The 256,290-nt window shown below is 49.6% G+C and overlaps 2 protein-coding genes across 6 annotated transcripts; both read left to right on the top strand.

Moving 5' to 3' along the window:
* The first annotated feature begins 21,175 nt into the window (after nucleotides 1-21,175).
* On the top strand, nucleotides 21,176-183,776 carry Nos1 (nitric oxide synthase 1). 4 transcript variants are annotated; one of them, XM_020163665.2, is made up of 30 exons: nucleotides 21,176-21,308; nucleotides 104,121-105,253; nucleotides 119,880-120,006; nucleotides 134,141-134,269; nucleotides 135,526-135,671; nucleotides 137,583-137,745; nucleotides 138,484-138,575; nucleotides 142,125-142,266; nucleotides 143,774-143,913; nucleotides 145,922-146,096; nucleotides 149,343-149,444; nucleotides 151,291-151,485; nucleotides 151,809-151,894; nucleotides 154,304-154,448; nucleotides 155,674-155,778; nucleotides 156,246-156,304; nucleotides 157,271-157,372; nucleotides 159,073-159,189; nucleotides 160,256-160,430; nucleotides 163,076-163,214; nucleotides 163,620-163,698; nucleotides 170,275-170,468; nucleotides 171,810-171,979; nucleotides 174,951-175,161; nucleotides 175,971-176,058; nucleotides 177,160-177,281; nucleotides 178,554-178,702; nucleotides 179,875-180,069; nucleotides 182,021-182,139; nucleotides 183,609-183,776. In XM_020163665.2, exons 2-30 carry the CDS (start codon nucleotides 104,529-104,531, stop codon nucleotides 183,622-183,624), a joined length of 4,407 nt encoding a protein of 1,468 aa, XP_020019254.2. In that variant the 5' UTR covers nucleotides 21,176-21,308; nucleotides 104,121-104,528; the 3' UTR covers nucleotides 183,625-183,776. The 4 variants fall into 4 exon arrangements, with proteins under 4 accessions (XP_020019254.2, XP_073917538.1, XP_073917536.1 ...); XM_074061435.1 differs by lacking the exon at nucleotides 21,176-21,308 and adding an exon at nucleotides 79,812-79,960; XM_074061434.1 differs by lacking the exon at nucleotides 21,176-21,308 and adding an exon at nucleotides 80,175-80,317.
* Nucleotides 183,777-200,505: 16,729 nt separating this feature from the next.
* Fbxo21 (F-box protein 21) lies at nucleotides 200,506-236,793 on the top strand. 2 transcript variants are annotated; one of them, XM_020163666.2, is made up of 12 exons: nucleotides 200,506-200,776; nucleotides 201,607-201,742; nucleotides 203,651-203,745; nucleotides 209,960-210,081; nucleotides 212,128-212,274; nucleotides 212,515-212,651; nucleotides 214,286-214,422; nucleotides 218,464-218,643; nucleotides 219,587-219,719; nucleotides 225,398-225,609; nucleotides 227,072-227,229; nucleotides 234,493-236,793. In XM_020163666.2, the coding sequence occupies exons 1-12, from the start codon at nucleotides 200,538-200,540 to the stop codon at nucleotides 234,681-234,683; spliced, it is 1,887 nt and encodes a 628-aa protein (XP_020019255.1). In that variant the 5' UTR covers nucleotides 200,506-200,537; the 3' UTR covers nucleotides 234,684-236,793. The 2 variants fall into 2 exon arrangements, with proteins under 2 accessions (XP_020019255.1, XP_020019256.1); XM_020163667.2 differs by having other exon boundaries at nucleotides 200,507-200,776; nucleotides 225,419-225,609.
* Nucleotides 236,794-256,290: the final 19,497 nt, after the last annotated feature.

The following is a 256,290-nucleotide window of genomic DNA, read 5'->3' on the forward strand; positions in this document are numbered from 1 at the left end:
GTCTTCTCATTGTCACCTCATGTCTATGGTGTCCGTGTTCTTAGGACACTACCCTTATATTGGGGTTACCCTTTTGACCTAATCAAACCTCACCTCTTCAAAAGCCCTGTCTCCAAAGACAGTCACAGCAGGGGGTTACACAGCAACATAAGAATTTGGAAGGGACGATTTGGTTTATCACATTACATTTCAACCTAAGAATTTGGGGGAGGTAATCCACCCTCCAAAGCCCCTGAAGATGTTCTAAGGCTGTGAATTCTTCAGGACAACAGTCTTATCTCTGACTTTCTTTCCAACACCGGTCACAACCTTGAGACCCCAAATATGCCCTCCCTGTCCTCATGTCACTTTTTTCCATCTGTCCCCCCAAGGGCTGGTCTTGTTCCAAGTGTGCCTCTGGTGGACCAAGCCCTGGTCGCCTCTCTGTCTAGAAGGAATGAGTTGCTTGAGCCACCTTAATTAGTAAATACAGTCTGTGGATCTTTCATTCATGGAAGACAGAATGACACTGCATTCTTTTAAGGTTCCTAGGACCGATGTGCAAATGGTGGCCTGGCTTCTTCTCTGGGTTGACTTCCCACAAGGTTGGGCTGAGCGACCTGATATATGGGGCTGTGAGGAAAGATGGCACCACCATGTGTGTGGTAGTAGGGCTGTTCTAGGTTTGGAAAAGTTCTGTAGTTTGTTCTGGTCCTCTAGAAAGTCAGGAAATGTCACACACAGTGACAATAAAAAGGAATCTGACTCCAATAACTACTGTCTTGGTGGCCAAGAGAACCTTTTGTGGGTTCTCTCTTCCTCTCTTCACAGCCCCACCGCCCATCCTGCCTGAAAACATCTCCCCAGACTACGAGCTGGGGAGAAAGTCACACAATAGGACAGATGAAAAATAGCTGTCATATATTTAGTCTAAATTAGCTCAGAAGAGAGTCTCCCCCCTCACTGAGTACAGCCATTGTTTGTGGCAGTGTGTTATTTGTATTGTGGTTTCTTAGATTTGAAAGTCTCAGGATCAAAAATAAATCTTAGTTTTCCTTTTCCACCACTTAAAAAAAAAATACACCAGCTTGACTAGTTCTTCCTGTTTAAAAATAAAAATACCCTGATCTCCTGCACTGGGGGGAGATTTGGGAAAGGCTGGTGCCAAGATACCAGGCGGAAACGCAGGCCTGTGGTAGCCAGGGATGCTCTGACCCGGTGGTTTGGGGCGATGGGGGTCTAGGTGGAGAGGGACCCAACCTGACATTCCAAGCTGGCTTAGAAATCTATGGGTGGCATTTATTCTCTGGGTGATTTAGTAAGCACCTACTGCATGCATTCAGTGGGGAGTGACCCAAAGTCCCCTCATTCTGAAGCTCAGAGGCTGAGGAGGGGAGACAGAAAAAAACAGCCAACAAGTTATATATATATATTCCCAACTCATATGGTTCTGTAGGAAAAATGACGAGAGGCCAGAAACATGGCGACCGTGGAGAGGGCTGTCAGCCAGGCTTTGTGCAGAGGTAGCATTAGCTGAGATCTGGAGGAGGAGAGAAGGAAAGGACGGTCACCTTAAGTCGGGTTAGCCATTTCTCTACCTGGGCACTGTTGACCCTGGGTGAAGGTCATTCTTTGTCGTGGGGATGTCCTGTGTGACGTTAGAAACCTGTGCTATCCCCCTCCCATCAATGTGACATCCAACACTGTCCCCAGACATTGCTCGAGGTCTGTTAGTCATTGTCTCTTTGGCCACGCTAGCAGGATTTGAACCCAGTGCCCAGCCACCTGCACAAAAGGAAGTTAGGCAGAGGAAAACAGAGAAGCTTGAGGATGGACATTCAGGACAGGTCTTAAAAGAAATTGTGAGCTTCCTCAAAGGTTGGAGGGCTGCCCGGAAAAGGAGAATGTGGTCCTTCCCTTTGCCTTTGCCATGGCCAAGTCAAGGGCTAAGGTCCAGGACACCCACCCCATCCTCCATGGCTCCTCAAGGAAGCCACCCTGTCACTGTACTGACATCTCAAGACATGTGTCAGGCAAACCCAGCACTGCTCTGGGGTGACTCAGCAGTGTCCCCTTTGTGTTCTCAGGCCCATCCCCTAGTAGCTAAGGCCTTTCCCACCTTCCTTCCAGTCTGCGGCTAGCCCTGGAGAAGAGAGTCAGGCCTGGTCACCATGACTGTCCCCAGTGGAGAGAAAGCCACAAAATAAACAGTCCAGCCAAGATCTGACAGCCCCATCCCATCCCTCATGGCTGGCCAGGGGAGGGTGGCAGGTAGGGTGTGGGGTGGGCTCTGGAGGTCCTTGAACAGACTCTAAGGGCCCAGCAACTAAACTTGGGAAGTGGCTCTGAGAATTGGGACACACAGTGGTTGAGTCCCATCAAGCAGGAGACTGGACCAGCTCGGCTCCACCCCTGGGGCTTGGCCACCCCTCTCCGCAGGGACAATGGCAGCTTAACTGCGACCTGGACAATTACCGTAATGCACTGGTCCTAGAGTCTAGCCTTGTGTCTCTGCTGGCTTGTCTACCTGTGTTGCAAAAAAGGACACTGGAATAATTCCGTTAAATGGATACAAATGACCTTGTTCAGGTAACCACTCTGCTACAGTGTAGACCCCAGGGTGCTCCAATGGGCTCCTTGTATTGCACCAAAATGCCTACCCTGACCCACCCAGTCCACCCACCTGCCACCCGCACCCCCTCCACACACACACAAATTCCAGGCAGTGCCTAGACAGACCAAATGGGTTTCATCACACTCCCAAGCCACTGCCTAGTAGAAGCCTGTCCCCTCCCCCAAGAGATCCCCTAGCCACCCCATTTTCCACCATCCCCTAGTAACCCCCAGCTGCTGCCTCTTGGCCCATTGATGGAGTTTAAAAAGTGGCTAAAGGAGTCTCAGAAAACCTCCCCCACATTTCAAATGCTTATGTCCCCAGCCACACTCACTATGTCATCAAGAAACCCAACATTGAGGAATCCTTGTCCCTTCATTCCCCAGGATGACATGTCGTACAGTCACTCAACAAATACTGCGTGCTTCCTGTGCCTCTGGAGTAACGGGGAAGGAAAGCAGGGAATGGTGTGCCAGGCAGAGGGAACAGCCTTTGCATACACTCAGAGGCAAGCTCATGGTTTATTGGGTGACTTGCAAGTAGCTGAAAGTGGCCTGCTGGCACTTGTCTGCCCTGCCTTGCTTCCCCCAAGCCTGATGGTCCCCAAATAGAAAGTGCTCTAGCTCAGACATGGAGACCTTGACTGTTCTCCCCACCATGTCACCACGTTTAGACTCAGGGTCCTACAGGGGAAGACGTCCAAGGAGGGGGTAGTACTTGCCAGCATCAAGCCATACCCACTCTCTGCATCTCTTGGGCCCCATGGGGTCCTCTCTCTGGCCCTCCCACAATGGAGGGCTTGTGTAGGTTTCTCATCGCCCCTGTGCCAGGTTCTACGGCCCACAGGCATCTCTGCTGTGCATGGGACAGTCACCAGCCTTTGCTCTTCTCCCTAAAGCACCTTCTCTGTCCATCCTTCTGCTTCACGCTCCCTCTGTGTCCTCCTGGGACTCGTCTCTGATTTCTCTGAGTCCTCAGATCCATCTTGCCTCACCAGGAAGCCTCCCTCAGCAGCCTCACCAACGAGGGCTTCCTTTCTGGACAGCTGTGTCGCTCTGTGCAGGGGTCCCTGGAGTGTGGAGGTCAAGGGCATGCAAGAACGTAGAGACATACTGATGGAAAGACCCTATGCTAAACTTTACAGAGATGGCAGAACGCTCAGTTTGTTAGAGAAGTGGATAAAAGATAACCCTGGGGTCCTAGTGGACCCCAGACCAAGACTACAATATAGCCTGAAGTGAGGGAGAGGGAATGTATCAGCCCTGTTGGTGGGATGGGTGGCATGTCCTCTTTTCCTTTAACTGTATGTCGAGGCTTGAAGGATGGAAACCATAGCACCCTTACTGACTTTCGGACTCCCAGGAGTGAAGAGGGGCTGCTATAAATGAGTGGGGCTGATTCACCTGCTTCAACTTGACTCAACTTACAATTCTCCAGCCGCTCCCTGTTGAGGCGATGACCTCACCCGAAATGTCTCAGCGTCAACTGTTTCTTCCGAATATTCCTTGGATTTCCTGGCTTTGTGCAGCCCACAGCACTTTCAGCACCTTGTTGGGGGGCGCAGTAAATGAGATAATGAACATCCATAGTGTCACAGTTTGTGGTACACAGTAGGTACTCACTAAGGGTGACTTCTTAATCACCCACCTGGACTTCCCTCAGAGCCCCACCTCTGGGAGACATCCCTGATCAAACAAGGGACCAGGGAGGTGGCAGGTGTTACCCATTCACCTAGATGCCCTGGAGGCCACAGGAAAGGATGCCCAGGTCTCCAAATGATGCCCTCCTCCCCACCAGCTGATGCTCAACCTTGGGGAGCTGCGAAGTCTCTGGTGAGACCAGCGCCTCCCCCCACAAAGCCTTCTAGAAGCAGGAAGGCTTCTTACCTTGGGCTCCTGCAGGCCCCAAGGTAAAGGCCAGGATGTCCCGCTGGGACCGACAAGGCCAGTCACACCAGGCCAGTGTCCTTGGCCATGGCAGGCCAGGCTGAGAATCTCCCAAATTCAGCTGGTCCATAGTCCCAGCCCGGTCCCCTCGTTCCTCCCTGGTCCTTCACCAGGGTCCGCTCTACAGATTTACCGCATGGCTCTCGAAGTTACCGACCTTAGGAAAACCCCTCAATTGTAAAAAGGCTTTCTATGATGCTGTTGCCTTTTTCTATACACAAAGTATATATATATACATACCTATAAATACTATCCATATATATTATATAAATAAAGACTAATTCTCGTACAGACCCAGGCAGACCGCTGGTCCATGTTGTCTCCGTGGTCCTCCGTGCTGACTGTCACACAATGAGCTGATGTATGAATTTCATGTTTTTCCTGTGGGGCTGTTTCTTCCTCTTCTCTCTCCCCTTCTCTAACCCTGTCTCAGTCTCTCTCTCTCTCTCTCTCTCTCTCTCTCTCTCTCTCTCTCTCTCTCTGTTGCCCATGTCTTGTAGCTAGGAAAGAATATTTAATTCAATGCCATTTCGGAAAGGAGGCCGGATGGATGGAGGGAGGGAGGGAGGGGTCCACACTGTATATATTTGTACAGAATCATTTATAAAAGTTTTCTACACTTCTCAAAAAAGTATTTTTAACTTGGGCTGTTGGACAGTTTGTGAGCCTCTGAGCCGGCAAGCCTGTTGTTTCCTGTGTTTAGTGCAATGTTTAGTGAGAATCCAATGTCTGAATTATTTATGCCAATAAAGAATTTGAGAACTACTGCTGCCAAAACAGTTCTGAATTCTATTGTCGTCTGTTGTACAGAAGGAAGCAAGTCTGAGGTGTGACATTGCACAGTGTATCCGTCAGCTATTGCCATGATAATGCTGTCTAACAAACATCCCCCAAACTCCACAGTTTACAACAACTAGCATTTATCCTCTTGCCCCCAGGTCTGTAAGTTGGGTTTCAGGTCAGGTTCAAGGCAGCTCCATGTGTCTTTGCAGGATCCAGGTTGATGGTCAATTGCCAAAATGTGAGAACTGAACCAGAATACACAAACTCATGCAGGGAATTGTTTCAAACCACAGCTACTAACAAACACACTGTTGGCCACCAAAAGTCAAATGATCCAGCCTTTGGAGTGGGGCTGCTGCAGACTCCACCGAGTGGGAGAGGAGGACCTGAGCACGGCCACAGAGTAACCAATGATCCAGCATGGCCACACGGCACAGACCCTGCCAGCCAGCACAGACGCGTTTTCTCGAGGGAGGGCTGTGGCATGCATGCACCAACACACACGTACAGCCACACACAGGCATGGCTGTCCACACTGAGCCTACACAAATCCCTACAGCCACGCAGGTGCCAGGGGACGAAACTGGCCACACAGGTAGGAGCACCTGGTCCAGCAAGAGTGAGAATTCAGTGCTCACACAGGCACGCAAAGTGGGGTTTCTAAAACTGCTCTCCAGAGTGCGTTTATGAAACACTATCCCAGTCACCCAGAAAACAGGGACTGTTGATCTCATTCAGCAGCACAAGTTCCTGGAAACCAAGAGACGCTATAGGGCAAGTCCAAGTCCAACTCCTGGGTCCCTCCCTGGGGACCAGCTGGTCTCACCTGTCCTGGGAAGCCCTTCCTAGAGGAGAAATACCATGCTGACAGAGCTGGAGCTGAATTGCAGCCTTACCACACAAGCAGTGTGGCCTTGTTGCAGGAGGGCTCAGACAGAGACTGAGAGAGCACCAAAGCTTTCAGGAAGACGTTTATTAAGCAAGCCAGCAGTGACTCAGTGGACTCGTGTCCAAAGGCTGAGCCCCCAAAACAAAGGGGGCCTTCCTTATATACCATTTAGAGCAGGTTACAGAAATGGGGCTTGTCCCATACATGATCCCATCTTATTTTATTGGCCACTGTAACCTCTCAAGCGAGGTGACCCTTCCCTGGTCTCCAGGTAACATTCCCCAACTCCAGTTTTCCTTTGTTTCACTGTAGCATTCATTAATCTCTCTTCCCCCTCCCTGCCTTCCTGCCACAGTCCCCCCTTTGCTGCTCGGACCCACTTCTGGGTCAAACAGCATCATCTTGATAAAGACCTCAGTACCGGGGATTAGGCAGGTTAATATCAGGCATGCTCTAAGATAAGGAACGTCCCTATCAAGGTCTTGAACCCAACCCCAATAAGGGCAGTAGAGTCGTTCATAGTATGCACAACCGGATGTCCCCTTGTCGTCTTTGGGCATATATACTTGTCATTGAACCTGTAGGTTCTTTCCCAGGCTAGCCCCCCACAGTTGCCCTAAGGCCCGGGTGTTTTTAGCTATTGGGAACACAGGTTTGTTGGGGTTGGGCTCTGGGCATAGATGGAGTTCAAAGAGCTCATCAAGCACAGTGAGTAGGTGGTATGGTGTCTAATAAGGTAATTAGGTAATTAGGTGACTTAACCCTGAGCAAGGCTATGGGCAGTAATTGATCCCATTGTAGGTGGGTCTCCTGGCATAGTTTTTCCAGTTTTAGTTTTAGAGCTCGGGTTATACGTTTTATTTTTTTTCTAAACTATGGGGGCAGTAGGCCACGTGTAGCTTTTAAGTTATCTTTAATTTCCTTAGCCATCACCTGTACCACCTCAGGCACAGGAATAAGAAGTATGGAAAAACAGAGTTTTAGTAACAGCACTCCCGGCTCGGGTAGTCACAGTCCAAATCCTGGGGGTCCCAGGTGGAGAGCTGACCAAGGTTAGCAAGAATACATGAAATGGACTCATCCTCAAAGATGAGATGGACGACTCCTCAAGCTTCCGCCACGCATAGGCTAAGTCAGCAAGGCTGATGTCACACTGTGGTCTTCTGTTGTCTCCTGGAAAGTGGGGTCCTGTCGGGGAAGGGTGCTGGCGTTTTGAAGGGTGATATTGCACGGTGAGGCTGGGTCAGGGATGCACTCCCACTCAAGGGAAGCTGGCTTCTCTCTGCTGTGGTGGATTCAGGGAATGAGCTCTGCTACTTTGATGTGGAGGGGTGGACAAAACAACAACAAAAGGGCCCCTCCAGTGGGGCTTTAGTGGTTGAACATTCCATTCCTTTTCCCAAACAGCATCCCCTGGTTTATAGGGGTGCATGGGAGTTTTCAGGCTAACAGGGAGTCTCTCTCTTATCCAGCCATTGATTTTCAAGAGAATCAACCAAAGGGCTGGTATCTGTTATCTCAGGGTGAGGTCACCTATTTTCTTAAGGTCTCCTCACAGGCCCTTGAGTATAGGGGGTGGATGCCCAAAAAAGAATTTTAAAAGGAAAGAGACCCATCTGTTTGGTGAGGCTTGACCTAATCCTAAGCAAGGCTATGGGCAGTAACTGATCCCATTTTAGGTGGGTCTCCTAGCATAGATTTTCCAATTGCAATTTTAGAGTCCTGTTTATATGTTCTACTTTCCCCGAACTCTGGGGGCAGTAGGCTGTGTGTCACTTCCAAGTTATTCCTAAGCACTTAGCCATCAACTGTACCACCTCAGCCACAAAGGCTGGCCCACTGTCTGACCCAATAGACATAGGTATTCAGAATTGAGGAATGATTTTTTATTTTTTTTATTTTTTATTATTTTATTATTCATATGTGCACACAAGGCTTGGGTCATTTCTCCCCCCCTGCCCCCACCCCCTCCCTTACCATCCACTCCGCCCCCTCCCTCTCCCCCCCACCCCCTCAATACCCAGCAGAAACTATTTTGCCCTTATTTCTAATTTTGTTGTAGAGAGAGTATAAGCAATAATAGGAAGGAACAAGGGGTTTTGCTGGTTGAGATAAGGATAGCTATACAGGGCATTGACTCACATTGATTTCCTGTGCGTGGGTGTTACCTTCTAGGTTAATTCTTTTTGATCTAACCTTTTCTCTAGTTCCTGGTCCCCTTCTCCTATCGGCCTCAGTTGCTTTTAAGGTATCTGCTTTAGTTTCTCTGCGTTAAGGGCAACAAATGCTAGCTAATTTTTTAGGTGTCTTACCTATCCTCACCCCTCCCTTGTGTGCTCTCGCTTTTATCATGTGCTCAAAGTCCAATCCCATTGTTGTGTTTGCCCTTGATCTAATGTCCACATATGAGGGAGAACATACGATTTTTGGTCTTTTGGGCCAGGCTAACCTCACTCAGAATGATGTTCTCCAATTCCATCCATTTACCAGCGAATGATAACATTTCGTTCTTCTTCATGGCTGCATAAAATGAGGAATGATTTTCTTTAACAGGCTCCTGGCCACTTCTTGGGCTTTTTCAGTCCAAGTAGGGAAGGCTTTTATCCATCCTGAGAAGGTGTAAATAAACACCAGCAAATATCGGGGATTGTTTCCAGTTCACAGACTGTCCCTTTCACATACTGTCTTACTTATGCTGGAGAGCTTGGGGACAGAAAAATACTGGGCCAAGGCCTGCCCTGAGTGAGTTCCTTCATGGAACTGCTTGACAAATGTGGGAGCCAATGACTCAGGTGTGGCAATGCAGCCATCAGTAAACTTTCACCATCCGTCGGGTAGAAAATTTCCTCCTTCAGTCTCAAATCAAGCCTGTTCTTGTGAAGTATGCCATAGGTCCCGTTAGATAAGGGACACAGGGACAAGGCAGCTGCCAGTGAGGCCAAGGTTTGTCTTCCTGTGAGGGCTGCTCGCTTGGCTTCCCTATCAGCCTTTTGATTTCCCCAAACAGCTGTTTTCTCCCCCTTCTGGTGCCCTCGGCAGAGCATGACCACTTAGGGGACCATACAGCTTTTAGTAATTTTACAATTTTTTGTCCATATTTAACACTTTTCCCTCCCAAGTTAATGAGCTCCCTTCTTTATGTAGGGCTCCATGGACATGAATGGTAGTAAAGGCATATTTAGAGTCTGTCTACCCAGCAAAATGTGTGCCATCCTGGACAAAGCTGTCACCATCTGTAAAATACTCAATGTCCGGAAGACTAATGGGCCAAGCCTGGTTATCTGGAGAACACCTCATCCATAATCTCTGAACAGTCATGCTCCAGGGGGCCTGAATCAACCCATAATAGGGTGGGTGGGTTTAGAGTCTTAACAACCTCTACCAGGACACACAGTTTTCACATAACATGCTTTGATATTTGACTATTTGGGAGGTTGTTAACCAATATTTTCTTTTTATTTCACGAGAGTCAAAATAGAGTGGGGAATTTGGACTGTGAGTTTTTGTCCCAAAGTAAGTTTGTCTGCTTCAGCCATCAAGACAGCAGTAGCTGCCAGGGTGCACAGGCAGGGCGGCCAGCCTAGGGAAACTGTATCAAGTTGCTTGGATAAATGGGCCATGGGGCAGTGCAAGGAACCTAGCAGCTGGGTCAAGACTCCAACAACTGTCTCCAGTCTTTTATGTACATGTAGGGAGAAGGGCTTTATCACATCTGGCAAGCCCAGAGCAGGGGCATTTGTGAGTGCCCTCTTAATTTCTTTAAAGGCCTTGTCCAATGACCCCTCCAAGGGCCAACCTACACCAAAAGCAGGCCAGTCTATTTCACAGAAGGTCCTAAACTTGCCAGGAGTCAGCTGGACCCCATAATCTCCATTAAATCCCCTTAAAGTTCGAGGGGGGTGTTCGTACTCTGACCTCCTCCCATTCCTCCCATTTGCCAGACATCTAGACAGAGACAAAGACAGAAGGGATGAGGGCTGTGGGGAGGAGGTAAGGGTCCTCCTCTCTGGCACACAAGGGAAAACAAATAACACCACTCGCTTCGTCCATCTCCAGCTGCTCCTTTTGGGGGGATTTAGGCATCTCTTGGCCGTAGTGAATCCATATAAGCCCTGGACAGGAGCCCCTGTTAGGTCTCACCCTAGACCATGTGAGTTCACCACGGACCTGCAGATCAGGACTCCATACCCGCTTCATAACCAGACTATGTCTCAGGTTCACGCTTTCACAAACTCCCAGTACTTCCACCCTGCTCCCTGAACCTGAAAGACATGGTTTCACCCCAAAAAGGTGGTTACTAGGGTGCCCTTTGAGAGGCAGACTCCCCTTCTGCCTGAGGCAAGCCTGAATTTGAACCCCAGTTCTTATAGTCTGATGATCAGGGCTCCCAGGTTGGTGCCTGAGCCTTTCCAGGTTCCTTTGTGCAACCAGTGAGTCTCCTTGACTCGCCAAGAAAAAGGCTCCCTCTCCTGCATCAACATAGTCCAGTGGCACTTGGCAGGGGCAGCTCTCCTGGTGGTCTGGGAACACTGAGTCGGCAACAAGGAGGTGAAAACACCACCCTCCAAATCTGGGGCAGGCCCCCAGAAATGTTGCAGGAGGGCTCAGAGAGAGACAGAGAGGTCACCAATGCTTTCGGGAAGCAAGATTATAAAGCCAGCCAGCAGTGACTCAGCAGACTCGTGTCCAAAGGCTGAGCCCCGAGAACAAAGTGGGCTTTCCTTATATACCATTTAGAGCAGGTTACAGAAATGGGGAGTACAGCTTGTTCCACACATAAGCACCTGCCATTTTATTGGCCACTGTAACCTCTGGAGCCAGGTGGCCCTCTCTGGTCTCTAGGTAACATTCCCCAACTCTGGTTTTCCTTTGTTTCACTACAGCACTCATTAATCTCTCCTCCCCCTCCCTGCCTTCCTGCCACAGCCTCAGGCATGTTGCTTAGCATACCTGGACCTCCATTTCCTTCTCTGTGAAATGGGTATAATTACTGCACTGCCAACACCTTCTTTCAGTGAATTAATGGGAGCACTCACAGCGGTACCATTTGCCCTGCAAATGTGAGCTTTGAACATACAGATTTCCTATAAGCAATGCCCAAGGCCAGTCAAAGTGACCAAAAAGCACCTCTCTGGGACCTTCTGCACCCCAGAATTCCCACTCTCTGCTGAGGGCTGAGAAAGGCTGGGTTCCAAGAAGTAGAAGTCTCTTGTGGCAACTGAGCTCAGTCATGGGCCCGCTGCAATGCCAGGCAATGACGTCAACTCTCTAGACCTCAGTTTCTTTTGCTATATGAGCATGGGGATAATAATTCCGGTCCTGCTGGGAGCTGGGGACAGACATCTGTCATCCCTATAAGCACGCAATAGACATCAGCTATTTTAAGCACAGACTCACCTGGCAGAATGACTCAAGCAATAAGAGTACCTGTCTACCTAGCATGAGGCCCTGAGTTCAAACTCTAGTACAGACCTGACATTCAATGTCTAGTACAGACCTTGACAATTCAATGTCAAGCACAGACCTGACATTCTCTCTGGAACAGTTGGATGTGGGGAGAGGGTGTGAGACTAGATCAGACACTACTGTCCTCTCCTCCCCTCTCCTACTTCAGCAGGAGAGAAGGGAACAGAGTCTTCCTTGGAGCCTGAGACTAATTCATTGTACCTGTTCTGGCTTGTGGTCCTCTCTGGCCACCAGGCTCCTTATCCATCAGTAGGTGTTGGGTGAGCCTTGCAAGTCACGGGACTCACAGCTCATTAACCTCCATCACAGACTGCAGGGAGGCACTTGGGAGCAGAAACACAGGCAAGGATGAGGTCATCCATCCACCCCAGGATGGGGCAAGACCTCTCAACACCTGTGTCCACATCTTTCTCACATATATCTCCTGTCTCCCACCAGCCACTTCCCAGAAACAGTTCTGAGCACATCACAGTCCTTATCTTACTTCATCCTAGCCATGGTTCAAAGAAGCAAAGACTCAGCAAGTGACATACCTGTGGCTCAGAGAAGTTAAGTGACTTGGCCAAGGCCTCAATGTAAGTATGAACAAAGACTCAAACCCAGACCATTGAATCTGCACCCAGGCTCTGTTCCACAATGGCAGTGTCTCTAGGGAAGACCAATGGCAATGAACCCATAGTTTTCAGCCAAGGCAACATTGCCCCCCATTAGGGGGACGATGTCCAGCTGGGGGTGGTGCTAAACATCTAATGGGACCGGGGAAATTTCTCAGCATCCCACAAACTCAGGACATAACCTCCCACAGGAAGGAACTGTCCAGCCAAGAACATCAGAAGTGCTGAGAGCAAGAACCCTGCTAGAAGTGCCACTAAGCACGGGGTGGAGGGGCCTGGCCTGGTGTCTGGGGATCAACCATAAAAGCTCTGTGGCAAAGGCAGACCACAGGTGAGAGGCCACGCACCCACGCTTGTTATACAGATGTGCCCAGAGAAGTCACAGGAGTTGCTAAGAGACCGACTCAGACTCAAGGAATAGCTACCAAGCACCATATATGTGTCAACACAGCGCCAGGGCCACCACCGCACCATGCAGGTGACAATCATTCCTCATGCACTGCCTTGCTTCATTGCAGCCGTGGAGGGGGAGCTGCCATGACCCTCTTGTGCTGCAGAAGCTGAGGTTCAGAGTCGTGATACACACTCAAAGTCACACAGCTGGCCAGGGACACTGTGGGATTCAAACATGGGCCTTTTGCAGGGGTCACACTTTCAGAACAGCAAACCAGAGGCACAAAAGTCAGGACAGCCGTCTCCTCCAGGTAGCCCTAACCCCCAGAGAGCACTTGCCCACACAGGTGAGTGGCACCAAATTGTGGTTTGCATCCTGGCCTCAAACCCTGAGCAGCTGTGCAACCTTGGAGCCTGTCTTTGTTCATCTGTAAAGTGGAGATCCTAACAGCACCTATTTCACAAAATTGTGACTTAGTGATTTGGCACGGAGTACGTCAAGCGTTCAGCATGGAGCTGAGAACCACGTGCAGACATACGGTGCGTACACACGGTGCTCACCTACAACATCCCCCTTACATCCACGGCCCCCACTTTCAGCTCAAACTCCCATGGCCCACGCTGCATGTGTGCACCCCCTTGATCCTCAAACCTCCTCTTCACCTACCTCTGGCCACCCCCGCCCTCTCTCCACAGCTGTGACCTGGCCTTAATGGCTCCTTGCTGGGCCTCCTCCCCTTCTGAGACCCATTTTCCCCAATCCCTGCCCTTCCCTCTCTGCGCCAGGGACAGACAGCTCCTTTACTCATTGCTTGCACCCTGGCTTCTCAGGTCAGGGTCTGTTTCTAGAAGAACCCAGACTAAGACAGGTGCCTGAGATGGGGATTCAGATAGGTGAGAAGTGTGCCATGTTACACGGAGCCCATGCTAACACAGGACCTGCCGGCATCTCCATGGTGACTTGTGTTGTTTTAGAATCTTGGTGGTTTGGGGTTTGCAGCAGCTCTCCAGCCCACAGCCCAGGAGATGAGTTTCATGCAAGAAAAGCTGGCTATGGCATCCCAGCCCTCCTGACATCCCTCAGCCAGCAGCTGCAGACCTGGCTCTGTCACCACCCCACTGCTGCCTGCCAGGGTCTTCTGCAGACAGGGGTTGGAGTTGTGGCCGTGGGATTCTGTCCCCTCTAGAGCTGCCTCCTTCCCCGAGTGTTCATTCAGACAGAAGGTCACTTCAGAAGCACTACCAAAACCTCTGAAGATTTCAATGTATTTGGGGTTTTCCCTCTTTTTAAAATAACATCTGGCTTCATAGCTGCAGTCTGGCTGTACACCTGCTATTGTAAGAGGTGCTCAAATTGCTCTTGCTGAAAAGCACTGACTCTTTACTTGGGCACACAAATTCACTAAAAACAGGAGAAGCTTGGCATCCCTGCCTCCATTTTGTATCTGTCTTTGCTCTAAGCCATTCTCTTTGTAGTCACTTTGCAATCACCTTGGAATCCAGGAAACACAGATTATGGTAACATCTTTATGACAAGGAACTAAACTACCCCTCTTTTGGATGGACCACCTGCCTGGCTCCCAATAACAAATTCAGAATCTCTCCCAAAATAAGGACTGAGATAACGGTCAACCAGAACACACCTGTGATTGTGACTGTTTAGCTATGCAGAACTTTGTCCCCTGCCCCCCCAGTTCTTTGTCTATAGCTCATGTCTGTACCCTGACAATGGCTGAGGATGAGCTGAGTGCTAACCCTGCCTCTTCCTGCTGCATGTCCTGAGCTGTGTAATAAACCTCCTTTCTCTGCCTTCACCACGCCTATTTGGTGTTTAGGGGCAAGTGGCTGGACCTGGTGTATGGTATCTCAGCAATTTGGGCCTTGGGTCCAAACCTCTGATTCTACCATTATCCTGGGTCTTTTCTTAATGGAACATTTTCCAATTCCAATGAGATTTTTTTCCAAAAAGGAAGATCAGATTCCACTTTTTAAAGTTTTTCCAAAATAAAGGACAGCCATTGTTAATACCACCTTGAGTGGGGGACAGATGGGAGCTATAGCTAGGCAATGTCCCAAGACACTGAACTAGGAACTGCCCCCCACCCCCGACATTTGCCTCTGCCTAACTGCATATTAAATTAAGTCTTCTTCCAGCTAGTTTAGCTTTCCTTTGAATAGATCTGAAATGGTGTTTTGCTCCATTGCTTTTTGGTCCATCAGAATCCAAACTGGGGTCATTTCTAGGACTTGCTGTTGTGTTTTATTATAGCAGAAGGGGATGAGGCTCCCGCCACACCAGGTCTACGTACAATACGAGCTCTGCTTTAAAGGAAATAGTAGGTTATTCCAAGCCGAATAGCAGTGACCCTGGCCCAGGAACTACCCAAGTACCCAGATCAACACGGCACCTTGGGCAAAAGACGTTACATAAGCTTTGAAATCACAACAGAAAGGTGGGATCGGGAAGGAGGCAGGCTCTCCAGGATCGGGCAGAGGCTGGATGTCCCCAGCTTGGGGACCCCACGAGTTTTACTCAGTGCCCACAAAATGCCAGGGCAGATACAGAGGTTGATAGTAAACTGCTGCTATTAAAAGAGACCAAAGCCAGGCGCCGATGGCTCACATCTGTAATCCTAGTTACTCAGGAGGTAGAGATCTGGAGGATCGAGGTTCAAAGCCAACCCAGGGAAATAGCTTGCAAGACCCTATCTTGAAAAACCCTTCACAAAATAGGGCTGGTGGAGTGGTTCAAGGTGTAGACCCTGAGCACAAACCCCAGTACCACACACACAAAAAGGGACTAAAGGTAGTCCAGGGTAACTTTGACTTCCTGATCTACAATATTCCATCCCTCCACAAGGTCACGATGTGCCAAAATCAGCCAAGGGCAGATGGTCTGGAAGTTCCTGAATGTAAATGTGGCTTCTTTGGGGACTTCAGTTGACAGCCCACGCCCTCAAGATAAGCATGAGTCTTACATTTTTAAGTGTAAGTGGCTGAAAGAAGTCTGGAGAACATTCCATGACATATGGAAATTCTATGGAATTCGAGTTATGGTTTATTGGAACCATATCGGCCCATTGTTTTCTTATAGTCAGAAACAAAATATTGGCGGGCTCCTGCATTACAAAAGGGACCCAGTTGTCAGCAAGTGGTCTCTTCCAGTTGGGAGGGTGAGGGGACACCAAGTGGCACTGGGGTAGGTTTGAGAAGGAGGTCTTTTCCCAGATGTAAGGGTCCCTCTCTTGCCATTTACCCTCTTCTCCTCCATGTGGGTATATCCTGGGAGGCAGCCATCTCTACCTAGCAACTGGAGGGTTCTGCTCAACACCTTCCATCCCATCCCCAAGCTGGTTGGCTCAGGGGCAGTCAGCTGACCTAGGCTGGGCCAATCAGATGTTCCCTCCTAGGAATTTAGAAAGGGAAGCCTGGACTTGCAGGGAAATGGGTGGTGGAGGAGCCAAGTTAAATTTGGAGCTGAAAGAAGATTCAGGAATTTCTGCCGATGACATAGCCCAGGCTAGGCTTTGTGTCTGCATTTCCCAAGAATTAAGGATTCCTTAGACTTTTCTAGATGTTGGTGATTCTAATTCACCCCTTCCTGCCAGTCAAGTGCAAGACTGGCTTCACAAATAGCCAGTCTTGCACCTGAATCCCAGCTCTATGATTCACAAGCTGTGTGACACTGGGTACATTGTTTAACCTCTCTGAGCCCCAAGTACATCATTTATGTTATGGAGACAATATTAATCTCTCTACCACAGTTTGTTATAAGAATTAGTTTGCAGAGTACAAAACACATAGTAAGCCCTCAATAAACGGTAGCCATTGTGGTGTTTGAATGACAGTCCACCCAGGGGACAGGTCGACGCTGTTTCAGGGTGTGAGTTATCCCTCCATCCCCTCCTTTGCAATTTCAACAGTTCTGCAGCTCTGCACCACCACCATCACCACACCCACCACTCTAGGCCCCCTGTCTGAGGGCTACCTGGTTCCATCCATCCTTCGCTCCCCTTCTCATTTTCTTATCCAAGGTTAAGTTTAAGACCTGAGGCTTTCACTGAAATCAATTTGCAGTCCCCCAGCCCCTTGGAAAGAACAAGTTCTTCTGAAGGATCGAGGCTTTTAGCTCCCTCACCATCCCAATAGACTTCATCAAGACACTGGCGTTTCAGCTGGGCACGGTGGCACATAACTATAATCCCAGCTATTCGAGGGGCAGAGGCAGGAGTATCATGAGTTTCAGGCAGCTAGTGAGACTCTAAAACAAAATACAAACAAAAGGGCTGGGGAGCACCTGCCTGGCATGCAGGAGAGGCCCTGGGTTCAGTCTCCAGTGCAGAGAAGGAAAAAAGACACCAGCATTTCAAGTGGCTCTCCCGGCCCCTTTGGGCTATGACTTTTGGAACAATTCTTGGGTAAGGGTCTTTACTTATCCTCCTCTTAAACTTACCCAGTTTATAATGAGCAGGACCCCTATCATCCCACACCTACACTAGTGCTTTTAAAAGTCCTGTCCCTCCAGGTGTGAACAAGAATCCCTGGAAAAATAAAATGCCACGGTGGACAGATGGGGGGACTTGCAGGCTGTGGGTGCCCTCATCCCACATTCAAGTCTCTTCTGCAGGAAAAAAAGCAGCTAAAGTCAGCATTCCCTGCCCTAAACAGCCACTAACATTTACTGAGCACTGACTACATTTGAGGCACTGGTCTGAGCCCTTTTATACCCATGGCACCATTCATACCAGGTGGTTGCCGTTATTCCCATTTTACAGATGAGGAAACTGAGGCTCAGGCTAGCATGGCTGCTGTGGTGGGAATCACCAGATGATGGTTGTAGAACACAGCAAGGCTTTCATCCTGAAATAATAACACGGAAAAGGAACGCGTGTTTGTAAATGCCTGCTGTGTGCCAACAGCTCTTTGGACAAGTCGGCTTGGATGCATTTGAAATTTTCTTTTTTTTTTTTTTGAGTTAGGGTCTTGCTATTTACCCCAGGCTGGCCTCAAACTCGTGATCCTCCTTCCTCTGCCTCCCCCAGTGTTGGGATTTTTTTTTTTAATGTTTATTCCATCCTTTTGATCAAAAGGTAATCGTCATTCCATTGATTAAACAGTGTGCTGAGTGCTCGCCGATCCTCTTAGCCCCGTCGGGGTCAACACCTGTTGTTAACTAGACCTGGTCTCTGTGGCTGGTCCTGGAGCTGAGGGTTGGAGCCCAGCCTTCTGCATGGGGTGCTAGGAGCCACCCCGCAAAGGGCACAGGCCTGGAGCCTTGAGCAAATAACTGCTCCTCCACAACATTTGAGAGACGGAGGCTCAGAGAGGTGAGTGACTTGCTCTGAGTCACACAGTAGGTAACACAGCAGGCAGAGCTGGGATTTATACTCTGGTTTGAAAACCAAGACCTCAGTCTTTCTTTTCCCACAGGATCTTGCAATGTAGCCCAGGCTGGCCTTGAACTCGCCATCCTGCCTCAGCATTCTGAGTGCTGGGATTACAAAACACATTACTGAATATGGAAGCCACTGTCCACGAGTTGCCATTGAGCCCCGGAAATGTGGTAGTCAGAATTCAGATGTAAGTATAAGTACATAGCAGATTGCAAGGATGTACAAGAAAAAACCCCATTGATCATATTTTATATTGATTCCATGTGGACTGACAGTTTTCACCTGAGTTGAGTTAAAGTCAATTGCCACAATTTAATCCACCTGTTTCCTTTTCCCTTTCTAAGGAAAATTCACAGTGATGGCGGCCATGATGGGACCACTAGCTAGCAGGAGATCTCGGAGTAGAACCGAGGGACAAATTGACACGAGTCCAGGCAGGTGACACGTGGCCCTCAGCCTGGTCTCTTTAGACAGCCCCAGAGCTGAGGGTTGGAGCCCGGCCTTCTACATGGGGCACTGGGAGCTGCACCCCAAGGGGCACAGACCTGAGACCCTACGCAAGTGACTGGTCCTCTCTGTTTCTTCCTCTGTCGCACGAAAATAACAATTATCCCTGTCTCCTGGAGGTATTTTCAAGACTAAATTAAGTTCATTAATGAACGCAAAATGCCCGTTCCATGCTTGGTGTTTAATGTGACAGTAATTTGCAATCGGGGACATTTCGCAACGTCTGGGGACATTGTAGGAATGTCATAACCAGAGGGGCGGAGTTGCTACTGGTATCTAATGGGTAGGGACACAGGATACTGGTCCTGTAGCACAGTCCTTGACCAAGAATTATCCAGCAGTGTAGACAATGAGGGACCCGGATCTCCAGCAATGGTGATGACTGTCACTCATTATTAACACTGGTGACAATGACCTAGTTAAAAGTACAATCATGACACAGCAGACTTCAGGAAGACAGGAGTTCCTATTAGTCTCCATCACCACTGAGTCCCCAAAGCCTAAAACAGTGTCTGGTGTGCCCAGGAAGGGCTGAATGAAATAAAAAATGGCAGGTGACTTGTTATCAGTCTCAAATACTTGGAAGTCATTGTTCCAATCTGAGCATTTATTATACAAAGGTACTTGCTGGGTACCCACCATGTGCCAGACGCTGGGGGTGCGAGGGGTGGATGAGACCCATAATGGAGCTTGGGATTGGGGTCTGGATCAGTGGACAGGCAAGTCTGGCTCGCGAGGTAAGGACTGGGGTGGGGATGAGAGTTCAGGGGAGGCCCCTGCAAGGGTAATGTCTAAAATTAGTCCCAAAACCCAGTTTCTGGAGTTCCCTTCAGAGTGCATTCGGTTGCATTCTCAGTTGGATGGGGAAATTCATCCCCTCACAAGGCAGCCCACTCCGTGATTCTTACTAGAATACTCTAGGGCACCTGTCAGAGCCAGCACACAGTCACCTGAGCTCAGAGCCCTTCCCTGCCATCCTAAAGCCCCAGTCTGTACCCTAGGCACCTGCTCCAGTCCTGGCATAGGAGGCCTCATGGCTCACAGCCCAGCCAGCTGCCCGCTCCCTTCTGGTCTCGTCCTGACAAGTCAGGCCAGCTGAGTCACGGCTCAGCTTCCCCCAACCCCACGTGGGGTCTGGGCCTGTGAGAGACCTGCCAGGGTGCCCGCAAAGTGGACCAAAAAGAGCCTGTGACCCACAGTGTGGACTAGACCTAAGAGCGTCTGGAATCGCACACTCCACGTTGGAGCCCCCCGGGGAACAGACCACAGGGATGGATATATGATTTTACCAGCAATGATGCCAAACCTTAACCCAGTGCCAACACATAGTAGGTCCTCAGCAAACTCTTTCGCTGAATAAGGCTTTGAACAACAGCTGCTTGTGTCACACACATAACACAAAGAATTACATATTTATTTGCATGCTTTTTTATTTCTCTGTCTGCCCCAGAAGGTCCACCCTGACACCTCCTGCACAGTGACTTGTCCACAGTAGGCACTTAATAAACGCTGCTGCCCAGAGGCAGTGCCCAGCATAGCTCATTGATATCCATGCTCTCTGTTCCAGAGATGAGAAGTAGGGGCCCAGAGGGACGTGACTTCAGAAGGTCACGCAGTCGCTGGGCTGAGCCAGGATTTGAGGCTGGGGTCCATGTGTGGTCTTAACCTACTGAGTCCTGCTCTCCAGCAGTGAGGAGAAAGAGCAGGACTCAGAGCTGGGGGCCTCTGGGAAGGGTACTGTGACAGAGTGAGGGCCACTTCAGCATTCTCTGATCCTGCCCTGCCAATCTCAGTCACAAAGCCTTTTCCCACTGGTTGTTCACAGCAGCTGCAGCAAAGCCCAGAGAGGTCAGAGAAGCTGCAATCTTGGCAGTGGTCTCCAGGCCCAACATGCCTAGTGGCGAATCCTAATTCCCTATTTGGCTGTGTGACTTTGAGAACTGGCTTGCCCTCTCTGAGCCTTCCTTATCTAAACATTAGGGAGGATCCTATTTACTTTGTAGGCAGTAGTGAAAATTCCTGAGTGGTGTTAGACTGCACTGTGTGTCTGTGTCCTGGCTCTCTTGTTGTGTGACCTTGGGAAAGAAGCTTAGTGTCTCTGAGCCTCAGTTTCTTTATCTGCAAAGCAGTGTAACTAAATATCTCACAGGGTGTGTGAGATATTTTTTAGGGACCAGCATGGGCACCAGGATCATACTAAGTGTTCAATAAAAGATAGCTATGTAATTATTTGCCTCCACAGTGAGTGACTCTGCTCAAGATCCAGCAGGGAGGACCTGGACAGGGCAGACCTGGTGTGCTCACTCCAGACTGTCCCAGCCAACTAGAGGGGAAACCTGACCCACCTCCTCCTGTCACTGCGGTTGCAGCAGCCTAGGAAATGAAAGAAAGGTCAGAGCCTGGGAAACGGGGCCAGGCGCGATGGAGGGGACAGGCTGCAGAGGGGGGCAGGGCTGGCAGGGGGGCTGGCTGACCGCCCTTGCCTCTCCTGGGGAGAGGCCTGAACCTGCCAGGCCTGCATGCAACCCCCCTGCCCAGGGCTTGGCCTCCAGGCCGGGCAGAGCCGCCTCCCAGCCTGCCCCTGGGGAGGGGCCACCTGGTGTCAATTAAGTCCCAGTCACTGCCATGCCAGGCGGCTGATTAGTACCGCTGGCCTCTCCAGATGGGGAGCACCGGCTGAGAGGGGCAACGCCACCATGCCAGGGTGAGGCCTCGCTGGAGTGGGTGAGTACAGGGTGGGGGCTCTGCTCACCCGGCACAGACCCAAGGGTGCCCGGCCTGGGCATTGAGGGGAGGGGGCTCCTTGCGTACTTGGTTCTCCTGGGGGCATTTCGGGGCCTCCCAACAGTCCAGACCCTCTGCACCTCGGCCTTACCCGAAAGGGACCTCAGAGGACACATGTCAGACAGTGTCCTTCTCCTGGGTCATGCAGCCACAGGGTCCACCCCCACACAGTGTCAGAAAGTGTTGTGATGGGTGAATGAGGGACCCATCAGTGCAGACTGAGGCTTTGGGGACATGGCTCTCTCCTTGTCACCCCCAGTGGAGCTGTTCTCTGTGTGGGCATTTAAGGCCATGTCCCCCCAACCCCATGGACCCCCTGGGCTGGCAGAGGAGCCCTGCAGGGAACAAACATGGGGAGTCTGTTGTGCTGAAGCTGCCACTCCGAGGGAGACCACGGCTCCAGATGCCACATGCCCTGGGGCACAGTGAGGCCAAGGCAGGCCCTGGCACAGGACCCACACACGCTGTTGGGGCTGCCCGTTCTGTTGCTGACTGGCGACTCTGCAGGTCCCAGCCACCTCCTGGCTCCCAGAGGTCGGGGGAGAGTCCACACCAGGAGGGACAAAGGAGGGGGTGGCTGCCTGCCCCAAGACGGACTGGGGAAAGGAGGCGGGTGTCACAGAGAGGGAGAGTCCTCTGTCCCTCCAGGCAGTGAGGTGACTCTCAATTGGTCCCTGCATTTGCTATGGCTCTGAGTGGGGAACCCGAGCTCTCCTTATCCACGCCGGTGACCTGTGTGGTACCACCTGGTGGTCTGTGGCCACCACCTGCTCAGGGTGGAGGTGAGGTGTGCTTGGCACAGGAGGGGTGTGCTGGACGTGTGTCCACACACTCATGCTGCATGGTATTTGCATCTCTGTCACCCATCTGGAAGTTGGCTATGCATTGGAGGTCACAGGCCCTGTGTCCAGCAGGCTACCACCAGGTGTCACACTTTGTGGTTACCCTGGGTACCAGGGTCATAGAAGCGTGACTCTGGTCATTGCATACTGCTACTTCTAGCTCAGTCCCCCTGGGGACCAAGTATGTCCCAGTACCCTGTGAGCTCCCCTGTCAATCAACAAGCCAGTCTCCCAGTTCGCACCTCGGGGAGTGAACAGCTCTGTCTCCCAGGCTCCTTGTCTTCCCCCACCCACCTCAGCTGAGCCAAGCTGGACTTCAGGCCTCTGTCCCTGGTCCCTGGAACCCGAGTCTTTGAGTCTTAGGCGAGAGGGATGGCAAGGCCAACCACAAAGGAAGCCCAGCTGCAATCTGGGAGTTCATTTCCTCCATAAAAAGAGGACGTGGGCCCAACACTGAGGATCATCCACTCATCACAAAACGCTTATGAAGAAACATCTCTGCTCCGTGCTGAAATTAGGAGCTAAGTCTCGGATCCATTCATTCCGATATCCTGTCAGTCACTCCATATTTACTGAGCACCTTCTTACTCTCACGGTCGCCCCAACGAACGTGAATTTGAGAAGCCATCCCCACTTGCCTTCTCCCACTGTCTACCGACGGGGAGCTGGATCTGGAGGAAGCCATGCGCTGAAGGAGAGGCACTTCAGGGTCTTTTGTAGCAAGGCACGAGGGCTCCTCTAAGATGACACCATTCAGAATGTCCCCAGGGTCCCTTTGAAATGAGTGGCATTTGCCAGAGCCCAGAGATCATGACTATAGTCTGTCCTCTTAGGTCCCTGGGAAATTCCACACCAGGACAGGAGGAAGTTCACAGATACCCGTGTCTGGATTTCCTTTTGCAGAGGAAAGTGTGAGAGGTTTCAGGCTGGTTACAAAGCATGGCCAAACGACTTGCTTGGGTAATTCATCAATTCTAGAAGGTACCATTTAGCCAAGAGCCAGGCTCTGTGCTGAGCGCCAGAGAGTTTTATCTCACTGGATTCTTTTGCCATCTTTCCCACCTGAGCCTACAGAAATGGGGACCAGAAGGCTGACCCTTCATCGCCTTTGAGACTCTAAGTCCTCAGACTGTTCCAGTCTCCATGGGACATAGGCAAATTTTCCTTTTTGCATTATTTTTGTATTTTTGAGACAAGATTTTACTGTGTAGCCCAGGCTGAACTTGAACGTGCCAATCACCGTCTCAGCCCCCTGAATGCTAGGGTGACAGGCGTGTGCCACCGTGTGCTGAAGCAGTTTTCCACATGCAGAATGTGCATTGGGTGTCATGACGGGGGTGTGACACTCCGCGACACAGGAGTGGGCGGGGCTGATGGAAAACACAAGACAGCAGAGGACTTCTCAGTGTGTGTGCCACGGAGAGCTTTTGTTCAAACAGGGTTCTATGGAAATTGATCAAAACCGAACCATCTTATACGTGAAGCAAGGATGGGGGGGACCGGGCTTGTCCCTCAGCTTGGGAACCCCTGACGTGTCCAGGAAGCTGGACATCTGGTTGCTTTGGGGGAACATGGCAGGTGAGGATACCCGGCCCGCAATGACAGTGGTGGCCTTGATTGGAGGGGACTTGGATAGGAACTAAGAAAGGCAGGGGTTCATTCGTGCATTCATTCAACAAACATCCTCTAAGCTCCCACTGCGTGCTGGCATTCGTCTATATGCTAGGGATGGGGGGTAGTGAATACAGAACATGAAGCTCCTCCCCTTGGCAGAGGAGGCCCCCATGGGATTGGAGCAGAGCTTTCCTTAGGGGGCGGAGTCATGGCTCTTTCATCCAATGAATGGCTAGGACGCTCCTTGGGGTGGGGGAGATTCCGCCTGGGCACTGGGGTGGTGATGATAGACGGGTGATGCAGTTTGGTCTGAGTCTTGGCAGCCTAGCCAGTCAGGGGATCTGTGCATGCCGGCTCTGGAGGGAGACCTGTTGCGAAGGCATGGGACAAGCCTCAGCCTTGGTCACAGGACTCTGAAGTGAGTCATCCCATCTGGCCAGTATGCCATGTCAGTCAGTCACCGGCTTAGGCTGTCCCCATGGTGGGGGAGGGGGAAAGTGTGCTAATTTCTTAGGCAGGCCAGCTTCCTTTACTACAAAAGAACAAGGGCACACTGGCCTGGCAGGGGACACCTGGGTGAGGCACTTGTGTCACCGACCAGGTAACTCTGAGTGGTTCCTGGCCCAGTGGTAAAGACTGGCAGAGGACAGATGAAAACAATATGGAAGGTGTGTTGTTTCCCAATGAGGAAAACAGTGAAGGCAAAGGGACCCCAGAAGAGACACCAGACCCAGACCCTGGGAAGTCCAGGAAAAGTACAAGGAGGACATCGAGACCTGGGTTCAAATCCCAGCACTGCACTTGCTGGCTGTGGACCTTGAGCCAATCGCTTCACTCTCGTGGTCTCTGTGTCCCTGGCTGTAGGGTGTGGAAGCTGCTCGGCTTCTCTTCTAGAATGATGAGCAGGACTGGTGTATATGGCACACTGCCCAGGTCCTGGACATGGCAGAGGGCAGTGGGGTGCACAGAGTTGGGTCCAACCATGGAGGGCCTGTGTTTCCCAGGAATACCCAGGTCCAGTGCCTGTGACAAGCCCACTGCTCCAGACCCCAGGCCCTCCTCCATCTGTTCACCAAATGTTCCCTGAGCTGATTGTGCCCTGGTCTGAGGAGGTCAGGGCAATAGCAGAGCAAGGTCCCCACTCCTGCCAGCCTCAAAGTGCATGGTGGGCCACAGCCAGGGTCAGGAAGGTGAAGTGGCTGAGGTGTCGGTGAAGTCACTAAGGTGTCCATGAGGTCCCTGAGGTGTCGGTGAGGTCATTGAGGTATCAGTGTGGTCACTGACGTCCAGATGAGGTCACTGTGGTCCAGATGAGGTCTCTGTGGCCCAGAAAAGCAGTGTGTCTAGACATCAGTAGGGCGGAAACCTGGTAGCAGAGCTGTGAGGATGTGGGCAGAGCAGAGCCTTGACCTCCTGCCAGGGTTCAGCTGGGAAGGGAGGAGGGAGGGGATCCCTAGGGGAGCCGTCCAAGTGGAAGGAGGCCATGTGTGTGGTGAATGTGGTAAGGGTGTGGATGGGAGTGTGATTGACTGATTTAGAGACAGTGTCTTGCTGTATAGCCCAGGCTGGTCTTAAGCTTATGCTCCTTCTGCCTCAGTCTCCCAGGTGCTGGGATTACAGGCGTGAACTACCACACCTGGCTCAGGGTGTGTTTAATGGCATACCTAGGGAAGTGGGTAGGTATGTATGGATGAACCTGCTGCGTGTGAGAACATGGGTGTGTAAGGATGCGAGGGGAGGTCGTGCGACTGTGTGAGAGTCTGCGTCTTTTCTTGTGAGTATCTGTGTGTTGATTTTCACTAAATTCTGGTTTAAGACTTGAAGTCCATTCAGTTTGGCCGTCCCCACTCAATCCACCTATGTCAGCTTAACAACCCACCTCCCATGTGCACAGCACCCGACAGCTTGGAGGTTCCCTTTCATTACTCCCCAGAAATTCCCACTTGCTTCCCATTGACAGATATGGAAACTGAGGCCCGCAGACTCACAGAGGTCCACTGCAGAGCCCATGAGTCACAGGAATTGGTCTTTGGCCAGACACTAGTGCTGACCCCTCCCTTTTATATTTCCTCTAACTCAAGTGCTTACGCACGAAATGAGAAACCAGTTCAAAGCCCTCTTGGTCCCCGTATTATTTATTTTCTCTCCTGGATTCTGTTCCTTCCCCATGTTCTTTTTTATCCCATTCTTCCCCAGAGTTCCACTTCCCTTCCACTTCATTAGGAGTAAATGAGGCTGTAACTTTAACACATCCCCACACCCTTCTGTCAAATGCATTTTAAAAATCACTTTTCAATTAAGAGGAAAATCCTTACCTAGATATTTAAATCAAAGTGGAGCTCATTGTTGAAGAAAATAGTCAGGAAGGAAAAAGCAGTGTTGCAAAGCACACTGTGATTTCCTCAGGACGATAGTCGTCTGATGTGCACATAACCAGATCTCAAATAAAGAGCTGTTTTCAGAGTCAACCCTCAAAGCAGAGATGGCAGTGTGGCTCGCCGATGATTCCCATGGATGTGGGAGACACAGCACGTTCTGATGTCCACTGTGCCCCTATGATCTTCCTCTTCACCATGGGCACCCAGGGCATCGCCATGGTCCTCCAGGTGACCACTGGAAAATGCAGTGGTGGCCACATCACATTCTGACCCCGCCAAGCAAATTGCCTGACAAGGAAGTGAGCTATGGGTAGTCTTGAGTCTTTGAGGAACTCCCAGGGCCACTAAAACCTGTAGCATTTAGAACATCTGAAAGATTCAGATGGTTCTCTCCCACCCCTTCCAACTCTCAGCCCTCTATCCATCCATCTATTCATTCATTCATCTACCTGCTGGTCATCTGTCCATTCATCTACCTAGTTATCCATCCATCCCTCCATCCACCCAACCAACCATCTGTCCATCCATTCATTCATCTACCTGCTGGTCATCTGTCCATCTGTCTACCTAGTTATCCATCTATCCATCCTTCCATCCTCCCTCAACCCAACCATCCATCCATCCAACCATCAATCCATCCATTCATTCATTCATCTATCCTGCTGGTGATCTGTCCATCCATCTACCTAGTTATCTATCCATCCATCCATCCATCCACCCACCCACCCACCCAACCATCCATCCATCCATTCTGCCTTCCTGCCTGCCAGTTGTCTCTTCCATCCATCTGCCTCATCACTTATCTATCTACCCACCTGCCCATTTATCCATCCATCCATCTACCCATCTACCCACCCACTCATCCATCCCTCCATCTATCCATACATCAGTCCATCCATCTAGTCATCCACTTGTCTATCCACCCCTCCATCCATCTGCCTGTCCACTCATCCATCCATCTCTCCCTTCCTCATCCATCCATCTGCCTAGTCATTCATCTTCCCATTTATCCAGTCATCTGTCCATTTATCAACCATCACCCATACCATCCATTCATGTATCCATTTTATCAATTCATATGTCCATCCATCTGTCTGTAGTTGGAGTCCCCAAGGCCACCCCCCGGGAATTGACAGTTCTCCAGAAGGGAGATGGGATTCAGCCTGCACTTGCACCCATGGATTTCTTACATTGAAAGGCTATAACACAAAACCAGCAAAGGAAAAGGGCACATGGGAGGAAGTCCAAAGGAAACCAGGAACCAGCATCTCAAATCCTCTCCAAGCAGAGTCACACAAGACACCTTAATTCCTGGAGTAACAAATTGTGATAGCGTATGTAAAATGGTTTCTACCAGGGAAGCTTGTTAGAGTCCCTGGGGGCTGGTCACCTAGACACCCACCAACCACATAGCAAAATGCCAGACCTCCAGAAGAGAAGCAGGTGTTCAGCACGCACCATATCGTACAGTCTGGGCACCTGTCCTATCAACACTCCCTTCACATCATCCAGTTGTCCACCTATCCACTAACCCATCCATGCATCCTCTCATCCAGCCCTTCGTTTCTCCATCATCTCTTTGTGCCTTCATTCACTGCCCATCTGTGTATCTACCTCACCCCTCCATCTTGACTACTCACTATCTTGAGTGGTCCTGAGACCACAGAGAGGGTGAGACCTCCCCACCCGCACCAATAGTTGTGAGTTTCCCATTCCTTTCTTCCTCCACTGGGGGGTTGAGGGGGGAGAAGAGCCTCCTGGGGCAGTTGTCCCTGGGAGGAACTGGGATCAATGCTGAGCTATAGACACTGATCTGAGCCCAGCCTACCCCTGGCACCCTTTGCTCTGAGCGCTCAATGCCTTCACCCAGGTCCTTCCTCTCCTCCCAATGACACTGCCATGTGATTCTTCCAACAGCCCTTCTGGGACCTCAGCCACTGCCACAGCAATCCCAGGAAGTCTGTGTGACCATGGGAAGGGGTTTCTTGGGGACTGGGCCTCAGTCAGCTCTGCACGTGGTGGGGGAGGAGGAGGGGAGGCTGGACAGAGGGTAAAGGGAATGGAGTTACTCTCCTCTGTTTCTGTGTCCCTCACTGGCCCTTTGGATACCTCTCCAAGTCTGCCTCCTCCCTGTCACTCCAGCAATAACAATGGCGGCCCCTCAGGTGGCTGTCACTTCTACCACACACAGCTCGGAGGGAGCTTGTGAATCCTCCTTCCTGCTCTATGACCTGGGAAGGGCTGGAATGACTCTATTTGGCTTCACACATCAGGATCCAGAGGCTCAGAGAAGTCAAGTCAATTGTCCAAGTCACACACAGCTGGGCCTCACACTTAAATTTGTGTTTTCTCCAATCCAGAATTTTCTTTCATGTGACAACCTGGTGCCTATCACAACTCCCAGGTAGCTCTCCATTCTAGCTAACACCTGAATTTTCTTTCTGTTCCATGAGCGGGATGTAAGATGTGGGGGCTGGAATCCCAGGAGAGAGTTGGTTACACCAGGGGACCATCCCCCACCTTGGCCCCCTGAGATAGTAGCAATGCTAACATTCACAATGGCTGCCATCCTGGGGGCACTGATGGATGTTTTAGGGGCTGGTCTGAGTACGTAGTGTAACATGCCCTCCCCCCGTGTCTGGGAAAGCATTGCACAGACACATTGAAAGGTTGTACACTGACCTGTTCAGCCACGTAGAGGATTCAGCCACAGAGACTGGCTAATAATGGGGCCAGGCCAAGCTGGCCCCAAATGGCCTGCAGAGTGGCACGTGCCTCGATGTCTTTGAACATGGAGTACCTGAAAAGCCTCACAGATACATCTCCCTTCAATGTCGTCATAAAATTATGTGGTTGAAATGTCTGCCAGCATAAAGCAGGTGTAAGTCCTTCACTCTTCTCCCTCGCTCACTGCCACAAAACCAAAGCATGTCCACTGGTTACGTAACCCAAAGCATTCAAATCCAAACCTTGTACGTCGTGGGCAACTTGACGTTTTGCTGAGACAAAGTCACTGCTCACAACGGAACTGGGGGACGTGCTGCCTAGAGGGTTCCTTTTATATTCTTCAATAACTTAATTGGCACAGATTTTTTTTAATTCCATTGGTCCTTTTTGTGTTTTGTTTTGTGGTACTTGCATTTGAACTCAGGGCCTTGTACTTGCTAGGCAGGCACTTTACTACTTGAGCCAAGCTCCCAGGTCTTTTCTGCTCTGGTTATTTTTTGAATAGGGTCTCACATTTATGCCCAGACAAGCCTAGACTAACATTCGCCTACTTATGCTTCTTTGATAGCTGGGGTGACAGGCACCAGCTCACCACACCCTGCTTTTGTTGGTTGAGATGGGGTCTTGCTAACGTTTTGTTCAGGCTGGCCTCAAGTGGCAGTGCTCCTTATCTCCTCCTCCTGTGAGCTGGGATTACAGGTAGGTGTGAGCCACCGCGCCCAGCTTGGAGATCTCTTTTGATTGCCCCTTCTCTGCCCTGATGGCTTGTTTTTCCCCCACCTTCTTGTCCTTGGCAAGAATGTAGATCTCCTGTCCATATAGTGTGACACCCCATCCTCGGTCCTTCACCAGGCACAAGGAACATCATTCCTGTATTGCATCCGTAGTGTGTCCTCATTATCGTGTGGTGATTAAAGTGAGACGTCTCAGCACAGTCGCAGTCACAAACACAACTCAGGACAGGGGCTGGTATCACACGGCGATGTGTAGTGATAAGATAGTTGTCATTTAATCTGGAAAAGGGTGACTGTAATTGCCTACTCATTAAAGCACCCAATTGCAACACGGTCATAGTGTTTTATGCCCTCCCCCCCAGGAGATCCTGATTGGAGAAAATCAAGTTCAGGTGCATCTCACATTCGTGAAGAGCATGGCTTAGAATTGGAGGATCCAATTAGGAGGTTGTGGAGTGAGGGGGGCATTTAGGAGGTCTCTGAAGGCTGAAGGGGAAGGAAGGATGTGAACCACCTGTTAAACACTAAGCAGGATTTAAACTTTGATGATGATGCCCAGAGAACAGGCATGAAATTCTGTGACCTTGCCAGGCCCCTGGGCTGTCATGGAGACCAGGAAGGAAGCAACAGGCAGCAAAATAGGGGGGGGGAGGCGGAGGACCTGGCTGTTTTTCCCAGGCACACAGAGCTCCCGGGCTTGGCTTCCTCTGACTTGTCCGACCCTGGGTTGTCTCATGGGTAAAATGAGAATGAGGCCTTGCACCACACTTGGCGCTAAGACTAGTGAGTCAGGGACGAGCTGAGAAGCCAGGCAGCCCAGAGTCTGAATTACAGCTGTAGGACTTTGCCAGCTATGGGGCCTGGGACTCATCCCTAAACACATCTGGGACTGTGCTTCCTAGATGGTAAAAGGGGTATGGCATTTGTAGCTTCCTGTGATTATTGTCATCATGGCACGTGATATTTACAAGGGGCTTGAGCAGTGTCTGGAACCTTGTAAGCCCTCAGTAAGTAAAAGCAATGCAATCATCGTGGTTCCTTCGCCACCATGTTCTCCCTGCTTCATCTCTCCATCCATCCGGGTCACAGCTGGATCCCCGGAAGATGTGGATCCCGGGAAGACTGTCAGATGCTGTAGGCTCATGTACCCCCCTCCCCTAACACAGGCTCTCGACCCGTTCTGTGCCCCAGACTCCTTGGCAGTCTGGTGAAGCCTACAAGACCTCTCTCTGAATGTTTTTTAACACACAAACTGTAATACCCAGCATTACAAATGAATCAATTACCTTAAAGTTGACAAAAATTTATCTTTAAACAGTCAAGCATGAAGCCAGGCATGGTGGAATGCACCTGTAATCCGTTACTCAGGAGGTAGAAGAAGGAGGATCACAAGTTTGAGGCCAGCCTGGGGCAAGTTAGCAAGACTTTGTCTCAAAAACAAAATACAAAAAAAAGGGCTGGGGGGTGTAGCTGAAGTGATAGAGCACTTGCCTAATATGTACGAGACCCTAACTTCAATCCCCAGTACCCCCCCCCCACACACACAAAGCGTGTTTTTCTACTAACACATTAGTTAACAGGAGTTAGCTGTGAACCTAACAAATAATGTAATTTTGAAGTAAGGATGAGCATAAATATTTCAAGGTATTTCCACGCATGTAAGTGATGTGAAAATACTTAGGATTTCTGTTAGGGGCACAGTCACAGCTACTGATAATAGTGCTGTAATTTTTTTTTTCTTGGCAGTACTATGCTATGCTTTTTATATCTATTCATAATGAAAGCAAATACTAAATTTTTAGGTAGAGGCTGGTGGAAATAAAGACACAATTTTTCCCACCCCTCTCTCTGAACTGTGTCCCATGGACTCCTTGCTCCAAACCACACAGTGCTAACTGCCTGACCCCCTGCCTCCTGCTCCTCATTAGTTTTGTTTGCCATTGGCTCCATTCCACTGAGAAGATTTATCTCTGAGAATTTCACTGTTCTCATCTCTGAGCACAGTGAAAAAGTAATCCATTCAAAGAGAAATCTCTTGTTGGAAAACCATTTCCTTCCTGCCCCTTCCTTCTCTCTATCCTGCTTCCCAGGGTTTTTAGAAGGTCCCCCGTGGTTACCTCCAGATCTCTACATACCCTGGTCACACGTGACATCAGCTGATTTACAGACCTGAGACCGTATCTACTGACATTTCTTGCCCAGTCCTCCCAATCTAGGTCGGTCACTATTTTTAGTTCCGCATTGGTTACCATGGCAACTCTGAGAGATGCCGGTACACTTTTATTTCTTACTCCATCCACTATAGGTGGTGTATTTCGGCTCTTCACTATTTCAGAGGTGACAGTGGTGCTCCACCTTCTTTTTTCCTCCTCCTTTTTATCCCCCATGATATCTGGAACTTTTTTTTTTTTTTTTTGCAGTAAGGGTTTTGTGCTTATGAGTGACTTATGAGTCACTCTACCACTTGAGCCATGCCTCCAGCCCATTTTACTCTGGCTATTTTGGAGGTAGGTTCTCACTTTTTGCCTGGGCCATCCTGGATCGAGATCCTCCTATTTTACCCTTCCCACCATAACTGGGATGACAGGCATGCACCACCACATCCAGATTTTTCTATTGAGATGGGGTCTCATAAACTTTTTTGCCTCGTTTGGGCTAGAACTGTGACCTTCCCAATGTTAGTCTCCCACATAGCTGGGATGACAGTTGCTCCATCACGTCCAACGATTGATTGAGATGGGGTCTTGTCAATTTTTTTGCCTAGACTAGCCTCAAACCACCTTCCTCCCAAACTCAACCTCCCTAGAAGCTAGGATTACAGGTGTGTAATCCTGGAACTTTTGATGGATAAGTTCCATGTCCCTAATACAATTACAGGCGTCTGGAAAGCCAGAACTTGTTTTATAGCTGATGTCACAATGCTGGACACATTTCTCTGCAGTAAGTCTGTGCTCTGTCTGCTTTTTGTGTTTGTTTTGTACTGGGGTTTGAACGTAGGGTCTCACACTTGCTAGGCAGGTACACTACCACTTGAGCCACGCCCCCAGCCCAAAGAATTAGGTTGTGGGGGCAGGATTAGGATTTGAACTCTGAGCTTAATGCTTGCTCTTGAGCCACACCTCCTCCAGTCCTGTGTCTGGACAGTGGTTATAGATTGTGGCTTGGGAGGGAGCCTGTCCCCTCTGACTGGCCAAGGCACAGACGCAGGGGTTACCATCACCCATAATTATGCACCACAGGAATCCTGTCCTGGACTTGAGGTCTGAGTTTCCCCTTAGAGCTGCAAGGAAGCTTCTTTGGGGAGAATATTAATGACTGTCTGGATCATTAACTTGCCTCCCGCCAGCATCACTGGCTTTTCAACCAGGCGTGAAATAACTCTGGGAAAGGATTCAGCAAGACCAAATACCAGACAAGAGAAGGCTGTTTGCTCCCATTCCCAAGTTTGGTGTCTGCCTCCCAGGTGCTGTTCAAAAGCAAAACCCACTTCCTGGAAGAGAGGTCTTTCCACTCCCCACGCTTCCATCACACCTCTTTAATGTTAACCCAAGACCCCACAGTCCTTGGGACAAAGTCAAACTCAAGTTCAACCTGAGACACTTTGTGATTGCACTCAAGATCCTAGCCAGTGTTCTGTTTCCAACTTCGCTTCCCATGATCCCAGGTCAGCTTGCCGTCTCCTGCCTTTGCAGCTGCTCCTGCTTGGAAGCCCTCCCCGCACACAGCACCCCACTGCTCAATCCTGTCTCATCTTAGATTCACCCCTTCCAGAAAGTCATCCCTGACCCTTCTAGATCTGTCCTCCCACAACCTCTAGTGCTCATCCCTATCCTAATCCATATTGTACTGGATTAAGATGAGTTATTGACTTGATTGTCTCCCCCTCTACAATGTCAATGCCTTGAAGGTTGGGTCCACATGTTATCCAGCAATAGGTCACCATAGTGCCTAGCACAGTGCCTGGAAGCTAGAAAGAGTTTAAGAAAGATGTTCATGTGAACATATGGGTGGGTGGGTAGATAGATGGATGGACAGACAGATAGGTGGTTTCTCTGGTAGATTGGTAGATGGTTAGGTGGGTGGGTGGATGGATGGATGGACAGATAAGTAAATGGATAGGTGAATAGATAGGTGGGTGGGTGGACAGATGGTTGAATGAGTGGATGGATGGATGGATGGAAGGACAAACAGGTAGTTTCTCTGATGTATTAGTGGATGGTTGGGTGAATAGATGGATTCATGGATGGATGGATGGGTGGGTGGATGGACGGACAGGTGGGTGGATGGATGGACAGGCAGATGGGTGGATGGACGAGTGGGTGGATGGGTGGATGGATAGACGGATGGGCATATGGATGGGAAGGTGAAGGGATAGATGGATAGGTGGATGGGAAAGTGAGAAGATGGATGAATGGATGGACAGATGGATGATGGATTGATGGATGGATAAAGAGTTAGATAAAGAACTAGAAGATGGGATGGATTCATGGCAGAGTGGAAAGTCAGTGTTTGAAAGGATGGAAGGTATACCTTTTGGCCTCTGATGAAGTGGATACTTGCCATCAAAACATGTGCTGTGGAATTACATGGCTGGCACTACTGTTCCTGTTTCATGTAGCCTTTAAGTTAATAAGTTCACGCCCCAATTTTCCCAGCCGTCCCAGTAACCAAAGATGAATCTTTCACTCAAGAATGTCCCTAGGACTGCAATGTACCTCAGAAGCAGGGCACTTTCCTAGCATGCATAAGGCCAAGGCTTGATCCACACCACACAAAAATAAAAGACAAAAGAATGTCTGTGAATCTCCCTCAGACTTGCACTATGACCATTTTGGGGCGCTGATTTTCAGATGTTTGTTATCAATGGTGTAAGCTGAGCTTTCTTTGAATTTATTGTTCAGCAATAAACATTTCTTGAAGATGCACTGTACTCCAGCAACTGGTGGAAAGGATCTCATGATGAAAATCACTGCCTTCCAGGAGCTTCGGGTGCAGGGCAAGGAGAGTTGCAAATGTGTGCCAGCTACTTACAAAATTAAAATTGCAGTGCTCACTTCTGACATTTATTGGGTTCTCATAGGTGAGAGAATAAGACTTAGAGGAAGAAGAAAGCATGCTCCTGATAGGAGAAAGAGCAAGAAAGTAGCATCCTCACCTATCATGTGGTTAGGTAAGATTTCATAGCTGTAAAAAGTGAGGCTCAGAGAGGTCAAGTGAGTAATTCAAGGTCACACAGCTAGTAAGTGGCAGAGCCAGAAATCCATGTGCTTCTAAAACCCAGGCTTTAAGCTACTCCATGGCCTCCAGACAGTGGACCATGGCAGAAGAACCAAGAACCATCTAACTAGGTGGCATGGGAACACAGAGGGAGTGAATTCACCCCAGGAAGAGAGGCCAGAAGTGCACCCTGGAGGAGGCAGCAGAGTCTGGCTGGGGCTGTCTGTGCTCAAGGATTTAGAGAAAGGGTTGTCCCATGGTCTCTGATACCTCAGTGCCAGCCTTGCTGAGGGCTCTGAGCAGGGCAGGGTGTGCATCTCCCAGCTAGGTCACCTTGCCCTGTTCTCATCAGCTGTGTGGGGCCAAATGATGGTACTGAACTCAGGATCAGACAGACCCGAGCTGGAATCCCAGCTGGGCCAGCTGGGGACAGGCAGATGACAGAGCCTGGTTTGTAGTAGGGTTTGGGCCATGGTGGGCCCCTTTTCCTAGCCCCTGGCGTGAAGAACATGTCGGATCATCCTCACAAGATGATCCCTTTGCACACAGGGGACTTGTTTGAAAATAACAGCGAGAAACTCTCTCTGCAGAAAAATGTGCACACATCCTGAAGTGTGCATGCCACAGCAGGACGCTTGTTCCCCTGTGGACAATCAAGAAAATTCTCTGACACATAAACTGATAAAACCACCACCCTTCCCCACCGTTGGCTGAACTGGTTCATGTTTCCTGGCATCGTACCCAGCCCTCTTTGCTCATCACCATTTTCCCTTCCTCTTTAAATTAAAAAAAATTGTATTGTATACAGCTAAGGTATGCAACGTGAGGCTTGATGTAGAGTGAAAAGATTACTATAGTTAAGCAAATAAGAATCTCCATCGTGTGCTTGTGACAAGAGCACTTAAACCTACTCTTACAGCAAAAGTCCCAAATACAGGCTGGAAACAATGGTACATGCCTGTAATCTCAGCTACTCAGAGGCAGGAGATTGGGAGGACTGGCCAGCCTGGGCAGAAAAAATGTTAGCAAGACCCCATCTCAACCAGTGAAGCTAGATATGGTGGTGGTGCTTGCCTATCCTCCCAGCTATACAAGAGGCACAAATAGAATTGTGGTCCATGCTAGCCCAGACAAAAACACAGACCCTATTTGAAAAGTAAAGCAGAAAAGGACTGGGGGCATAGCTCAAGCTGCAGAGCACCTGCCTACCAAGCCTAGGCCCTGAGTTCAAACCTAGTGCTGCCAAAAAGAAAATCCCAACTACAGTATGATACGATTAACACTGAGTTCTAGACCTCTTCATCCTGCACAGCAGCTGTTTTGTGTCCCCATTTTCTGTCCTGCACCCACCCCTGGTAACCACTGCTTGAGTCGCTATCTTGGTATACGGTATTCCCCCCTTACCTGAAAGACCCCCAGGGAATGCCTGAAACTACGGATAGCCCAAAGCTTCTATATGCTGTTCCTATAACTCACCCGTTACATTTAATTTATAAAATACGCACGGGAGGAGATTGACAATAATAACCAATAATGACTGGAGGTTTGACTCAAGTGAGGCCCTGCCTAGCAAGTAAAAGGCCCTGAGGTCAAACCCCAGTACCGCCAAAGCAGTAGTAATATCGAAGAGAAAGAATAAAACAGAGCAATTATAGCAGTTGTTTTAAACTTATGAATTGTTTATTTCTGGTATTTTCCATTTAGTGTCTTGGACCACAGTTGATGGGGTAACTGAATCCATGAAACTAAAACCACACATAAGGGACACTGCTGTAGTGGAAATTTTCAAGATGGCATATGGACATGAAACCATGCAGAGTTTTTCTTACTGTGTGTGGCTTTTTTTCTCTTTCCTTTCAGCTATGTTAGCATTTTTGAAAAAAACAAGGCGAGGCACCATGTATTCCCCATTTCACAGAGAAAGACACTGAGGTCTGAGAGGTGCAGTTACTTACCCAGGATCATTCAAGAAGTAGTACAGTCAGGATTTGAACCTGGGTCCCTGTAATCTTACAAGCCACATTCTCAATGTGAGAAGATGTTTGAGGCTGGTTGCTTACACTCCGAGCATTGATGTTGTTAAGATGCTGTGTCTGTTGAACCACCTCCCAGACATAGGTCAGACGCATACCCATGATGCCCTGCACTCAGGTTCGCTCTGCTACCAGCCTTGGACACGCTGAGTGGTGTGAGCATGAGTCCTCTGGGGTTTTCAGGGTAAGATCCTCCAGGCTGGCAGTACGCGAGCTGTTTTGTTTTTCTCACAGTGGCAGGGAACAGTGTGCTATATCACTAATGATAGCCCACGGCATCCCAAAATTGGACTTGTCAGGCTCATTCCTGGAACTCTGACACTGTCCACTCATGATGAACTAGCAGGCCGTGCAGTCATTTGTAATTGGTGGCTGATGGCTCCGTACCCTGGCAGGGAGACAATGGTGGCTTTTCTCCACCATGACTTTGATGGGCAAAGAAAGAAGTACCAGGCTGACAGCCTCTTGGATCTGTCCTTCCCCACACAAAGCCACGAACCCCACTAAAGTGAGTGACTTCAGCCTAGGGTCCCTCCTGGGGGTCTGGATCCCATCCACAGGGTTGTTCTGGTGTCAATTAGTGCCTTTGCTGGGGGCAGGGGGAAGGGACACTGTCTCTACTGTCATCTCCACCTGCGGGGATGTAGGAGGTTTATCAAGCAAAAGGAAGGGAAGAGGCTGCCAGAAAATAGTCTAACCCAGCTTGTTCTGAAGCCCAAAAGGATTGTGGGACTCCAGGCACATTATTGGCATCTCTAGGTTCCTGGAGGTCCCCCATCCTGAAATGTGAGGGGCTGCAGGAATGTTCTTTGTGGTTGGGATATGGAGTCTTAACCCTCCTGGTGAGAAGTGCATTCATTTCCAAGGTCTGAGGTGTCAGTCAGCGTTCTGTCACTATAACAAAATGCCTGGCGTAATTAACTTATGAAGAATAAAAGTTTCTTTTGGTTTCCAGTTTTGAGAGTGCCAGTCCCTCATCAATTGGTCTCATTGCCTTGGGCTGAAGGCATGTTCCCTGCATGAACATGAACGGAGTGAATGGCTCACCTCACTGCCAGGAAGCAAAAGCGAGTGAGGAGAGGCAAGTGTCTCACAAGCCCGTCAAAGGCATGGCCCCAATGACCTAAAGACCTCCCTCTAAGCCCCACCTCTTAAAGGCTCCACTACCTCCCAGGACCACAACCCTAGAGATCAAGTCTTTAATGTGTGAGCCTTTGGGAAACAGTCAAGATCCAAATCATAGCCCAGGTGGCTCACACAATAGCAGCCTCTTCTCTCAGGTCTGGAGGCCAGAATTTCATGTTCAAGGTTGATTCCTTGTGAGGACCATGTGCCTCTTTCCTCAGCTATTGTTAGTGTGCTATAGAGATGGTGTAGGCCAGCCCGCCATGTAGCAGGGTTGGGGTGATGGTGGGTCCCTCCTGGCCCCATGCCTCTTTCTCAGCCTCTGCAGCTTCCAGTGTTCCTTTGCCTGCAGGCAGCTTCTCCTCTGTCCTCACGTCTTCCCACCTCGGCTGTCTCTTGGCATGGCTCTTCTCATGAGGATCGGATCATAGGGACTGGGTGCCACCCTTCTGGACACCTTCATTTTAGCTAATTATGTCTGCAGGGACTCTGTTTCCAAATAAAGTCACATAAAAGGGACATCAATATACGAATGGGAGGAAGATTTTAACCTATAACAAGAGGGGACTTCACAGCAATTTAGAAATAATGACCTTGGAGTCCATCATTCTTTCTGAAAGTGGTCCACAGCCAGATTGGAGAACTGAGACAAGATGACAGACAAGGAGGAAAAGAGGAGGTGACTATGAATGAGTGCAGGACACCAGACTCACCAGATCATTCCTCCTCCTCTTCCTCCTCCTCTTCCTCCTTTCTCTTCCTCCTTATTCCTCTCCTTCTCTTCTTCTTTCTCCTCCTCCTCTATCTTCCTCCTTCCTTCTCCTTCCTTCCCCTCCTTCCTCTTCCTTCCTTCTCCACCTTTTCTTTTTTCTTCCTCCTTCCTTCCTCCTCCTCCCTTCCCCCCCCCTTCCATCTCCTTCATCCTGGGACATGTCAGGACAGTCTCCTTGGCTTTCTTCAGTGTGTTCCTCCAGTCTGGGAAGATGGATAACAGCTGGTGTCCCCCACAAAGTCAAGTTGAGCAAGCACCACCTTCAGAGGGACCCCACCAGAATGTCCCAAGGAGGGTACAGCTCCCTAGAGTTTCAAAAGACCCATGACCAAGATCAGGGTCGAGCAGCAGTACTTGCGCCTGAAGCTGGTGGTGCTGTCAGCTCTCTCCCTGTGCCTACACACGACAAGGATGGACAATTAATTCACCTGGAGTATGAAAGAATAAAGAAAAGTGAAGATGGACAGACAAGGGCGCTACCCTACGGCCTTTATCTTCTGATGCTAAAAGTAGCCAGCAGCTCAACTCAGGGCCAAAAGGTGGAGGATATGATTGCCCACTTGCCAGTCTCTCTGCATCTCAAAAAAACTGTTGATGCTGTAGCTTGCCAACAAGAGCCAGACACTCCTTCCGATAAGAAACCAACCAGTCCCACCATGGTGGTACATGCCTGTAATCCCAGCCAATCAGGAGGTGGAGGCAGGAGGATCCTGCTTGGACAAAAGTGTGAGACCCTGTCTGAAAAACAAGCTTAAAAAAAGCAAAAGAACTTGGATGTAGCTCAAAAGGTACAGCACTTGCCCAGCAAGCTAAAGGCCCTGCGTGCAATTCCTAATACTGAAAAAAGAAAGAGAAGACGAAACCAAGCAGTATTCAAAGAACATGAAGAGGTGATAAAAAGTGCCAGAGCCAGGGAGAGGCGGAAGAGAGGGGGTCCAGCTAGGTCCTCTAAGATTATGGCTTATGCATTTCTAGGAGTTTACGGACAGGGATGCAGAAATGAGGGGGATTGAACTGAGCTGCCCAAATTTACCCAGTCCCTCCCCGCCCATGCCCAGAACTTTTTTTTTCTTAGTCATTTACCAAATATTAGGTGAACTATATACCAGGGCCAGCTTCCAGACAGCGCCTGTCTACCATAGGATATCACAGTACAATGTGACCAGTGCTATGTTTCAGGTACGGGGAGGGGGGACACCAGGTCAGTCTAGGGGGAGACAGGGAAGTGCTTCTTATAGGACAAGGCCTTTAAACGTCCATAAAGGGAGGGAGGAGGGTTGGAAGAGAGCTCCAGGCAGAGGGAACCACATGTGCAAAGACCCTGGGCTGAGAGACCACAGAAGTGAAGGTAGCTTGGTGTGGCTGTAACAGGGAGGCTGGAGGAGCGAGTGAGGAGAAGGCTTTGCACACTACAGTGGTTCTCGATCCAAGAAGGACCATCCGGGCAATAGAGAGCCATGGATGGGATCTGAGCCAGGGAGAGACGGGAAGCTCTACTCAGATTTCTCCTTCAGGAAGGTCACGCTGGCTGCTGTGTGGAGCCTGAATCAGGGAGGAAATGCAGACCAGGGACCAGTGAGGAGGCGTTCAGTGTCCTGGAGGGGGATGGTGTTAGTCTAAGGCTGTCAAAATCGCTAAGGACTCCCAGCTTCACCTAGTCAAAAGGCAGGGGCTAGAGAGGCTGCCAGGGGAGGGCAGGCACAGCCCAGCTCCCATTTTGCCCACAGAAGAACTGGTTGGGCAAAATGCTTAAGTTCTGTGAGCCTTGGGTCCACACCCATAAAAGAAGGACCCGTTACCTGCCCCACACTCGTGATGGCAGCTGGCATGGCCTTCTGCTCATGAGGCCATGAACGTGAAGAGTGGTGTCCTGTAGAGGAAGGTCATTTCATTGCTCAGCATTGGTTCTACAATGACCCAGAATTTACTTCATACCAGATTCTGGGGACCTGGTGAGCAAGACGCTGTTTCCACTCCAAGGACACTGCAGGCTACTTGGGAAGAGAAGAACGAGCCCTGCCCTGGGTGCCTGCCGGGATGTCCCAGGGAAGAGGAAAAGCTGTGGGTACAGACAGGCGGCAGGAAGGGTCCCTGGGTTCCCCAACCCCAGCTGCCAGCCAGGAACACAGGCAGGGTAATAGAATCAGGCCTGGAAATCCCTCCTTGGCATGGAGGGGCTGAGGGACAGGGTGTGTGTGTGTCAGGATAGGGGACATTACCAAGTCACGGGGCTCATGGTACAGGATTTGTGACAGCCACAGAGCCACGAGATTCATGCAGGAGGCGCCACCAGAGTTGAGCAAGGCATCCAGTGCCTAGGCTGGCCCTGAGCCACCCTGGAAAGAGCAGGGTGAAAATAACCCTGGACTGTCAGAAGCCACAGGCTGGGGACATGCTTCAGGAAGGCACCTGATAAGATCACATTGCCTTTGACCTTTCTGTGTGCACAGAAACCAGCTCGGCACGTGGTTCCTAGTAGAGAAAAAGTGGGAGCAACCTAAGTGCCCATCCAGAGGAGTTGGAAATAAAACGTAGTCTCTATCAGGGACATGACAATCTAAAAGACAGGTTAGATCTCAAAATTGTCCAATGACCAACCGCCAACGCAAGCTGCAGAGTGGGCACAAAACGTGGAAGAGGGAGAAGTGGCAACGCTTGCATTTGCACGGTTAGAAATTCACAGGGTTAACTACCTCTAGGCAGCAGCGACATGGGTGGATAGTTGACACCTGAGTCGACCATTTTCAACACCCTCTCTTCTCTATGACAAAACTATTTCCAGGCAGAATGCTGTCATTGTAAGTATTATTTTCACCGTTTTGTTCTTTGGTTTTCAAAAACCCATCATTCCAAAAGAATAAATTTCGGTGTTAAAGATATATTCAAAATCAGTAAATCAGACGATCTGGGAACTGTGGATTTATTGGTATTTAACAACAAAATTGTACCTGTGACTCACACTCCAGACTTTTAAATTTTAAACATAAATAAATTTTAAACACTGCTCCAAAGAGACAGTGAGGAATGACAGAAATAACTCCAGTGTGGCTTCTTGGTGTCTATAATCACTGTGTATTTTGAATCTTCTGTTTAAACATAGGAAGATACATGATTCCAGAGACCGAAGACACAAAGTAAGCCTTCATTGACTTGGAACAATTTGAAACTGTTATTAACTTTCAAACTTTTGAAACAGTCCTGCATAGCTGAGTCTGGCTCTATCCAGGACTTTTATTGAAGAATATGACAATTATTAAATAATGCATAATAAAGACCAGACACAGTGGCTCACACCTGTCATCCCAGCTTCTCAGGAGGCAGAGATAGGAGGACTGCAGTTTGAGGCCAGCCAGTCAAAAAGTTAGCTAGACCCCATCTCAACCAACAAGCTGGGCATGGTGACACATACCTGTCATCCCAGCTATGTGGGTGGTGTAAATCCTAGGATCTCAGTCCAGGTTGGCTGGAGCAAAAACCGTGAGCCCCTACCTGAAAAATAACTAAGTCAAAAAGGGCTGGGGGTGTGGCTCAAGTAGTAGAGTTCCTGCCTAGCAAACGTGAGGCCCTGAGTTCAAAACTCCTCTACCACCAAAAAGTATACATAATTTTTAAAATGCCAATTTGAAGCTTATTCATAAAGCTTAGTAGTAACACAACAATGGTTTAGAATTAAGACAGAGAAAATACTTTGTCAGGGAGAAATTTTTTATTCTAGACATTATTTAGAATAGACAGGGCATGGGATGAGCAAAAGCAGGTTGACTTTAGTTGGTTTTGTGTTGTTGGAAGCTTTTCTACAGACAGCCTCTCCCTTGTTACCTGCACGCAAGGTGAGCCACCCCTCAGCCTGACCATTGTGCCCCGTTGTGGGGTGTGGGAGGCGTGCAGGACCAGACTTAGGAGTGTGGGCTCTGATGGCAAACTCTCCTGGTTCTAACCATGGCCCTGGGGCAAGTTACCCCTCTCCTCCTTGCCTCAGTTTCCTGTTCTGTAATACAGAGCTGGGAACACCTGTATCCTTGAATGGTTTGAGGATAACAAGAAATCATTTAGATAAAATGCATACAAACACCTCCCAGCATACAGTAGGTGCTCAGTAAATGCTACCCATGCTTTCAGTGGGCAATGCATGCATGCACAAAGAATGCAAATTTGAAAAGCATACATCCAGGGCAAAAGGCTATACCCAAACCCGCAAACGTCAACCAAGGCAGAGTTGGACTGCGAAAGGCACTTACCTCACTTTTCCTACTTTTTTTTTTTTTTTTTTTTTGCGGTACTGGGGCTTGAACTCAGGGCCTTCACCTTGATCCACTCCACCAGCTCTTTTTTGTGTTGGGTAGTTTTGAGATAGGATCTCATGAACTATTTGCCCTGGGCTGGCTTTGAACCTCAATCCTTCTGATCTCTGCCTCCTGAGTAGCTGGGATTACAGGTGTGAGCCACCAGCGCCCAACTCTTCTTACTCTTTTTTTTTTTTTACATTTATTTTTTTTAATTGTTTTATTATTCATATGTGCATACAAGGCTTGGGTCATTTCTCCCCCCTGCCCCCACCCCCTTCCTTACCACCTACTCCACCCCATCCCTCTCCCCCCCACCCCCTCAATACCCAGCAGAAACTATTTTGTCCTTATCTCTAATTTTGTTCAAGAGAGAATATAAGCAATAATAGGAAGGAACAAGGGTTTTTGCTGGTTGAGATGAACAAGGGTTTTTGCTGGTTGAGATAAGGATAGCCAAACAGGGAGTTGACTCACATTAATTTCCTGTGCGTGTGTGTTACCTTCTAGGTTAATTCTTTTTGATCTCACCTTTTCTCTAGTTCCTGGTCCCCCTTTCCTATTGGCCTCAGTTGCTTTTAAGGTATCTGCTTTAGTTTCTCTGCGTTAAGGACAACAAATGCTAGCTAATTTTTTAGGTGTCTTAAAGAATGCCAGACCTCCCCCTCTGAAGCTGGGAACGGAGGCCAGTGGTCTCCTTGGGGTCCAGCCTCCAGCACACCCTTCAGCTTTGCCTCAGATGCTTGCATTTTTGCTCAGGACAGCTTTGTCCCGACCTCTGGCACTGCCCATCAAAGCCCTGGGAAGTGCCTTTTTTTCTGTGAGCAACCTTTCTTTCCCTGGGAGTGGGCAAGAGAAGTGGCTGGGGGACAAAGAGGGGCTCTGGCCAGGTGAACAGCAAGCCACTTCAAAACTCAAGGCTTCTTGGGATAGAGAAGTACAGCAGGCACTGAGGCAGGACCCTCCCGTCTCTCTGTCTGTCTACCCACCTATCCCTCCATTCCCCTGCCTCTTTGTCTGTCTGCCTGTCCAGCCTGTCATGCATCCCTTCATTTTAGCTTAGAAATGTCTATTTATCCTGCGTGACAGGTCCTCTGCTAGGCCTGGGCCATAGTGTAGACAGGCAGACACAGTCCCTGCCTCCTGGGGCTGATGTTCTAGGGGGGACATGGTAATAAGCAAGTAAACTGGCAAACAGAATCTTCTCTCTGGGAGAAGCAAGCAGAGTGCTGTCTGTCATCTGTCCATCTGTCTGTCTGGTCATCAACTAGATCTTCTTGGTGTTTCTGACTGCCTACCTGAACCAGGGCCCTTCCCAGAACTGTCCCTTCACCATTACCCAACCTGCCCATGGTGAGACTCACTGGTGCGCCTGTTAAACAGAGAGAGATTTCTAGAACCTTCCTGGAAACACCTGTTCAGAACCAGGAACCTGTGACAGGCAGAGCAGCCCAGGGGGCAGGAGCTGAGTCACCTCTCCACTTCCTCCTCTCTCCTCAGTGGCAGCCCCAAGGCCTCCCATGCCACCCAGGATCATGGAGACAGACAGCTGGAGCAGAGTGACGGCCTGGTGACACACCTGGACTGATTCTCACAGCCCAGAACCCTGGAGGAAAGGGGCGGGGGAGAACCATGAGCTAACTAGACCAGGAAAAAGACGTGCTCAGTGCCAGGCTGCCAGGACCTGACAAGAGCAGGCCTCAGGGGCAGCTGGACAGAGTTGCCCTGGAATCACCCAGAGGAGGAGGAGGAGGAGGCTCAGAGGGGAGTCAGCAGCCTCGGCCAGGTAGGAGGCCTGAGCAGGGAGAGCCCAGGCATTCCACCTGCAAGGGTGGGGTGTCCACCAAGCCTGTGCAGCCCCAAAAGAAATTGAGGCCTGGTAATCCCAGGTAGAGTCTGGATTGCCTGAGGAAAATGCCCACTGTGCACACTGGGGACACAATGGTCCTCCCCGTGGGAGGCTCAGAGGCTGGGCCTGTTTGGACAGGCAGAAAGGAGGAGGAAAGGCAGAATTCCTACGGGTGGTGATAGCAGGAGCCATGAAGAGGGTGGCTCAGAACTTTCTGGGGCTCCTGGTGTATAAAAAGGAGGGAATTTCAAAACAGAGTCTAGAAATTCGTGTTTGTATTTTTGCAATTCACACACAAGAGTGCACTGGGCACCACCGCCTCTGTGTGATACCAGGGCACTGGTGATAAAATAAGGACTGGGCTTGTTTTAGGGGTGGATCTGTAGGGTGGATCATGATAATGGGAGTTATGTTCTAGATGCGAGGTGATGGGCAGGCCAGGCTTAGCTCTGTCAGAGAAACTAACCACCTGTCACAGATGAGTGGCTCAGGAGAATCTATTTCATTTAGACTGTGATGTTCTGTCTTGTTGGGTTTGATTTTTGAGGCTAGATGTCAAGGTTTATCATTTGAAATATTTCATATTTTTTTAATGTCACCCACATATCCAGCCTCTTAGATAAAATCAGATAATACTGGAGTCCCCCACTTTTCCATGGGGACAATGATGGATGGAAGCCGAGAGGCCACAATGGACGCTGTGTAGATAGGACTCTCCTGTCCCATTCAGCCCCACACTCTTGCTTGGTCCTCGTCCCCTTGGGGGTCCTGTGTCTCCCACTATTCCATGTCCTGGTGACATTTTTCAATGAATCACAGACACACGGATCCTCACGTCAGGCACCTCCATGCCACTTGGAAGCAAATGGCCCCCTCAAGGGGAAAGCGGGCACTCCCTCCCTGGTGGCTTATGATTCTTGATTGAATGGTTATTTTTAGCTGCCTCTCTCCACCTCCTGCTGTCCTCAGGAGCCTCGAAGGGAGATTATGTCGGTGGTTTGCCTCCAGAGATGATTTTGCTCCGCACAGATGTTTGGCACGGTGTAGACACACTGTTGGTTTTCACAGCTGGGGTGGAAGCTACTCTGGACATCCAAAGGGTAAACACCAGTCATGTGTTGGTCATCTGTCCCTGGTACAAGAGACATCGTGGTCTAATTTTTGAAGCAAGCTGGGTGGTCTCTGAGAGGAGTGACCAGGAGACAGCTTGGGTCGAAGCGCTGGCTTTGCTGGGAAGGAAGGTTTTATCTCGATGGATGCAGCAAGTCTGGCCAATGTCAGGTCAATGGTGACTCCTCACATTGTATGGGTCAGCTCTCGCTGTGTAACAATCCATCCCCAAATGCAAATGCTTGTTATCTTACTGAAGCTGATGATTCTGATATTTGCAGTTTGGTCAGAGGACTGGAACATCTGGTCTCAGTCACATGCACCTGTGACTGGCTCTGTGATTGGGTTGGCAAGAGGCCGGATGATCTCGAAGCTGCTTAGCTGAGTTGGACGATCTCTGCTCCCCCTGGTCTCCAGGAGGCTAGTCTGAACTTGGGCGTGTGGCAGTGGCAGAATTTTAGGGCAAAAGAACAGCCTCAAGGTCTACGGAGGGGAGGTCACTTCTGCTGTACTCTGTTGGTGAAAGCAACTGAGGGACCAGCCTAGATTCAAGGGCTGGGATATAAACTCTGCCTCTTAGTGGGAGGCGTGACAAAGTGTTGACATCAGTTTTGCAATGCTGACATGGCAAAATCTACCACAGTGGCATTCCCCTCCCCCCAGGCTGAGGTCACATTATGTATTTAGGGTTGTCACAGTGACATCAGCACCTGATCTGGTTCTAAAAAACTCGATTATTTAGCTGTGTGACCTTGCACAGTTACTTAACCTCTCTGGGCTTCAGGTTCCTCATTTATATGATAGGTAAACTATGTCCAGTTTGCCTGTCTCACAGGTGGTCAAACAGCTCAATAAGAACAGAGATCGGAGGGACCAGTACTTACAGTGGGTTTTTGAAGCAGAAGGAGGCCCAGCTGCACCTGCTGGGTGCGGGTACCTGTCACCCAGAGCTGAGTCTTCTGTAATTCAGCAGTATACAAGTGGGGCGCTGACAACTTTCCTGATGAGATAGAGAGGAGCAGGGGAGGTCAGGGAAGTTCCCAAGAACTCAGTAGTGAGCCCTGGAAAAACCACAGCCACGAGAGTAAGCCAAGCACGTCCACCAGGCCTGGCAAACAATGGGAATGTGGCCAAAGTCCCCTCTCAGGAGCACAGTGAGAAAACAGTGTGTCAGCTTCAGCCCTTACAGTCAAACAGCTCTACTTGGTCCTGGTGCAGGGTTTGACCCCCAGAAGCTACTGCATCCCATGTAGAGGGACTCAGAGGGCATCACTGCCAGCTCAAAGCCTTCCGTGGCTCCCAGCAACCTCGGAATTGAACTCAGAGTCCTCCCTGAGGTCCACAAGGTCTTCCTCCCACCCTGTTGCCTCTGGAGTCTCTTCTGCTATTACCAGCCCCTCTGGCTGCCCCATCCAGCCCCACTGCTCTTTCTCCAGCACGCTGAGCTCAGGACCTTTGCACCTCCCAGCAGCCTCCTTCCCCCAGGTAGCTTTATCCTCCATCTCCATCAGGTCTCTGATGAAATGCCTCTTATCCAAGAGGCCTCCACGCCCCCCCAATATTTCTTGTCTGTCTCTCTCCATCTCTCCCCCTTCTCCCCAGCACCATTTCCCCCTCACACTAGAATGTCGTCTCATGAATGCAGGGCCCTGCTGTGCTCGTTCTGTGTCCCCAGGACCTCCCACATGTCTGGCTCTTAGAGGGGCTCAGTAAACCTGTGTTGAATGAATGAAGGAGTGAGTGAATGATCCTGGGTTAAAATGAACAGCTCCACTGTACAGATGAAGAATCTGAGGCTCAGAGAGGTGAAGAGAGATCACCTCTTTGACTTGAGGTCAAAGTTCCCCCCTCAAAATAGAGTCCAGATGAGGAAGAGGACCTAATTTTATAGGCCTCTGTTCTTGGAAATTTAGGTCATTTCTTCTGTCTAGTCGACCTCTCCTAAACCTCTCGTCTACTGATCTTTTTCTGTATCTGTTTTTTCCTTTGGATTTTATTTTGCGTCTTACCTCCTTTCCTCAGTTGTTCACTTTCTTTCACTGTGCTCTGGAGGATTAAAGACCAGTGTTGACACAACACCTTTGTTCAATAGGTCTCGCTTTAGAGCATTATTTCTAGAGTTGGCGGGGTGGCTCAAGAGATAGAGCGTCTGCCTAGCAAGCATGAGGCCCTGAGTTCAAACCCCAGTGCCACCAAAAAAAGTGTAGATCACTATTTCTACAATGGCATGTCAGTATCCACTGTCTCTCTCCTTATTCAAGATCAGTTAAGAAAAACCATGAGTTTACCATTCTTGGATTATTTGTTTGGATTTATCACGTGGTCAATGGGAGGTTGTATTTGACTTTTGTTTTTTGAGGACACCCAAGTGGGAAATTTTCTCTTTGAGAATGTATTTCTGGGCCTTGAAAAGTTGGCTTATCCCAGGAAAGGAAATTAGAAGGGGGAAGAATTCTTGAGTGACATCCTGTTACCCAGGATTGAATGTGTCCACAGACCTTGCTCTGTTGCACCTGTGGGCACACGCACACTTGTGCATGCCTTACTGAGCTATCAACCTACAGTAAAACGTAGGAATATTCAATGAACAACTCAATAAAGTCTCAGTAGATTATTTACTTACCCACATAACCATCAACCAGCTCGTGATATAAAATATTTCCATTGCCCCGGAATGTTCCTTTGCACCACTGTCCACCACACCTCCACAACATGCAGTGAGAGCACGGTGTAGTGTCCTGGTTCTTAACTTCATGTAAATCACAGCAAGGACCCGCACGTCTGGCTGATCCCACTCAGCAACCATCCGTGCTGTCACATGTATTGTGAGTGCATTCCTTTTTATATATTTTTCCCTTCTGTGTAGTATTCCATTGAATGGACATACCACAGTCTGTCTATTAATTTTTCTGATGATAGGTATTTAGGTGGTTTCCAGTTTGGGGTTACTAATATTATACCAGTCACTTTGTAATCAGCAAATTCATCTCCCTACATCATCCACGGAGCTTGGAATTGCTGGATCCTATCAAAGGTGAATGTTGTAAGAACGTCTCAGTTTCCTACTGGGATTTTACCATTCTACCTTCTCAACATCCGTGGATCATAGTTTCATTTGCCACCCCTTGAAATCACCAGGATATTTTAAAAATCCTTTTGTTTCAGCCATTTGGGAAGGAGGTGAAAAGGGAGCTCACTGTAGCTTTCATTTGTATTTCTCTGATGACTTAGGACACAGAACTTCTTTCCACGTGCTTATCGCTAGTGTGGATATCTTCTCTTGTGACACCCGTGTTCAACTTTTGCCCACTGACATCTTTGGCCGATGCTACTGCATGTTTGAGATCCTCAGGAAACCTCATTCCCTTTCTCAAGATCACCTGATGGGTGGTGGTGGTGAGGGTAACTGTTGTTTGGGGTTTGCTTTTGCTTTGCTTTCTTCTGTCTGAAATTGCTTGACACTGATTTTTGTAGATTTGTCTGGAGCACACTCAGCTCAGCTAATTATGGACTGAAATTTTGTGATGGTTTTCTATTTTTTTTTTCATTCTTCTCTTCTTGCTCTGGTCCCTTGTCTGGCATTCTTGCATTGCTCCTCCATGGATCCCACAGATTCTCTCAGGGACCAGTGTCACAGGAAGCCTCATCTGGACTCAACCTTGAAACAAATGTGTCCTCTCTGGTGACTACAGAATGACACCAATAACTAAGTTCATCCCATTTCTCTCTGCCACGCGTGGCTTCCTTCCACGCTAGCCAACCACATGGGCGCTCGCCAGCCAGCCCACAGAGATTCCCCACAGCATGGCGGCCCACACTGCCTCCTTCCCAGGGGCACAGCTATAGTGAAGTGAACCTGTCTGTTTCCCCCTCATTCCTGACAGTGGTATGATCCACGGTCTCTTCCACTGACTTGAAGGTGACTTATTCCTGAATTCACACTTGACCTTCCATGACCTTCAGTCTAATCCCACCCACCCTCTATTTTGTATAAACTATATGAAATTGGGGACAACACGGATGCCAGTCTCCCCAGTCTCCACTGATCAAGACTTTTCCTGGTCTTTCTATTCCTTTAATGACTCAAAATATATCCCAGAAAGGGACACAGATGAGCGTGCTGAAAAATGTCATGGTCTAACCCAAAAGTCCTTTCCCAGTCCCCAAAGCCACACGATGCTGACATCTAATTAAATAAAGATCAAACCTCACGTGGTACCACGCTCCTTGTATTTTATTACACAGTCCAGGAGGCTCTTATTAAATCCGAATCACGCACAAAACTGAGTGTGTCATAGATAGATGTTTAATCGTGGCCTAGAGCTGTGTTCCTGCCAGAAGCGAGGCACCTCCAGGTTTTGCAGACAGGAAGGAAGAGTGAGGTGGTTGTCCCTGGGATCTTGAAAGGGCCTTTTATAAATGAGGGGAGGTCTGGGAGGGCTGCCTCAGAACTGGTCTTAGCCCCTGGGCACCATGCAGGCAGGAGGCTCCATTTTCTCAACCCTAGTTCTGTCCACTAAACAATGGACAGGTAGAGGATTCTGCTACCTGTACTGAGAGCTGAGAGGATGGGGATGTTGGTTTCTTCATCCTTGTGTCCTTGGAGTTGGCTAGGTGGCTGGTATACTGTAGGGGCCATTGCTAGTCTCTGAATAAGGAAGGGAAAGTGGATGGATGGATGATTTAATAAATGATGGGTAGACAGATGGGTAGGTGGATGGATGGACAAACAAATGGATGGACAGAAGGAAGGAAGGATGAATGGGTGGGCAGGTAGATGAATGAATAGTGAGTAGATGGATGGCCAGGGAGGGAAGGAAGGAAGGAAGCATGGATGACAGATGGATGGATGGATGGATGAATGGATGGATGGGTGGGAGGATGGATGGGTAGATGAATGGATGAGTCTGATGGATGGATGGAAGACAGGTAGCATGGGGAGACATGGGGATTTCAGAAAGTTTTGATCTTAGGCTTAGCCTTCTTCTCAGGATTTCACTTCACCCTTCTTAACCTGTAGGCCAAGTTCTACCCATTTCAAAGATGTACAAAGTGAGTCTTTGAGAGTGGACTCAACTCCTTGACATTTGGGAGAGAGTGGAGGAAGCAAGAGCAAAAGGAGGGTTCAGATGAGATTTCAGTGTCCAAGGCTCCCAAAGCAGTAAAGAAAGTACTATTCATTTGGTAAATTCCACAAGGAGACACCATGGCTGTCCCCATCTTCCCTTCACTTCCTCGAGCTGGCTCAGCTCATGGGTGTCCTCTCAGTTCTGAGGCCAGCACTGGGCAGCCATGTGGCCCACTTAGTCCACACACTCACCATTCACACCCTCACTTTGTCCCTCCGTTGTTCATTCCTCTAGCCCGCTTTCAATAGACTTGCCAGTTGGGTCATCTACAAGGTCCCTCAAATGCCACATGTCCTAATCTCCCCTCAGCCCCCAGATCTTCCCGCCCCCACCCCCTGCAGCCCTCCCCAGCTAAGTCACAGCTCTGGCTCCAGGAAAATCAAAGCACAAGACCAGCCAGTGTGGAACTGCCACCAGGCTGAAGTGTCCCCAGCAGCCCCACGAGGCACAGGCATGTGACATCCCACTCTGCAGACGAGGAAACCAAGGTTCTCAATGATCCCCCAAGGCAGATTGGGTTCGAATTTGTTTCATCTCTGCCTTTCATTCTCAGAAGAGCCTGTTGAATGAGTGGCACTTTCTCCCCTTGAAGGTGAGGGAACTGACGCCCAGAGAGAAAGCTAAGAGCCACTCACCTGGTTCAGGTGGATGGAGCCCAAGATGTGGCCCAGGCAGTGGGCTGGGGACAGCCAGGAAGCTCAGAATGGTGTGAGATGAGGGTAAGCAAACAGCGGGCTTCCCCTGAAGCCACCAGAGCAGGAGGAGGTGGCTTGGGAGGGAGAAAGGATGGAGAGGACACCTGAGCTAAGACCTGTGATTGGAAGGGACACAACCAGAGTGTGGACAGAAACACAGAGGGGCTGAGATGCATGTGGGTAGCAGCATAGGACAGCTTTGGGCAAACCAGAGGAAGAAGGTCTTTCACAGGCCGGGGGTCCCTAAGGGAGGATGAGCCATGCTGTGTGAGGTTGCTTAGGAACAGGCAACAGCATCTTCCCAGAACCTGTGAAATGCTGACCATCATTGTTTGTTGATTGCCTGAATGAAGTACAACCCTTCAAAGCACCTGTTTTATGAGTCTTTGGGGTGGACACATAAACACTCCTAGGATTAACTGAGTCAGCTAGGGGTGACTCAAGACCAAGCCAGCTTTGCTCACGAATCTCAGCCTGAACTTGACTCATGCCTGAGCTGACCATTCTGGGAAACTGAGTCCTGGGGCCTGGAGGTTCAGCTCTGTGATCCATGCCTTGGGAGCCATCGGAGGCTGGAGGCCCAGGAAGCTGAGGCCACAAAAGGGACCCTTAGCTAGCATCTGTGCTGGCAAAAGAGAGAACAGTGGATGCCAAAAGTTGTGAGAATGATTGCACAAAGCTGGTGCAAGTGATGGGGGTCTCAAAATCAGCCAGACCACAATGTCCCAGCTGTCACTTGCCATCCTGTGTCACCATGCTAATCCAATCCACTCACCGTCTTCTCTTCCCAGAGTCCTGCCACGGGCCCCTGGCACGTCCTCTTTCTTCTTCTGTCACCCTCGCCCCAGTTCACTTCATCTCATGCAATCAGAGGACTCTGTCTAGACAGAGTGAGTCCCATCCCCTTCTTCCACATCCCAGATAAAATGTACAGGCTTGACCTTGATTTCCAAGTCCTCACCCCAGCGGGGAGCTAGCGTCCATCTGTCAAGCCTCATCTCAAGCTAAGTGGCCCCTCACTCAAGACAGGTTGGGATTCTGGACTCTCCAAATGCACCAAGCTTGTTCCAACCTCAGGACCTTTGCACGAGCTGTTCCCGCTGCTGGCACCACCTCCTCCTCACACATGGGGCAGGGGTACTACTTCTTGATCTTTATGTTTCAAGTCAGAGCAAGTGTTATAGAATAGCTGTCATCCTCTCTCACTGTATGGGGTATTTCTTCATAACCCTTCTGGCTTATAATTACGGTTTTTGTTCATTTGTTTGATTTTATACTGTCTTTTTCCTCCTCTAGACTTTGAAAGCAGAGATCATGCATTTTCTCTACCTGCCATAGTGTTACCCAGCACCTCACCTAATGAATTACACATAGTAGAATTACAGAAAAAGTAGCTCGCTCGCTCGCTCTCTTTCTCTCTGGATTCAGGCACAGTTGGATCCAGCAGACCAATACCAATGAAATCTTTCTCAGCACAAGTTGGTCTCTCTGTGTTCTCTCCATTCTCAGGCTGTCTTTTGTGTTACCAGCTTTTCAACTCCCAGTGGGAAGAGAGGCTCTCCTGTCTGATCACCTCCACCAGAGTCGTCAGTTATTCACTCAATGAACGTTCATTGAGTGAATGGTTCCAGGCAGTGTTCTAAGAATTGAACAGCTTACACTGTAGTGAGGGAAACAGACAACAAGCAGGTCCGGGGACAGTGAACCCTCTGGGACCAGCTAGGACTCAGCTAACATGGCTACTCCTGGCCTCCCTGCCTGCCCACTTGCTCCTCCTCCACTAGTGTCACTGCAGTGCAGGGAAGGACGGAATTATCTGCAGAGGAAAAAGAGATTCTGATACCAGAAAGGGCAAGGGTGGGGGAGAAGGGACAGTCAGGGAAACCCAGGGGACATCTCTGCAGACAGTACAGGAAGCAGGCTCAGGACTCCTGGCACAGCATGACTCCATGGGAGGGCGGCTGGACACTGGACAAGGGAGAGGCCATTTCTGGCCTCGCAGCTTAGGTCCGTGGCTCCCACCACCAGGTGAGTCACTGGTGTGTCGGGGATCGGTCGAGAGATGCAGGGCCGCCGAGGGTACACGTGCCTGACCCCAGGTAAAACGGCGCAGACTTTGGGAAGTCTTTGTGCTGAATGTCACCTTCAGTCGCCAACAATGTCCTAAGCAGGGATCAAGAGTGCGAGGCCACCATGGGCATGTGGCCTCTGCACTTACGATCGCCTATTTTGGACACATCACACCCGACACCACGCAGCCACTGCCGGTGGGGGGAACTCGGCCACTCTGCTGGGGACATCTGCTCTATGTCTCTGCAGAATGTTTTCCTGACCTTCAGATCCACGTGACCTTGGGGACATGTGGCCTTACTTGTCTCACAGGACAAGGAGGGTGGACATTGATAGTGGCAGTGAACAGCCTGGAGGTGACATTCAATCCAGAAGGGTCAAGTGGCTGGGCTGGCTTGGGAGGAAGCCAGGCTTCGCCTTGGGTTTGCTCTCAGCCACCTTGGAGGGCTATTGGTTCCTCCACGCTGTTGGGAGGCCATCAGAGGCCCTGAGTTAGAGGCCAAGGAATGAAAAGGTGTCATCTGGTCATCAAGGGGACTGTCGAGGCAGGAGCGTCACCTGGCTTTCATCTGGAATGTCATCTGTCTCAAAGGGTTTGGCTATGACTGGGCCACAGTGTTGAGAGCAGATCCAGGCTCACGGGTGTGTGCTGTGATCAGTTAGATACTTGCCACACCTGGTCATGGGCTCAGGGAAATGTCCAGCTAGAAAGAGATAGTAACAGATTGATGTTCCTGAGGCCACATGTCACAGGAGGCAGACTCTGAGGTCAGACCACTCCTAGCTCCACTACTTGTAAAATGCATGACCTGGGCCAAGCCAGGCACCTCCCTGACCCTTGGTTTCCTCATCATCTCATGATCGAAATAGTGCCACTCCTATCATAAAAGTATGCCCGCAGAATGATCCACTCGTGGGAGGAACCCACTGAGCCCTACTTCCCTGTCTCTACCCCTCCTCCCGTACCCATGCAGCCTGGGAAGGTGAGAAGTCAGGAAATGGTGGGAGGAGAAGACCCCAGAACAACTCAGGTAAGAGGAACGTGGAGGGCTGACCTAGGCATAAACTGAAATCAGAACAATCTTCCCAGGGGCTGGACGTAGTAGCTCATGCCTGTAATCCCAGCTACTCAGGAGGCAGAGGTAGGAGGATCATAGTCCAAGGTGCCTGAGCCAAAGCACAAGACCTCAGGGAAACCACTAAAGCCAAAAGGACTGCTCAAGTGCCAGAGTATCTGTCTAGCAAGTGTGAGTCCTTGAGTTCAAACCCCAGTGTCGTCTTAAATAAAAAGCTTCCAGAAAAACTCAAAACTTCCAGAACTGGACATACAAGCCTGGCTGGGTGGTATGTAGCCTCTGTGGCCAGGCTCTTGACCCCTGTGGTTAAGAGTGTGAGTTTTGGATCCAGAAGATGTGAGGTTACGATCTCAGCTCTTCCACACACCAGCTATGACATAGATCCTCCGTGCCTCAGTTTCCTTATCTGTGAAATGGGTCAGAGGGCCTTCACCACTGGGCTGGTACATTAGTTAATGTGCCTTTAGGTCCTTGCTAAGGACCTACATTATGACATAATAACAATTAATGCTATTAGAGGCTGGCAAGCACCTGCTTCCTCTGTGGCTAGGAAGTAGGCCATGAGATCCCTTTATTTTTCTGCCCCATCCCCATGGGAGCATGGAGACACAGAAACCACCAGCAAGAGTAAGTCCCCTGGCTCCTTCTGGGCCATGTGCCCCTCCCATGGCCGGGGTTGGAGACCATCCGAGTCCTCTGGGTGACCATGCCACTCAGAGGTCTCTGAGTCCCATCCGGGCAGATGGTGTCCTTAGGGACCATCATTAGTGACCACAACAGCAGAGCTTTGTCACTTTCCATTCTAAGGCCCCTGTAATCAGCCAAGAACCCTTGGAATTTGGTATTTGCAAACAATTAGCCCAGTTCATGGCCTCGCAGCATTGATTAGTGTGGACATGACCGTGAATTACGGAAGCAGGGACGGACACGAGGGGATGAGGTCATAGCCATAAGCCTCTGGCTTGGATGAGACTCCCCAGGAAGGTGACTGACAGCAGGGGCTTCTCCTCTTTAGTCATGTTGGTGGGGTCCTCTCTCTACTGGGTGTCTGCAGGGATCTGTAGCCAGAAGCCTGTGGCCTGGGTCTCTTCACTCAGGTCCCCAAGTAGGGGTGGACAGGGGGAGATGTCCTGATCACCAGAGCCCACTCAGCCAGCCCCAGCCTGAGCCAGGCCACGCCCAGTCACTGTGGTCCTGGCCACCATCAGGAAACCTGCCACAAATTCAATGATGGGGTCTCTCAGAAACAGTTGGCTTTGGGTGACCTTTGGAGTAGGACAACCCTGATGCAGGTTGCCAGTGCTTCCTGGGACAAAGAGTTATTTCTTAGAAGGTTTGATCTAAACCTGTCAGGACAGGTGCTCAGAGGCCAGGCGACTTCTATTGGGTCTGGCTTGGCCATGGACGGGCTGGGTGACCACGTGCAAGCCCCTGCCTCTCCCAGTTCAGTTTTGACATATGTGAAATGCAGATTTTTTTTTTCAAGCAGACAAATGGACTTAATGCAGTGAGAGGCCTGGTCCATTCACAGAACACTGTCCCCTGAGACCGAGGAGAGGGGCACTCAGCACCTTCTGTGCCAAGCTGCTCACACGGCCCTTGGCAACCCTGAGTCCTTGCTGGCTGTGGGCCGGGGATGTCAGCTCCCTGCCACATGGGCCACCTTAGAGTGGCAGCTCAGAACTTGATCCTCACTTCTCCCTAGGCTCCAAGAGAACAAGGGCAAGAGAAGACAAAATAAAATGGATGTCACTGGTTTTTGTCACCCGATCTCTGAAAGGACATCCATTGCTTGTGTCATATTCTCCTCACTAGAAGCAAGTTGCTGAGTCCCACACACTGCAAGGGAGGGCTGTCACATCGAAGCTGTTCACCCCTGAGAGACAGTTAGCATCCTTACCTAGTACCTGGCCCTGGGTAAAAATCTTCACAGGCCTTGGTTTTTTAATCCTTGTCACATCCTGTGAGGGAAATGTTAACCTCCCCTGGGCTGGGAAACAGAACGGGTGATTATCTCAGAGAAAAAGGTGAATTTCCTCCTGGAAAAGACTCGTGGGAAAAGAAAATGGCCAGCCAGAGACAAAACAAACAATCAAAAAAGCCCTTACCATCACCAAATGTTATTACGATTCTGTAAGTGAGAGAAGGCAGTTGGTGGTGCTCGAACTTGAACTCTGTTTCTTGCAAAGTTCAGGCTGCTGCCTTTGGGAGCAACCCTGACCTATTCGGGCTGCCCTAAACTTGGAAAATTGAGTCTCTGATGGATGGGGTCAGGAAGCCAGCATTCCTGGCTGATCCAGGGAACCTTGCAAACTAACTATAATTCAGTAATGCAATTTCCTTGCCTGAGCCAGATGGAATGTTCTAGGTTGGGGAACAACCTTCCTTAGCCTGTCTGGTGTTGGTGTTGGAGGTTTGAAGGTCCTTGGTAATTGTAGCCAGAACTGTCCCTGGGGAATTGAAGTCCTGGCAACAGAATTCCCTCAGGAGGAAATTGCCCTAAACTCCAAAGGTAGCAAACCCCAGTAGCATAACTCAGGAGGCAAAAGGCCAGGCCTGTCCCCACCATGACCCTGGTAAGCTCAGAGCAGGGCAGCCTTCCAGCTGTGCAAAGAAATCAAACCCGGAAGGGATGGGCACTTACTCCCAAGCCAGGCCTGCCTTCCTGTCTCACCCTGCCACTGTCTGATTGTAGGACCCTGCGCAAGTGACAAAACCCTTCTAAGCGCCAGTCTCCTGACCCGTAAAGCAGAAATAACAATGGTGTACTTTATAGAACCGTGGCCAGGATTAGCAGACAGGGTCTGCAAAGGTCCCCAAGACAGAGTCACCCCTCTCAGTGTCGGGGGACCACGTAGCACACACAGATCTGCCACCTTTCTTTTGGGGTCCTGGGCGAAGACACAGAGCCCTGAGTCGTGTTCAGCAGCTCCATTAGAGAATCAAGGAAGTTTGTAATTTTCGAGTAGGGTGAAGGCTGGGAAGAGGGAAGTTCAAGAGTGTGAGGGCTGGGCATGGTGGTTCATGCCTTCAATCCCAGCTACTCGGGAGGCAGAAGTAGGAGGATCCCTGGCCACCAGCCTGGGCAAAGTTAGTGTGAGATCCTGTCTGAGACACAAACTAAAAGGGCTGGGGGGTGTGGCTCAACTGACTGAGTACTTGCCTAGCAAGTGCAAGGTGCTGTGTTTAATCCCCAGGGCAGAAAGAGGGAGGGAGGAAAGAAGGAAGGAAGGACAGAGAGAGAGAGTTCAAGAACTCTCCATTCTCTGGTGGGAGTCTGCGTGAAGGAGATCGTGATCTAAAGAAAGTTTGTGTGAGCGAGTCCGTGGTGTTAACGCCCCACCTGGCAATGGAGACTGTTTAAAACACCTCAAAGGGCAGAATCCCCCTCACCCCAAATCTGAGGGATAGCCAGATAAGAAACTAATTAGGAACAGCACTGGTCTCTCATGAAAGAGTTTGCTAAGACCCCACAGGGTCATGGGTGGAAACAGGGTGTCTGCCATCTGCCCTTGCTTGGACTCTTCTGTGACCTACGCCAATTCTCACTTCCTAGAAAAACCCAGAATAATGCGTGTGCTCTGTGACCTCTGGAGAAAAACTTAACTGCTCTGAGCTTCAGAAAATAGTACTCATGCCAGCATCTCACAGAGCTGTCCTAAGGACTGGGAGGTGACGCATAAGTCATACTGTCTGGGGCTGATGTCAATCCTCAGTGAGCAGTGGTCCCTACCGTATCCACTTGTTGGGGCCAGTCCTGTAAGTCACAAGGGCCCTCTGGACCCCATGAAACTATGCTGGGGATTCTGGATCCCCAGGAGCAGGTGGAGGTAGAGCAGAACGTTTGCTGGCAGCTCAGGTGAGGGAGAGGGGACTGGGCCTTTCTGAAGGCCTAGGGAGGCTGGGGACAGGAGAGGTGATGGTCCTCTTGCTGGCTCCACAGGTCTCTCTGTACCTCTACTCGCACACAGAGTCCCTATGTCTTCCCTTCTGCTTCTCCATTCTAGCTCAGTAACCATCGGTCTCCTAGGGAGAGGCCCCGATGGGACAGAAAGACGAATGGTCCGACGGCAGCCACCGATGGTCACAGTGCCCTTTGGAGCTCCTGGCCATGGGGAGGGAGGTCACATCCAGCCACATGTACGTGTGCCTGTGGGATGTGACGTTCTCTCTCGCCCATGGCCTGTCGTCTTGGACCAGCAGTGACCCCGGCACACAGGGATGCCAGCAGAGCTTGGTTATCTGCTGGGGGCGGAGGCTGGCAGCCGCAGATGGTCACATTAAATTCTGCTCAGCCGCCCATCTGGTGGCTGTTCTGGCTGACCGGGAGAATTCCCTGCAGGCCAGCTCTGGACTCTGGACAAGCCACTCTGCCTCTATCTGACCCTCGGGTGACCCTCAGACAGGGTTGTGTTCAGTTCCTCAGGAAAGTCCACACCACCTGTCTGACCTCCCCATCCAATCCCCCAGAGCAGGGGCTGGGATCACAGGATTTGCCACCACAAGACATTTGCCTGCACCTGTCTGAGCCTCAGTTTCCCTCTCTGTGATCCCTATGTCCTAGGGCTATCAGGAGGATGTAGAAGACTATGATGTAGCAGGCTGGGTGTCTACACCTCAGCACTGTGGATCCATTGGTGATCCTGTGGTGAGGCTGCCCTGACCGAACAGCCTGAGTTCTAAAGGTCTCCAGACATTGCTCCTCTCCCAAGTACTGACTGGGCTTGCAGACATTAGCCACCACGCCTGGTCCACACCATGAAACTTTCTATGGAAAGTCACAAGAGTGCCAGGCAAGCCAGCAAGAGTGGTCATTCTACCTGCTGCCCTCAGTTTGGTGCCCTTCACCCCCGCCCCCATGGGTCTCTGCAGATCCATCGGCTGGGCTGATCCAGGCTCCCACCCCCGCCCTCCCCTGCCTCCTGCACTGCCCTGAAAAGAGGCCTGTGATCCACAGCAGAGCCCGTCTGTCTGAGCCTCTGGGGATGGAGAGCACGGAGCCAGATGCAGAGGCCCACAAGGGGAAGAGACCTGCCCAGGGCCACCCCAGCAGAGCTGGAACCAGAAGAATTAAATTTAAAGCTGAACGGTGTTAATTGCTGAGCTTATCAAATTCTCCCCCCACACCAGCCCTGCCCTGACCACAGTGGGCCTGGTGTCGTGTCACTCAATACCCATCCCGACTCCCAAGGCTAGACTTTTATTACCAGGACCACTTTACAGAAGGGAAACTGAGGCATGGGCAGGGTACATTCAACAACTTGCCCTAGAGCACACAGCTGGGAAAGTCACCTGGGAAACCAGACACCACAGTGACCACAGTGCCACCCAGCCTTTGGCCTCTTCCCCAGTTGCTGGTAGTGTCACTGTTGGCAGGTGTGATTTGGGGACCTTGCTGAATCCTGCAGTGAGGAACACACAAACCCACACACATGCACACACACTTAATGAACACATGTGTCACACAAACACACACTTAATGCACACATATCCCTTTGCTCTCGGGGGGCCAGGGAGGGGTCTACATGAGATCCCCCAGAACTGGGCAGTGCTTACCTTAGACAGTGACATTTTCATGGTCACATTTCCAACACTGTGGGAAGCGAGAGCCCTGGCCAACAGGGACACCTCCCAGAGCCCTCAGCCCCCACTGTGGGGGAACAATGAACTCTCTTTGTCACTCCCAGGATCCTGAGGGTAAAGGAGGGTGACAGGAGGCAGATGTGAAAGGAGAGGAGGTATTCATTATTCATTCAAAACTCTGTTTTCTTTGTCGGCTGTCTTTTTAATGGGCACTTAACAGTTTGCATATTTACAGTACACAGTGTACACCTTGGTGACGGTCACACAGAGCAATTCGTATAGCCATCACCTTGTGCAGTGATCATTTCTTTGTGGTGAGAACATAACCACTCCTCTATTGATTTAGAAATTTACAATACGCAATAGTTCAATGTCATCACCCAACTGTGCAGTAAAACATGGCAACTTATTCCTACCTACTTGGAAATTTGTAACCGGGACCACCTTTCCCCACCCCTACCCCATCCCTGGTATTGAGATTCAGTTGGGAGTTGGAGAATCAGTCATGAACACAACACAGGGACAGGGACAAACAGGCCACCAGGGAGCCAAGAGCAGTGTGAGCTATGCTCGTGGAGGTTGGAGGTGAGCCCAGCATTCTGAGAACACAGCAGGGCCACCTCACCCAGCCTGAGGAAGGAGGAGGACTTCCTGGAGGAGGCGATATGTCTGTCCGCAGTGCTTGAAGGGTGAATAGGGTTTAATCAGGGGGAGAGCAGGTGTTCCAGGCACAAAGAGGAGCTTGGGTCAAGGCCCCAGGGGTGGAAGCCAGGGGCCCATCCTGGCAACTGTGAGGTGCTCTGGTTGGCAGGAGTATAGGTTCTGGGGTGGGGGAGGCTAGAGAGGTGGATAGAGAGCAGGCTAGACAGTGCCTAGAGCTCATTCTGTCTTGAGGACAACAGGTGGTCATTTGTGCTTGAAAGAGGTGCTGGATTTATTTGTACTTTAAGAAAACCTGGCTGCTGTGTGGAAAATGCATTAAGTGGGTCAGGGTAGGGCTAGTGTAGGTGGGGGTCTGGGTCTTCCTGGTTCTCAGATTATCTTAAATTTTTGGCTCAGTGGGTGGAAGAGTGTAAGGAAGGAAGGGGGGAATGGTGAGAAGAAGGAAGGAAAGGAAGGGAAGGGAAAGGAAAGGAAAGGGACACAGTGAGGAGGGAGGGAGGCAGGAGGAAGGGAGAGAGGGAGGAAGGAAGGAAGGAAGGAAGGAAGGGGAAAGGAATGGGAAGGAGGGAAGAAAAGAAGGAGGGAAGGGGAAGGAAAGGGAAGGAAGGAAGGAAGGAAGGGGAAAGGAATGGGAAGGAGGGAAGAAAAGAAGGAGGGAAGGGGAAGGAAAGGGAAGGAAGGAAGGAAGGAAGGAAGGAAGGGTATGCAAAATGTCATTAAAGCCCATTACAGAGGAATAGAACAGTTTCTTCATATAACAGCTCTTGGTTAAATGAGAGTAACATTGCTCTGTGATGGTCTGGAGAAGCGGATGACAACTTCATCTGATGAAAATCCTGAGAGAATTCTAGTAGGAAGAGAAAGGAAAAAAAAAGAGTGCCAGGTCAGCCACACAGACCTCGGTAGTGCAAGTTCATGTTCCTGGGGGTGGAGGTGGGGGGCGGGGGGAGGGAACACATTGCAAATGGCACCCACACCCTGTGGATGTCTACTTCAGAGAACAATTCAACCGGGCCTTGGGGTTCCTGGGCCTCTCTCCCACCCCCTGAAGCATGCAGAGTGGGCTCCGTGGTCATTTCTTCCTTTACTTACCCATTCCTGTCTTTACTTACCCATTCCTGTTCATTTTCTACTTTCTTCAACACTATTTTTGTGCACAGCTGCTCAACCCTGGGTTTCAGCAGTAGACAGACACACCCTGCTCTCTTTCCCAAATTCTAACACTTTCTTGTCCACAGTTGATATTCTTTTCTTTTTTTTTTTTTCCTAACTTGTTAAAAAACTTTAAATGTTTAACTCACCAAAAGGGGCATACAAAGAACACTGAATCATGGCTCACAGTCTACACCATTGTCAACGGATGTGTGTTAGTTCAATCACAGTCCCAAAGTGGTTTCCCTCTTAGACAAATCTTTTGGCCTCTGTCTACCCCACAACCCACTGAGTGCTTCAAGTTCAGGTGTAGGAGGCACCATGCACATGGCCTGTGTTTGGCCGTGCAAACACTACGCAAATGTAATTAGTTGCCAGCATTGAAAACCCAGATTTCATATCAAAGCTGAGCATGGGATTTCTCTGAAACCCAAAAGCCCCAACACCACTGGACTGATGCAACACCGACGGGTGCCATGTGTGTCCTCCTCCGGACACAGAACTTGGGCTCTCTGCCTCCTCTCCAAGGTCCCCCATGTGACCCATTTCTCTGATTCACCAACAGGTTGGCTCCTACAAGCACTGGAGTGTGCTACCCCGGTACAAAGGTCGTGGTGACAGTGTTAGTTTTGCCACGGGTCTCTTCTTAGCCAAGCTGACTCCCAGCCTGCCCAGAACCCTCTACAGCAAACCCTCCAAAGCCCCCTGGAATAAAAAAAAAAAACCCAGACCATGGAGGGAGACCAGAGTCCTCATCCACAGGCAGGTGAGGCCCAGCCTGGCCTTTCTCCACTCTGTTTTCAAACCCAGCCGATTAGACGAAGCTGCTTGGAGGGATAAAAGGCAGACACTCAAGTGATTTCCACTGCATGGAAGACGAGTGAGTGTTTTGCTCAATGCAGCGGGAGGCGGTTTTAAGCATCATCAAAATTGCCTTCATTCAGCCTGTGAATAGCGTGATTCTTAGGCTGCTCTGAGCTCCGAGAGGCTCTTCAATGAGCAGATGAGAACAAAAACAAGGAATGGAAGGTTCTTCAGCTTGCTGCGGGGCTAGAAAGGCTTTTAAATCACTTGAGACTGATTCGTGCCCGCCTTTTTCCAAAGGCTGGGAGAAGAGAGGAATAGGTGGGTCACATTCCAACAGAAAGTGTTTAGTGACCACCTACTGTGTATACTTTTTATATTTTTATTTACTTATTTATTGTGGTACTAGGGCTTGAAGTCAGGGCCTTCACCTTGAGCCACTCCAGCCCTTCTTGTGTTAGGTATTTTCAAAACAGGGTCTTGCAAATTATTTGCCCAGGTTTGCTTTGAACCGCCATCCCCCTGATCTCTACCTCCTGAGTAGCTGGGATTACAGGCATGAACCACTGGCACCCGGGCCTACTGTGTACTTTTGATTTCATCTGCAAGACTATAACTCCCCAGACCTCTTCTGAATTCTTATGTCAAACTTTCTGCCTGCCACACCACCCAGATGTCTCCCAGACATTGAGAAGAGTGTCCTAAAGTCAACTCTTTCTGCCACAATCAGTTCTCTGACATCTTCCCTAGCTCAGAAATGTCAACCCCATCTCCATAGTTGTTCCAGTTACAAATTTAGAAGTTATTTTTCCTTTTTTTTCCAATAAGAAAAATCCACAAATTTACAACTATTTTTTTTGTGCACAGACACAACAAAGAAAAGTGCATATTGGCAGAAAGAGAAGTGGCTAGAAACTATTTGAAATAAAACGGAGATAGTGTCGGTCATCTAAAATCCATAACCACTCATAGGTTTCCAAGATGTACATTTCCCATGTCTGAGCCTCAGTAATTGAACCTCCAGAATATGATATTGACCTCGAAGAGATAAGGACGCTTAGAAATAAATGACCCTGTATTCATGAAATGGTATTTGGATTAAATAAGACAATGCATGTGAATTACTTGGTACAAAGTCAATTAACAATAAGTCTTACCATGATCAGTCATGGTTAGGAAGCTCACAGCTGTCATCCTAGCTACTTTGGAGGCTGAGATCTGAAGGATCACAGTTCAAGGCCAGCCTGAGCAAATAGTTCATGAGACCCCAGGATCTCTACAAATAGCTGGATGCAATGGTGCACATTTATCATTCCAATCTGCATAGGAAGTTGAGATAAGGAGGACCGAAGTTGCAGATCTGCCCAGGCAAAAACAAGACAGTTCCAAGACTCCATCTCAATGGGAAAAGGGTGGACACGGTGGTGCATGCCTCTGATGCCAGAGACAGGAGGAAGCATAAATTAGGAGGATCATGGTCCAAGCCAGCCTGGGCAAAAAGTGAGACCCTATCGCAAAAATAACCAGAGCAGAAAGGCATGGCTCAAGCAGTAGAGCACCTCCCTCACAAGGCGAGTCCTGAGTTCAAACCCCATTACCACCACAATCGTTGGAATATTTATAACTCATCAGAAATCTCAGAAACCTAGACACTTTACAAACATTCAAGATAATTAACAGAAAGGGAAATTGTTTATTTTGTGGGAAAACACTAATTACATATAACTTTTTCTTTATGAGGGCTATCAAACAACAAGGAATTTGCTATACACATGTTCTTTTCTTTCACACTGCTCTCTGCAGCCAGGAAGAATTAATCAAGGGACTGTCCTTTCCCCTAGTTTGGGATTCAGTAGGTCAGGCGATCTCCCATGGCAGAACTAGGACAGCCCTGAGCTCAGGACTCTCCTGTCACGCCATGGTTCCATTCTCTTCCTCACGTAAAGATTGGGAAATTTACTTCCTATGAAGAGTGAGCCTGGTTTTCCCTCCTTCTACTTTCCCTCCAAAGGCACTTCCTTAATTTTTTTAAACTGATACCTAATAATTGATGGAGGTACCTAGTAGTTATTCTCGACCTCCTTTATGCTCACCCAGCACAGCAGATTACAAGTCCCTCTGGCTCCTTCTCCCAGCAGACCTCCCATAGATTAGTTAGGATAGTACTAGTTATGATAACACGTAGACCCTGTAAGGTGAGTGGCTCAGAAGCTTCTACAATTCTGGTGGTGATTCAGGAATGCAGGGAACTCCTGCCTTATGACTCCACTGTCACCTAGGGCCTTGACTTCCAACCAATGGACAGGAGCAGAAAGAACAGGAAGATATACCTGCTCTTAACCACATCAACCCAGAAGTGGCACCACTGACTCTGTCCCCATTTCACTGCAAGAACCCATCACATAACCTCATGCAGACACAAAGGTCACTGGGAAATGTAGTCCATGAGTGAAATGGACATTATAAATGACATAATGTCATTGACTCCCCAGCACAACCCAATATGGTAGACTCTATCATCATTTCCGTTTTACAGATGAGAAGATGAACTTCAGAGACGGGCTGATGACAAGAATGTTATGGAGTCCAGTCCTCTGACTGGGTTTTCCCTTTTTCTAGCAGATCTTTCCTCAGTGCTTCCATTGGGGGTACTTTAAGAAACTTTGACTTGTTTCCTCCCAGAACTGCTGTCCCACTCCTACCTCCCAGCAGCCCATGGGACTCACCACTGCTCCCCAGATCCTAAATGTGCACAGATTCTGGCAGAGTCCTCCCTCTATTCAGCAGAGCCATGGCAAGAGAAAAGGCACATATTCTGATGATTTCATTGAGGGGAGATGAATGAAGGGCCAGGTTTCAGAGATGTGATCAGGGTCAAGGGAAAGCATGAGGCATAAGGCAAGACCCAGGACCACGGGGAGCCCCTGACAAGCCAGAGGACAGAGAAACCAGCAGAATAGGGAGAATGAGATGTAGAGACATGACACCATTCACTGAGGGACACAGCCACTGCTCACCCCAGCTGGAGGCAGAGAATGGGACTAATACACCCAAAGGTTGCTGTCCTTCCTCCCCCACCGTCTTGACTTTCATTGGCTGTATCCAAAGGAAAGGGAGGTTTGTTGATTGGCTCAGCCTCCAAGGGCACCAATCAGGGTGCAGAAGCAGATGAATGGACTAAAGAGGCAATGACGCATGCCATATATAGGCTGGAAGAAGAGAGAAGTGGCTCTGCCATTTATGGTTTCAAGCGCCGTAAGTCAACTCTGGCGAAATGAGGACCATTTAAGAGGGATTCAGTGTAGACCTAAGATTTTAAAATAATGCAGAGTAATTAAGCTCAAGGAGCAGGAAACAGAGCCCCAAGACTTTACATGAATGAGGACAGGATTCCCCCCAAAAAATCAGGGTGCAGTTGTGAGAAGAAGGAATGTGAGGGCTCGGTCCATAGAAACAAGAGCTGTATCCACCAGACTCACTTCTACCAATAAGAAAATTAAACTAAGTCAGTTGAGAAGTAACACCTCACCAACCACATCAGGATCTTCCATTCGTGCTCAGTCTACACCAATGGATCAATGCATAGAGGTTTGGCCAAGGAAGGCCAAAGGATGTGGGCTTTATCCAGAGGACACTGGAGACTTGACATGCCTCCAGCTCAGGAAGTGATGTGGTCAGTGTAGCACCTTAGAAAGATCTCTGACTTGTGGGACAGGGGAGAGCTTGAATTATTGGGGCCAACAGAGAAAGATGGTAGCTTAGACAGGAGGGCACGTGCAGAGAAGGAAAAATGGGTTGTGTAGAGCAACCTTGGGGTCACGGGCACTGTCAGAGCCTTTGGACCTGGTCCATATGACTGTTGATTTAGCTACTAAACACAGCTCTTGGTGGGCTGGATGGTGGCTGTGGCCCTGGGTGGCAGGGTTGAGAGGTTATAGAAGCCACCATTTAAGGGTAAATTTGTCAGTGCTATAGCCCCAGTAGCCCTCCACAGCTGTTGACTCCATGGTCTCAGCTCCCCCAGAGTCAGTCAATTCCAAAACTGCCGCTGCTAGGGTATGGAGGCCCAGTCGCTGACCCCAGGCAGCCTCCATTCTGTAACCACAGGGACATAAGCACAGGAATAAACTTGACTTAAGAAGGAACAGGAAATTACGAGGAGCTGTCCATTCCCTAAAACATAGCATCTCCAGGGGAGAGCAAGGCAGCCCAGGACTAAACCAGGACTCTAGAAATAAGGCTTCCATCCCACCAATCCCAGGGCCCCCTAGACAAGGGGTCAAGTCCACCTGCAGCAAAATATAACACCCCCGGGGCTTCCTGCATGGGTCACCACTTCCAAGTCTGCTTATTTCTGGAGTGTGCTCCCTGCCCATCTTCTGTGAGCCAACTCCATTCTGCAGCCCCCAACTCAAGGTTACCCCTGTAGGCAAAGGGCAGGGGGATGTTTGTTCCAGGCTGGGGATGCATGCCTCCTCTGTGTTCCCCTCCCCCACCACACCCCAACATTGACCTGAACACACTGCGTGGTCATTGCGTGACCTTGAGCAAGCTACTTAACTGCTCTGAGACTCCATTTCCTCCCCTGAAAAATAGGATTCTGATAGCACCCGCCTAATAGGGTCATTGTGAGCCTTAATGGCTTGGTCCTTATAAGGTACTTAGCTTGGTGCCAGGAGCAGGGAAGCCGGCTGGAAGTATTAGCTGTTGCTGGCTTTGCCCCTTCTCTGCCTTAGATGATTACAGAGTTGTGTTTACCCAGGCCTGTGATTTCCCCTGACCTCAGCTGGCCCCTCATTGATTCTGGCAGTTGTCTTGCTAATATTGATCAAATATCAATGCTGCCTTTCCATCGGGGGTGCTAATTGGCCTGAGAACTGTGTGGGTTGAGGACCTAACAGATTCCTGAATGAATTCATTGACATCTATCTGTGACATCAGCTCAGGAAGAAATGGGCGGTTTTTAAAACACTTGCAAAAGTCTCCACTGGCTTTTCTTTCTCATTTTAAAGCTTCTTACTCCATCCACTCTATTAGTCACTGGGTGAATAAAGACTTTACTTCCTGTGGTTAGCAACCATTTATTGAGCACTGACTGTATGCACATCCCCCAAGATGTAAAACCAGCCCTAGCCAACATTCTGATTTTTGGGTTTTTTTTGTTTTTTATAGCTATCATCATAGTTCCCCATTATATTAGTTATCTGTCTGCTTTGTGGGCTTTTATCTTGCTTATGTTTTTCCTTGTGTCTGATCCCGCTGGAAGACCACCTCCCCCATCCTAGAAACATGCACACACGGATGCCCGATGGGTATTTGTCAGGTGACTGAATGCAACCCACGGACCAGGCATTTTGCAGGGTGGGGGATGCAACATAGATGCGAGTCACTGGTTGCTCAAGAACAGAGTTGAGGAGAATGGTGACAGTTTGGAAAGAACGGGATACATGCTAAGAGAGGAGCCTCGTGTGTTCTGAGCGGTCCACTTCTTCTGGGTGTCCTAAGAGCAGAGACCTTGCGTGTCTGATTCAGGGAGCTACAGCCAGGAGACAGTGTGTGACACACAGCAGAAGATCAGTACAGGTCTTAGTTTGGTTTTGATTCCGTCTCCCAGAAGCAGACCCTGAAGAGAGGGTTGCAGAGAGGACAGGGATGTCTTTGGGAGACATCCCAGGAAATACCGGTAGGAGAGAGAGGAAGTCATTGGGAAGAGAAAGGGCCAGTAGAGGACGTGTTCTGGGGCAAGTTGCCACTGTGGGGACCCGAGCTTATGCCCATGTGGGAACCAGGATAGAACACAGTCCTCAGGGTGGTCCTGCTTGTTGGCAAGGGAACAGGGGTATTGATAAACAGGGGTATTGATGACTCAACTCTTGTCAGGCGCTTGTTGAGGTGCTGCAAGGGGGTTTTAAGTGCTGACATTTCTTCACCAAGTGGTAGGAGCTGGGGGCTGCAAGTTGGGTTAGAGTGTATGGCCCCGGGGTAAGAGTCAAGGTCATGGTGCTTTGGTGACTGGTTAATGAATGTGTGCACATTAGTTGAATAGCTGCTAGATACTGGGGGGGTCTTGTTGTTATTAGTCGATGTGATTTTCAAGGCAGATGGATAGTGGGGCTCAGAGAAGTTGGGTAACTTGCTAAAGATCACATAGCTAGTAAGAGGCAGAGACTGGCTTTGCAAGGGCCATGTCTTGTCTGGGATTAGTTCGTTCTCCATCTCTCTCTCTCTCTCTCTCTCTCTCTCTCTCTCTCTCTCTCTCTCTCTCTCTCTCTCTCACTCATAGTAACTGGCAACAGTAATATGGTACCCTCTTCTCATTCATCCTCTTCATTATGCTGTCTTCTATTGGGCTCCAGGTTTGAGTCAATCCAACCTTATTCCAAAGCCCAGACGATGAACCCCTTTTTCCTAAGGACGCTCATCCTCCTGGGCTTCATCTCAACCCCTTTCCCCTTAAGATGGGTGGGCTTTGGGCTCCAACAGACCTGAGTTCAAATTCTATAGCTGCCTACCCACATTTCCCTGACCAAATAATTCTGCCTCTCTGTGCCTCAGTTCCTACAAAAGTCAGCCAGTGATACCCAACTTGCAAGGTAGCTGTGAAGACTAAGTAGGAATACCAAGAAATGGTAACCATGGTGATCCTGCTGAAGCGATGCTCAACTTGTCAGTCTTTCCCCCATCTTTCTGTACCCCAAGCCACCCCCTCCTACCATCCCCTTGACATTAGCCACCATCCTACAGTGCTTAAGTGCACAGACCCTAGAGCCCGTCTTCTTGGAGGGGCTGAAATCCTGGCTCTGCCTCTTACCAAATGGGTGAGACATAATATAGCAATTTACTAACACAAGTTGCTAGGAACCAGAAGTGTTTGGGATTTCAGATTTCTTCAGATACATAATGAGATAGTAAGAACCTAAACACAAAATTCATTTGGGTTGTGTGCATTTCTTACACATATAGCCTGAAAGTCAATTTTCTTTATTTGTATTGTTGTTCTTTGTTTGTTTTGCAGCACTGGGGATCAGGCCTCATGCGTGCTGGCAAGTGCTCTGCCACTGAGCTACACTGTACCCTGAAATTAATTTTATATAATATTTTCAGTGCACCTATATTGTCACTGTGACCCATCCCATGAGGTCAGGAGTGGAATTTTTCACTATGGCATCACATCAGTGTTCAAACGTTTCAGATTTTGGAGCATTTGGGATTTTCAGATTAAGGATGCTCAACCTAATATAACTGTATGCCACTTCCCAAGGGCACGAGAGCTTAGCACTGTGCCTGGTATATAGTCATCCTTAAAGGGGCTACCACTTAAGTAGTGTTCATTGTCATTGTATCTCATCACCACTAATATTACCTAAAAGTTCCCCTGTGAGTCAGCCAATCTTTGTTAAATCCCTACTGTATAACCAACACTGCATGGAGTGCTAGGGCCTGGGAGGTGGAGAAAACAGTAACCCTGCCCAAGGGGTGCCCAGCCACATGGACAGGCAGAAGCAGACTGACTGGTACTGGGCAGTGGGAGTGACAGGGCAAACGTTGTCACATGCAGTGGAAAGGTTAGAGGATCCAGGCCCTTCCCTTCAGACCCCCAAAGACATGGCATCCTGGGGACCTCCTACTCTCTCCTCTGTGCAAACCCCCTTCTCTGCTGCAATACCCATTCCTGCCTTGTAGCACAGCTGGAATTCTCAGGGATCTCTGTCCCTCTCCTCTGCAAGCCACCTGTGAGCTCTCTAAGGCCAGGACAGTATCCTAAGTTGGTTTTACATCCATTAAACAACCAGCACACAGGGCTAAGTGATGGAAAGATGAATACAGGGAGGCTGAACAGTGTCATGACAGGTGGCAGGTGTAGGTTGTCCCCTACTTACAAGCTAATCCATGTAGCCTGCCACAGTTTTGTGGATGCTTGCAGAAGTCACAAGATTTCTGGAATGGAGACATGGGATTTTATTACAGAAATGGTCATAACCAGGATATCAGCATTGGTGCGATCCCTGATTCCCATGGGGCCACACAAAGAGAACCAGGAGACAAGGATTGTACTATAGGACAGGAATCCCACACTTAGGGAAACTGACTCTTGTGTAATAGAAGAACCTGTCCTTTGTCAGTGCTCCTGCTGGCAGTCAAAGATATGCAGAAATGCAAGAGACACATGGTCTCCCCACAGGTAGAGACAGATGGATGGATAAATGAATGGTTGGTTGGATGGATGGTAGGTTGGATGAATAAATGGATAGATGGATGGATGGATGGATGGATGGATAGATGGATGGATGGGTGGATGGACAGATGGATGGATGGATGGATGATGGATGGATAGATGGATGGATGGGTGGATGGATGGATAGATGGTGAATGGATGGATGGGTGGGTTTGTGTATGGTTGGATGGGTGGATAGATGGATAGATAGTTGGATGGATGGATGGGTGGGTGGATGGCTGAGTAGGTAGGTATGGATAGGAGGATGAAAATTGCAAGGCAATGTTTATTAAGCTTCATTCCTAGAAGTCACAAGTTCCAGGGACTCTCTCGAGAACAGGACAGGCAGGGGCCCTGTTCCCCATGATTCTTCCATAGCTCCTCTTTCATCTACTTTAAATATTGGTTTCTGCATGCAATTTCATCTGGAGAACCAGAAATAAATCCCCCCAGCTCTTCCCCATGGGTGCAGAGAAGTGATTCTCCAACTTCCAAGTACATCAGAATCTCTGGAGCTTCTTACAGCCCAGATCTGCAGGCTTCCCCCAGCGCTCCTGGCTCAGTAGACCTGGGATAGTGCCATAAGCTGTGTGCTGATAACAAGCCCATGTGTCACTGCGCTGCTGGTCTGGGAACCACACTTTGAGAATGTCTAGTAAAGAGAAACTGTCCTAATTCCTCTGTGTGATGGGACTGAGTTATTGAATGTCTGGAATGTGCTAGCAAACAGCCAGTCATGTTGAAGAATATCACAATAGATTCAGACCTGGCTCCTGCACCTCAAAACAGAGTCAAGAACCCCTACAAACCATAATAATATTAAGAAGAAGAAGATGAGGCATTACCATGGGTTGAACTGTACAACTGTACCACAAGCTCCACGTGGATTATATCGTGTAATCGGCCAAGTCCTACAAGGTAGAGATTATTATTATCTCCAGTTTTGACAGCTAAGACAGCTGAAGCTCAGAAAGGGTAATTAACTTGCTTGAGGTCACACAGCCAGGAAGCGGCAAAGCCCAGGACTGAGTCCTCTTCTACACAATTATAGAAGGGTAAAAGACAGTTTGCTTGAGTGTCCATTTGTATAAATGAAGTGTCAGAGCTCGTGACACTCACAGACTCAGGGCTGTCAGGCTGTGGAGAACAAAGTGAGTTCTCTCATTAAAGATCTGAAAGTCAAGGCAAGGCCAGCAGGATTCTTTCCAGGGTTGCAGGCAGTGTAGACCGCACAGTGTTGGCACACTGATGTTGCTGCTGATGGATCACGAGCCTGTCAGCCTTTCCCTCTGGTCTGGGTGCTCCAGGAGCCAGATCCCTGCTTAGAGGTCTCAGTGGCCCCAGCCCTAGGCACAGGCCTACCAGAATGATGGAGGAACGGATAATTAAATGAATAATAGAAAACTTTCAGTTCAGTGACTGTCCATAAAGACTGAGTGAGGAAGCCAGACACATCGATTAAAAACAATCTCTCTGGATGAAGCAGAAACTCAGTGGCCCATGGCATCCTGCCCCAGCCTTCTGCTCAACCACCAAGACAATGTCACCGAACCCAAAGCAAACCTAGAACAGAAGAGGACAAACAGAGGCCCAGAGAGGAGAACAGTCTTGCCCAAGGTCACACAGCAGATGGAGGACACTCAGGTGAGGAAGTGAAAGTACCTCACCCTGGTTTGGGTAGATTTCTGAAATACCAAGCTGGACTGTTACCTACCCTCTCTCCTCCCCCAGGGACCGGCCTCAGAATTTTCCTAATTCTAGAAATTGGCCAGGCTGTCATCTTTTCTGTATGTGCTTGTAGAATGGTGGGGAGGCATAAAACATTACAAAATCTGTGCTTTGATGGAAGGAGGAATCACTGTTTTGGGAAGCCATGCCACTGAACTTCAAGTGTCTGCAGACAAGGATGAGGACCCAGCCCAGCTGTCTGAGGTGAGGTGACCTTACAGGTGCAGAGCAACCAATTTGGGGCCAGAGACCATTTGCCTCAGTTTCCCCTGGAGAGCTTACTGGAAATAAAGTCACCTCAGATGGTACTGGGGTTTGAACTCAGGGCTTCATGCTTGCTAGGCAGCGCTCTGCCGCTTCAGTCACACCTCCAGCCACTTTTGCTCTGGTTATTCTGGACATAGGATCTTGCTTTGTGCCCAGGCTGGCCTGCACCACGATCTTTCTGTCTGTGCTTCTGGTCATTCTGGGATGACAGATGTGCAACACCATGCCCAGCTGTATTCCATTGAGATGGGGTCTTGCAAACTTTCTGGCTGGGCCAGCCTAGAACTGTGCGATCCTCCTAATCTCAGCCTCCCGTGTATCTTGGGATGACAGGCATGAGCCACTGCCCCCCAGCTATTAGTTGAGATGGGGTCTCTCAACATTTATGTTCAGGCTGGCCATGAACTGAGGTCTTCCTGATCTCAGCCTCCCAAGTAGCTGGATTACAGGTGTGAGCTACCAGCATTTGGTGCCACCTCAGGTTTTCTACTCATCTCTAATTGTTTGGAAGAGGACTCAGGTCCTGGGCTTTGGTGCTTCCTAGCTGTGTGACCTTGAGCAAATCAATTACCCTTTCTGAGCTTCACTGTGTCTCATTTGTTAAAACGGGGGATAAGGCAATCTCTACCTCATAGGACTGTGCTAAGGCACATCCAGGACATGGTATTCCCTTTTTCCAGAATTCCTCTGCACCTGGCAGTCTGAGAGCCACTGTGTGACATTTCAATCAAGACCTCTCTTGCCACTCAAGCAGCAGGACGCGCTGCTCTAAAAATCCATCATGTCCTTGGTCAGAGCTCTCATCCTGGTGAGCCAGGCGATTTACTGTGGTGGAATGCTGCTTTGCAAACATCAGTGAGGCTTTCATTCCAGTGGGACACAGACCCCACCACTCCCAGATGTCTCCCACCCAGCCCACTTCGAGCGTTCCCTAGAAGCAAGTACATTTGCAACAGCTGTAATTCCCACTTCACTTTGCCCTTGCTTTCAAAATATAAATTCTCTGGCTGGGTGCAGTAGTTCATATCTGTAATCCTAACCACTTGGGAAGCACAGATCCAGAAGATGTGGTTCAAAGCCATCCCAGACCAAAAAAAAAAAGCAAGACCCCGTCTCAACAAATAAAAAGGTGGGCATGGCGTTACAAGTCTGTCATCACAGCTAGGCATAAATAGATCGTGGTCCAGGCTGGCCTAGTCATAAAAGGGAGACGCTATTCAAAATGTAACTAAAGCAAAAAGGGCCGGGGGCATGGCTCAAGTGGTAGAGCACCTGCCTGGCAAGCGCAAAGCCCTGAGTTCAAACCCCAGTACTGCCAAAAAAAAATTCTCTGGTGGGTTCTGCACACCCCAGCATGACTCCGACTATAGGATCCTGGTGTAGACAATTTCTTCGTTGTAGTGCCTTGAATTTGAGTGAAACCGCAGAAGGTTCTACAGTGAGGGCAAAGGGGAGATCCGGAAGACTAAACTAGGGTGCACGCAGCAATCTTAGGGCTCCATTCTGTTTTCCAGTTGGTCTCCTCAGGGGCTCGGGACCCCACTCCTTCTATACCTTGACCTTCACGTGCTTTTCAATGCCTCCTCTGTGGACCCAGGCTGCAAGATGGGGCTGGGCACCAGAAGGTGCAGACAGTCCCCAGGGTGTCGCAAGCCACTCAAGTCAGCCCGGATTGGTCTGGAGCGAGGGCCGAGGTCCCTAAAGGTGATTAAGGCCAGCTGTGGATCTACCGGGCAGTGCTCCGAAAGCAGGGTGGCTACAATGAATGCTTAGCGCCATCTGTCGGTCATTTGAGGGAACTGCCTCTCTGCTGAGCAGCTTGCATAGCGCCAGAGGCGCCTGTGAATTTGCTGGCGGGTTTATTTGCTTCCTTTTAGAGAGTCTGGTTCAGTTACTCTTAATTTTACAAGGTCTCTGCACATTTTGAACCCTCTACCGTAGAAAAACATACTTCACTGGATTTGGTATATTATCCAGGGAGTTGGCCAGCCTCAAATTAAGATTCCCCCTTTGAAATAGGGTCTCACTAAGTTTTGCTGGACCAGCCTTGAGCTGTGATCCTCTTGTCTCTGCCTCCTGAGCAGCTGGGATTGCAGGTGTGCCAGGCTCTAAAATCCCCCTTTGAGACCCAGATATGCAAAGGGGTTTGCCCAAGCTCACACATCACATTAGGGGGAGAACCAAGTCTGGAAGCCAAGAATTCTAACCTCAAACCTAGGATTTTCTTATGTCCAGGCTTCCCCTTTAAGCCTTAAAGGGCTCCTCTCTCGTGTGTCTCTGCCAGTTCTGCAAATACCTGCAGGATGTTTAACATCCCCAGGGACTGACACCCCCTCCTTTCTTAGGGACCCTTAGGTTTTCAGACAACCATATCCCCTGATCCTGGATCAAGTCTGGCCTGCCAGCCTCCTGACCCCAAGGCCACTTTGGTGAAGCCCCTCTCCACCCCCTCTCAAGGGACCCCCCACACGAGCACCCTAGACTGGGAGTCAGAAAGGGAACCAATCTGCCAGGACAAGCTGCCACCCTAGGAGGATCCCATGTCCAATGCCAGGGCATCTCCAAAGTCATTCCTAGCTCTAATTTGCAAAACTGCCAATGGGCATGATGCTTTATAACAAGCACATCTGGATGACTTTCCAGCCACAAACAGCCAGCGGCAGGCTCAAAAGCTAACTTCTTCTCCAGAGTCAGAAAAAAAAAAAATTAAAGGACAGGCCGAGAGTGTTCAAGGAATAATTCAGAGAGCTGCATATACAGTTGGTGTCTAATAAAGGAGTGATTGTCACCCTGTAGCTGAAGCCCAGCTTAACACTTACTCAAATATTTGTTCAGCTTCTGGTTGAAACTGAGGTTCTCAGACTTGCGCATGCGTCAGAGTCTCTGGAAGGGCATGGTTCAAACACAGACTTCAGGCCCCACCCCATGGATCTGGGGCTTGGGAATGGTATTTCCAACAAGTTGTTAAGGGACAGTGACCTAGTTGTCCAAAGAATGTGTTTTGAGAGCCACTGGCTTAGAATGACAAATGACACCTGCCCTTGTGGAGTTCTTCCCAGTGGAACAATGAATGCTTAAACATCCCCCAAGTGTACTGTGTTGTGTGTTCTGCACACAGTGGGATGCAGAGCCAAAGAAGGGGGTGTTTGCACTGAGATTCGAAAGCTGAATAGACCCAAAGTTGGTGAACTGTGCAAGGACCCCTTTCACATCACTCACCAATTCCCCTCAGTGGACAGAACGAGGCAGAATTAACCCCCATCCTACAGATGAGGAAGCTGAGGCTCAGAGACCAAAGCAGCCCAAGATCTCAAGGCAGAAAAGGAACCACGCCCCCTCTGCACCCCAGGCTCCCTGCAGTGTGGACTGGGCCCCATCAGCTGCCCCATCAGTTCTGGTCTCCCCCGCCCAGGTCCTTCAAGTGTTTTCACTGCTGGGTGAATTCAGCAGAAGCCTTTCGATCGCAGCCTATTAAATTAGCCCCTCTCTGCAGCCAAAAGAAGATAATTATGTTTTCATTACCCTGGATAATGTATTGCCCCCTCTGTGGCAGCCATAGCAGCAAAGTGAACCAAGTCCCTTCCCTCCTGGCTCCTCGCTCAAAAGGCCTGGCTCTCCTGTACGGCCTCTGAGCCAAGGATCCAGAAGGGTGCAGGGACAACAGAGTGGACAACCTTTATACCCACCCACCACCCATGCAGGGATTGAGGGGGAGGCCCTGAGAAAAAACACAAGAATCATTGTTATGGTCATCCTTTTTGGAGCATTGGTGCCTTTCGGACACTTGCAAATTCCTCAAGTGGCTTACTACTGCAACTGTCAGACGCAGAGAAAGGTGACGTTACTATCACCCCCCAAAATCCAAGGGCTCAAGTGGAAAGTAGAGCACGAACACCCACCGCAATCTGGAAGGCACCATGCCCAAGGAGAATTCTGGGGACGTCACTGCTCATCAGCTCAGGGACACGGGTGGTAAAAGTCTCTGGTTTTTGGAGAGCACTAAGACTACCCAGCATTAAGGTGAAGAGCTGGAGCCACTCCCCAAAACTCCTGTCACTCTGACATCAGCCTCTCTCTCTATCAGGTCGTGGGGTGGAGAAGCTGGCTTGCACCCTGTCTTTAGGACCCGAGTTCTAACACCTCCCTTACCCCCAATGGACTGGGTGATGGTGACAGGAATAAGTCTTTCTTCTTTCTACTTCAGCTAGTGCTCTTATCAGCTCCCCTTAACCCTACAGAAGCAAGGAAGGAGTCAGCATCTCTCTCTCTCTTTCTCTCTCTCCCTCTCCCTCCTTCCCTCCCTCCCTCCTCTATACCTCTCTATACCTTTCTCTATTTCTGACATAGATGTCTCATTAGCTTTCTGTGTCTCTTGTTTCTCTCTCTCTCCCTCTCTCTTCCTCCCTCTCTCCCCCCCTCTTATACACATACACACACACAGGACTCATGGTACTTGACTCCTCCCCTGGGCACAGAAGCTGTGTCTCCCCAGGTCCCTGTCACAACAGCTAATGGACCATGCCTTGCTCTCAGTTGCTCAAGACATCTAGCAATGAGGACAGAGTTTGGGGGGCCTGTCCCCCCTTTCCCAAACCGCCAACTCTGCCTTCTTTCTGCCGACACTGCCTAGCCTTTGGCTCTGACCCCACCATCTCCTGGCTCAGAGTTCCCTATGGACCACTGTTCTCTTGGATTTCAAAACCACTGGTGTTCAGAACAGGAAGTGCCCTACTCTGAACCTCTTTTGGCCCTGACCCCACATGGAAGGCATGGGAGGCTCCTTTGGGAGCAGGTGAACCGCCAGCCCAGTGGAAAAGCAGCTTCCCTTCCTTGGCTTCCTGATTTTCCCCAGTTGCCATGGTAATTGAGGGAACAGTGTTCTGAGACCTAACACCACCGAAACCCAGTGCTCAACTTTGAAAGGGTTTTGGCAGGGGAAGCTGGGGCCCAGAATGGAAGGCACCACACTGGAAGGACGCAGCAGCATTCCCTCCCCTGGACACTCATCCAGCTGATATGTCACTTATTATTCTTCATCACCCTTGGCTACTCTTTCCTGAGCATGTAATATACGCCAGGCACTACACCAAGAGCTTCACAAACATCTTTCCCCGGGTGTATCCTCACAAGGACCCCAGGCCCCTGTCACTGCGCAGGAAACAAGATCTGGATCTCACTCGTACATCTGGAAGTGGCAGAGCTCTGGGGCTGATGGAATTTCTCTGGTCTTCCTTCCAACGGGTTGAAGATAACACAGAACTCCACACATCCAAGTCAGCTTTTTCTTTATTCCTCCCTCCCCTCCTGAACCCCCACCTCCTTCTTCCTGCCCCCAGTCACACCCCCTTCTCCCTTGCTAGATGTGCAAGACAATCTGAAAGGCATTTATTAGTGACAAAGTGGGGGGGTGATTTTCCTCTTTGCCTCTTCTCTGCACAACTCAGAGCCTGAGTGGGCTTGCTCCCCTTTGGCAAGGCTGGGGAGGAGGAAGGATCTAGCCACCAAAGTCAGGTGCCAAGTGTGAGTGTGTGTGTGTGAGCGAGCGCCAATGTGTGTGTGTGTCTGAATCCTCCTCTTTTTCCTTCAGTCCCCCCACCCCCTGCTTCCCCAAGAGTGTGTGAGCAACAGCAACAGTGAAATGCAAAATCCTTCGCAATCTGCCCAGGAAAAGACAGCTTCTGAGACGAGTTTATATGGTTACCCATATGTTAGGGGCCCTAAGAAAGGAAGGGAAGCTTAGTTCGCTGTATGTGCCCCTCCCCCCGCCCAGACCTTCGTCTCTTTCCACATTAGGGTCTCTGGGCCATAGGTGAGTCTGTCCCCCCTCCAATTTTTCCTCCTCTCCACATGCCGAGTGTAAGCTCTGCTCCAGAATAAACCAGAAACCAGGCAACATTTTCAGAAAGAGCCGACTGGCTCTGTCTGCCCACCCAAGAGCCAAGGCCAGAACCCAGGCTGGACCCTTCCTGGGTGTTTCCAGCGCTGCTCATCATGGGTAGTAGTGCGTTCTGGGGTCCCATTAAGGAATGTTGTCCCATCACCGACATAGAGACAGAAATAACCAACCACCCTCCCGTGGGCCCCTCTCCATCCAGAGAGCTGCCCTCCCCTTGTGGCTACCACTATGTTCAGCCCCCTCCAGACACCCAGAAATTGTCATTGTGTGTGCGTGCGTGTGTGTGTGTGTGCGTGTATGTGTGTGTTTCCTGATAGAAAAAAAATGGAAATTAGGTTATATAAAAGATGTATGCTTTGGAGCCCAGAGCGGCTCTTTTAATGAGGGTTGCGACGCCTCCCTCCCCACACCCATAAACCAGCCGGGTTGGACGTCACCGCTAATTCGTTTCAGCGATGATACGATAAAGGAGGGACATTAAGAAATAAATTCCCCCTCACGACCCTCGCTGAGCTCACGGCTCAACCCGTACATATTTATGTCGCGTTTCCAGCCACTGGGCGAGCAGCTACTTAGCTCCGCGGCTCCTCCGAGGGGCGGCCGGGCGGCAGCGGCGGCCGGGCGCACGGGGTGAGCCAGGGGTGCGCGCGGGGCGCGGGGCGCTGCGCGGGGGAAGCCCACAGCCTCCGTCCCGAACTTGGGCTTGCTGGGGAGCGGGAAGGAGGGAGGGAAGGAGGGGACAGGCGGGGTGGGGGCTAGGCGAGGGGGTGGGGAGCGATCTGGGACGCACAAAGCGGAGGGGAAGGGGAGGGACGCGCGCGGCTCCTACCCGGAGGTGAGTGGGTGCGCAGGGCGGCCGAGCCCGAGGCTTCGGAACCGGAGCGCGGCGGCCACGGGTGCCCAGGAGGAGGAGACGGAGGAGTAGGAGGCGGGCAGGCGGGCGCGCAGCGCGGAGAGCAGCCCCGGCGCTGCCTGGCTCGGCGGCAGGTGAGTTTTCGGCCCCGCGTCCCGCGCCCCCTGCTTGTCCCCTTGCGTTCTCCGCTCCCGCGCGATCCCCCGGTGCTCAGGAGGCGCGGGCTTTGGCCGTGTGTCTCAACTTGATTCCGGCGACCTTGATCTCCCAACCGGCGGCCTCAGGCCGGGGGACTCTGATCTCGGGGGTCGGCGCAGCCACCCCGCTCCAACTTTGCGGGGACCCGGGTCCCTCCGCAGCCGCGCGCTTGGCACTGCGCTTCGGTAATGGCGGATCGCTTGGCACTGCCAGCCTTCCCCAGCGGGCGGCCGGAGGCTGGGGACGCTAGTCTCTGAGGATCGCTTCGCTGCCCGCCCTCAACTTCCAGCGTCCTCGGGTCGCACCTGCCAGCCCGCGGCAATGGCGGACTCTTTGGCACCGCTAGCCACTCGCGGCGGGGGGCTCCGCTCCTGGAACGCGGTTCCTGCCTCGCTTCTAACTTTGCCAGGATTCTCCTTGCGCTCCCGCGGTCACAGCGGCCGCCCGCACCTCTTTCTTACTCCTGTCCCGGCGCTATTAGGGTGTTAAGAGCGCAGAGTCCCAGAACCTGGAAAGTTGTGCGTCTTGCACCAAGGAGGCTCTGAGGCACTTGCACGTCCTCAGAGCGGGCGAGGGGCGCGCTGCATGGTGGTTCAGGGCCAGGCAACGCGCACAGCGCGCAATGGGTTTGCTTCCAAGTGGCCCAGGCTCGGAACAGGGTCCCCGCGAGATCCAACTTCCAGAGCCACCTAAGGACCCTGAGGTCAGAAGGTCTAGATGGGGACTGTGCTCTAGGGACTCGAGCCCCGCCCCAGGGCGCAGTGGCTCTAGCGCCCCGAGTAGCTCAGCGCCTGGGGACCATGTTATCTGGAGCGGACACCCTGAGAGAAGGGGCGTAGAGTGTTCCAAGAAGGCAGTATGGCGGGGCAGGGACCTTTTAAAGGACTCCCTGGGTTTCAGCTACTCTTGATTTGCCGTGTGTCCTTAGCTCAGTCCCTCAGTCCCTCCGCCTCTCTAAGCCTCAGTTTATTAGTATGTAAAATGGGGAAACAATATCATTCTCTTGGAGCTTGGTGAAGACCTAAAAAAAATCGTAAATGTACATATGAAATCCAGGACAAGTGCTCAATACGCAGGGAGTGTTGTGATACTCTTTCTATAGCTCCCTGAGACAGATCCGGGAATTTCGGATCAAGACACAGTTTCCCGCTGACCAAGGACAAGGGTCCTGGTCCCCGGAGGGTAAGAAAGGCCGCGCCTCTCCAGGGAAGATGCATCAGGTTCTTTGCAACAGATTAGACCCTCTCTTCCCATTGTGCAAACCGTGCACTAGCGGCCACCACAGAGGGAAGGTCCCCAAAGGCGTCCACTACAGTGCACAGAGCAGGCAAGCAGCCCAGGGTAGTCTGCTAGCCTCTGGCGACCCAGGAGAAAGACAGGAGAAAGGAGCTGACCCCTCAGGAACTCCTCTGGAGGAAGGAGAAGAAATGTAACCCTCCTTTTCAGAGTTTCTCTAATTGCTAACTGGACAAACGCAGTGGGTTTGGAAATACACCAGGATTCAGTTACACAGCTCCCTGGAGAATTGATTTGCACCCATTGGATTTTTGTTTGGTTCTGGTAGGGGGGTTGCTTTTGCTTTTTATTTTAACCTGGGTTTGTGCCAAAGACACAGAGGGGATCAGGCGTCTCAATAGATAGGTCTGGTAACCCCCAGGAAGGTCCAGTAAGGAAGACATTCCCTTCCAACCCCACTGCACTGGCAACACTGACCAGCCCCAATACCAGAAGCCCCCAGGGGGTCACAGCCTTGTGTAGGCTCCAAGCTGCTGCCACAAGCAAAGTGTCTCTGGAATCTCCTCACAGCTCCCCCAGGCCTCTGGGCCAGTCATCTGAAACTCATTTCTCAGATGTAGAAACTGACTGTGACTACTGCCTGTAGTCACCTAGCTGATAAGTGGCACCCACAGAGACCACAACCCTGGCTTTTGGCCTTCAAATCTGGGGTACTTTGCATGCAGTAGTGGACACGCACCGTTTTAGCACACACACACCCTCATTTTCTTATGCATGTGCTCAGCCAGAGGCTACCCCAGTTGTCAGGGACATGACTGTGTCTCCAGAAATTTTGGTTGTCACCCAAAGTCCCAGATCATGCAGGGAAAGAGCAAGCCGCATAGTAGAGAGGCTTGTTAAAGACTTCTGTTTGAGGCTAAGCTTAGTTTGCTCCATGGCTGTGTGACCTCCAGGTAGTCACTTAACCTCTCTGAGCTTCAATTCCATTATCAAAAAAGGAGAGCAGCTATTCCAAGACGTTGTTTTCAAGATTTTTCAATAATGTCTGTAAAAGGGTTCTGTAAACAAACCCCTGGGGAAAGTCTGCTATAGAGCTGTCTGGGACCAGTAATGTGGGATTGAGCATGGGAAGAACACATGGGGGAGGCTAAGAGGGTGGGAGTGGTGTGGTGGTGTAGGAAGTCCCCATAGAATCTCTGCAGCAAGCTGCAAGGAGCTGCTGGTGATTGCAACTGGTCTACAGACCTCCCCACTAGTGTGGGTGCTGAGTCCCCAGGACACAGATGGCTTGAGTCTGTTTACCTGGGTGTTTTGAGCACAAACAGATTGGGTTGTGCCGCCTTCTTGCATTAATTTTTGGGGTGTCTTAGGACAGGACAGCCCCAGCCTTAGAACTGGGGCTGTGTCCCGAAAAGCAAGGAGGTCGAATTTCATCCGGGCTGTGTGCACGCAGGGGCACGCACTCCATCTGGGAGCAGTGCAGGGGTTGTATGGTTAACATGCAATCCCCATTTCCCTCCTAATAGACGACAGCATTTAGACATCATCAAACCTAGCTGAGTGTTAAACGTCAGTGCACTGGAATCAGAATCCACTGGTGGAGAACCAAGATCCCACTGCAGAGCCACCAACACCGTGGGAAGACTCAAAATATTCCCCACGAGAAGCAAATGCCCTCAGCTTCTGCCCATCACCCATCACCCTCATTGTACAAACAGGAAAACTGAGGCCCAGAAAGCTGGGAGAGATCCCCAGTGTCCGACACTCTGTCCAGTGCTCACTGATGCTGCCTTCCTGTTCACTTCAGAAGAGAGAGGCTCCAGAGATTGGAAGGCTACGGGAATTTAATCCTAGGTTTTCTGAGTCTCATTGAAACTGGCAAACCATTCGGGAGAGAGTCCTCTTACATTGACCGTGCTGACTTCCCATCTTATCTGGGGCATTGGTCCATGGGTTAATCCTTTCAGAGGAAAGATTCCTGTCAAAAGAGACCGATCAGGTTTAAGTTCCAAAATCAAGTAGCCACGGGAGCTGATAAACCCTGTTTACCTGCCACCGTGTCCCCAAAACCCATGCTTTGAGCTTATGTTCACGGCCACTTGGTCCCCAGCCTGGCCTTGGCAAGTTCTGCCTCTGTCTGTGTGGCTCAAGAGCCCCATCCTAGGGAAGGACAGTTGCGAGCTGCACCCTGCATTGCTAGGAAATTGGGTCCACTCGAATCTATTCAATGAAATGATGGATCAGCAGAAAAAGCCCGAGTCCCAAATACCAGCGTCGTTAGCAGCACACTACAGGCACGGATCTTAGCATAATCGTATTTAGTGTCATAAGCCCCGAATGAGTGCAGTCATCAGCACCCTTGTCAAAGGTGACAGGATCAGGATCGGTGTTTAGCGATGAGCCCAAGGCTGAGCCCTAAAGGCAGGTGCCCAGATCAAGGTGGTGGTGTGAGTCCCGCTCTGACCCAGCAGGGGCAGCAGTGAAGCCCCGGGCCAGGAGTGGGGGTGCTGTGAGAGACGTGGAGGTGAGGGGCTGTTGCTGCCCCAGATTGGGTGACTGAGGGACTCTGGGGAGACTTCTCAGGGGAGGTGGCATTGGAGCCTGATTTGCAGGTGACAGAGACTCTGGTGCCACACTGAACCCCCAGCAGCCAGGTTGAAAGGCAGAGTCAAAAGAGAATGTCATCCTGAGACACGTCAAGGCCTGGCTTGGGTGTCTGTGGACTTGGTGACTCGGGGTGAGTAAGTTAACCTGTCTGACTCTCGATGTGTCATCAAGCGATGGAAATTCTAAAACTGCACAGGGTTGTTAGGAGGATTCAGAGCGACAGCGTGTGTGACTTCCCAAAGAGATAGCATCGGGGCCATCCCAGTGAAATGCAAAAGGGAGAGACCTTTTAATTTGCCCAGCTGTCTGGGCCAATCCCCTTCCCTCCCCAAAACCTCAATTTTCTGTCTGTAAAATGGGGTGTTTGGAATTCAAGAGCATCTCCATTTGGAGACCTGCAGGGATGTTACGTTAGCTGGCATATGGCTTTTATGTTGGTTTGGAGTTTGGGGGGAAGGGGGACAGGATGAGAGAGTTCATTTTTTTAGGGTTCTGGTTTGGTTTGGTTTGTTTGCCTTTGTGTCACCTCTGCATCATCAAGTACTGTTATTGCCTTGCCTGGCCTCAGGGGAATTTTAGTTGCTGCCCCCCCAACCCTGAAATCTTTCTGGCTTCAACATTTCTCACCTGAAACAAACAGGTCTCAAGTGCCCCCTCACCTCCCCGCCCTGTTGCATTCAAAGGAAAGGTGGCCCTGTCCAGGTGAAAAAGCCAGAAGCCCTTTGCAAGGGACCAAGTTCCAGTTTCCACCCAGGCGATGTGTTCCTTTTCAACCTCTGACTTGCATGCTTTGCCACTTTCTACGACAACATCACCTTTTGTTAATTGGAACTCCCCAGGGAGCACAGTCCTGCTTTTATGGCCATCCACGATGCATTGGGAGTTTGGGACAAAAAGTACCTACAAGAAATTCTACCGGTTTTTCAGAGATGCTCTGAAGGCATCTCAGCTTCTGCCAGGAACATTTGCCCAACATTGCCCAGCATTAAATAATCTTCGGGGATTTCTTTTTTTTTTTAAACCTGACAGCTGAAAATTGCTATCATGGGATTAAAAGGGTGGCCTTTCTGGAACCCATTTCCAGTTAGAAATCAAGATATCATCTTGTGAATCAAAAAAAAAGCTCACTTGACTTTAGAGAAGAGCAAAAGGCAGCCATCATTTCTCAGCTAAAGGATTTTTTGATTTCTTATAAATAAAAGTCCGGTCAGCTGCTTAGTATTTAAGGAATAAACCCTAGGCCTCCACCTCCAGGCCAGACCCCATAAGAGAGGCTGTGGCGTAAAGAAGAGAAGACATGGTCCCTGCCTTTAAGTTGCTCACAGTGTCCCCGAAAAGCCATCAACTTGCTGATAACTAGAATGCGGTGAAGGCAAATGATAGTCATTAAAATAGCCACGCGCGTTACTTTGGGTTGTATTTCATCCTCGGAATTTTAAGCATACAAAACATAATCAATCAGAACAGCACTCGATAGTAACTGACAGATTCGGGGAATTACTTTTTCTCTTTGGTTTTTGAAGCAATAGCCCAACTCTGATTACTATTCAATAAGGAAAATAAAGACCAGTTATGTTGACGCCCCAGATTTCAGGTAATGAATGGAGGTCTATGACATCTGTGTATTTGTTTATTAAGAGAAAATGTCCTTTCTCTCCTAACATGATCTGGTCACAGAGGTGAGACCTTTAGTTCTTACAAGGTGTGATATAAATTAGTGGTGTCAGAATGTTTTATTGCATTTTGATTTAGCTTTTTTACAAATATGCATAACTCCTTCATGGAGATAAGTGTTTCCTTCTGGCTACCTTCAAGGCCTGGAATTTCTTGGGGGTTCCTTCCTCAAGTGTGATGTTTCTTTCAGGACCTCGCTGTGAGAGCGATGGCCCGTTGGCTTTCAGGGGGACACTGGATGTCAGTGACAGCAGGAAGTTGTCAGGAACCAGTTGTTTGGTTGTTTGATGGAAATGGGTGATGAGCTTGGGTAAGATGTAGACTTCATTTTTGAAACGAGCCCGTGTAGTCCGCCTGGGTTTCTCATCTGATTTGAAGTTTGGCTCAAAGTCAAGTGCTGTACGCTCCATGTTGAAACCCCAGTAATGGGAACCAGGTCCCCTAAAGCCAGAATTCCTGCTGCCCCAGAACCCCGACTGCCTGTCACAGTGTCTCAAGTTCAATTCGCTTCTTAGATTGCCATTTACAAAACAAAAAGTCTTCACCAAGTAGTGAGTGAATTTTTCTAAGTGGAATGCACTCTTTATTCTTAAGAAATACTTGTTTAAAAATTTAGCTGGGAAGTGTGAAGCCCTGAGTTCAAACTACAGCCCCCCCACCCCGAGACCTGCCCCCCACACACAAAAGTTTAAAAGAATTTAGCTCAGGCCATGACTCAAGTGGTTAGAGCACTTGCCTAGTAACCTTCAGGCCCGGGGTTCAATCCCCAGTACTGCAAAAGAAAGAAGGAAAAGGAAAACACTTAGGGCTGAATTATCGTGCTATCTGCAGTTTATTCTTAAATAATTCATGGCAGGGGCCAGGGATGGGGCTCAGTGGTACAGTTCTTGACTAGCATATGTTAGGCCCTGGGTTCAATCCCCAGCACTGCAGAAATTAAAAATTAAAAGTTAATTGTGAAATGACCCAAACATTGTATGCACATATGAATAAAAGAAATTTTTTAAAAAGTTAATTGTATAGACAGACAGTCAGACAGAAGAACAGACAGAGAGGTGACCGATGACTATATAAAAGATGAATAGACTCACAAACAAATGGTAATGATTGTTGGATCTAGTTGAAAGTTTAAAGATGATGTTAGACTATTTTTTGTAATTTTCTGTGTATAATTCTTTCCTAATGAAAAGTTGAAATGCAGGAAGAGTTTTAGTTACACTCTAGGTTAAATTTCTTCTTAGAAGAATAACATTCAGCCTCCCCCTACATACATCTGTACACACACATACTCAAAAGCACACATTCTCTCTCTCTCTCTTCTCTCTCTCTCTCTCTCTCTCTCTCTCTCTCTCTGTCTCTTCCCCCCCATCCCCCCTTTTCCTCTCTCTGTCTTTTCTTGGAAGAAATAATCCTTCAGTTTATCAGAACGTCACTACTTTCCATGGCAGCTTTTCTTTACATTTTTCCCTCAGCATTTTAATTTAAATTAGGACTGTGAGTCACTGCTTTGTGAAAGCCAGTGACAATGTCATTACGGCTGTTTAGCATCCCAATCCAGCTTCTTCCTCGGTGCTCAATGCATGGGGCACTGAGCGGTGAGCAGGTCCAGGGCCTCTTGAGGAATTTAGCAATGAACTTGAGGTTCCCCAGGCCAGCCTTGCATTCTGGGTGCCGCCTGAATGCTTCCACACGGCTCTGACCGCCTGGGCATCAGCAAGCTTTCTCCCTCTCCCTCCTAGAACACGCAGTGCTGTGACACTGGCACTTGAACACTTTAGAAGCCTCTGGATGTGCAGGGATGGAGATGAGGCAGGACTCAGGAGCCCATCCTGAGTTCAAATCCAGCCACTGCCGCTTATTCACTCTGCAGTCATGGGCGAGTGATTCTGTTTTTATCAAAACCTCATTTTCCTCTTCTGCAAACAGAGCTAATTCCAGGATCACTAAATGTCTGATGCATATCAGGTGCTCTAGAAGTCATCAGTGAAATGATGGTGGTGATTGAGGTAACTCAGCTTAGATATACCTAGAAAATCTTTTGATTTTCCTTATTCCTAACCCCAAGGGGCCATTGAGGGCTGATATGTCAGCCAGGGTCCACGTAGGTCACAGAAGGCATGGGCAGGTGGAGTTTCCAAGGTCATTTATAAAGAAATTCTTGACAGACATGGTTTAAGGCACCAATATGGAAGGGTCTAGTGACAGGGGACTGGTTACCACCAAGCCAGAGGATGAGGGGGAACATGGCATTACTCTGGGCTGTGGAATGGAGTTGAGGACCCCCTACAAAAGAGAGCTCAGAAGGAGCACAGATCCAGCCAGACACTGCCCTAGGACAGAGAGAGGACAGAAAGAGAAACCTCGGCTTTGCCCTCCTACCCTCTTTCCTTCTTCTCCTCCCTTATCTGCAGTGAGTGCCTCCCACTGCGAAAACCCACTCTGAAGCCGGAGGGTGATCTGCTACATCCATAGAAGTCAGCCTCCTCCTGGAGCCCCAGTAAGTTTGGAGAAGGGCAGAGAAGTGACCGGGGGCAGAGGATGAAGAACTGGCATCACAGATAGGGAGAAAGAAGAAGAAGGCACTGAACATCTTCGATTAGACCAACCAGTTTCATTTCCAACACTGCAATGCACCCTGAAGGACCTAGAGGAAGTGGGGACTGGGCACTGTGGAGGTCAAATGACCCAAGTCACAGTGTCAATACAGCCAGCAAAGCGTAGGGTGGAGCTCTGGGGAGATAGAGGCTCCCTTGATTGAGGAGGCAACAGGTTTGCTGTGACAGGTGACCAGTGAGTGGCCGTTGTGTGCTCAGCATCCCACGATGATGGCCAGCTGTGCTGTGCCAGCCAGGTGTGTAAATCTTACTGACATGGGAAGAGTTCTCGGAGCTCAAAGACGTTCAGTGGTCATGACTGACACCTTGAGACTTTATTTCTGAGCCTCACAGAGAGTTGTAGGTTAAACTTACAGAAACTTTCTGGGGGGAGCAGTGTGAGGCTGTGGAAAAGACTCCAAGTGGAAGCAGGGAGTCTGTGTGTCTCTGGCAATGCTTCTGACACCAGCCAACATTCTTCAGGCACTTGCCGTGGCCAGGAACTGCGCTGATCAAGTACTGTGGGTTTTTTCTCACACGTTTCCAAAATAGGGTTAATCCTAAACCAGCTGTACTCATTTGTTATTTTATTAAAGTAAAATACACATAATATAAAATTATGAGTGGAATTTTTTCCATTCATAATACTGAGCAATCATTACCTGTATTTAATTCCAAAATATTTTTATCACCCCAAAAGGAAACTCCAAACCCATTAAGAATTGCAAACAAACACTGGCACACCATTGTCCACAGCAATGTTATTTACAGAAGGCAAAAGGTGGAAAGAACCCACCCGTCCATCACTGGATGTAGGGATGGATGGATGAGCAGAATGTGGTATGTTCACACAATAGAATATGATTCAGCCATGAAGAGGAATTGCTACATGCGCCAGCACAGATGAGACTGTGAGATGAGGTTCTGCTGGGTCAATCTGTTACGGACTCCACTTATAGAAAAGACCCAGAATAGATAAATCCATAGAGAGAAAGCAGGTGAGTGCTTGCCAGGGGCTAAGAGCAGGGGGAGGGAAGGTGAAAAGGCAGCTTAGCTAATGCTCATTTTTAAAAACCTCTATTTGGGCCAGGCATGGCAGTGCATGCCTGTAATTGCAGCACTCAGGAGGCCGAGGCATATAGGCAGCCTGAGTTATATAGGGAGACCCTGTCGAAATAAATATAAAATAAGTATTTTTTCTTCGACTTAGGAATCTCTTGTCCTGATATCGCTTCCCCTACTGTTAATATAGTGACAGCCATAGTACAGTCACTGAAGACAGGAAACTGACAATGACATTAATTTAATTGCTGACCGTATCAGAATTGCACCACTCTCTCCTTTAAGGTCTCTGTGCTGCTGCTGAACCCTAACCACGACCCCACGTCCCTCTTCTTGCTTATTTCTCCTTTGTCCCCTCCCATCTGTGACAGTTGATCATCCTCCTGTTTTTCCTGGACTTAACACATTTTTTGGTGGTACTGGGATTTGAACTCAGGGCTTCACGCTTGTTAGGCAGGGGCTTTACAGCTTGAGCCACACCTCCAGCCCTTTTGTCCTGGTTATTTGGGAGATGAGGTCTCGCTTTTTGCTGGACTATCCTGGAACATGTGATCCTACTATTTTATGCTTCCCACAATAGCTGGGGTGACAGGGACATGTCACCCCACCCAGCTTTTTCTGTTGAGATGAGTTCTCACGAGCTTTCTGCCTGGCCTGGCACCGCGATCCTCAGGACCTCAGCCTCCTATGTACCTGGGATGATAGTCACATGCCACTATACACAGTCATCAGTTGAGATGGGGTCGCACAAACTTTTTACCTGGGCTGGCCATGAGCCAAAATCCTCTCAATGCCCACCTCCAGAGCAGCTGGGATTACAGGTGTGAGCCACTGGTGCTTGGATGGGCTTAAGACTTTTGAAGATCACAGACACTGGTTTTGTACAATGTCACTACTCCATGGCAGTTTGTTTGAGGTTTTCTCATGATGACAGCAAAGTGGCACCTGTTTTTTAAAATTTTTACTCATTAAATATTTGTCTTGGTAGATGATAGGAAAATGTGGCTAGGATTGTTATACATGATTTTGTGCATATTATACTTCAAAGTAAGCATTTAAGGTAGAATGTGAGTTTATTTTAAGGAAAAATAGTTACCAAATAATTACACAAGTGAGACACAAAAACATAGATGTTGTTAAGACCAGGCTGGAAAACATGACATGGGCTGGCAGAATCCTCACAAGAGGACACGATTAGGTATCAGTAACTAACAGTGGTATAGAAATGCTGTTATCCGCCATTTACAGATGAGGAAACTGAGGCACAGAGACACCAAAGTCCTTGTCCAAAGGCCCTGGGCCAGGAAATGACAGAATGAGGATGGGAACCCAGTGCCTGTGGCCTTGACTGTGACACTCCCCGTCTGCCCTCTGTCCCACCTCTATGCATCAGCTCAGAGATGGTCTAAGGGTTGTCATTCTTGTTGCTCTGCAATTTTACTTCGGGGGACAGTTTGCAGAGCTCTGTTATGTAAGGCTGAATGGGGTGGGAATGCGTCACTCGGGGCTGAGGGGGGTGGTGTCTTCTGGGGTTCAGCAGGTGTACAATAGTAGGAGATAAAGACCAAGCCCGGTCAGGCCACCCCAAAGTGGGGTCACTCAGAAAAACATAGGGGACCTGGGAGTGTGTCTTCTCTGTGATGGAGCACAGAGGTTGCCCTGCCCCTGAGCAGGCCAAAAAAGCTTCATTGAGAAAGAGAGAGCATGAGGGAGAAAGAGAGAAAGAGAGAGAGAAGGAGGGGAGAGAGAGAGAGAGAGAGAGAGAGAGAGAGAGAGAGAGAGAGAGAGGAGAGAGAGAGAGAGAGAGATCATCACAGGAAGGTTTGCTACCCACCCCAAGGTGACAGAAATGGCAGATGGGGAGTTAAGGATTCCTACATGAAATTTGGATACCAGTAGCTGTCACCCAGGGAAAAGGAGGTCAGGGGGGAGCCTCAGCCACAGGCCACCAGCTGGGACAGATGCTTAAATGTCCCATTAAACACTGGATCTCCTGGGGACCTTACACAGAACTCTAATCCCTCAGCACTTCCTGTCCCATCACTGAGTGACTCTGCAAGGTGCCTTTCCTTGTGTCCCTTTAGAACTCACTCTCAGCAGGAGCTGCACAGTCAAACAAAGGGGGGAGGGAAGTCATATGGTGGTCACTGGGAGCCAGGGAGCTCACACCCCATCTAACGGGAGCACCACCACCCGAAAGCTAGAAATTTTTATCTTACAGAAACCTCCGCTTTTCAAATGGCAACTTATTTAAAAGAAAAATTTTTAATGGCATGAGCCAAATGCAAGTTACCCGTGTGCCTATGGGTTGTTATTTCTAGACTCTGAGCAGAGCCTCTGAAGAGTATCATATCCCAGATCCGAAGCACCTCTGTGCAGATGGGAGTGTAGATTGAGCTGGAATTGAAATTGCCACCTTTGTAGGTCAGGAAATAGTTGAATGATAGTAATTTTGTATGGTTCCTCCTGGATGAAGTGTTCTGTTTGCAGCTTCGTGGGGTGGCACAAAAGTGTCGTAGGCTCTCAGAGGCAGACTGAGCCTGTGTCCCTCATACTATGGAGAAGTCACCTGCAGATTTCCTTAAAAGGCAGAGTGATTGGGGCTTGAGGTTCTGGGTTTCTGACCTGCTTCCTGGTGAGGCTGGCACACTGGACCACATCCATGGTGGGTGGCTTTAGAGTCTCCAATAAGACCTCTCCTCCTCCACCCTCCTTTTTCTGAATCCAAGTTCTGTTCCCCTTCCCCGGGTGTGAAGTCTCACTCTTGTGTTCCTTTCCTTGTCATGGGCTCTAGTGCCTCTCTGCAGCTGCCAGGCAGGAAGTGAGTGAAATGATTTCCTCCTGGCCTTCCTGTGTAGCATTCACCAGCCAGCTGTGCCCTCCACATATGGCATGCATTCCTGGGTTTTTGTGGTCCCCACTGTTCCCTGTCACCTGTCACATGGGCTGCTTAGCTCTGCAACTGTAGACTTGAAGATTCAGTCCCTGATTTTTTGAGCACCGACGGGGTACTAAGCCCTGTGCTGGGCACCAAGGGTATGACAACAAACCTGAGAAACATGGCAACTGCCTTCAAGGAGCATCTGCCCTAACAACTCATTAGGACGATCACATTTTTTAGAACACAGTAGTTACTCAATAAAAATAGTAAACAAGGAACTTGTGGTGGGGATCGCTGATACCATGGTCCTTATTTTTATTTTTAAGTTTTTTATTTTAAAAAACTATTCTGTGTGGTTCCCTTATAACACTAAAAAAGTGCAACCAGCCTTTTAGCCTAATTATAAAATTGATCTTTTCTTTCTGGTGGTATTGGGGTTTGAACTCAGGGATTTATGCTTGCTAACCAAGTGTTCTACTGCTTGAGTCACACCTCTAGCCTTTCTTATTTTAGTTATTTTTCAGATAGGCTTTCATGCTTTTGCTAGGGCCTGGCCTCGGACCACAATTCTCCTATCTATGCCTCTGTTGTAGCTGGGATTACAGATGTGACCTACCATGCCTGACTTGTTCTTTGAGATGGGATCTTGCTAGCTTTTTGTTCAGGTTGGCCTCTGAGTTAATTTTCTAATTTTCTGGGGAGGCAATGAAAATGAACATGAACCTGAGTTAGAGGACTCTGACTGTGACCCCAGCCCAGGCTCTGCTTCTAGGAATCTCAGGTGAGTTCATCCTCAGCTATGAGCCTCAGACTTCCCATCTGCAAACTGTTGGGTCAATCCAGTGACTTCTGCCTTTATTCTTTATTGGGTCAGGGAGTGTTTGGGAGATTATATTGTTATAAGCTGTGTGAATTCACATTTGCACACGTCACAAAGTTCGTGCACACAAAAGTCATGCACACAAAGGTCGTACACACCATTCCAGGATTCTCAGAGCTCCCTGAGCTCCACAGGAGGTCCATATTATGAATGGACTGGAAAACCACTGAGAAGCGGGGTGCCCATGGCTCACGCCTGTAAACATAGCTACTTGGGTGGCAGACATCAGGAGGAATGTGGTTGGAAACCAGGCTATGGAAATAGTTCACACAACCCAGCAAAATGGACCAGAAATGTGACTCAAGCAGTAGAGAGCCTGGTTTGCAAGCATGGAGTCCTGAGTTCAAACCCCAGTCCTGGAAGGAAGGAAGGGAGGAAGAGAGGGAGGGAGGGAGGGAGGGAGGAAGGAAGGAAGGAAGGAAAGAAAGAAAGAAAGAGCCTAGAGTCTATTTCAATTTCCAATTACTAAAATTACAGGTCACCTGTTGACCTATGATCCAGCCTTTGAATTAAAATGTAGAGTAACAGAAAGTGACATAAGCAAGGACTTTGAGTCTTCACAACTTTGGTTTTCAACCCCACTGTCGAAACTAGGCACCTGATCTTCATGACTTAGTCTACATCTTTGAGTCTTGTTTTGACATCTGTAAAATGGGAGTAATAATATGACACCCTTTGGGATTTTTACGAGTATTAAGTGAAATCATCCAGTGAACAGTGTAGATATTAGATGCTCAAAACAGTACCACCATGAAACTGGTAAGCTTCATTTACAAAACTACTAATGTAATATGTTTAAACCTAGGTGATAAATAACCAAAATTTAAAAACCCTAATTAGTAAATGTTCAATGGAAGATATTTCTGTGAACCACCCACCACTTACCTAGCAACTACTCTTAGAAGATGTGCCTGCATCTTCTAAGAAGAAGTCAGTTTATTATTATAATTATCTTGTTCAAATGAAAGCAGACTTATGGTACCTTAGATAGCCCAAGACCAGCAGTGTAAACCAGGCCCCACGCCTGCCTTCATAAGCTATTTTCCACCAGGCACCAGTGGCTCACGCCTGTAATCCTAGCTACTCAGGAGGCTGAGATCAGGAGGCTCTCTGGCAAATAGTTCTCAAGATAACTAGAGCAAAATGGACAGGAGGTGTGGCTCAAGCAGCAGAGCACCTGCTTTGCCAGGGCAAAGCCCTGAGTTCAAACCCCAGTCCCCCCAAAAAATAAATAAATAAAAATGAACTACTTTCCCTCCTGTCCTCGGTCCTTGTCCCAATGTCCTTGCTGGTGTAAGACAACTACCAGTGCATTTTACCCAATCTGACAGTCTTCATCTTCTGCTCAAACTTAACCCAATTACATTTATTGTTGTGGCCATGGCTGACATATCTGGCGTCATTCCTGCCAATGTGTATTTTCTATGTAACATGCGTCCCTTTGCTGGAGTTTGTTTGTAACTGATTCAGACCTGTGTGACTACTGTGATGTGTTTCCAGGGAGCTTTTGTCTTATCACTTCCCCCCACCCCAAAATATCCATTCTACTTCTTTTTCCTTCTCTGGGCATCTTTGCCGTCCTCTCCACTCAGCTCCCCTCCCCGAGGGAGGATGTCCAAGGATACCAGGTGGGAGAGAAAAACCTTGTGAACACTGAGCTGCTCTTTGGAGGCTGCATCTCGATGTCTTCCTTTAAACAAAAAGACTGGAGTGCGGTTATGGTTGACATTTACAGTTTACAGAGCACTCTTTACAGCCACTGCCTGATTGAATCTTCACAAAATTCTTGGGCACTGCTTCTTATTGCCGTTTCCATTTCACGAAAGAAAATTGAGCGTCCACTTGTTAATGGACTTGCCTGAGGCCAAATAACCAAGCAATGACAAAGCTGGCGGGTGAGTATATTTTCTGTCACCCCCCCCCACCCCCGAGTTCTCGGAATGATGGAGGTGGGGACATCAGGAGCGGGTGACTTGCACAGTTCCCTCGGCCACAATGAAGTTATGTATTGCCACTCAGGAAGGCGGACTCTATCAGTGAGTTCCACACACCGACATGATTTTTGTCACCCACTTTCGAGTGCTCCCTCACTCAGGAGATGGCTTTGTATTCTGCCTGCTTGTGGAACTGGGATGCCAGGGACAGCCCCCTTTCTCGCCCTCTGTGTCTAATCAGTCCTGAAATCCTAGTGACCGGACCTCTTCAATCTCTCTTAAATCTGTCTGCTTCCCTCCTCCCTCCCTCCATCATCCCACCCTGACCGCCATCATCTCTAATTGGGCATTTTCCTCCCATCAGCAGCAACCAGCGTGATTGTGACAATGTCACAGTCTGCCCACAGCCCTTCTCCTCTTAAAACCTTCCCAGACGTAGTGTCACTTGGAGAATAAATCTAAAATTTTCATGTTCCTACTCAGAGGACCTGCACGGCCCCACTCCTGGCAACCCTTCCAGCTATACGCTGAGACCCTAGCTTTCTGTTCACCTAGACAGTCTTTATTCAGTGCTCAAAATGTCTGCTCCCTCCATCCTCAGTGCCTTTCACTTGCTGGTCTCTCCCTGCCCCTCTCACTTCTACCATCCACCCTTTCATCCAGCCAATTCTGTATCCTGACTCTTCCTCCAGGAAGCCTTCCCTGATCACCACCACCACCACCCTGCCAAACTATGTTAGACTCCCTTGTGCAAGCGTTCATGACACCAGGTACTTCCACTTTTGTTAGTGACCCATTGTACCTGTCACTAATATCTCTCTCCAACCCACCTCCACCCCAGCTGTAAGCTGAGGGTGATGAGGCCATCTGTCTCACTCACCCTATAATTGTGGCACCAAGGAGTGATATAAGAATGGACGACATGAGTGGAAAAAAGGAAGAAAGGAAGGGAACGAGAGAAGAGGGTTAGAAAGAAAAGAGTAAGACTTACTAGGGGTAGAAAATACAGGTCACCTTTTTTACTGACTCTTAAAAATGTTCCAGAGACCACAAATACTTTTAAAATCACGAGACCATTCTCTGGGCTGTGATTATATTTGTGGATCTAGCCTGATGTGTTTCACTTTTTTTAATGTGTAATCTGAAATGTCCCTAAAAACAGCAGTGCACAGTGGCATGCATTTTAAACAGATTGTCCTGTTGAATCATCCCATGGGATAGATTGGGAGAAAACACCCATGTTCCTATTGTACAGGTGAGGAATGTGAGACTAGCAGGAGGAAGAGCCAGGTCACAAGCCCGTGTCCATCATGGCTTTGACTGCTCCCCAGAACCTACAGCAATGGGTCAGGTCCAGCAAGGGTGGAAGATGGATGCAAGGAATTTGAGATCGTTAGCCTCAAACTCAGAATGTTCTGGCACTGTGATGGTTACAGTGGTCTGCAGGTGGCTGAACTTGCTCGTGCATGAGAAAAGTTGAAAGAATTTCCCTTGATCCCTTCCAACGTAGGGATGACAGCCCTGCAGCGGCCTCCAGATGATGGTGGGACCAGAGGCATCGCCACACACCCACGTGGTGTCCACTCCCCACTGAGTCCTGGGGTGTGCGGGTTCTGGCCGTGTCTCTTGGGTTCCACGTTCCAACACACCCAGTCTCTCTCTGGTGACATTAAAAGGAGAAGCTGGTGACAAGTCCCCACTCCACTGGGAAGTAGAACGAGCCTGTGTCCCCAGCACAAAGTGCCTGAAGCAACATGTGTCCCTGAGATACTCAGTAGAGAAATGCCTGCTCAGACAGCACGATTTATTAACAGTCGTGGAAGCGATCCATGTCTGGGACACCCACATAGCTTCTGTACATCGTAAAATCACAGAACATAGTAACTCACCTCAGTCCGCTTGTGAGGAGGGCGCTGCTGTCATCTCCATCTCACAGATCCAGAAAATACACCTGCTGCCTAGCAAGCACGGGGCACCGAGTTCAAACCCCAGCACCCCACACACACACAGAAAAAAACCAGAAAACTGCGACTCAGACAAGTTAAATGCCTTGCCCATTGTCACAAAGCCAAGTAGAGAAGCTAAGATGGGCTGCCCTTTTGTTTAAAGGTGATACAAAAATACAGTAAAAAAAAAAAAGAAAAGAAAATCAAAGTAACAATCCTCCAGGTGCTGGTGGCTCACTCCTGTAATCCTAGCTACTCAGGAGGCAGAGATCAGGAGGATTGAGGTTCGAAGCCAGCCTGTGCAAATAGTTCATGAGATTTTATTTCCAAAATACCATCATAAATAAGGGCTGGTGGAGTGGCTCAAGGTGAAGGCCCTGAGTTCAAACCTCAGTGCTGAAAAAAAAAAAAGTAACAATCCCTCAACAAATAGAAATTCCTCCCCGCCTGTCCCCTTCCTGAGAAGTAACCACGGTCACTAAAACAGCTCTGGTGTTTTCCAGACATAGGCAGTGTATCTCTGGGCTTAGGTGGAAATATGGAAGAATAGGTAGGATGGATACATTGAAATAGCTCTAGGTCAGTGTGCTCCATTCCCCCATTGGTCAGTTTAGGTCTAGCCCCGCCTCTCATTTAAATGCCTTCCCAGAATTCCGTTGCATGCATGTTCCATTGCTTAGTTACTCACTCTCTCTTGATGGATGCTTGGATTTTCTCAGATTCTTCCAGTTCTGGGCAGCCTTGCAGAGTTTTCACATGCACACTGTGTGTGTGTGTGTGATGTTCTTTTCAGTTCCTCTGCAGAAGAAAGTCCAAAATTTCAATTGCCAGGCCAAAGCATTTTAAATTTTGGGTCCATATTGTCACCTGTCATTCAAAAAAGCAGTACCAGGCAGCTGTGTAAGAGGGCGGGGGTCCCCCAGCCCCTGGCAACAGGGCGCACTGTCAAATGTGCAAGCATCACCGTGTTCTTGCTTTTGACTTGAAGCTGAGCCTGGTCCTACCCCTGAGCTGTGGCATAGGAACTAGGAAGATCAAAGCCACCCAGTGCCAGCCACAGCCATGCCATGACACCAGGGGAATTGATTCTGTAGCTGGCAATTGGCCTGAGGGATCCCCAAGGCCTAGAATGTCACACACTCCCTTGATTGTGGAGGGCGGGCAAGTTTGCCGCTGTGACTTTCTGGCGTGGGTGAAAGCACTTCAACTTGAATCCTGGGTGGTGATCTCTGGGGACAGACTGCAAATTAGCAGCTCCGGAGATAGAACAGAGATGGCTGCTTGGGGTAGTTTTTAAGAGAAGCACAGGTGGGTTTACGCTTTGGGGATTTATTTTTTTTGTGGCGGGGTGGGGGGTGCCAGTATTTTGCTTTGTTTTTTTAAGACTTGGAGGTCTTGGGATTTGATTTTAAATAAGATTGGAGAGGCAGACCAAGAAACAAGGCTGTAATGCCATGAGTGATGTTTGTGCTGTGGAAACTGAACACAGCCATGGGTTCACAGGCTGGGTTTTATTTTCTTCACTATTGTTCATTTAAAAGCTAGTGTACATGTGATTAAGAAGCAATTTACATGATATTCAAGTAGGAAAAAGGTACTCAGTTCCAAATGCATCTCCCTCCTACTTCTGACTTCCAATAATACCTGGAGAGGCAGCATGACGCTGTTATTTTCAAAGTAATCGCTGCATTTCTAGGTACAGAATTTACCCTCTTCCACCTTTTATTTTACCTAATAGTGTATCTCAGAGCTGTGGTCAATACAGCTCCATCTTATTCGTGTTTGTTTCTATTTTGAGACAGGCTCTCACTGCGCAGCTCAGGCTGGACTTGAACTCGAGATCTTCCTGCCTCAGCCTCGTGAGTGCTGGGATTACAGGTGTGCGCTACCATCTCCTTTTTCATGGCATGTTCCTGGGATAGAAGGGTTAGACTTCACTGGTGCTCAGAAGGCAGGATTTTGGATGCTGGACTGTTAGGCCAGGTGACCTCATCCTATGACCTCTCCTTCCATAGGTCCGGATGGATTTTTTTTCCTCCTGACATCCTACCATCAACACACATGTTCCCCGTGGTCAGCCTCAAAAGGAGGCAAGACACTGTGTTTGTAAACCCATCCTTGTCATTTTTCTCCTTTTCTTTTTGTCAGTCTTAGAGTTTGAACTCAGGGTCTTGTGCTTGCTTGGCAGGGCTCTAGCACTTGAGCCTCTCCTCCAGTGTTATTTTGCAAATAGGGTCTCACATTTATGCCTGTACTACAGTCCTTCTCCTATTTATGCTTCCTGCATAGCTGGATGACAAACACCTACCACCACACCCAACTTGTTGGTTGAGATGGGGTCTCACAAACTTTCTGCCTAGGCTGGTCTCAAACTGTGATACTCCCAGTCTCCACTTCCCAAGTAACTAGGATTACAGGTGTGAACCATAGTGCCCGACTTCTGGTTTCTTTAGAAGGTAAAACTTTAGGAAATTACCTCCTGCTTAGGTAAATTATTGGTAGATTCTTGGGCAGACTTGAGGAATAATGGAAAATAGATAAGAACAATAGTCACAGTCTAGACCCTTGCTCCCAATGACATGTGGAAGCCAGGGTGTGACATCCAACTTTTTAGTAGTCACACTACTAGCAGCTCATGCCTGTAATCCTAGCTACTCAGAAGGCAGAGATCAGGAAGTTTGTGGTTCAAAGCCAACCCAGAAAAATAGTTGGTGAGACCCTCTCTAAAAACACCCAACACAACACAGGGCTGGCAGAGTGGCTCCAGTGGTAGAGCACCTGCCTAGCAAGCATGAGGCCCTGAGTTCAAGTCCCAGAACTGCCAAAACAAAAAAAGTGAAAAGCATCAATTTTGTTCATCCCAATATAGCCATAATGGTCTTGCCTCAATATGTAATCAATACTAAAATATATTAAGATGCTTCATGCATTTTCTCCCGCTAGATCTGTGAAACCTGGGGTGGGTTTTACTCTCACTACCTCTCCACCACAGTTGAGGGGGCCCGGCCACAGGAGAGGCATCAGTGGCCACACGAGGTTAGCCACCACCATGTTGGACCATGCAGCTTGCACCGTCCCACTGCTCATGGTCCATGTAGAATAAGTCCTTCAGGTCCGGGGCCTCTGTTCCTTGTGTTTGAACACAGGAGCCACCTCAAGGGACCTCAGTGGCTCCCCTTCACTGCTAATTATCCAGCGGGAGAAACAGGAAGTCAGAACCACCCAGGACAAGCAAGTGTCCCCGGGGACAAGTTAACTTCCTCATCTGTAAAATCAGGGAACTTGAACATAATCAAGATGAGCGGGAGGATGCAAAGTGGGCAGAAGCTGAGGATATGGTTTGGGGAGGGGAAGCGGGGAGAGGCACTGGGTCATGGGGTTGTCCTGGGGATATTGATTGACAGTGCACAGCACTCAGAATCTACTGCCTTCACCCTGAGCTACCGACCTCCTCAACAGACTCTGAATCTTGTCTCCCTCACCCAACTGCAAGGTAGGGATAAAAATGTGACTCGATTCCGACAGTGACACGGAGCATGGAGTTTGGCCCCAGGCTTAGCCCCCAGTGAACTCCCAATCACTCAAAAATGCCAGCATTCCCCTTTCTCCAGTTATAGAAATGAGGAACGGAGTGGGGAGTGGTGTGCCCAAGGTCACACAGCAAGGCGATGGCATCAGACGCTGGCCTATTTTGGCTGCCTCCTTCTCACTGGCTGTTGTCCCCATACCCAGCCACTAATTTGCTCAGAGCAAGGTAAATGAAATAAATACACCCAAACCACTGAAGCGCTCAGGGAGGCTGCGGTCCAAGTGTTGTTGCCATGGTGTGCGCGTGGGTGTGATTTGTTTAGAATTTGCAGCTCCAAAGGGCGGAGACTAGGTTGGCAGGTGCTGTAGCCAGCTTCCATCTCCTTGTGCACGCTGCCCCCGCAGTGACCAGGTGACAGTCCTCTCTGTGTGACTTCCAGGCAAGGGCCACTTTGTAGATGACACAGAAAGTCCCTTTGGCTGGATCCTGATGGAGCAGAAATTGCACTGAATTCAAACCCAAGAAACCAACCGTGACGTATTACATAACAGAGGCAGGAATCTGGGTTTTCTGAGCATTCTCTTTGTGGCATTTCTGACTCTCTGCCACCTGCTCTTCCATTCTCCCAGTTACCTAGAGAGTTGGTTGTCAATAACGGTCCCATTTTACAGATAAGGAAACTGAGGTTCAAAGAAAAATAAAGAACTCAGCCAGAAATACACAGAGAGGCAGGAAGGACCTTAAAGTTCTTCCTGGTGGAGAAGGGTGACCCAAGGAGGCTCATAAAGCTGAATATTCTCAAATGGACAAATGGGTGTCACCACAGCAGCTTAACATATTTATCTGCAAAATGGGAATAGTTGAGCCTGACCCAGATCAGGGCAAGAATGAAATGTGACAGTGGATGAGGACATTCCCTTGGGAGGAAAAAGAGACAGAGTGTTGTCAAATTGTTATGAAGACAATGGCAAGTTCGTTCTCTCTCTCTCTCTCTCTCTCTCTCTCTCTGTCTCCCTCTCTCTCTGTCTCCCTCCCTCTCTCCCTCCCTCCTTCCCTCCCAGTTCTGCCTCTTTCCAGTTCCTTCCAAAAATCAAGTTTCCTTTTTGTTTTTCTGGCAGTACTGGGATTTGAACTCAGGACCTCAAGCTTACTAGGCAGGCACTTTACCACTTAAGCCATGTCCCCAGCCCTTTTGCTTTAATTTGTTTTTCAAATGGGGTCTCACACTTTTGTCCCGGCTGGCCTCCTACCACAGTCCTGCTGGGATTACAGGCATATACCACCATACCTGCCCTCAAGTTTCACATTTAACACCGAGGTCTGAAAGTGAAACAGCACCCCAATTTCCCAAGCACCAGCCAAGAGCCCTGCTCGATCTAGAGGATATCACGCAGGACAGGACAAGCCAAGAGTGCTTATTTCTGTTTTCTTTTTTCTTAAAGTACACCAAAGGCCAAGTTCAGTCTGTCTTTTGCTGAGATCTGACCCAAACCAGCACTGGGAAGAAATGAGCTTGGGGGCCTCACCTCTCTCAAAACCTCATCTTCAGGTCCCTTCTTCCATTACAAAACGGAGGCCAGAGCCAAACCCTGGGAGAGGCTCAGAGGCCCCAGCCGGCTCTTCCCCCAACTGCTTCCCAGTGAGCATTCTGTGTTTGGTCCCCAGAAGACACAGGGCTGGGGAACAGCGACCCTTGCCAGTGTGGAACGGCACAGTGGTCCTGGGTGATCCTCCCCGCAAACCACAGCTCCAGCCTCAAGATGCTGAAAGAGACACTCAGCCAGTTGACACCCGGGCCACACACAGCAGAGAAATGACACAGCACGAGGGCGATGCATGAATACACAGAGAAACACACACAGAGCGAGGCCAGATGGGCTGGGCCCGGGTACTCACCCACACAGAGGGGCTGGCGGATATGTAATGCAAACTGCACAAATACTCACCAGCCTCCCACGAGGGGACCTCGGGAGGGGGTGACACTCCCTTGGAGGCCAGGGGACCTCTGCCTCCTACTCTGAGAGGCTGTAGGAGCCATCAGCTGTCTTGGCCCTGGGGTGACCCCAGGAAGTTGCTAAAAGGGAAAAGAGGAAGTGTCTGTTACTGGTGACAGGGAGCAAACTTAGGAACGGGGAAGCCTCTAGAGTATAAAATAACGAGGGGATAACTTCCAAGGCTCAGGTTGGTGGTGGCTCAAGTGGAGCAGTGTCTGCCTAGCAAGGGCCAGGCCCTGAGTTCAAATTCCAGGGCCGTCAAAATAACAAAACAAACAAGATTCAAGGCTCAGGCTTGAAAGCAGGGCTGATTCAATTTCAAATCTCTCGGCCATCCTTCTCTATGGGACAAGGGACAGGGCTGTCTCGATCTTTGGTCTCCATGTCTGTTGAGGGGTTATGATGGAAACCAAAGGAAGAAAAAATGTTACGTAAGTGCTTAATAACTTATGTTTAGTTGGGGGGGGGGGCTTCTTCTTCAATCAACAAATATTCACTGAGCACCAGCTATGTGCTGTGCCAACCCTAGGGGTACAAAGTCCAGTCTTTGGATTTTTTGTTTGTTTGATGGTACCAGGTTCGAATTCAGACCTCATGCTTCCTAGGTAGGTGCTCTACCATTGAAGCCATGCTCCCAGCCCTTTTTACTTTAGTTATTTTTCAGATAGGGTCTTGTGCTTTGCCCAGGGATAGATTAGACTTTGATTCTCCTATCTCTGCCCCCTGAGAAACTGAGATTACAGGCATGTACCACAACACCATCCCTTAAAGCCTCCTCTTCCTACTGTTTCTGTCTAGATTTCAGCTAGTCTGTGGGACACAAATGTCTTCCAGAGTTTCGGGTGGACCCATCTCTTTGGTGTTACAATGTTTCAGTGTGGCCAAGTGTAAACTTTTTAACTTGAAATAAATCCTTCAGGGGATGGCATTCTCATTCCAGTAGGTTTGTTGTGGGCATTTTGGGGGTGCCACAATGGGCAGCCCAAAGATTTATGCCAACTGAGCTCCTGAGTTTTGAGTAGAAACTGTTTGCACAACACAGACAGGTGAAGGCTGTGTGGCAACTTGGAACGGTGACTTCTGCAGTGGGGATGAGCTAAGAGAGGGTTTGCAATTCTTATGGTTTAGTTTATGGGATTAACCGTCCATGGTTTCCCCTGGGGACCCTTTGGTGTCTGGGGCCTTTGATCGTGGAGATAAAGCTAGACAGTTGACAGCTAACTGGGAAATGCAGGTGTCCTCTGCCTTTCTAGGCTGACTTTAAAACTCCGAGAATCCTGTGGTCCAGCTGAGTTAGCTGAGTTTTCCATCCTGGTTTACAAGGTGGTGCTGGCTGCTCAACTTCAATCTCTGTCTCTCTCCTTTTCTTCTTCTCATCCCTTCCCTTTTCCCTTCTCTTCAGCTCCAGAAGCCCTACATTTCATCTGAATGTGACAAGCTGTTGACAAGATACCCAGAGAGTGGTTCACAGCCACCATGCATCAATTCTAGACCCATCCATCAGACATTGATCCTCCCAGTCTGCCCGACCTGTCGTTCAGGGACATGTCCCACTGGTTCTTCTGACGTCTGTCTGGTCAACCGTTGCTTCTGGAGAGAGGAAGGAGGTTGACACGTGAAATCATGCCACCAACGGCCAAATGGCAATGAGTGGGTGACGCCGAGTTGACGTCAAAGACCGAGAGGACAGAAGCCTCTGCAGCCTGTGTCCCCAGCTCTTTGCTTGGCATAGCCTGAGCCCAGCTCCTCCTGGTGAAGTCACTTTGATACATTTTGAGGTCTTCAGACAGGACCCTTAACCACAGGCACCATGGAAGATCACATGTTCGGTGTTCAGCAAATCCAACCCAATGTCATCTCTGTCCGCCTCTTCAAGCGCAAAGTCGGGGGCCTGGGGTTCCTGGTGAAGGAGCGGGTTAGCAAGCCACCTGTGATCATCTCGGACCTGATTCGAGGGGGGGCTGCGGAGCAGAGTGGCCTCATCCAGGCAGGGGACATAATTCTTGCTGTCAACGGCCGACCCTTGGTGGACCTGAGCTACAACAGTGCCCTGGAGGTGCTCAGAGGCATCGCCTCGGAGACCCACGTGGTCCTCATTCTGAGAGGCCCCGAGGGCTTCACCACACACCTGGAGACGACCTTCACCGGGGATGGGACCCCCAAGACCATTCGGGTGACCCAGCCTCTGGGTCCCTCTAGCAAAGCTGTCGACCTGTCCCGCCAGACATCAGCCAGCAAAGAGCAACCAGTAGTCATGGGTGGGGCTGCCGGCCCTGGGAACAGACCTCAGCACACTCAGGACAGTGGGAAGGATACCAGCTCGCTGTCCCACGACAATGGCCTGGCTCCTGGGCCCACGAGCCAGGACACTGCCAAGAAAAGTGCCAACGTCAGCGTCCAAGGCAAGGAAGACCCCAACGAGCTGCTCAGAGAGATCGAGCCTCTGCTGAGCCTCCTCACCAGCGGGGGCAAAGCGGTCAACAGAGGTGGACCTGCCAAGATGGACACCAAAGACACCGGAGTCCAAGTGGACAGGTAAGCTGCACAGGTGCGTGAGACCCAGCCTCGAGGCCCAGGGTCACAGCCTGCGTTGTGTCAGACACCTGCCTGTGTGCGTGAGCTTGGTCCACCCTTGAACTTCCCCTGGAAATTTCAGTTCCCAGAGGCAAATGGGCGCAACCTTTATTTTTTTGTTGTTTCTTTTATTCATATGTGCATACAATGTTTGGGTCATTTCTTCCCCCTTCCCCCACCTCCTCCTTCCCCACCCCACACCCCTTCGATACCCGGCAGAAACTATTTTGCCCTTATCTCTAATTTTGTTGTAGAGAGAGTATAAGCAATAATAGGAAGGAACAAGGGTTTTTGCTGGTTGAGATAAGGATAGCTATACAGGGCATTGACTCACATTGATTTCCTGTGCGTGGGTGTTACCTTCTAGGTTAATTCTTCTTGATCTCACCTTTTCTCTAGTACATGGTTCCCTTTTCCTGTCGGCCTCTGTCACTTTAAAGTTTTTGCATTAGTTCCTTTGCACTGAGGACATCAAATGCTATCTAGTTTTTTTGGGGTTTCTTGCCTATCCTCGTACCTCCCTAGTGGGGCACAACCTTTAGCACAGAGCTCTTGCCTGAAAGCCAGAACTGGCAGATATCCTTCACACGATCTATTTTTGATGGTCTACAGCTCACATGTGACAAGACTGAGGCTCAGGGAGGCAGGCTGCCTTTCCTGAGGTCCCCCAGTGAGTGAGAGGTCCATGTATATGGCACAGCAGGCCACATGCCCTGAGGCAAGACCATGAGAAGAAGCCAGGTGCTGGTGGCTCACTCCTGTAATCCCAGCTACTTGGGAGGCTGAGATTAGGAGCATTGAGGTTCAAGGCCAGCCCTGGCAAATAGTTCATGTGACCCCCATCTCCAAACTAACCAGATAAAAATGGACAGGAGGTGCAGCTCAAGTGGTAGAGCTCCTGCTTTGCATGTGTGAAACCCTGAGTTCAATCCCAGTCACACCAAAAAAAAAAAAACAGACCCTGAGAAAAGAGCAGGGAATGGCTGAGCCCAGCCACCCTTGGCATCAGCTGGCTTTCTCCTCTCCACAGCTGGCAAGGGTGAGGGAAGCTCCCGAGGAAGGGGAAGGAAATCCATGCGTAGAACTGGGCCTGGCTCCCCCAAACCCGCTCTTGCTGGTAGTATGTGGATGCTGGGGCTCGAACTTATGGAACTGGGTACTGGTTCCTCGTTGCTAGATTGGTACTTTCTGAGTCTCTGGGGGGAGGAGAGAGAGCTTGTGACATGGTGGGAGAGAGTGGCACTGGGCTAGGAGGCCGGAGAACAGCGAGTTAGGAGATGAGAGACTAATTTCTCCAGGCCCTCCCACTCTCAGACCCCACAGCCCCCCATGCAGCCAGGATGGGGATGGGCATACCCAAAGGGAGACTCAGGGCTGGGGCTACCCAGAAATCCAGGCCAAGATTTCCCACCTCCCTCCCCAGGAACCCCAAAGTGTCCTGGGAGCATTTGGAGATGTCCAGGGGGGTCCCCGGGGACCTGGATTAAAGTTGCTGCCCGCGCCCCTTCAGGTGTTCATTTAACAGATGCCTGGTGATGACCTAATGTGTGCCAGGCACGTGTGTTTTAGACTCTGGGGTTAGAGCAATGAATGAAACAAACTCGCTGCCTCGGGGAGTTTATAGTGTCATGAATGGACGATAAACAAGACAAAAATGTAAAACGGGTGATATGTTGGTAATCCATACTAAGGACACACCTGAAGCGGTGAAGGGGAGCAGAAGTGCTGGGGAGTGTGACATTTTAAATAAAGAGGATAGGGCTGCTCTTAACAGGATGGCCTGGAGAGGGAACCTGACTGTTTTCTCAGGGATTCACATTCCAGGCAGGGAGAAGAGCCCGTGCAAAGGTCCTGGGGTAGGAGTGGGCCTGGTATATTGGGGGAACTGCATGGAATCCAGGCCTCCTTCCAGATGGTGCAGTCTGCCTCAGTCTACCATTGCATCCTGTGGGGATTCCTAACTTCTTGTACCTGGGGGAAAATGGAGCCATTTCCAGCAAGCCCCAGAGCCCCCCAGGAAGGAAGACAGAGGTGCTATCAGAAGCTCCTGGACAGAAGGATCTCTCACTGACCTTAGAGCCCCACCCTCCAGCTCACTTCCTTTCCCTCCACACGTTTCCTGGGGACAATCTGAGTGTCCTCAGCACATCTGGTCCTCATCTCCAGGAGAAGGAAGATACAGTCTTGGCCCCATACACAAGGTGTGATGGGACACTCATGATGGAGGGGAAGGACACATGACGGTTTTCGTAGCTCTGGGCATCTCCAGAGCTGGTGGCCAGGATGAGTCCTCAGGGTTGTCCTGAACAGTGGAGATTGGTGGCCTGGTTCACCCAGGACTAGCACAGGGGACCTCTCAGGCTAGAACTACCAACCCTGGGTCTCTCTGGCCCAGTGGAAGTGGCCATCCAGCAGACCTCTGAGTCTCCATGGGGGGACTTCAGTTCTAAGGCAGTGACAGGATCCACATTTGAAGGCACTGTGGCCTTGTCTGCTGGGAGGCACTGGAAAGTGTCCATCCCCAAAGACGGCCCTGGGTGTGACCTCCACCTCCCAGCCATTGGACCCTCTGAGTTCTTCAGGGCCACTTGTAGTTCATTCCCCCTCCCTTATCTGTGCCACGCAGCTGGCCCTGCACCGTGTTCCCCACACCTGACTTGACTCACTGCTGGACTTGGGAGGTGAGCATAAAAATTCCTGGAGCTCCGTTTGAAGCACACTTGTCCCTCCCTGGACTCCATATGATGTGGACAGTGCCCCTAGGATCCTCAGCTGGGAGCTGCACACAGCTTGCTCATTTGACCCTGTCCTCCAGCGGACACACAGGGACACAAAGGTCTGGTTCAGAGCACAAGGCTCAGGCGTGATCTCCAAATGTGAAAAGATTTAACGGAAGTCCCCAGACCTCCTCCTTGTCCTGCACAAATGCCATCCCAAGGAAGCCCTCTCCTACCTCCCCCAAGAAGGATGGAGGGACAGGCCAGTGTGACACGGGCTCCTATTTTTCCACATCGGAAAGGCACATCCTCTCTCTGTTTTGCCTCTTCCATCATGGTGTTCCCTCTGACCATGCTGCCTCAACCTTACATGTGATGAGATGGCCTGATCCAAAGTCACAGAAAGACCTGCTTCAGATAAGGGAGTCGCCCAGGGAGTCCAGGGCCCTGGGAAGCCACTCGGGTGAGTGGCCAAGGGTGGGTGACATTTCACAGTAACACCTGTTGCCCTAGCTCAGTGACTCACACCCGTATCAGGCTCAAAGCCCCTGATATGTTGACAAATCATTTGAAAAGCAGAAGCCCATCTGTGGTTAATAGAACTTACCTATATTTTGTAATCTTTCACCAATCTCACAGCCTAACAATAAACCAAAAGGAGACAGAGCACAAAATAACTCGTAGGCAAAGAAGCTGCAGTTGAGTGCACTGGCTGGGGTCACCCGTGACCCCGCCAAGCCAAGGGGTCACTCGTTTGCACCTAAACACAGATCTCTACCCACACGCCAGCATCAAGTGAAGAAGCCACGGGTGTGTTGTTTTGGCAACTCATCTACCACTGGCACTGTCGCCTTGGTGACACGATTTTCCAAAGTGGTGAGATTTCTGATGAGATCCATCTATTTTGACTTGATTTACCCAGTTCTGGGGCTGTGTGCATGGAGAAGTCCGTGTCTTTTAAGGCTCTCTTTCTAGGTAAGACACAGCTGGGGTCTCAGCCTGGGAATTTCAGTCCTTTATCTACAGGAAGTTTGAAAGGTTGTGTGGCCATCAGGATTCTTGTTCATCCTATGACTTTGTCACTGGTACTGCAAGATGACCCCATCCTGATGTCACCTCCCTCCCTCTACAATCCCCCCAAATGCCCCCACCAAATACCAAACTGCCTCCTTAGCGCTGAAATAGGGACCTCATTAAAAATGAAAAGCCAGGACCAAGCGCTCTTTGAGGTCACTTTCCAGGCTTCTGGGATGCATAGCACCTGGGAATTTGTCACCTCCCATCGACCTCTTGGTCCAGGCTCTGTGTGAGGGTGGGGGTCGGCCCTGGTGTCCTGGATACTGGATGCATGGTCACTAGCTCAAGCCACCTGGGTAACTGTGAGGCTCACCAATCCTGGAGCCCACATCCAGGGCACCCCTGCTTCTGGGGGCCCACAGAGGGGCTGGGACCCCCACTTCCCTCCTCCTCTTCCTCCTGGAAGGGCTTAGGGACACCTGCTCCATCTCTTCCACTGTCCTCACAGCCACCCTGGGGCTTAGGCAGTCATTTATTTGTAAGAGAAGTGAATTTGCCCTAGAGACAGTCCTGTCCCCTGGTCACCAGAGGAGTGGGGCCCAGGCAGGTGGTGACGAAGGGAGGCACTAAATCCGGGGCTCCCGGTGTCCCCTGCACTCAGAGCTGTCACTTTAAAAGAGAAAATATCCAGGCTGCTCAGCTTGCTGCCCTGAAGGAGGTTCTAAGGAGGCCAAGGTCCCCAGTCCAGCCCAGCGTCCATCTGGACCAGCAGCCTCAGCCTGTGTTCTGATAAGCCTGCACAAACACACAACAAACACACACGTCCTCAGGGCACGCGGTTATTCCAACTACCTTCCTCAGGGACTCTGTGAATTCTGTTCCATGCAGCACATGTGATTTTAGCCTGCTTTTCTAAATAGAGGAACTGAGGCTCAGAGAGGTAAAGCCACTTCCCCAGGGCCACCCAGCACCGGCCCCAGGTGCTCTGTCTACAGCTCCCACAGTGTCTGGAAACCAGGCAGGAGGATGCAGCTGGAGGAGCAGCGGGAGTTGATTTTAAGCCCACAAATCAGATTCGTTGTGGCTGGCAGAGAAGGGGTTCCTTTTGGGGTGAGCCTGACTTTTGTAATCATCGTCCACATCAGCCTCTGCTGACCACTCGGAGGGCGCCCGTGCTGAAGTCTTTATGTCAACTTATTCATCTGCTGCTCACTATGCCCTGTTTTTCTGATGAGGAAACCCAGGCTCAGAGAGGTCCAGTCACTTATCCCAGGTCACACAGCTAACAAGCAACAAAGCCAGGACTCGCCAAGCCCATGCTGTTGACCTCTGCTGACCTGGCAGTTGGTCACTGGCCATCAAGTTTCTGAAGATATTGGAGTATTTTCTCAGAGTCTGAAAGGGAAACTGAGGCCCAGAGATGCCATCTGCTGGATAGTACCCTGGCCTGGTGGGACTAATTCAGGTTGGGTCACCCAAGACCTGAATCCTTTAAGACAGTGAGGGCCTCCCCAGGTTACAGAAAGGTCCCCCGCATTTGTTCTGTGGGGTTCACAATGTTCCATTCATCTTTTTTTGGTTTTGGTAGTCCTGGGGATTGAACCCAGGTCCTCATGCTAGGCAAGTGCTCTACCATTTAAGCCATGCTCCCAGCCCTTTTGTTTTTATTTTGTTTTTGAGATAGGATCTCACTAACTTTTGCCTGGGCTAGCCTTGAACTCATGATCCTCCTGCCTCCACCTCCTGGGTAGGTGGGATTACAGGTGTGAACTACCACACCTGGCTCATCCATCATCCTGAACAAACCCAGGAAGGTGGGCGGGAAAGAGGAGGAAGGGAGCGGGTACCCCCGAGCTCACTCTCCCGACAGCAGGGAGGGACTTGGCAGGCCGGGCTCCTTAGAACTCTGTCCATTAGAACCACGGTACCAGTGCCAAGGCTCTGACCCAGTGGGTCCCCTCCCAGGCTGCCCGTGGTGTGTCTCAGTCCTGAGTCATTCTGCTGGGACATCTCTCAGCTAAGGGACTGAATCCAAAAACTTGGACTTCACACGGAATGCTCAAAGCAACTTTTCATCTCACCTTGGCCACTCAGACATGTGGGGAGTGTACCTGCTGCTTTGTCACACAGATACCTGGCTCTTGATCCCAAGGAAGAGTTACAGAATGAGCCCCAAAATGATGCAGAAGCAGAGGCCTTCCCCCCATCTCCCATGCAGTGAATACCTACAGAGCCTCGGTTGGACCTTGACACTTAGTGTTGGGGACCCCGTGGTGATCTCCGCCCAGCTGGAGTCACATCAGAGCCAAGAAATGAAGCACAGACACAGAGACACTTGTGGTCATCCTAGACAGTAGACAGTGATTCCTGCTAGGAGGAAATAGAACCGAAGTTTGGAGAACGGTGGCTGGGGGTGGAGGGTGAATAGAAGATTAGATGGGGAGGCCAAGGAAGGACAGAGGTGCTGCTCATTTAAATCCTGGTGGAGGGCACAGCAGGAGCAAAGGCCCTGAGGCAGAAACCAAGGACCTGACTGAAAGCCTAAGGGCTGGAGTGGAACAAGTTGGGGACCGTGGTAGGTTGGACAGTGGGTGGGGCCATCAACCATCTTTGAATGACTGCCCTCCCTGTCCCCCATACTCATTGTCTTGGGTTCCTATGGCTGTCATGACAAAGTGACCCAAGCTCAGTTGCTTCCAACAAGACACCCTCGGCTCTCATAGATGGGGAGGTTTGAGTCTGCCAGGAGTGTGCCTTCCTGGAGGCTTTGAAGACTGTTTATTACCTTCCTCAGCTTCTAGAAATGCTTTTTCTCTTTTTTTTTTTCATTCTGTGGCCTGACCCTCCATCCTCAAGTCAGTAGCATACCATTTGCTTCCATGCCTACCTTTCGCTCCTGTCAAATCACTCTCTTCCTCTTGTAAGGACACACGACAACTCAAAATCTTTAACTTCCCACCACATCTGGGAAGGCTCTTTTTCCATGTGAGTAACTGTGTGAGTCCATTTTTCTGTTACTATAACAAAATCCCAGAGGCTGGGAAGTTTATGAAGAAAAGGGGTTTCTTTAGCTCACAGTCCCAGGACCTGACGTCCTTGGGGGCCACTACTGAGCCCTTCCCATTCATCCATCCACCACCACTGAGCAGCAGTGAGCAAGTCCTAAGATGACCACTGGCCATCCTCGTCCCCATCACCCACCGTGCAATCTCACTGGATTGCCTCAGTGGTCTTGCTTTTGGCCCTGCCCACTTCCCCCCACCACCTTTTACCTAGTTTGGAATAAGCCTGGTCACCTCTCAGCCTCAGTCTCTCCATCTGTAGAAATGGCGTGTGTGTCAGATGAGTCCCAAAATTCCTTGCAAAGTCACTGGTGGGCAGGCTTAGCGCAGACCAAGCAACTGACTGGCCACATGAACCTGCCCTGTTCACCTCTCTGGAATGTCACCCGAGCATGGACCACCTTCAGGTCAAAGACTGCCATCCCATCTGGGGACTGAGGCCACCTGGTTCTCCATGTCTGATGGGGCTGCAAGTTTCCTAAAGAGGCGAATTGGTGGTGAAATAGAGAAATGAAGAGATTTCACATTAAAACTGGCTTCCAGCCAGATAGGTATACAGTGGTCCCTCAGGATCGATGGGGGCTGGGGGCCCCAAGATCCCCCTGGGATCCTTTCTATGAAATGGCATGAGAATTTGCACACCCCACCTCGGCTGTACACCTGAAACCATCTCCAGATTACTAATGATATCTAATACAGGCTGGCGGAGTGGCTCAAGTGGTAGAGCACCTGCCTAGCAAGCATGAGGCTCTGAGTTCAAACCACAGTGCTATTTAAAAAAAAAAAAACAACACCTAATACAATGTGAACGCTCCATAAATAACTGTCACATTGTATGGTTTAGGAATAATGGCAAGGGAAAAGTCTGTACAAGTTCAGTAAAGGAGCCATTTCTTTTTTAAAAATATTTTTGGCCCCAGGTTGGTTGGATACAGGGTGGTGGAGCCCATGGACACCAAGGGCTAACCACTCTGTATATCGGAAGAGCTGTTAACACAGAGTCCACGTCCTGGAGAGGCAGCCAGCAACTGGGGGCTGGGAAGGGGCTGAGTGGGCTCCTGGATTCCTCAGCATCCGAGTCAACCCAACCCACCTGTTTTCTTTACTAGCCTGAGTCCTGCAGCTATTCAGCCCAGCTCTGAATTATTACTAACGAAAAGTCAAGCTGGGCACAGTGGCTCACGCCTGTAATCCCAGCTACTTGGGAGACAGAGGTTGAGAGGATCACAGTCCAGGTTGGCTTTGAGCTATCCAAAAATAACTAAAGCAAAACAAAACAAAACAAAAGAGCTGGGGGCATGGCTCCAGTGGTAGAGCGCCTGCTGAGAAAGAATACTGGGGTTCCTGAGTCTGAACCCCAGTCACACACAAAAGCTTTTAAGTAATGACGAATCATGACAGTGACAGCCCAAGCTCCTTCACAGTCTCAGCATCCCCAGAAATCCTGCTCTCAAAAGCAGACTTTTGGGGGGAGGGGGATGTGAGCATTCACATATAGAAATCTTTTTTTGTCTGTCTTTTCTCTTTTGGTGCTGGGATCGAACCCAGGGCCTCACGCATGCTAGGCAAGCGCTGTACCACTGAGCTACATCCCAGCCCTCACATACAGAAATCTTAATAAAACCCTTACTATGTATAATTCAAACATGCAAAAAAGCAAAATTTTCTCCTAAGCAAGATCCTCCCCACTCATCTCTGTGACGAAATCAAGGACAAAAGCTTTGCCAAGACCCCCTGTCCCCAGCCCCCATGTCTTTCTACCTTAACTCAGCCTCCAGCGTCCACAACCAAGTGGAGGCAGAAACTGAGATACCTTGGAGGTCAGGGGACAAGGAGGAGCCAGAGTCTTAAGTCATCGAGAGCTTGATGTCCCCAGAAATCACAGGCAGGGGCTTCCTGCCAGGGCCAGCTGCTCCTTGGCCAGCCTGGCTGCGCCTGAACAAGCCGTCGTCCCCGCCTCTCCGGGCCTGGCACAGAGGCCTGGACCTCTCACTCCCTGACGGTCCTCGGGCTTGGTGAGTGGTCAGCTCTGGGCCCCAGGACCCATGTGTGGGCTTCCTGTGGAGTCGGACCCAGGTCCCCGTCCCTTCTGTGCAAGAGATCAGAGGACCTGGCTCCTGAGACCTAGCACAGGTTGTGACATGCTACCCTAGTACCTGGCTTGGCTACGAGTGTCCAGCCAGTGAAGTGGAAGTCAATGGGATTCAGTTTAGTTTTTGCCAAAAGGAGAGGAATGCTTGCCAGGTGGAAAGCAGAGATGCACACCTGGCCTTGTGGGGAGAAGGACGGGGAGCAGAATAGTGGGGGGCTGGAGGAAGGAAGGAAGGAAGGAAGGGGGGGTGTTTCTATCCAGGCTGGACAGCTCCAGGGAAATGACCTCCCACGTGTCCATGGACCACAGGGCATGATTCATCTCACAACACACATGCCCGGGTTCCCGCCTAGACCCCCCACGCAGACCCTCCAGGGACCAGGCCTGGGAATCTGAATTTTGACAAACCCCCCACTGACTCAGATGCATTCTGATGTTTGGGACACGCAGATGTACCCATGCCCTGGTTCTGGGGACAGTGGTTTCCACCAGAATACCAAGTCTATGGGCAAAGGTGACTTTTCCAGAGGCACAGGACACCTGGGAGGGGGTGGCGTATAGCCACTTAATAGTATCTGGGATCAGGGGACAAATAGTAAATGTCCCCAACACACCCATGGAGGGCATAGAGGTGGAGGGCTGGGGAGGAGCCCAGAAGCGTAGGGTCGGGATCTCAGTTACACCCACCCCAGCTGATCTCGGTGCTATGCCCAGAGATGTCTTTCTTTGTCAGAGTTCGGGTGGGGGTTGTCACTAGCACCTGGCGGGAGAGGCCGGGGGGGGGGGGGGGAGGGATGCACTGGGAAGGACCCACCATCAAGAATTCTCTGGCCCCAAATGTCAACTGTGCTAAAGCTGAGACAGTCTTATTTAAACCAAGGTCACTGGAGGCAGCTGGGCCCGACTAGGACTTATGGGCAAAGGCAAAAAGAAGTCACCGTCCAGTCTTTTCAGATGTCGTGAGAAGCCCCGTCTACCTCCATGGGTGGGGTCCCCATATATTTTTTAATGATGGTTATTGGCATAGCATTTACCAGGTGAATATGTTCAATGCATTGACCTCATGCAATATTTAAGTTTAAGGCTCTTCATGGGTGTGTGATCCAACCAGATAGCCACCCAGGTCCCCGGATGAGCCCCCTGTGACACTCGGGTGGGACACCGGTGAGAAGAACGTGCCTCACTTTCAGGCTTCCTCACCCACTGGCTGTGTGACCTGGGACAAGTGGCCTGGTATCTCCAGGCTTTGATTTCTTTGTTGTAAATAGAAACAGGCATAGCCGGTGTTTAGTTAGTGCTGATTGTGTGCCCGGCATTTTCCATGCATGACCTTATTTAGTTCCCAAGAGAGGTGGAGTGAAAAGTGGGTTTTGATGAATGAGTAGGAGTTGGTTTTCAGCAGAGGGAAGGCAAAAGGGCATCCAGAGAAGAGCAGGAGGCAGACACTGTGTTTCTTGGGAAGAAGGAAAAGCAGTCAGGGTCTGGAATGGTGGGAGGTGAAGGTCCAGACATCCCTGAATCATGGGACCAAGATGTGACAGCTTCCAAAGAATGTGAGTAAAGACCTCACCACCTGTGCCCCAGCCAGCAGGGACAGTGTCCCCTTCCCCAAACAGAAGTCATACATATCTTTATTTCCCAGTCTTCAGAGACATGGAGGCTTTGAGCTCCATTGTCCCAACACCGTGGCCACAGCCACCTGTGGCTCTTCACATCTAAATGAGCAGAAGGAGAGTTAAAAATTCAGTTCTTCAGTGACAATGACCACATTTGCGAGTGGTCAGTGTCCACGATCCCAGACAGTGCAGACGTGAGACATTTCCGTCGTCACAGACAGTTCTGCTGGACAGTGATGGCCAAGAGGCATCGTTGCTGTTCCATGCAGAACTAGAAGTTTCTAGAACTTTTTTTGTTTCTGTCTGATCAGCCCGGGAGCAAATTGGTAGTGAGCGTGACAGCAGGTGCCACAGGGCTCAGTTGTGTAAGCACAGTGTACCGTATAGCATTGTTTGCAAATGAGATGTGTTAAGTGTCACAGACACAGCTGACTCCACTGCCACCCTCCTGAGTGGAAGCGTGCCATTGCACACACATGCCTTGCAGCAGGCCGTAAAACACACCGGGCTGCTCCTGCAAACCCTTCAAGCAGTAGGTCCCTGGTGAGCAGCTTGGTGGCAAGGTGCCAGCTCTTTCCCTGCCACCTGCTTACCCCTGGTGACCGCGGGTCCAGAACCAAACTACATCCACTTCTGGTTTTGCTCCTGAGTAGATGGAAGCAAGACTGCTCAACCTGGATGCTCCCTGTGGTTCCATATTTAAAATATTCTCCCCTGCACGCTAAAATAAGTTTGTGTTGGCAAAAATACTTCAATGCATTATTTAAACAAAGGTGTTTGTGACTTAAAAAAAAAAAAGACACTGAAAGAAACCTGCAAATTCACATAAAAAGAGGCACTGAATCAGTTTCAGAATCACCTGGGAAATTTACCTTGTAGTTCTTGTAAACAGGCCTCATGAAAATGTTGTATTTTTTGCTCTGTAGCCACTAGTTTTTCCTGTCTGTATTTTTTTTTTAACAAAGCAAGGATCTGGGGTAATTATTAGTCAGACCTAGTTTAAAATCCAGCTCAAACAGGGTGTGGTGGTGCGCATCTATAATCCCAGCTACTCAGGAGGTTGAGATAGGAGGATTGAGGTCTGAGGCTGGCCTGAGCAAAATTGTGAGACAATAGCTGAAAAATAAACTAAAACAAAAAAAGACTGGGGGCTTGGCTCAAGCGGTAGAGCGCCTGAGTTCTTAAGCTTGAGGCCTGAGTTCAATTCCCAGTACCTCCAAAAATACTATCGGCTCAGCTCTGCACCTATTGTGGAGCCCTTGGAAGCTTACATCACCTCCCTGGGCTCAGTTTTGTCACCTGTAAAGCAGGACTTTTAATGTCTCTTGAGATTAGGTGAAATAAGTTCTGTGCAAGAACCTGATACTCGGTACGCACGTCCCCCATCCACTGACCTCCCCCTTCTCTGCTGAGTCCCCATGTGTGGTCACGTGGCAGCATCAGCTCAGGAGCTTCAGGACTGAGATGGCGCTGAGTGACATTTGGCGAGAGTCTCTCTCTGTGCAGACAATCCCTGTGTTAATCACCGCGTGGGTAAACCATTGACTTGGGAAATGTCTGTAAGCAAGAGCCACTCCGGGTATGTTTTGGTGACATTTGAGAGAGGGTAAAACAGGATGTTCCCTCTTGTGAACGCAGACCTCTCCAAGCAAAGAGTAGAAGTGGCTGTGACACAGGATGCAGGGGCGATGTGGAACCTGGCAGGGAGGGGGCCGGCTGGTCCCAGGCTTCTGATCCATCCTGAGTGATGGATCACTGTGCAGCAGACAGGGCTCAGAGTCTCCAAAGCTGGGAATGTAAAACCGAGGGCCAGACGAAAGACAGCCTCGGACCAACACCTAAATGGGCCACACAGCAAGTGGCATTGCCCAAGTGGCCAGATGTCACAGAAAGTAAAATGACATGGGAAGGTCCAGACAGGGTCAGGAAGCAGGGAGGCAGCGCTCACGGGGTGGAAGGACAGAGGCAGGCGAGGCAGCAGTGGTGCGCCATCCAGTCCTAGCTTCATCCCACAGAATGGCCAGCTGTGGAAGCCGGTTGACTAGCCTTCACCTGGGCCTGTTAGAGGTCAACGGCAGGGAACCAAGGTAGCTTAATGGGTAAGGAGCCAGGTGTGGTGGTACACCCCTGTAATCCTAGCAGGAGGAGCATGTGATCAAGGCTGGCATGCGCTACCGATCAAGACCCTGTTGCAAAAAGATGAGAAAAGAAAGAAAAAGAGAGAGAGAAACAGAGGGAGAGGGAGGGAGGGAGGAGAGAAGCAAGGAAGGAAGGAAGGGAGAAAGAAAGTCATCTTCAGATAGGACTCTATTAAGTGTTTTGTATAATACATTAATTAATTTTAAAGTCAGACTCTAGAATTGCAAACAAGCCTGGGTTTGAATCCACCGTCACTAGCTTTGTGACTTAAGCTGTCAATGGAACCTCCATGCCTCAGTTTCCTCACATGATGAGGGTGGTGGTGGTGATGGAGATGCCAATGATGGTCGTGGTGGGGAGGAGGAAGGCAGCAGTGGTGGTGACAATGAAGACATATGAGCAAGTGAACAATGATGAGGGGATTGTGGGAATAGTGACAACTTCACTGACGGGAGGAAAAGCTGGACGATGGTGATGATAATGGTGATTAATGTGGTGCTGGTGCTGATGGTGGTGGTGATGGTGGTGAAGGTGATGGTGGTGGTGATGATTGTGGTGGTGGAAGTGAAGGTGTTGGTGATGGTGAAGATGATGGTGTTGGTTGTGGTGAAAGTGATGGTGGTAATCGTGATGATGGTGTTGGTGATGGTGATGGTGGTGAAGGTGGTGGTGATGGTGATGCTGGTGGTGGTAGTGATGGTGGTGATGGTAGTAATGGTGTTGTGGTGATGGTGAAAGTGATGGTGGTAATGGTGGTGGTGGTGGTGAAAGTGATGGTGGTGATGATGGTGGTGGTGGTGACAGTGATGATGGTGTTGTTGGTGGTGGTGGTGAAAGTGATGGTGATGGTGATAATGGTGGTTGTGGTGAAAGTGATGGTGGTGATGATGATGGTGGTGGTGGTGACAGTGATGATGGTGGTGGTGGTGATGGCAGTGAAAGTTATGGTGATGATGGTGATGGCAATAATGGTGATGGTGGTGAAGGTGATGGTGATAATGGTGGTTGTGGTGAAAGTGATGTTGGTGATGATGGTGTTGGTGGTGGTGGTGGTGAAAGTGATGGTGATGGTGATAATGGTGGTTGTGGTGAAAGTGACGGTGGTGATGATGGTGGTGGTGGTGACAGTGATGATGGTGTTGGTTGTAGTGATGGTGGTGAAAGTGATGGTGATGATGGTGATGGTGAGGTGGTGGTGGTGATGGTTTTTATGGTGGTGATGACAGCAATGACAGTGGCTGTGCAATGATGATGATGATGACAGTGATACAGAATGACAACACTGCAAGCCACTACTTCAGAACAACTGTGAAGAATGGCTGGAATATTGGGCTGTACCACTAATTGTGTGACTCTGAGCCGTTCGCGTCTCATACCATCTGTAAGGATGTGACAAGTGGCTGCTGCCCATAGGTTTGAGTTAAAACTCACGTCAAGGGCCAGTGCCTAGTGAGTGCTCAGTGCCCGCCAGCTGCCCTGGGAAGAGCGCTATTTCCTGGCTGTGCTCCCTTTGCTTTCAGAATCATTCTGTTTGTCCTGAGCTGGTGCTGCTCAAAGCAAGCCCAAAGGCTCAGTCAGGGCCACAGGACTTCTCTGTTCTTCCCACCTCTTGCCTTTCCCACATTAAGTGCCCGGGACCCTCAATTGTTCAGGAGGTCACAGTTCCTGGAGTCCACCAGGACGCAGCCTCTCAGTCTCCAGAGAGAGATAACATTTGCGCCACGGTCATGGGTGGGGACCAGCATGGGGCAGGCCTCATGAACGTACCATGCTTCACCATGGGGCCACCTTCCTCATGTTGCTGGGCTTCCTTCTGAAAGTGCCCAGGGCTTTGCTGGCTGCACACAAACAAGTGATGCCAAGGTTCCGAACAGACTTAGGACTTCGGGATGGAGGCCGCAAACCTGATGTCACCCTTCCTTACTGGGCCACCTTGCCTTTCAGAGATCTGGACAGCAAGTCGCACAAAGCTTTGTCCCTTGGTGGGGAGAATGACCGAGTCTTCAACGACCTGTGGGGGAAGGGCAATGAGCCTGTCGTCCTCAACAACCCGTATTCAGAGAGGGAGCAGGTAAGTGGACGTCCACACCTCCCCGAGCCCATCCAAGCCAGGGTGCGAGCCCAGGGAGCCAGGCTGAGCCAGACATCAGCCGCCATGGGCTTGGAGCTCAGAGACCGGCCAGGAGAGCTGACCCTGGGGTAAGAACTTTGGCTTTATTTCTGGGTTTGTTTTGTTTGGATTTGCTTGTGAGACTTGTAATTTTTCAAATTTAAATTCTGTTTGAACCAGGAAAGGCATTCACAAGGTTCCAAATTTAAAAGAGATCAAAGAAGCCTGGTGAAGGTTTTATTCTTTTCCCTAATCCCAGCCAGTTTCCCTCCCCAAAGGCCAGAAATGTCGCTTTTTGCATGTGTTCTTTTAGCAATGTCTTCTGCATAGACAACAAATGTACACACACATATTTCCTATTTTTATACAAGAGAGAGCACATTACACATATTGTTTTGTACCTTTCCTTTTCACATATCTAAGACATAAGGCCCAATTATCAGGGAAAGAGAATCATGGTTCTTTTTCACTGCTGCATAATATTCCATTGTGTAGTTATGCCATCATGTCTTGAGTGAGTCCTTCACAACCAACCCTTGAGCAGTTGCCACTATTTTGCTGTGACAATGCTATCATGCATGACATTGGCCGGGCTTACCCATAGAATAAATTCCTAGATGGGAATGTTCAGTCAAAGGTCATGTTTTAAGACTTGAGCACACACTGTCACATTGCTCCCCACAGAGACTATACCAATCCTGCCAGCTAAGCAGGAGACTGACTGTTTCCCCCACAGCCTCGCCAACTCCATCTGTTACCAGACGGTTTAGTCTTTGCCAATAGGCTGAGATGAGTGTTGACAGCTGAGTCGGTATCCTTTCCAAGAGTGGCTGGCTTTGGCTGGTGGTCAACAGTGCCTTTTTTCCCATGCCCAGGCAGCTGATGCCAGGCTAGAGAAAGCCTAGGAAAGTGTGGGCATTTCCCACCCACGCTCTGCCTTGCAGCAAAGCAGTGGTGGAGTAATCAATGGGAGTCCTAGAATGGCGAATTGACCAATGGGAGTCCTGGAAGGAATGGATTGACCAGTGGGAGTCCTGGAAGGAATGGATTGACCAGTGGGAGTCCTGGAAGAGAGGATTGACCAATGAGAGTCCTGGAAGAGTGGATTGACCAGTGGGAGTCCTGGAAAGGATGGATTGACCAGTGGGAGTCCTGGAAGGGTGAATTGACCAATGGGAGTCCTGGAAAGGGTGGATTGACCAATGGAATCTCAGCAGGGGTGAAGTGACCAATGGGAGTTCAGGAAGAGGGATGGCCTGCTTCCTGTTCCCTTATGCCTGGACCTTTCAGCTCATCTAAATGACTCCACACAGCTCTGGGGGGAACTGGTGGACAGGACACGCCAGATCTGTGGTGAGAGTTGCTTTCCTTAGAGGCTGATGTGTGGCCAGGAAGAAAAGAACAGCGGGAATTCCATGGCAGATCAGGCCCATGGTCCCACTGCCTGACAGCGTGGATGCTGACACCTGGGAATGTGTGATGGAAGGTCAAAATTGTAAACTCTTATTATATTGTCCCCAGAAGCCACGGCCACATTGGGGGTGGGGTGGAACTCAGTAGTGGATAGCGTGCATGAGGCCCCCACAAAACAAAACCCAAGATCATACTAAGAGCAATTAAGAGACTCTTGCAGGGAAAAATGAAAAAAAAAAAAACAAAAAAACAAACAAGAAGGCCATAAATAAGAAAGAAATTAGCTAGATGGGGGGGCCAATTAAAACAGAAGTGGTTCAGGATCTTTGCCAGTGGTAAATTAAGAATATACTTTTGAAAACATGTGATTGTTTTAGACTAAATGGAAGGGGGGAGGGGGAATGGGTGGCCCAAATGTGTATACCTGTAAGTAAATGTAAAAACAATAAAATAGAATAAAAGATGTTAAAAAAAAAAAAAAAAAAAAAAGAGACTCTTGCAGGGTGTAGTGGCTCACGCCTGTAATCCTAGCTACTCAGGAGACAGAGATCAGGAGAATCAAGGTTCGAAACCAACCCCGGGCGCAAATAGTTCACCAGACTCTATTTAAAAAAACCCAACACAAAAAAGGGCTGGTGGAGTGGCTCAAGTGCTAGAGCTCCTGCCTAGCAAGCGTGAGGCCTGAGAGACAGACACAGACACAGAGGCCAGCAATACTTGGGTTTAAGTCCCCACCATCCTTCATCACCAGATCTTCAGTGTGTAGTCCGTGACTCAAAAAGATTTGAAACCACCGATCTACACGAGCATCCTGGCTCTGATGTCTGAAAACCACTTCCCAAACGCCTCTCAGAAATAAAACTGACAGGCGACGAGGCCCATGTGCCCGGGTGTCTTTTGAGGAATCAGCCCTGTTATCCCGCCAGCCGGCATCACAGCCACCACGGGCTTCATACTGCTCCCCACGTCCAGCAAATCAATAGAAAACCATTTGTATTCTGTCCTGAAAGACTGGCCCTATGCTCGGCCTCTCTCCTACCTGCTCAAAGCTGCTCAGAGCCCAGCCTGAGGCTCTGGGATTCAGCTGGAGCCTGTGTTTCCTGCCCTTTTCAGCATCCCAGGGCTGGAGGCGTGCCTGCCTAGCATGCATGAAGTCCTGAGTTCAAATCCTAGTACCACCCAAAAAACAAAAGAGTCTCAAGAAGCCAGGATGTTTGTTTATATCTGTGGGTGTGGCTGATGGTCTTGGATGGTTTGAGTGGGGCCTGGGAGACTCGAGTCCTCGGACACAGGGTACGAGTCTTTAACATCTCCTTGTAGATCACACCTGTCCTGGGATGGTGATAGAACGAACCATTTTCCCTCACCAAACCTTCCCTCAGACCCTGCCATGTGTGTAGCGCTGAGCGGTGGGGAGGAGGCAAAGATGAGCAAACATCATCCTGCCTGCCTGAGACCTTCACGGTCAAGTACAGGGTGACGCATATACACTATGGGCTAAAGGACAGTGTCCTCATCTGCTGTGGGAACATAAATCCCTGAGCAAGTATCGGGGAGGTCTACCCCAAGAGGTGATGTTGGACCTGGGTTTTGAAGATCAAGTAGGAGTTTGCTTAGAACAAGCTAGAGAAAGGCGTTATAGTAGAAGGAATGACTGCGGCATATATGCTGCCGGGTTTTTGTTTTGTTCTGTTTTTTGTTTTTTTTCTTGCTAAGGAACATAATTAGAACTCTGAGATGGTCTTTGGTGCTAATTCTACCTGAGACTACATTCCAAAGGCTCTTCCCACAGTAGTTTTATGTCAAATGCCACCTCCCATAGATAAGTAACACAAGAAATGGCTGTTTGTCTGTTCTCCCTGCAAACCCTTGGGATTTGAACAGAGCCCTTCTCAGCTTCCCTTCTTATAAGCATCTGTTTCTTTCGCCTGCCTCATATGTTTTCCCAAGAGAAAACAGGTAGAACAGTGCCCTGCTTGAGGACACGCAGCTACTTTCAGGTTCCGATTAAGAATTAATCTATCCCTAATGTGTGTGAGTGGAAAGGGCAAGGTGTGATTTCCACATATCTTGTCCATCCCTCCGCTGCCCTGCCCCTTCTCCAGCCTCTTTCTCATAAAGTCATCAGCTCCTCACGCCGGTGGCTTTTCTGTTGGAAGGCCTCTCCCCATCCCACCACCCACCCCATCAGGAGCTGGCATTTCCTCACTCCGGGGACCCAGGGCTTCCCGGCTGCTTTGGAAATGTCAGACTCTGTGCAGAAGCTTTCTGTATTTCCAGGTGAGTGTCAGCCACTGGAAGGTTCCAACTCACTATGCAAGGTGGCGGGGGGGGGGGGGGAGATGGGGACAGGCTCCCAGGCCCTTTCTCCCCCAAACTGCAGAAGATCAAAGGTCACCAGGGTCCCCCCTCTCCATGGACCCCAAAGGAGCAGACCTGGGTGTGCACCGGGGCAAACAGGCACACTACGCACCTCCCAGCGACAAGCAGCCCTGACTCATGCATACTAATGACGTCAGGATAAAAATAACAGTAACGGTGGTAACAACACTGGCAGGGAGATTGCAGGCATTAGGACAACCTGGGTGTCACTTGCTCATAGCATTGAGGCCAAGGGCTCTGGGGTGGGGCCAGGATTGGTCCACCACTGCTGGTGACCTTGACCAGACAACTAATTGACAGGAAACTGAGAGTCCTCTTCCTAATGGGTGCTAGTAAGCTCGAGGAGTTTGGGGATCAAGACATGAGGTAACTTGTGAAATAATGCCGTCCATTATTATTAGCAGCTACCATTTATGTTGGTCTCTCTGAAACTCCAGCCCAAGTCAGTGAAGTACAGCCGGCCCTCTGTATCCACAGATTCAACTGACCACAGATGGAAAGTACTCAAAAAAAAAAGAATGGAAAGAGGGCCTCTACTGTAGCCTGTAATCCCAGATTCTCCGTAGGTGGAGGTAGGTAGGTCTGGACAAAAGTGTGAGACCCTATCTGAAAATAAACTGAAGAGGGCAGGCGGAGTGGCTCAAATGGTAGAGCGCCTGCCTCACAAGGGCAAGGTCCTGAGTTCAAATCCCAGTAATGCAAAAAACTGCATCTATACTGAACACGTGCAGACCACTGCTTCTTGTCGTTGTAGTATAACAGCTGTTTGCATAGCATTTACGCTGCATTGGGTGTTCTAAGCCATTTAGAGATGAATGTAGATTCGATGCAAATAATATGACATTTTATATAGGGGACTTGAGTGTCCTCTGACTTCCATAACTACAGGAGGTCCTACAACCAATCCTCCTTGGATACTGAAGGATGACTGTACTACGACTGTCCCCATTTTACAGATGAGGAAACTGAGGCACGGAAGGTTGAGTGGCTTGGTGAGGGTCTCATACTCGCTAAGTGCTGGAAGCAGAATTTGAACCCGAGCCCTGGAGCCCCAGAGCCCCGGCACAGGACAAATGCTCCAAATTGATTCATTATTAATGTTCTTATATCCTTAATTATGACATTGCTGCTGGGAGGCAGAGAATAAGCGTCCTACCCCCACTTAACACGCAAGATCCAGAAGCAGAAAGTGACAAGGCTGCATCTCTCCCTTCATGGTCATTGTCCTTGTCCACCATCCCGGGGACCAGGCTCCCAGGCCACACAGAGAGAAGAGCAATAAGTCCTCCCGTGGAGGTCAGAGGCTCCAAGAGCCTGGAGTCCAAGCTCGGCTCTGTTGCTTGTGACTGTGCTCAGACACCCTCTTTTGTCACCTGAAAAATGGATTTCCATTAGAATTAAATGACTGGGTGGGCATGCAAAGGCCTAGTCCAGAGCAGGAACCAACTAGGTGTTTACTAAAGATGGTTCAAAAGGAAATGAGCCGGGTGCCGGTGGCTCACGCCTGCATCCTAGCTACTCAGGAGACAGAGATCAGGAGGATCGAGGTTCGAAGCCAGCCCGGGTATATAGTTCTCAAGACCCTGTGTTGAAAACACCCAATACAAAAAAAGGGCTGCTGGAGTGGCTGTAGTGTTAGAGTGTCTGTCTAGCAAGCACAAGGGCCCAAGTTCAAACCCCAGTGCCGCCCAAAAGAAAAAAACTGAAACAAAGTTGAATGTGGTCACTGCTCCAGCGCACTCACGGGCAAGCCATCATCTTTTCATCGTTCATCTCCACTTCGAGAAACTTCCACTCCCAAGACAAGCCGCAGCTGTAGACATGTGCAGCAGCCACCACGCTGATTTGGGGGTTCATAGACTCATGCACTCTGTGACCCACAGAGCCACCACCAGGCTGGCTTAGCACACTGTGTCAGCTCTATTCTGGCTGACGTCTGGGGTGCTCCCTTCCTGAAGCCTGTCACTAACGTCCAGTGTGGTGACATTACTCCCTCTCCGTGACGGCACCCCAGATCCCAAGCTTGAAGCTGCCCTTCAACTCACTTTGCTCCCACCTGGCTCAGGTCAGCTCTTCCATCCTGGGTGCCCTCACTGGGGTTGTACACCCCTCTTTGGTTTTCCCCAAAGCACCTCCAATGTCCCCCCTTTCTTGGGTGACCCAGGGTGCCCTCAAGAATGAACCCTCCACAAAGATGACTTCCAGTGGCTCCTGCTGATGCCTCACTCCCCCTCCACTGAGTGACTGCCTGCTTGGTGACCTCCGGGTCTTTTCGGTCATTTTAGGTGGCAAGTCCTGCCACCCTAGGGGACTGGAGCCAGGAAGTGGGGCCTGAATGAACAAATGTTTTGGTTTAGGCTTGCCGGACACATTTTCCCGTTTGTTTAAGAGTATATATTTCAACACAGGCTACATCTCTGCATGTTTATCTATGACTTCCCCCAATTCAGATCCTTTTCCCATGAAGGCTAAGCCAGGCCAAAGCATTTTTTTTCCTCTTTTGTTTTGCAAAATCGGTTATCAGTTGCCCAAACCCTCTCCACACAGAGGTCAAGAGAGACCTGACCTACTTTCACTCTCTGGTAGTCTCAAGATATTTTAAAAGCTAAAAACTTGCGCTTTCACCATTCCCATTTAGCAAGTTAATGCTTTCAACAGAGACACTGGACCAAGGCAATATCGTGGGGATAAACCACAAGATAATTACAGGATTCAGTTTTAAATTAATTTCTAGTGCACCTGTCTATTCTGATCTAGTCATGGGACCAAGCTGAAATTTGTCTGGTAACATCTGACTGTCTTCCTCTCTCTGGGATTTGAAGACATCATGGACGGTCTGTTTTAAAGCCCTTTTATTCTGAGATGCTTTCTAAATTGGGACTCCCGGGCCCCCCTTCCCATTCCGCACAGACTACAGAACATAGACTGTCAAACAGGGGAGGGGCAGAAGGTTCGATCACAAGCTTCCACAGAGCTATTGCAAGAAACTGGCCCCAGTTTGCACCTTGCGGTGCTTTGAACACACCACAAGGGACTCTTACCTCAGGGTACTGTACACGGTTTGTTCTGTTCTCTAAGTAGCAATGTGTTAACTGCACGGATGAGTGGGTACCTGCTGCTTTGTGGGTCTGTGCTCCTGGACCCTGAGCTGCCACCGCTCGTAACTGGGTTACACCGGCTGCCCTGGAGAGGTGGTACCCACAGGATGGAGCGGCCTTGCCCAGGCTGCAGCAGGATGCAGTGGGTGGGATCTGGTCCCCAGCACGGATGGCCCACTGCCCAGGGCAGCCCTAGTGTGCTGCCCTCGTTTCAAGGACCAGCTAGGCGGGGCAGGTCACTGCAGGTCTGGAACAGAGGGGCTGTGGCAGTGCTAACAGGTCAAGAATAAGAATCTTCCAGGCCACAGCCCTGAATTCATTGGCCAGGGCTGCCTTACAGAGTACCACCAAGCCAGAGCCTTAAGTATTGTCTCACAGGTGGGGTGCAGGAGGTCCTAAGTCAAGGCACTGGCAGGGTGTTCCTGATGAGGGCGGTGAGAAGGATCTGCTTCAGGTGGCTGGTAGACAGCCAACTCCATGGTCACGTGGCCTTCTGCCCGCATGCATGCCTGTTTCTGATTTTCTGTTTCTTCTAAGGACACCTGCTATATTGGCGCCAATAATCTCTACAGAGATTGTATTTCCAAATAAGGTCACATTTGGAGGTGCTGAGGTTTAGGACATTGATTGAAGGGGACACAGTGCAGCCCCTAACAGCTCCTAAGCTGTTCTGTGAGTCACAGGTACCTCCTGCCCTTGCTGTAGCTCTCAGCCGGTGTCACTGGAAGACTGGTGACAGTGACGGTGACAATGGCAGCCCACTATGGGGAAGGCAGGTGCTTGGCCCCTGTTTCTACATCTTCCTGACTCCAGTGCTGAGGTTCTGTTATTTGGCCTCCAACACCTCCCTCCTCCAGCTCCCTGACATCCTGCTCCCTAGTTCCCAGCTGAAAGGCTCCCTAGTTCCCAGCTGAAAGGCTCCCTAGCCTCCAAGAGTCCTCTACACATCCAGACCAGGGCCTCCAAGTCCACACTGACTTCGTCCTTTTCCTTCCCATTCTCTCTCACCGCCCCCCCAACAAAGCTCCCCACTGCTCTTCTGCCACCCCAGGCCCCATCTCCTCCCTTCAGCCCGATTGCCACTGCAACCCTGTTCTCCAATCCAGTGGCCTCTTGTTGCATTGTCACACTGGCTTCTTTGAGGGTCCCTGCCCTCATCCCCTCCCTTCCATGGTCCTTGCGATCATGTACAGAAGGTCCCCAACTTACAATGGTCTGATTTACAATGTTTCAACTTTACCATGATGCAAAAGCAATATGCATTTGGTAGACATCACACTTGGAATTTTGAACTTGGATCTTTTCCCAGGCTATGATAAGCAGTGGGATCTTTACAGTTCCCCATCAGCTCCACGATCTCTGAGTGGAACAACCAGCACTGGACAGTAGCTTAGATGGTTTCCAGGCATTTTCAATTTATGGTATTTTCTCCTTTTTTGGCAGTACTGGGATTTGAACTCAGGGCCTTATGCTTGGTAGGCAGATGCTCTACCACTTGAGCCACATCTGTAGCCCTTTTGGCTTTTATTTTTTAATTAGGGTGTTGCTTCTTGCCCAGACTGGCCTGGGACCCAGATTCTCCCACCTATACCTCCTATGTAGCTAGGATGACAGACCCATCATACCAGGCTTACTAATTAAGATGAGGTCTTGCTAACTTTTTGCCTGGACTGGCCTTGAACTATGATCCTCCTGATCTCCACCTCCAGAGTAGCTGGGATCACAGGTGTGCACCACCCCACCTGTTCTCTCAACTTCCAGTATTTTCAATTTAGATGGGTTTGTCAGGATGTGACCCCATGGCAAGTGAACGAGCATCTATATTCCCAACCCTTGGCCCAGTGAGGTCACTCGCTCAGCTCCACAGCTTCAGGGATTCTCTGTCCCCTACATCAAGACCAGAGTCCTTGGCTGAGCTGGTAAACAACTCTGAAATTTTGAAGATCATTTAGTCAGGCTGAGAACAGCTTAGACAACAGGAATGTATTTTGTCACCGCTCTGAAGGCTGAAAGTTTGAGATCTTGATGCCCACGTGGTCCACTTCTGCTGAGCCCCTTTTTCTGGATTGTAACTGGTCCTCTGTGTCAGAGAGAGAGAGAGAGAGAGTACGCTCAGCCTCTTCCCATAAGGCCACCAATCCTATCAGATGAAGGCATGACCGTTATGATCTCACTTAACCTTGGATTCCTTCTGAAAGCACAATCACCAATACAGACTCTCTGGCGATTAGAGCTCCCATATATGAATTCGGGAGGACATAGCTCAGTCTAAAACAGATCTCAAACATTTGTCACACATGTGCTGTGTGAGGGCTGCTGTCCTGGAGGCTGGAGGCAGGGTAAACTGAGGAATACAGTCAGCACTCTGTATTTGCAGGTTATCATCTGCAGATTGGAAATATTTGGGGAAATTTTATGCCTGTACTTAAATGTGTAGACTTTTTTATTTATCCTTATTTTCTAAACAATATTGCATGGCAACTATGTACATAGCTTTCCCACTGCATCCAGTATTAAAAGGAACCTAGAGATGGCTTACTGTACACGGGAGGGTGTACATGGGGTTCTATGCAAATGCGTGCCATTTTATATAAGGGACCTGAGCGTCTGTGGTTTTGGTATCTCTGGGGGGTCCTGAAACCATCCCCTGCAGACACAGCTGGATAATTGTATTGCCTAAATATCTTTATAAGTGTATAAATCTGTGAGAGATAATGATAAATAGATAGACAGACAGAAAAACATGGCACACACACATACTCCCACAATACTTACAGGCAGTGATAAGTGCTAGGAAGTTATTTAAAGCATGACAGGGGCAATAGGAACCAGAGCATCACAGTCCTGGGGAGCTGTTTTAAGAAGGACGAGGAAAGAGCGCTCAGTTTGAGCACTCAGTCATCAGTTGCTGGAACTGGATCCTTCCAGTTGGGAATTTGCACATTTTTTTTCCATGAAGCACAAACAGGAAATATTCCTCGCTTTTCAGGCCATCCAGTCTTGGTCCCCATCACAAGTTCCCAGCTCTTCCACTGTAGCACAAAAGAAGCCAAGGACAAACTAGAAACAAATGAGTGTGGCTGTGTCCCAATAAAACTTTATCAGTGGAGGGCCGAGTATAGTGGTGCACACTAATAATCCTCGCTCCTCAGGAGGTGGAGGTAGCAGGATCACAGCCCCAAGCCAGCCAGGCAAAAGCAGGAAATCCTATCTGAAAAACAAACTAAAAGCAAAAAGAGTGGTGAGTGGCTCAAGTGACAGAGCACCAGCCTAGCAAGCATGAGTCCCTGAGTTCAAACCCCAGTACTGAACACATTACAAAATATTATTCTTTGGAGTCTTAGCTTCAGCAGTCTAAAAATGGGAAAGCCACTTAGCTCGTGGGCTGTGCAGAAAGGTGGCAGGCTCACTTTGGCCCGTGGGCTGCAGTTTACAGACCCCTGGGTTGGAGCAGGCAGCCAGCTATACAGATTTCTCCTAGTATGGGATGAACGCCACTGTGTGCACAAGGCCAGGGGCCTCCTTTAGGGCCTGAGCTGCCAGACCTTTTCCTCCAGGCTTCTCCAGCATCCTTAAGCAAAGAGGCCCCCAAAATAAATGCCATGAGTCCAGAGCCTCCCTTGTAAATTTACAAGCAGGTGTTCTAGAGAGGCCTCCCTCAGGGCCATCCAGAGAGAACCAGTATCCCCCACCTGAAAGTCCTCCTTGCCCTTCTGCAGACACAAAGCCAGAAAAGGACACCTGCAACTGCAGCCCACTAGTGCCCTGTCCCCAACATCACTGGCTCCTGAATATTACAGGTCTGCATTCAGAGGGGAGCCCCTGGGCCCCCTCTCAGCCAAGTCATTTGCATCTTCTTTGTAGTGCTCCTGATTGTTCTAATAATATCCCCACCCCCACCCCGTTTGTCTCCTCCTGAGTCCTCATATCACTGCTGACTAATTAAAACATCAAAGTCTCAAGTACAACAGCCCTGCCAGAGGTCCCCCAATGCCTGACTTCTGGTGTGCAGTCCTACCAGGCCCAGAGCAAAGGCGGTACGTGCTCTTAACCGTCATGCTTTGCCCATCTGGGGTCTTCACATTTGGCCTCTTTTTGTCACTCCCCTTGAGCCCTAGCAGGGACAGCTGGTGGCTGTGCCCACCAGCCATACACCACACCTCCTTCTCCTGCCTGGTCACCTCCCACCCGGCTACCTTCCCAGGGCCTGGGCCAACACCAGGTTTGTCATCCCCACTCTGGATTCTGAATGCTGTCCAGCCTCCATGGCGTTGACTTGGATGGCCCAAAGAGTCACTAGGCTGGCTGAGTGAAACCTAGTATGTAGGGAGGATGGCTGGGCAAGGTGGCCTTTATTCCTCAGACACAGGTTGTAGGCATAATCAGAGGGACACAGCCCTGCAAAAGGTGGCTCAGGTGTGACTCCCATCTTCTCGGGCAGACAGGAGTGGAGACAGACCGAGAAAGAAGGATGGAGGATGTCTGGCCAGGCCTTCGAAGGAAGGGCAGCTGTCTGTCTGCATTTGCAGCTGCATTTGGAGGCATGGGTAAAACCCCATGGAGTCCAGTGAGCCAGAAAGTACAAATGGGACAAAGAGAATCAAACCTCCCTTGCCTGCACAGTAGGGATTTAGAACAGTGTCTTAATCCATTTTTCTGGTGCTATCACTGAATGCCATGGGCCGGGTGATTATAAAGAAGAAAGGTTTTTCTACCTCATGGTTCTGGGAGCTGGGAAATCCAAAAGCATGTGGCCAGCCTCTGGTGAAAGCTTCTTGTTGCTGGAAAGCATCCCTTGATAGGACAAGCATGCTAGCTTGGGTCTCTTCTTTTTTTTTTTTTTTTCTTTTTGGTGGCACTGAGGTTTGAACTCAAGGCCTTGCACTTGCTAGATTCTACCAGTTTTGCCCAGTCCTCCTATTTATACTTCCCTTGTAGCTGGGGTGTCAGGTGTGCTCCACCATGCCCGGCTTTTATTAGTTGAAATGGGGTCTTGCTAACTTTTTGCCTGAGCTGACTTCAACCTGTGATCCTCCCGATCTCTGCCTCCTGAGTAGCTGGGATTACAGGGGTGAGCCACCATGCCTGGCTTACTGTTCTTCTAAGGCTATAATAGGGGCCCTACACTCATGACCTCATCTGACCCTAACTACCTCCCAAGCACCCCACCTTTAAATGCTATGTGCAAATGACTTCCGGTATTAAATTTCCAGTCCATGAGCCTTGGGGGTCACTTCAAACCACAGCATACGATGTGGCAGTTGCAGTCCTAACAACACTAGGAACTGTTCTAGCACAAACGTAGTAAGTAGCAGCTGAAGTTTAGGAGGTGAAGGAAGAGATGACAGTGGCTTGGTCAGGGTGCTGGCAGATAGAGGAGGAGAGGGCTGGGGGAGGGGGTCAGTTCTAGAGCTATTTGCAAGGCCAGTGTGATGGGAGCCCATGAAGGACAGGGTGGGGGACACAGAAGAGGGTGCTGTTCAGGACAGCGCCCCCTGTGGCCAGTCCCGGTACTGCAGTGGGATGATTGCCACAGCCAGGGCAGGACCACGTGGAAGACGGTGAGTCCTGGTGTCTTCTGTCGGTCCTCTACCGCACCCCTCATCGCTCTTCCAGAGCTGCTGTCCCACACACAGCCCAGCGTGGCGCTCTGAATCCTTTAGCGCAGTGCTTCTGATCACGGGTCATAGGGTGACCGCAGTGGGTCTCTCACCTCAGGACCATTGCACAAGTGCACAAGCTCTCCTCTGTGCCTGCTTCTGCTTCTCTGTTTGTGTCACTCATCCTTCTGGCCTTGACCTAGAAGCCAAGAGTGCTCTGGGTTCAGTGTCTCTTCCATGCACTCCCATAGTCCCCTGAATGCAGACAGTGTCCCGTGTCGCAGGGTCCCTTGCAGTCCAGAGCAGTGGCTCGCTGGATTGTCACACACACATGCACACACCCTGGACTGACTTCTGCAGGAGCAGAGGTCACATCTGTCTGGTTTATGGCTATAACTCTGACCTGACCCTGGCTGTCTTGCTGGAGACAAAGGAGGTACTCAACAAACAGGTTGAATGAGTGAATAAACGAACGAATGAACCATACCAGCCAAGAGGCTGGGTCAGCAAGCAATGAAGGACGTGGTTTGGGGGCCACCCTGCCTTGACCTGCTCCTGACTCCAGCTTGCTAGCTCTGAGGTCTCGGACACTTTGCTGACTTCTCTGCTCCTCAGTCTTCTCATCTCTGTAGTGGGTAAGATTGGGCTATGGTAAGCGGTCAGGGCTCACAGAGCATTGGTTCTCAGTCTTAGTCCTCCAGGACCTCCATCCCGGTTCCATCCTGGTCTCAGCTGGTTAGTCGTAATTCACAGCCGTCCACACCCCCATCTGAGCGTCTCAAATCCAATGAGGTGTGAACTTGACCTCCTTCTGCCGTCATCTCCTTGTCCCACGCTGGCTCAGTGTCTCCTCCCTTGCTTGGCCTTCACAAGCCAGTCTCTTACCATTGCTCCTCTGCCCAAGCAAGTAGAACAGCTACCAAGAAACACTCAATATGGACATGACCCTATCCACAAGGTCCAAGGGGATGCGCTCACAGTGGGCCTCTTGCCTCCCCCCCCCACCCCTTCCCTGCCTACCAAGTAGCCTGTTTTATTTGCAGAGTAGAAGGCGAAGGGGGGGGGGGGCTGAAGGTGTTCAGGATGGAAGGAACAGTGAGTGCAAAGGCCCTGGGGCAGGGGCAGGTGTAGCATCCTTGAGAATATTTTGTGCTTTGAAACTTTCCGTTTTCCTAGCACTTGCTAGAAATGGTAAATTCGGGCTGTAGCAGGAAGGCCCGAACATCCAAATAAATGGATCTACCTTCCTCGGCCCTGGGAACGCTCATTATTCAGAAAGGCTGGTAATTTCCTTTCAGTCATTTATTCATTCAACAAACATTCACTGAGTCCCTATGCAACATGCCAGACCTCAAAGAGATCAGCTTTATTTCTCACCTTCTTTCCCTAAAGCAGAACCTAAAAGGCCTTCACCATGCTTCCTTCTGTGTAAGTGGGGAGCCAGGCCTCCAGGAACCTCAGACCTGGCACCTGCACCCAGTACAGACAGAAGGTGACTCAGAGAAGATCCCAGAAACATCAAGGTCTCCACGACCCAGTGGTGCCAATTTTACAGCCGCCTCCCAACCCCACTTATTGCTCTCCCTCCCTTTTCTTCTCCAGCCCCCTGCCTCGGGAAGACAGTCCCCCACCAAGAATGGCAGCCCCTCCAAGTGCCCCCGTTTCCTCAAGGTCAAGAACTGGGAGACTGATGTGGTCCTCACCGACACCCTCCACCTTAAAAGCACGCTGGTGAGTGTCCTGGATCCTGGCAGGTGTAGCCATCCTGGATCCTGGCGGGTGTAGACCATCCTGGATCCTGGCAGATGTAGACCATCCTGGATCCTGGCGGGTATAGACCATCGGGCTAAGTCTCAACTGTACGCTATCTGCGTTCAGTGCTGGGTTTGTCCCTTGTGCAGCCGTCCTGTGTGTCACAGGGTGAGGTAGGGTACCCAGCATCACCCTCCAGCATCAGCCCTGGCCCATACCCACGAGGTACCGGGACCCCATCCAACTTTTGACAGCCACAGAGGTCACCAGACATTGACTGACGTCCCCTGGGCAGGAAGTTGATCCCTGTTTGAGGTCCACTGATGGACACTCACTTTTTACCTGTGCACCTTGTACCCAACAGAACTTAAGGGGGCTCACCCACTCCAAACACACATTCTGACCACAAATGGTGCATGAAACAAACCCTGTCGTGACTTCACAGTGTGTCCTCTAAGTTTCTGTATCATATTTTGAACAGTCAACACACCAATAGATTGCTTTCAATTTTTGTTGAGAGCAAGCATTCCTCTTGCTGGAATGTTGTATCAAGCAGGCCCAAAGATTCAGCAGCTGAAAACAACTAGGGTTTTCTAATGTCTGCGGGCTTGCTAGGGTCCGGACGAGGCAAGGTTGATCTGAATAGGACTATCTCACGCACCTTGCAGTCACCTAAGGGAACAGCTCAGGAAAGTCTGGTCTAGGATGTCCCTAGCCGGGATATAACTGTGGTCTGTGTGGTCAGTCCTCTTCCACCAAGCTAGCCTGGGCTTCTCACATGCAGCTGCAGAAAAATTCAAAACCTCTTGACCTTGTCCAAACATGGACATAGTCCAGGGTCACTTCCACCACATGCTAGGGGCCAAAACCAGCCCAGGTCCCAGGGGTGCTGTAAAGTCACCCTGCACGCAATCTATCACACGCCTTCCACTGAGCGACTGTGTCCACTCTATTAGAACGAGAACCCATTCTCCAATGTGGGCAGCAATGTCTACTTCCTAGTCATGACGCCCCCATTCCCCTGATTGGCTAATGGAACGCCTCAGGAGCCTCGAACTTGACTTATCTACCTACCTCGGTGCAATGGTGATTGGGATTTGACCACTAATCCCCCTCTGGAAGTACAGACCGGGTCAGCTCTACCCTGAAGACCAGGTCCTGGCCTGCAGCCCAACACCTGCCAACCCCGGGTGGAGCCTCACTCTATCGGCCCCCCCCTCTCTCTTGGCTTCCAGGAAACGGGGTGCACAGAGCACATCTGCATGGGCTCCGTCATGCTCCCTTCTCAGCACACACGGAGGCCCGAGGACGTCCGCTCCAAGGAGCAGCTCTTCCCCCTCGCCAAAGACTTCATTGATCAGTATTACTCTTCGATTAAAAGGCAAGTGTGTGTCAACTCCCAAGAGCCTGGGGTTCACCAGTGAGTGCCAGGGACAAAGACACCAGCTCCACCTTCACGGACAGCTGAGCCAAATCCATAGTGTAAGGGATTCTGCCCGCCACATGCAGGGGTCGAAAACCGGCAGCCCGAGGGCCAACCCCAACCCCCAGAAGGGTTTTTGCTTGGCCTGCAAAGGGTTGATGCAAACTGGAAACTTTGCAAGCAATTCCATGCTCACACCTGTTCCCCAGAAGACACACGTGAGAAGGTGTGTTCACTGAAACATTATTTATAGTATGAAAAAAATTAGAATTAAAACCAAGTATGGTGGTGCACACTTATAATCTCAGCATTCAGGAGGCTGAGGCAGGAGGATGATAAGCTCTAGGCAGCCTGGGCTACAGAGTGAGAGCCTGGGTCAAAACACATACACAGCTGGGTGTGGTGGTTCATGTCTATAATCCCAGCTACTCGGGAGGCAGAGGTAGGAGGATCAAGAGTTCAAAGCCAGCCCATGTAAAGCCAGTGCAAGACTCTATCTGAAAAACAGACTAAGAGCAAAAGGACTGGGGGTCTGGCCAGAGCAAGGACTTGGGGTGCTCAATTCACCCCCCAGTCCCACAAGCACGCACACACACAATTACAGAACCCACAGGAAACCACCTCCTCTCCACCAACAGGCCATGGGGAAGCGAGTATGATAGGTTTCGGACGTCAGGTGCAGGTTGAGAATCCTTCATCCAAAATGCTTGGGACCAGAAGTATTTCAGGTTTCACAGTTTTCCAGGTTTTGTGATATTTGCATAGATTTTACCAGTTGAGCGCTCCAACTCCAAAAATCTAAAATCTGAGTGGTAGAGTGTGTGCTTGGCATTCACTTAGCACAGCACACGTACAGAAGCTTTTTAAACACGGGAATAACATCGTGCGTGGTTTATACACGGCGAGCAGATAAGAAAAGGTGTGAGACCAGTGTGTGGGGGGCACGCCTGTAATCCCAGCACTCGGGAGTCTGAGGCAGGAGGGTCGTAAGTGTGAGGTCAGCCTGATTACACAGGGAGAACCTGTTTAGAAAAACAAACCAAAATAAACAAAAAAAAGGGAGCGTGAATAGCAGTTACTTCTGGGGACACAGGGCCCCGATGGGGACATCATCCACACGCAACTAGGATACTCTCTTATCCAGGCACGTGGTTCTCTTTATACTATTCTTTGTGCCTTCCTGTAAGTCTGCAATTTTCCATGATAATGTTTTTGGCAGTACTGGGATTTGAACCCAGGTCCTCACACTTGCTAGGCAGGTGCTCTACCACACCTCCAACCCTTTTTGCTCTGGTTATTTTTGAGATGGGATGACAGGAGTGCACCCCCACACCCAGCTTCCTCTGTTGAGATAGGAGTCTCGTGAACTTGTTACCCAGGCTGGCCTCGAACCATGATCCTTCAGGTCTCCACCTCCTGAGTAGCTGGGATTACAGACGTGAGCCACTGTGCCAGACCTTCCACTTGAGTGCACAGTCTCTGCTTTTTGCTCAAACTGTCACATGCTGAAACTCACATGCTGAAATCAGAACTTTCAGTAACTCTGCCTTCCCGCGATAGCTCCTCCCTTCCACCACCACTATGGTGTTGTCAGCTTTCCATTGCTGTGACAAAATACCTGAGAGACTCAACTTCAAAGGAGAAAAAGAGTTACTTTGGCTCACAGTTTTAGAGGCCTCAGCCTCTGGTTGTGTGACCGCATTGGCTTTGGGACTGTGGCGAGGCGGCACATTGAGGTGGGAGCACCTAGCACAGGGAGCTGCTCACATCATGGCAGCCAGGAAGCAAAGAGAGACACAGGCAGGAAGTGGGACCCCAATATGGCCTCTGAGGCCCCACCCTCAATGGCCTCACTTCCTGATGCCACAGATTTGGCTCCAAAGCCCACATGGACAGGCTGGAAGAGGTGAACAAGGAGATCCAAAGCACCAGCACCTACCAGCTCAAGGACACCGAGCTCATCTATGGGGCCAAGCACGCCTGGCGAAACGCCTCCCGCTGTGTCGGCAGGATCCAGTGGTCCAAGCTGCAGGTGGGTGGTGCAGCTCTGATACCTGGAAGACCCTCACATGTGGGGATGACAGAAGGGGAGCATGTGGAGATTTGAGGGGTGTCAATTCCTTTTACCTGTTGCCCAAAGAAACCTGTAAGTACCTCCTGCTAACCCATTGCACCCTTGGTCCACCTCTAAGATTTGGGGCAGACCTTGATTAGTCATGTCTTATTCAGCTAATACTGTTTTTCTGTTAAATGATATTTGCATATCACCTGGTAGAATTTACGCTCTCTGGTTTGCCGCAGACCTCACCACTCCCTTTTGTCTTCTTATTTATGTTATCTGGCCACTCCCTGAATATATTAGTTTCTGGTGTGGTTTTATTCTAGGGAATAATTTAACGTTGCAAGTAGATTAGTTCTCAGGACCAGGAGGATTTTTGTGTTTGTTTTATTTTTAATGCCTAAAATCTCTAGTAAACAGAAAAAGTAACCATCCCATAAAACTCTACCCTTTATTCGCCATCCCTCTCATCTTCATTTACACCCTGTGCCTGCTTTTAGGGCACTTTTCCTGGTCTGATTGACCTTGATCAGCTAGAAAAAAGAACATATAAAACCCAGCGTGGGCTTCATTGATGAGATGCTTCCTGCCCCGGGCGGGGGGCAGAACCTGCAGAGGGCTATGGGTTCCCCTGAATGGGAAGTCTGCACTGCAGTCACTGAGTGGAGGGGGGGCCAGGGGGCCATCAGTCCCAGCCTGCACCTCTTCCAGGTGTTTGATGCCCGGGACTGCACAACAGCTCATGGGATGTTCAACTATATTTGCAACCACGTCAAATATGCCACCAACAAAGGTAACCTCAGGTGAGCTACCTGCCGGGGCCTGGGGAGGGGGTCTGTGTCCCCACAGCATGGAGCCTTGGCTCAGAGTGGCTTAGCTGCCAGAGGAGATGTGCCCTCCACTTAGGGAGACGGGCCAGACTGGGAGAGGTGTCCCGGCCTTCCACAGCCCCTGTCCCTGGTCTTCCAGGAGGAGCAGAGTCCCAGGTGGTAGTTTGCAAAACTACAGTGATACGCATTGCTTAGCCTTCAGTTCAGATTCGGAACCCCATTATTTGTGATGACCTTCTGCTCTGTTGCTCAGAGCTGACCTCAAATTCCCCCTGGTTTAAAAAGCAGTCTTTTCCCCCACCACTAGGGGCACCGTGCCTTCAGGTGCCACCAAGCCAGGCCAGGCCTTGAACTCTTTGCATCAGTACAAAGAAAAAAACACAGGAAGCAGATGTAGGCAGGGTGGCATCCGTGGTCAATGGACCAACGGACTGACCAATGGACCGATGAACCGATGGGCTGGAGGCTTCCACACTGGCTGGTCTCAGCTGGAGAGAGCAGCTGGGGTCCCCACAGACAGCTGGCTGCACTTGTCAATCCTGCTGGCTGGCGTCTGTCCCCAGTTGCTGAAGACAAGCCCCATCTTGGGCTGTTACAGGGCTGCTTCAGAGATATTCCCACGACAGCCCTCACCACTGAGCTGCCCTGAGCTCCTGCACCGGTGGCTGACTTCATAAGCATGGGATTTACCAGCCAGGGGGAAAGGGGCCGAGGCGAGGAGTTGGTACTTAGGTCTCTTTCCCCGGTGATCCCTCCCTGAAAGAATCCTCACCATTAATGGCCTCCCTGCCAAGGTTAAGGAGCCAGAAGCTCCTGGAAACTCTGGTGGTTTCTGAATGGTGCTGTGAGCAGGTGGTAGGAGGGGTCACCCGGGTCTGGCAGTGCATCACCACCTTTTTTAATTGTCTACTAAGGGATCTTCATGACAGTTCCTAAAGAAAATATTTAGCTGAGCACAGTGGCTCATCCCTGTAATCCTAACTACTCAGGAAGTGAGAATGGGAGGGTCACAGTTTGAAGCTAGCCCTGGCAAAAAGTTAGCCAGACCCTATCTCAACCAGCAAGCCAGGTTTGGAGGTTCTTACTTGTAATCCCATCTTCAAGTGGGGGCAGAGATAGGAGGATTATTGTCCAAAGCTGGCCAGAGCAAAAATCTCAAGACCTATCTGAAAAATAAACTAAAGCAAAAAGGTCTGGGGGTGGCTCAAGTGGTAGAGCACCTGCCTAGCAAGCACGAGGCCCTGAGTTCAAACCTCAGTACCTCAAAAAAAATTCAGTTGACTTTTTTCTAAGTTTTAGGCCTTGTGTCTGAAAATAAGGAAAGTCCTGAGGGAATGTATACATGAACAGAGAAATTGTTTCTCTCTCTTTTTTTTTTTTTTTTTTTTTGAAGTACTGGGGTTAGAACTCAGGGCCTGCATCATGAGCCACTTTACCAGCCCTTTTTTGTGATGGGCTTTCTTCAAGATAGGGTCTCTCAAACTATTTGCCCAGGCTAGCTTTGAACAGTGATCCTCCTGATCTCTGCCTCCTGAGTAGCTGGGATTACAGGTGTGGGCCACCAGTGCCCAGCTAGCAATAGTTTCTTCGTAAGAGAAGAAGGAAGGCCAAAGAGGAGGGAGAGAGAAAGATCATATAATTTAAACAACACCGTGCATTCAACCTGCCCCTCAGAGACACAGGAAAGGAGGCTTCTGTGTGTCCTGTGTCTGTTTTCTCGGTTCCTGCACAGCAAGGAAATGTCACACCCTCGCTGGCTGTGTGTGACTCTGCTGTTTGTAGACATGCTTTTTAAATACACACAGAGATTACACAAGCCAGATTTATCTGGTGCTCAACCAAACACACACCATTGTGTCTGAATAACGGAAAAACACTGACTCATTCATTCTGTGTTCGTCTCCAAAACGGCACTAAGAGACTCTTGCTAAGAGATTTTTAAGAGCACCTCTGTCTCTGTGCCTGTCACCTTCAATCCCAACTCTAAACTCGCCCCCAGGTGTGACACCCACTCCTGCAGTATCAAATGCTACATTCTCTTGTCTAGAGGGTAAGACCTAAAAAAATGCCCTCAGAAGGAAAGGTCAATGAATTTACCTGGGGCGCTGTCTGGGAATGTGAATTTGAGTCAGGTGTTGGATGTGGACATGTGACAGCAGAGAAGGGTTCCAGGAAGGGGTGATAGGACAGCATTCTGGCAGGAGTCCATAAGGAAGACCTGTCAGCCATGGGTTGACCTGGAGATGTGATCCCTGCTGGGTGTGGTGGTGCACACCTGTAATCCCAACACTGGGGAGGCTGAGATAGAAGGATCTTGAGTTCAATGCCAGCCTGAGCTACATAGTGAGATCTCTAAAACTAAAATAAAAAGTGTGATCCTTGTGTTGATACAAGAAGCCAGAACAATGGTTTCTGTAGCCTGGGATTTGATCCAGTGACAGGCGAGTCCAGATAGCAAGAGCCCCTGGCAGGAGATAACCTGGAACCACACGGTGAAAAGGTGACCCTCCTTCAGTTCTGTTTTCAATCCTTCATTAATGCCAAGGAGCAAGAGCAGGGCTCCAGCTAGGGGCTTTCCTCTGAGAATGGCAACTTTAAAGAATTTAATCGGGGCCGCCTAGTTAGGCAGTGAGGACAGTGGCTGGCCACCTGCCATTTTCTCTTCAGTAAATAAACGTGATTCAGAATACAAGTTGGTTTCTTTTGGTACAGTACAGGGGGCAGGAGTTAGGTGGGATATGTTATCAAGGTACCTATCCCGACTTGCAATATACCAGCCAGTGAAATGAGTTTTACAAAAGAGAAAGTTTGTTCACAAGGAGGCCATGTGTGTGACAGGGCCTGGGGACACTTTTGTGCTAGTGCGGGAAGGAGATCGGGGGTTATCCAAGAGCAGGGGAAGTGGATGAGGTTTTCCCTCTGTTTCAAATGAGAGGTGGTGTAGCTGAGTCCTGGCTCTGGGGACTGCAGTGGGCTGTTGGAAGACTCAGGGCCTGATGTTTCCCTGGTGATGACCTGACACAAAAAGAGCAACCTGGGCCAGGCATGGTGGTGCACACCTATAATCCCAGCTACTTAGGAGACAGAGACAGGAGGATCGTGGTCCTAGGTCAGCCCAGGCAAAAAGTATGAGACCCTGTCTGAAAAAGGACTAAACAAAAAAAGCCTGAGAGTATAGCTCCAGTGGTAGAGTGTCTGCTTAGCAAATAAAAAGCCCTGAGTTCAAACCCCAGTACTGCCAAAAAAAACTTCCCTGGAAGACCAGCTCAAGTCAGTATTGTTATAAAGGTCCCCGGCTAAGCCACCAGGCTGTCATTGTGCCTCCACCCGCCCCCTTCGCAGACGAGAGGTTCAGATGGAGGAGAGGGCCGGGCTCCTCCCTTTCCACAGCTGCTCCCTGAATTCTGGGGACCTTAGCTCTGTCCTGAGCTGTTGACCCAGGCAGCATCTTTTCCAGAATGTCCCCAAAGTGCAGGTCCCCTCCTCCCCCATGCCACATGTCCTCCCTCCTGTCCCCCACAGGTCGGCCATCACCATATTTCCCCAGAGGACCGATGGCAAGCACGACTTTCGGGTCTGGAACTCTCAGCTCATCCGCTACGCCGGCTACAAGCAGCCTGACGGCTCCACCCTGGGGGACCCAGCCAATGTGCAATTCACAGAGGTGCGAGCAGGCACCCCGACCCGTCCCCACCTGGCTCTCAGGCCCCCCCACTTTTTCCTTTTGGCCTTATCATCCTGGGGAATGGGCAGCCAGTTGGCCACAGTTCACTGTTCCCTAGACTTGCTGCCCCAGTCCTCCCTCCAAATTCCAAATTCTCTGATGAAAACTCTCATCCCATTGGTAGACTGAGGCCAAGTGAGTTTTCCAAGGCAGTGAAATGAGTAAAGGAAAAGCGGGAGCCACAGGGCAAACATCCCGTCTCCCACAGGAAAGCAGCTGATACAGGAAGGCCGGTCGAGCATCCTTCTTTCCTGAGCTGGTGATAAGGTCTCACTCACGTCATCATTTGTGGGTTTATACAATGACTCCAGCCCCCAGCTCTTCCTGGGGTACACTTGATTCTCTCCCAGACAGCAGCTCACCCTGATTGCTGGTAGCCCCCAGCTCTTCCTGGGGTACACTTGATTCTCTCCCAGACAGCAGCTCACCCTGATTGCTGGTAGCCTAAGTCATTCACAAAACCCACCGAGAGAGCTGACCAAACCTCCCTGCCCCGGGCTTTCCTGCCTGGTGGTTGTTGGGACAGCCAGTAACAGGTAGCATGGTAGCCAATGTGAACTGTGCCCACAGGGGCCCCACGGCCACCCCCATGCCTGAGCACCTCCCACTTAGCACCCACCCCACCCAGACCTTCTCTCTGTCCTCTCCTCCCACCCCTGGGACCTCCAAGATGAGTTGCCAAACCCAAGGGTCTTCCCCACACACACACACACCACCACGCTGTGGTTTCTTTTGTTTGTGGCTTTTCTTATTGAAATGTGATTGTCCCTGTAACCAGGGCGACCAGAAGTCGCACCTGTGTGGTGGAAGGCGCAGCCAGACTCTGCCCCACTTGGCTGAGCACGAACTGCAGACTTGGCTGACCTTGGCTTTGCCTCCTGCCATGCCACAGCCTCTTCCTCCCATTCTGTTGCAAGCAGGAGACTCTGAGTTCAAACCCAGAGCCGCCTAAATAAATAGGTAAATAAATAAATAATAAATAAAATGAGGATGCTGATAAAATTATTTTCACCTCTTTTTTGAAACACAGCTGCTTGACACTGAAGCTACTTATGTGATTCTCACTAGATGGCCAGTGGTCAGTTGCCCCAACAAGGCCACATTCAGTAATTCTTCATCGATCTCAGTAGACAGTCTTTGTATATTGTGGCCCCTCATGCAAGCACACGGCAGACACTACAATGAGTCCCCTGGGAGTTCCCGGTGGGCACAGGGACCCTTGTTGGAGAAAAAGGCTGCCTTGTACCCCACGGGACCATGAGAGTTGTGCTGGTTCCGTGGCGAGGCCAGGGAGGCTCTTAAAAGGGAGGAAACACTGCAAAAACCTCAGAGGTGACCTCTAGGGCTGGCATAGGGATCCCTGCTCAGCCCCAAGCCACACAGGGCCACCGTGCTTGGAGGGGTGTTTGAGGGACCAGCAGCGATGTGAACAGGGGTCTCTCTGCAGATCTGCATCCAACAGGGCTGGAAACCCCCAAGGGGCCGCTTTGATGTCCTGCCACTCCTGCTCCAGGCCAACGGCAATGACCCTGAGCTCTTCCAGATCCCCCCGGAGCTGGTGCTGGAAGTGCCCATCAGGCACCCCAGGTGAGAGCAACTGGTGTGGGAGGTCTGCCCAGTGCCTCTCTCTGTCCCTCTGCCTGGCCCCAACAGGCTGCAGAGGCATCTTTCTTCCTGTCCTCACAGCAGGTAGGATGGGCACTGCCCCCTCTTCTGACTCACAGTCACCCCACTCCTAAGCAGTCACCAGACCCTGGGGGTGGAAGAGCAGAAGCACCTACTGTCATGCCTTGGGGACAAACACTCAGTAGAGGAAACCATTTAAAACCCTACTGATGACTGGGCATAGTAGTACACACCTGTAAACCCAGCTACCCAAGAGGCGGTGGTAGATGGATCCTGATCCAAAGCAAGCCTGGGAAAAAGCCCAGGACCTTATAGCAGATAAACAAACTGAAGCAAAAGGGTTGGAGATGTGGCTCAACTGACAGAGCACCTGCCAAATGCAAGGCCCTGAATCTAAGATAAACAATATGTAGATGTAAAATATTTTAAAAACCAAAGTTAATTTTTTAAAATCCATGATGAGGTATATCACTACATTTTAAATAAAAACAGGACCAGCTCAGAACTGAGATTAGGGGAGTCATGCAAGCACAGAGAAGGATCCTGTCTATTTAAAGTTTTAATATTTTATTTGGCCTATGTGTACCTATTGCATTCATTTGTATTTCTTATAAACATTGAGTTAGTACTGGAGGAGTGGCTTAAGTGATAGACCGCCTGCCTAGCAAGCATGAGGCCCTGAGTTCAAACCCCAGTACCGCCAACGAAAAAAAACAAAAAGCCACATTGCATTAATTTTAAATCTTGCAATAATGACATTGATCTTATTTATTGAGTCATATTGGAGTCCCTTTAAATTTTGCTTCCTACACTAGCACCTCACTTGCCGCACCCCAGTCCCTGCCCTGGCAGAAGCAAGTGTCCTGAGTCTCCTGAGGCTGCCTGGCTTCTGAGAAGCACCTGTGTCCTCAGTGACCTTGACCATGGTGCACTTCCCCTCCTCTTGTTCTCCGCAGTTTATTCTTCTCACTCCAGCCAGGCATTGCCCTGGCTTTCACTTGATCTCTGCCTCTGTGGCTTTACCATCTCAAAGAGGAGCAGTTTTACATTCACTGCTCCCCAAATAATCACTTAATCTCAGCAAAGTGCTGAGAAGGAACTTTTTAAAACTTTTGTATTAGGGTATAGTCATGGTACGGTAGAGGGGGGTGTTCACTGTGACAATTCCAAATAGGCTCATATTGTACATCTCTCCCCACTCGACCCCCTCCCCACCCCACCTCTAGCAATTTCCAGGTTTCTTAGTTCTATTTCGTGTAAGTATATAAAGTCCATCCACCATATTCCCTCACCTTCACCTCCTTCATTCCCCCTCCCCCTCCCACAAGCACCACACACACACACACACACACACACACACACTGTACCTATTTTACAGTCCTGTCGTTCATCATTAATATTTAAGTCAGTGTTCAAAGGGGTGTCTCGATGTGTCCCCACTGTGAGTACCCTTTACTTTGGTTTCTGCGGAGGAACTTTTATGGTGCCTAGAAATGTGAACTCACCACACCCAATTGGCCATGAGGAAGATTTTCTAGAATTAGCTGAGAGTTGAGTACATGAAGAAGAGGAAACACTAAAGGAAGAAGGAAACCCTCAGTGAGAAGGAGCTGCCTGTGCAAAGGCCCCAGGGCATATGTGAGCTCTGGGGGTTGCAGGAGTGTGAGGTTTCCCTCTGGACTTGCTCTCGGTGGGGGAGGGGGGTTGATAGACCAACTGCAGCCCAAGGCTGTCATTCCTGGGACTGAACGTCCCTTTGAATCACCTGGGGAACCTGTTTTAAAAATGCATACTCTCGGGCCCTAGCTGTGGAACCTGTGATTCCACAGAGCAAAAGGTAGAGTGTGGACATAGTCCTGGTGGATCCCTTGCCTGTGAGTGTCCCCAGTCTGAGAATGTCCCACCCCTGGCAATGCTCAGGAGACACCTGTCCTGTCTGTCATGAGCTGGACCATCTTGCTGTCCACAGGTTTGACTGGTTCAAGGACCTGGGGCTCAAGTGGTATGGCCTCCCTGCGGTCTCCAACATGCTGCTGGAGATCGGTGGCCTGGAGTTCAGCGCCTGTCCCTTCAGCGGCTGGTACATGGGCACAGAGATCGGCGTCCGTGACTACTGTGACAACTCTCGCTACAACATCCTGGAGGTGAGGCCCTCCCTGTCGCCACCACTGGGGCACATCAGGCAGGGGATATTGCTCAATATCCCCTCCTGGCCACTGGACTTTGGAGGCTGGAAACCAGAAGGGGTTGGAACAGATTGCAATTCCGGTGAACCTTCTGGAAATTCCAGAAGCATCCAGGTCTTTACACTGGTAAACCACAAAGCACCAGTGTGCTATAATGGTTTAAGCACCACATCTGTACAGTTGTCTCTTGATGTCTGCAAGGATGAGTTCGGGGTCTGCTCCAGGTAGGAAAATCCACAGATAGTCAAGTCCCTTCTGTAAGATGGCACAGCACTTGCCTATAACCTGTGCACTTAAACCATCCCTCAGTGACTTATGATACCTAATGCAATAGAAATAGTTGTCATACTGTGTGGTTCAGGGAATAAGGACAGGAAAAAAATGTATGTACAGAAGCCATTTTTTTAATATTTTGGTCCAAGTTTCTTAAATCCACAATGCAGAACCCACAGAGGAAGAGGAAAGCCAACTGTGTTATTTGCTTTGTTTTTTGGTGGTACTGGGGTTTGAACTCAGGGCCTCATGGCTTGCTAGGCAGGTATTTTACCACCTGAGCCACTCTGCCAGCCCCAAGGAAGGCCAACTGTGGTTGGTGTCATGCAGTGACCTTTTTATTTTGGTAACTAGTCTCTGTCATTCAAGATAATGCCTGTGACATTCATCCAAGCTACTGTTTGTATCAGTAATTCACAACCTCCATTTATTCTTCACTGTAACCTTGAGGTATGACGGTCCGCCTTCACAGATGAAGAAACTGAGGCCTTTGGGGAAGGTTGATGAAGAACAAGGTCCTAGGACAGGGAGTGTGTCTTTTCCAGGGGAAGGCTTGACTCCCTCCCTCCCCAGCTAAGTCATCCTCAGACACTCATATGTCCCAGGCAGCACTTACAGAAACTTAGAATTGGCGAGAGCATCACGATTGCTCTTTTGTATTATTCTGTCAGCAAATATCCTTAACAACAGTCTGTAACTATTGGCCTGGATCCTCCTAAGATGTACCAGAAAAACAGAGACGTTAAGTGCTAGGTTCGTGTCACACAGCGTATCAGTTGCAGAGTCAAACTCAGAGTCAAGTTGTTCAAAAAACACAGGTGTCCACAGACACTATGGTCCTCAGCCTTGCCACACCTTGGAGCTACCTAGAGAGATTTATAATGACTGGGTTCCAGTCCCCAGGATAGGGATGTCACTGGTCTAATGTGGGATCTGGACAGCCAGATTTTGGGGCAGTCTCAGCGTGTGCACACTTATGTCAGGAAAAAGCAAGACATTCCAGGAGATCGCCGTGGATGTGGCTCCAGTGGCACTTGGAGAGTTTTTTGAAGTCATGTTCTTTTTTCTCTGCAACTTGCTTTTCTTCTTTAAATCAGAATAATACTGTGGGCTGCATGTGTGTGAATTCCAGCGTGGCTGACCATGCACACTTCCCTTTTTCATCTGCTAATTCAAGTTTTGCATGGATTTAGGCAAAGATGCAGCAAATGGTTTCAAAGGTGTCACTGATTCAAAACCAAAAGCCTCAGCCTCGAAGAAGGAATTACTAAGTCTGCATTCTAATCTCGGCATATGTTTCATTTGCAAAGAGTCATTGTCACCAGGTAGCTCAAATGAGGCTCTCCTACCCTGGCCCTCCAACTCCAGCTGCCATTGAACACACATGTTGACAGCTGGAACTGGAAGCCAGTTAACCAAATCTGAGAAGTCATTGCCCTCAAGCCCTGTAGTGAGACCTGGATTCCAGACAGTGACTGGCCTTGGCCTTGGCCTTGACTGAGGGAGGGAAAGCAGAGCTTTAAATAAGGTCCCCTGCACTGGGCCTGCCCATCAGCTCCTTGTCCATGTCACAAGTTGGTTTTTGAAAATAATTTTGTGAAAGACATCAGCCAGGCAGGAAGCAGCTCCTGGGTTTTTGATCTTAGGCATCCCTCTGGGCTCCTACCTCCATGACCAGCTGGCTACATGGACCTTAGGTGAGTCCAGACACCAACCTGGGCCTCAGTTTCCCCATCTAGCTGATGGAGTCTGACAGGTGTCCCTGTGAGTAGGAAGTCCATGGTGTAGAATCTAAGTGACAGTCACTCCAGAGGTGATGTAGAATAAGGGGAGCTTTTCCTACCAGGAAGCAGATATCACTCCCAGGCCACCAGCTCTGCTTAAAACCCTCCAGAAACCTCTGTCATATTCAGAATAAAATCCTGACTCCTTGGCCTGCTGTCCAGTGTCTGTATCTTGTATCTTGTGCTCTTTCTCTTTCTTTCTCTCTCTCTCTCTCTCCTCCCTCTGCTGTTCTCCCCTCCCTCCCCTCTCCCTCCCCCTCTCTCCCACTCTGCCTCTCTCCCCTCCTTCCCTCCCTCCCTCTTCTCTCTCTCCTCTCTCTCTTTTCTATCTCCCTTCCCTCTCTCTCTTCCTCTGCCTCTCTCCCTCTGCCTCTCTTCCCTCCTTCCCTCCCTCCCTCTCCCCTCTTTCCTCTTTCCCTTTCTCTCTCCCCTCTCCCTCCCTCTCTTCCCTCTGCCTCTCTCCCCTCCTTCTCTCTCTCCCTCTGTCTCTCTTTTCTCTCTCTCCTCCCTATGCCTCTCTCCCCTCCCTCCCTCTCTCTAGCTCCCTTTCTCTCTCCCTCTCCTTATGTCTCCCCCTCCCCCTCCCTCCCTCCCTCCCTCCCTTCCTTCCTCTCTCTCTCTCTCCCAGAAGCCCTCCCATCCTCATCACCCTCTGAGCACAGTGGCCCCTTTCTGTTTCTCAGGTGACTTAAGCCTGATTCCACAACAGGGCCTTTGCACTTGCTCTCACTGCCTGGAATGTTCCCTTCCCAGTCCTACCAATGTCTTGCCTTTTCTCATCATTTAACCCTTTGTATGTCATCCCCTGTAGTGGGCCTTCCACTAGGACCCCCATGACTGAATTCAGCCCCTGTCCTTCTTCCTCCCATTTCCTTGTCTTCCTTCCCTCCTAGGAACGAGCATTTACCACAATGTCAGCCCTCCCCCTTCTCTAGAAGTCACACTTCATCATTAAAGGGTAGCTGAGTCTCTTCACTGCCTGTAGGTTCTCAACTTAAGAAAAAAACTCTTTTGTGCTAATGAGTCAATCAGCCTGTGAATGATGATCAATTAATTGAGAAATCCATTGATGACACCAGTCCCACCCCTCTTTCTTCTGAAGTCCAGAGGGGCCTCAGCTTGCATGTCTCTCTCCTTCCCCGTGCAGGAAGTAGCCAAGAAGATGAACTTGGACATGAGGAAGACGTCCTCACTGTGGAAGGACCAGGCGCTGGTGGAGATCAACATTGCAGTGCTGTACAGTTTCCAGGTAGCCCAGGGCCCGTCCCCCCATGCCCCCGAGGGGAGTGGAAGCTTCCAGACCTTACTGTAGAGGGTCAAGAGACCCATCTGCCACAGACCACCCTCAGGGGGCTTCCGTCCACCAGTGCCACCCGCCTCCTGTCTACTTCCCGTCTTCTGGGACCTGGGTGGGGACCACTCCATGCAGAAATGAGGGAGAAGCAACTATTGTTGCTTACCATTCTTTTGGGGGGATGCAGTTTGAACTCAGGGCCTCGTGCTTGCTAGACAAATGCTCTACCACTGAGCCACCCGCAGCCCTTTGTGTTTTAGTTATTTTTCAGGTCGGATCTCACATTTTTGCCCCAGTGGGTCTGGACCTTGATTCTCCTATTTATGCTCCCCCTCACCCATAGCTGGAATGACAGGCATACACCACTGCACTCAGCTGTATTGATTGAGATGGGGTCTCACTAACTTTGCTCAGGCTGGCCTCAAGCAGTGATTCCCCCAATCTCCACCTCCCAAGTAGCTGGAATTATAGGAATGAGCCCCCTTACCCAGCTTGCTTATGACTTCTTAGAATTGTGGTGACAGTTCATCCTCTGTGTCTTGTCATCTCTAAGGGACTCAGACAATCACATAACAGACACAAATCCACATCCTCAGTAGCAGAACCACATAGGCCCCTGCTGAATGGTACTATACTGCAAAAGCCAGAAAATTTATTGTCTTAACCATGACACTTTGGAGAGCACAAGGGGCGCTATTAATAATTAACCAGACATTTGGCATAAGCCATTTCTCTGGTTTCTGCAAAGCAGGAGACCTAGAGAAAAGAGGTCACTGTCTAGACCAGAGACCAGCTCTGTCCTCAGGGGGACTTCCAGTCTGGGTAGCTAGACCCCCAATGATGCCCATGAAAGGTCCTCACAGCATGGGGAGAAGCCACAGGTCCCATATCAGGAGTGGGGAGAGTGGACTCACTGGGGAATGTCACAGGGTAGAGACAAATTCAGACAGGATCAGGAGGAAGGAGGTCACTGCTTGGGAAGACTTGAGGAGTCATTGAAATGATGAGGCATGACTGGGACCCCTGGTGGACTGGGCTGAAGGCTGGGAGCCGGGTGATTGACAAGGAGAAGTGTCAGCCAGAGTCAGGTGGACAGTGTGTGACTCCAATCCCACTAACTGCAGCTGCCCCCCACCCCAGACGTTCAGTCACCAGTCTCTGTGCTGATCTACATGTTTCATTTTTAATCAACTCATCTTTATTGCTTAAAACTGTATGACTTAAGGACCAGGCATGGTGGTGTTTCCCTATAATCTCAGCTAAGCAGGAGGCAGAGGTAGGAGAATCATGGTCCGAGCTAGCCCCTGGCAAAAGAGCAAGACCTTATCTGAACAAAAAAGTAACTAAAGCAAAAAGGGCTAGGGGCCTGGCTCAAGTGCTAGAATGCAAGTCAAGGCCCTGAGTTCAAATCCTAGTACTGCCAAAAAAACACACTTCATAAGAGAATTTTGTCACTCTACAAATGGAGAGCCAGTGTCAATTGCTCTAAGCAGAAAGCATCTATAATGTTTGATAAACAAACACAAGGAAAGCAAAGTTGTTTGAATCTAGGGTTCCTCCTTCTTCTTACAGGGGTAGAGGTGGGGAAGAAGGTGCTCAAGTAAAGTTGAAGACACTTTATCACCGAGACTTTTCCCTGGGTATAGCTGCCAAGACAGAAGGAAAAGTGCAGAGAAAGTTTCATGACTGCTTAGAATCATCTCTGGGACCACCCTTGAGGAACTGCCACTCTCTGGGCGTGGGTCCCCCAAATAACTCATCTTCTCTTCTCTCCTGCCTCCTGTCCCCTCTTCTCTCACAGAGTGACAAAGTGACCATCGTGGACCATCACTCTGCCACCGAGTCCTTTATCAAACACATGGAGAATGAATACCGCTGTCGGGGGGGCTGCCCGGCTGACTGGGTGTGGATTGTGCCCCCCATGTCTGGAAGCATCACCCCCGTCTTCCACCAAGAGATGCTTAACTACAGGCTCACTCCGTCCTTCGAATACCAGGTCCCGCCTCTCTCCGCCTCGCTGCCTCCCAACTCTCCCACGTCTGCTGGGCACCACCCAAAAGCCACGTGGGGCTCGTGGTTGTCACCCTACACAGCCTGTCCAGCTGAAAGACCCATAGGGTGGTCAAGAAGAGACTTTGAGGGAGACAAGGGCTGGGGGACAGTACAGGGGGACTAGGCCAGGCACTGCTAGGACACCTGTGCCCACCTGTCCCTGCCTTGCTCAGGGTTGAGCAGCCACAAATCTCAGGGAATCCTGGACATCTCCAGGAGCAGCCAGTTTTACTCATGGCCATGACCGGTGCCCTCTTCTCTTTCCAGCCTGATCCTTGGAACACCCACGTCTGGAAGGGGACCAACGGGACCCCCACAAAGCGGCGAGCCATCGGCTTCAAGAAGCTGGCTGAGTGAGTGTTCTGTGGTGGAGGTGCGGGGAGGGACCCACACCCGGTGGGAGCCTCAGGAAAGGAGGCTGGTCAGATGCCGTGCCCTCTGACCACCCCCCCAGAAATGGCTTCAGCGTGTTTGCCACCCCTGTGTGTCTTCTTTGCCTTTGAGTCTGAGTTGAAAGTGTTGGCATAACCAACCACTTGTCCTTGTCATTGCAGTATGTCGGTGAGCCAACTGTCCTAATAACAGGGATAATTGTGCCTTGTTTGTAGCATTTGCCAATTACCGTGGTGTGAATATTCCCACGGTGGCCAATTTCAACAGGAAGTCATGAACCCAGGGTAGAGAGGAGCTGGGTGAGTCAGCTCCTGCACTCACTGCCTACAGAGCACTCAGGTTCAATTTCATTCATTCATTCGTTTGTTCATTTAGCCAACAAATGAGTGTCAAGTACCTTCTCCACGCCACACTCTAGGATGTCTTAGCAAGCCAAGCGAAGGTGGTCACTGCTCTTATGAAGCTCAGAGCCATTGTTTGTCAAAGAGTCACACAAATGCCCATGACACTGGCAGCTGTGGCAAGTCCTTGGAAGAGTGGCTCACAGGGTCTTAAATAGACACTACCAAGTTTGGGCAGTCAGGAAGGGCTTCTCTGAAGAGGTGACAGTTGAGCTGAAGAATGAGCTAAACAGGCTTAACTGAGCAAAGAGGCGAGGACAAGGAGCTATGGGACACAACACTGAGGGGGACCTTCCCAGCCAGGGACCAGGTGACAAGCAAGGTGGGGCCAACTGAGATGACTTAATGGAGACCCAGACTTCTGCCCAAAGATAGAAAGCCTCTCTGATCCACTCACAGGACCCCCTGTTTTAAGCATCCTTCTGGAAAGGACAGTGTATGGACCCAGCTAGCTCAAGTCCAGAACTCTCTGTGTACATCTAGCTGTACAACAGGTGCCATCTGTGCTGGGGACAACAGAGACAAGTCAAGTTCTAGCCCCCTGTGACCATAGCCCCTGGAATATCTCTCTCTCTCTCTCTCTCTCTCTCTCTCTCTCGCCTCTTTCTCTGTCTCTCTCTCTCTCCTCCCCCCTCCCCCTCTCCCTCACCCCCCCACCCCATCCTCCAGCCAATAACACATTTCCCTAAGGACAGGATCTGGAATGTTCTCAGCAAGGACCACCTTTGGCTTCTGTTCAGGTCCACTGTTTCCAGGAAAGGAGGGAGAGAGATGTCTAAAACATCAATTGCACAATTAAGTTTGGGTTGGAAACAATGAGGGTTAATTATAGATGCGTTTTTATACTGGATCCTTCTAAGCGAAGCCTCCAGGCACCTTTTATGCCTTCTAATTCTCCCCGTTAGCACAATCTTCCTGCAGCGTGGGTGGCTTCCCTGATTCTAAAAACCATAAATTTGCCATCAATAGGCCCCAGGTGGGACAGAATTAGCAATTTGCCTACACGGAGATTCCTAGTAAGAATAAAGGGGGTGGCTCAGGATTGAGCCTGGGTATTCTGGAGTCGCTGGTCTGTCTGCTCCCTTCTGCCCCCTGTCTGCAGCCGGGAGGAAGGACGCTGGTTTGACATTCTCTATTCAGCAAGAAAAAGGCTGCACTTGACACTGACCTCCCCAGAGGTCCCTGTGTAAGACCCTGGATGTGCACTGCTAAATAACCCAGGCCTAGCCCTTTCTTTGTGGATCTGTAAACCTCAAAAATCCTTCTAACTCAATGCCTGGTAACTTATTAGTGACTTGCTTCTCCATACATCTATCTCTCTGGGTGCCCATGGTTCATGCCTGTAATCCTAACTACTTGGGAGGTGAGATCAGGAGGACCTCAGTTCAAGACCAGCCTGGGCAAATAGTTCATGAGATCCTCCATCTCCAAAATAACCAGAGCAAAACGGACTGGAGGTGTGGCTCAAGCAGTAGAGCGCCTGCTTTGCAAGAGCGAAACACACTACATCAAACCCTATCCCGCCAAAAAGAAAAAATGTGTATACTATATATGCACACGCACACACTTATCTAAGCCCCTAACAGCTCCTGGCCACCACCATGTTCTCTGTGTTCTACAGTCCCTGTGACAGTGCCAGCACACAGGTACGCACTCAGCAAATGTTTCATGAATGAATGAACAAGTGGATGGATGAATGAGCAGATCAGTGTTCTCGTGGCCAGGAGATCAATCAAATAAGCAAAACTAAGCAGCCATTTGAGCTCATGACTAATTGCTCTGGGGATATGGTGTTGAACTTGGGGGCTTTGCATGTCTCTGAGGGGACCCCTGAAGCCATCAAACAGCAAGAGAGTAAGTCCTTGCTAGTCTTGTTTCGTGGATCATGGTTCTTATCCGGAAGTCCCAACCAGGTGTCTTCTGTCCATTCTGTGTTTCCCATTCTCCTCTCCATCCTTTCCCCTGCAGAGCTGTCAAGTTCTCGGCAAAGCTGATGGGCCAGGCAATGGCGAAGAGGGTCAAAGCGACCATCCTGTATGCCACAGAGACGGGCAAATCACAAGCCTACGCCAAGACCTTGTGTGAGATCTTCAAGCATGCCTTTGACGCCAAGGTGGGTAGGGACAGAGTCAGCCCCCAGCCTATCATGGTAAACAAAGTCGGGATGGGGAGAGAGGGGAGTGAACAGAGACGACCTCTCAGCAACAGACTAAGGCACCCCAAGCACGCTGTTGCTCACACACACACACACGTGTGTAAATTTCAGGGCACTGTGATACCCTCTTCCTGTGAACTCTCCAGAAGTCCAGGAATCAGCAAACAAAATCCCCATCTCTAGTGCAAAATGCTGGGCGGGTGGGGGGGGGATGCGGTGTGAGAAACCAATCCAGAGTACGTTTAATTGCTGCAGGACTTCTGAGAGCCTTTCATCTCTGATCATGTATTATAGTCTCCAAGGGAGGAAAGGAGAGACTATAAATGTTTCCAGGACATATCTAACCATGCAGTACTTATTTTTATGGAGCCTCGCAGGAGACTGGCCTTCCTTAGCTCTACTTTGAGGGACATTGTCCAGGTGATGCCAAGGCATAGAATAAGACTCCCCCCTCCCAAGGTATCTCAAACCTGGGAGTCCTCATGCTCCACAGTGCTGGAGGCACAGTTAGGGAAGAGACTGAGCTCTAGCCAGGTCATTCCCTGGAGTCAGGAACACCCCAGGACCATATAATTGTAAGGAAGCCCAAAGGCCTCCATCAAGATCTGTCCCACTACTGGGCATTGTGGTACCCATCTGTAATCCCAGCACTCTGGACGTCAAGGCAAGAGAATCAGAAGTTTAAGGCCAGCCTACATTACATAGAGAGACAGAGAGAAAGCGAGACAGAGAGAGACAGAGACAGAAAGAAGTAGAAGGAAGAGGAGGAGGGAGAGAGGGAGGGAGGGGGGAGGGAAAGGAAGGAAAAAGGAAGAAAGGAAGGAAGGGAGAGAGGGAGAGAGGAGGGATGGGGGAGGGAGAGAGAGAGAGGGAAGGAAGGAAGAAAGAACTACTCTTCTGGTAGCCACCTCTGGGCCCAGGGCCCTGACTCCCACAATCCTCTGGGCCACAGTGACCACAGTAGACTCCACTCTACCAAAAGGTTCCAGTTCTACCCACTGAGCCCACGGAAATATTAGCAGTCTAGAACATTCGGTTCCCTCCAAAGGAGATGAGTGAAAACGACTCACCTTTCCCTTCCTCTCCTCCCCACCCCCATTATTCTTGTTCTCCCCACCGCCTCTACCCCCATCACCATTTCACCCCTCCTCCCCCACCCCATGTCTCAACCATGCCCTCCCAGGTGATGTCTATGGAGGAGTATGACATCGTGCACCTGGAACATGAAACTCTGGTCCTCGTGGTGACCAGCACCTTTGGCAATGGAGACCCCCCCGAGAATGGAGAGGTGAGATGGATGGACGTCTTCTGTCCTAGTGACAGGTTCTACCCATGGGAGAAAGGGGCACAGCTGGGAGCCTTCCCCACACCTGCTGCTCAGAAGCAAGCTCTCCCAGAGCCTCCAAGCCAGTGACTTCCAGATGGTGCAAGCTCTCTCAGTCCTGTGGTTAAGCAGTCCCTAGTGAAAATGCCACCTAAACAAGCTACTGGTGTGGAATGGATGCTCCAGCTTGGGGATATGCTTTTATAGAGAGGTCACAGGGAGTGCTGGAGATAAGGAGTCCACTTAAACAGCTGGCTTTTCACTGCACCTGCAGTTCAAGCATTGCTGTCCACCTGAGCCCCCCTGACCACCCCTGACATCTGGGCATCAGGCTCCTCTTTTACCACTAGAACCCTAGACCCTATGCCCCACCCTCTTCCAAATTTCCTAACACATGCTTCACATTTCGCTTTATCTGTTTTGACTTCCAGAAATTTGGCTGTGCTTTGATGGAAATGAGGCACCCCAACTCTGTACAGGAGGAAAGGAAGTAAGTGAACAGCACTCCAGTGTCACATGACCTCTCGGGGCCAGTGAAAATTATCTTTTGGCATCTGAGGTTCACATTTGGGTTGGTTGCACCTCAAAGTGGAGACCAACTTTTCCAGGTGCCTCTCTGGGCTCCACGGGGGCTGATATTTTGGTCTCTGATCATTCCTCAAGTCTATGCCTATTTATTTCCTCTATCCAATAGAGATTATAATGCTTACCTTGACTTTCTCATTGGTAAGAATCAAATATCAGAAAGCAGACAGACAAGTCCTGGAAAAAATTTAGCCCCGTGTGTGAATAATCGGTTCTTATTGTTTCTCCTTCTTGGGAAACCCACATTCAAAATGAGTGAAAGCTGCTCTTTTTAGGACGTTTCTGTGTGAGGCTCACAGGAAACCCGTGGCCATGTGCAGAGTAAAGTCAAAGGCTAGATAACTCTTAAGACAAAGACACTGTGGCCCACAGCCCTTCACGGAGGAGCTGCATCCAAGGGGAGGGGGCGTGCGTTCTAAAGGCTCTTCACACGGTGAAAACATCTGGAATCACTGTCAGCCTTGCAAAGCCCTGGCATCATCCACCAGCTAGAGGATGCTAGGTGCATGCACACTGCACCCCGGTCAGGGAGGCCAGCTCAGCGTTCCCTCCAGCTTAGAGTGGATCCCATGTCTTAAAAGGAGCATCCCATGTCAAGGCTGGCTGGTGTTTAGAGGTTGTGTTGTGCAGAAAATCGCTCCTGGTTGTCTTTCTGCTGAGCACAGATTACCAAACCCACTGACGTGGGATACCCAGGGAAGAGACGATCACGGGACCCCAAGTGGCCAGCCCTCGCTCTGCGCCCAGCTCCAGCATCTCAACCCTCGCCCTCCACACCTCTCTGCTCCCCAGCCATCCTGGGCGGCCCCCCAAAAGGCCCCCTCACCCCTCCTTCAGGGAGAGATAGGGCGCCATCCATTCTCCTCTCTAGGTACCCGGAACCCTTGCGTTTCTTTCCCCGTAAAGGGCCTTCCCTTCCCCGGGGTGACTCTGAAGTCCACCGTCTGGCTGCAGCCCGTGACAGCCAGCACAGGTAGAGTGTGTGCACGTGTGCATGCGAGTGTGTGCACGGGCGTGTGGGCGTGTGCGCGCGTGCGCATAGTGCGTGCACACTTGCACTTGGGCATGCGCAATGCTGGAGCGTCTGGGCCGCATAAAGACCTGAATTCTAATCACGGTGTGCCACTGACTCCCTCCACAACCCTGAGCACATCACTTGACCTCTGTGAGCCTCAGTCTTTCACATGTGCCAAATGGGATGAAATAATGTCTGTCCTGCCCACTCCCGGGGCCGTTACAGAGGATCAAGGGACAGTAAGAAGAGCATTTGGCCAAACCTCTCTAGCCTTATAAAAATACACATGCTGTTATTTTTACTGCCACAACCATCCACCATGCCACCCACACTAACGACACAGCCACCCCCTCATATGTTGCATGACTTATTTGGAGACGTGACTCAATGCAAAGCTATTTGGGGGCAGAAAATACACTTACATATATTTAGAACTTTCCTGACATTGGAACGAAAACTTTGAAGAAAAACCAGCTTAGAAACCCTGCTGGCACACAATGCACAATTTCCTTTTTTGTCTTCTTTTTTTCTCTCTCACTCCCGTTTTGCACTCAGATTTGTGTGTTGGCTTTTGTCTTGAGTTTTGGAGGAGGGGTTTGTTTATTTGTTGGGAGTTGGGGATTTGGGGTTTTTTTGTTTTTGTTTTTTTCTTTTTTTTGGTTTGGTTTTTGCCTTGTCTAAAAACAAAACTTAACCACTTTGGGAGAAAAGTAGGAAACTGATGGTTTTTTGTTTTTCTTGTTTTTTTTTTTGGTTTTTGTTTTGAAGTCTCAATGTTCCTGACTGAGCCTCTTGTGCTGAGGTCTGGGTCTAGGATGTCTTTCTTCCTCCTTGAAAATAATTTTAGAAAAAATATGCAACATGTTTTCATGCTGGGTATGAACAGTTCTCATGTGTACTTGAAATGTGACCTGGGATGGACCCCTGAAACGTCTAAGGACCACGACTCCAGGGAAGGACAGTGTTGGCTGGGACAGAGCAATCCTGCCCAAAAGAACTTGTTACAATGATGTTGGTGTTGTATGCTGGCCAAACAGGAGCCACCAATCACACATGGCTGTTGAGCACCTGAAATGCGGCTAACTCAAGAGATGAACAGAATTCTTAATTGTATTTAATTCTAATTAACTCAGCTTTAAATTACCATATGCAGTATTGCTGCCATATTGGTAAAGCATGGGCGTGGTTCCTAGCTACTTAGAATGAGGTCTTGGGACTCATTCTGGTGTCTCTTGGGGCCTCCTAGAAATGCCTACTTTCAGCCCCCACCTGAGACTAGACTGACTGAACCAGAGCCTTTATTTTGACAAGATTTGGACATGAATCTTGTGCACATTAAAATTTGGGACACATGGTCTGGAAGTCAGGCATGGTCCATTCCGTTCTCCACTTCTTACTGATGTGACCATTTCAACAACACAGGTCTCCAGTTTCCTGGCCAGAAACCTGTTAAGTTACAGGTAGGGTCAAGTGCAGAGGGGTAGTAGTTTTCATTGTGATGGGTGTGGAAAAGGTGACATTCTTAAAGAGGCTACAAAAGTGATATTATTTGACTCAACACCCAGGAGAAGGTACTAGAACCAAGACCAGGAACTCAAAGCACCAAAGGGAGTGCTGGCCCTAGGAGGGAATTCGCATCTTCTCGTTGCTTTTGGCAGGAGCTACAAGGTTCGATTCAATAGTGTCTCCTCCTACTCTGACTCCCGGAAGTCATCCGGCAATGGACCTGACCTCAGGGACAACTTTGAGAGCACTGGCCCTCTGGCCAATGTCAGGTGAGCAACAGATTCAAGGGATCCTGGAAGACCATGATTTGTGAGGAGCTGGGCCTAACTGCCAAGTGGGCTATTTGATGCTGGGGAGGGGACCCCCTTCCGTGTCCCTCCATCCTAAATCCAGCTGTATCCTGGCTATCGGGGGAACCTTGTCCATTAAAGCATGCTGCCTGTTTTCTCCATGTCTACACTTGACCCTTCCTAGACTTCTGTTCTAGGAACAGATCCCCCATCTCAGAGTCTTATCACTCAAGGTTCTTCCCATTATTTGTGCAGAAGGCTGTTCCTCCCTGGAGATTGCTCTCTGAGCTGCCTTTCCCAATGGACACAGTTTCCACTGAATAGAAGTTTCTGGAAATACTCTTCCATGACCCAGCAATTCTCAACTTTAGATGCAAATTGGTATCACCTGGGGATGTTTGCAATCTGTCAAACAATAACCAAGCCCACCTGCAGGGATTTAGATGGAATTGTCTAGAATTGGCCCAACCATGGCCTTTTCTCTTTAAGTCTCCCCAGTGGACTCTAAGGTACAGTCAGGTTTGAAAAAGATTGGCCTAACGCCATGTTTTCCAAAGCGTATTCACATACGGAGAATGAAGGTGGTCGTTTCTCAACCCACTCATCCTCTTTCAGAACCAACTGGAACTTTCTCCCAAGGACGGTAACACCTAACAGAGACCAAAAGGAGGGGGAAAGAGGCCTCGAGGGCTCTCAGGTTTAAAGATGGTCCTCCCTCTCATAGTTCTGAAAGGTTTAAAAGTTCAAGATCAGATTGATTGCTGCCTCTCTTCCCGGCTTGCAGAGGACCACCTTTCTCCTTCTCATTATGACAAGGGAAAGAGAGACAGACAGACTTTATCAGTTATCACCCCTTCTTCTTATAAGCGCACTGGTTCTGTTGGATTAGGGCCCCACCCTGATGATCTCATTTAACCTTAATCACCTTCATAAAGCCCTTGGGTTTGGGAGCTCCAACACGGATTTGGAAGGCACACACCGCAGCTGACGACACTAGACACCTGGGACCTCCCCAGCCTGGACCTTCTCCTGTCTCCTTTGGTAGGTTCTCAGTGTTTGGCCTTGGCTCTCGAGCATACCCTCACTTCTGCGCCTTCGGACATGCTGTGGACACCCTCCTGGAAGAGCTGGGAGGAGAAAGGATCCTGAAGATGAGGGAGGGGGATGAGCTGTGTGGGCAGGAAGAGGCCTTCAGGACCTGGGCCAAGAAAGTATTCAAGGTAACGTGGAGCTCAGCGCCCCAGGGAGGAGAATGCACTTCACACCCCAAAGACAGCACCTCTCGCTTCCCCAAGAGGAGAAGGAAGGGCTGGTGATGTAGCCCCGTGGTAAAGCACTTGCTAGTGCACACAAGGTCCTAGGTTCCATCCTCAGCATCAGGAAAAATAAATAAATAAAATTATAGAGTCTATCTGTATACAGTGTACAAGAAAAATTACATAGAATTAAAATTCCACCTCTCCATTGCACTGTCCCCCTTAAATTTCTGATAGCCATGAGTGGCTCGTGGCTACTGTGTTGGACACTGCAGAATGTCCCCATCGTGATGGAATGTCCCGTTAGGTAGCAGTGTTTAAATACAAGGTCATGGAAGAATCAATGGAGCTTTGTATCTGTATGTGCACATGGTTTAACTGGCCTCCTACATTGAACGTGGACCCTGTCACCTCCCCTTGCTCCTTCTGCTGCCCTGCACTGCATTCTCATCACAGCCCCAGGAGACAGGACTGTGCAACCCACTGTTGTTCAACCAGCACTTTTAATCGTGAAAGGGAAGGCAGATAGTAAAAAAGGAAACTGAGGCCCCTAGTCTAAGGTGTATGTGGGAGAGACTGACTCTGTAAGCCTGTTACTGCTTTTCCACCCAGTCAAGGAGAGTCAAGCTGACTCCTTTTTTTTACACCTGAGATAATCAGCCAACCTGATTGAGCATCCCAGAAGCAAGGCCTATAAAAAGCTACTACACCATTTAGCTATCACCCTCCTATCCTCCCACCCCATCCCCAGCTGTAACAACCACTAATCCAATTTCTGAGTCTATACATTTCCCTATTCTGCTCATTTCATATGAATGGAATGACTGGGTTCTTTAATAAGTGAAAGAAGCATCAAGTTTTTAAGGTTCACCCATGTTGTAGCATGTGTCAGGACATCATCCCTTCTTGTGGCCAAACAATATGCCCTCTACTGATACACTACCTTTTGTTTATCCATTTATCCATTGAACATTTGGAATGTTTTAAAATTGATACAAGGTAGCCTAGTGCTGGTAGCTCATGCCTGTAATCCTAGGTACTTGTATACTGAGATCAGGAGGATCGTGGTTTGAAGCCAGTTTGGGAAAATACTTTGCAAGACCCCATCTCCAAAATAACCAGAGCAAAATGGACCAGAGGTGTGGCTAAAGTGGTACAATGCCTGCTTTGCAAATGGGAAGCGCTGAGTTCATACCCCAGTCCTGTGGCCCCACCCCAAAAAAATCAACACAATGTCAGACAATGGTAAAAATTAACCTTGAAAACTTTAAAAATAATCCTGCAGTGGTACACGCTGTCATCCCAGCTACTCAGGAGCCTGAGGGAGGCGATGACTTGAGCCCAGGAGTTCAATACCAGTCTGGACAACATAGCAAGACCCTACCTCAAAAAACTAATAATAATAATTTTTAGGATCATTAATATTGGAGAACAAAGGACTTTACCAAAAAAGAAAAGAAAAGAAAAATGCCTATATAGGCATCCAGGTATCCAATATATTCTGCCTTTATATAATTTTTTTAATCTTTTAAGGAAGATGGATGGGAAAGTCTATGGTGTTTACTCTCTTCTTTAATGTTGGCTTTAGGAATAAATGCCACCAAAGAATTATGTCTTAAATAGAAGTTGAATCCTACTAGTCAGTGGTAAATGTGACGTATCCAGTCATAGAAAGCACTCAAAAAATATAAGATGGTAGATATGTGGGTGGGTGGTTGGGAGGAAGGGCAGGTGGGTGACTAGATAGATGGATGGATGGATATGGATGGATGGATGGATGGGAGGGTGGGGGAGGATGGATGGGTGGATGGATGGATGGATGGATGGATGGAAAGGTAGATGAGTGGATGGATGGAAAGGTAGATGAGTGGATGGATGGATGATATGGATGGATGGATGGAAAGGTAGATGAGTGGATGGATGGATGATATGGATGGATGGATGGAAAGGTAGATGAGTGGATGGATGGAAAGGTAGATGAGTGGATGGATGGATGATATGGATGGATGGATGGAAAGGTAGATGAGTGGATGGATGGATGATATGGATGGATGGATGGAAAGGTAGATGAGTGGATGGATGGAAAGGTAGATGAGTGGATGGATGGATGATATGGATGGATGGATGGAAAGGTAGATGAGTGGATGGATGGATGATATGGATGGGTGGATGGATGGAAAGGTAGATGAGTGGATGGAAAGGTAGATGAGTGGATGGATGGCTGGATGGATGGGAGGAAGGATGGATGGATGGATAAGAGGGTGGGGGATGGATGGATGGATGGAGAGATATGGATGGATGGATGAGAGGAGGATGAATGGATGGATGGATGGGTAGATGAGTAAATGGATGGATGGGAGGGTGGAGGATGGGTAGACGGATGGATGGATGGATGGAAAGGTAGATGAGTGGATGATGGATGATATGGATTGATGGATGGGAGGATGGATGGATGGATGGATGGATGGAAAGGTAGATGAGTAGATGGCTAGATGGAGGGAGAGAGAGAGCGGGAAGGAGCAAGGGAGAAATACATGCTATTACTTGGAACTACTGGGGAAGAGCCTCTCTTGACTGAAAGAGGTCACCAAAAGCCTGTTGTGCCACAGGCAGCCTGTGATGTTTTCTGTGTGGGGGATGATGTCAACATTGAGAAGGCAAACAACTCCCTCATCAGCAATGACCGCAGCTGGAAGAGGAACAAATTCCGCCTCACCTATGTGGCAGAAGCACCAGAACTTACCCAAGGTACTGGCACAGCCCTCTTGGGGAGGCCTTTGTGACAGTGGGTGGGGAAGGAGATTTGTTGGAGGCACTTGGAGAAGGTAGCTTCATTGCTCTCATCCCCTCCAGTGCAACCCTTCCAAGTGAAAGCGTCAACCACCTGCCCCCTGTGCAGTAGAACACACACTGGAAGCTTCTCTCTCCAGTGGCAGTGTTCCCCGAAACACCTCGCCTCAACTTCATTCAACCACATTTGCTTTGTTCTGCATTTTCCACAACCACCTCACCCATCCCCACCAAGGGATCGGTTTTTCCTTCACTTCACCCCAGAGGCAGTGGAATTGTGAGCAGAGGGTCCAGGAAAAGCTGAGCAGTTTTATGTTGACTGTTTCACCTGCTCTCAGAAAAGTTGTGACTTCTCCCCTGCAGGTCTTTCCAACGTCCACAAAAAGCGAGTTTCTGCTGCGCGACTCCTGAGCCGACAAAACCTCCAGAGTCCTAAATCCAGGTAGGTACACCTGGGTTCCCCCAGATTTGCCTTCCTTCACTCCCAGTGTCACCCATAGTGGGAGAGGGGATCCTGATGACCCCAGGGTCAGGCTTCCTATTTCCCCAGCACTGCAAAGTGCCAGGCTCTCACCTGGAGGTGTGACATAGGAGCTGGTGCTAATTGTGAGGACAAGGGACAGAGAACAGTTTTATGATTGATCTTAACAGTGCCCCAACCCCTGTGGAATCAGTGACTGTTCTTTGTACCATAGCGTCTTCATCAGAAGTCACTTAGGCCACACATGTCCTCACTGTGGTCATTTTTCTATAGAGTGCTACAAAAATGGACTTGTTTAAATTTCCTTGGAATGATGGGAAGTTCATTCCTTCCCCCAAATGACCCCTCTCTGTTTTAAAGTCCTGTTAGAAATTATCTTAAGATCCAGCATAGCCAAATATATAAAATAATCAAATATATTAATATCTAATATAGGCAAATGTCTTACTATCAGATATAAATCATATTGTCTTAGTACATTTTTGTGGTGGTACTGGATTTGAATTCAGGGCCTTGCACTTGCTAAGCAGGTGCTCTACCACTTGGGTAACACCCCCAACCCTTATTTACTTTAGTTCCTTTTCAGGTAGGGCCTCACGTTTTGGGGCCTGGCTGGCGTTGGACCGAGAGCCTCTTTTTTTTTTTATTTAATGTATATATATATTTTTTTATTGTGGTACTGGGATTTGAACTCAGGGCCTCACACTTGCTAGGCAGGCGCTCTACCACTTGAGCCACAGCCCCAGTCCCCGGAGAGCCTCTTAAAAGCAGCCTCCCACGTAGCTGGGATGACAGGTCTGTGACCATGCCCAGCTTTTATCAACTGAGATGGGGTCTTGCTAACTTTTTTGCCCAGGCTGGCCTCAAACCTTGATCATCCCAAACTCTACCTCCTGAGTAGCTGGGATTACAAGCATGAACCATGACTCTTGGCTACTTACTTCTTTTTTGTTAAACCCAGTTATCCTTTACATTGATACCCAAAACAAATTCATTTCTTCCAAATGACAGACCTAAAAGGTAACCACAGACATTGACCAATCCCCTGTGAGTCCCAATGACTCCAAATTATTGTTCCTAAGATCTGGCTTCCCAAGCTTTCAGCAAATGTCATTCTCAGACCTGGTCACCATGGCACAGAGGTTGTGTAATTTACTCTGCGGAGTGCGGCACTATTTTTGCCGTCACCAATCTGTACAGGACTCACTAATGCCACCTGACATTGCAGCCATTTTCCTCACAGCCAGGCTGTTCTATTAAGCCTGTGTTCTCACTATCCTAGCCATCCTCTCTTCTCAAAATGATCAGATCAGACTCTGCTTCTAGGAGTCACTTTTTTTAGTACTAATGAACGTTTTTGAGTTTGATTCCTGTTGAAGGGGATCATTTACACAATGAGCAAGATATAAGTATAAATATAAGTGTGAAGAGCTGGGTGGCCCTGAGTTCTGACCCAGCTCTCCCACGTACTTGCTGAGTCTATGTGACCTTGGAAAAGCCACTTAGGTGCTCTGAGCCCCTGTCACCTCAGCTATAAAATGAGAATTATAGGAAGATTCCCAGTGTTTATCTAGTGTTGGGCTGAGACCTCTGTGTAAGATCACTTTTAATTCACATCAGCCAGGAAGTACAGCCTGTGATCACCCACATTTTACAAATGAGAAATGATAGTTAGAAAATGCAAGTGACTTTCTCAAGGTCACACTGACCTGGTTATCTGACTCCAAATTCAACGTGCCAAGTGACTACACAGATGGCTTCAACCTCATTGCATGGCTTCAGTGGCCATTAAAACTGAGGTACAGACAGCACCTGGCCTGTTGCAAGGTCCCATGTCTCTTCTCCATTCAGCCCTGCTTCCTGTGATATGCAGATTTAACAGGCATGCTTTCTGTGTGGTCCTTTAAACTTTTGATAAAAGTGATCAACAAGACAGAGCCCCAGGGCTCATGTTTTCTCTCTTAGATCCTCAGACATTAAAGAAATAGATCAGGCAATTAATCTCTTTGAATAATTAGTTCAGTGCAGTATTCAGAGTGTAATGACTTCTGGCGGGGGGCGGGGGGGGGAAGGGGGGACTCTGTATTTGAACTATGCCTTTTACTTCTCATGTCCAGCCCATGGAAAATTGTGACTTCAATAGTATTGAAGGGAAGGATTTCCAGGCAGGGTGGTTCACACCTGTAATCCCAGCTACTCAGGAGGCCACACCAGAAGGAACATTGAGATCCAAGGCTAACCCTAGCAAAATCACAAGACCCTATCTAAAAATAACTAAAGCAAAAAGGGCTGGGGGCATAGTTCAAGTGGTAGAATATCTTCCTAGAAAGCATGAGGCCCTGAGTTCAAACCCCAGTACCAGGACAAAGGAAGAGAGGGAGGGAGGGGGAGAGGGGGAGAGAGAGGAAGGAAGGGAGAAAGGAAAGAAGGAAGGGAGGAAGGAAAGAAGGAAGGGAGGAAGGGAGGAAGGAAGACTAAGAATCTGCTGGAAATTTCTCTCAGTAGTAACTACTAATAACTGCTAGAAAAAGCAGCCCAAAGCCCAGCACACAAGAAGCAAGGAAAAAGGCAGATGTTTTGAGACTTGATTGAGCCAAAGGCCCCAGATCACCCCTGCCTACCCCCAGGAAGGGTACCTGACTCTAAGTTTCTGAAGAAACTGACCTACAAGAATATTCCAAAGGAGCCTAGGAATAGAAACAGGGAATAACAATCAATTGTGAATTAGCACCGGGAGGGCCAAATTGTACATGAGTGTTTATCTTTTTAAGTGTGCTCCTGTTTTCAGGCTTAATGCCATTTCCAGCTTCATAAGGTTTATTAAAAAGAGGGAAAAAAGGGTAATTGAATAGAAGCTTGACCCACCCCTTTTCTCCTGCCCAAAGCCAAGTGGGACTCTTTGGTCCAGGAAACCATATCGAAGACATCACAAATCACCCCACTAGAGACCTGTAATTGCAAGCAAAGTACCAGGGAGGAAGTAAACAGCTCTTTGAGGGTGAGCTTTGCAAACCTGAAGGGAAAAGTGACCACAGTGCCCATCCTGTCTGGAAATAAATTTTCTAATGCATGCATAATTAGCAGAGAATGCATAAAAACAGCATAGTGAGGAGATAATGGAGGGGTGAGACCGTACGTTCTAGAAGTCAGGAGGAAGAGGGAAAACACAGGGCTCAAAGTGAACCACCAAGAGAAGGTGGACTTCAGAGAAGAAAAGAGGACGGAAGGGTGCCCAGGAAGAGGGATGAGCAAGATGGAAGGTTCGAGAAGGGCCAGAACACTGGGCTCCTTTGGAGCACTGTTGGAGAACTCTTCATTTTTGTACGCCAGGGAGAAGACCGCTCTCTCCAGCATTCCCCATCTCAACAGGAGACATCAGCACTCAGCCCCAGTCAAAACCCCAGTGTCCCTTGCTCCCCTCACTGCACCACTATCTCAGAGGATGCTTTGGCCTGGACCTTTCAACATCATCTCAGATCCACAGTGCCCCCCACCTTGAGCAAAGCCATGACCATCTGTGGTCTGAGTGACCAGAATCACTGCCTGATCTGTCTCCTTACACCTGGGCTTTTCTCTCAAAGAGCCATTTTCCATACAGCAGTCCTAAGTAATCATTTGAAAAACAGAAATTGAGGGCCCAGCAGAGTGATGCATGGCTGTAACCCTGCTGTTTGGGAGGTGGAGGTTGAAGGATCCAGGCCAGCCTGGGAAAAAGCAGGAGACCCTATCTGGAAAGCAAATCAAGAGTGAAAGGGCTTGGGTATGACTCGAGTGGTGGAGTCCTTACCTAGCAAGTACAAGGCCCTGAGTTCAGTACACAGTACCAAAGCTAAATAAATAAATTGAATATTATCCCACAGCTGTTCTGCTTGTAGTGACATCCCTACTGGTGTAGGGAACCCTCCAGACTCCTTAGAGGATCAGGATCAAGTCCCTGACACTCTCTAAGCCCTCCTCCCCCAGACACTGTCCCCTTCCTGAACACACATCCCCTTTTTTCTGCAACAGAACTTTTGTGCATACTATTCTCCCTTTCTGGAACACTCTGCTCCTGGATCTTTGCACACCTACTCCTTCTCATTATTCAGGACTCTGTCCCAATGTCAGATCCCTAGAAAGACCTGCCTGATCATCCTGTCCAAGCTAGTCCCTTGCCTCCTGCCCATCACCCCTCGTTCATCCACACCCGAACCCCCTCTGACATCTCTAAGTAACTTCTCAATGAGAACTGAGCACTCAGCTCTTCCTCCCCATCACTCTCTCCAGGTGCCTAGAACAGTGCCTGACACTCAGTGTAGATGCACTGAAAGAATGAATGGACCTTGTTAATTCAGCCGGCTCACAACTGCTGACAGTGTTTATTTACTCTTTCTCTTGAAGGGTAGGCATTATTAGCTATTTGGTTTTTTTCCATTTAACACTGAACATTAGCAAATTGTTCTTTCATCTGTGAACCTGTCTGAACCACTGTCAAGTGTGCGTGTGTCTGTGTGTCTGTGTGATGCTTCTACACACGGACACATCAACAGATGAGGTGGGCAAGGCCCAGTGGCTACTTCCCTCCCTGAACCATGTGTGTCCCAAGTTTTCAAAAAAATCTTCCACTTAGAAGACTCCAGCAGAACCGAGGTTTATGACAATTGACACCCAGGCCAGCTTCCCAGCAAATCATAGAGCACTGGCACCCAGGACCACGTGGTTGTTCAGTGCTGGGGTTCTTAGCCAGCAATTCGCAAAGTCCCCTTGCTTAGGACTCCAGGTGAGCAGAGCCTGCACCACTGCTTGGGTGCCAGCCACATTTCCATTTCTTTCCTTTTTCTGCCGGACCCCCTTGTGCCACGTTCAGACAGACTTGGGGGGAGTGGCTGGGCACATAAGCAGGCTCAGCAAGTTCAAGTCCACTGCGTTCCTGTTTTGTACAAGTCCTGACCATCAAGGAAAAAAAGCAGGGATGATTTGTGGACCTCTCAAATGCTCCTCCAGGTGAGCGCAGGAGGCTCCAAATTAGAAACCCTGCAGCGCCCCCTGCTGGCTGCTGGCTTCTGCTAATTCCCTGCTGGCTGCCATGGAAAGGAACCAGTCTGATGTGAGCTCAAGGGAAAATCAATCAGGCAAGCTGACAACTCAGGGCCCCAGAGAGGGTGAGAGCTGCCTGGAAAAGGAGAGCGGAACCACAGACCCTAACAGCACATTTGCAATATGGTCCCCAAATTCCCCACTCTACTAACAGGGATGCCTTGCTTCAAGAAAATACTTCACACTCTCCCCCTACACACACACACACACACACACACACACACACACACACAAAACTGTGCCAGCTCAACTATTTTTAGCAATGATGGGCTATTTGTAGCACAAAAGGGCTCTTGGTTGTGCCAAAAACTCCCTAAATCACAGTATTGAAGTGTGATTTACATAGCTTAGAGAACGTAGGGACCTCACGTTGAATATCAAGTGACTGTCAACTGAAACCAATTGGCAATGAAGAGAGCAAATCTGAAAAGCAAACGCAGCTCAGAATGCAAAGATTTGATTCACCAAAGTGTCGTCCACCCCACCGATTGCGTTATGTAAAATATATGCACCAAACTTTCAGAAGACTAGAACAATCACACTCTAAGAATTCATTGTCAAAGCCATTGGCTAACACAGGCCTCCTGAACTTGAAACCACAAAACTCAATGCTCAAGGGCACAGCCAGGCAGGAATAAATTAGCACCCCTCTAGGTTTGCTTCTTTGAATTTTGATTTTATGATATTGGTGAATTTATTCATAAGAAGAACTTGAGCTTTTTTTTTTTTTTCTTTACAATATGGCAACCCTGGTAACAAAAGGGGGAGGAGCTTGGAATTGTAGGAGAAATGGAATTTCACAGATGAGGAACACCACTGCCTGTGTGGCTACAGTGGGGTGCAGGTCCCTGGGAACCCCAGCTGGAACTGAGAATGGGGGTTGCCTAGAAACTAGCTCACCCCACAAGCCTGAGGTCCCTTCATTTAACAAATATTTGCTGTGCACCTCCTGTGTTCTATACACTGTCACAGGCACCAAGCATAAAGCAGTGACCGTACTGGACAAACTATCCCACCATAAAGTTTATTTGTCCTGACAGGGGACACATTGCAGCCACAGAATGAAGGAAGTGATGCTGTATGTCAGGGGATGAGACATGGTAGAGAAAGTCAAGCAGAGGCAGGAGCCCCGGGGTGCCCCAGTGTTGAGTTTGGGGAGATGGGAAGGAGATCAAACAGGAGCAGCCAGAGGGAAGATGGGGAGAGCTTGAAGGAGAGAGGTAAGTAGCTACCTCCAGGGTCCTGATGGGCCCCAGGAATCTGCTGTTGAGTTTGCCATGAGGAACTCTTTGGTGACCTTGGTAAAAGCCAAGGTCTAAAATGATGGGCACATGCCCTGTTGGCATGGCCCAATAAGAAAGGAAGAAGGGGAATTGAATCCAACAAGGGCACAGAGAGGCAAAGAAAGGAGGCAGAAGCAGGTGGCCCTTGTCCTATGGTTCCTCATGTCCTTCCCCACAGCCGATCAACCATCTTTGTGCGTCTCCACACCAACGGGAATCAGGAGTTGCAGTACCAGCCTGGGGACCACCTGGGTGTCTTCCCTGGAAACCATGAGGACCTCGTGAATGCGCTCATTGAGCGGCTGGAGGACGCACCCCCTGCTAATCAGACGGTGAAGGTGGAGCTGCTGGAGGAGCGGAACACGGCTTTGGGTAATGCCCTCAGGGACCCTGCCATTCCTGATGACCCAGAGGTGGTGGGTGTGAGGGGAAAGGAGACCCCTTCCTTCTCCTGCTCACTAGTCTAGAAGGAGAGGGATTCTGGGGTTCCTGCAGCTCACAAGACAGACTCCCACTTCCTCATGGTTGGCCGATGTTGGCCCAACTGGCAGATCAGACACCATGATGCCAGGACACAGGTGGCTCACTGGGGAAAGAGTGTCTGCCTTCCCTCATTAAACACTCCTGGGAACAGCAGTCACAGCTCTTATTTCTTCCTCACCACCACCCTGCAGAAGAACCTATAGTCCTCCGCTGCCCACCAAGGAGAGAGCCACTCAAGTCCAATTCCAATTCCCCTCAGAAACAAAAGATCATGTAGGAAGCTTGATGGTGCTAGGGGGGGTGGAACCCACACTGTGACTTATCAGGTCAAGTTCTCACTTATGTAAGTGGCCATCACTGACATGAGTCTTGAAGAACTTACTGTTTTTTGTCTGAGACACAGTCTCCAACTCACAATTCTCCTGACTCAGTCTCCCAAATGCTGGGATTACAGGTGTGTGCTGCTATAGCTGGCATAAAGAACTTCCAAAGGCAAATAGGCCTTAATGCTTCATCTTTATCCCAACAGGTACAGGTGGGCTCTGGGCTCCAATACAAAGTGCTATGGTACCTTCCATGGCAGCCTGTGACACTGTAATTGTCACCTTTACAAAACAGCCAGGGCAGAAAATGAAAGTAGCATGCACTCAAAGACTTCATAAAAATCCCTTGGGAAGGTGCCACTTTGGAGAGACACTCCTCCCTTCATACCTCCACCAGCCAGGTCTCCTCTGGGTTAGAACAGAGCTCTCCATCATGGCTGGAACTCCTGACCAGGGAGAGGTTGCGTTCGGGGCCATATTAAGTGGAAAGTTCACAAAACAGAACAATCACCCCTGAGCCTCCGTGGGGAGGCTCCCAGAGGACACCAAAATTCACAGATGCTCAAGTCCCTTAATATAAAATGGCACATACCTGTGCACATCTTCCTGCCTGCTTTAAGTCATCTTTGAAGTATAGACAATTTCAATCCTCTGTAGAATCCATGAGATATAAAACCTACCTATATGGAGAGCCAACGTGTAATATACACCTGCCTGGCTTCACACGTAAAAGCATGTGACCTTAGAGTCCTTCACAGCTCTGTTTCCATTTTCCCCATGTGGACAATAATAACAGTCACCACCTAGGATTGTTCTGAGGATTAAATGAGCTGACAGCAGACCTAGACCTCTGCCTTGGACCAGAGCCTCCCCCACCTACCACTCACCTGCCATTTTGCCTCCCCAGGCGTCATCAGTAATTGGAAGGATGAGCCCCGCCTCCCGCCCTGCACCATCTTCCAGGCCTTCAAGTATTACCTGGACATCACCACGCCACCCACACCCCTACAGCTTCAGCAGTTCGCCTCCCTGGCCACCAACGAGAAAGAGAAACAGCGTCTGCTGGTCCTCAGCAAGGTGGGTTCCTGGGCTCCACCTAACTCTACAGGCTCCTGTCACCTCTTAGTGATTCTAAAACAGCGATTCCAACAGTTTCCCAGCAGGTGGCAGTCGTGAGCAGAGGGTGCCTTGTTCTCATTTGCACGTGGCCACCATGTTGGCGTGTCCATTTTGGCCAGTCCTAATCATCAACCCTGGTTTTAAGGCCTGACAGAATGAAGTGACTCCTCCCCCGACTGTGAAACTCAAAGTTCTCTGGCCACCATAGAAATTGCTATCCTAACTCTTTTTCTACCTTTCTTTGACTTTTTGAGCTTCCATGAGCTCTATCTTAGCCCATGATTGGAAGAAAAAGAAGGTTGTAACTTTTTTCCCATGGAAACAAGCTGTAGATAGCATTGCAAACGTAAGAGGCTCCTGATGGTGAGGTGACCCAAGCAAAGCTTTTACCTCCCTTGCTTAGACACCAAGGACTTGCCTGTCCTAAGCTCCTACCCAGGAGGACCACTCAGACTCTTCCCAGTAGGGTCTTCTTCTCAGTAAGAAACCCCCCAGCTTTTCTGCCTGGTATGGAGGGGGTGGGGGAGAAAGGGAGGGGATAGGGTAGGTAAGGAGGGGGCGGGAGGAAGGGGAGAGAATTGACCCAAACATTGTATGCACATATGAATTAAAAAAAAAAAAAGAAAACCCCCAGCAAAGGATGTTTTTTCTATCCAGGAGAGGGGACTGAATGGGGAAGTGAGGGTAGCAAGGAAGAGGCTAATTAGCAAATGCATATTACTTAGAAATACGAAAATAAACACCAGAAGGCAGTTAAAGAGTTATTAAGTGGTTACCTCTGGGAGCTGGAAGCAGATGGCTGCAGTGGAACAGGACACCCTTATTTTTAATCATAAGTTTGGCAGAATTCTTTAACTTTTAGACTTTGTACATGTATAACTGATTTGAAACTTATAATTAATGGGGAAGGTAGTATGAAGAAGAACCATAGGTTGCACCATTTTGTACAGTATTATTTAAAGTAGGATTTGATAGAACCATATGTATGTCTATTCTTCCAAAAAAAAAAAAAAAAAAAAAAGCACAGTGTCCAAGATGGGATAAATGACCAAGGTTTTTAATTAGTGGAAATACCTGTGTGAGAGAAAATGGGAAAGGAGTCAGAGCTAGGAAACATAGGATCAAAAGCAGGGCCGACCCCAAGTGAAGGAAGAGGAGGGAAGGGGAGGGTTGAAGTGTCCTAGACTGCAGTGCAGGTTATGAAGGACAAGCGAGGTTCTTGGTAAGTTTGAGCCAAAGTCATGGCCACCAGGGAAAATCCTGCCTTGGCATCTATTCCTTCTGTGCTCAGTCATAGACTGGGAACAGCCTACGGGAAGCCAGACCTGGCAGTGACACAGGTGATAGAGGTCAGCATCAGTGGAGATCCGTGCCAGGTAGAGGTCAGTGTCAAGTGGAAGTAAGGTCAGGTGAAGGTCATTGTGAAGGGGAGGTCTGGTAAGTGTTCTCTCAGAGTCTCCACTGAGGACTCTCCACCAGCAGCTGGAGGTTGGTGAGGCTGGGGGCTGGGAACGTGTGCTCTCATAAGACAAGGGCAGTCTTTAGGAACCGGCTCTACAGTACACTGTTACGCAATGCCCTCATAATCAGCTTTACCCACAGGCTGAGATGCAGGAAAAGCAACCCAGAGCCCCAGAGATTTCCTGTGTTCCCTGGGAACAGCTGGGCTTTGCTGGGAACCCACCCTGAACATGGTCCTCCACCTGTTTTCCCACGCTGTCAGAGACCATCTCCCAACCCTCGGAGGATTGATTCCCAGCCTCAGCAACCAGCAAATCGCTTGTTTGCATCCTGTGCTTGCTCTGCCTGACACAGCTCGTTGAGTCAGTAATCCACAATGCCACAGTGTGTCACTTTTGACCTTCAGGACAGTGTAATGGTTAGGGATGCAGATTCTTGGGCCAGACTACCTAGATAGCAGATTTTTCTGTGAAAGGCCAGGTAGTGAATATTTTAGGCTCATGTTCCCTTTGACCTCTGTTGCAACTGTTCAACTCTGCAATTGTAGTAGGACAGGAAAACAATTGGTAAATGATGTGACTGTGTCCACAAAATGAACACTAAATTTGAATTCCATATTGTATACTGGTGTCATAAAATATTATTCTTCTTTTGATTTTTTTCCCAAACATTTAAAAATATAAAAACAATTCGTACCTCAAGAGCCAAACCTGTTTTTGTGGCATGCCAGGATTGGCTTGTAGGCTGAAACTTGCCACCTCCTGGCTTAGATTTATCTCCCAGTCCTATTGTCCTAATAGCCATAGGACCTGTGTACCCCTTAGTGTGCTCATCCATAAAATGGGAATAACAATAATATTTGCTATGGGCTGAATGTTTGTGTGTCCTCCCAAAATTCATATATTGAAACCTAATCCCCATGTACCAGCACCTAACAGTCAGGTGGTGGTATTAACTGGTAGAATTTGGGTTGGGGATGTGTCTCTGATAGAGTGCTTGCCTAGCATGTGTAAGGCTCTGGGTTCGATCCCCAGCACTGCAAAATAAAATAAGAAGTGATTGGATCAGGAGAGGGGTCTGCCCTTATGAATTGTCTTTATAAAAGAGCCTGAGAGAGCTGGTTTGTCCCTTTGCTAAGTGAGGACACGTGGCAGGTGCCATCCACAAACAGTAGGTTCTCACCAGACACCAGATTTGCTGGTGCCTTGAATGTGAACTTCTAAAACCATGAGTTCTACGTTTTATCATCTGGATTAAGTAGCCTGAGGTATTTCATAGCAGCCCCGAGGGCCTAATATGGTACTTATTTCATAAATCCTCAGGGGATTAAAGCCTGGTGCTGAAGAATCCTGATGGGGAGTGTTCACTGTTTATATTTTATTCTGCCGTCTTCCCTATACCTCCTCAAGGCCCCAGCAAAAGTACAGGGAGTGGGACTTAAGCTTCTCTCTGTCCTCTCTTGGTCCAGGGGCTACAGGAGTATGAGGAGTGGAAATGGGGTAAGAACCCCACCATGGTGGAAGTGCTGGAGGAGTTCCCATCCATCCAGATGCCCGCCACCCTGCTCCTTACCCAGCTGTCTCTGCTGCAGCCACGCTACTACTCCATCAGCTCCTCCCCAGACATGTACCCTGATGAGGTGCACCTCACAGTGGCCATCGTCTCCTACCACACCCGAGGTGGGCAGAGGCACCAAGCCCCCATCTGTGTTTTACCCCCAAGGCTTCTGGAGATCCCTCCCTGAGCTACTGCCCCAGGTCCCGCCCCACATCCATGCAGGACAGTCCCACCCACAGCCAGGAAAGGGAGGAAAGACCACCAAGCAGGCAGGTGGTCCTTCAGCAGAATTGGGAAAGGGGCAGGGTGTGGGCTGGAGGAGTGGCTCAAGTGGTAGAGCGCTTGCCAAGCAAGTGTGAAGTTCTGAATTTAAACCCCAGTATCACCAAAAATAATATTAATAATAAAAGAGGTAAGATGTGCATTTGAGGTCTTGGCTCTTCCCAGTCTGAGACCCCCCCCCTGAGACCCCCCCCTGCTTTGACTCACTCCATCCCTTTGGGCTCCAAGGCAGCACCTAGACAACCATCCTCACCATTCCCTGTGCATCAGGACCCAGTTGATTGTTACCAGATGCCTCCAGTTCTGCTAGTGTATTTCCCCAATTAAAATGCACAGTGCCTGAGGCTCTGACACCAGGATCCTGGCAAGCCACCCAGAGCACACTGACCCAGGCCGTGGAGTGGGTAAGATCAGTGTAGCCCATCCATACCTAACAGAACCCTAGGCAGGTGCACAGACACCATCCCCCTACACCCGCCTCCAGCTGTGCTGGTTCCTCTTCCCTTAGGAGGAAGGGATTCAGACCAGGAATTCCAAGGCAGGAACTTGGCATTGCCCTGCAAGCAAGCCTTCGCACTGAAGGGTGTAGGGAGGTCAGGTGGGGAAGGTGGGGGCAGTGGGTAAGCCAGACCGCTGCTTATTCTGCTAGATGGAGAAGGGCCAATTCACCACGGCGTGTGCTCCTCCTGGCTCAACCGGATCCCAGCTGACGAGCTGGTCCCCTGCTTCGTGAGAGGGTGAGTAACTGGAAGAGAGATGAGTGGCTGTCTCAGATCTGCACTTGATGTCATGAGTCGGGTGGGTGGACAAGCCTGAAGGGTTCTTGGAGAGATGGCTGGTGGGGTGAGCCAGTGCCCTGCATCACTCCATGTTGTTAAAGAAACAAGATCAACAGAGCGACACAGCCAGCTAAGCATGTCCTCTAGGCAAGGTCAAAGTCAATGAAAATACATGTATTCTGCTACGTGCTGGAGCTACAGGGAAGAAGCAGGCAGATAGAGTCTCAGCCTTCATGGACGTCACAGACTAGTGGAAATTCTATCCAGCTTTTACTGGTCACCCCCAACCTGTCACCACTCCCCACCCATCAATGGCAGCTTTTCCTCCCAGCTCAGTTTTAAAGGATACACCTGAGCTTAGACACATGATAGACACCTGCTCTGTCAACCAGTAACTTCTCGGCCTGAACAGTGAGCTTGGAAAGCCATTTTTCTCAGCTGTTGAGGGTAAGATGCTCGCAGTATGGTCCTTAACACACACAGCCCCACAACAAAGGAGCTTCCACTCAGAGTCAAAAGACTTTTCATATTATTATTATTCCCTAAACAATACGACAACTATTTGCATTGTATTAAAGTAATATAAGTCATCTGGAGATGGTTTGAAGTGTTCAGGAGGATATGCTTGGGTTCTGTGCAAATTCTACCGCCATTTTACATATGGGTCTTGAGCATCTGCAGATTTTGGTACCCAAGAAGAGGCCCTGTGAATACTGAGGGACTATTTCCATTTTGCACATGAGGGAAAACTGAGATTTCTTAGACAGTTAAGCAATCTGCTATCGTCACACAGAGTAGGGATTTGAACCCAGGCAGAGAAACTCTAGGTTAGCTCAGTACCTTCTGTGGCCAAGCTGGGCAATGAGAACTGGGGAATGGGGTCAGATCCTGAGGACCTCCTGTCTGGGGACTTCCCCTAATCTGTGGCCTCCTACCCTGTGGCCCAGCTATAGGGCTGTCTCATTGTATCTCCCCAAGATGGCCACCACTGCTACCTTAGGCGCCACAGTTCCTGATCAGAGCTAAGCTCAGCCAGACTTCTCTCTCGTCCTTGTCCAGTGCCCCCAGCTTCCACCTGCCCCGAAATCCCCAGGTCCCCTGCATCCTGGTTGGCCCAGGCACTGGCATTGCCCCCTTCCGAAGCTTCTGGCAGCAACGGCAATTTGACATCCAACACAAAGGTGGGTATAATCCAGCAGCCATACATGTCCACCCTGTGTCTCAGCCCCCCCAAAGAATGGGGCAGCAGCCTCTGCAATGCTTCACCCAGATCTTCCATGGACATAGCCTGTCCTAGGGTCCTGGAGTCCCATCCTCAGAGGGTATTTCTTTGACTGTTGAGAGGTGGCCTGCTCTAAAAATTCCATATCCCTAGAAGGATATTGGAAATAAGGAGTTGCCATTCGTCTTTATCAAATGGGTATGTTCACAGACTGTCCCACAGGCTGTGAGAGATACAACAACTTGGGAAAAAGACAGGGAATCTCTTTTTAGGTGATTCATTGAGCACCTAATAAATACCCAACCCTACTGTAGGTGCTGAGGACATAGCAATAAACAAGGGAGAAGAGCATCTGAAGCAAAAATAAACACCTGCCCCATGGAACCATACACGTACAGCACAGCTAGCAGCTATAAAGAATGTTCCAGCTACTAGGCCCAGTTTTCCTGTAGATATTATTACAGTCGCTCTACATTTCTTACCTGTGGGTTCTGAATCCCTACCTCACCCAACTGCAGAGCAAGGGCTGGGGCATGGCTCAAATGGTAGAGCACCTGCCTAGCAAGTGTGAGGACCTGAGTTCAAACCCCAGTATCACCCAAAACAAGACAAAGCTGCTGATCAAAAATAAATTTTTTTAAGAAATAAATGAGTCTGGATTGGACATGAACAGACTTTTCTTCTTGTCATCATTCCCTAAATAATACAATATAACAAGTATTTGCATTGCATTAAGTAATATAAGTCATCTGGAGAGGGTTGAAGTGTACAGAAGGATGTGCTTGGGTTCTGTGCAAATCCTACACCATTTCACAACTGGGTTTTGAGTATCTGCAGATTTTGGTACCTAAGAAGGACCCCTGTGAACACTGAGGGGCAACTATGTTTTGCACATAGTGGGGTCGGGGTGGGGGGGGATCTGAGACAAAGTCAGGCAAGCTGCTCACTGTCACACGAGCGGGTATTCCAGCCCAGGTGGCATAGCTCAGGTCTGGATTCTCAACAGCGCTCCCTGGTGGGGGCTGCTGAATAGTCTGTGAACACGCTTCACCTTCTCCCTGCAGCAAGTGTGTGCGTGTGCATGTGTGCACACACACCCTACCTGCCTGTCCATGTTCATGAGTTTCTATCTGCATGTACCCTGAGAGTCCAGCACCCCACCTCTTCACCTCCCCTCACCCCCCACTCAGCCATCACAGCCAATAGTGACATTGGTCTTCCTGGTCCCCAGGAATGAGTCCCTGCCCCATGGTCCTGGTGTTCGGGTGTCGGCAGTCCAAGATTGACCATATCTACAAGGAGGAGACCTTACAGGCCAAGAACAAGGGGGTCTTCCGAGAGCTGTACACAGCCTACTCCCGGGAGCCAGACAAACCAAAGGTAACCCTTGCAGACATGTCGGTGGGTTTACTGATCCCATCTCTGTGAATCTGCTCTGTATCTCAGAAGGCCTGGAAAGGAAGGTCATCTGTTTTAAATATTCGCATGATTCTATTATATTACATGATTCTAGAACAGGCAGATCCAAGCAGATCAGTGGTTGCCAGGGGCTGGAGGAAGGCAGGAAATGAGGTCTGGCTGCCTAATGGATACAGGGGCTTCTGTTTGGAGTGACAAGAAAATTCTGGAGCTGGATGTCAGTGACAGTAGCACTACATCATGAGTGTATTTGATAATCACTGAACTGTATACTGTCAGGTAGCAAAAATGGTAAATTGTGTATTAAGTGTATTTTACCACAATTAAAAAATATTTAAGCCAGGTATGGTGGCACATACCTGTAATCCCAGCTACTTGGCAGAGGCAGGGGGGGAGTTCGAGACCAGCCCAGGCAAAGATAGAGACTCTATCTCAAAAATAAAAATACGAACAAGAGAGCAGGGAGGGGCCAAACGTGAGGCTCCGAGTTCAAATCCCACTACCACCAAAAGGGCTGGGGGCATGGCTCAAGTAGGAGAGTGCTTGCTTAGCATGTGTGAGGCCCTGGGTCCAATCCCCAGTACCTAAAAAACAATTTTTTTTTAATTTAAAAATAGGGACTTTAAAAATATATATTTAAGGCTGGGCTGTAGTGGCCCATGCCTGTAATCCTAGCTACTCAGGAGGCAGAGATCAGGAGGATATTGGTTCAGAAGCCCAGGCAAATAGTTCTTGAGAGCCTATCTCAAAAAAATCCATCAGAAAAAGGACTAGTGGAGTGGCTCAAGGAGTAGAGCACCTGCCTAGTAAGTGTGAGGCCCTGAGTTCATTGTATGTAAGAGCCAACACCCATCAGAATGGTCACGGGCCACAGGTGATGGTTCTGTTTCATCTTGGGAAGGTCCAAGAGTCTTAGGGAAGAGACCAGGATACCCAGGGGTGGTGGCACTCAGAGCCTGTGGGCAGTGGCTATCTGACAGCTGGTGTGGAGTATCGTCAATATTAAAACCCAGTTCCAGATGCACAGGACTTAGCTCCATGAGGCTGGGTGCAGTGGTGTAACCCCAGCTATTCAGGAGGCAGAGAAAGGGAGGGTCAGGGGCTGCTTCTCACCCTTCCTCCTGGTCCCACAGAAGTACGTGCAGGACGTCCTACAGGAACAGCTGGCCGAGCCCGTGTACCGAGCCCTGAAGGAACAGGGGGGCCACATTTACGTCTGTGGGGATGTCACTATGGCTGCCGATGTCCTCAAAGCCATCCAGCGCATCATGACCCAGCAGGGGAAACTCTCCGAGGAAGATGCCGGCCTGTTCATCAGCAGGCTGAGGGTGAGTGACAGGCCAGCTTCTCAGACCTCTCTCTGGCATCAGTTTTCCTGTCCCTTCTTCCTCACACCACCTGCCTCACTGATCAAGGGAGCCATGATGATATCCTTACAGCTGGGGTTAGATGTCAGTGGGCTTTGGGTGCATACAGTAAATATGGCTGCAATCTGTAGAGTGTGTGAAATTAACAAGTGGGTGGACCTCTGAGTAGCTAGACAGAAACCACCAAATTCAATTTTTCCTACCCTGGGAACCAAGCCATAGCACTGCCCTGTACAGTTGTACAGGTTAAGCACTGCACAAAAAGATCTTACGTAGAACAGCAGGTAGAGTCTGAAAGCCACAGCCCCTGCTTGGCTCTCCAAGCCACTCACCTGAGTGTGGAGCTGTGTCCATCTGGAAGGAAGAGCCTTTTCCTGCTCCTGGCAGCTCAGCCATCGAAGTCCTAGCTGTGTGACCAACTGTGGGGAACAGATTACGAGAAGCCTAGGCAAAATGCAGCACAGCTGCTTTTCCTAAAGTGTTTGCATTCAGAGAAGTAGGAACACAGGTTTCTCTTGTTACGATGTCACGCCCCTCCCCGAGAACTGCTGCTCCACCTCCTTGTTTACCACTGGGTATAAAAGACTCCCCAAAGGAGGACGTGGGGTTTTTGGATAGGGGATTGATTGGTAAGCTGCTGCTGCTGAGTTATGCTAGAGATTAGAGGAAACATGGAACAGTGCCAGTCTAAGGAAAGAGACTTTAATGAATAGAAAAGAAGCAAGGTTTTAAAGAAACTTTAGAACCAAGGTTTTAAATAATAGAGAAGTAAAAGAAGAATTAATAGAGAAAAGAAGCAACCAGGCTGTTGTGCGTCTCCATCCAAGCATCCAACACATCTGACCCCAGCTTTGTGCATGTTTGTCGATCGTTTGTCCTTTCTGCATCTCCCATCACCCCCAGTTACGTCAGTAGTAACAGGAGTGACCAACTAACTGCCCCACACAGAAAAGCAAACCGAGTCCTAGACCTCCACAGAGCTCCAGAGTTGACCCCACTCCTCCCGTTTTCCCAAATGAGCAGTGATGAAGCGTGTTTGTGGCAGAAGCCCTTCCCCTAAATATGCTAAACCCCAGTAAGTGACAACAGAACTTTCTGATAAGAATTGTCACAGTCCCAAGAGAGTGGTGGCACCCATCCTCTCCTGTCCCTTTAACACTGACCCTCAGGAGTCACTTTCATAGGCTCCCCGAGGACTTTGCAGAATAGAGCTGAGAAGCCGTTCCCAGGTGGGAATGTACCCGCCCGCTCCCCAGAGGAGCAACATCTTCCAACCCTCCAGGACCAAGCCCCGTCCCAGATGCCGCCTCTCCTCTGTCATGATGCAGTTTCCCTGCCTTTGAGCCTCAAAGTCTCTGCCCTTGCAAATGCCCTTGACCTCCAACCCCTCAGTTCTGCCAGAGCGGCTCCTATCGTTTCTGAAAATCTCAGATAATCTGCCTGCATTTTGGGCAGCTGTGGGTGCTCCCTGGGTGCGACACACCACGTTCTCTTTCCCCCTGTCCTCTGCTCTCTGCATGGGTTGGAGCACATTACACTTAGTCTGCCTTGCCCACATCTGAACTTGCAGGAGCAAGTTCAAGGGGGAGGAGGGAGAGTGGCAAGGTTTCCATCTAGCCTCATGGCCTCTTATGGGCTCAGAATCCACAGTGTCCCTGTTTCCAGATGACATCAGTGACATTTGCCATCACTGGGCTAGAGGGGCCCTGTGCCCCCCCAGGGCAGAGTCCTGCATGCTGACACAGAGTCTTAAAAACCACAGGTACCCTGAGGAACGGGCTCAGAAGCCTTTCTGTTGGAACCATCTTTTTTAGGCATATTTCATTCCTGGTATCTCCATGTCTGCCTCCACCCCACCCCAGGCTCTTGCATTTGATTTGCGGTCTCTTCCCTAACTGTTTCTGCTCCCCAGGATGACAACCGGTACCATGAGGATATTTTTGGAGTCACCCTGAGAACATATGAAGTGACCAACCGACTTAGATCTGAGTCCATTGCCTTCATTGAAGAGAGCAAAAAAGACACAGATGAGTAAGTGGCTCCACCCCTTGGGGGAGGGCAGGCAGAGCTCTGTCTTCCAGTCCAGTGAGCAGAGATGTCTGAGCTTCCCACGGTGGGGGTCCCCAGACCAGCAGCAGCAGCACCATCCAGGCCTGTGTTAGAAATGCATATTCCTGCCAGGGATGGTGGTGCACACCTGTAATCTCAGCACTCAAGAGGCTGAGACAGGAGGACCATGAACCTGAGGCCAGCCTGGGCTACATAGTGAGTTCAAGGCACACCCGGGCTGTATGCTAAGATTCTGCCTTAAGGAAAGAAGGAAGGGAGATAGGGCAGGGGGAGGGAAAGAAAGGTGGGAGGAAGGGAGAGAGTGAAGAAGGGAGGGAGGGAGGATGGAAGGAAGGAAGAAAGGAAGGAAGCAAGGAAGGAAGGAAGGTAGGAAGGGATGGAGGGAGAGAGGGAAGAAGGAAGGAAGGAAGGAAGGAGGGAGAGAAGGTGGGAGAGAAGGAAGGGTGGGAAAGAAGGAAGGATGTGAGGGAGGAGGAAAGGAAGGAAAGAAGGAAATATGGGAAGGAGGGAGGAAGGGAGAGAAAGGAAGGAAGAAGGAGGGAGGGAAGGGAAGGAGGAAGGGGGAGGGAAGAAAGGAAGGGAGAGAAGGTGGGAAGAAGGAGGAAGAGCAGGAGGGAAGGAAGGAAAGAGGAAGGAAGGGAGGGAGGGAGGGAGGGAGGAAGGGAGGAAGAGAGGCAAGGAAAGAGAAAAGAAAGAAAAATTTAAAATTCTCAGCAGCCCCAGACCTGCTGAATCTGAAATCTGGAAGTTGGGACACAGCAGTTAGCATATTAACTCTGAGGTCCCGAGTGTGGGGAACCCCTGCTTTGGATGCCAGCATCCATCTAGGGCACCCTCTAGTGGAAGAAGGAACTTCCAGCCTCTTGGAAGTTGTATTTCTACTCACTGCTACAGCCCTTGGTGCCAGCCCCTCACGCTGCAAATCACTGGGGGCTTTCTCAGTGGTGCAAATCACAATGCATAGGATTTTGACAGTTTCCCTCAGCCTCTAGAAATTGCTGGAAACAGCCTGAGGCAGCAGGACACTGAGTCGTGGTCTCATGATTGCAATTTTGCTCCTTTCCCCAGCCTCCACCTCGGCCCCTGTCCTATTCCCTTAAAGCAGGCAGGGGCTCAGCTGTCTCTCTTGCAGCAACACAAGGCACACACTCATTTCTTAAACTCAGCATCTTCTGTTTTCTCCTTATGGCAACACAGCTACGTCATACTTTGGGTCCCCTAGGCTCAGGCTTAAAGCTCACACCTTCCTTGATTGATTGTCAAACGCCTCATTTTGTGTCTCTCTTCCTGGGCCCTACTATGTGCCTGGTCTCATCCAACACACTAGGGCTACAGAAGCTCCCAAGCCCAGGTGCTGGGATTATAGGTATGCACCACTATGCCTAGCTATCTCTTGATGGAAGCAGAGTGGCACTAACATTCTCCAACAGGGTTTTCAGCTCCTAACCGGATCTTCCTGCCCAGATGGCCGGCAGGGTGGCCACCCCAAGTGCTCCAGCGAGGGCGGCCACAGGTTCCCAAGCGCGGACACACATGGCTGAACCTTTCCCACCGGACCCCACGTGGCCCTCCGCTCTGCCTCTCGTCCTGTCGTTGTGTCCTGGTCCTCCTCTTCTGGGTTCTCACCCCTCAGTGGTGTCCTCGGCCCCCTGCTGCAACGCAACACCTGTATACTCTGCGTGGCTCTTACGAAACCGTGTCCTCCCACCCTCTCGCTGCCTGGGGCAGGTCACGGTGCATGAAACCACTGGATCGCGGCCATCGCTCCTGTTAGGGTCTGTCATCCAGAGTCCCCTGGGAAGGCACTAGGCACTGAACCTCAGAAATCTCCTGGGCCAGTCCCTCAGCCGCTCAAGTCCCCCCCCCAATCCTTTTTTATGGTGCCGTTTTGCTCGTGCGCATGTGTGCGCGTGTGTGACAGGCCGGGTCTCTGTCTGTCCTCTTCCCTGTGCAAACATGTTACTCATAGATCGAACTCTTTCACAGAGGACCTGCGGTGGTCCGTGTTAATTCCCTGTGTGTCCATAACAAAGGGTGTATGTCAATGTCCCTGGAAGACTTGGAAGCCCCTTAATTGTCCTGGTTTAAAAAAAAAAAGGGGGGGGGATTCAGGGACTGAGGAAGGAGGTTTGAGGACAGAGAGGAAAATCTTCCCTACAGAATTTGATGTGTTTAGGTTCTGACAAGTCCGCACAGTGCTCACTGGGAAACGAACCGATCTAACAGTCTAGTAAACCCTGTCTCCAAATACACTCACCCCAGCCAGGACACCTGATGGGGTCACATTCAGTGCGCCCCCTCGCCAGGCATTCCCAGCTATGAGGCCCAGAAATCATGCAGCCAGAGGGACTATGCTGTAAATAAGGGCCTTTCCATCTTGCCACTGAACCACCTGCTCTCAGTTTGCTCCAGTCACCCTTTTATGAACCTAAAGAATGTGAGTAGATCAGGCTTTAACACTTGGGAACCTGGAAGCAATATCAAGAAAGAATATGATTGCTGTTTTTTTTTAATTTCTCCAAATAAGGTTTGCCACTTCACCCTTGGGGATTAAGTCATGAAAGCCAGTTTTAAGGAACCAGAGTAGAGAGAGATGACGTCATGACAAACTACCAGGATTCTTCTGGTGGGAACCACGACTCAGGATGGGAAGAAACTGGCCCTTGGGCCTGCTGAAATAATTTTGACAGATAGCCTTGACTCAGATCCCCAAAAAATGGACAACAAAGCGTCAAGAAGGAATTAGGACAATTTTTCCCTCAGAGGCAGCCTACCGAGTTCCCCTTCTCAGATTAAGTGGGGTGGGAGAGCTAAATCAGTGTCAGGTGGCAATGAAAGACAGCCAAGAAATCCTCATGTCCCCAGCCTCAAGGATCACTCCTGGGTCCCCAGTTCTGTCCTGTTCTGTTCTGGTCTGTTTCGGTTGGTCAGATTGAAAGGTTACATTTCCTTATGTCCTGTCATGGACATTTCTTTCTTCATGCTCAATTTGGAGGCCTGTCAAAGAGAAAGTGTCATGGCTTTGGAAGGGATATCCAGTTTGGAGTACCAACACCCTAAAGGCTGCAACCCCTTAAGGTTAAAAGGCAAATCAGGTCTCATTTTCTCCACTCCACCCTCCCTGATGACCCCACTCGAGACCCCAACCCTGGCATGTAGTTACCACCTCACCTGCCTCTCTTTAATCCCACTTTGTCCTGCTCAGTCTTCCATGGATATAGGAACTGAGCATCTCAGTCAAGCTTGGAGGGAAACCTTCATAGCCCTTTCTTTCCTGTCTCAAGTCTGGCTGGTTTTAAGTCACTCTTCTCCCAGCTGCTTTGTTTCTGCTCCTTTGAGACTTTGGGGACACTGTCTCAGATATCACTAATTCCCTGAACTGCTATGTCCTTCTTCAAACCAAGATTCCTGCAGGAACGACTTTGCACTGTGTACTTACTATGTGTTGGGCACCTTCTGTGTGTCTTTGTCCTCTTAATAGCAGACAGACAGATGGAAACCTTCTTTCATTTTGTCAGAGAGTGCAAAGAAATTATTTGTAACCAAAATCATCTTTCTTCCAAAAGGAACTTTTTTGGGGATGTGATGCTGGGGATTGAACCCAGGGACTCCCAAATACTAGGCAAGTGCTCTACCACTGAGCCACACTGCCAGACCCCAGAAGAACTTGTTTTAAGACCTTTGAAACACCACATAAGCTGCTTCATACAGGAGCTTAATCTGATGATTTCCCTCCTTTGCTGGGATCCCTCAGAACCAAAAAGCCCTATTGCCTTGAGAAAGCCTATCAAGGGTCAGAGAGCAGAGTAGGGTTGTGGGGTAGCTCTGATTCAAAGAGGATAAATACTTCCCTCTGCTGGCAGATTTTAGTTCAGACCCCATAACCAACAATAGATGCAAAATGAGATTTTTGCAGTAGGTAAACAAAGTCAGGGTGGACTGGGTTCTTGTGGCCCATTTATTTTCCCTCTCTCTCTCTCTGAAAAATGAGCCCCGTTTTGCAAAAGTGGGTTTGACCAGGAGGAATGAGATACCCACGAGACAGGAGCCCATCACATCCCATTGTCCTATTACCACTGTGACTCCAGCATGGAACTGCAGAAGACATTAAGTCCCAGAAGGGGAGGGGGCCTCCTCAGGGTCCTGGGAGTGAGACAGCCAGGTGTTGAATTTCCTGTGGGAGAAAATGATTCAGATCCACCAAAATAGACTTTTGAAAGCAGACCTGAGTCCAAACCCTAACCGCACCCGGCTTTTGCAGATGTCTGTGGGGGCTGGGTAATTGAGCTTTCCCAGTCTACAGATCTAGCTGTACAAAGAAGGTGAATTGCTTGAGACAGTGTGGAGTTACAGTTGTCTGGCCCAAATGTTGAAGACCTTGCTTCTGCAGGGCGTGGAAGGAAGTGTCCAGAGAACAGAAAAACAGTTCTTCCGTGTCAGAATCTGGTGGGTAGAGATGCTGTTCTCAGAATTGACCAGGCTTTGAGAAGACATGGGTGAGAGTTCGCTGGTGGATTTCGGAAGATATGAGCTTACCAGGAAGTGGGCAAAACAAAAGGGAAGAGACAGGAGAACCGGAGGGTGAATCCTGCTGTTTTGGAAGGCCGAGGAGATCAGGGCAGGGAGGCAAGCACTGGGAAGAGCTGTAGAAGCCAGGCAACAGATATGGTAAGTGGCATGGTGACTTCATTTTTTAGACAACTGGTAGACCTCAGTACATTTTTCTGACATCTCCAGTCACTTTGAGTTATGCTTGGAAAAGAAGGTGTGGTTGAAGCAGCCACTGTGGGCAGCCCATAGTCTTTGGCCAATTATTATTGCCACCAAGATGGAAGCCAGGGAAGAAGTAGCTAGAGTAATAGATTCCAGGGGATGAATCTACAGGACCTGGTGCCCTGTCTGTCTTGGATGGAGAGTAAGGACAATAACTAGCATAAAGCTGTGTCCTTAACTGACAGTGGGGCGGTCCAGCAAAACCTAGACACAAAGGAAGAAAACTGAGCCCGGCTAACAGACTAACCCTCCTCTCAGTAGCACCTGCTTCCAGTCTCCAAAAAGCTCAGATTTTGTCCTCAGCCCAAAACAAGGGAGAGGTGTTCTGACCCAAATCACAGGATAAGTGGTTCCTGCTAGGTTGGGCCCCTCCCTCCCTACACCATTTGAAAACTGAGAGCTTCTAGATTGTTTTAAGCCAGCCACGTTTGCTTATATAGTTCCATCTTGAAGAAGGCCTTGCCTCCCAAGAACCAAACACAGACAATCCCCACGGACATGGAGTTGGCCTTTGGGGGCCAAGACTGACCTGACCTCCTGGCTTTCTCTCACACTCACCCCTCTTCCCCAGTTCTCTGCCAGTCCCCACCTGGTGACAAAAGGAGCCTGGAAAGAAAAGTTTCCACTCCCCAAACCCTCTTGTGTCTCCAATATGGCATATGGGCATCTGTTCTTATTACAAGTTGAGCATTCTTTTTTTGTCTTTTTTTTTTTTTTCCAGTACTGGGGTTGAACTCAGAGCCTACACCTTGAGTTACTCCACCAGTCCTTTTTTTATGAAGAGATAGGGTCTCGTGAACTATTTGCCAGGGCTGGTTTCAAAGTTCAATCCTCCTGATATCTGCCTGAGTAGCTAGGATTACAGGTATGAGGAAATTGAGTGTTCTTGATCCCCAAATCCCCAAATCCCAAAATCCAAAATGCTCCAAAATCCAAAACATTTTAAGCCCTGCAAATGGAAAATTCATTTCATGCACAAAATTATTTACAATATTGAATAAAATCATCAAGCTATGTGCGTAAGTATCTGAAACAGGTCCTGTTAGACTTGGATTCCACCCCCCAAGGTATCCATTATATAGACGTAAATATTGCAAAATCAAAAATAATTTCCAAAATCAAAAACGCTCTGGTCCCAAGCACTTCAGCTAAGGAACACAGCCTGGAGTCCTTGCTGGGAGTGGCAAAAGTCAACATGCTTTGAGCTTGTTTTGCCCTGTTATATCCAAGCAGTTCTGAACAAATGGGCACCTCCACCCAACCCACTCCGCCCTAAGGCTGCAGCCCTGGCAGGCAGAAGCAAATGTGCCTTAATGCACAGCCTCTTAGACAACGCATCAAGGACATGGAAATGCCCAGACTTGGCTCCAAATTTTTGGGAGCCTCTATCCCAGGGCGGCCCATCAGCCTGAGCATTGTTGGGTTTGGGGGCTGGATCTTTCTGTGTCCTGGGGGCTGTCACTGGCATCGTAGGTTGTTGAGCTGTACCTGTGGCCTCTCCCTACTTGATGCTGGCAGCAGTCTTGTGGCAATTGTGACAGCACATAGGTCTCCAGACAGTGTCAGTGTCTCCTAGGAGGTGATAACCCATCCCTTGGATTGACAACCATTGCTTTTGTACATCAGGGACTGGCCACTAGTGGTCCCCCTGGAATTTTTCATTATAGACCTGAAAGCCAACAAGGCTTCCCTCATCTCAACGACCATCTTCATCATCTGCTTCCAAACTGAGACTCGAAAGATTTGTAGAGGAGAAAATCGTATGGCTTCACAAATGTCCTTCCAAGCCAGAAGGATGGATGGTTCCATTTTGATAAGACACTGTGTCCTTGCCATTGATTCTAATTAAGAAACACCGAGACCCTGTGCTCTTGAGCAAGGTGTGAGGCCTCCCCGTGGGCCCCGCCCCTGTTATGTTGTTGTGGTGTTGTGACTCTAAGACTCACTCTAGGTTCCAAAGTGGCTTTTCAACAGGCCCAGAGAACAGGATCAGTCACCCCTTATGGCTGTACCCACAGGTAACCATTCTGGGGTTGGAGTGGCTGGGCAGATGGGCAGAGCTGGGGTTCCAGCTCACCACGCACACACTGTCAGAAGTTCAGATGTCCCCCTACCTCTGACCTCTGACCTCTTGATGCTGCTAATCTCTGCCAAGTGTCCCATGTGCTCCAGCACTTTCCTCAACGGACCGATGCCCCATGCTCCTCGCCAGGTCGTCCAGGCTGTGTTCACCGCATGCTCTTTTTCTGTATAGATATCATCTTCTGATTTTATGGGATTCAACAAAAAAGCCTACTTATGCCTGTTTGCATTATGGTGAAAACATTAAAAAGTGGACTTGACTTGGCCGGCTAGTGTCTTCTGTCGCATTTCCTTGGAATTTCTCACGTCTGCCTGCTGTCACAGCTCAGGTACCCGGGGAGCTCACAGTGAGACAGAGTTGGAGGAGGCTGATAAGGGGGTGGTCTTAGGAAGGGGAGAGGAAGTCCAGCTGGTCACAGGGAAAGCCTAAGCCACCTCATCATCTCAGTAGACACCTTAGCCAGCCCTGCAGGGAATTCAAAAATGACATTTCAGAGGTGTCCTAATTCAGGAATAGAAGGCTGAGTTTTATACCTCTACATCAGTTCCTCCTGGGCAAGGTGAAGCCACCTCCAAGGGGCTGAACCTGAAGACACTCCCAGCTGCAGTGGGAGATAGGTTCTGATGCACATCCGGGTAGAGTAGCTCAGCACCGTCTCTACCTCCTCCCCAGAACTCCCATCTCCCATCACAGCTGCATTGGTAGGAGGGGCCCCAGAGAAATTCAGCACCACCGGCACCTTGGCCATTCTTGCCTATGCACACAGCCCTGAGGACCCCAGAGGTCCTGGTTTGAGATCCAGTTCCACAAGGAAGAGACCTCAAAAGTTCTACAAGTACAGCTGAAGAGGCACTGGTCTCAGACGCCCTGCCAGGTTGGTTACTATAAAGGCATTGACTGGGAATGGGTGGGGGCTGAGACTTTGCCACGAACTTCTGGACACAGCCATTGGGGTGCTGGGGCCATTGTGACCGTCACACAACTTCCTGATGCTAAGCCACAAGCCATTAAACATCCAGCTTTTTGAATTACAATGTCACCCTCCCTCAAAACACACACCCCATCCTAACTTCTCAGTCCTATCTCTGAGCCTCAAGTCCAAGGTCAAGTATAAAATGAAGGTCAGAGACAGAACAAGCGTCAGGGAAATCTTCTCAGGCCCTACTCCTTGATGTCCTACAAAATTTATTAGCTGATTAAATAATGGCTAGCAGTTACAAAAAGCCAGTCTTTAAGAATACTTAGTCCTACAGGACAGTCATGCATTGCTCAGGGTGGGATATGATCAGAGAGTCCATTGTCAGCGAAATGTCATTATTTAGCATATGTCTCTCCCTGACTTAAAGCTTGGGAAACTGAGGCATAAGGAGACTGACAGCTGCACAAAGACAACAGCTAGGAAATGTTGGAGATAGGATTTGAACCCAGGCTGCCCAGCCCAAGAACCTGCATTCTTCTCTACTGCCCTATGCTGCTAACACAACCAGACTCTCTTGGTTCAAATCCCAGCTCCTCCTCTTCCTAACTGTGCAACTTTGAATAAGTTACCCAACCTCTCTGTACCTCCATTTCTTCACAGTAAAATAGGCTCTGTGGTTGTGATAGGATTAAGTGAGTTAATACTGTATATGCAATTAATACACTGGAACAGGAAAGAAAAATAAAGAGGCCTCCTGAGCTCTACTTCCTCCCAATTTTTTCAGCTACTTTTCCTTCTAGAAGTACACAAAGCCCCATCTTGAAGATTTTTTGACACTTAAGCTTGGAGTTTCTCTGTTGCCGTCTCTTCCCCCGCCCCCCCTTGTTGGTACTAGAGTTTCAACTCGGGATTTTGAGCTTGCAGGAAAGCACTATACCTCTTGAGCTATGCCCCAGGCCTTTTTGGTCCTTGTCCCAAGTAGCTGGGATTACAGGCATGAGCCACTATGCTCAACAAGCCAAGTCTTAGGCATATCCCCTTCCTCCCCATTAGCCCTGGCTCGGGACGGTCTGGACGCCTGCATGTTTAACCAGCTATTTTACATGCATCCCAACTAGATAGCTTCTGTTGCCTGGCAACCAGGTGAAAAATTCAAGTTTACACCAAAACAGAACCTTCCTAAGCACAAATTAAAGGAGAGGGGTGGGAAATGAAATGTGTTAGGTGGGGGAGGGAAGAGGAATAAAGGAATTTTGTAAGTCACCACAGATTCATACAGCATATGGGCTTCACAGTCAGTGACAGAGTGAAAATATTTATTCTAAATTGTACCCTTCACAAAATCACCAAGAGAACAAAAGCAGGGAGCATGTTTACAATCGGACCAATCAAATTAGTGTTTAACCCACATCACCAAAAGAAAAACCCTGTACGGAAGACCTCTAGGGGAAAACACGATCAAGTTCATCAAATAGCTGAAGAATTTAGACATGCGCAATAAGTGGATTTTTTTTAAAAACCCACTTCTTTGCAGTTTTGAAAATATTCTTTGTATCACTAGGCTTGGGGGGCAGGGGTGTAGACGTGAGGGGTCTCCTGGCCTCCCCACACCTGGGCTTTCTCCAAGTAGTGTGGAATTGAACTTGGAGTCTTGCTGTCTCTGCTCTTTCCTGATCCTTTCAGGGCGATGTGTGTCCAGTCTCCTCATTCCCTTCCTTGTTCCACAGCCACACAAAACAACTATCAAATGCAAGACAGCCTGGGAAACACAGCACGACCTCCAGTGTGGTACCTGTCGCACTGATTAGATGCTATCGGTGTGCAGTGGGACCTGTTTGGGTTGGAAAGTTTAAAAGAGCCACTAATGGAAAGGCAGTTTTTCAGCCAAAAGCTGGAGGCAAAATCGAGAGAGAAAGAGAGAGAGAAATATATCCCTTTTTCCTCCAAGCTAATGGCATCACCTTCCTTGAAAAACCACCATAATGTTTTTGGGCAAATGCATTCAGTGCTTTGAGGAATCAGAGGGTGAACTGACCCCTTGGTTGGAGGGATGAAGCCCTGAGCCTAGGAATGCAGGCAGCCTCCATGAGCTGGAAAAGACAGAGGCAGCTTTACTTTACCATTCTTCTCTAGGGAGAAAAATGTTTCCTTTTCTTCCAGCTTCTAGTCGCTTCTAAATTCCTTGGCTTATGGCTCAGAATCACTCCATCTTCTGCTTCTCCTGATCACGTCTCTCTCTGACTCCGGCCCTCCTGCCCCTTCTTACTACGGCCTTTGTAAGTACATGAGGCCACCCAGATAGTCCAGGACAGCTTTACAATTCCTAACTCCATCATACCTGAAAAGCCCCTTTGCCATTTAAGGTAACATAGTCAACAGCTTCCAGAAATTAGAAACATGGACGTGTTTGGGGGTCATTCTTCAACCTACCATGGTCCACCCTCAGCCTCCAAAGATGCATAGCCACCCTCATGCAAAATACAGCCAGCTCAATTAACACACTTACAGAATTCATTCATTCATTCAGTGGGGAAATAATGAGGACCTGCTAGGTACTGGGCAGTGAAAGATTGACCAGCGGAACTCAAACGCCAGTGTAAGGAGAGACGTCTCTCCTTATGCTTACAACAAGGAAGCTTTAAAAATAATAAAAAGAATTCCAGCACTGATGGCTCACGCCTGTAATCCTGGCCACTTGAGAGGCTGAGATCTGGAGGATCGAGGTTTAAGGTCAGCCTGATCAAATAGTTCAAGAGGCCCCACCTCTGAAATAACCAGAGCAAAATGGACTGGAGGTGTGGCTCAAGTAGTAGAGTGCCTGCTTTTTGAGCAACTGCTTTGCAAGCACCAAGTCCTGAGTTCAAACTCCAGTTCTACCAAAATAATAATAACACTAAAGAAGAGGGGGAGGAGGAGGAGAAGGAGAAAAAGAAGAAAAGGTTGTTAGACAGTGTTAAGTAACTGGGGTGGGGAAAAAAATCATGAAAAAATGACAGAGAGTTTAAACAAGGTGGTAAGGGAAGGCATGAACAATAAGGTGACCATGGGGACCCTGCAGAAGGTAAGGGGACATCGAAGCCCATGAAGGTACAGTGATGTGAGTTGGTCCAGCCATGCACTTCTGCAGATATTATGCAGAAATGCATGGCTCTCACATACCCCAGCGGTGTAGTCAATCCATATTAAGCAAAATTGAACAGAGGCCCTGCTTTGGCAGAGGCTGTGGTCTCTCGGGAAGAGATGTGAGTGCCACAGAGCTGATGAGGTGGACCTGAAGACCAGAGCCAGAGCAGAAATGTGAAGCCTGAGTCCAAACTGAGCAGTATCTCAGAAAAGGAATTGTTTTAACAAAGACCCCAGGGAGGAAGAACGACAGAGCAGCAAGAAAGGTTATGCATACAGTCGTGCCTCACCTTGTTCTCCACGGGGACCCGATCCAGGATTCCCTGCAACACTGAGTATTCAGAAGCTCATGAAACAGTGCGGAAATCTGAATAACCCTCAGCTCCACTCCCCTTTAGCTGACTTTTTAAGTCACTAGTTTTGGAGCAATATATTGGTCTCCCACGAGTTGTTGCAGATAACACCTCTGCCAGTGGGTCAGGATGGTAACAGTTGCCTAGGTTACTTTTCAGGAACTTGAAAGCCACCTTTGTTGAAATCACTGACTCTTCACTTGAACCTCAGTGGTGTCCCACAGGTGACCGTTTGATGTCAGGAGGCCCAAATTCCCACCCTCACATCTGCCACAGCTGCCATCTTCTGAACATGCATCCCATGGAGAGCCTTGAAAATTGATCATACCTGCACAGGCCACAGATTACTGCACTTCTAACCCCCTTCTCCACACTTTCCTTTTTTTTTTGAACTGGGATTTGAACTCAGGGCTTCACAATTGCAAAGTGGGTGCACTACTGCTTGAGCCACACCTCCAGTTTGTTTTGCTGTGGTTATTTTGGAAATGAGGTCTCGAGAACTATTTGTCCAGTTGGCCTTGAATCTCGATCCTCCTTATCTCAGCCTCCCAGGTAGCTAGGATTACAGGCATGAGCCACCCCACTTGGCCCTCCCCACCTTCTTTATCCCATGGATATCTCCAAACCGTATCCCTGGGGAGAAAGAGTTGAGACTTAGGTCTCCCATCTCCGTACTTGATTTCAACTTCTTCCTCTTTCTCAAAGTCATCTCCGTGACTGACAGTCTGTGATGGATATGGCAAGCCTGGTTCAGGAACTCTCCATTCCCTTACAGAAGGTGGCATAGGCTTTGCATACATCCAGCATATACTCTAAACCATCTGTAGACGACTTGTAACACCTAACGCAATGTGAACGCTGCCTAACCACTTAGCCTACTGTATGGTTCAGGGAATAACGATGAGGGGGAAAAAATGTCTGTACATGTGCAGTTTTGTTTTACTTTCATCTGTTTTAATTTTTTTAATATTATTATTTGCTTTGAGACAAGGTCTCGCTATGTAGCCTAGGCTAGCCTCAAACTCAGGATCCTCCTGCCTCAGCCTCCTGAGAGCTGGGATTACAGACGTGAACCACCATGCCTGGCTTTAAAAAAAATGTTTTTGATCCCCCAGTTGGTTAAATCTACCACTGGAGCCATGCCTCCAGCCCTGAAGGTGTTGAGGCAGGTTCAAGCATCTCTCTAGCTAAATCCTGGCGCTTTCATGCAAGCTCCAGTTGAAGATAACCAGAAATACACCTACAGTCCAGGATCAAGGGAGAGTGCACCCTAGTGGACTCCGGGAAGCCAGGCAGGATGGGGCTCTGAGGGGCTTCCTCTGGGATTTGGGTTTGTCCCAGGTACTTAAAAATCAGGGAGGGTGGACCAATGCTCAGGACACAGTCAGGGAAATCAGGGCAGCCCAGTAAGAGCATATAATAGGGGAAAAAAACCCCAAAACTAGTTTCCCTCCTTTTTTTCTGTCCATTCGCCATTCCTGCTTTTATTTTTTTATTATAAAAAATTTTATTAGGATATATTCATTATACAGGGGGGAGTAATGTGACTAGTCTGATTAGGCTTATATTGTACATTGGTTAGCTCACCCCCATCCTTTCTCCTCCTCAACCCCCTCCCCACCCCACTTAAAACAGTTACAAGAGGTTTCTTAGTTCTAGTTCGTGTAAGTATATGAAGTCCATCTACCATATCCCCTCACCTTAATCATCTTCGTTCACCCTTCCTCTTCCCACAAGTAGCACCCACCGACACACTGTACTATTTTATAGTCCTGTCTTTCATTATTAATATCTAAATCAATGTTCACAGGGGTGTCTCAAAGTGTCCCCACTGTGGGTACACTTTACTTTTGTCGGTTCAGCCCCTTTCATTGTTCTCCCTGACCCCTTTACCTGCCACCCCCCATTTTTCAACACACATCCTTCCATCCTCTACCTTCATAGATGTGATGTTTTACGGTGTTACTGATGCTCTGTCATTCTCTTTTCCTTTCCTTCCTCCCGGAATTCCATAGAGCGGATCCACTATTGCAAATGTGTTCTACATATGAGTTTGTATATGACCGTGCTTGGTTTTGTGTATATGTTTATCTTTGGATCTGTTTTCCACTTACAAGAGAAAACATGTGGGCTTTGTCTTTCTGAGCCTGGCTTACTTTCTTTTTTTTTTTCATTGCTGAGGATCAAACCCAAGGCCTGGTCCCTGTTAGGCAAGTGCTACACCACGGAGCTATGCCCTCAGGCTTCAACCTCCTTTCTTAAAGCATTTCCTTCAGAAATGTTGTGCTTGTCTATAGGTCCTCTGTGTCTTGATAGGTATGTAAATTTCATGTGTGTGTGTGCTAGTTTTTTATTGTGCTAAAATAGAGCAGAAAGTATACCATTATACCCATTTTTTTCTTTTCTTTTTTTTTGCAGTACTAGGTCTTGAACTCAGGGCCTACACCTTGAGCCACTCCACCAGCCCTTTTGTGTGATGGTTTTTTTGAGATAAAGTGAAGGGCAGACTTCAGGAAGTGCCAAAAGGTGATAATTGGCCAAGGAGACACTTCTTCTTCCCAGGAAACAAATGTCTGTTTGCACCCCAGAGACATCTCCGCCCTCGGGCAATAAAAAAATGCTATAAAAACCCAATTTCCAATCTGATCCACGGGACCCTCTGAATTCCCCCTGAATTCCCTCTGAATGCCCCTATGCAGTCTTTCTCTTCTCTTCTCTACAGATAAAATCTTTTGAGTCCACCCCTACTTTCCATTCTCAGAGTGGACCCAAGGACCCTCAACAGCTGAAAATTCCTGCATGTCATCCGTGTATCATAGGGTCTCTCAGAAGTATTTACTCAGGGCTGGCTTCCATCTGCGATCCTCCTGATCTCTGCTTCCTGAGTAGCTAGGATTACAGGCGTGAGCCACTGGTGCCAGGCCACCATACCCATTTTTAAGGATGCAAATAAGTGACATTAAAGACTATCTGTGTCATTGTGTGACTGTCAGTACTGTTTTTGAGACACTTTCATCACCCCAAACAAACTCTGCACCTATGTTAGTAGTTTTCTCATTGCTGTGACACACACAAGCAACACCAAGGAGGAGAGAGAGATTTTGGCTCACAGTTTTGGAGTGCTCATCATCTCTGGCTTTGTTGTTTCTGGGCTTGTAGAAAGGCAGAACACCATGACAACAGGAGCAGGTACAGAGGTTGCTTACCTCATGGCAGACAGGAAGCAGAGAGACAGGAAGGGGCCAGAGCAAGATACCCCCAAACACCTGCTCCCAATGGCCTGCTTCCTCCAGCTAGTCCAAACTCAAAGAATGGACTCAGAGACACGTGGAGACAGTGGAAACCTGGCGACCTTGCAAGAATGGGTGCCTGGTGAGCAGACACACCCAAAGCGGTGTAAGTCTGCAGTGCACAAGTCCCTCCCCTGGTTCCTCATTGGCTAAGTACTATAGGATGTACATTTCTACCCACCCCCCATTGGTTTATTTTTAAATATGCCTCTTGGGATTGGTCAAATTTTAGAAGTGGGCTGTAAGTGGTGTCCACCTCCCTTTGAGGTGGGAAGGTCTCCCTGTGACAAGTGCTTTCTGGCATGTACAGTTTTTAAGCATTTTCTCATTCTATCCTGATTTACCCCTCCCAGTTTAAGTTCCTTTATCAGTTGCCCCTCCCCCAACATCTGCAAGCAAGCGTCCAGGGTTAAATGCCTTGCCTTGAAAATGGACCACCACTGACTCTTTTTAACAGGTCCAACTTCCTAAAGTTTCCAGAACCTTGAAAATAGTAACACTGGCTGGGGACCTAAGCTTTAACACATAACCCTCTGGGGTATTTCCTTTTCAAACCATAACCCTACCCACTAAAAAACAGCATCCCCTCTCTTCCCTCCTCCAACCCCTAATAACCTTAAACCTAATTCTGTCTCATAAATGTGCCTTTTCTACAAGTTTCATATAAGGGGACTCATCTACATTTGTCCTCTTAGCATAATGTCTTCGAGGTCCAATTCTTATGGTTGCGACGCGTGTCCCTACTTCATTCCTTTCTAGGACCAAACACCATTCCATTTAATGTATTATCTGCATTTTGCCCCTTTTTGCAAAGGCTAAAATAAGTTTCCTGCCCCCTTTCCTCCCCATGATTGTTTTTGTTCAGGGCCTGGGAAATAGCTCTTTGAAATGTAAATAAAAGGAAGACAGTGTCCCTACCCCCTCCTGTCCCGTGGGAGTTCAGCCTGGGCTCTTTGTTCCAAACTGTAACCACCTGCTCATAAAGATTTCAGTTTTATTATTCCTTGAGGCAAAGGCAATTGGCCAGAACAGTGGGTACCCTGGTTATCAGGCCAGTTTAGAATGAAGTGGAAAAAAATGTATCAACAAGGCAGCAGCAGTCAGGTTCTCCACTCCAGGACAAGTTACCATGATTTTTTTTTTTTTCTTTTTTAGCAGCACTGGGATATGAACTCAGGGCCTCATGCTTGCTAGTCAGGTGTCCTCAGCCCCACCGTGAATTTTGAAGTTGGTATATAAGGTAGTGCATGCTGCATAGAAGGTCTGGGGTTGCTCTCTGCTTTTTCATCACAGTTCCCGTGATGTGCACACACTCTGACTTAATGTGCATTCCATAATAAAACTGCCTTTCTCCAGCTACAGAGGGGGATTTCCTGAATTGGCAGGCAATTGTTTTCTTCCAACAGTATCTTCATCATCTTTGATCAGAAGACAAGAAAGAAGCCTGGCCAGATGCAGCTGTGGGGGGCTGGCTGCCCCCTTCCAACTGTTTGAAAACTGTTAATCCAGATTCAGACACCATCGAAGCTTATTTGCATCTTCTCAGGGTCAGGACCAAGGCTGGGGGAGCAGTAAGGTGCCACCATAGGGACAGGATAGAGGCTGAGGATACAAAGAGAGAAGGTGATGGATTTGAGGAGCAAGAAGTATGGTCTTTGGAGGCCTTGCTTTGCCAATCTGGGCCCAAGGCAGAGGCTCCCTGTGCCTCTCACAAACAGACGGTTCTCTTCTACCATTGCTGGGTCTGGAGTGAAGCCCCCCATCTCACCCTGAAAAAGCCTTCACACTTGGCCTTTCAACTCAGGTGTCTGGGGGAGGAGCCGGGTGTGGTGTGTGCAGATGGAACAGCCAAAGAGGCTGGAGTGGGGTGCTGTGTGTTTGTTCACACTCTCCCCGCCCCAACCTGGCACTGTTGCCAAGGCTGGAGCTAAAAGACCTTGGCCTGTCCTAGCTCTGCTGCGGAGCAGACTTGTGATCCTAGCCCAGAGTGGCCCAAAGCAGGTGGCATGCCCATGGGGGGGCCCTCTCCCAAACTTTCACAGTAACCCACTTTTATCTAGCACTTTCTCTGCGTCTGGCACAGCTCTACAAATTTCACTCAAATCTCAATCCTCCAAACAGCTCCAGAAGGCAGGCATTATTGTTACTCCATTTTACAGATGAAGAAACTGGACCTCATACGGGTTATGTAACACACTGTAGTCCAATAGCTGGTTAGATATCTGTAGTCTACAGATAATTATTGAGAATCTGCCATATGCAGGACCTGTGCCAAGTAAGTAGGCAGCCAGAGGTGGCTCTGGTAGGGTCCTGGCTTCAGAGCAAAAGGGGAAGAGACTCATCGAATAAATGGCTATAAATGAAGGAAATTAATTACCCGACTGAAAAATGCTGGAACTGGGTGTGGTGGTGCATATCTATAATCCCAGCTACTCAGGCAGCTAAGGCAGGAGAATCTCAAGTTCAAGGCCAGCCTGGGCTCAAGCTTGGTTAGCAAGATTTTGTCTCAAACACAAAATAACAACATAAGGATTGGGGGTGTGATTCAAGTAGTACAGCACTTGCCAACAAATGCAAGACCTTGGGTTTAATCCCTAATACTGCTAAAATTATATATATATATATATATACGTATATATACATATATACGTATATATATATATATACGTATATATGTATATATACGTATATATATATATATATATATATACTGAAACAGAGCACATGCTGGTCCTGGGGTGAAAAAAAGAGAGTCTGCACTCTGCAGAGAAGTTAAGCCGAGCCCTGGAGGAGAGAGGGCTGGCAGGAAGTGCATTTCAAGCAGCAAGAGAAGGACACATGAGAAGGCCAGAAGTGGGAGGAAACAGAAGACCAGCTTATCTGGGAACAAGCATGGCTAGGGAAGGAGAGAATGGCAAGGAGAGGTGGAATTTGTCCCTTTGCAACAATGTTAGGGATTTCAGATTTATTTCTAAGGGCAATAGGGAGCCATGGACAGCTGAACACCACCCATTGAGAATAATTTTATAGTTCAACTCTCAGGGTGTCCTGATTTCCAAGTTGGGGAGACTTTACTACAGCCTCTTGTATACTGGTAGATCTTCAAGTCCTCATTGGAATTCCAGCTCTTGGGGCACAAGAACTCCATTTTTCTTATCTCTGTTTCCCTATAGAACAATGCATGGCATTGAATTGAACTGAGTTTAAAAACAAAAAAACAAGTAAATTCAAATATTGGAGATACCCACCCACACCTGATGGAAACTTTAAAGGTTCAAACTCAGGTTTTTGACCCTCATGGCTTTGGATCAGTGCTCCCATCTTTATCTGATCTGTAGAATAGATATAAATATGGCACCTATTGTGTGTGTAGGGGGGAATATGCCTCCCCAAATAGGATTACTGAATCGAGAATAATTAAGAAATGGATACAGGACAGCTCCCCATCATCCATTGTCTTAAAGCGGGACACAGACTTGGGAGCTATTACCTCTCTCCATACCATCACCGAGGACTCCAGTGAAGACCCCTGAAAAGCAAGTAGAGTGGCTGGCTTAGCATCCACTGGGGAAAACTGTTTATTTCAGCATGCGGCCAAGGTCGTGGGCAAACATTAGTTAATTTTTTTTAAACGATGCTACTTTTGCCTTGACCAGAGTAGTCATTTCCTCCCCTTCTAGCCCACTGGACCGAGGGGGCGTGGTCGCCTATGGGCGGGGCCATGTTTTGGCCACGCCCACCGACGCGGGGTGGGCGGGGTGAAGCAAAGCTCCCCGGCGCGCGCACGCGCGCGCGTCGGCCCCAGGTACGCGGACAAGATGGCGGCGGCAGCGGTCGACAGCGCGATGGAGGTGGTGCCCGCGCTGGCGGAGGAGGCCGCGCCCGACGCGGCGGGCCTCAGCTGTTTGGTCAGCCTGCCCGGAGAGGTGCTGGAGTACATCTTGTGCAGCGGCTCGCTGACCGCCCTCGACATCGGCCGCGTGTCCAGCACCTGCCGGCGGCTGCGCGAGGTGTGCCAGAGCAGCGGGAAGGTGTGGAAAGAGCAGTTCCGGGTGAGGTGAGCAGCGGCCCCCGCGGTCCCTGCGCTCCCTGCGCGCCCTGCGCTGCGACCCCCACCCCATCTCACCCCACGCCACCCCCCCCACTCGGTCCGGCCCGGTCCAGTCCCCTGGCTCCCTGATGCGCGGACCCCACCCGGACCCTTCCCGCGGCCGGCAAGACAAAGGCCCGAGGCCGGCGGCCCGGCCCCGCCGTGCCCACCCCGGGGGGCGCAGATGGCGCATCGCGGGCGCCCAGCGGCCGAGCCCCACGGCGGGGGCCTGGCGCGCGCCCTCGCGCTCTGCGCTCCGGCGTTCGCGCGGCTCCGGCGGGTGGGCTGTGCACTGCACAGATTCCATGCCGAGCAGCCCGGCATCCCAGCATCCCATCTGGCCCTGCGTTACTCCCGCCGTGACCTTGGTGGGGGGTGCGGGTCGGAGGTAGGGGGTGTAGGAGGAGGCAGCTTCTCTTTCTTAAGCCTCATTGATCCACTTGGATCAGTGGTGACAAATTAGACCCACCTTTTGCCGTGGTCATTAAGTGAGATGATGTAGGAAAGGCAGGCACGCACACGGGGCCGGGTTCTGAGGAGGCGCGCGCCACGGATGCGAACTGTTATTGTCATCGCGATTAAGGATTGTGGCCACCACCGTCCTCCTCTTAGAGATGGAGTGGGAGGGGGGAATGGAGACAGCCATGCCAGGGTCACACCATGGGAGTGAGTGAGTGCATGCTGGATGGAGATTTGAACTAGGTCCACAGCCAGGGTCCCCTCTTTCCACCAGCCTTGTTTTGCAGGGCTGCCCTTGAGTGTCAGCTAAGCCCACGGGATTGTTTCTCTCCTTGTAGGTGGCCGTCCCTTATGAAACACTACAGCCCCACCGACTACGTCAATTGGTTGGAGGAATATAAGGTCCGGCAGAAAGCTGGGTTAGAAGCCCGGAAGATCGTAGCTTCGTTCTCCAAGAGGTTCTTTTCAGAGCACGTAAGGATTTATTGCGGTAGCTGCTTGCTCTTCCGTTTTGCCTGGCAGTGGCAGTGGCGTGTGTGTCTGGGGCTGTAGGCATTAGCTCATCCAGGTCTTGTTGCTGGCTCCCTTTTCAGGGCTGCACAATCCCTTACTCACTTACATGGCTGCAAGCGTCATTTTGTCCTTCCCTCCCATCCAACAACACGAAGCCATTTGTCCCTGCCAGCTTTACTTTTCTAAAGCCAGAGAGAATGGGGGTGGAGGGAGTAGGGGGGGGCCCCACATAGCACAATGTGCAGTGAATCCACAGAGAAGCATTTATTTCTCCTTAAGTAGGTTAGACATATTTTTTGCAGCCTTCACATGATTTGGGGGAATCATCAATAACTGAACTCTCTAAATTTCTCCCAGTTGTTTTTCCAGAAGGGTTGGCGGAGTTAATGTGATTCAGATCTCTGGTCTTGCACCTTCTGCCCAGTAGTGGACTGTGTTATTTGTTAAGGTAACAGAGGATTCAAAGCTATCTGTAATCCCTCAAACTTGCCTTCTACTACTTACCCCTGAAAGTTGGGGTTTGGTGGGGAGGTTTTTTGTCTCTTTGGTTTTGGTTTTTTGTTTTGGGATTTTGTTTGGTTTGTTTTCGTTTTTTTGAGGCTGGTCTTGAACTAGTGATTCTTCTGCTTCAGCCTCCCAAATGCTGAGATTACACATGTGGGCAACCACACCCAGCTAAGGTTTTCCTTTCTGTTTTTAATATTGATGAAATTCATAGTCCACTCTAATATCTTTAATTCATTAAACTATTAGTTTTTGTTTCTGATTGCAGATCTGCAAATAGAGCTCATCTTATTTTACTATTCTGGTTTCTTAAAGCTTATTTATTGAAGCTTTCTGATTTACTTCTGATTTTTCTAATTTTTGACTACTTTTCATGAAGTTTATAAATTTAAAATGTTTTCAGGGCATTTCAAGTTTTAAAAGGGAAAATGTGGACTTTGGACAAATTTGAACTTACTTTCCTATGAGGAATTCCTTCAATAGCTATTCCCTAAATGTAATCATTTATATAAATGTTTATTATGTTAGGATGGATGGACAGAATTGTTCTGCCATCAGAAACTATGCTGTAGGTAGTTTATAACCACAAATGGTATACACTGGTTTAAAAGTTTGCACACACACATATTTTGTGCTAGGCGTCTTTCATGCCTTGGTCATGGACACTGGTTTGCAACCTCGGCTCCTAGTCCATCTGGGTTTGTGCACATTTTTAAATAAGAGTCTGTGCTTTTATCTAATAATGGTGGGTTGTTGTGCTTTTTCCCCTCAGTTTTCCCTGTAGCACTGCTTAAGTAGAAGTATGTCAGGGACTTTGACCACAGCAGGAGTGCACTTGGGATTGATCTATGGGTGGGTGATTACTTTGGCCCAAGAGCCGTGTGTTCCTGTGTTCTGAGGATGCACACAGGTTAACCTGAAACACTGACTACTTTCAAAACGAACACTGGTGAAAGTCATAACTTAAACTGAGAGGATCTCAAAGGTCACTATACCACCTCCTCCAGGTCCAGAAAATACGCACCGGCAGGTTAAAGGAGCACCTCTCACACCAGGCTGTGCCTCTGGCTCTCAGGTTGTTTCTACCTAGACTGCTCACAGTGTTCCTGTGGATTAGATACTTGTGGTTCTCATCTTAGTTTGAGAGCCATTTTCTTCATAGAGTTCTGAATTACCAGTTTCAGAAGTCCCAGTGTATGAGAACATAGTTGATTTACAAGTAACCAGGAGCACTGAACAGATCCTGCTACTCTATCTTGTCACTGTCCAGGGAATCAAGCTTCTTGGCTTGCCACACTGATTTGTTTATGACTGACAGCGTCATTAGTAGTATTACTTGAGGCCTACTTTTGTGTGTTTTCATAGGTTCCTTGTAACGGCTTCAGTGACATTGAAAACCTTGAGGGACCAGAGATATTTTTTGAGGATGAACTGGTATGCATCTTAAATATGGAAGGAAGGTAAGATGTAGATTTCTTGGGGATTTTTGTTTTTGAAAAGTGGTAAAAGTGATAACCTGAGAATAAATGGCTATATGTATGTGCCTGAACCCTAGACTGTGTTTTCAAATAATTGATGTCTTGCCATAGTCATGACTTTGCAAACTCTGACTGTGAGGTTAATATGCCAAGACAGTTAGTATGTGTACAGTCTACCATCTGTAGCCATGAGTTCCACATCCATGGCTTCAACCAACTTTGAATCAAAAGCAGACAGACTCCTTTTCCTAGTCATTGTTCCCCAGACAATTTTACATTTACATAGTGTTTATTCTGTAAGTATTATTACCAGAATAATACTATATGAGCATAGTGAGTATCATGAGTGGTCTAGAGGTGATCTAAAGTGTCTGTGAGGGTTCTGTGAATGCTGTGCCATTCACATAAGGGACTTGAGTGTCTGTAGATTTTGGTACCCAAGCATGGGGGGCTCCTTGAACCAATTCCTCTTGGATACTGAGGGATGACTGTATAAAGAAAGCTTGCAGAAATCCTTCTGGAAAGCACAGTGCACTGTGCACTCATGTCTGTTAACGTCTTTATCCTTCCTTCATTGTCACTTCTCTGCCTACCTCTACTAAATTTGATTGTCATGAATTAAATCTTTTTGTTTTAATTACTTGTTAGAGGGCTGGAGATGTGGCATAAGCAGTAGAGCCTACCTAGCAAGCACAAAGCCCTGAGTTCAAGCCCTGGAGTATAAACCTCAGTACTGCCCTCCCCCCAAAAGAAAAGCCTCTTAGAACCATGTACAGTGGTTCATACCTGTAATCCTAGCTACTCAGGAAGCTGAGATCAGAAGGGCTGAGGTTTAAGGCCATTCTAGGCAAAAAAGTTAATGAGACCCCATATGAACAGAAAAGGCAGGGCGCTATTGCACACCTGCCATCCCAGCTAGGAGGGAAGCAGTAGGAGAATCGTGGTTCAGATCAGCATGGGCAAAAAGTGAGGCCCCCATCTCCAAAATAAGCAGAGCTGGGAGCAGGGCTCAAGCAGTAGAGCACCTGCCTAACAAGGGTGAAACCCTGAGTTCAAACACTCAGTACTGGAAAACAGTATCTTTGCCATGTCTTAGTTTTGTGGAAGTTTTTTTGTTTTTTTTTCTTTTATGATTACTGAGTTCTGGTGGGAAAATAGTCTTACCTTGATCTTCCACACTGTAGCTCTTTGTAGCCTTGTCTCCTGTACTTAGACTGTTACTCAGTTATTCTCCTTGTCTCCTGAGGTTGTTTACAATGGTTTCTACTTTGTGTTTTCTGCTGTGAAGGTCACTTTCCAGTTTATGTGGAAGATGACTTGGCTTTCAGCCTAACTTGCCTATGGAAAAGATTTTCTGTTCTAAAAGTTGAGGTAACTTGCCTAGTGATAGGTGAAAAGCTCATCTACTGTCCTCCTTAAGAGAAGTCATTGCAAGTGATCTCCCAACTAAGGCATCGTGTGTAAGGGATTTAAGAGGTCAGTCTCCCACTGGACAACTGAAGAGAGGCAAGATGTGTCCCTGTTCCGGGCCTCAGGAGCTCCGATGCAGAGGTCATTTTCCTGTTTCTATTTTGGTTTACCTATAAATGAATTGAAGTATGATCTGGAAGACGGTGCAGCCTTAAAAGTAAAAGCTGCCTTGCGGTTTTGATACACGAACATGTACACTTTTAGACACAGATGTAGTCTCATACATACTGTATTGGCTGCTTTGATTGGATGTGTATGCAGACTGTTTGTTCTTATTTACACTGTTCCTCCTTCCAGATTGGCCTTCTGCCTCCACCCTGTTCTTAACAATTACTTATGTTGTATTCTTCCACACTGATAGACAGTGACATGTACGGGAAGGGAAAGAGACCATAATTTCACAAAATTGTGATCATAGAATACTTACTTTTCTGTAGCTTTTTCCCTCACCTAACATGACCTTAGGGGAGTCTATCCTGTCAGCTGGTAAAAGATAAAATTCGTTTTTGTTATGAGTCCCTGTTCTTTTGAAGGATATAATAGTCTATTTAACCATTCCCCTATTGCTGGGCAACCTCTCTCTTCCATCTTGTGTCACAGTGAAGAGTACTGTCTCTACTGGCTTCACTCCCAAGCGGGAAGGGGTATTAGTTAGAGCACTGTAGAGTGTCGTTGGAGAATATGAAATACTCTTGACATGATGAAGACTTACCATCACCAAATGTTAGTTGTCAGACTAATGTGTAATGTAGTGCCGTTCCAAATGCGATCCAAGTAAGGTTTTGGTAGGGCCAGTTTTTATTTAGTTTAGTTTTTTTTTTTTTTTCCTTTTTCTTTTTTAGTGAATAATATAGTTATAAAATGTGTATGGAAGAGTAAACTCACAAGATGAGCCAGAAAGAAATATTTAAGTGATCATAATGGGAACTTACTCTGCAATTACTCGTCATCTGCACGATGCAGGTACACAGAGATAGATATCGTATGGTTTCCCTAGCAAAGGACAATTCAGAAACGTCCCAGAATGCAAGATAATGTTTATAAACTCTGGGGAAAAGGTGGATTGTTTAATAAATGGTATTGTGTGTAACTGAATATCCATCAGGAAGACAGTAAAACCTACACTGTTTACAAAATTACATTCCACAAGATTTTTCAACAACTGAACTTTTAAAATGATGACAGTGAAGACCCCACAAGGAAATAGACTTCTAGGGAGGCCTCTGAGACCAAGACGATGATACAGAAGCAGTGGAGGGACACAGACCCAGTGCTGTAACGAAAAGTAAGCTTCTGCCATACACAGTAGCTCGTGCCTGTAATCCTAGCTACATGGGTGGCAGAGATCAGGAGGATCACAACCAGCTGCAGGCAGATAGCTCAAGACACCCTATCTTGAAAATACCCAACACAGAACAGGACTGGCGGCGTGGCTTGGGTGGTAGAGTGTCTACCTAGCAAGCAGGAGATCCTGAGTTCAAACCCCAGGACTACCCCCAAAAAAGGGAAAAAACTTCTGTGTGAGCAAACAAGCCATGGACAGGCCAGTCCAACTCAGGGATTTCCAAAGAGAAACAGCAAGATGCACAAAGAACGAACAGGTTACCCCTTGGCCTAAGATAGGAGTATTTTTAAATGACAGGAATACTGCACATCTGAACTGTTTTGGGATGCCAGTGTTTGTGGAGGACCCTGTTTGAACTTTTCCTGGCAAATGCTTTTTTAGTTATGGAAAGCACTGGGAGAGGAGGGGTAGTCTGCACTCATGGTGCCCTGTGTGGACTTTTTTGGTTTTTTTTTTTTAATTTTTTTTTTTATTATTCATATATGCATACAATGCTTGGGTCATTTCTCCCCCCTGCCCCCACCCTCTCCCTTACCCTGTGTAGACTTTGAAAAGAGAACATCCTGCGATCATAATGGGTTTGGAGAGGTTTTTGTTTGTTCAGTTATTTTTTTTTTGAGACAGGATCTCGCATAGGGAATGTGATCCTCCTTCCTCAGCCTCCCAGGTGCTGGGTGGTTAAAGGCATGAACCACCCTCGAAACAATGCATTAAAAGAACACACACTATCCCTAAGAAAGTGACCTGGAGTAACCAATACTGAGACGTATTTTAGTAAAATTACTGGATTTTAAAAGCAGGAAAGTCCTGTGGGCATCCAAGCAGGAACATATCATCAGACTTTCAACAGCAATGCTTTATACTGGAGAAGAAAAGATACTGAAACACAGAAAGAAAATGTCAGCCAAGGACTTTTATATCCAGCCAAACAGACTTCTAAATAGAAAGACCAGAGACAAATTGACCAACCTGGGTCTTCTCAACAGACTTTTGGGCCCATTCTGACAAATTTGCTAGAAAGTGAGTTTCAAACACTCGAAACACCAGAGATGCACTAAAATCAGACTGGTGGTGAGTGTAGAATGACTTGTAGAACTAAGGCCAAACGGGGGTTGAAAGGGGGAGAGCACTCCATGTGTGAGTAGGCATGAGCCCTCATGGTAGATTCCATGCGACTAACACAAGCAGATCCTCAGCTGTTTTTCACTCATCCTGGAGGTGAGGAAACAGTTGGTCTCGAGGTGCTCATGAGAGAGGTGGGCAGCAGAGAAGAGCAAGACAGAAATGTCCGTGTGAGCTCACGAGGTACTGTATGTTTATATTACATGTGTGCGAGTGGGTAGTCTAGACTGACCTAGGACAGAAATCCTCCAGCTTAAGCCTCTCAAGTGCTGGGATTACAGTGTGTGACACCATGCCTGGCTCTTTTTTGTGTGTGGGGGAGTGGTGCTGGTGCTGAGCATCAAACCCAGGGCCTTCCACCTGTGAAGCAACTGCTTTCCTTGCCGCCCACTTAGCGCCTCTTAATGGAAGACCACACCACCTCCTGGGAAGGCATCTTGAGAAATAAATGGCTTCTGACTTCGATCATTCTCTACATTCAGTTTCCAAAAAGACATTCAGAAGACCACGTTTTAAACACCACATGGGCGTGACCAGCAAATTCCAGACTGGGAATCCAGCCGGTTTCTTCAGCAAATAAAAATGAAGGCGGAATAGATGGAGTGCCTTTAGATTAAGAGAGTTTGAAGACTTCAAGTCAGACTGGAATGTGCAAGGATGCATGTTTGGTGGCTGTACATGGAGCAAGGGCAGGCTAGAGGACAGAGGTGTGGATGTGATTGTTGTTCAGGGGAGCGAGAGCAGGGCTCACTGGGTGTCTACAGAGTTCTGGTTCTTGGCCTCAGGGTTTAATTCAAGTCCATCATTAGACCGCCCACTTGTTCCTGGTGATTTTTCTAGATTGGTACACTTCACAACTCGAAGGTTAAAGAGCAGACAGAGGTCACTGGACCTCCCTGAAGATGGGCCAGTGCTGTGTTTCCTCCATCCTGCAGGCAGCCAGATCCTGGCTGTCTCCCACCTCCTATGGTCATTCACTCAGCAAGTTTTCTTGAACATCTGCTGTGTGTCAGGCTCTGATTTAAGGACTGGGAACACAGAAGTGAACAGTATCCCCAAACCCTGCCTTCCTGGAGCTTACAGTGCATTGGGGAAGACAGGCACTTGAAAACAAACAAACAAAACAAAATGTATTACATTAGAAAATGGAAACTGCCATGGAGAAATATTGAGGCGGGAAGAAAGTAGGTGTGGAGGTGAGGGGTGCTGTTTGAAACATAGGGGAGGAGGCCTTAGCAGAGGATGTCTGAATGAAGCCTGAGAGGAAGTGAGAGCGGCCAGAAGGAGCAGCACACTGGGTGAGCAAGGCCAGGCACAGTAGCTGGCGCTGGGCTGGGCGGGGGATGGGGAGGGTCAGGGAAATTGAGATCAAGAGAGGTGATGGGGTGAGGGTCAAAGGGACCTTTTAGGTCCTCACTAAGAGTTGGGCTTTTACCATGAGCAAAGTGAAAAGCACTGGAGAGTTTGGGGGTGATGACTATGGTGAGGCAACTGGGTGCTTAACTGGAGCACTGTGACTGCCAGGTGAGGAGAGGTTCAGAGCGAGGCCAGTCAGGAGCGTGCTGCTGTATCCAGCAAAGGTTGATGTTGGCTGGGATGTGCTAGAGAAATGTGTTTACATATGGGTGGACATGGGGCAACCATAGAGCTGGCCACTTGAGCACAGGATGGCCAGGAGGCTTTGACCTCACTGGAGGCATGGAGCAGGCTACACCTGAGATAGGTAACATGGGGAACAAGGTTTCAGATGCTCCCAGCTGTCAGGTGGGGTGTGGAGTACCAGTTAGCTAGCTAGGTCTGAGACCTGGGGAACACTGTTCTGGAAAGTAAGTGTGGGGAGCATCTGAAACCCCAAGGTGGGAAGAAGCTGCTGTGGCCACCAGTGTAGAAGGGTAGGGCATCCTGAGGGTTTTGAGGCAGCCTGAGGACCAGCACCACAGCATAAAGTCCCTGTCTCCTGAAACGCCCCAGCTCAGCTCACTTCCCCAGCTGCTCTGTCATGCCCTCATCACAGACACAAGACACATCTGAAACTTGCGTATCTGTTCCACAAATTTCAGTTCAAGCAACTGATCGTTGAGTGACAGGTGCATAGTCCTGCTGGGCTGGCTGCTTCCGTCATCCTGGGAATGACAAGATTGTGAACCAGTTCTGGTTTTCCTGTTGAAGTAGACTGCATGAGGTGGCTGATGTGAAGTCAGAATGAGGCAACTGAAAGTTTTAAAATGTTCATTTTTTTATTGACTTGTTATTTTCCAGAAAAGCTTTAACTTGGAAATACTACGCCAAAAAAATTCTTTACTACCTGCGGCAACAGAAAATTTTGAATAATCTCAAGGCTTTTCTTCAGCAGCCTGATGACTACGAGTCCTATCTGGAAGGTGGGTCTCTCCATACAGAGCTTAGCCAGCAACTGTGGGAACTGCCCCTGGGGTAGAGGGAAACAGAAACCACCCTGCAGGGGCTTATGGAGGTCAGATTGTGTTCTGACCAGTGAGGGCAGCACTGAAGTTTAGAGCTAGGGTTTTGTTAACGTCTTTAGCTGTCAGCTAAAGAGATGGTGTTTTCTGAAGATGCACCTTTGGTTCAGAGTGTGAGAGTGACGTCTCACCTAATGACATGCACACCTTGCTTTGCTAAGCTTCAAAGTATTGTTTCCACATCAGAGAGAAATGGGTCCATTTTTGTCTCTAACCTCAAGCACGTTCCTCAACTTGTGGTTGGAGTTTAGTGAGGACAGAATGTTCTAGCACATCAGTGTCTGCTGGTCCATGATGATAAGTGAGGAGAAAGGGTCAGGTGGGCAGGCACGATGAAGGGAATGACCTCGTGTTCTTACCAAGTTGAACAGGAACAAAATGTGACTTGAATTTTTTAACTACTTTAATTCCTAGAGTATTACACAAACACTCCCATAAATTACAGTTAGGAATCCATGCTCATTTGCTTCCCTGCCCCTGGTGACTTTTTTCCTTTCCAGTGTTCTCCTAGTTGTGTCCCCACTCTGTTAATGTCCTCATGCAGGCTGTCACCAGCTGGCACAACACTGCCTCCTGCCCTGGAGTCAGCCAGTACACCCAGCCCAAACCCACTGTTCACCACTGCGGTGAAGCCTGTGGTGTGGACGCTGACTGCTGTTTCCAGTCTCTGCCTGCTCTGCAGTGCTCTCCCTAACTCCACCTTCCCTGTCACTCTGCACAGTGTCCCTGTTGCTCAAGCCAGGGATCCTCCAGAGACACTTGGCTGTGCTTCCTCACTGATGACACCCCGCTTCCTGGTAATTCCCTCTTGAACATTTTGCTCACCCTACCCAGCTTGGATCAGTGATCACTGACTCTGGGTTCCCACTGTGGACTCGCTCAGAGTCACTGCAGGAGCATGTGACAGTCACCTGTCTCTCATTTTCTGTTTCAGATGTATGCACCTTGTTTTGATTTTTTTTTTTTTTTTTTTTTGAGACAGCTCTTGGCTGGCCTTGAACTTGTGGTTCTCCTGCCTCTGCATCCCGGCTGCTGGGATACAGATGTTTACCACCATGCTCAGCCCTTACATTGAGTTTCTTTAAGGTTTCTTAGTAACTAGTTTCTTATGTTCAGAGGCCTTGAGTTAAGATCTCTGTGTACCCCACAGTGTCCACTGTAGATTGTTGGTAATTATAGAAAGTCTAGTGTTACCCAAAAGGAAGTGAAGAATCTGCTGTAGTTGATCAGAATAAAAGACCCTCATCACCTTGGAATCCTCTCCTACCACGTACTGCAGTTGGGAGTTACCCTGTCTGGTTTATTTCACAGTTCAGAATGGTTAACAGTCTTTACTTCTGTAGCTTGGTTTTAAGATGACCTGAAGGCAACCTGGTCTCAGATTAAAAGATTGCCTAAGGCTTTAAGGAGGCATCGTGTCTTCGCTGTGCTCTGTACGGCTTTTTGGCAGCAGGTTCCCTGACGTGGCTGTTTACCTAATTTGAAAGTGGAGTTATCTCCAAATCCTTTACTCTCCATCCTCAAGATGTGTAGCTTGTTGAAGTGACTCATCTGTCATTGGGAACTTACAACTTATTTTTTAACAGAGGAGCTGCCTTCCACTGTTAGGTTTTCTGTCTCATACTGTAAGAGTTGGAGAGAGAAATAGCTTGAATAGATCTCCTTTACACAGTTGATTTCTCTTTGTGATAGAATGGGAATGTGCCACACATCATGGGTTTTTGAGTCTGACCCACGAAAGAAGTTTGGTTTTAAAAAAAAGGTGCATGTGGAGCAGCTTTGTTGAAATGTGTGTTCCTCCCCAGTGTGTCATCTGCAGGCCTGGTGTCCCAGGTGGAATGCTTGTCTGCTGGGTTGTTATAACAAGCATGGCTCCTGGGTGGTGGGGCCAGCAGCTCACTAGTACGAGGGGAGAACTGAGCTGATTTCAGGTCCTCATTCATCCAGGTGCCGTCTTCATTGACCAGTACTGCAACCCCCTCTCCGACATCAGCCTCAAGGACATCCAAGCCCACATCAGCAGCATCGTGGAGCTCGTCTGCAAAACGCTCCGTGGTGTGAACAGCCGCCACCCCAGCTTGGCCTTCAAGGCAGGTGTGGAATTGCTTTGCTCCAGCTGTGCAGTCCCACTGTGTGACAAAAAAGTGATAAGTGACACAAAGTTGCAGTTACCTGGGTAGTGTCAACAACTTTGAATACAGCCTGTCTTCCATGCCCTAGACTGGCAGCATTGGATCTTCAAGCCATTGCTGATCTCTTGTGTTGTGGGTGGCCTGGGACTCCAGTCATGACTGTTCTCGGGCTTGTGTCCCAGAGTAGATGTCTGTGTTTCAGGTGAATCCTCCATGATCATGGAAATAGAACTCCAGAGCCAGGTGCTGGATGCCATGAACTACGTCCTTTATGAGCAGCTGAAGTTCAAGGGGAACCGAATGGATTACTATAATGCCCTAAACTTATATATGCACCAGGTAAGTGTGGACGTATTCTTAAAAGAGAAAAGAACTTCCATAGTTGTGGATTCCCTGCATCCATATACAACTGAAGAGCAAAAGCATTTCGAAAAGCTAATTTCTGTGTTTATAGTGGATGTGTGCCATCTTGTCCTTATTTCCTAGGTAACCTAACGACTAGTTACATCCTACTTATGCAGCACAGGTATTCCAGGTAGTCTAGATGTGATTCAGGTATTCAGGAGGGTGTGCAGGTTACATGCAAATCCTACACCATTTTTGACAAGGGGCTTGAGCATCTGCACACTTTGGTACCCACAGGTTCCTTGACCAGTTCCCCATAGATGTCAAAGGACTGTGCATGCGTGTGCAGGCACACATTTTGAGCTCATCTCTGATGAACTGTCCATTTCTTGCTGACATGTGCTGTGTCTTTTCCACTCTGGATGTCCAGTAAACCCATTTTTCTCTACCACGACGGTATTGCTGTGGGTTCTATCTGTTTTATCATGGAATGTTCTTTGTGTGCAAATGCTTCTTAATAGATGGAGGTATTTCTCTGACTGTGGTCAATCTGTTTTATGAATTCTGAGGTGCAAACCTAATCAGGACTCGTCAGTGCTGACCTCCGACAGGGCTGGCAGAAGCTGTGCCCAGCTGTGTCAGGTTTGTCTTAGGTGCTTCCTGCCTGCCTTTCTTTTCATATCCATTCAGTTGCTGTGTCTGCTGTTTTGGTTTTATTTTGGCATATCTCACATGTTTTCCTTTGAAATGGTTTTAAGTTATTTTTGGAAGAAGGAGGGCCAAAATAAGGGGTCAGCATACTTTTTTTCTAAAGGGCCAGGCAGTAAATTATTTCAGCCGTGTAGGCTGCACGGTCTCTATCTTAACTCCTCAGCCTGCTCTTACGATGTGAGAGGCACAAATAGTACGTAAACAAACGGGTGAGGCTGTGAACATTGCGATTTGAGTTGCATATTGTTTTTATATCACAATATAGTATTCTTTTGATTGCTTTTTCAAACATTAAAAAAATGAAAAATTCACTGGTGTATATGCCTGTAATCCCAGCACTTAGGAGGCCGAGGCAGGAGGATCAAAAGTTGCAGGCCAGCCTGGCTACCTGGGGAGACCCTGTCTCAAACAAAGAAAAAATAAAAACTTTTTATGCTGGCTGTACAGAAATAGCTGGTAGACTGACTTCAGCCTGTGGGCCATAGTTTGCTGAATAGATAAACTACTCATCTGCTTAAGACTCAAAGGCCAGCATCACGAGCTAGGGATGTAGCTGGGTGGTAGCATGCTTTCCCAGCACACGAAAGACCTGGGCTTCAGTCCCCAGGACCACAAGAAAACAAAAAATGAAATGCCACATTGTTCCCCATAATGTGTACTGAGTCCGGTAAACAAGATTAAGAAAGAAGGAAACGGGGAGAGGGTTGGAAAGGAGAGATGGGGGCAATATAAATCTAATCTGAATGGTCACTATGAGTCCCCCCCCATAACGAATATATCCTAATAAAAAATTTATAGTTTATTTGTTAAAGGAAAAAGCCAGCCTCGTTCTGGATGTACTGTAGAGGGCTCCTGTGAGTGTTAGGACTGACTGAGAACGGGCGGGGCTTCTCTGAACCTCTGTTTTTGCCCTTCAGGTTTTGATCCGCAGAACAGGCATCCCCATCAGCATGTCTCTTGTTTATCTGACGATTGCGCGGCAGTTGGGAGTCCCACTGGAGCCTGTCAACTTCCCGAGCCACTTCTTACTACGGTGGTGCCAAGGTGCAGAAGGGTGAGCCATCTCCGACACATGGGGACCAGTGCCGAGGGGTCAGTCCCCTGTGCTGAGGGGAAGCCTGTGTCCAGTGCTAACTTAGCTGCAACCAAACAGGCAACAGTTGAGCCAGGTGGTGATGGCATTTCTTTTCTGACTATATCGGTGTTGATGTCCTGATTGTGATACTCAACTGTAATTGTGTGAGGTGTTACCATCAGGCAGACTGGGCAAAGGCTACTTTAGGTTTTTCTGTATTTCTTTGCACCTGCATGTGAATCTGCAATTATCTCCAAGTTTCGTTTAAAAAAAAAATGAGGCAAGGACTTCAAGGTCTTGTGGCTCTTATGGTCCCTTTGTTCCAAAGTAGATGAGCTCAGCGTGTTCTTAAATTCTTACTTTCCATTCTTTCGTAAAATCTCCTTCCTCCCACACGTGGGCCTCCCACACGTGCTTGAGAGCGAGAATGAACGGTTGCAGGATAGGCATACACCCCTTTCGCAGTGTTGGTGATGAGTGAACTTTTTTATTATTTACTATTATCTTTGTGGGGCTGAGGATGGAACCCAGGGCCTTTTGCATGCTAGGCAAGTGCTCTACATCTGAGCTGCATCCAGGCCATTGTGTGTTTTTGTCATTGTTTTTGGTTATAGGGTTTTACTATGTAGTGCAGCACTGACTTAAACTCACTGTCTAGCCCAAACTGGCCTCAAATCTCCATCCTCCTGCCTCAGCCTCTTCCATTGCTGGGTGGTGTGCTTTACCACGCCCCACTGTTCCCTTTTTTTAAACCTAGTGTTTTATCAGGCAAAAGGCTCCTAATCTAGCATTTTGGTAGTTCATTGATTGGGCTTAATATCTTTGCATTAAGTATGCGACTTAGCAGAAAAAGAAGAAAAGCTGGTATCCACTATCCTGTTCTTTGAAACATTAGTTGGTACCCACAGGTGAACTGAAGAACAGTGTGATGGAAAACACCTGAGCTTTGAAGTCAGCTTGGGTCTGAACCTTGACTGAGCCTCAGTGTCTTCCTCTGTTAGATGGGGCAGATGCCTTCCATAACTTGGCTTGGAAGGTTAACAAGAGGAAATGTGGTGCCTCACCCACTTGGGAAGGTCTGTGATGCTGTACAGGAACAAGCAGTACAGTTGGCCTATGGACTTACCTCCCAATTGCAGGAGGAAAAACTGGGCACTGCTCCTCATCCCTCTCCTCCCCAGAGGGAAGCCCTGTTAGTTTGAAAGTGTTTATCCATGTGGATTTGTTAGTTCATTACATATGTGTGTTTCCTTGAAGAACTGTCTATGCTTTCCCTGTTTTCCAAATATGTGTTCCTAAAAGTGTGCCGGGCAGTTGACTTCTAGGTACTAGGACCTACTTCCATTATTAAATGACGAGAATGAGTGCAGCTCCTTCCCTTTACTCAGATGACCCATCCTGCACCTAAAATATTCCTAAACATTTACGTACTAGTCTGCCGAGGGTTTCTGCATGACACGAAGCACTTACACTGCCGATAACCATGGCACTGCCCACAGTGACTGGTTCCGTGTGAGCTTATGTATCACTTTCCCTTCTTGAGCTGCAGTGAACATATACCCTGTGGTACAGATCACATCACCAGGCAGCCGTTGGCCCAGCTGCTCAGGACACTGAGGTAGGATGATCACTTGCGCCTAGGAGTTTGATATCAGCCTAGGCAACATAGCAACACCTTGTCTTAGGTGAGAAAACTACCACCCAGGCAGGTGGCAGAAACAAACACATACAAAAAAGGACACACACAGCCTCTGTCTAAGGCTGAGTGAGCATGCAGCCCTCATCCGATCCGCAGTGGGCTGCAGCGCTCCCTGTCCTTCCCTGGATTCCTTTCTGCTCCTGCCTGGGGTTCCTCTCTCTGCGCCTGCACCGAGACTACATTGTGTCAGTCACCGTAGCTTTGTAATTCACCCTGATGCCTGGGAGGAGGAGACCCTGCCACTGAGTTCCTCACATTGCCTTGACTCTTATTGCCAGTGCCCTTTCCTACAGACTGAGAATCAGTTTGTCAAGTTCCCTAAAACCCTGCGTGGAAGTTAATTGGAAGGAACCAGGGACTGCTTCTTTCTGCTAGATTCCTAGCCAAAAGTGGGGACATTGCAGATTTCACAGTCAGTCTTTGTGAAGATAGTCCTCATCAGTGTCCTGGAAAGGGTTTACGCTTTTCTTCATCAAGCTGACATCTCCTTAGGTTTATTCTTTGTACCTTAAATTCTCACCATTACTATAAATTGTAACTTTTATATTTTCTCAGTGTTGATGGTCTATAGATACAAGTCAAATATTCAGCACTCTTGCTGAATAAATTGCTTGTATGAGTAACTTGTCAGCTCTTGGCATTTCGGTGTCAGCAGTCATAGTGTCTGCAGTTCTGTTTCTTTTTTCTACCCATATCTTATGCGTTTCTCACCTTGGCTAGGTCCATCTGAACAAAGTTGGAGAAGCCATAGTAGCCAGGCCCCATTGCCTTGGGTGCTACTTTCAGGGCAGTGCTTTCCACATTTCACTGGACATCACTGTACGGTGGGGTTAATCCAAGCACTTGCCACGTTTTAACTTAATGAGAGTAATGTGTTTTATATCTAGTCATTGCTTTTTTTTTTTTCAAAATATTTCTACCATGTGGTCATATGGTTTTTCTCTTCTAGTCTATATGTGCAGGATTTTTTTGGGGGGGGGGTGGGGTGCTAGAGATTGAACCTGAGGCCTTGTATGCCACTAAGCTATACCCCAGCCTTGAAGTAGGGTTTGTTTTTTTTTTTCTTGTGGTACTGGGGTTTGAACTTAGGGCCTCACACTTGCTAGTCAGGTACTCTACCACTTGAGCCACTCTGCCAGCCCTGTTTTGTGTTGGGATTTTTTTGAGATAGGGTCTCAAGAACTGTTTGCTCTGGGCTGCCTTCAAACCATAATCTTCCTGATCTCTGCCTCCTGAGTAGCTAGGATTACAGACATGAGCCATCATAGCAGGACTTGGAAATAGATTTTTTTGATCAACTCTTCCATCACTCTTGGGACACATCTCATTTAATCGTGTATTTTAAACACACATTGCTGAGTTTGATCTGTTCATCTTTCGTCCAGGGTTTTTTGCCTTTATTCTCACAAATGATATTGGCTTATACATTTTCATGGAAGATTTTATCCTCTTAAAAAGAGTTGAAGAGTTCCTTGTTTCTAGAATATTTATGTAAGTCTTATGTCTTGCTGAAAGTGGACCGTAAACACAAGTCAGGGAAGAAATTGACTGGGATGTTTAGCATCCAAAGAGATGATCTGCTGTGTGATTTGTATTAGGCTTAAGATCAAGATGAACCCGTTGCTCCTATGAACACCACTACCTCTGAGACAGTTGCCACCTGAACCCCTGCGTGAGCCCTCACCAAGACGGCTCTTGTCACATGACTGATGCTCAGTGCCTGGTGTGTCTGCCCCAGTGTGGGAGGGCACGGTTTGCAGGGCCCACATGATGGAATCCAGCTGTTCGACTCTCTGTGGTCTTGTGTGGGATTCCTAGCCTGAGGCAGTGCTAGGTAGAGTGGAGCCCTGCGCCCTTCTGGGGTGGAGGCCAGAACTCTTCTCAGAGAACCCAAGATGGGTGACCACTGCTAGGCTGTGGGATTAACACTGCTGCAGCCATTCCCGAGTCTTCCTCTCCCTGAGCTCTGACAGATGCCTCTTGCTGTAAGTTTTAGTTTCCTAACGAGCTCAAGAAAATGGATGACACACATCAGAGCCGTCTTAAATACCAGGGCACCGTGGTCCCAACACCGTCCAGGTTGCATTAAGAGTTGGGCTTTAAACTGGACAAGGCTGATTGTCAGTAGAATGTTTGAACCTTCAGTCTCTGATTTGAGCTACTTAGTCTGGATTTTTTTTTTTTTTTGAGACATGGTCTCACTGAGTCACACAGGCTGCCTTGAACTGGAGATCCTCTTGCCTCCCTGCGCCCAGCTTATCATAGGGATTTAAAAATAATGAATTGTTCAGCTCTCATCTGGTGTTTGGCTCTTCGGCTAGGGCAACCCTGGACATCTTTGACTACATCTACATAGATGCTTTTGGGAAGGGCAAGCAGCTGACGGTGAAGGAGTGTGAGTACCTGATCGGCCAGCATGTGACGGCAGCTCTGTACGGCGTGGTCAACGTGAAGAAGGTGCTGCAGCGCATGGTGGGCAACCTGCTGAGCCTGGGCAAGCGGTGAGTCGGGTCCCCCCGCGGGCGCCGCCCAGCTCTGCAGCCTTGACTGTTGCCAGAGCAGAGCGGTGCAGAAACCATCCCTGGAAAGCGAGTGGTCCTGAGGCACACTGCCTGCACTGCTGACTGTGCAAGCTTAGGCCTTTCTTTGAGATCCTCTCTTCATAATGCTGAAGGCATTCTCCAGGGCAAGGTTATCTTACGCAGGCAGAGATTATTTTTTAGAGGCAGGATGTCCTCATGTGCAAGTGCTTTCTGTCACTTAGATATAAGAAGACAGACAGAAATAGGAAATTGTCTTGCTTTGGGTACCAGGAAATTTGTCCTGAGAAAATAGAGCATTGTAGGTTGTATGTTACAGTAATAGCTTTCTACCTGGCAACAGAATTCTTTTTTTCTTTTTGTTTGTTTGTAGACTTTATTTTTTAGAGCAAGTATAGGTCAACGGCAAAATTGGGGAGAATGTTGAGAGAGTTCCCGTATACCTGCTGTCTCTTTGCAGACACCGCCTTCTCTACTGTCACCGTCCCTCACCAAAGTCCTCTGCACAAGCAATCCACCTACATTGACACATCTTTATCACTCCAGGCTCATAGTTTGCATTATGGTTCACTCTGTGGGTTTGGACAGATAACTGCCATGCACCCACTGCAAGAATGTTGTACAGGGGCGTCTCATTGCCCTGAACAGGATCCGGTGCTCGTCATCGTTCGTTCTTAATCACTACAGAGTTACTGAGATGGCTAGCAATGAAGACACTTAGGAGTTTCATTTAGTGCTAGATTTATACTTATACTTATTTATACTTGTGTGTTTTCGACTCTTTTGGAATAGGACATATCAGAATCGGTATGGGATTTGTCAGTTACTTTTAAAATCTGCTCTTGGGAAAGGGAGTTCTTGGCTAAAAAGCAAATAGGACAAGACCTATGTGATCTTCCCCTAGGGAAGGCATCGACCAGTCGTACCAACTGCTCAGAGACTCATTGGACCTCTATCTGGCCATGTACCCCGACCAGGTGCAGCTCCTGCTCCTCCAAGCCAGACTCTACTTCCACCTGGGGATCTGGCCAGAGAAGGTAATTATTTTACTTTGATGCTTTGTCCTTTTCTTAGAGAGGAAAGTTCTAGATTGAAAGATGGCCGTCACAAGTTCATCCTTGTATTAACAACTTGTTACAAGTCTTTGAGTCCTGACAACCAGTTTTTTTCCATCTCCACTTGTTCTTAGGAATGCTGGTTCTACTGCTGGATTGCTTGTTGTCTTTGGGCCATTCCTAAGCACATGGGCCTCTGCCCTGCCCTTCACCCACCGCTGCCCCTGCCCCGGGATTGTGTCCTGGGTCTCTTGCACTGGGCAGGGAGAACTGTGCCGTAACAGTTAAGCTGGCCGTGAATAAACCCCTCTGTGACGGGAAGGCCAGGTCTTAGGTGGTCATGGGTGCCGTTGTGAAAACCTTGACTCTGTGTGGTTCCACTCGAATGGCCTTAGTTTTGTCATAGCCCCCTGAGGCCAGCAGCAAATGCTGTGAGAAGGCCCATGTTGAGACCAGAACTGGTCTTGGGCAAGTTGGGGACCAGGGACACATGGGCCAGTGTGTGTAATAGTGCCAGAGCCACAGCACATTCCGTTCCTGCCCTCTCTGTTCCCCAGAAAAACGTCAGTGACCATTTTGTTTGTTTAGAGCAGTGTGGTGAGGGGTTTTAATTCTGACCTCTCACTGGGATGTTGCCCAGGTTACAAGACAGGTAAAATCTTTCTGGAGAAAAGTTAAGTTATCCACAACTTTACATTGTTTAGATTTACATTGTCTGATTAGGTCACAGCTTTAAAGATCTAAGTAGTTCTAAGAATGCATCAGGGGAACTCCCAAGCTCCCAGCTTAAGGAAAGATGAAAAGAGGCTGTCCACAGACTGTCATGTCCTTGAGTGTCCATGTAAGGTGGTGGGAGACTCGGTTCTGCCCAGTTACCACTTCCTTCCTATAGCTCACTTGTCTAGGATTTAGTCATCTGTTCCTATTTATTTATTTATTTATTTACTTATTTATTGGCAGTACTGGGGTTTGAACTTGGGGCCTTGTACTTTCGAGGCAGGCGCTTTACTATTTGAGCCACACCTCCAGTTACTCCTTTATTTTTGATTCAAGGTGTACCTAGTTCCACTCGCTCTTTACTTTAGATTTGTTAAGAGATTTCACAATTGTCCGAGAAGTGCAGAGCAAACATTCTTTAAATGTAAATTCTGTAGATAGTACAGGTCATGATGTCCCCTTTGTGAAGGAAAATTCTTCAGAAGCTCTGGTGTGCTTACCTTCTTCAGGCAGCTCATTGCAGTGCACACTTCACACTCCCTGCAGGGAATGGCCTTGGCCTCCGCAGAGCCGTCCACCCGCCCTGCTGCCCAGCAGGCATCCCTAAAGCAGCTCCAGAACTGCTCCACACACAGCCTTTGCTGTCCAACATGGGCTGCTGGGCGGAGCAGCAGGACACTGTCCTTATGTGAACATAGGAAAGAAGGGGGCACGTACCCAGTGCACCCGGGACCCCTCTCAGTGCACAGACCCAGTCAGGGAGGCGACCCACCAAGACATGAAGGGGACTGGGATTCCCAGCAAGGAAGAACTCAGGCGATGCCCAAGTCGTTCAAGAAGGCTCCTCTCCAGAGGAGGGCTTGAGCCCATCTCACAGGGCAGGGGAATGGGCCATAGGTGGCAGGAGCAGCCTGTGCAGGGCAGAGGCAGGAGGGCACCATCTGCAGAGCCAGCCTGCTGAGGGCATGTGTGCATCTGTGTGGGCATACATGTGTATATATTAAAATTTGCAGGGTTCAGATGAGCTTTTTGAGGTTTTGGCCTTGCTCTGTAGAAGGGACCTGTTCCTGGGCTGGAAAGACTTGATGCCATGCTTTACTGAGTTCCATTGGGAAGTGCAGCCTTGGTCACTACAGGAAGCCAGCCACTGTGACTGTGGCAGGCACAGAGAGTACCGGACGGTCGGTCGTGTGTTTAGAAGTCCCTGACTTTCCAGACACCACCTATCCTCTCAGCAGCCCTATGGGGTAGATAGCATTTTTATTTCTGCCGTTTTACAAGGTAACAGGCAGGACGAAGTTAGGTAACTTGCCAAGGTCCTCTGTGTATATAGGCAGCTCCAGCATAAAGGACTCCAACCCTGACTGGACCAGACCCGCTCCATGTATTGCCCTGGGGCGGGGGGTTTGTCGTGCCAAGGTGAGACTTATCTGAAGAAGCCAACAGACAGGCTCTTGCTGCTGAGAGCCACATCCTATTTTGGTATATTTTATCTTTCCCTGTGTTTCTGCATTTTAGCAGGAAGGGCCTGCTCCAGTTTCCAAGGCAAGCCCTTCTTCCATATTGAATGCCCCACTGGCACTTGCCTGCAACCACCTCTCTGCTCCCTGCCCAGCTGGCATTGTCACACTGTCCCTGACCACACTGTGCATTAGCTGCCCGCCTGTCTCTCCTCCCATACACATCCCAGAACACAGGGATTCACTCCCAGCCCTCCAGGCATCGTTCTGCCAAGGAAAACAGTGATCCCATTGTTCAGACTGTTCTTGTGATGGCTTAACCCAGCAGATGCTCTTCTTATCTGTCCTCGCTACTGGCTGCTCCCTTCCATGCTCAGTTCCCCGAGCCCCGTGTGCTCTGGTTCCCAGGTGCTTGCTGGTTCCTTGTCATCCATCTCTTGCAGTGCTCCACTCTGGGGTGGGCTCCAGCCTTCCTGTATTATGCAGCTTTCCCGGGGTGGCTTCCCTTCTTCTTGCTTCTCTTAACACCTGTGTGTGAATAGTTCCTGGATTGTGAGGCTCTAAGGCCCATAAGACTGGGCCACACCCCACTAGGCTCATCTCCCCCAGGAAGGCTATCTATCAGTCAGTGGAGATGTCCTCCATCTTGGATTTGGACTCAGGGTCCTGCTTGAGACCCTTCAAGCCTGTTTTATATGCAGTAGCCAAAGTCATCTTGATAAAATGCCACTGCTTAAGCCTCTCTATGTGCACACTCCCCTCTGCTTCCAGGTGAGACTTGTGCACTGCAGGGTGGCTCATGGGTTCTCAGTGGACCAGTCTGCTCACTTGACCAGCCATCACCATCTCTTGAGTGGTCACCTGGTGTTTGGCTGGACTGACTGTGGCCTCGTCCTCTCTACCCCTCCCATGCTGCAATCACCCTGCCTGTGCCACACCCCTGCCAAATAGATGCACTGTAGCTTCTCCGTCCTGGGTCCTGGGAGCCGTCCCACCCCACAGGGTCTTGCCCTTCACAGGAGCTGCTCTGAGGCTGTGTCCTCCTTCGCCAGTGGACCATGTTCTCTGAGAACAGGAACCATACCTCTGCTTCTTGCTGGAGCTATTCTCTATGAGTCTTGGCACAGAACATTTGTTAATGAATAAGAAATGACTGAAGTTCATTAGATACAGAAAAGGAGACTCCAAGAGAAGATCCAGATTTCTGGCACTGTATCACTGCAGAAATGAATGTTGGGGAATGGGCCTGCGTGGGGTCAGGAGGTGTAAGGCGAGTCCATTGCACTCCTGATCTGGCCTGACCATGAGGTGCAGGGGTTCTACAGCCTTTGGCAGGGGCTTCTGGTGTCATCATCTACTCACTGAAGCCCACAGACAGGAGGGAGTCAAGAAAACAGCCAAGATCTTGAGAGGCTCTGTAGAGGAGTGAGGTTTGGGGCCGAGCAGGACACAGCAGGACCCTGCTCCATAGGTCTGTTCTGCAGAGTTCCACTGGGCCTGCTTGTGTACTGGCCTCTGGCTAGCTACCAGCCACACAGCAAAGAACAATAGTTAGGTCCAAGACGGAGCCTCGAGGGTTTACCGTCAGCCCTCCAGCAGAAGGTCGCTACGCCCTGGATGCGAGGAAATGCGTCCTGGCAGGATCATTTCCAAAAGTTGTGGGTGCTTGGGGCTTCAGGCCCAGACCATTTGGAGTTCTGGTTTGCTTTTGTTTTTTGAGACAGGGTCTTGTTTTGTTGCCCCAGCTGGCCTGGACCTCTGAATCCTCCTGCCTCAGCCTCCTAAGTCTAGAATCACAGGTGTGTTCCACCATGCCAAGTCAAGACCTAGAGTGTTTGGTTAGAGATAGTGGATGCCCCCAGTCAGCACTGTCCTTTGCCAACACGCCAGGCTCCATGTCACACTGTCTTCTCTACCTCTGCGCTTGCCCTCCCCTCCTCCCCCTGCTCCCTGTCTGCTGGGAAGGGAGGGGCCATGTGTGTACACAGGCACACGAGGACAGCCACTGTCAGCACAGCGAACGGGCTCACTGCTGAGTAGGATGCTGCAAAGGACAAGTGACATTAGTTTCCCAGTGGAGGTGGGAAGTGGATGGACATTGGCCATCAGTGATTCTTATTCCAGCTGGGTTATTTGAAACTTTGCACCGTGGTAATTAAAATGTCTGTGTTGTTGCCATGGTACAATGCTGGTTGAGACCTCAGCTTGACAGACTCACGGCGCAGCTTCTCACCATGTGTTCTTACTCTGCTACCTCAGGCAGCTTATTTAACCTCACTAAGCCTGATTCCTCTTCTGGAAGCAAGCAGTGGCTCCTTAGCACAGTGCCCAGCCACGAATAAAGTAGTGGCATTCACATAAGGAAGCACTGAGATCCTGAAACAGGATTAGGATTTTTATTGTTGCTAGGCAGGTGCTCTACCACTTGAGCCATGTCGCAGCCTTTTTGCTTTGTTTTTCAGACAGGGGCTCTCGTTTTTTCTTAGGCCAGCCTGGATCACAATCCTCCTATTAATGCTTGCTGCATAGTTGGAATGACAGGCATATACCACTGTGCCCAGCTGTTGACAGGGATGAGGCCATAGCTAACTTGTTGCCTCAGCTGTCCCGAACCTCAATCCTAGGATACAAGTCTGAGCCACTGTGCCTGACTCAGAGGTTTAGAATGGTAGTATCTTATGTTGCGTGAAACTAGTTGTCAGAACACCTTGACAGGCTCAGTCGTATTAAGAAATAGGAAGGGGGCAGTGATTAATCATTTGATAAGTGAAAAAAGTTCAGGTGGTCAGTTTGACAGATCTGGGCCTAGATCAGAGGTTGCCTTTGCTACTAAAGCAGGCTGCAATTTGGGACCCAGTTGTAAGGACAGACTTGTCAGAGACCTGTTCTGTGCTGTAAGCTTCACGGGTAGTAAATGGACGTGTGTGTGTGTGTGTTAGACTTTGCTTGAATGTTCATTTTTCTGTAAAGGCATTGTAGGCAGTAGAAAGGCTGTGACCATGGGTCAGATAGTCCTGCTACTACCCCCTGCCAGTCTTAGCTCTACAGAGACTTGCTTCTCCCCCTGCCCACTTAAATACTGAATGCATCGCATTGTGAGTTAAGATACTGATGTGGTGGGCAGGACTCCAGATCCCTGAGGGGCGTATGAAATTGTAAACCAGGAATTCATCCTTCAATGCCTTTCTTAGTGATCCTTCCTGCCCTAGCCAGCACTGAGGGAGTTTGTGGACACATCTTCTTTGTCCTGGTTAAAGCATCGTAGGGTTTCCCCCTCTCCGTGCATGAGTGGCAGAGCAAAATAGTTTGCCTGATTGGGTGTTGAGACATTCCTGCAGTTCCCTTGCTGGCCCAGAGCATTCCGCCTTTCAGAGAGTGTGCCTGGTCACACGTGCCCCTTCCCAGCCTTTGTCAGGTTATGTAGGTAGGTCTCGATCCCACGCTGTGGAAAAGAAAAGGCCTAGCGAAAATATTATCTCCTAGTCTTTCTGTCTTGTCTTGAAGGTGCTTGACATCCTCCAGCACATCCAAACCCTCGACCCCGGGCAGCACGGGGCGGTGGGCTACCTGGTGCAGCACACTCTCGAGCACATTGAGCGCAAGAAGGAGGAGGTAGGCGTGGAGGTTAAGCTGCGCTCCGATGACAAGCACAGAGATGTCTGCTACGCCATTGGGCTCATTATGAAGCACAAGAGGTAAGTGCCTGGGTTTCCCGGGACACCGCGGAGGAGGAGCTGACTCAGCTGCAGCTGGGCATTTTTGGCCACTTATCCACCAAGAGCTCAGCCTAGAAAAGACAAGTGGGCCTAAAGAGAAAAGAAAGACCTGCACCTCTTTGTTTTGAAGCAATGCAGTTAGTGAGAGCTAATGCTTTAGGCTGGCTGACCCTTCTCTGTGCAGGCGGATGGGAGCCTCTCTGAGCAGAGCTTGGTCTCTGTGATCCTCATCGCTCTTCTCTTCCCCTTTCATCTCTGCCTGTGGAGTCTGCGTCGTGGGCAGGGATTTCTTGAGCTGTAGGTCAGCTCATGGTCTGTTCACTAGACAAAATTAAATTGTCCATAGCAATGGTGCTGACTCAGTCTACCAGCCAGCGAGGGGCTGGGGCTGCTGTTCTCACCAAGTGCCGTTGCCAGCCCTTCAAAAGCGTGTTTGCATGGTGACCGGCACATGGCTCCACACTATGGTTTATTTTACACTTCCCCAGCTCCTGCTCAGGCTGAGGTGCTTTCCGCATGGTTATGGGCGTTCAGGCTTGCTTTGGTGAAACGCTGCTTCCAGTATTTTCCCTTTTCTGTTTCCTTACCCGTCTTCCTCAATGACTTGTAGTTGTGCCTTATTCTCTTTGCCAGTCTCTGTGAGCATAAGTCGAAAATCTCTTCCTGGTTTTTGGCTCTGTTTTCATTCTCTTAGTGTGTTCTTTTTTTAAAACTTTATTATGGAAATTCCCAAATGTGTAAGAGTAGAGAGATGAGCATAGGGAACAGGACGTTGTATAATCCAGCTCCAGCAGTTAACATCCTGGGTTCATCTTTACTGCTTCTTCTTCACCCTCACACCCTCCTCCCTAGATGAACTGAAGCAAATCCGGTGTCTCAGCTATTTCCCAGTGTGTCTCTGTAAAATGAGGACTATTTCCCTAATACCAATACATTTACCGTCTTTTTGTCACATCTAGGAAAGCAAGTAATTCCTTAATCTATCCTTTATCTAGCCAGAGCTATGCTTTTCCAGTTGATATCATGAAAGAGAGTCCGTTGGTCTCTTAGTTTTAATGCTGTCCAGTTAGTTGGTCTTCCTTCATGGGTTGTGCTTCCCTCTTCTAGCTTCTTTCTTCCCCGTCTTGAGTCATGAAGCTGCTGACGCTGAAGCTGTGCATTGTGCGTAGTTGATTTTGGTGTGGTGTGACAGTCCAGGTCCTGGGGACCTTTTCGTTTGGATGACCCACGCTCCCTTGGCTCACTGTTGAAGTGCATTCCTTCTCAAACGAAGAGCTGTGTTGACAGTAAGAGTTTGTGGAGAGGAGCAGGAGCGGCTTGAGAGACGATCAGATGGGAATTGAGGCAGCTTGAGAGAAGCCGAGCCATTTTTTCTATTCCACAGTGGAGTGGCTGTGTCGGGGCCTCAGAGACCTGACCAGTGTCCTCTTGTGCTCGTTAGGTATGGCTATAACTGTGTTATCTACGGCTGGGACCCCACCTGCATGATGGGACACGAGTGGATCCGGAACATGAATGTGCACAGCTTGCCTCACGGCCACCATCAGCCTTTCTACAATGTGCTGGTGGAGGACGGGTCCTGCAGATATGCAGCCCAAGGTAAGTTGCTCGCTGTTCACACTTCGTGTCCAGGGTCACCAGAATGTTCATAGGTGGCTGTCGTCCCCTGGCCAACCTCATTAGGACTGTTACTCAGCTAAACCTTGTGGGCAGGTACTGGTGCAGCCACACCAAGAGTTAGACAGACAGACACACAAACCGAATCTCTTCCAGCACTGTGGCGGATCTGTGACCTGAGTGGCCGCTGCATATGCCAATCAAATTCCTAATAGTCCTGCCTCCAGGACCTGTGCATTCTGGTCCCTAGACCTGCTATGCCTTCCCAGAGTCGCCCTCTTGTGGCCACTTGTGGGAACTGAGCCCTCAGGCCCTGAGTCAGCAACACCGACACACACAGACACATACACAGACACACACACACACACCACACACAGACACACACACACATACAGACACAGACACACACACACAGACACACACACATACAGACACACACATACAGACAGACACACACACACACACACTTTGGTGTAGGTGTTTGGCAGACTTGAGGTGGAGACCAGATGGCCGTCAGTGTCAGTCTGCCTTTCTTTTCCCTATTGAATTTTACTTGGTTAATAGGTTGGATTAATGCCTTGCACATTAATCAGGCATGCACATTAATTTCATAAGGTGTTTTTTTTTTTTTCCCTGAGGTGCTGGAGATTGAACCCAGGGTTGTGCATGCAAGGCAAGCACTGTATCACTGAAGGGCATCCCAACACTTGACATTGATTTTTTTGAGTAAAACGGACCATGGATGCCAGCATGGTGACAGGCGCATTCCAGCATTTGCCTAGCAGACCTGAGCACATGGCGTTCTGGTCATCTCCATTTTAACTTACAGATAGGAGTTTGAAGCCAGGAGCTTGGCAGAGAGCCTCGCCCTCACCCGCCAGGCCCCACTTCTCATATCTAGTCTGAAACACCAGGGTTGCCCCATCTAAACACAGTCAGAGAAATACTGAGAGCATCCAGTGTCAGAGGTTCCCAGAAGGCCGGGAAAGTTCACAGCGATTCTTGTTTAATCAACAGAGGAGTGTCTGTGATGCAGGTCACTTAGCCAGCAGTGGTAGGCTGGCAGGGTGTGAGGGGTCCAGTGTGCTCCTGTGTGCAGCCAAAGCCACACCAGATACGAAACTTCTGAGGCTGTGTCAAATAAAAAATCACACTAACAATCTCCAAAACTCAAAAAGTGGTTTGAATGTTTGCCGGGCCATCTGGTGCCTACTGTGGGGGACAGTGGGTGTTTGGGGAACACAGGAGGCCCCGGCATGCATGGCATTACCGAAAGCCCACTGTGCAAGTCTAGTATGAAGACCTTCAGTATTTGGTATTTGAGTGTCTGGAAACTTCTCTGTTGACTTGGATATGGGCCTTTTGGAATAGGTAAAAGTGAGTATTTGATCTCAGGTGTTCTGAATTCCTGTCAGAGATTCAGGAACTTACGTCTCATCACATCTGAGTGAGCGTGCATGTAAGGTTTGTGGTCATCGCACTGAGCAACTTCTGCCCAGGTGTCGGTTTTACTGTCTCTAAAGTGGAGATTGAGCAAGGTGCGTGACTGATGGCAGTAGTAGTGTTTTGAAGATCCTGAGGAGCTTTCCTGCGCTGTGTTCTTTTCTGTCTCCTCTGCCAGCCATCTTCCACTCAGGGCCTCTGTGTGTCTTGGGGACCGTGGTGTGCTGGCTGCAGGGTGCAGAAGTGGAGAGCTGTTCCTTCCCACACTGCTGGCACTCAAGGACTCCTCAGGCTCGTCTCACCGCAGGGCTTGTTAACCATTTAACTCTTGGGGCCATGGTTCTACCTCGGGCTCTTCCCAGCCCCATGGCCACCTCCCACAGTCCCTAGACATTGGCCTGTGAAGGCCTCTCAAAATCCTAAATGTTTCTCACTAAACTCCCTGTTGTGCCCCCTCCCCCCAGCCTGCTTCTGTATGTCCCACCTTAGCATGGCCCCCCTTGGGGACCCACCGGTCCTCCTCCTTGTCTCCGCACCCTCATCATGCATCCAGCATGTTCACGCACAGCTCAGTCTCCTGCACGCCTCTCAGGCCCATTCCTGACTGCTGGCCTCACACTTCTCATCTCTCCTGTTGAGCTTTTCCCATGGGCAGCTGCCCCAGGCCTGCCACCCCATCCACACTCCTCCATAGGGCATTTCCTAAACTGAGGCCACTTGTGGCCTTCTTGCTGCAGTCCCTCCCTGCAGCCTCACCTCTGTCCCTGTCTGCCCTGCTCCAGTCCACTTACGCAGCTGTTCCTTAAACTCAGCAGTCTTGCTCACTGCCAGACCTTCACACATGTGGCTGCCCAGCAAATAGGTGGTTTGGCTTAATGTGTCACTTCCTCCCAGGAGCTTTGCCCAGCCCTGCCCTGTGCATCCCCAAGCACCTGTCCTTCCAGGCTGAGCAGCATCAGGAGCTGTGGTGTGGCTGCCTGGTCCACTCAAAGTGTGTCCCAGTGGCTGGGGGAAGGGAGCCTGTGTCAGAGAAGTGCCAAAGAGTGAAATGAGTGGAAAGAGTGCAGAATGAGTGAGAGGCTCAACTGCGTTGAGAGATTTTCAAAAGGGGGAAGTGGTTGAAAGAGTGTATCAGATATCTTTCTGTCCACATTCCATGATTCAACAGGTAACACTGACTGTGTTTATCCGCAGGTAGATTGGGTCTGTTTGCTCTCCCATCTGAAGGAATGTTGAGGTTTCATGACCCAAGAATAAGGACATCCCTCTTCTACATTGCTCTGGTCACGGTATCACACTTGCCAAATAGCAGCATTTCATAATTCCCAGTGTCAGTCAGTATTCAGATCTCCCGTTGCCATAAAAAGAATTTTGAGAGTTTTGTTATTGTTTGGAAACCAGGATCTAGCCAGGACTGGTGCACTGCATTTGGCTTTTATCTGCCTCAGTCAAGCAGGTCCTCATTTGTCCTTGTCCCCATTTGTCATGACTTTTTTTTCTTTTTGTAGTACTGAGGTTTGAAGTGACTGACGTTTTGGAGAGTCCAGGCCAAGCGGTTGTCTTAGAAAGTGTCTTGATGTTCTGGGTTTGTTTGTGTGTTGGCTGTACACTGGAAGCAGGTCTGAGTCTTGGTTAGGGCAGGGTAAACATGTTGCCAGTGAAGCTCCTGATAGATGCTGTGTGCGTCTGTGTCCCCATACGTGTCCCATCCCCTGTGTGCTGAGTTTGACCGAGACAGCAACTTGCTGAGGGACGATTTCCCTTTCCGGGAAACTCACAGGGCCTGCTGTGGCATCCTGTGACTGTCTTATCCCAGCGACCTGTGATGTTGTGGTCTGTCCTAGCCCTGTTGGAGGTCCCTGCCTAAACCCTTACAGAACTGTGGCCAGTGAATCTATGCTGCTCCACTCTCTGTTCTGCGAACAAGAGCCTGCCTCCCCCGCTTCTCTCCTGTCCCCAGCCTACTGGAGAGTCCTGGGTTTTCACTTCACTGTATTGTAGTCACTTGGGACAATTTTATGCTCATAGTCACCCTTATTTAGTTGGTGAGAGACCTAGAGAAGCTCGATTTTAAAACATTTCTTTAGGTGTGGCTTTGAATGTTTCTGGGTTAATTTGTTTGCAAACTTTTCTTGATGTAAATTTTCAACCTTTGGCTCTGGTGATCGTATCACCCTGGTTGAAACCCATTAATACTGCATTAATTACTAGCCCTAAACAGAGAGGAGAGAGAACTGCAGCCCACAGACACACATGCCAGGGGACAGCCATCTTTCCTGAGATTCCACCTGAGCGGCATCTCGTGTTTCTCACTTACTCCCACGAGTGGGCGTGCGTTAGCACTTTCTTGGCACTGGGTGGAAGACTTGTGGCTGTGGTCCCAATGTCCATGTTGGCGTCTTAGACACCATGGAAGATGAACGTCATGAATGCTTGGGCTGAGTCAGCCAGTACTGAAAGTCGGGAGTTAAGTCCCACACGAAAACCTGGTTCTGAAATGTTCATAACAGTAATGGGCCTGGTAGGGTGATTGGCGCATGCTCCGCCCTCGCCATGCTACCTCCCTTTCTGGATTTGTCTTAAGCTGCCGTATTATAACCCCACGCAGATAGCGCGTGAGGGTGTCGGGTAGTCCCCACCCGGGTGGGTGTGAAGTGACACAGCCACTTGAGGAAGCAGTGTGCCGCTCTCTTTGTGACAGAAACTCGAGGAGCTCAAGGGTTCATTCTCTTCCAGCGGAGCAGCTTCACCCCATGGTCCCGTGACTAGAAACACATTCACACAGAGACCCATGGAGACTCTTGGTCCCTTGTGAAAATTGCAAAGCAGTGGTCATGGATCAGTAGGCGCCTGCACAGTGGGTATCTGCCCAGACTATGAAATAGTAAGTTGTGACAAGCCGCTGTGGTAACTGCTCAGAGACCAGGCTTACAAATAAGCACGAGAAAGAAAACACTGTCATATGTGCAGGATGCCTGTAGACTAGGACGCACCCTCCTGGGCCCCTCACGAGGGAGGGGACAGGGCCAGGCCCACAGGACTGCAGGCTGTGCTGCACAGTATACACTCATGGATGGTTGGGAAGTGGAGAATTTTACATAAAACAGGAACCCTTTCTGTGAAGATTCAAGGGAGTCCAGAAATACTTCTCAGGGTTTTCCAGATGTTTCCGCGCTCCTTACTCGTCTCCTTCTCAACTGAGTCACGTTTCTTACATGTGACGCCCCTCGTAAAGCCTGTGTTGAACACCTTGCTTGATGTCCCCATCACTTGCGATGCTTTGTCCCCTCCCCTCTTGCTCTGTGGCAAACAAGCCTTTGCAACACACCCAGTTCCCTGGCTCCCCCTCACTTGCACTGTCATTCACCTATCAGCATCTTCCCAGGGCTCTTCCTGAACTTCAGAAAGCCTCTTGTTTGGAGCCCACATTCAGAATTCTAAGCTTCCTGGTCATGGTCCTGGCCCTGGTCCTGACAGGTCCGTGGCATGGACCTGAGTTTTCCCTCCCGCCCGAACAGGGTGCTTCTTCAGCACACCTGGGGCAAGGGGGCTGCACTGCAGTGGTCACGGAAGTGTCTTCTGCACAGGGTCTTGCCTGAGCACTGTTGCCACTTGGTGGCACTTGGCGGCCATCATCCTTTGAGGGGAGTCCTGGTGTGCAGAATGTTGAGTGGGACATTGACCCACTCACTGCAAGCTGGTGACCCCCAGTTCTGAGTGCCAAAAATGTCTCCAGACTTGGCCACATGTCCCTTTGGGGGTAGGAGAGCCCCCAGTAGAGCACCGGCACACTACACAAGCTGGCCCCAGAGCAGGGTTCACATTTCCTGCTGGGAATATAGTGTTTTAAATATCTGTCCTGCCTGCTGGTGACAGGCACTGGGCCCTTTGCACAGAGGATATTTTATCTCTTGTGGTATCCTAGCTTCTCTTGCTCCCTTCAGTGTTTCTGTGCAACTTGGGAAAGTCCAGGGAGGGGCCCTGGCAGCATGGGGCTCTCAGCAGCTGACCTGGTCACCCATAGGCCATGGCTACCTCCCAACAGACCCTGGAGGACAACATAACTAACTGGACTGAGAGGGAGGTGGCAGCAAGGGGGGAGGGCAGCAAAGGGCATTTCCAGTCAGTGGTGTTTCGAAGCATTTGTTGGTGGTAGGGTTTTTTTGCATTTATTGATTCCACCCCCTCCCCCCCCAGTTCCAGCATTTAGAAATGTAAAACATAGCTCACTGGAACCATCTACAGTGCTGTCATGGCAGAGGAGAGAGAGAGCAGGCAAGCCGGCCACCCATAGGTCCCAGGTGACTGCCCTGTTCTCTCCTGGTAGGGACTGCTGTGCCTTTCCCACTCCTGTGACCTGGACTTGGTCCATATTTAACAAAACAAATAGATGGGATTATACCACACTCCGCCTCTTCCCAGGAACTAACATCAGGGGAAGTCAGGGCTTTCCAAAAATCCGTGTATTTCCCTGTGTGCTCTGGGAGTTCCAGGCCTCCGTGTGCCAGGCCTTGTGGCTACCCTGTGAGCGTTGCCTGTCGGTGGCCTTGACCAGGAGCTCAGTCGGGTTAATTCAGAGGCTGGGCTGTGCAGAGAGGGGCTGCATATTGAGCAGACAGGCCTGGGGGTGGGGGTGGGGGCGGAAGCAGGATTCTGCCCAGGTCAGCTCCCTCCTGGAGTGGGTCATGCGGGATGTGGCTGGGCATCTGAGCCACGGTGGCCCTAGTCTGTGTGTCCACTGAGGACGGTGCTGTGAGGCACTGGCCATTCACTAGGCCTGTGCATAAGCTACATTGCAGATTTTTTCAGATTTGAGGCACATGGAAGACTTTAGTCTTTTGCATGCCCTGCCTGTAAGGCCTCTCTCTTACTCCATTTTTACTCTTTTTGGCAGTACTGGGGTTCAGCCCATGCCTCCCACTTGCTAGGCAGGCGTTCCACCACTCCATCAGTCCTTTTTGCCTTAGTTATTTTTCAGGTACAGTCTCATATTTTTGTCCAGGCTAGCCTGGACTGTGAGCCTGCTATTTATGCTTCCCATGTAGCTGAGATGCGTATGCCACCATGCCAGGCTTGTTGGTTAAGATGAGGTCTTGCTAGCTTTTTCCCAGACTGGCGCCCAAGATCCTCCTGATCTCTGCCTCCCAAGTTGCTGGGATTGCGGGTGTGCACCACTGCTCCCAGCCTGTTACTCCTTTTTAAAGTCTTATTTTCTGTTCCTTTGTCTAGTGGCAAAGCAGGGGGAGGAGGCAGAGTGGCCTTCTTGGTGTGTGCAGGGGTTAGCAGTGCAGGGAGCAGCTTGCTGTGCGTTGCCTCAGTGGACCTCACCAGAGCCCTGGGAGGCAGCTGCTCATTCAGGGAAGTACGTGACCGGTGGGAAGATGGCCCCAGGTGGACAAGCACGGCTTGTGTGGCGGCTGCTCTCAGTAGACGGTGTTGCAGTTCCCAGTCTTGTACCCAAGTGATGGGTGGCTTCTGCAGCTGTTGATGAACCGGCAGGTGGCCGTTGTCTGCCCGCTCTGGCAGGTGGCTGTCAGGTCACCTGGTGGGGTGTTCCCAGCTGGCTAGTCCTGAGAGGCTCCGTACACTATAGGAAGCTGTTCCTGTGGAACCGTTGGGGCACCGGGGCCACCATCCTTCCCTCTGTCCCTCCCCACCTTTCTCCTCCCTGCATACCGTTAAGCTCTGGCCTTCCCTCCTCCTCCCGCTCAGAACTCTGGTGAGGGTGGTGGAGGGTCTCTGGGGAGAAGCCTGTAGGTGTTGAAATGTTAACAGGACGTCCGTTTACTACTCTGCCAACAGAAAACCTGGAATATAACGTGGAGCCTCAAGAAATCTCGCACCCCGACGTTGGACGCTATTTCTCAGAGTTCACGGGCGCACATTACATCCCAAACGCAGAGCTGGAGCTTCGGTACCCGGAGGACCTGCAGTTTGTCTATGAAACAGCGCACAACATTTACAGTGCAAAGAAAGAGAACGTAGACGAGTAGTCTAGTAGAGGACACTGTCCCTTTGCTGCTGCTGCTGCTACCTTCCAAGAGAACGGGGTCCTGGGTCCTGCCGGACCCTGCCACCACCAGGAGCCACTTCACCAGCAGCGGGCTGCCTCCCCCGTCTGAGCGACGTGCGCTCTCCTCCGGCCACAAAGACAATGTTGCTCTCCGCTACACTAGTGATGAACTTGAAAGGCACTGTGTTCAGTGGCATGGCTTGTCTGCTTGTCCTGTGGTGACAGTTTGTGATACTGTCTTCATGAGTCTCACAGTTGACACTGTTCCTCTTAGCCACCTTCCGTCCTTTTGTCTGTCTGCATTTGTCTCAGAACATTTCATTGGCTGAACAGATGGTCACACATTTGCAATAATTTCTTTCTGATTTCTCTGTGGACCGCGTGCAAGCCGGGAGCAGGACCTGGTGTCTTTGTGGCCTGGTGTTAGCTGTGCGTTCAGAGGTGAGGCTCTGTGGCGCCATCTTGGTCTTGGTGGCGTCTTCACCACAAAGCCATTAGCAAGCTAATGGAATCAGTCACTACAATTTGATTTTTGCTGATACATGAAACACAGTTTTCAGGTGTACCTCTTTTTTGTTTTTTAATTTAAGTTGGGAGAATGACAGTCTTCTCTTATATTTCTCTCAGATTTATGCACAGTTCTATAAATCGTGAGTTTTCTATTTTATTACATAAGTTCTGTGAGAAAATGCATAATAATGGCCTTTAAAGTGGAGTGCTCTACCTTCATCTGCTACTCCTTTCTTTAAAATGACTACTTTCTTTCAGTCTTAAAAATCTCCAGTGTCATGAGTAGATCTTAAGTCAGTGATAGGTTCCTTTTTGTAATGATGCATACACATCTGATATTCAAATATTTGCTCTTAGAAATCCTATTCTCTGGTCTCCAGAGACCAAATAATGGGGTTTTTGTTTTTCAAATCAACAAAAACTAATGAACTTTAATTTAAAAAAGACATTTCATGTCCCTCGTTATTCCTGAGAGCCACTTCTAGACCCTTTTCAATGTAGTGGGGTAGAAGGAAATAAATGTCTTTAATTTTTAAGAGTGTTGGACTCGTGGGAAAGGAGTTGTGCATGTGAGCTGCCTCTTCAGGCCAAGGATGTAGCTTGTCCTTGTGTCATGGGGAGGCCTGGTGTCAGGCACCTGGCTTCTTTTCCATGCTCTTAAGAACTGACTGGGAGGGGACTGAGTTTAGCAGCCCTGGGGCATCCTCCTCACCACCTGCCAGTTCTCAGGCAAGGGTAGCTTGTCATCACCAGTAGAAGCCACCCTGTGGGTCAGCACCTGGCTACTCTGCTCTTCGCCAAACAGCTGCCCTAGGAAGCCTCGTGTCTCCATTTGCATGCATTGTTCTTGCACCGCTCTCTCACTTTGGAGGTCCTGGGGTGAGGAGGTTTGGGGAGCAGGTGAAGACAGTTAGGCAGTTACTAGAGAGAGGAGGCTTTGGCCACCGCTCCTTCCAGCCTGGATCAACTGTAGTCCAGTGTCTGTGTTCCTCATCAGTCAAGTCCACGTCAGAAGATTTGAACTTAAACTTGGAAATGTGACCACTCACAATACCTGGCCTGCCTGAGGTTGCGGGGATTCTACACTACTCTTATTTAAGGTAAAACTTAGCTGATATGGAATTCACGTTACGAGATGCATTGTAAGAAACTGATGCATGCTGAGTTATGGTCATTGGTTTTCTGGTTTGATTTCCTTTTTACTTAGAGTGACATCAGAGCCAAGAAAGATGGTTTCCCTATGACCCAGCTGTAAATATGTATCTAGCCTGTTTTTAAACGTGTTCCTTCATGAATGCTTCATTTGGCTGCAGGAAGCCGGTACCACCTGTGTACGTTGGTTTTGGGCACTTTATATTTTTCTAAAACTGTGTTTTGGATCCTGTACTCTAATAAATCATAAGTTTCTTTTTAAAATTTTTCCCAAAAGTTTTCTCCATTTTAAAAAGCCCTCTTCTAAAAGTAGAGCTTCACAGAGTTAAAATATTAACTATTTGGATAAAGAACTTTCTTTCCTCTTCAAATGAATGCCCAGGGATTTTTGTACAATGATTAATAAATGGAACTTACCAGAGAACACACGCAAATGGCCTGCCCGATTCCATTTCAGAACCAAAAAGCCATGCTGAGAGAGATGGTCTCTGTCTGTCTCGACCTGAACGAGGGCACTTGCTCCGAGTCTCTCACCGTGAGTGAGTGACCAGCGTCCCTATTCGCTGTGACCGCCTGCAGGACATTCAGGTCTGAGCTCCTGTGGCTTTGAGAGTATCAGGTTGTCAGGCAAAGATTGCACCTCTTAATTGTGTGAAAAGACACATTGCAGAGGGAGAGCCACCAAGGCTGATGGCTGTCCTTGTCACTCTTCACCTGAGCTGCTGTGCTGTGGGCAGCGAGTGCAGGACGCCAAGTCCCCAGTGCACTGTGCTGTGCTGACTGCTTGTGATGCGAAGACACAAGTTAGGACCACACAGAGTCCAGTGGCATCCTATGGCAGTGTTCCTCCCAGTCCCCCAGCTGTGATGGGGACTTCCCAGAGGAGACCATGGAGGGTCGCAGCAGCCTGTCAGTAGGCCTAGGGTTCTGCATCTCCCCACACACACCATCGGGGTTCAGCGTTTGCGGGCACTTGGAGAACCGGTCTCGGGGAGACACAAGGTGCCCACACCGTCAGACCAGTTTGCAGTGTGCCCTGCTTGCAGACTGTACCCACCCGATGAGATTTTGAAAAGTTGCTGTCGGCCTGCTCCACTGGCCACCTTAGCTGAGTCCAGCCTACGGGCAGCACCAGCTTTAGGTATTAAACTGAGCCAGGCAACCATGTCCCAGGGGTTCCTTCAGCCACTTTCAGGTCCCTCTGCCGTAAAGGGAAACTTTTTCAAATCCCATTCCAAGAATGTGAAATTAGACTGCCAGCAACCTGGTAATTTCACACTATCTCTGACCGTGATCAAGGTGTGTCATTTGGTATCTTTGTTTTGTCTTGGTTTTTATGAAAGAAAGGAGAGAATGTTTGGGTAAAATGCAGAGTTTGGCGCATGACCATTTAGTTTTGGAGATGTGGCTGTGTTGTGTTACCTTGTACCGTGTGCTGGAGACAGGGCCAGACAGTAAACACTTCAGTCTCTGCAGGTTTCGAACCATCTCTGCTGCATGTCCTTTGTAAAAGTGTAAAAAACCCACTCGGAGATGTACAGTGGGCTGCAGGCTGGACGTGACCTGTGGCCAAGGTTCACTGACCTTGGGTAAGCTGTGGGCAGGCCGAGGCTCCTATCCTGTGCAGACGTTGTGGGGAGGGTCAGGTCAGACTGCTCACAGGAGGGTGGGAGAGCAGGGTGTGGGGCCCCAGTCCTGCATGGCCATGCTTCCCTGTGCTTTAACCTGTATCCGAGGCCCCAGGACGTTCCTTCAGGGAATAAAATGACGTGTGCCGGCTAATCAGCAATGTTCTATCAAGCCTTTGCTAGTTCTGTAATAAATGGACCCCAAAACTGTACTGCAAACACCAGCTGCAAGCGTGGGGGCCACGCCAACCTCTTCTATTTTATTTTTTAGGGACTGGGGGGGGTTCAGTTCAGGGCCTCCCGCTTGGTAGTCAGGCCCTCTACCACTTGAGCCACGCCTACTCCTTTTTTATCTTTTGACTAGGATCACAAGGTACTGTCTGGGAGCCTCCTATGTCTTCCTCCCACCTAACTGGGATTACAAGCTACACACCACACCCGCATTGTTGATCAAGATGGGCTCTTGCTAATTTTTTTGCCTGGACTGGCCTTGTATCTGGGATCACAGGTATGAGTCACTGAGCCCAGTCTATTTAGGTTTTGTTTGAAAAAGGGTCTCACTCTCTGGATAGCTCAGACTGGCCTGGAAGTTATAATCCTCCTGCTTCAGCCTCCGGAGTACTGGGATTATAGGTGTGCACCACCACACTCAGCTTTCTTTGGTTTTTACAACAATCTGGTTAGGTTACTCTTCTGCCATGATAGTCTCAAAAGTTTAATAGGTTACTAACCAACTTAACTTGTGCCAGCAATGGTACTCCAAGTTTTCTTCCAGAACCTTCTAGACTGCTTTGTGGCCTCATGCTGCTCTCCCAACTCCCTAACTTAACGGTTGCTGTCTTAGTCCTGTTAGCCAAAGGGAGTCTGTGGTCATTCCATAGAAAAACGTTTACTGGCTTCTGTTGGTCAGGGCTACAGTATTGCTTCACTCTGTCTCCTGGTGTGTAGAACCAGTTGCCTTTTCTTGTTTTCATTGTTTGAGACGGTGTCTCCCTGTGTTGCCCAGTTGGCCTTGAATTAGATTCCTCCTGCCTTGATCTCCCAAGTGCTGGGATTACAGGTGTGTACCACCACACCCAGCCAGGAGGTATGGGATTTCTCACTGTGAGAAAACCCAACACATTCTTCCTGAACTCCTGGCTCTCGCGTCCCCTTAGCATAAACAGCACGGGGCAGCTGCACCCGCTGCTCTTGGCCTCTCCTGGGGGCCTCCAGGCTTGCTAAGGGCTCTGGCTCCACCTTTGAAGATGTCAACGATGCCACCCAGCGATCACCCCCAAACCCAGCCCTCCACCCTCCTGCCCGTTGCAAGTGTCTGGCCCTGACGGCCAGGTGAACACTGTATCAGGAAGGGAGGGAAGGAGGGAGGGAGGGAGGGAGGACTGGCAGAGACCAGCTTTGTGCCTGCGCCTTTGAACTGCCGGGGCCCTGGTTCTCCATCAGAGGGTCTGCCCTCTGCCTTCAGGGCCTGAGCCTCAACAGGTTTAGTGCCCAGTGTGGCCTCTGCCCAGCTCAGGGTCACGAGTTTAGAACAGGTCGGTGGTGCCCGGTATTGGGGAGCAACTGTTTAATCCTGCCTGCCTGTGGAGTGCAGGGGGGCTCGCCTGTCTCCTCGGCATCTGTCATTGCATTGTGCCTCTGCTTTAGGAGGGTTTGTGTTTTGAGTCAGGGTCTTGCCATGTCTCAAACTCTCAGTGTAGCCCAGACTGGCCTCGAACTCTTGATTCTCCTCGGCTACTCCTATCTGAAGCTTAAGAGACAGGCAGGACACCCTGCCAGAAAGCTCAGACGTCCTTCTCTCACCCTGTTAGAGCTCATTGTGTCCAAGCCCTTACTGTGCCCACCGTGGATATGCTCCGAGCTTTCCCAGTTTACACACAAGAAAACTAAGGCTCAGAGAGGCTGAGGAGCTGGCCCAGGGCAGCACAGCCACTGCAGAGCAGGCCCAGAGCCCACCGCAGCTCTGCCTGACCCCACAGCCCCAGCTGCTGCTCACAGCCTCGCCGTCCAGTCTGCTGTAACTCCGAGTCCTCCTGGATGAGGCCGGAGGCCGGCAGTCCTCCCCAAATAGAAAGAAGGCTGTGCTCTCAGCCCGGAGGGAACAAGGTTGAAGCCAATATGGTTTGGCCAAGATAGAAAAGCGCAGGGCGGTGGCGTCGGGCACCTTAGGGACCTGGGATTTATCTGCACACCATTGTTTTGTCAACCAGGGACCAGGGGTGCCAAGCCAGCGGCTCAGCCCCATAATATGCCTGTGTGACCGTCAGCAGCCTAGATCCCCCTCCACGCGTGGATCCTCCACTGACCGTGTTTCTTACTCACCAAAGTCCTCGCTCGAGGGCCATCTGCCATTTCTTCATGCCCGTTAGGTTCCCCTGCCTCCTCTCGGAGCTGCGGGTGGACCTGTTGCTACCGAACAGAAGGGCCAGTTCCGGCTCTGCGACGCGGTGTGTTTGCGACGTGTGGAGTGGCAATCCCAAAGTGAGCCGTGGAGGGTGGGGGCCAGGTCCCCCAGCAGCATTGGGCCCAGGGTAATCGTGACAAACAGATGGTTCCAGGGGGAGGGAGGGGGAGGGGAGTTGGAGTGAACGTTTCACAGTTTAATCTTGTCGTGATAGACTGCTCATCGTCACTGGCCAGGCAAGGTGCTTTCAGCATGAGTCACCCCCGGTGGCCAACCGACGACCTAAACAGCATGGCTACCCTCAAGAGCACTCGTTAGGCCCTGGGCACTTGGTGGCTCAGGCAGAAGATGGAGCAGGGAGGACAGAGCAGCCAGGAGGAGCTGCATCCGCGGGTGCTCGTCACCCCCCAACAAAGTCCCTGTGTGGACAGGATGGGGAAGAGGAGATTTCGGTTTCTCTTCCCCAGGTGACTCTTAGAAGAAAGCAGCACAGGTCGCCAGCTTGCATGATGCCTTTTGAGACTGGGACTTATCCCCTTCCCCATCCCTCCTGCGTCCCTCCCCTCCCCTCCCCTCCTGTCCCGTCCCCTCCTCTTCTGTCCCCTCCCCTCCCCTCCTCTTCTCTCCCCTCCCCTCCCCTCCTCTTCCGTCCCCTCCCCTCCCCTCCCCTCTTGTCCCCTCCCCTCCTCTTCCGTCCCCTCCCCTCCCCTCCCCTTCCGTCCCCTCCCCTCCCCTCCCCTCCCCTCCCGTTCCCTCCCCTCCTCTTCCGTCCCCTCCCCTCCCCTCTTGTCCCCTCCCCTCTTCTCTCCCCTCCCCTCCCTTCCCCTCCTCTTCCGTCCCCTCCCCTCCCTTCCCCTCCTCTTCCGTCCCCTCCCCTCTCGTCCCCTCCCCTCCCCTCCCCTCCCCTCCCCTCCTCTTCCCTCCCTTCCCCTCCCCTCCCCTCCCCTCCTCTTCCCTCCCCTCCCCTCCCCTCCCCTCCCCTCCCCTCCCCTCCCTTCCCCTCCCCTTCCGTCCCCTCCCCTCTCGTCCCCTCCCCTCCCCTCCCCTCCCCTCCCCTCCCCTCCTCTTCCCTCCCCTCCCCTCCCCTTCCCCGCCCCTCCCCTTCCCCACACCTGCCTGAGGCCTGTCTCTCTGAGACCTTCTAATGTCACTGTGTCTCCAAGGCCCAGGGACGTGCAGCGTCCCGAGGCCAGGGTGGCCTTGGCTTCCTCCACACCAGTGAGTGACTCAGAAGTCCTCTCCTCTCCCCCACAGGCCACCAGGCCTAGTGTCTCATATGTGTGGCCAGCCACTTGCTGTGTCCCCACGGTGGCTCTCAGATGGGAGGACACTGACCACAGGGAAGGCCGAGGGTCTCAGGGAGGAGATGGGTCCCCAGGCCTCCCCTAGGCTGGGCAGGTGCTAGGAGCAGGGGTGCCATCGCTGGGCACCTGGACACAGCTGGACCCCTGGTCCCCGTTATGTTGATACGTGGTGGCCCTGGGCTCCTCTCTTTGCTCACAGTTCGGCCTTTACCTTGCTCCCCGCCATGGACTCTGTATCCCTGTGGTCTCCTCCATGGTCAGGGTACCATGGTCCCTAAAAAACTCACCTGCCTCCTGCCTGCTTCTTTTAACTCCGAGTTCCCCCAGTTTCTTCATCTGTTTCCCATTGCCTCGGGCTCTGCTCAGACCCCAAGGCCCAGCTCGTCACCTCCTGTACCCACTCTACCTAAGCTCAGTCCAGGCTCCCTGGCGCGTCCCCACATGGGGCACGGGCCCCACCTCCGACATCCTGGCCCTGCGCCACCCCACTCTGCATCCTCTGCCCTGGCTGGGATCGACCTTTCTGTTGTCCCTAACCATGCCTCAACTTCCATTTCCCATACCCCACAGTGCCCTGAGTTCCTAAAGACAGACACAGGAGCTCCTGAGTGCAGTTCCTGTCCAGCACATGGGTCCACCACCTGCAAAGTGGCCTCATTTGTTCCCAAAGCAGCCATCTTCCCCCGCCTTCTTATAGACAGACCTGGACTTTGTGCTAGCTCTAGGATGTAAGGATGATTAATTCAGCAATTGGACAGCAGTTGGCCTGGAAGAGGGAGTGTGACTCAATCTGGCCTTCACTAAGTCTACAGAGAAAGGTTGCTAAGGTTCTGCTCCCCAGTGAAGGAAGAGAACCTTCCTGTTGAGAGAGTGTGATCCCTGGTGCTGCTGCAGCCACATTGCAGCCATGAGGGCCTAAGAATAATAGAAATTCCAGCCCAGAATGGCAAGCCCCAGAAATGGCTGGCCACCTCCAACTTGTCCTTAAGAGGGTTAATAAGTACCTGGGATGGCTTGACCAAGTATTCTTGCTTTCTAACAGGTTCAAGTAACCCAGTGTCTGTTCTGTCATTTTTTTTTCTTTCTCTTTTTTTGGCAGTACTAGTACTAGAGGGTTGAACCCTTTTTCTTTTTTCAGTACTGGGGCTTGAACTCAGGGTCTACACCTGGAGCCATTCCACCAGCCCTTTTTTTGGTGGCTTTTTTTTTTTTTTTTTTTGAGATAGGGTCTCATGAACCATTTGCCTGGGTTGGCTGTGATCTTCCTGATCTCTGCCTTCTGAGTAGGGATTTTCTTTTCTTTTCTTTTCCTTTTTTTTTTTTTTAAACAGTGTCATCTTGTACTCCAAACTGCCTCAAATTCATGATTCCCCTTCCTCAGGCTCCCTAGTGTTGGGATTATAGGTGTGCACTGCCACCCCTGGCTTTGTTGTATAAATCAGTGCTTGATCATGTAAAGGGACCATGTTGTCCCCTTGTTCCACCACCCCCCAGAGTTCCCCTGTTCACTTTCTAGTCAAACCTGTGACTCCTCAAGAAGAAATTTTATGCTGAAAACATAGATGCTGGGAAGCCAGGCCTGGGAGGAGCCCCCGCTCGAAAGGGCCATTTGTCCCTTGTGTCACCCTGGAGAAACCCAACTCATGTCCTACCGCTGTGTCCCTGTGTCCTGGCTCCAAGAACCAGCTGGGCAGAGTAGGCAGGAACAGGGGCAGGACATGGACCAGGACACTCTGGGGAGAGCAGTGACATCCCCGGTGCACTGAGACCCCCGTGTGACACACTGGCCCCAAGATCAGGGTCCCCAGTCCACCAGCCTGTATTTGAAAAGTCACTGTGCTGCCTGCAGTGGGACCATGGTCCAGGACGGCCCTTCCATGTCCCCATGTCTGTGTCTTTTCACTGAGCCCACTAGCTAGCCATGGCACCCAGCTAGCCGTAAGTAGTTAATGTGGCATAGCTGAGCGGCCATGGTGGTTCAGGACACTGGAGCAGGATCACAAGCCCGAGGCCAGCCTGGGCTACAGAGTGAGACCCTCTCCCCCCCAAAAAAGATAAGCCAGATCACAACGGCTCATACCTGTAATCCCAGGTACTCCGGGAGGCAGAGCTCAGGAGGATTGCTAACTGAAGCCAGCCCTGGGGAAATAGTTGGAGAGACCCGATCTCAAAAAAACCATCACAAAAAGGGCTGGTGGAGTGGCTCAAGGTGTAGGCCCTGGGTTCAAATCCTAGTAGTGAGCTGATGGCCTGGTCACTCGGCCTCGATTCGGAGAGCGCGGTGGTTCTCAAAGCCGGGTTCCTGCACCAGCGGCCTCAGCTGGAGGGAACCCAGCTTGTGCATCTTAACAAGCCCTTGGGGCCCCGGTGCTGGTCACTCTGACACGGTTAGGGACAGATAGCCCGAAGAGTACAAAGCACTTGTCTGTCAGTGCGGGGCTTTTGGTGACCTTAAAGGCACTCTTGAAAGAATTTTTAGCACCTACCTTGTGTGGTTTCTTAAAATTAACATGCTGGACCAAGACACAGCTCAGTGGGACAAGGAAGGCTTAACCGAACCAGAGTCCTGGGTTCGATCCCCAGCACCAGAAAATAATTAAAATTAAAAACTTGAAACTACAGAAATTAAAAATTCGCCTGTAATCCTACCAGATCATCCCTGAGACTTTGCGTTGAGTTTATGAGTTACCAACATTTTATAAATCGGCTATATGTGACAACCCCTCTAAGGGTTTTTAAAGCATTTAATTAATTCCCTTGATGACTTTAACATACACTAATCTTTTCAGACTCGCCCCAAGTACTTCCTCATGAGCGCTTAAACAGGTACTGAATTGGAATTTTGAAATGGCATGTCTCAGACTGTCTTAAAAATTAGTATTCTGTTTGCAAACTTAGGAAAATTCTCTTAAAACCCTCAAATTAAAATCTGGCCGACACCCCGGTATGAATGTACAAAACCTCTGAACTGCGCACCAATGGCTCCGATGGCACATTTTACTTGATCGGTGTATTTTCCGTATTTTTAAAAGGTCTGGTGTTAGCTGATGATTCAGTTCATTTAAACTTGTCAGAGCTGGGAACTTCCAAGGGGAGAGCCCTTGTCTAGTGCACCGGCCCCAGGGTTCATCCCTGCACTACAAAAAAATAATACGGTAAAATTGGACTCTCAGGGAATTTCTGTGTGATAATGTCAAATCCTCTTACGCATTTTTTAAATCTTTCAAATACAAAAGGAGACAGCTGGGGGAGTGGCTCCAGTGGTAGAGCGCCTGCCTAGCGAGCCCTGAGTTCAAACCCCAGTGCTGCCCAAAATAAAAAATACAAAATATACAAGTACACATAGGTTACTTTGCAATAAAATACAGGATCAACAAGAAAAAAAAAAAAAAACCTACCATGGCTTTGCTTTGCTTTACGCCACCGAACCTTCTGGGGTTGAAGATTGACAATAAGAGCCGGTGTCCACCACAAGCCAGCTGGCATCACCCAGCTGCTAGGATACGCAAGCCACTGCTTGTTACTACGAGGAGGAGCATCAGTCTTTCCAGAGACCTCAAATGACTGTCACTGTCCAGGTGGACACTCCAGGGCTCCTCCCCATCCCTGTGAAGGACCAACCCAGATCCCCAGGATCTGAGGACTGAAATCCAGCCATCACCTCAAGCCCCCTCCCCTCCATCTTGGCCTCAGGCTTGAGTAGGTCTCCCATCCATCGGTCTGTCTGCACGGCCTCATCCTCTCTCAGTTCCTCCCCCTTGCCAGGCCGGTGATGCACACCCTTCTTTTGAGACTGCTGACTCTGCTGCCCTGCTCCTTGTCACCAGTCCTCGAGGCTGGTGTAAGCTGAGGTCGCTGGGGAAGAACTGACCAGATAGCAGAACTTAGAACCGGGGGACAGTGTGAGGTGGGGGGGTTCATTCTGTTTGCATAGTGAAACATCAGCCAGGTGCATGCATCCTCGCCCTGCCTTTCAAGCTGGCTGCACCCCTGTACAATGTCATAGCTCCTCTTCCTGTCCCATGTCTGTCTCTGACTCCAGACACCCTCCTGAGGCCACACGTCAGCTCCAGGCCTCAGAGGCACTGGCCCTGCTGTGCATTCAGCCAAGCGTGGGGTCCCACGATAAGTGTGAAGGAAAGTAGGAGCCGCCTGGGTACAGTCACCAGACAGTGCTGCATTCCAAGCAAGTGACTCCACAGTGTCCCAGGTGGTAAGTGGTGAGATCCAGCAGCCACCTCATTGCCACATCTGCTCCAGGTGAGGACAATCAGCAGACCTCTAGCATCCACCAAAGGGGACATTTATGCACAGGAACAGCCAGCTGAAGCCATCAGAGAATCTGCACCAAACATGGAATTCTGGAAGGTGTGCAGGGGGACCAAAGGGATTCGCATGCATCCTCAGCCTGGATGCAAGTCAGACACAAGCAGCACGGTGGTGGGGGGAGAGGGGGTGGGCTGCCCCCGTCCAGGAGACTGGAGACAGTGCCCACCTGCTGGGGCCTGAAGAAAGCAGAGAGGGGCTCTATAAAATCTTCACCCTCATCAGCCATTCTACAAAGAAATGGAGGCCCAGCAGGTGACACTGAGTTGCCCAAGGTCTCCAGGGAAAAGAAACATGGCAGAGAGGCTGGCTCCCTCCTTCGGTCCAGTGGGGTTGTTTTCCCATTGGTCTCAGAGAGGCTGGAAGTGTCTAACGCCCCCCCAACCCCCTCCCCCGCTCAGGGGGCAGCAGAGTTTTATAATTTACCATGAACCTGGCAGTGAAAGAAGCAGGTTCAAATCCTACTTCTGTTACTAACCGGCTGGGTGAAGCCAGCAAGTCATTTAACCTGGGGATAAGGGACCCCCTTGGACAGTGCCTCCTAGTGACATCATTGGCAGACACCCTGATGGCTGCCTGTGTGTGTCCATCCTCACCTCATCACAGCCCTGTGCCGGGGCAGCTCTCACTGCCCTGCCTTTCTAGATGCATACTTGGGGACAAAGAGAAGCAGGGACTTGCTCAGGTTCACACCTGAGCCCAGGTCACACAAGCCACACTGTGCTGGCCTGGTCAGCCGGTGGCTTACATCACCTGCCCCCATTACCATCACGGGTGAATGGGCTTCATTCAGATTCCACGGACAGAAACAACCCTTGCTGATACACAGACGCTGTCCCCAAGACCCTGGGAGGGACAGCGTGCCACCCACCAGCGCTGCATTAAAGAAAGACACATGTCCCCGTGTCCTCTGTGCTCTGCAAGTTCTAGTTTATTTATACAAAGCCTGCCAGAATTCCAGAGGCTAAGAATAGTGTTGGGCCTGATGGGCCACCCTGGTGACATCAGCTGGGAGCAGCCTCCACTGTGTGCACCCTTGTGCTGCATGGTGGCGGCAGCAGTGTGGAGGGAGTGCAGGTTTTCTTTTGTTGCCACAGCTGTCCCTGGAGGCTCAGCCTGAGTCGTGAGCACCGAGCCTGGAAAACACAGTCAGGTTGGGAGATGGGGATGGGCCCAAGGTGCACAGGTTTTACCTTGAGTCTGGAGCACTAATCTGTCACTTCTGTCTTTGTCCTGCAGTCACTCTGTTTGCAGAAGTGGCTGTCTGGCCTTACCAGTAAGAGGGGACAAAGGGCTGAGGTGAGCAGGGGCTGCTGGGCAGGTCCGTGGCCGCCTGTGGATCTCTGTCCTTTGGTCAGCAGAGCCTCTGTCCTGCTCACTCTGTCTCACTGTCCCCTGGGACTCCTAACAAGCCCAGATCCCAGACAGTCCCCTGCCTGCTGACCAGAGCTCTCTGAGGGAAGGTGTATCATTCTGCACACCAGAACCTTCGGGCTCCGGCACCCGTACAGGAGCACGTCAACCTGAGTTTACTCAAAATCCCACGGTGGCCCTTGGCTGTTTTTTTCCTTAGAGTACAAAGATGAAGCAAACCAGATTAAACCTGGTCCCCACCGGAAGCTGGGAGCATCTAATGCCAGGAAGGAGGTGGAGGAGAAGGGAAGGGACAGTATAAGTGTGATAACCAAAACCACTGTCTCAAATCGGTGCAGCCATCATGGAACACAGTGTGGCACTTCCTCAAGTGATTAAAGATACAACTGCCACACAGCCCAGCAATCCCTCTGCTGGGCCTCCACCCCACGCAAATGAGATCAGTGTGTCTAGAAGCCATCTGCACTCCCGGGTGCCAGGTGCACTAGGAAATGGTCCCCAAGAGCCAAGATACAGAAATGACCCAAGTGTCCATCACCGGATGAAAGGATAAAGACAGTGTGTGCCCACTTGAGTTCAAGTTCGCTGTGTGTGCATATGCCTTGTACCTATACACGCCTATGCCGTGTATACAATGTATCTCTGTATACACTTACACCATGAAACATGTAATATAGATCATGCAGGTACACACACATAAAATTCAACAACACGCGTGAACCCGGAGGCTGAGATGCTAAGGGTGTCAGATATGAAAGGACAAGTGCCCTAGCATCTCAGTACATATGGAATACAAAAAGTCAGACCCCTCGGAGCAGAGACCGGAAGAGACTAGAGCAGAGAAAGGGGCGGTGTTGGTCCAAGGGTTCCAGCTGCAGCGCTGATGTGAGAACCTCTGGGGACTAATGAGTGAAAAGTCTGTTCTGCTGGACTTCTGAAGGTCAGGCAAGGGGTCTTCTGCCTGTAGCCTCCTGGACAGGAAGGAGACCTTCAGTGTGACAGCAAGGCTTCCTGTCACCATGCCATGTGGGCAGGTGTGAAGGGGACTTTTGCTGTAATCCCAGGGCCATCTCACTTTGTCCTCACACCCTGGCCCTGGCCTCTAAGATCCCCTGGGAAGACCATGTAACCTCCCACCAGCTGCCTGCTTCCAGGGTGTTGAGCTCACACCTGTCTACACCCACCTCCCTCCACCCCAGAATCTCAGGCTGTCTCCTCCCTGTGACACTCATGCTAGGCTCCAGCTCCAGGTTTCATGAAATCTTTGACCCTGTCTCTGTTGCCTCCTTCCCCTGTGGGGCTCAGACCTGCAGCTGAGGGGACAAGCTGATGGACAGCCACCAAAGCACCTTCCTGTCTCCATTTCAGGCAGCACACAACCTGAGCACAGCACAGAGAAACTGCAGACTCCCTCCCTGGCCACTGTCTCTACCCCATCCCTGCTGACACTGGGCCAAAACCAGCCACTGCACCCGGAGCAACGGTTCCTGAGCCAGCCAGGTGACCAGTGTCACACCTGCTCATCGTCGAACCCCCTGGACGTGCCAGCACTGTGGGAATGCCTCCTGTAAAGTCTGTAGCCGTTGTGCAGATGGGAACCAAGACTTGCGTAAAGTCAGCTTTACTTGAGCTTAGAGCTACTGGCTCCACCCCCAACCCTAGAGCAGAGGCTGAGATCTGAGTGTCTGTAAAAGTCACCTATGGTTCTGTCCCCACAGATCCCAGAAACCTGCTTTTTTATACAAGTAGGCAACACAGCTCAATCGAAATGGCCCTTGGAGAGTCACTTGTGCCCTTCATGGCCTGGGGGCTTGCCAGGCATGACTATGCTGGGGACCACTCAGTTTCCTCCTCTGTGAAAACGCCAGGGTTGAGCTATCTGTGCCCAAGAGTCTTTCAACCCTACCTGGAGTCCCAAACTCAGCTGCTACTGCAAGCAGGGGACACAGGAGGATGGGCTTCTCCTCTCCAGCTTCCTTCTTCCGAGGTCCCTCTCATTTCTGAGCAATGAACACTGCCCAGAATTTCTACCTGCCTCTGCATATAGCTGGGGCCCCCCAAAGCCTCTTTCTCCCCACCCACCTGCTGACCACATGGGGTCTCCCGGGCAGAGGAAAAGTCCACTTTTATCATGTCCCTTCCTCATGAAGGGGAGATGGAACCTGGTCCGCTCGTGAGCTCTCTGCAGTGAGCCCCAGAGAGCTTCAGAGCCAGCAGAGTGTGACCACCCTACTGGCCTGCCAGCCATAGCGACAGCTGCTGACTCAGTGTGGCCGGCAGGGCTGGGCCCGGGGCTCTGCGGCACCCGCCTGGACTGGTCCTGATGGCAGAGCTGGCTGCCTCCTCTCCTGGCTAAGCCCCAAATTACCGCCTGCACCACTCTGCACACCACCGTGTATTTATCGTCCCTGCCTCCCTCCCAGGTGCTCTTTGGGCCTCACAGGAACTTAAAGTTGTTCCTGGGAGAATGAGAAGGGGGGGGCTGGGGGGGGGCAAGGCTGGACCTGCCCCACCCCCACTGTCCTAGGCTGGGATGACGAAGGTGGCGGCAGGTTTCAGGATCACTGCTCCACACTGTTCACGGCCCAGGGTGGCATCCTGCAGCACCCTGGATCAGCTGAGTCAGTGTCCAGTCCCAGCCCTGCCACCTACTGTCACACTGGATGTGAAGACCAGATAGCCAAGGGACAGAGGTAGCAGGGAATGACCCAGAGCCTGGTTGTCCTCAGGTCTGTACTGTGTGACCTCCCTCCTGCTCTTGAGTGTGGAATCCATTCCTGCAGGTGCCTGGGGACAGCGAGACAATGAAGAAGACACAGCATCCCCTGCCCAAGGTGGCTTTCAACATCCCTTCACCGGCCTGGATGCAGTGACCCACCTGGCTCCTGAAAGGACCTTGGAGGAGTCCCAGAAGGGGCCTCAGGTGAGTGCACCATTCAGCCCCCCTTTTTCTGCCCAGAAGTTTGAGGTGACAAGGTTCACTTCTGATCACCTGCGTCAGTCAGCGGGGGATTGATTGAAAGCTCACGTCGTGGGAGGGGGAGAGCCTTTGAGGAATTGGGAGGCACAAAGCCACATGAGGGCCACCCACGTGGCAGCACCCTGTGCTCTGGGGTGTGGTCTTTAGCATTCAAGAAGGCTCAGTCGTGGGAAGTGCTGAAACCCAGGGAAGGGTGGCACAGTGAGGAAGACAAGAATTTTCTATTTTCTTCTATTTTGCCAGCCAGGTGGCCTTTGGTGGACACGGACACCTGAAAGAGGTGTCCCTGGCTCATGGGTCAGGAACCCCAAGCCACCAGGGCTCTTTCACTTGCTAACTGTGTGAACTCAAAGCATTTGATTTGAACCCCACCTCCAGCCTCAGTTTCCACATCTGCAATATAGGGTTGATAAGTGAGAAAAGCCATGCAGCCACTGGCACACAGACTCCTTGTCTGGTAGCCCTCTACAGTCACTGGCATGGCCTCTGCTGGAAAGCAGCACATATAAAAAGGAGAATGTCTCATCAGCCACTGCACTGTGTTCTTGTGTATCCAAATATGGTCTTCCTAGGAACATAAACAGATCTTTGTATACCCATGTGTACAGCAGCACTGTTCAACAGCCCAGCAAGTGTCAGTCACCTGAGGAAAGCATAAATAAAAGTGGTCTATCCATACAGTGGAATATTATTCAGCCATGAAAAGGAATGAAACACTAAAGCATTGTACAACATGGATGTGCACTGAAAACACAGGCTGAGTGGGAAAAGCCAGCTATGGAAGATCACCTTGTGGGTGATTCTGTTTATATAAAATATCCAGACTAGGCAAATCCATCCAGACAGAGAGCAGGCCAGTGGATACCAGGGGCTGGACAGGAGCCTTGGGTTAAGAGGTAATGATTAAAGAGTGTAGTATTGCCTGGCACCATGGCTCACACCTGTAATCCTAGCTACTCAGGAGGCAGAGATCAGGAGGATTGCAGTTTGAAGCCAACCTGGGCAAAAAAAAAGCAAGGACCTATCTCAAAAACCCCAACACAAAACATGGCTGGCGGAGTGACTCAAGTAGTGGAGCACCTGCCTAGCAAGGGTGAAGACCTGAGTTCAAACCCCAGTGCTTCCCTCCAAAAAAACACAAGGCAGTTTGCACCCAAACTTATGAAACCTTCCCTCCAGGAAAAGTCTGACCCTTGCTGTCTCCATGGCCCTGGGGTCTTACAAGAGCAAACCTGCTCCCTATCAGCTTTCTGTCACTCCTGTAAAAATTATTATCAAGTTCGTGGTTTAAAACAACACAAATCTATTATCTTAATGGTTCTGGAACAGGTGTGAGTGGACTAAAATCAAACCATCACCCTGGATTTCTTTACTCCTGGCCCCTTCCTCCATTTCAAAGCCACAGTGGTTGGGCCAAGTCTCTCAGACTTACTGGATTTTGAACTCAGGGCCTCACACTTGTTAGGTGTATGCTCTACCACTTGAGCCACTCCAAGAACCCTTTTTAGCGTCCGATATTTTTGAGATAGGGTCTCGAGAACTATTTGCCTGGGGCTGACTTTGAACTGAGATCCTCCTGATCTCAGCCTCCCGAGTGCCTAGGATTACAGGAGTGAGTCATTGGTGCCTGGCTCTTCTGACCTTCCTGCCTCCCTCTTGACATACAAGGGCTCTCTGATTACATTGGGCCACCCAGATAATACAGGGCTGTCTCCCCGCCTCCAGATCAGTTTATTAGCATCCTTGAGTCTGTCCTCTGCCTGTAACCTAAAACAGTCACGGGGGCTAGTCATCAGGACATGACTTCTTTGGGGTAATGAATAAATAAAAGCCCCCCCAGGCCTCTGCCACCCACATTCTGCTGCACCCTGGCTCCTTCGAGGTCCCACCCCTCTGTCAAGCTGATCTGCTTGCTCTCCATATAAAGTGATGGAAATATTAAAATAGATTTTGAGCCCCTGCCAGCTCTTTCTGCTACTCTGATAAGTTTGTGGCTCGGACATCAACACAGAGTTAGAAGTCCATCCAGGGACAAGCTTCTATCATGCCCCCTACAAGTTCCAGTAATTTGTAACTATTTATATTTATATAATAGAAAAACACACTCCAGAAATCCTCCCCACAGAGCCTCACTCTCCTACTTTTAGTCCTCCACCCCAGCTCATGGAGCTGCACCCCTCAAAGCTCCAACAAGGGCTTGAAACAAAGATCCTGGGGGCTCAGTGGTCCTGCAGCCCAGAAGGTGCAGGGATGCATCAGTAGGAACCAGAGAATCTGAGATAGACATCGGAGGTTAGGACCAACTCAGGGTTGAGTTGAACAGCTCAATCCAGAGGAAAACGGTTTTGTTTGATCTTGTTTTGTTTTGGAGGTACTGGGGTTTGATCTCAGGGCCTTGTATTGGCTGGGCAGCTACTCCTTGAGCCATGCTCCCAGCCCTTTTTGCTCTGGGTATTTTTTGAATAGAGTCTCACATTTTTTGACAGGGCTGGCCTGCACCACAATTCTCCTTTTTGCTTCCTGGTAACCAGGATGACAGACATGTGCCACTGTGCTCAGCTTTTATTGACTGAGATGAGCTCCCCAAAACTTTTTTTGCCTGGACTGGCGTGGAACTTCAGTCCTCTGCATCTCCACCTCCTGAATACTTCCTAAGACCCACACACGCGATCTAATAAGAAGGTTCTGGCAGCTGCTCAGGGCTGAGCTGCAATTATTTGTCTTACTAGGAATTGTGGGGAGGGGAGGGAGGAGCTAAGGGAGGGAGGAGCTAGTGGAAAGAGAAAAGACAGACTGGCTATAAAGTCTGCACATTTTCCCCCAGGGTGGTTGTGGAAGGCATGCCCCACACTGGCCATTTCACCCATCCTGAGTCTTCCACCATCTACAGAAATGGGAGTGTGATGCCCATTCTACAGATGAAGACATCGAGGTTCAGAGTGGTAATGAACCCAACCTAAGGGCACGTAAGCAGGGAGTGGCAGAGACAGGATCCAACCCAGACCCAACCCAGAGGCCACGACATAGGCCAACACAAGAAGTTGGATGAGCTCATGAGAAACCCATGCACCAGAGCACAGGTAGAGACTACTGCAACATCTCCCTTCCTGGGCTTTTTTTTTTTTTTTTTGAGACGGGTCTCACCATTTTGCCCAGACTGGCCTTGAACTCACCATTCTCCTGCTTTAGCCTCCCGAGTGCTGGGATTATGGGCAAGCGCCAGCATGTCCGTCTCCCTGGACAGTTTTTGCAAGCGCGTCACTAATCATTGCTTGTTTGATGTGGGTTTGGCGTGTTCTCCTCTAAGCCAGAGGCCCAGCAAGATGGCACTTAGAGTCCCTGTAAATTTCTCAGAGTCAGTGCCCTAAAGATTAAGTGTCTCATTGTTTCTAGAACGTTTACAAGCCTTGGGAGCTACCCCACGCTAAGTGATTAGCAGAGGCAGGTGGATTGTAGAAATGGCTGTTCATACAAGTTCAAATCTGGGTGCCAATACTGGTTTAGAACCCGTTTGGAACCCCTGGGCTTTCCCAGAAACAAAACAGGGAGGTTGAGAGTGTCTGCTCCAGGCTCCCCAGCAGCTGGTACCACTAAGGTGTCATGATGGTTCATTCACAGCTCTGCCCTTCCAGACTCTGGGGTCCCCGAGTTCACCTTAGCGCCCAAACCCCTCACACCAGCAGTGACAGCACGCAAGCATAACAAGAACCGTGTGCCCTGTAGGCTGCTGGAGCTGACCTCGTTTGCAGGAATTCTGCAAGCCATCGTTAAATTATTGGTGGCTTGAAATTGGCAGCATGAGAAGGTTTACGCTATGGAAACTGGCACCTTCCCGCCTTTCCAGAGACCCTGTGTCACAGCTACACTGGGCGACCCTGTTTTTAGCACTTTGCATATATGAACGTCACGTAACCGTCACCACCACCCAGTCAGGAAAGACACTGTAGCTATTGCCATTTTACAGGTGGGAAAACTGAGGCTCAGGGAGGTGGGAGCACAGAATGAAGACCCACCTCACCTTCCCTAGGCCCAGCTGCCCTGTGGCACCCCAGGTACCAGCCAGGCGAATTGTGCTGGTGCCAAGACAAATGGAGATATTTTCAGCCACTGTTTTAAATTATTTTCTCCAGGGGGGTGGCCCTCTGGGGACCAGAGGCAGTTGCCTGGTGACTAACATTTTGCCCAGTTCTCCAAAGGTCGCCCTGTGTTATGGGAGGATGAAGCTCCCCCCGGGCTCCAGATGACAAATCCGTCAGCATGCCAGAGCTGCTCTGGCCTTGTTGGCGTCAGCAGAGCCACTGGTAGGACTGAATGGAAGCTGTGACATCCTGGAACAGGCGGCAGCAGGCTTTGTGTGGAGGGAGCCCTGCCTGGTGAGCGTGCCCTCTGTGCATCACTGGCCATGCGGAGCTCAGCTTAAGGGAAGACAGAACTCTGGGGGAGCTTAAACAATCCAGATTTCTTCAGGCTTCCTGAGAGCCCACACCACACCAGCCTCCTTTACCTCTCTGTCCCTCTGGTGTGTGTGTGTCACTCCACTAGGAGTTCTTTGGGAGTGAAGGTGATGTCTAAATCCTGTTTGTGGCTTCAGGACCCAGTCAGGGTTCTGGACATAGCAGACCCTCAATGCACAAATTGAGGTGGGCTTCCCCTTCTTTCTGTGCCCACAGGAACTCCTGACCATTTATCCAAGGTTGGTCATCCCACCATAGCCTTCCTCCCTCCCAGCTCCCTGGCTGCTGGCCAGGATGGCAAAGACTGTGAATGAAGACCCTGCAATGGCCTCTCTGAGGGATCATGTCACACAGAGATCAGGAGGAGGGCGGGGGGGCACGGAGGGGTCCAGGCCAAAGGAGCAAGCGCAGGTGCTTGTCTGGGAGCTCACAGCAGCCAGCTGTCAAATGTAGACAGTCAGTGTAGACAGTGGATGGAGTACAGACCTCTGCTCCCTTGGTGACATCAGCAGAGGGCAGAGTGGAGCCAAGCGTCCATCTCACTGTACAGGGCTTTTATCCTTCAGGCCCCAGCTCTGAGGGTACTGTGTGTGGGTATGGGGGTGTAGTATGCACACCCAATACAGAAAGCCTGGTGGCAAATTGCTCAATAAAACACAATCCCAGGAACTGACATTATAAATTGAAACAAAACTGTGCCCAGCAATGGTGGGTAATAGTTCAGGGACTCCCAGGGGCCTGGGAACCCCTTTCTTGACTCTGCCCCTCAACACCCAGGTCTGTATGGGTTTCTAGAAGTCTTCTGGCCCAAATGCCAGCTCCAGGTCCATTGCCCAGCCTGCTCAACCTGCTGATGCACCATGGCCAAGTTTCCCCAGCCTGGTGGGGGCTCAGCGCCCACCCCTCCCCAGTATGGTAGATTTCAGGTGGTGGTGTGTGTGGTGGAGAGGGCTCCATTTTCAGCCAGGTGGGGGCTGACCTTGTGGCTCCCTAGCACGACAGAGCCGTGCCCTCCCAGGTGCCTGTCTGGCAGTACCAAAGGGCCGGTGTCCCCAACAGAGCATTAATGCCTGAGCTCCATGCCTAGCACAGATGCTGAGTTCCCCATGGCGGTCATTGGCAAGTCACCAAGCACTGTAAAGCACAATGACCTGACCTGACCCCTCAACAGGTAAGTATTGACTTTGAATTTCTGCTCAGGCTCTGTGACTTTCAGGAGCGTCAGTCCCTCCCGTGCAAGGACCACTAGCCTCTGCCACCTTGCTCTGTGTCCATGCTCTGCCCCGTGGTGGCATGCTTACTTTTATCTTCATTTTAAGGAGGAGGGATCATGGTTGGACAGGTAGCAGGACTAGGCTGAGTCATCCTGTGTGGATGCAGAGTGGCACCTTTAAACGGTCTCATCCCAGAAGCTCCCACAGGGGGCCTGCGGACCACCTGCGTGCCACTCTCCGG

This window comes from Castor canadensis, chromosome 18, assembly GCF_047511655.1.
Source record: "Castor canadensis chromosome 18, mCasCan1.hap1v2, whole genome shotgun sequence".
Classification (NCBI taxonomy): domain Eukaryota; kingdom Metazoa; phylum Chordata; class Mammalia; order Rodentia; family Castoridae; genus Castor; species Castor canadensis.

Bases quoted from the DNA above. Each gene is read 5' to 3' on its own strand.
- Nos1 (XM_020163665.2), top strand. From the start codon at position 104,529: ATGGAAGATCACATGTTCGGTGTTCAGCAAATCCAACCCAATGTCATC. The intron at 149,445-151,290 runs GTAGCCCAGGGC...CTTCTCTCACAG, and splicing joins CAGTGCTGTACAGTTTCCAG to AGTGACAAAGTGACCATCGT. The intron at 180,070-182,020 runs GTGAGTGACAGG...TCTGCTCCCCAG, and splicing joins TGTTCATCAGCAGGCTGAGG to GATGACAACCGGTACCATGA.
- Fbxo21 (XM_020163666.2), top strand. From the start codon at position 200,538: ATGGCGGCGGCAGCGGTCGACAGCGCGATGGAGGTGGTGCCCGCGCTG. The intron at 201,743-203,650 runs GTAAGGATTTAT...GTGTTTTCATAG, and splicing joins AGAGGTTCTTTTCAGAGCAC to GTTCCTTGTAACGGCTTCAG. The intron at 212,275-212,514 runs GTGTGGAATTGC...TCTGTGTTTCAG, and splicing joins CAGCTTGGCCTTCAAGGCAG to GTGAATCCTCCATGATCATG.